At 42.5% G+C, this 277104-nt stretch overlaps 1 protein-coding gene across 2 annotated transcripts; it reads right to left on the reverse strand.

Moving 5' to 3' along the window:
* Window positions 1-79137: 79137 nt before the first annotated feature.
* Window positions 79138-240583, reverse strand: LOC122787208 (iron-sulfur cluster assembly 1 homolog, mitochondrial-like). Of its 2 annotated transcripts, none has more exons than XM_044053799.1 (4): window positions 240427-240583; window positions 184387-184440; window positions 158417-158522; window positions 79138-90007 (listed from the first exon to the last, which is right to left on the reverse strand). In XM_044053799.1, exons 1-4 carry the CDS (start codon window positions 240514-240516, stop codon window positions 89859-89861), a joined length of 399 nt encoding a protein of 132 aa, XP_043909734.1. In that variant the 5' UTR covers window positions 240517-240583; the 3' UTR covers window positions 79138-89858. The 2 variants fall into 2 exon arrangements, with proteins under 2 accessions (XP_043909734.1, XP_043909733.1); XM_044053798.1 differs by lacking the exon at window positions 184387-184440 and adding an exon at window positions 191240-191293 and having other exon boundaries at window positions 240427-240580.
* Window positions 240584-277104: the final 36521 nt, after the last annotated feature.

Raw genomic sequence — 277104 nt, forward strand, 5'->3', positions numbered from 1 at the left:
CTGACATTGTCTTTTTACCCATGTTCTATATCTTCTTTTACCTGGAGTGTTTTTATTCATTTCTTGTTATATTACTATGCTCAGCATACATGATGTAACCTGTTTTGTGTATTATGCTGGATGTACTGTATTTGTATAACTTGATGTTGGAGCTTTTCTCCCCGGGCCTCTGCTGAAAATGGACCTGGTCCAGTCGGAATTTCCCAGTTAACAAATGTAAAATAAAATAAATAAATAAATACTTAGATGATATTATTTTACACTTGACAAAACCAGAAAGGGACATTACAGTGTTGTGCAACATTTTAAAATGGTTTCAGATCTGCTCGGAATACAAAATTAATTAAGCTAAAACAAAGGCAATAGCAGTAAATTATGTACCCACTCAGGAATTGGTCCAACAATATCCATATTTATGGGGACATGATAAAATGAAGCATTTAGGAGTATGGATTAGAAATGATTCCGTGGTGGCAGCTAAGGATATGTGGGACGAGTCTAAACAGAAGACAATGCAGAAATTGAGAAACTGGAATTTTTGTTATATGGATACTAAGATACAAGCCATTAAAATGTTTTTAGTCCCTTTAGTCTTATATGCAGGTCAGGCATACTTTTATTAACCGGAGGAGTTGTGGATAGCAATTCAAAAAAGAGTTGAAAGATTTTATCTGGGAAGGGAAGACAACAAGGGTCAAGTGGGATAAGCTGATTCTACCAGCAGAACAAGGCGGACTAGGATTACCTAATTTGAGGGGTGTACTTTAGAGCAACACAGTGAAGGCTCTTATACACATCACAAGCAGAAAATTATAATTCAAAGTGGAAAGGAATGATGCTGACAGGGGAGAAGCTCAAGAAATAAGGAGAGATTGGATTTTGGCTGCAGACTCTTAAGGAGAACAACCAAAATCATACAGAGTATTATATTCACAAAATAGCAGGGAGTATTCTAATAACCAAACCAGCATGAGAATGGAGAAAAGAGATTTTGCTGATAGGGATGACTTTAGTCAGGGATATAGACATAGGCACGAGGGGGCTAGAATTTATTGGAGAAAACTGGAAAAGAACCAAGGTATTAGGTGCAAATAAAGTACAGTTTTGTACCTAACAAATGTAGATGTTCGAGTGTATATACTGCTGCAGTCATTACACTTGGGTTATCCTGCCATCAGGCAGTCCCGCAGTCGGCCGAATCCCAAAGTCTTGGTCCGACGTCGGTTGTCGTCGCTTCTTCCCTGACGTCAGTGTTACAGGGGGGATAAAAGAGGCAGCTGACGCCATTTTCTTCAGTTTTTCTTGCCCCCAACTAAGAAGGCAATACAAATAACTATGCAAAATACCTTAGTAGATAAAGAATAGTACTAGCTGTTAGCAAATACACCATATAGGCATGCATCCATTAGATTGATGTACATGGAGTTATAACTAACACCCTGGTATGTAGAGGGGATGGTGGGAGGGTAACCTGGACTGCAGCAGTATATACACTTGAACATCTACATTTATGGTAGGTACAAAACTGTACTATGTTCATCGTGTAATACTGCTGCAGTCATCACACTTGGGTTGAATCCCAAAGCTATGGATGGGTGGCTGGTACTAAACTGGGTTAGGTGAAGTTAGGATGCCCTGCAGAACTGCCGTGGCAAAACCAGCTCTGGTTTTTTGAGTATAATGGAAGGTGGTAGTGCTTGGTAAAGGTGTGCACTGAACTCCAAGTAGCTGCCTCTAGAATGTCCTTGGTTGGAACCCCCCTGAGAAAGGCTGCTGAGGTTGCTGTAGCCCTGGTAGAATAGGACCCAATATTAACAGGCACTGCTTTCCCATGGTGCGAGTAGCAAAAACGGATACAATGTGCTATCCATTTGGAAATGGTTGGTTTTGAAATAGCCTTTCCTTGTGAACCTGCAGCATAGGATACAAAGAGTTGGTCAGTTTTTCTGAAGGTCTTTGTCTTATCCAAATAGTAACGTAGCTGTCTGTGAATGTCCAAAGAGTGAAGGAGTCTTTCTCCTTTATTCTGGGGGTTTGAATAAAAGGTGGGTAAATGAATGGTCTGATTCAAAGCCACATTGGATACTACCTTTGGCATAAAGGTAGGGTTAGTTCGTAAAGAGACTCTGTCCTGATGGAAAATGATGAAATGTTCCACTGCCATAAGTGCCTGTAGTTCTGAGACCCTGCATGCTGAGGTGATAGCCAGCAACAGAGCTGTTTTCCATGACAAGTATTGTAGTTCTGCTGAGAAGGCTGGTTCGAAAGGAGGCAGTGTTAATTTTTCTAACGAAGTTGAGGTCCCAAGCTGGCATTGGGGGTTTTCAGTGGGTTCTTATGTTCTTAGCCCCTCTGAGAAACTGCCTCAGTAAAGGGTGTGAGAATATGGGAGGATCCGTATTATATTGAGCTGAAATGGCTGAAGCATGGATCTTAATGGATGAGAAAGAAAGGCCTTTGTGTAGCATCTCAGTTAAGTATTGTAGTATTTGAGGAATGTTTGGTATCCAAGGATTTTGGCCTTTAGCCTGGTTCCATACACAAAATCTTTTCCATTTGTCTGAGTAAGTTTTTCTGGTGCTGGGCCTCCAGGCCTCCAAAATGACATTCAGGGTGTCCTTTGAGAGTAGTGTTGATTGATAATTCAAGGTATTCTCCATGCAGCTAAATTTAAAGTCCTGAGCTGACTGTGAAGGATCTGAGAGTTTTGCTGAGTCAACAGAAGTGGGAATTGAGGTAAGATTCATGGAGGGCTGTGAGTCAAGGTCCTTAGTAATGGGTACCAGTGCTGACGTGGCCAGTCCGGAGCACTGAGGATCATTTGAGGTCTCTCTGATCTGACTTTCAGTAATACCTTGGTCAAGAGAGGTAGTGGTGGAAGGCATAGACTGTCAATGCTGTCCAACTGAATGATAGGGCGTCCACTTTCCAGGCTAGGGAATGATAAGTCCTCCTTGTGCAAAATTTCTGTAGTTGGCAATTGTTGGGGGAGGCAAACAGATCTATGTCTGGGCATCCCCACCTTTGAGTTATCATTGAAAATACTTGTGGGTGTAGTCTCCACTCGTGAGGATCTGCCAAATGTTTGCTTAATTCGTCTGCTAATATGTTTTTCTTTCCTGGCAGGAATTGTGCTTGCAGTTGTACTTTGAAAGTCAATGCTGTGTTCCACAAGGTCATTGCCTGTCTGCATAAAGGGTAGGAGTGTGTTCCTCCCTGTTTGTTTATGTACCACATAACTGTGGTGTTGTCTGTCCTTATTAGAAGTTGTCCTGGATGCAAGAGGTCCTTGAAGGCTCTCAGTGCATTTTGCAAAGCTAGCATCTCCTTTTGGTTGATGTGTACATGCATTTGTTTTGCGGACCATTTGCCCTGTATGCACTGTCCTGCCATGTGTGCTCCCCAGGTGTAGTCTGAAGAATCTGTTCTCAGTTTGGTTTGCTGGAGGTAAGACAAAAGGAAGACCCTTGTATGTTAAGTTGTCATTCTCGCCTTCATTCTTGCTGGATGGGTTCGGAGCCGATCCCCGGCTCCCACTCGGCCTATACTATACCTCGAGAGCTATTTTTACCGGCTTGAGGCAGCCCTATAACCCACAATATCATGCGCTAACTCCCCAGATCTCGTTTGCTGCTTCGCTGCGAAGTTGCCTTTTTTTACCGGCTCAGGTCAGTAAAGAGAATTTTTTTCTATAGTACTATATTTCAGGTAGTTTTCCAGATAGATTTCCTTTGTTAGGTCCCTATCGATTGTTTTATTCATTACAGCCCTTTTGTAGCCCTTCTTCCCTTCTTTAGTTAATTTTTATCATTGTTCTTTAGTTAATTTTTTCATTGGGCCTACGGGCTTTACCTTAGTTTTCCCCACCCCTTACAGTATCTGTGTGTGGTGTTTAGTCAGTTCCCTCAACTTTTTTCTAGTTTTAAGTTGAGTGTGTGTGTGGACTGACTGTGATTACTGTGTTTGCTGTTGTTAGGACTATTTCCAAAGACGCTAAGGTCTCGGGATTCAAGAAGTGTGACTCGTGCTGTCAGAAAATGTCTCTGACAGACGGTCACACTTCTTGTGTCTATTGCTTAGGGCCTTTACACCTGCAGGACTCTTGTTCCGTCTGTCACGGGTTTAGTTCAAGAGTCCTGCAGGAGCATCGTATTAAGCTCATCTTAAGGGGCTTATTAAAGCCCGATGACTCCCCATCCAAGTCTGGCTCTGGGAAGTCTTCAAAAACTGCCAAACCCTCGGCTCCAGCTTCTGAGTCGAGGGCTGGCGTTATTGAGATGGCTCTGACATTGGTTCCAATTGGATCCGAGGTGGGTATCCGCTCCGAAACCTGCATCGGAGCCGACCCCAGCATGCAAGCGCTCTAGATCCCCCTCACTAGAATCCGTCCAATCGGCTCCGAGATCACCCCTCCTATTGGAGCGGAGTCATAGGACTCACTCATCTAGGTCACCCAGGCTTTCCGACCACGATATTGAGAGGGTGGTCAGTAGGCTCATAAAATCTCAGGCACTAGCCCAAATGCTCCAAAGCCCGTCTCACCAGACTGTAGCTCCTTCGGTACCTCTATCGATTCCTCCTCCGATTCACCTCTCGAGTTCGGAGACGGAGTTTGTCGGAACCGTAACCTTGCCCACGTCGGAGCCGATACTTCCACCTTCGGCTCCGGTGTCGTTGGCTCCGACTTCTTCATTGGTTCTGTTCGTGGAGAGGTCCGGGCTCCGGGACTCCATTGTCGGCTCCGAGGGGGCAAGTGGCATCGGACCCTTGTCTGACCCCGCTCTCCCTCTCGGAGCTTCGGCTCTGGTTAGTTCAGCCTCAACATCATTCTCGGAGCCTTCTCTGTCGGTGCTGGGAGTAGTTCGGGTCTCTTCGGAGCCGGGACTGCCCTTGGTACCTGATAGGGGAGCCTTCGAGGTGATGAGGAGCGTGCTGGACCCAGTGTCCACTCCAAGGTTAAGTTCTGCAGCTCCTCCCTCTACAGTGCCTATTACGGTCTCTGGCCATCCTCCTGCATCTGACAGCAGAGATCCAAAGCGTAGGGTACCCACTTTGGGTGTCTCCTTCACTTCTGAGGCCTCCCCTGAAGCTTCAGGGGAACCCCCTAGGAAAAAGTGCAAGGGGAAGCACATAGACTCCCTCGAGTCTGTCACGTCGGACACTGACTTGGATGAGTCAGAGGGTTCCCCGAGAACCCCTCTGAGGATGTCTCTTTTTCAGACATCCTAGAGATCCTGAAACAGAGGGGAAATTGGTCCACTCTCAAACCCTCCAAGGACAAGTCGGTTTACCTTGACGCTTTTGGATCTCACCCTTCCACCTCCTGGGTGTCTCCCCCTTTCGACCCACTAATGGAGGTAGTGGCTAGAAAGGCATGGGCAGCTCCTGATTCAATGGAACCTACCCCTAGGAGGCCCTCTAAATTTATTTATGCTCCAGAGGACAAATCCTTTCTCACCAAAGGTGTTTCAGCTGATGCTATGGTGGTAGCAGCAGCCACTAAGAAGGAATTGGCTGATCCTTCTGTACCTGTTCATCCTTCTAACAAAGAATCCAGGACCATGGACAGGTACGGCAAGTGGACATTTGCTTCAGCGATCACTGAACTATTTGTCATTTCACCCGCCTTCAGAGAGACTTGCTCAAAGAACTGGGTGAAACTGTACAGGATCCTTCTGCTGTGGGGTATCAGGACAAGATGAACTCCCAGCTGGCCACCCTGAATTCCATTAACTCCTTCATGCGGTTTATCTCCTACGCAGCCAATGGAGCGAGTAGGGCCACAGGCACAGGTGTTGCGTTGAGACGTCACGCTTGGATGCGACTCTGTAACTTTGCTGATCCCTTCAAGGCGTCCTTCACCAACACCCCCTTTGATGGTTCAGAATTGTTTGAACCTCAGGTGAAGAATACCCTCACCAGATGCGAGCAAGATGGTAACACTCTCTCTGCCGTGGGAGTCCATTTTTCCACACCTTCTAGACCTTATCCTAAGGGACAGAGGGGTGGAAAGATGTGGTTCCGCAAACCACAGGGAGTCGCGCCTGCCGCACGTGGTGAATTTCCCCCCAGAGGCAGAGGGGGGAACAATAACAGATGCCGCCCCAGGGGCAGAGGGGGGGGGCCACAGAACCAGGGTTCCAGGGAATCTTTCCCTGACCAACCCTTTCAGCATCCCTGAGAAGCTGCCTGACTGTCCGCCTTCAGAGGCAGTCGGGGGAAGATTATCTCTGTACCTGGAAGCCTGGCAATCCCTCTCCCAAGACACATGGGTACAGAAGATTATATCCGAGGGTTACAAAATTCCCTTCACTTCCCCTCCGGTACAACCGCCAAGACCCCTACCAGACGTACCACCCACACAAAGGGGTCAGGCACAGCTAGAAATAAAAAAGCTGTTAAAAAAAAAAAAAAACAAAGAGTCATCCAGGCAGTCCCAGCAGATCAGCTAGGATCCGGAATCTACTCTAGATTCTTTTTGGTACCAAAAAAGACTGGAGACTGGAGACCCATTTTGGACCTCAGCAGATTGAACAACTCTGTGCAAAAGACAAAATTTCAGATGGTAACACTGCAGTCCATTCTACCCTTTTTGGGCAGAGACAACTGGATGTGCTCGTTAGACCTCCAGGACGCGTACTATCATATAAAGATACACAGGCACTCCAGGAGGTTTCTCTGCTTCCGGCTGGGAGCCAGACATTATCAATTCAGAACCCTGCCCTTTGGTCTCACCACAGCCCCCCGGGTGTTCAGCAAATGCTTGGCAGTGGTCATGGCTCACCTGAGACAAAAAGGATTCCAGGTGTTTCCATATCTAGACGACTGGCTCATTTCCACTACCACCAAGCAGCATCTTATAATGGTCAGGGATTACACTATTCAACTTTGCAACAATCTAGGTATTTCTATAAATTTTGCAAATTCCTCCTTGTTGCCTTGTCAATGTATAAACTTTATAGGCGCCGTGTTAACCACCACAGAAATGTCTGCAACATTACCACCTCAGAGAGTGGCAGACATAAGGCGGAATGTTCAGTCCCTGTTTCAGTCCAACAGAGTTCAAGTCAAGCTAGTATTGAAAGCGTTAGGCCTCATGGCAGCGGCGATCCTTCTACTCCCATTAGCCTGCTTCCACATGAGGATCCTTCAGTGGATGCTGTTTTCTCAGTGGTCCTTTCAACAGCTCCCAATGACTCACAACATCTTGATAACCCCATCATGCAAGAATCATCTCTCCTGGTGGATGGTTTCCCCGCAGCTTTTTCAGGGCAGACCCTTTGTTCTCCCCCCTCCAGTTGCCACGGTGACAACGGATGCCTCCCTGATTGGGTGGGGGGCACTATCAGGGCAGGACGGTCCAGGGCACATGGCAACAATTAGAATGCCACCTGCACATAAATGTCCTGGAGATGAGGGCGGTGCTTTTAACGTTGCAAGCCCTTCAGAGCTCTCTTCCCACAGGGACTATAGCAATTCAAACGGACAATGTGTCTGTGGTGTGGTACATAAACAAGCAGGGTGGAACAAAGTCCTACCCCCTATGTTGAGAAGCACTCAGACTTTGGCAATGGGCGATTTCCTTTCAACGGTTTCTGATAGCAACGCACATCCCCGGGAAGTCCAACATCATATCGGACAGATTGAGCAGAAAGTACAGTTTTGTACCTACCATAAATGTAAATGTCCGATAGGTATGCATCTGCAGTCATAACATATGGGTTGTCCTGCCTCAGGCAGCCCTTCGGTCAGCCGGATTCCAAAGTCTGGGTCTGGCCTCGGCTGATGTCACACTTGCTCTGACGTCAGAATGTCTGGGGTATAAAAGCATCAGCCGACGCCATTTTCCTCAGTTTTTCTTGCCCCAGATGCCAGGTGCCCCCTAAGAAGGCTAAATTTGGAAAAAATGCCAAAAAAATTGCAAAAATATATACATATATATAAATATATCAATACAAACAAATACACCACAACAGATTCCCCCAGCTAGCTAATAGAGGGGTAAGCACCCTAGGAATACCACAGAGGGGAAGGAGGGAGGGTAAACCTGACTGCAGATGCATACCTATCGGACATCTACATTTATGGTAGGTACAAAACTGTACTGTGTCCTTCAAGGATGCATCTGCAGTCATAACATATGGGTAGAATACCATAGCCAATCTGGGGGCGGAGGTACTAAGAAAAAGATGGTGTAGTTAAGAGACCCTGCAGGACTGCAGTAGCAAAGCCTGCTCTGGATCTGGAGTATAAGGGTAAATTGTAATGCTTGGCAAAGTATGCACGGAGCTCCAGGTAGCAGCTTCTAAAATGTCCTTGGTAGCCACCCCTCTTAGGAAGGCTGTAGTGGTGGCTGTGGCTCTCATGGAATGAGGCCTAATATTCACAGGAACAGTCTTTCCATGAAAGGAGTAGCAAAAGCGAATGCAATTTCCTATCCATTTTGAGATTGTCTGTTTGGAAATTGCTTTTCCTTGTGTCCCAGCAGCATATGCTACAAACAGTTGGTCAGTCTTTCTGTAACTTTTAGTTCTGTCCAAGTAGTAGCGTAATTGTCTATGGATATCCAGAGTGTGTAGTAGTTTCTCCTTTATTTTGTGGATTTGGGAAGAAAGTAGGCAAATGAATTGCTTGGTTCAAGGATACTCTAGATACCACCTTTGGCATAAAGGTTAGGTTGGTTCTTAATGAGACTCTGTCCTGATGAAAAATAAGAAATGGCTGCACTGCCATTAAAGCTTGTAACTCAGATACTCTTCTTGCTGAAGTTATGGCCAGAAGGAATGCAGTTTTCCAAGATAGAAATTGTGAATCTGCCGATGCTGCTGGTTCAAATGGAGGAAGTGTTAGTTTTTCCAGCACAAAGTTAAGGTCCCAAGTAGGTAAAGGTGGTCTCCTTGGAGGATTGATGTTTTTGATTCCTCTGAGAAATTGTCTTAAGAGGGGATGCAAAAAGACAGGAGGATTTGCATTGTATTCTGAAATTGCTGAGGCATGTATTTTAATGGAAGAATAAGACAGGCCATCGTGGAACAATTCTGCTAAGTATTCCAGTATATGTGCCATGTTCATCACTGTCACATCAAGGCCTTTTGTTGTGTTCCAACTGAGAAATCTTTTCCATTTTGCTGAGTATGCCTTCCTTGTGGAAGGGTGGCGAGCTTCCATAATAATGTCCTTTACCCTCTGGGATAAGCTGTCCTGGGAAGGAGTCATGGTATTCTCCAGGCAGTTAGCTGCAAGGTCTTTAGGTTGGGATGCAGGATCTTGTAATTGTTCTGCGTCAGAAGAAGAGGCCATAATGGGAGAGGCCACGGTTTCATCTGTGATAAGCTCTTCAACAGTGGGTACCAATGCTGCCTTGGCCAGTGTGGAGCTATCAGAATCACCTTTGGCTGTTCTGCCCTGATCTTCAGTAAAACCTTGGACATTAATGGGATTGGTGGGAAAGCATAGACTTTTCGGGCTTTCCAGCTGAATGAGAGAGAGTCCACTTTCCATGCTTGTGGATAGTATGTCCTTGTGCAAAAAATTTTCAGTTGATGATTGTGGGGAGAGGCGAATAGATCTATCTCGGGCCTTCCCCATGCCTGTGTTATGAGTAAGAAGATGTCTGGGTGCAGCATCCATTCGTGTGCATCCGTGGTAGCTCTGCTTAAGCTGTCTGCCAGAGTATTGTCTTTCCCTGGCACGAACTGGGCCTGTAGTTGTATATTTTGTTTCAAACAAAGATCCCATAGATTCATAGCCAGTCTGCATAGAGGGTAGGAATGCGTGCCTCCTTGCTTGTTTATGTACCACATAACTGTGGTGTTGTCTGTCCTTATTAGCAGGTGGCCCTGTTGAAGGAAAGGTTTGAAAGCCTCGATTGCATGCATCACTGCCAGCATTTCCTTTTGGTTTATGTGCATTTGCATCTGCCCTTGAGACCATAGGCCTTGGATACATTTGTCCTCCATGTGCGCTCCCAACCTCGGTCTGAAGCGTCTGTGGTGATGATTTGGTTTGCTTTTGGTTTCAAGAAAGGCAACCCTCGGTTGGTCTGGCAGGCTAGAGCCCACCACAGGAATTCCTTCTGAAGGCAAGGTATGATTGGAATCAGAGTTTCTAAGCTGTGACTGTGCTGAGTCCATACACTCCTTAGGTACCATTGTAATCTTCTCATATGCAGCCTGGCTTGTGGGATTAATATTATGCAGGATGCCATGAAACCCAGGGCCTGCAGGATTTTCCTTGCAGTTAGTTGAGTTTGTCTTAACAGATTCTTGAAGTAATCTGGAAGTTGTTTCTGCTTTTCTTCTGTGAGAAAGGCCATTTGGGTGGTTGTATCCAGATCTGCACCCAAAAAGGTTATCCTTTGGGATGGCACAAGTCTTGATTTTTGGATGTTGACTGTGTATCCCAAGGTCTGTAGCAGCTGGATGGCATAGTCCAAGTCCTTTACCAATTTTGTCTTGCTGTCCGCTTGTATCAGGCAGTCGTCCAGATATGGGTAGATTTGAATCCCCTGAAGTCTGCAGTGTGCAATTACTGATGCCAGGCATTTCGTGAACACTCTGGGCGCAGTAGATAAGCCAAAGGGCAATGCTGAGAATTGATAATGCTCTGATCCTGCAAGAAATCTGAGGTGTCTTCTGCAACTTTGTCGAATGGGGACATGCGGGTATGCCTCCTTGAGATCTAGAGTCACCAGCCAAGACTCCTTGCCCAGCATGGGAAGAAGTTGCTGTAGGGTCAGCATCTTGAATTTCGGTACAATGAGGTAAGTGTTCAGTGCGGACAGATCGAGAATCGACCTCCATTGCTTTTCTTTTCTTGGAACAAGGAATAGCCTTGAATAAAAACCTTGGCCTTGTTCTGAGAGAGGAACCTTTTCTATGGCTTTCATTTGTAGTAATTTGGTGATTTGCTTCAAAGCCTCCGCCCTCTGATTTGGTGGCAGGTCTGGCATTCCTTGTCTTTTTGGCAATGTGTGGAAATGGAACCTGTACCCTTTGTCTATTATTTGCAGTGTCCATGAGTCCCTTGTAATGTAATGCCAATTTTCTGAAAATAAAGAAAGCTTTCTGCCCAATGGTGCTTCTAATTGAGCCCTGGTCAGTGGAGTCAGAAGTAAGTCATTGTGTTTGTCCTGGTGTAGCAGTTGTTGCTGTAGCTGCACTACCTCTCTGGTTGGGTGGCTGCCACTGACTACCTCTGTAGTGGCCTCTAGCTTTCCCCCTACCTCTGGTACACCTGTTCCTGCCTCTCTGTGGTCTGTCTGAATCTGGAAAGGACCAATTCTTAGTAGGCCAGTTTCTGCTGAATCTCGGTGGTTGTACCTGCAGAATATCCTTGACTGTTTGCACAGATTTTGCCTTTTCTTCATACTTCTTTAAGACCTCCTGGGCTGTGGAACCAAATAATTTTTGTTTTTCCATTGGAGCATCCAGGAGCTTAGCTTTAACATGGTCCAGTAGAGCTTGTTCCTTCAACCAGGCATGCCTTTGTATAACTGCCCCTGTCATTGCTGACCTACCTGAAGCTTCCAGTGCATCATAGCCACATTGCAGAAAATGGTTGCTAACCTGCTGTGAGTTATGTACCAGATCCTGAAGAGATTTACGGTCAAGGGGCTCAGAGGAGGAAAGTTTCTTATACAATTCATCTAAGAAATACTCTTGGTACTGAATCATATGGAATTGACAATTTAATGCCCTCATAGAAAGAGTTGCAGAGGTATATACTTTCTTTCCCCATCACTCTAAAGCTCTAGATTCCCTTTCAGAAGGTAAAGGATTTTTAGCAGTGGCAGCTGCAACCCCTTTAGGGCCCTGTGAAATGGTTTCTGGGTCTGCAGTGTGGGCCTTGTACATGTGAAAGTGAGAATCCGGAACCCTGTAGTACCTATCTGGTTTGGCAGGAGCCGGAGGCAGAGAATCAGGGGCTGTACTAGCATCAGAGTACACATCATCAACAACATTCAAAACAGGAGGTATAGCCAAAGGCCTATGCTGAGGTAAATGTAAAAAGGTCCTTAATCTTTTCCTGGAATCAGAAAATTCCTGGCCCTGCCATTGGAAATGCTCCCTCATGGAATGCAGTGTCTCACCAAAGAAAATTCTTCAGGAGGGAGGCCAAGGAATAGATTCTTCAGCATCAGAATCCTCGTAGGCGGAATAAGCCTCCTGCTGGTGCTCTGACAACACAGATTCATCCGTAGACTCATCTGAAGAGTGGGGGTCAGAGGGCTCAACTCTGGGCCTTTTATCTGGAGGTGGAAGAGAGCCCCTGTCCGGGTGAGGTTGAGAACCTCTAATTAAGGAGATAAGGTCCTCTGCTAAGCTGAGAATTTGAGTGCTGGTAGAAGGCCTCTGAGAGGTAGACTTGGGAGGCAAGGCTTTGGCAAGTCTGGCAGCTTTAGCCCTAGAGAAGGCCTTAATGGACATGGATGCAGGGGGTCTGGCTGCACCACGTGCAGGGGTGGATTTGTCTAAAGGAATGGTGTTGGACATGTCCTGGACACCGGTTTCTGTAGGTAGTTCAATAACAGACTCGGCCGGAGCCTCCGAGGCCGAGGTGGTTGGTTGTAAGGTTTCGGTAACAGGAAGCACCGAGGACTCGGTTTCAGCCGAAACCGAGACACTCGCGGTAGGCCTGACCGAGGTTTCAGCCGAAACCGCGGGCCGGTCCTTGTCCTTCCGTTTTTTAACTGTATGCATTATATAAGCAAAGTTAGTCCCAAAATATTCCTCTGCAAACTCCGACCGACGCCTAAGCGTTCGTCGGTTGAAGGAAGCACAGGCAGAGCAGGCTGAGACGTCGTGGTCTGGGCCTAAGCAAGGTAGACAGTAAAAGTGGAAATCCTTATGAGGTATTTGTTTCCCACAAGTTAAACAATTATTTACTTTATCTGACATTGGCTGAGGCAAGAAAAAGTCCCCAACGGGGTACTTAGCTTTTTCGAAGTCTTCGGTAGCTGAATCAAAGGAGCTGGCCGACCGGCACTTGCGAACTGCTTCTGCTTCAGGCACCGCACGGCAAGAAATACTGAGGAAAATGGCGTCGGTTGATGCTTTTATACCCCAGATGTTCTGATGTCGGAGCAAGTGCGACATCAGCCGAGGCCAGACCCAGACTTTGGAATCCGGCCGACCGAAGGGCTGCCTGAGGCAGGACAACCCATATGTTATGACTGCAGATGCATCCTTGAAGGACATCTATCCTCATGAATCACGAGTGGTCTCTAAATCAAGCGGTAGCAGACAGAATATTTCAGAAGTGGGGCCAGCCTTGCTGCGATCTTTTCGCAACTCCTCAAAACAGCAAGTGCCTCGACTTCTTCACACTCTTTCCTCTACCTGGCCATCCCCCCAGAGATGCTCTTGTTCACGATTGGCCCTGGGGTCTTCTATATGCCTTTCCTCCCTTATCATTGATCCCGCAATTAATTCAGAAAGCAAACGCATTGAGATCCAAAATGATCCTCACTGCTCCCTTTTGGCCTCGACAAGTATGGTTTCCGTTCCTGCACAGTTACCTACTGGAACAGCCTTGGCATCTGGAACCCCTTCTGGATCTGTTGACCCATCTCACGGGCAAGCTGCATCAGTCTCTTCATTCCCTCAACCTCACAGATTGGTTGCTCCACTTCCAGCCATAGCCAAGGCTTCCCCTTATTTCTCCTCCTGTCCGTGATATCATTCTGGCTTTCCATAAGTCCAATACTAGGAAGACGTATGCGAGTAAATGGAAGCGTTTTTCGCTCTGGGCACAAGCTAGGTCCTGAGATCCTTTCCATGCACCCATTCATAAGGTTCTAGACTTTCTGGTGGAGCTCTTTCATTCAGGGTCATCGTCAGCCACTATCGGGGTACAATTAGCGGCCATTGCTAATTTTCATGTGGGGCTCTCAGAAGCAAATATGTCCCACAAACTCTGTAAAGCCTTTCTCAAGGGCATCTTTTTGCTTAGACCTCCAGTTAAGGATCCGCCCCCACAATGGGATTTGAATTTAGGTTCATAGATTTGGTTCTAACATCATTGATTCTGCCTCCCTTTGAACCCGCAGCCTCTTGCTCCCTCAAGCTTCTTTCTTGGAAAACTCTGTTTTTAGTAGCCATAACATCTGCCAGAAGGGTATTGGAACTTCAAGCCTTGTCTGTCCGTCCCCCCTATTTGGTTTTTCACAAAGACAGGGTAACTCTCAGAACAAATCCTTCCTTCCTACTGAAAGTGTCCTCTGAAGCAAATCTAAACCACTCTATTGACTTGCCTGTCTTCTTCCCAGACTATTCCAACAGGGCTGAACAAAAATTACATTAATTGGATGTTCATCGCCAACTACGGTATTATCTAGACAGGACAAAACAACTCAAAGTCAGACCAGCTCTTTCTCTCTTATGCTGAAGGAAAGAAAGGGCTTCCAGTATCAAAGGTTACTCTTTCCAGATGGTTGACATCTATTATTACCTTTGTCTATGAGTTGAGACACAGGCAACTTCCGTCTAGGCCTAAGGCTCATTCAACCAAGGCACTATCAACATCAACGGCCTTTCAAGCAAGGTTACCATTAGATGCCATATGTGCAGCAGCTACATGGGCTTCCCAACATACCTTTATTGCCCATTACAAACTTGATATAGCCTCCAGAAATAGAGCTGACTTTGGTTTCAACGTACTCAAGAGTCTGTTCTATTGAGCCACCCAAGGCTAAGGTGCTAGGGACGTTGTCCCATCCAGCAAGAATGAAGGTGAGAATGACAACTTAACATTAAGAAGTTATGTTCTTACCATAACTTTCCATGTTAGTTGTCTTCTTCTCGCCTTCTTTCTTGCATCCCTCCCTCTTGCCCCCTAGCCTGGACAGACTTGAAGGTCTCCGAGTCCTTCCATTTCTTGAGATACAATATGTTACGGCTTCCCCGTATCTTTAGTGTTACTAGCAGGGAGTCCGGACTTGGAAATGAGGATTATAATAATAAATTTATACTATGTGTTAGCTACCAAAATGAGATCTGGGGAGTTAGTGCATGGTATTGTGGGTTATAGGGCTGCCTCGAGCTGGTAAAAATAGCTCTCGAGCTATAGTATAGGCCGAGTCGGAGCCGAGGATCGGCTCCGAACCCATCCAGCAAGAAAGAAGGCGAGAAGAAGACAACTAACAAGGAACGTTATGGTAAGAACATAACTTCTTATTATTTGACATGCTTGAGCCCACCATAGGAACTCTTTTTGAAGGCAGGGAATGAGAGGTATACTTGTTTTGAGGCTGTGCCTGTGTTGAGTCCATAGACTTTTCAGGTACCATTGTAATTTCCACATATGCAGCTTTGCATGTGGAATTAGTTGAATGCAGGATGCCATGAACCCTAATGCCTGCAGGATTTTCCTTGCAGTGAGCTGAGTAAAAGTTGCCATCTTTTTGAAGTATTGGGTCAGTTGTTTTTGTTTGTCTGGCGTGAGATAAGCCATCTGGGCCGTTGTATTTAACCTGGCACCCAGGAATATTATGTCTTGTGAGGGTATTAGCTTTGACTTCTTTTTGTTTACTGTGTACCCTAGGCAACTTAGCAGCTTTGTTACAAATGCCAGATGCTGTAATAGAATGGCCTTGCTGTCCGCTTGGATCAGGCAGTCATCCAGATATAGATAAATTTGTATTCCTCATTGTCTGCAGTATGCAATTACTGATGCCAGGCATTTTGTAACTACTCTGGGTGCAGTAGATAAGCCAAAGGGCAATGCAGAGAATTGATATTTCATTGTACCTGCCAAAAATCTGAGATATCTTCTGCAATCTTGTCTGATAGGGACATGCAGGTATGCCTCTTTGGGGTCCAGCGTTACCAGCCAAGACTCCTTGCCCAGCATGGGAAGAAGCTGCTGTAGTGTGAGCATTTTGAATTTGGGTACCTCCAGGTAAGTCTTTAGAATTGAGACGTCTAAAATGGGTCTCCAGGCTTTGTCCTTTCTTGGTACTAGAAATAGTCTCGAGTAAAAACCTTGACTTTGCTCCTTTGTAGGTACCTTTTGAATTGCTTTCATATCCATGAGAGCTGAAATTTGTGTTTGTGCCTCTGCCCATTGGTTTGGAGGCAGATTTGGCATGCCTCTCATCCGTGGTAAAGTGTTAAAATGAAATCTGTAGCCTCAGGTAATAATATCCAGAACCCATTTGTCCTTTGTTGTGATGCGCCAATTTTGTGGAAATAGAGCCAGTTTTCCTCCCAACGGTGCTGCCAGGGCAATTTTGCTTGGCAGGCGAAGAGGGAAGTCATTGTGTTTGTTTCCTGAAGGGTTGAGATCTTTCATCTCCACCTCTTTGAGTTGTTGTGTGCCATTGTCTAGGCCTGAAAGAACCTTGTGGCTGGCCTCTGCCCCTTGGGCGTCTGTACCTACCCCTTTGGGGTCTGTCTGATGCAGGAAAGGACCACTTTTTTGATGGCCAGTTTCTGCTGAAACGAGGAGGTTGTCCCTGTAAAAAAATCTTTAACTGTCTGCATAGATTTTGCCTTTTCTTTCATTTTCTTTAAAACTTCCTCTGCTTTGACACCAAATAACACATCTTTCTGCAATGGAGCATCCAATAACTTTGCTTTGACATGTTCTGGTAAGGCTTGCTCTTTTAGCCAAGCATGTCTACGTATTACAGATCCTGTGACAGCTGCTCTACATGAGGCTTCCAATGAATCAAAACCACACTGTAAGGTATGCTTTCCCACCTGTTCTGCTGCATGCAGCAAATCCTGCATCTCTTTGAAATCAGGTTGATCTGTCTGAGGGATCATTTTCTGCTTTAACTGTGTAATCAAGTACTGCTGGTATTTTAGCATGTGGAATTGGCAGTTTAAGGCCCTCATGGCCAAAGTGGTAGACGTATACACTTTCTTCCCCCATCTTTCTAATGCTCTGGAATCTCTTTCAGAAAGTAGTGGATTCTTAGCAGTAGAGGCCTTAACCCCTTTGGGACCCTGGGAAATGGTTTTGGGGTCTGCAATGGGGCTTTTATATAGAAACTTATGAGAATCAGGAACTCAGTAGTATCTGTCTGGTTTAGCTGGTGCAGGAGGTAAGGAATCTGGGTTTAGACTACATTCGGTGTAAACATCATCCAAAATGTCTAAAACTGGAGGAATTGCAAGGGGTCTATGCTGTGGGAGAAGAAGAAACTCACGGAGTCTTTTCTTAGAGTCAAAGTAATCTTGGCCTTCCCAGTCGAAGTGTTCCCTCATGGTGTGTAAAGTTTCCTCAAAAGAGTAGTCTTCCGGGGGGGAGACAGAGGGAATGGACTCTTCAGCATCCGAGTCTTCATAAAGAGGGAAGGAATAATCCTGGTCCTCAAAGTTAGCTGAGGAAATGGATGCTTGGTCAGAGGAAGGATAATCTTCCTCCAGTCTAGGCCTTTTGTCAGGAGGGGGTTGTGAACCCCTGATAAGGGTAATTAAATCCTCAGCCATCTTAAGCATCTGTTTTTTAGGCATAGGGGCCTGTGGGGGGGACTGTAGACCCGGTTTCCTAACTTTTAAGGAGGCTTTAAGTTTAGCATAAGACTTAAGAGATAGTTGTCGATTTGAAGACACCTTCAGAAACTGAAGGCCTGTCCAAAATCTCCGGATCACCGTCAGGGTTGGCGTCCGAGGGGTGAGATGGAACCAGCTCCTGAGGCCCAGCTGATTCGGTCTGGGAGGCCATCAGAATTTCTAAATCTGCGGTAGTCAGGGGCTGCGTAGGTGCCTCGCTGAAAATCGGAGAACCAGCAGCAAGCCTTGCTGAGGCCTCGGTATCTGGTCTTGGCCTTGGTTGCCTGTCTTTATCCTTGCGTTTTTTAATCATTGCTGATGTCAGTTGCTCCGACAACATGCTATAATTACATTTTCTGCCAAAATAATGTCGGGCGAAATCTGCCTGACGCTTGATTGTACGTTTATTGAACCTAGCACAAAACCGACAACCAGAGACATCGTGGTCTGGGCCTAGGCAAGGAATACAATAAGAATGAAAATCCTTATGAGGTATTTGCTTCCCACAAGAAATGCAATTATTAACTTTGTCTGACATCGGTCTGAGGCAAGAAAAGTTTCCCCAACGGGGTACTTAGCTTTAGAGAAGACTTCGGGCTGAAATTCGATTCGAAAATCTCAGGAGCTAGCTGACCAGCACTTGCGAACTGCTTCTGCTTCGGGCACCGCACGGAAGAAAGACTGAAGAAAATGGCGTCGGCTGCCTCTTTTATCCCAGTGTCGCACTGACGTCAGGGAAGAAGCGACGACAACCGACGCTGGACCAAGACTTTGGGATTTGGCCAACTGCGGGACCACCTGACAGCAGGATAACCCAAGTGTAATGACTGCAGCAGTATCACATGATGAACATCTAGAAAGGGAAAGGTACTAGAATGGGAATAGGCCAAGAATTTATTTGGACTGCAGGTTAGAGATTGCCTTCCCTATCAAGGACTGATAGAGTACAGGCAATGAAAAAGAAATAGGGAGTTCCTAAATAAAAGATCAGCATTGGTATACTTTTTAATAGAATCTGGAACAGAAGCTGCAGTTAAAAAATGAATAATTAGTAAGGCATCTAAAATATTGCATGATAATTATAAGAATCAATCAGAGGAGCTTAGTAAGGATTAGGAAGAGAGATTGGATAAGCAATTCACAAAGAGACAATGGGGGATATATGTATTTCTCCCAAATATGCAAGAAAGTCTAGAAAATTTACAATATTTGCCTGGAAGTGTTTACATAGGTATTTTTATACCCGAAGTAGACTCCAAAGAATTTTTCCTCAGGTGGATAGCAAATGTTGGAGGTGTGATGGGCAAAAAAAAAAAAAAGGTAGCTGGGAACATAATTTTTGGGGTGTAATGAGCTGGCAGACCTCTCTTTCGGAGATGCTGGGTTAACAGATTGGACTGACTGGGGACTTTTTTTTAGCTATGCTACAGAATTGGAATTGCCTAAGCATAGTAAAGCCTTGCTGAGTCTAATTATGGTGGCTGCCAAAAAAGCAATTACTAGAAAATAGAAAATGGAAATCAAAGTGTAAGTAGTGACTATAGTAACAGAGATAAAACAACTGGAATTGGGATCTTTGAAAAAGGGAAGGAGCAAATTGCATAGGAAAAAATGGGAATTGTGGGAACAATATATGCACAGCAGGAACAAGGTTTAAAAGGCAGATTTTGAATGAGCCATATAATGCTTAACTGAAAATGACTAGATAGATTATAAGTGATGTATAATGCTTGCAACTGCAGTTGTTTCAATGGTGTCTGTGCTGTAAATTGTTTTCAACTAAAGTGGTATCATTTTGTATGTTTTTAATTTATATAAATGTAAGACTGCCTTTGTCATATCTGAAAATTAATAAAGATGTTTGGGGAAAAAAATGGTCTCTGATTCAACTAAACAAGAAACTAAAAGGTCTAAAAGTCCAACAAAGCTAATTAGACAGCCTTTTCAGCTATGTCAGGAACCTTAAAGGTAATACTCAACAGTGCGCAAAATTGGTGGCAAATGGCATGACCTTCACAAACCAGGGTGAAATAGCGAATCTACTGGTTGATAAAATTTAGCTTTAACTTCGACCCCTACTATGGCAATATAAAATCCCTTCTGACATATCCCCCCAACTATCAACAGGGAGTAGATCCTGGTGGCCCTTGCTAAGGCCCAAAACACTGCTTCAAAAAGGCCCAAAACACTGCTTCAATGGGCCCCAATAATATCTCTGGTTGTCTTCTAAATAGCCTACAACATTACCTAGCGGGACAATTTTGAGGCACTCTTCAACTCAAAACAGGTTATGTACTAGGTGACTGGAGAAATGCAATGGTCATCCCTCTTCATAAGAGTGGACTATCAACTGACCATGGAAACTACAGACCCATCAGTCTGACAGGTCTAATATGTGAAGACATGGAACAAATTATTATGGAAATGATCAACAAGGGCATTGGCAATCTACCAGCACTGGACCCATCCCAGTTTGGCTTTCCAGGAGGGTCTTCCTTACTCACCCAAGTAGACTTCTTCAAGAAGGTCACCACAGCTATGTATAATGAGAAAACAGTGCATATTGCCTAACTGAACCTGGTCAAGATATTCAATACAGTACCCCACTCGGGTATTGTTGACAAACTCTTAGAACTAGGCTTAAATCCTTGCACAACTTGCTGAATTGCTGGCTGGCTCACAGATAGGACCCAAGAAGTCAGGATCGGTGAAACCACTTCCACCATGAGACATCAGTGGGGTACCCCACAGCTCTGTGATGAGCCCACTCCTTTTGGCATCTACGAAGGTTAATATCAAAGGCCTCTGGATCACCACATTTGTAGATTACTGTAAACTGGGAGATGTCATAGATTCCCCTCATGACACCAACATCCTACAAGAGGGTCTAACAAAAACAAACGACTGTCAGATTGACAGACTAAAACTCAATGTGAAGAAATGCATTATAGTGCCCTTTGGGAAATTCTCCAACCAAGCTAATTACTCCATTGATAAAACACCCCTAAGTGCTGACCCATTAGTTAGGGATCTGGTAACATATGTATACAGTAATTTAGCGTTCAACCAACACATAGTAAAGACAGTAAGAAAATCATTCTATGTCTCCAAACTCATAAGCAAGGGTATGGTATCCAGGTCCAAGGAAGTTATAGTACCACTGTACTCAGCCCTTATCAGACCCATTACTGAGTACAATGTCCCCTTGTTAATAGTTGGAACACCCTCACAGGTTTCTCACCAAGAGAATCCAGAGTTTGAACACCCTGTCCTACACAGATCACCTTAATCTCTGTACTGTTTCTTACAAGTTACTGAGAGGCTATTTATGCCTAGCATAGAAGGCATCTTCAAATGCAGTTCTGATGTCTCTCTTGCACATCCACAAAACAAACAGCACTAGATCCAAGGACCCGAACTTTGCCTGCAACATAAATACAACATGTTGGACAGACTATGTGTCTTAAAGGATCCTTGTGCTATGGAATAAGCTCCATATCTACATGAAGCAGAGTTTATTCATGAGCCCATTTAAAAAAAAAAAAAAAAACTTGATCATTGGATGGGAAATTGCAAATACATCCTGGTCTGGCCCCCATGTCTCTGATTGACAGAGGTCGAAAATAAGTAAATGAATCCCCAATTAGCATACCCCCATAACTCTTAGCTAACATTTCCCCACCATACTGGTATCCAAAGAACTCCGGGACAAAACTGGTTTGAGTTGCACGAATATGCTTGTAAGGATCCTGGTGGTTGTTAACCTAGTATAAACCTATGATTTTGTGTGTGTAAATCCTGCCTTTGAGGAAGCTTGTGGTAATTTTCCTGGTCAGTTCCAAAAGAAGGGAGAAGCACAATTGCCTGGAGCAAAAGGGAGTCATCACAATATACAAGGAGTTCTTCTGAGTCTTTAGAGGTACCCTGAAAAATCAGTGGAAAGGGTGAAAAAGCATAGACCAGCAGTCATGTCCAAGGAAAAGAGAAAAAAAGTCTGGCCTTCTTGCATTAAGTCCTGGAACAGAATTTTACCAGTTGATTTTGTAGAGGGGAGGCAAAATGATTTGCCTGAATAATTCCCCACATATGGAACAAACCCTGGAAGATCCTCTTATTCAGTTTCTATTTGTGAGGGTTTGCGCCTTGGTCCTGCTTCCTTATATACTCGTTCTGTTTAGCCTTTGCTTGGGGGTTGCTTTATTTTTGGAACCTCCATGCCCTTGCTTTTTAAACACCTGCTTACCAGCATTCTGCTGAAACCATTTATTTTGTTTCTTGCCAAAATCAGGCCAGGGAGCATAGAATTCTGTGGTGAATTTAGATAGAGGGCTGAAAAAAATCAGAGATCCCCTGAATCAATCAGCTTCTCTCTCTCAAACATTTTGATAACCTCTTAAGCAGAGGGCCCAGAAATGATCTCTAAGGAATAATTCAAAATTCATTTTGACATCTTCTGGGAAGTTCAGAGAAGGCAGCTAAGCAAACTTCATTGAAACAGTACCAGTGGAATCAGCCTTGGAAGTAGTATCTACAGAATCATAAACATATTTTGAACCATGAGTAGTGACTTGAGAAACAGAAGAAACAAAACCACACTATGCAGATTTTTCCTCAAATGGAAACTGAAGCCAAAATATTTTTCATATTTTTAGAAGTAACGAACATATGAGCTTGAAAGTTTAAGTTTAGAATACTAAAAATAAAAGTTGCATAAGCATACACTTTTCCACAAACCTATCACAAGCTTTACAATCTTTATCAAAAAAAAGGATTATAATGAACAAAATGTTTGGCATCTGGACTTACTGAGGCTATATAGCTGCTATGTCAGATCTGGTGTTAATGGGAAAAAAAAAAAAACATCTTAAAAGATTGAGGAATGTTATACAATCTATCTACTTTCTTACGGGCAAGCAAGCTGTGACAAAACCACCCTGCAATGCATACTGACAGCACAGGTGTGATGAGGAAGGTTCTGGAAATTCCAGCTGCAACAAATTTAGAAGTTTTGTACTTACCATAACTTGGCATCTGTGTTGTCCGATGTTCTTCGTGTTTCACTGTTGTAGTCATTACATTTGGGTAATCTGCTGGCAGGTTGCCCTCAGTCAGCCTGATTAACAAAGTTTTGAGTCATGCATCGGTTGCTGTCCCTTCTTCCATGATGTCAGATCGTCAGAGGTATAAAATGTGCAGCCGGCGCCATTACATCAGACTTTCTTGCTGTATGGTGCCTGAAGCAGAAGCAGTTCGCAAGTACCAGTTGGCCGACTCCTGAAATTTTCATTTTTGAGTTTCAGAACCGAAGTCTTCAACTAAAAGATAAGTACCCCATTGGGGAAACTTTTTCTTGCTCCTTACCAATGTCAGTAAAAATTAATAATTGCATTATTTGTGGGAAGCAAACACCTCATAAGTATTTTCATTTGTACTGTATTCCTTGCCTAGGCCCTGACCACATACCTTGCTGTCAGTTTTGTGCTTTATTTAATCAGCGCACTATCCATCGTCTGTACATTTTTGCTTCTAAATATTTCGGTTCTCGGTTTAATTATCCAGAAATGACGTTGGTTAACTATCCGACTACCGGAATATGGAAAAACACAAAGAAAAAGACAGACACAGGCCAGTGAGGTCCAAAACTGCCGACGACACTTCTTCTAAGCCAGTTGCCAGTACTCAGTAAAGTGCTTTTGCAGCCCCTGATACCTGCTACTTCTGATTCGCAAGCCTCTACTGAGACCCATTCGGAGTCCGGTATGCCATGAGATGCTTCACCTATGGAACCCGTGGATGTCTCTACCTTAGATGGGTCCGGAGCCGCTGTGCAGGCACTGGCTTCTGAGGGTGTATTCAGGCCAACAGACTTGCATATTAAACCGACTCCGCCTTCAATACCAAGGCCTAAATCTCTATGTCTAAAAAAATGTCGCCCTGGCCACATGTTCAGGCCCCTATGCCTAAAAAACAAATGATCAAAATGGTGGAAGATTTAATTACTTTAATCAGGGGTAGTCAAACCTCCCCCCTTCTAAGAGGCCTAGGGCTGAGCTTGACTATGAATCTTCTGAACAGGACTCTGTTTCTTCTGACTCTTCTAATGACCTGGATTTGTCCATACCTACTTATGAGGATTCTAATGCAGAGGATTCCATTCCCTCTGCTTCCCCCCTGAGGACTTTTCTTTTGGGGCAACGTTACATACCTTAAGGAAGAATTTCCACTGGGAAAGTCAGGAATTTTCTGAATCCAAAAAGAAGCTTAAGGATTTCCTCCTTCTTCCTCAGCATAGACCTTTGGCTATACCTCCTGTACTAGACATTGTTGATTGTGTGTTTTCAGTATCCAGTATGGCCCCTGATTCCCTGCCTCTGGCCCCTAGTAAATCAGACAGAGACTACAGGGTTCCTGAGTCCCACAAATTCCTTTTCGAAAATCCTGTGGCAGACCCTGAAACCATTTCTCAAGGGCATTAAGGTCTCTACTGCTAAAAATCCTACCCCTTCTGATAGAGACTCCAGGGCGCTGGACAGATGGGGTAAAAAGGTTTATACTTCTGCAACCTTGGCAATCAGGGCTTTAAACTGTCAATTTCATATGTTGAAATATCAACAGCATATCATGGGACTACTTAAACAGAAAATGATGTTGATTTCTGTGTGGAAAATAAGGATTTACAGGATGTATTGCATTCAGCTGAACAAGTTGGAAAACATACTTTGCAATGTGGTTTTGATTCTTTAGAGGCCTCTTGCAGGGCTGCTGTTACTGGGTCTGTGCTTAGAAGGCATGCTTGGAGAAATCTCTGCCTGATCATGTTAAAGCAAAATTGGTGGATGCTCCTTTGCATCAGGACCATCTGTTTGGCAATAAGGCTGAAGAAGTTCTAAAAAAGATGGATGGAAGATAAAGCTAAATCTATGCAAACTGTGAAAGATTTCTTACAAGTGCAACCTCCAAGATTTAGTGGGCACTGGCCTACTAAGAACTGGTCCTTTCCAGCTCCTTCCAGATCCACTCAAGCCAAACCCAGACACTCCAAAGGCACCAGGTTTCAGTCCCAAGGGACTCTCAGAACTAAGCAATGGGGTGCTTCCACTTCAAAATCTGGAAATAACAAGACACCACCCTATGGTAAACAGTGTCAATGACTTTCTTTTAAAATTACCAAGCACTTACCTCTCAGCTGCCCCTTTGGGGTGAAAACTGGCTCTTCATGCAAAAAACTGGCAACTTATAACCCAGGACAAATGGGTTTTAAATATAGTGTCCCAGGGATACAGATTTCATTTCCACATGTTGTCAACTCCAAACGGGTGGCCAGACCTGCCCCCAAATCAGTGGGCAGAGGCTCAGAAACAAGTACTTTCCCCCCTAAACATGGGGGCTATTCAACCAGTACCAGAAGAGGATAAGGGACAAGGTTTCTTTTCCAGACTTTTCCTGGTACCCAGAAAAGACAAATCATGGCGTCCAATTCTGGACATGTCTACTCTAAACACCTTTTTGGACATTCCAAAATTCAAGATGTTGACTCTTCACCAGTTACTTCCTATGCTAGGCAAAAATGCTTGGTTGGCAACACTAGAGTTAAGAGAGGCTTACCTGCATATCCCAATCAGGGAATCTTGCAGAAGATACCTACACTTCAAAGCAGGCTACTTGCATTATCAGTTCTCTGCACTGCCCTTTGGCTTGTCTACTGCACCCAGGGTATTCACAAAGTGCCTGGCTCCAGTAATTGCAATTTGCAGGCAAAGAAATATTCAAATAAATCCATACCTGGACGATTGTCTAATTCAGGCAGAAAACCAGGCCATACTTTTAAAACATCTGGCATTTGTAAAAAGGGTTCTAACTTGTCTAGGGTACACCATAAACGAAAAGAAATCACAACTGGTACCCTCTCAAAAAATTACATTCTTGGGTGCAAGCTTGAATACAACTGCCCAGATGGCTTTCCTCACGCCAGAAAAGCAAATTTATTTGGTGACTTACTTCAAACAGGTGGCCACAAAAACCCTGCTATCTGCAAGACAAATACTGCAAGCCTTGGGGTTCATGGCCTCCTGCATTCTTCTGATTACATATGCAAGACTGCATATGAGGAAACTTCAGTGGTACTTAAAAAGTTTATGGAGTCAACATTGTCACAGCCTGGAAACAATGATTCCTATCATACCTTGCCTATGCTTGGAGTTCTTATGGTGGGCAGAGGCCTGCCACCAAAACAAGGGACTTCCATTCACACCAGCCCCTGCCACCCAAACCCTAACTACAGATGCATCAGGCTATGCATGGGGGGCTCATCTGGCAGGGAAGTGCATTAAGGACAAATGGAGTCCAAATCAAATGCATCTACATATCAATCAAAAAGAAATGCTAGCTGTACAGAATGCTCTGACAGACTTCAAGGACTACCTTCATCCAGGACAACTAATGGTAAAGACAGACAACACCACGGTCATGTGATACATAAACAAGCAGGGGGGGTACACATTCCTACCCTCTCTGCAGACTAGCCATGGCATTGTGGAACACAGCCTTGAGCTACCAAGTAAAACTACAAGCACAATTCCTGCCAGGAAAGCTAAATATTCTGGCAGACGAACTAAGCAGAAATCTCCTGGACCCACACAAATGGAAACTGGAACCATGGATTTTCAATATGTTGACAAGCAAATGGGGGGAGCCCAGACATAGATCTTTTTGCCTCACCCAAGAACTACCAGCTGAACAAATTCTGTACAAGAACTCCTCATAAAAAAGCCTGGAAGGTGGATGTGCTGTCCTTCAGCTGGAAAAACCTATCAGTCTATGCCTTTTCCCCCTCTGCCTTCCAACCCAAAAATGATTTTGATTGCTCCAGACTGGCCACGCCAACACTGATACCCACTCCTGCACAATGTGTCACAAATTTCTCCATGGCACCTGCCTCAGACACCTACCTTACCGTCTCAGAGAACCAAATCCTGCACCCTCAGCTCCCAACATTGAATCTTGCAGCTTGGCTTATCATTTAAATTCTCCCTTAGAATCCCTCAGCAAACCTGTGATGGATGTCATTTTGGAGGCGAGAAGACCTAGTACTAAAAAATCCTATGTTGACAAATGGAAAAGATTCTGTGCCTGGAATCAATCTCAAGGGACGAGCACAGCAGCAATCAATTTACCTCGGATTTTGCAATACTTAACTGAAATACTTCACAAGGGCCTGTCTTTCCTCCATTAAATTCCATGCCTCAGCCATTTCAGCTCATTACACCACAGAACCTCCCCTCTTCTCTCATCCTCTGCTCAAGCAGTACCTCAGAGGGGCCAAAAACTTGAGACCACCCAGGAGAGCTCCAACCCCTGCATGGGACCTTAACTTTGTATTGGAGAAACTCACTCTGCCTCCTTTTGAGCCAGCTGCTAGTGCAGACATAACATTTCTTTCTTGGAAAACAGCCTTCCTTTTAGCAATCACTTCAGCCAGAAGGATATCTAAATTACAGGCCCTTATGGCAGTGGAGCCTTTCATCATCTTTCATGTGGACAGGGTGTCACTCAGGACCAATCCATCCTTCATGCCCAAGGTGGTATCCAGTGTGGCTCTTAATCAGTCCATTCATTTGCCAACTTTCTTTCCCAATCCACAGAATAAGGGGGAGTGGATTCTGCATTCATTGGATGTACACAGACAACTTAGATTCTACTTGGACAGGACTAAATCTTGAAGAAAATCTGAACAACTGCTGGTAGCATTTGCTGCAGGGGCAGAGGGAAAGTCTATTCCAAAAAATACAGTTTTGTACCTACCATAAATGTAGATGTCCGATAGGTATGCATCTGCAGTCATAACATATGGGCTGTCCTGCCTCAGGCAGCCCTTCGGTCCGCCGGATTCCAAAGTCTGGGTCTGGCCTCGGCTGATGTCAGAGCATCTGGGGTATAAAAGCATCAGCTGACGCCATTTTCCTCAGTTTTTCTTGCCCCAGATGCCAGGTGCCCTCTAGGAAGGCTAAATTTGGATAAATGCAGAAAGTTCCAAACATTTGCAAAATTATATAAATATATACATGTATAAACAAACAAATACACCATAATAGATTCCCCCAGCTAGATAAAAGAGGGGTAAGTATCCTAGGAATACCACAGAGGGGTAGGAGGGAGGGTAAACCTGACTGCAGATGCATACCTATCGGACATCTACATTTATGGTAGGTACAAAACTGTACTATGTCCTTCAAGGATGCATCTGCAGTCATAACATATGGGTAGAATACCATAGCCAATCTGGGGGAGGAGGTACTAAGAAAAGGATGGTGTAGTTAAGATCCCCTGCAGGACTGCAGTAGCAAAACCTGCTCTGGATCTGGAGTATAAAGGTAGATTGTAATGTTTGGCAAATGTATGCATGGCAAGTAGCAGCTTCTAAAATGTAAGCTGTAGTGGTGGCCGTGGCCCTTGTGGAATGAGGCCTGATGTTTTCAGGAACTGTCTTTCAATGAAAGGAGTAGCAAAATCGAATGCAATTTCCTATCCATTTTGAAATTGTCTGTTTGGAAATTGCTTTTCCTTGCACCCCAGTAGCATATGCTACAAATAGTTGGTCAGTTTTTCTGCTAGTTTTTGTTCTGTCCAAGTAGTAGCGTAGTTGTCTGTGTATATCCAGGGTGTGCAGTAGTTTTTCCCCTCTATTCTGTGGATTTGGGAAGAACATAGGCAAGTGAATAGCTTGGTTCAAGGATACCCTTGATACCACCTTTGGCATAAAAGTAGGATTGGTTCTTAGTGAAACTCTGTCCTGATGGAAAATAAGAAAAGGCTGTACTGCCATTGTAAATCAGATACTCTTCTTGCTGAAGTTATTGCCAGAAGGAATGCAGTTTTCCAAGACAGAAACTGTAGATCCGCTGATGCTGCTGGTTCAAAAGGAGGAAGTGTCAGTTTTTCCATTGAGATCCCAAGCAGGTAGAGGGGGTCTTCTTGGAGGTTTAATATTTTTGATCCCTCTCAGAAATTGTCTGAGGAGAGGGTGTGAGAAGATAGGTGGAGCCACATTGTATTCTGCTGAAATTGCTGAGGCATGGATCTTAATGGAAGAATAGGACAGGCCATTGTGGAACAATTCTGCTAAGTATTCCAGGATATGTGCCATGCTTGCCACTGTCACATCTGAGCCTTTTGATGAGAAATCTCTTCCATTTAGCTGAGTATGTTTTCCTTGTGGAAGGCCTGCGAGCTTCCAAGATAATGTCCTTCACCCTCTGTGATAAAACAGTTTGATTGGGATTTAAGGAATTTTCCAGGCAGTTAAATGCAATGTTTTCAAGTTGGGATGCATGGTCTTGAAATTGTTCTGCTTCAGAAGAAGAGGCCATAGGGGGAGAGGCCATTGTTTTGCCTGAGACATGCTTCTCAATAATGGATACCAGTGCTGCCTTGGCCAGTCTGGAGCTATCAGTATCACTCTTGGCTGGTCCTCCCTGATTTTCAGTAGAACCTTGTACATTAATGGAAGAGGTGGGAAGGCATATACTTTTAGAGCTTTCCAGCTGAAAGAGAGAGTCCACCCTCCAAGCTTGTGGGTGGTATGTCCTTGAGCAGAATGTCTTCAGTTGATGGTTGAATGGAGAGGCGAACAGGTCTATCTCCGGCATTCCCCATGCCTTTGTTATGAGTTGGAAGACGTCTGGGTGCAGCATCCATTCGAGCGCATCCATGGTAGTTCTGCTTAAGGTGTCTGCCTGTGTATTCTCTTTTCCTGTACAATTGGGGACTGTAGTTGGATATTGAGTTTCAGGCATAGTTCCCATAGATTCATAGCCAGCCGGCATAGAGGGTAAGAGTGTGTGCCTCCCTGCTTGTTTATGTACCACATGACTGTGGTGTTGTCTGTCCTTATTAACAGGTGGCCTTGTTGGAGGAAGGGTTTGAAAGCCTCGATTACATGCATCACTGTCAGCATTTCCTTTTGGTTTATGTGCATGCGTAGCTGACCTTGAGACCATAGGCCTTGGATACATTTGTCCTCCATGTGTGCTCCCCATCCTTGGTCTGAAGCGTCCGTGGTGATGGTCTGTCTTGTTTTTGGTTTGTTGAAAGGCAACCCTCTGTTGGACTGGCAGGCCTGAGCCCACCACAGAAATTCCTTTTGAAGGCATGGAATGATTGGTATCAAGGTTTCTAAACTGTGACTGTGTTGAGACCATACACTCCTTAGGTACCATTGTAATTTTCTCATATGCAACCTGGCGTGTGGTATCAAAATTATGCAGGATGCCATATAACCCAGGGCCTGCAGGACTTTCCTTGCAGTAAGCTGAGTCTGTCTTGTCAGAATCATGAAGTAATCTGGAAGTTGTTTTTGTTTTTCTTCTGTGAGAAAGGCCATTTAGGTGGTTGTGTCCAGATCTGCACCCAAAAAAGTTATCCTTTGGGATGGCACTAGTCTTGACTTTTGGATGTTGACTGTGTATCCCAAGGCCTGTAGCAGGTGGATGGCATAGGCCAAGTCCTTTATCAAATTTCCCTTGTTGTCCGCTTGTATTAGGCAGTCGTCCAGGTATGGGTAGATTTGAATTCCCTGAAGTCTGCAATGTGCAATTACTGATGCCAGGCATTTCGTGAATACTCTGGGCGCAGTAGATAAGCCAAAGGGCAATGCTGAGAATTGATAATGCTCTGATCCTGCAAGAAATCTGAGGTGTCTTCTGCAACTTGGTCGAATAGGGACGTGCAGGTATGCCTCATTGAGATCTAGAGTCACCAGCCAAGACTCCTTGCCCAACATGGGAAGAAGTTGCTGTAGGGTCAGCATCTTGAATTTTGGCACAATGAGGTAAGTATTCAGTGCGGACAGGTCGAGAATAGGCCTCTAGTGATTTTCTTTTCTTGGTACAAGGAATAGTCTGGAGTAAAATCCTTGGCCTTGTTCTGAATGAGGTACCTTTTCTATAGCTTTCATCTGAAGCAAATTGTTGATCTGCCTTAAGGCCTCTGCCCTCTGATTTGGTGGAAGGTTTGGCATTCCGTTTCTTTTTGGCAAAGTGTGGAAGTGGAACCTGTATCCTTTGTCTATTATTTGCATGTCCATGTGTCCCTTGTAATATAATGCCAGTTTTTTGAGAATAAAGCCAGCTTTCCGCTCAAGGGTGCTTTCAGTTGTTCCCTGGTAGGCGGAATCAGAGTAAAGTCATTGAGCCTGTCCTGGTGTAGTAGTAGTAGTTGTTGCTGTTGCACTACTCCTCTGGTTGGCAGGCTGCCACTGACGGCCTCTGTAGGAGCCCTTTGATTGGCCTCTGCCTCTAGGGCGCCTGTTCCTGCCCCTCTGGGCTCTGTCCAAGTCTGGAAAGGACCAATTCTTAGTAGGCCAGTTTCTGCTGAATCTCGGTGGTTGTACTTGCAGGAAATCCTTAACTGTTTGCACAGATTTTGCCTTTTCTTCAACTTTTTTTAATATCTCCTGAGCAGAGGAGCCAAATAAATTTTGTTTCTCCATTGGAGCATCCAGGAGTTTAGCTTTAACATGGTCTGGCAAAGATTGCTCCTTCAGCCAGGCATGCCTTCATAGCTGACCTAAATGAAGCCTCCAGTGCATCATAGCCACATTTTAAGAAATGATTACTAACCTGTTGTGAGTTGTGTACCAAATCCAAGTTTCTTATTCAGTTCATCTAACAAATACTCTTGGTACTGTATCATATGAAATTGACAGTTTAATGCCCTGACAGAAAGAGTTGCAGAAGTATATACCTTCTTTCCCCATCTCTCTAAAGTTCTAGACTCTCTTTCAGAGGGTAGAGGATTTGAAATAGTTTCTGGGTCTGCAGAATGGGCTTTATACAGATGGAAATGAGAAGTACCTATCAGGTTTGGGGCTGTACTGACATCATTGTACACATCATCAATTACATTTAGAACAGGAGGTATAGCTAAGGGCCTATGTTGAGGCAAATGCGAATCAGAGAAATCCTGACCTTGCCATTGAAAATGCTCTCTCATGGAGTGTAGAGTCTCACCAAGGAAAACTCTTCAGGAGGGGAGCGAGAGGATAGATTCCTCAGCATCTGAATCCTCATAAGGCGATAAAGCTAAGGCAATAAGCCTCCTGGTGGTCTGACAACTCAGATCCATCCGTGGACTCATCTGAAGAGTGTGGGTCAGAGGGGTCAGTCCTGGGCCTTTTGTCCAGTGGAGGGTGAGAGGCCCTGTCTGGGTGAGGTTGTGAACCCCTAATTAGAAATAAGGTCCTCTGCAAGGCTGAGGATCTGAGAACTAGAGGAAGGCCTCTGGGAGGTAGTCTTGGGAAGCCTTAATGGACATGGAAGCAGGGGGATCCGCTTTTTCACTAAATGTCTCCGTTGGCATTTTATAAGCAAAACTGGCCCCAAAAATTGAACAGGCCGATCACAGGTCTGGGCCTAAGCAAGGAAGGCAGTAGGAATGGAAATCCTTATGAGGTATTTGTTTCCCACAAGTTAAACAATTATTTACTTTGTCTGACATCTTTGAAGTCTTAAAGACTGAGGAAAATGGCATTGGCTGATGCTTTTATACCCCAGGCAGCTGTGGCGTCGAGAAAAGACCGAGGCCAGACCTAGACTTAGGAATCCGGCCGACTGAAGGCTGCCTGAGGCAGGACAACCCATATGTTATGACTGCAGATGCATCCTTGAAGGACATCAAACCATTTCTAAATGGATAAGCTATTGCATTCATTTCTGCTATAAGCACCATGGAAAACTGATCCCCCAGGGGATCAGATCTCATTCCTCCAGGGCTGCATCTACTGCATTGTACACTGGGTTCCTACCAGTGGTATTCTAGAAGCTGCTACCTGGAGTTCAGTACATACCTTCACCAAGCATTATCACTTAGCAATTTTCTCTAAATCCAGAGCTGGCTTTGCTACTGCTGTTTTGCAGGGCCTTATAGCTGGTCCTAATGCTGTATAAATCCATACTCCCAACCATAGCTTTGGGAATCTACCCAAACGTAATGACTGCAACACTGAAACACGTAGAACATAGTATAGTTGTGTACACTTACCATAAATGTAGATGTTAGTGTGTATTCACTGTTGCAGTCCTGGTTACCCTCCCTCCAGCCCCCTATTTTTCTCTTACTATACCTCTACTTTATTTTACTATGCTTAAATGACATTTTAGTGTATTTGCTTTTATTTGGAGGTATATTTTTGTGCTTTTAATTACATAGATATTTTGCTCCCCGTTTGGGGGACACCTGACATCTGGGGGCAAGAAAAACTGATGCAATGTCGTAGGCTGCATGTTTTATACCCCCTGATGACCTGACATCATGAAAGAAGGGACAGCAACTGACACAAAACCCAAGACTTTGTTAATCAGGCTGACTGAGGGCAACCTGCCAGCAGATTACCCAAATGTAATGACTGCAACAGTGAATACACTCGAACATCTACATTTATGGTAAGTGTACACAACTGTACTTTTTCATTCTTCCTCACTATTGGGTTACAGATACAACTCAGCTTCATTTCTTAGACTAGGATCCTAGTTTTGAGCTCCTCCCCCTACCCGTAATGCTCCATCTGTGTAGCTTCCTCAGATCGAGTTTGCTGCCCTAATGTCTACTGAATAGAGAGACAAAGAAGGAAATCAGAGACACAAACCAGAAACATACATGCTCCCATAAATCCAGTAGGTCCTCAAGAACTAATAGGATGGGGATGGCTGGGAGGGAAGGTGAGGAAGAATGAAAATGGACAACACAGATGCCAAGTTATGGTAAGTACGTAACTTCTAAAGTCTGATATCCTTTTCATTCTTCCTCATTTCCCCAGCTATGCTACTCTCGGGGGGCCTCAAGGAAGGATATGACAGATGACTGTCGAAGAAGCTCTACTTCTGGAGACTATGTCCAGTTCATAATGTGTCATAAAGGTGCAAGTCTTTCACAAAGTGGCTGAAGCATAAATATCAATCGATGTTTTGGAGGAGAAAACTTGTGATGTAGCCACAGATCTGGTAGAATTGACCTTAGGAGGACGAGGCTATTTCAGTCTATTTTTTGAATAAATGAGTAAGATACAGTCAGTAATCCACTTAGCCAATGTAACTATGGAAACTGCTTGACCTAGCCAGTTATGTAAGAAACAAATATCTGGTCAGACATTCTGCACTGTTTTGTTCTATGAAGGTAGAACTGTAGTTGTCTATGAACATCAAGCAGATGCAATATATATTTGTCCTTCTTAGAAAAATTGGGAAAGAAGACTGGCATTTATACAGACTGGTTTATATTAGTCTGTGTGGCTACCTTAGGCATAAAGGATGGATTGGTATGGACAGAAACTCTGAAAAATGATGCAAGACAGTTTCGATAAGGCATGAAGCTCAAAAATTCTTGCTGAAATAACAGCTACCAACAAGATGGTTTTCCACGAAAGAAATTTCATTTCACAATCATTAGCTGGTTCAAATGGTTTTTGAGTTGGTCTTTGAAGAATAACTGTCAGATCCCACAGCAGAGAAGGATTATTTATTGGGGGTCTAAGCAGAAAAATTCCTTTCATGAAGCCTCTGCATAATTTAGACATCAGAAGGGAAGACAGAAATATCTCCAGCATGAAAATTTTAAATGGCTGCCAGTTGAAATTTCATAGTGGAAAAACTAGTTCCTTCCTTGAAAAAAAAAGCAAGGAAGAAAAAGATGTCTGGAAAAGGTCAATATTTTCTTTAGAAGCATGCCTTTTTTTTTGCAAACATCTTTATTAAATTTTCACATATGACATAGTCAATCTTACATTTATATAAGTGAAAAATAAACATGATGCCATTTTAGTTGCAAAAGGAATATATCACAGACACCACTGAAACAACTGTAGTTGCAATTATGGATCACGTATAATCTATCTAGTCATTGTCAGTTAAGCATTATATGGCTCATTCAAATCCTGCCTCTTAAACCTCGTTCCTGTTCTGTATATATTGTTCCCCAATTCCCATTTTTTCCTATATAGTTTGCTCGCTCCCTTTTCTAAAGATCCTAATTCCAATTATTTTACCTCTGTTACTATATTGTCTACTACTAGTAAAGTTGGTCTAGACTTTGATTTCCATTTTCTAGTAATTGCTTTTTTTGCAGCCACCATAATTAAACTCAGCAAGGCTTTACTATGTCTAGGCAATTCCGATTCTGTATCATAACTCTAAAAAATCATCTCCCCAGTCACTCCAATCTGCTCACCCAGCATCTCTGACAAAGCGGTCTGTAGGGAATCCCTGAAGTCTTCCAGCTCATTACACTCCCAAAAAATGTTCTCAGCCACCTCTTTTTTGCTCATCACACCTCCAATATTTGCTATCCACCTGAAGAAACATTCTTTGGAGTCTACCTGGGGTATAAAAATACCTATGCAAACACTTGCAGGTAAAGATCCTAAATCATCAACTTTCCTGCATATTTAGGAAATATACATATATCCTCCCATTGTCTCTTTCTGAATTGCTTATTCAATCTTTCTTCCAAATCCTTTCAGAGCTTCTCTGATTGATTCTTATAATTATCATGCAATATTTTATATGCTTTACTAATTATTCCTTTTTTAACAGCAGCTTCTGTTCTAGATTTTATTAAAAATTCTACCAGTGCTGGGCTTTCATTCAGGAGCCTCATATTTCCTTGTCTTTTGCTTATACTGTGATATCAATCCTTGATAGGGAAGGCAATCTATAACCTGCAGTCCAAATAAATTCTTGGCCTCTTCCCATTCTATTACCTTTATGTTTCAAGTTATTTGCTCCCAATACCTTGGTTCCTTTGCCAGTTTTCTCCAATAAATTCCACCCCTTGCCTATTATCTGTATCCCTGACCACAGTCATCCCTATTGGCAAAATCTATTTTTTCCCTTCTTGTTTGGGTCTGATTCTTAGAATACTCCCTGCTGTTTTATGAATATAATACTCTGTATGATTTTTATTGTTCTCCTTAAGAGTTTGCTTTCAAAATCCCAATCTCTCCTCATATGTTCTTCATGTTTCACTGTTGCAGTCATCACATTTGGGTTATCTGCTTGCAGTCGGCCTGATTATCAAAGTCTTGGGTCCTGCATTGGTTGCTGTCTCATCTTCCATGACGTCAGGCAGTCAGGGGTATAAAGCATGCAGCTGAAGCCATTACATCAGTCTTTCTGACCATGCGGTGCCCGAATCAGAAGCAGTTCGCAAGTGCCAGTCGGCAGACTCCTGAAATTTTCGTTTTCAAGTTTCGGAACAGAAGTCTTCAACTAAAGCTAAGTACCCCATTGGGGAAACTTTTTCTTGGTCTAACCGATGTCAGTAAAAGTCATTAATTGTATTTCTTGTGGAAAGCAAATACCTCATAAGGATTTTCATTTGTACTGTATTTATTGCCTAGGCCCTGACCACGACATATCTCGCTGTCAGTTTTGTGCCTTATTTAAGCAATGAACTATGAGTCGTCGGTATATTTACGCTTCTAAATATTTTGGTACTCGGTTCACTTACCCAGATATGGCTTCGGTAAGCCACCCGACTACAGACATTCCGAAAAAACGCAAAGATAAAGACAGTCCGCAAAGGTCCAAAGCTGCCAACGCTTCTCGTAAGCTAGTCACCAGTTCGCCGGTACTAAGTGGGGCGCTTTCACAGCCACTGATGCCCGCTACTTCAGATTCACAGGCCTCTACTGAGACCCATTTGGAGTCCGAGATGCTTCAACTGAGGAACCTGTGGATGTCTCTACCCTGGATGAGTCCAGAGCCGCTGTGCAGGCACTGGCTTCTGAGGGTGTAGTCAGGCCTACTGACTTGCATATTAAACAGACACGATCTTCTTCTTCAAGGCCTAAAATGCGATCCATGCCTAGAAAACTGATGGTCAGGCCTCTGTCCCTAAAAAACAAATGATAAGAATGACTGAAGGCCTTTATTACTTTAATCAGGGGAAGCCAACCTTCCCCCTCAAAGAGACCTAGGACTGAATTTTCTTATGATTCTTCTGATCAGGATTCTGAAATTTCTGTTTCCTCTGATGACCAGGATTTACCCTTATCTACCTGAGGATTCTGATGCAGAGGACTCTATTCACTCTACTTCCCCTCCAGAGGATTTCTCTTTTGGTGAAGAATTGCATACTCTTAGGGAGCATTTTTGCTGGGAAAGCCAGGATTACTCTGATTCTAAAAGGAGGCTTAGGGATTTCTTACTCCTGCCCCAACACAGGCCTTTAGCTATTCCCCCTGTACTGGACATTGTTGTTGATGCCTTTTCGGAATCTAGCTTGGCCCCTTACTCCTTACCGCCTGCTCCCAGAAAACCAGATAGATATTACAGGGTTCCTGACTCTCACAAGTTCCTCTTTAAAAATCCTACTGTGGATCCTGAGACCATTTTACAGGGACCCATGGGCATTAAGGCTACTACTGCCAAAAATCCTACCTCCTCCGATAGAGATCCCAGGGCATTGGATAGATGGGGTAAGAAGGTATACACTTCTGCAACTTTAACCATTAGGGCCTTAAATTGCCAGTTTCATATGTTAAAGTATCAGCAGCATATTATTGGATTGCTTAAACAGAAAATGTTGATTTCCAACTATGCTGAAAATAAAGATTTACAGGATTTAATGCATTCTGCTGAATAAGTTGGAAAGCATACTTTGCAATGTGATTTTAATTCACTAGAGGCATCTTTCAGGGCTGCTGTCACTGGGTCTGTACTTAGAAGGCATGCTTGGCTTACGGAGCAATCTTTGCCAGATCATGTTAAAGCTAAATTGCTGGATGCTCCCTTAAACCAGGACCGCCTGTTTGGCAACAAAGCAGAAGTACTTACAAAGATGGAGGAAAAAGCTAAATCTATGCAAACTGTTAAAGATTTCCTGCAAGTACAGCCTCCCAGATTTAGTAGGCATTGGCCCTCTAAGAATTGGTCCTTTCCTGCCTCTTCCAGGCCTTCTCAGTCCAAACCCAGAACCAGCAGAACACCCAGGCTTCAATCCCAAGGTACGCACAGGACTAAGCAGTGGGGGGCTCCCACTTCCAAAGCAGGGAGTAGTAAGACTCCCCTATGATAAACTGTCTCAATGACAACTTTAAAACTTCCAAGCCCTCCTCAACTGACTGCTCCTTTAGGGGGAAAGATTGCTCTGCAGGCAAATAATTGGGAACTCATTACCCAGGACAAATGGGTTTTAAATATAGTTTCCCAAGGATACAGATTCCACTTCCCCACTTTACCAACTCCAAACGGTTGGCCAGATCTACACCCAAATCAGTGGGCAGAGGCTCAAAAGCAAGCTCTCTCTCAAGGATCAGGGCTACTCAAAACTGTCCCAGAAGAGGAAAGGGGACAAGGTTTCTACTCAAAACTTTTCCTGGTGCCCAGAAAAGACAACTCCTGGTGTTCTATCCTGGACCCCTCTATCCTTAACAAGAAGTTATGTACTCACTATAACGTTTGATGTATGTAGTCCATCTCGCCTCACATTCTTACCCGTGGGTTCGGAGCCGATTTTTACTAGCTCAAAGTCTCTCATTGGCTGGGCTAAGAGGGTATCCCAGGGTGCACTGCTCCCTATCCCCAGATCTAGTTTGCTGCGAAACAATGTATACACTTCATACACACCTCACATACATAAATATCAGTCACTAAAGAAAGTACTCAAGCAGGTGACAACCTATACTCCAAATCTTATTCTCCAAATCCTCCAGGCAGGGGGAAAGGTGGGAGGGTAAGTAAGAATGTGAGGCGAGATGGACTACATACATCGAACATTATGGTAAGTACATAACTTCTTGATGTTATGTAGTCCTATCTCGCCTACATTCTTACCCGTGGGACAGAGTCCCTAACACCTACATCCTGGGTGGCTCATAGGAAAATACTCCTGAGAACTGTGGAACCAAAGGAAGATCTGCCCCTGGAAACCAAGTCCAATTTGTAATGAGAAACAAAGGTGGGGGGAGAAGCCCAAGTAGCTGCAGCACATATATCATCCATTGACAATTTAGCTTGAAAAGCTGTGAAAGTGGAAACAGCCTGCGTGGAATGTGCCTTGACTGGAAATGGCAAATTTTTATCTCCTGCCTGATAGATAAAGGAGATACAACTGGCTATCTATCTAGAAAGTGTAACCTTGGATATCGGAGAACCCAATCAGTTTTCTGAAAAGATACAAAGAATTGGTCAGACTTACGAATATCTTTTGTCCGGTGTAGACAGAAGCATAACTGTCTATGCACATCCAATTGGTGAAATCTAAATTCTGCCTTACTAGTGAAGTGGGGAAAAAACACTGGCAGCTCAATGGACTGATTAATATTAGACACAGAAGCCACTTTAGGAAGAAAGGATGGGTTTGGCCTAAGAGAGATCCTTTCTTTGTGAAAGATTTAAATATGGGGGCTTGATGGAGAGGGCCTGAATTTCCGAGACCCTCCGAGCTGAAGTGATAGCTACCAAAAAGGCTGTTTTCCATGTTAAGAATTTTAACTCGCAGGTAGCTGCAGGTTCGAAAGGTGGCAGTGTGAGTGCTTGGAGAACAAAATTGAGGTCCCAGGGCATGACGGGTTCGACACTGGGAGATGAAGTAACAGGGTACCTTTGAGGAATGCTTTGCATAGTCTGTGGGCCATAAGACTAGGTTTGTTTGCTACGTGAAAATTAGATACTGCTGCCAGTTGAACTTTGATGGTGGCTGATGCGGATCCCTGATAGAAAAGCATTGACAAGAATTCCAGAACTGAATCTATTGGGGCTGTATAAGGGTCAATACCTCTAGAATGAGCCCAGATGGAAAACCTTTTCCATTTGCTAGAATAAATCTTCCTAGTAGATGGCTTATGGGAAGACGATAGAATATGGACGACCTCCGGTGGAAAATTATGACATCTGACTAGCAATGGAAGTGGAGTAGCCAGGCAGTCAACCGGAGAGTCCTCAGAGAGGAGTGTAACTGTCCCGACGTGTGTCAGTAAGTCTGGCAGAGGGTCTAGAATCCAAGGAGTGTCCACAAGGTATGGTTGAAGAAAGGAAAACCATACTTGCCGAGGCCAATGTGGGGCAATCAGAATCATTCTGCTTCCCAAGGATTGAGCTTTCTGAAGCACCCTTGAGAGAAGGGGGAACGGAGGGAAAGCATAGAGTAGACTGGAGGGCCAATCGTGAACCAGAGCGTCCCTGGGTGACTCCCCCTGTGGGGGGAATCAGCGTAAAGTAGTTGCTGCATTTCGCATTGAGAGGGCTGGCAAAGAGGTCGCAGCAAGGTTGACCCCATCTGCTGAAGATTCGCTCTGCAACCAGGCGATTCAGGGACCACTCGTAATGCATAAGTATTGCTCTGCTTAGCCTGTCTGCTATTACACTGGATTTCCCCGGAATGTGCGTCGCCACCAGAAACCGTTGGGAAGCTATTGCCCAATTCCACACTCGCATGGCCTCTCTGCATAGGGGGTAAGATCCGGTACCCCCTTGCTTGAGATACCACACTACTGACATGTTGTCTGAGTATATCGCAATAGTCCCTAGAGGAAGAACTTCTTGAAGTGCCTGCAACGCAAGAAGCACTGCTGTCATCTCTAGGACATTTATGTGCGAATGTATCTTGTGTTCTTGCCACGTGCCTTGGACTGTCCTGCCGAGATAATGCCGCCCCCACCCCATCTGGGAGGCATCCGTGGTCACCGTGGCAACAGGGACGGGAGGAACAAAGGGCTTTCCCCCGTTCAAATTGTTGGTGCATAACCACCAACGGAGGTTCTGCTTGCACCTGTCTGTGATTAAGATGGGATGAGATAGTGGAAGCCTTTGTAGAGACCATTGGACAAAGAGGAGCCACTGAAGAAGTCTCGTGTAATCTCGCTAGAGGTACTAGCATGATAGTCGCCGCCATGGTCCCTAGGGGTTGTAGAACCACTCTTGCCTGTGCTTGCCTGAGTGGCATCAGTATATGAATTTGTTGTTGCAACACCATGATCCTTTCTTGTGGCAGGAATGCTCGCATTTGAATGGTGTCCAGCTCTGCTCCTATAAAAGTGACACGCTGTGAGGGCAATAAGGCAGATTTTTCCCAGTTTATCGTTATGCCCAATTGATGACAGACTGATGGTAGCGTCCTTCGTTTGAACTAGTTGATGCCTGGTGGGGGCAGTAAGGAGCCAGTTGTCCAGGTACGGAAACACCTGGAATCCTTGACGTTTCAAGTGAGCCGTCACCACTGCCATACATTTGGTGAACACCCTGGGGGCTGTGGTGAGACCAAAGGGCAGGGCTCGAAACTGGAAGTGACTGGCTCCCAGCTGAAAGCGTAGATGACTCCTGGATGTTTTGTCCATTTTGATATGGTAATAAGCATCCTTGAGATCGATGGAGCACATCCAAACTTTCTCTCCCAACAATGGGAGGATTGACTGTAGGGTGGCCATTCAGAACTTGGACTTGTGCACGTAATTGTTGAGTTGACTAAGATCTAGTATGGGTCTCCGGTCCCCTGTTCTTTCCGGCACCAAAAAGAATCTTGAGTAAGTCCTTAATCCGATTTGGTCTGAGAGGACTGGTTGGATGGCTCCTTTTGCCAGCAGCTGAGACACCTCTGAGACTGCTTGATCCCTTTGACTGGGTGGAACGTCTGGGATTTTTCTTATTGGGGGGGGTATTGAAAAGAATGGAATGAGGTAACCTCGGAAACTATCCTTAGTACCCATTGGTCCTGGGTGATGCTCTCCCAAACTTCCAGGTATAAGGAAATTCGACCCCTGACTGGCTCTGGCTAAGCACAGTCAGGCACACCCTCAGGAATAAGAGTATGGAGAGCTGCGAAAGGAGTCACTGTCTCCCGAATTGAGGGGGCCCCCCTCTGCCTCTTGGGTGACGTCTCCCCAAGTAACCCAGCCCTCCCCTGCCTCTGGAGGGGGGTTCACCTTGTGTGGCAGGAAAAAACCTCTGATTTCAGGACCACATCTCCCCCCCCCCCCGCTGGGCCTTGGGATAAGGCCTAGAAGGAAGGGAAAAATGGACCCTGACGGCAGACAAGGTCTTTCCCTCTTGCTCGCACCTGGTGAGCGTTTCTTTCACTTTGGTCCCAAACAAGGAGGAACCGTCAAATGGGGCATCAGTGAAGGAAGACTTGAAGGCCTCCGCTAAGTGACACAGGCGTAGCCAGGCCTGCCTTCTAAGTGCGACCCCTGAGCTCTCCGGTCTACTCGCTCCTTCGGCCGCATATGAAATGAGCCGCATGGATGAGTTAGGGATGGAATTAAGGGTAGAAACCTGTGCGTTAACAGTCTGAGCTACCGCCTCAGGTATGTTACCCATAAGAGTATCTCCCAGTTCTTTGAGGAGGTCTCTCTGGAGCCGAGTGAAGTGAAATAAATAGTTCAGCAACCGTAAGGTGAAGGCTGCTGAAGAAAGGGTACGCTTCCCGTACTGGTCCATGGTCCTAGACTCCTTGTTAGGAGGATGGACCAACAAGGAAGATTCTGCGACTTCCTTCAGGGTGGCTGCCACCATGGCATCTACCGGGACTCCTTTTGATAGAAACTCTTCTCCCTAGGGTGCGGACAGGAACTTGTTGGGGCACCTGGGTACGGGCTCTACAGAATCAGGATTTTCCCACACCCTCCGACAAATGAGGTCAAGCAGTTCGTCGAAGGGTGGAGACACCCAGGAGGTGGAAGGTTGAGCGCCAAAAGCCTTAAGGAATACTGACTCCTCCTCAGCAGGTGTTTTGGAAGGCCAGCCTCCTGTTTCAGTATCTCCAGGATATCTGAGAAGGAAACATCATCAGAGGAAGACTTGGGGGACCCTTCCTATTCCTCGAGGTCAGTATCGGAGGTGAGAGACTCATCCTGGGAGTCTATGTGCTTCCTCTTGCACAACTATTTTCTAGAGGGCTCCTCAGGCAAAGACTCTGGGAGACTCTCAGAAGGTTGGGGACCGCTCGTGGGGGTGTCCTTAGGGCCTGGCGCTCTGCTGTCCAAGGACAGGAGAGTGTCAGAGGCTCTCGCCAGGGTGGTGGGGGACGGAATGACAGACCTGGGTGATATAGCTGACGATCTTGCCAGCGTGCTCCACATGGCCTCGAAGGCACGTCCTCCCGGCTCCGAGAACAGACAGGCCTCAGAGGTCACGACCGGGACCGGGGTCCCCCGAGCCAATGCACTGAGAGGGAGACTCGGAACAGACAGCTGTCCCGACGTATCCCCTTCGGGCCCGACAGAAGAAACCCGAGTCTCGAACCCTGTGGACAGAACCGACATGGTCGGAGCTGAAGTCGGCACCGATAAACCCAAAGGGGGTATCGGAGCCGGTGCAGGAACATCACTCAGAGCGAAGCATACTGGCTCCAACAGCAAGGAAGTGCTCAGAGGAGGAATCATAGAGATGGACATGGCAATTGGCTCCAGAGCCGAAAATTTGGCCAACACCGGCGATTGCAGGAGCCTCTGCACTACCTTGTCAACATCCAAATCAGAAAGCCTGGAGGATTTGGAGGAGACAGATGGAGATTGGGATCTCTTGTCCGGTGAACCAAGTCTAACACTGGGCGACCGGCTCCGAATGGGCTCAAGGATGATTGGAGCTGATGCCATTTCGGTTAATACAGATACCTCCTGCGGCCCTAAAGACAGTGGAGCCAAGGAGGCAGAGTCCAAAACTGTAATCTTCTCTGGGGGCTGCAAAGAGGCAGATGGAGCCAGAGAACTTTTCTTGGACTTGGAAGCTTTAGACTTATTACTAGAAGCCGAATCAATAGCTTCCTCAAAAGATGGTTTTAAAAGTCCTTTTAAAATTAACTTGTTTTTTCTCTCCTGAAGCACCCTAGGACTGAAAGCATGGCAAAAGCTAAACGACTCCTGTAAATGGATGGCTCAGAGGCAGTAGACACACACACAATGTCCATCCGTGATGGACATTTTATATCCACATTTGGACATTTCTTAAAGCCAGAAGGCTTATGTTCCTTCTGATCTTTGGACATTTTACTATGAACAGTAAAGGAAGCCTAGATGTAACATACACAAAATGGCAGGAAAACACCACACAATATTGAACACCAGGTACTAACCAACAGGCACACTGAACGCCTCTAATCTAGACGGTGCACACAATAACACACTGTAGAAAAAACAACATAGCCACACACACAAGAACCTCTAATTAAAACGGTTCTGCAAACCAAGGTTGATTTAAGTACAGAAGGGGAGGACTAGGTCCTCTAACTAAAACGGGCCTAGCCCGCTGGAACAGGAGGGATACCAAACAACAAACACAGCACTGAAACACGCACACAAATTAGCAATCAGCAAGAGTAGCTATTAAAATAGCCTTAGGGTTTGAAAAACAACTTTCTCAATGAGAAACTAGTAAGAGAGGGTACTTAGCCACAGCCAAGCGAGACCAAGTCCGAGCTCTACAAGCGGCAAATGAGATCTGGGGATAGGGAGCAGTGCACCCTGGGATACCCTCTTAGCCCAGCCAATGAGAGACTTTGAGCTAGCAAAAATCGGCCGAGTCGGAGCCGATATTCGGCTCCAAACCCACGGGTAAGAATGTAGGCAAGATAGGACTACATAACATCACATTTTTGGTGATCCCAAAATTCAAGATTTTAACTCTTCACCAGTTGCCTCCTATGCTAGGCAAGGATGCCTTGTTGGCAGCACTGAATTTAAAGGAAGCCTACCTACACATCCCAATTGGGGAATCTTGCAAAAGATACCTACGCTTCAAAACAAGCTTCATGCACTATCAGTTCTCTGCACTGCCCTTTGAATTATCTACTGCACCCAGGGTATTCACAAAGTGCATAGCTCTAGTCATTGCATTTTGCAGGCAAAGAAATATTCACATATACCCATACCTGGACGATTGTCTAATTCAGACAGAATGCCAGGACATACTATTGAATCATCTGGCGTTTCTACAAAAATTGCTAACTTCTCTGGGGTACACCATAAATGAAAGGAGCAAGCTTGAACACAACTTCCCAGATGGCTTTTCTCATGCCAGAGAAAGAAGTTCATTTGACAGCCTACTTCAAACTAATGGCCACAAAGACCCTGCTATATGCAAGACAAATACTGCACGTCCTGGGGTTCTCATGGCTTCCTGCATTCTCCTAATTCCATATGCAAGACTGCATATGAGAAAACTACAAAGGTATCTAAAAAGCCTATGGTGTCAACATTCTCAGTATCAAGAAGCAACGATTCCTATCATACCTTGCCTACAGATAGAGTTCCTTTGGTGGGCAACAAGGGACTGCCTTTCAGTCTACCCCCTGCCGCCCAAACCCTAACAGATGCATCAGACTATGCATGGGGGGCTCACTTGGCAGGGAAGTGCACTCAGGGCAAATGGAACCCAAGTCAAATGCACCTGCATATCAATCAAAAAGAAATGTTAGCTGTACGGAATGCTCTGACAGCCTTCAAGGACCACATTCTTCCAGGACACCACCACTGTTATGTGGTACATAAACGAGCAGGGGGGAACCCATTCATACTCTCTCTGCAGACTAGCCATGGCTCTGTGGAACACAGCCTTGAGCTACCAAGTGCACCTACAGGCTCAATTCCTGCCAAAAAACTAAATACCCTGGCAGATGAACTAAGCAGAAATCTCATGGACCCACACAAGTGGAAACTGGAAACAAAGACTTTCAACATGTTGATAAACAAATGGGGGAGCCCAGAGATAGACCTGTTTACCTACCCCCAGAACTACCAATTGGACAAATTCTGCACAAGGTCTCCCCACAACCAAGCTTGGAAAGTGGATGCCCTATCAGTTTATGGCTTTCCTCCTCTGCCTCCCCTCTCCAAGGTACTATGAAAGATCAAACGGGACAAACCAAGGATGATTCTGATTGCACCACACTGGCCACGCCAACATTGGAATCCCCTCTTGTGCAGTGTGTCACTGCTGGCACCATGGCACCTGCCTCAGACCCCTACCCTGCTGTCCCAGCAGGAGGGCCAGATTCTGCACCCTCAGCTTCAAACCCTGAACCTGGCAGCCTGGCTAATTACCGGATATCTCCGTTACCATCCCTCAGTAAGCAAGTGTTGGATGTCATTCTGGTGGCAAGGAGGCCTAGTACTAGAAAGTCTTATGCTGAAAAATGGAAAAGATTCTGTTCCTGGATCTAAACTCGGGGGATGGGCACAGCAGCGCCCAATTTACCTCAGATTCTTCAATACTTAACTGAGATGCTTCACAAGGGCCTTTTCTTTTCCTCCATCAAAATTCATGCCTCAGCTATTTCAGCTCATTACAACACAGAGCCAACCCCTCTTTTCTCATCCACTGCTCAAGCAGTTCCTCGGAGGGGCAAAAAACTTAAGACGACCTAGGAGAGCCCCAACACCAGCTTGGGACCTTAACTTTTGTATTGGAAAACTCTACCTCCTTTTGAGCCAGCTGCAACTGCAGAGCTGAAATTCCTTTCTCGGAAAATAGCCTTCCTTTTAGCCATCACTTCAGCAAGAAGGGTGTCTGAATTACAGGCCCTTATAGCAGTGGAGCCTTTCATCATCTTTCATGTGGACAGGGTGTCCCTCCTTCATGCCCAAGGTGGTATCCAGTGTGGCCCTTAATCAGTCCATTCATTTGAAAACCTTCTTTTCTAATCCACAGAACAAAGGGGAACATATACTGCACTCCTTAGATGTACACAGACAACTTAGATTTTACTTGGACAGGATTAAACCTCTCAGGAAATCTGAACAGCTGCTGGTTGCATTTGCTGCAGGGGCAGAGGGGAAGGCCATTTTAAAGCAATCCATTTCTAAATGGATAGGCCATTGCATTCATTTCTGCTATAAGCACCATAGAAAACCTACCCCAAAGGGGATATAAAACCACATTAAACTAGGGCTGCATCTACTTCCACAGCCTGTCTCAGAGGTGTTCCTAACAGGGACATCCTAGAAGCTGCTACCTGGAGTTCTGTAAATACTTTCACCAAGCTTTACCATTTGCCAATTTTCTCTAAATCCAGAGCTGGCTTTGCCACTGCAGTCTTGCAGGGCCTTATAACTGGTCCTAATGCTATCTAATTTCCTCTCCCATCCTTAGCTTTGGGAATCTACACAAAGGTGATGACTGCAACAGTGAAACACAAAGAACATAGTACAGTTGTGTACACTTACCATAAATGTAGATGTTTGCCTGCAGTCGGCCAGAGTTCCAAAGTCTTGGTCCGGCATCGGTTGCTGTCGCCTCTTCCCTGACGTCAGTGCGCCAGGGGTATATAATATGCATCAGACGCCATTTTCTTCAGTTTTTCTTGCCCCAGATGTCAGGTGCCCCCAAGTGGGTAGGCAATTACATATTGCTAATCAAAAATATACATATAAAATAAAAACAATACCTTCAGTTACCAGCGAATACACCCCAAAGGTTGTATAGGATAGAAGGGTATAGATAAGTCCAGCTAGTTCAGAGGGGATGGAGGGAGTGTAACCTGGACTGCAGCAGTGTGAACACTCGAACATCTACATTTATGGTAGGTACAAAACTGTACTATGTTCATCGTGTTACACTGCTGCAGTCATCACACTTGGGTTGAATCCCAAAGCTAAGTTTGGGTGGCTGGTCTATAAAGAGTTAGATTGGCTAAGAGGCCCTGCAGAACAGCAGTGGCAAATCCTGCTCTGGATTTAGAGGAGAGAGGCAGGTGGTAATGCTTGGTGAAGGTGTGCACTGAACTCCAAGTTGCAGCCTCCAAAATTTCCTTGGTAGGTACTCCTCTGAGAAAGGCTGCTGAAGTGGCTGTTGCCCTGGTGGAATGAGGCCTAATGTTACTAGGGACTGATTTTCCATGCTGTGTGTAGCAGTACCGAATACAGTGTCCTATCCGTTTGGATATAGTCTGCTTTGAGATAGCCTTGCCTTGTGATCCTGCAGCATATGCTACAAACAGTTGATCAGTTTTCCTGAAAGCTTTTGTTTGGTCCAAGTAGAAGCGTAGCTGCCTGTGTATGTCCAAAGACTGCAGAAGTTTCTCCTCTATTTTGGGAGTTTGGATAAAAAGTAGGCAAATGGATGGTTTGGTTAAGAGCCACACTAGATACCACCTTTGGCATGAAGGTAGCATTTGTCCTTAAAGATAACCTGTCCTGATGAAAAATTATAAAAAGTTCCACTGCCATTAATGCCTGTAGCTCTGAGACTCTTCGTGCTGAAGTTACTGCCATGAGTAGTACTGTTTTCCATGATAAAAGTTTTAGATCGGCTGTATTGGCTGGCTCAAAAGGTGGTAGGGTCAGTTTTTCCAAAACGAAATTGAGGTCCCAAGTTGGTGTTGGTGCTCTCTGGGGCGGTCTTATGTTTTTAGCCCCTCTGAGGTACTGCTTTAGCAAGGGATGAGAGAATAAAGGAGGATCCGTGTTGTAATGTGCAGAAATGGCAGAGGCGTGGATCTTAATTGATGAAAAGGATAGGCCTCTGCCCAGCATCTCCGTTAAGTATTGTAAAATCTGAAGAATGTTTGGAACAAGAGGGTCAAGGCTGTGAGCCTGGTTCCAGGCGCAGAATCTCTTCCATTTTTCTGAGTAAGCTTTCCTGGTGCTAGGCCTCCTGGCCTCCAAAATTACATCCATAACAGCTTTAGAGAGAGGTGTTGCCAGTTTGACTAAAGTATCTGCCATGCAGCCAGGTTTAGGGTTTTGAGCTGACTGTGCAAGATCTGACTGTTTTGTTGAGTCAGAGGGTGTGGAATTTGGGGCAAAATCCATGGTTGGCCCTGAACCAAGTTCCTTAAGATAGGATACCAGTGCTGGTGTGGCCAGTCTGGAGCAATCAGTATCATCTGTGGTTTTTCTTGTCTGGCTTTTAGGAGTACCTTTGAAAGGAGAGGCAGTGGTGGGAAGGCATAGACTTTTAGGTTTTCCCAGCTGAACAGAAGAGCATCCACTTTCCATGCTTGTTTGTGATAAGTCCTTGTGCAGAATTTTTGAAGTTGGCAATTCAGAGGGGAGGCAAAAAGATCTGTCTGGGCATCCCCATGTTTGTGTCATGCTGAAGATTTGTGGATTCAATTTCCATGTGTGGGGGTCCATGATATTTCTGCTTAGGTAGTCTGCTAAAGTATTTTTCTTTCCTGGCAGGAATTGTGCTTGCAGGTGAACCTAGTACGTTAGAGCTATGTTCCACAAGGTCATGCCTTGCCTGCATAGGGGGTAAGAATGAGTGCCCCCTTGTTTATGTACCACATTAGTGTGGTGTTGTTTGTCTTTAGTAATAGTTGTCCTGGATGTAGAAGGTCCTTGAAAGCTGTTAGGGCATTTTGAACAGCTAACATCTCTTTTTGATTGATGTGAAGATGCATCTGGTCTGTGGTCCACTTGCCCTGAATGCATTTTCCTGCCATGTGTGCTCCCCAGGCGTAATCCGAAGCATTTCTTGTTAGAGTTTGCCTGGCTGTGGGTTGGGTAAAAGGCTGACCCTTGTTTAGGTGACATGCCTGTGCCCACCATCGAAACTCCTGTTGTAGGCAGGGAATCATTGGAATTATTGCTTCTAGACTGTGAGAATGTTGAGACCAAACACTTTTTAGGTACCACTGTAATTTCCTCATACGCAGTCTGGCATATGGTATTAGTAGTATGCAGGATGCCATGAATCCCAGGGCCTGCAGAATTTTTCTTGCAGGCAGATGGGACGTTTTTGCCAGTAGTTGAAAATATTGAGTTAGTTGCACTTGTTTGTCTGGTGTGAGGTAAGCCATCTGGGCCATTGTATTTAAGATGGCACCCAGGAATGTAATCTGTTGTGAGGGCACTAGTTTTGACTTATTTTCGTTTACTGTGTACCCCAGAGAAATTAGCAACTTTTTCACAAATGCCAGATGCTGTAGAAGAATGTCTTTCTGCTTGAATGAGGCAGTCGTCGAGGTATGGATATATTTGAATTCCTTTTTGTCTGCAAAATGGCAATTACTGGTGCCAGGCACTTTGTGAAGACCCTGGGTGCAGTAGATAAGCCAAAGGGCAGTGTAGAGAATTGGTAGTGCATTGTACCAGCTTTGAATCTGAGGTATCTTCTGCAATTTTGTCTGATAGGGACATGCAGGTATGCCTCTTTGAGGTCCAGAGTAACAAGCCAAGCCTTCTTGCCCAGCATGGGTAGAAGCTGCTGTAAAGTCAACATTTTGAATTTCGGAATATCCAGGTAAGTATTCAGAATTGAAAGGTCCAGTATAGGCCCTCCAGGCTTTGTCCTTTCTGGGGACCAGAAAGAGTCTTGAGTAAAATCCTTGTCCCTGTTGTGGTACTTTTTGTATAGCTCTCATGTCCACGAGGGCTGAAATTTGTTTTTGTGCCTCTGCCCATTGATTTTGTGACAGGTCTGGCATTCCCTTTAGCTTTGGTAAAGTATGGAAGTGGAATCTGTAACCTTGAGACACAATATCCAGGACCCATTTGTCTCGGGTGATTGTTTGCCAGTTTTGAGAAAAAAGTGCTAGTTTTCCCCCTAAGAGGGCTTCCAAAAGGGAAGTGCTTGGCATACGCAAAGGGAAGTCATTGTGACTGTTTCCTGTAAGGTAGAGACTTGTCCTCACCTCCTTTTGGGGTTGAGGTGCCCCACTGTCGTTGTCCGTTTGAGCCTTGGGATTGAGATCTGCCTCTTGGGCGTCTGTATCTGCCTCTCTGGGGCCTGTCTGACACTGGAAAGGACCAATTTTTTGTTGGCCAATTTCTGCTAAACCGAGGTGGCTGTACCTGTAAGATATCCTTGACTGTTTGCATAGATTTAGCTTTATCCTCCATTTTCTTTAACACTTCTGCCTTAGCACCAAACAAGTTATCATGTTGCAAAGGAGCATCCAATAACTTTGCCTTAACATGATCAGGTAAACTCTGTTCTTTTAACCAAGCACGTCTTCGAATAACAGAACCTGTAACTGCGGCTCTACAAGAGGCCTCTAAAGAATCAAAACCACATTGCAGAGTATGTTTTCCCACCTGTTCAGCTGCATGCAATAAATCCTGCATTTCTTTACAATCAGGACCTTCTGAGCTAGCAAGCATTTTCTGTTTTAACTGAGCCATTAAATATTGTTGGTACTTAAGCATGTGAAACTGGCAATTTAAAGGTCTTACTGCTAAAGTTGCAGATGTGTATACTTTCTTCCCCCATCTATCCAAAGCTCTGGAATCTCTGTCAGAGGGTACTGGATTTTTTGCAATGGAAGCCTTAACCCCTTTTGGACCCTGGGAAATAGTTTCTGGATCAGCAGAAGGGTTTTTGTAAAGAAACTTGAGAGAGTCAGGGACTCTATAATACCTACCTGGCTTGGCTGGAGCAGGGGGCAAAGAGTCAGGAGATAAGCTGGATTCAGAGAACACATCATCCACAATGTCTAGCATAGGCAGAATAGCCAGAGGCCTGTGCTGAGGAAATCCCTGAGCCTTTTCTTGGATTCTGAGTAATCCTGACTTTCCCAATGGAAATGTTCCCTCAGGGTATGTAAAGTTTCCCCAAAAGAATAATCCTCAGGAGGAGAGGCTGAAGGGATAGATTCCTCAGCATCAGAGTCCTCATGGGGGGGGGTAAAGAGTATCCCTGGTCTGAAGAGGAATCAGAGGAAATGGAAACCTGATCAGAAGAGTCATAGTCTGTATCCTGCCTAGGCCTTTTCTCAGGAGGGGGATGGGAACCCCTGATTAGAGTAATGAGGTCTTCGGCCATTTTTTAGAGTAATGAGGTCTTCGGCCATTTTTTAGAGTAATGAGGTCTTCGGCCATTTTAGCCATCTGTTTCTTAGGCATGGAGGAATGTCCAGGAGAATGCTGTACTTGTTTCTTTGTCTTTAATGGTACCTTTGTCTTGGCTGTTTTAATGGTAAGTTGTGAAGGTCTGAAAACACCCTCAGAAGCCGGTGCCTGCTCAGCGGCTCCGGACCCATGTGAGGCCCAATACCTCGAGTTTCCAGAGGCCTAAATGTCTCCATGTGGGAGTCTGAAGCAGCCTGTGGCTCTGAGGTAGCGGGTGTCAGGGGCTGCGAAAGCGTCTCACTGAGAACCGGCGACTGGCCTAGAAGAGGTTTCGTCATCTGTTTTGGAACTCTGATGCCTGTCTTTATACTTGTCTTTGCGTTTTTTCAGTATTGAGGTCGTCGGCTGATCCGACAGCATAGTATAATTGAACCTTCGGCCAAAGTAGTGTAAAGCAAACTCAAAACGTCTTTTTATAGTGCGTTTGTTGAATCTAGCACAAAACCGACAACTAGTGACGTCGTGATCAGGGCCTAGGCATGGAATACAGTAAGAGTGGAAGTCCTTATGAGGTATTTGCTTCCCACAAGAAATACAATTATTAACTTTTTCTGACATCAGTCTGAGGCAAGAAAAAGGTTTCCGCAATGGGGTACTTAGCTTTATTGAAGACTTTGGATCTGAAATTCGACTTCGAAAATCTCAGGAGTCGACCGGCACTTGCGAACTGCTTCTGCTTCGGGCACCGCGCAGCAAGAAAGACTGAAGAAAATGGCGTCGGATGCATATTATATACCCCTGGTGCACTGACGTCAGGGAAGAGGCGACAGCAACCGACGCTGGACAAAGACCTTGGAACTCTGGCCGACTGCGGGACCGCCTGACAGCAGGATAACCCAAGTGTGATGACTGTAGCAGTGTAACACGATAAACATCCAAGTCTTCTACCCACCTTGCTGATTTCTGAAGAAAGTGTGCAGAGGCATAGAAGACTTGATCCCAATAACAGTCTTTCCTTCCTGCTCTCTGCAGGTAAGAGTCTCTTTGGCAGATGGCCCAAACAAGGATGAGCCATCAAAAGGGGCACTGACAAAGGATGCCTTAAAAGGTTCTGCAAAATCACAAAACTTCATCCAGGCATGCCTTCTGACTGCAGTACCCGAGTCGGCTGCCCTTGAAGTACCTCCACTGAATGGGAGATGAGCCTCATGGAACAGCTGGACACAGAAGCAAGAGTAGCCAAAATGGCCTCTGCAAGAAAGTTGGACAGCTCCTTGATCAAATCTCTCTGCAAATGAGTGAAACATGGCAAGTAATTTAATAAGAAGTTATGTACCTACCATAACGTTCCATGTTAGTTGTCTTCTCTCGCCTTCTTTCTTGCTGGATGGGTTCGGAGCCGATCCTCGGCTCCGACTCGGCCACTTACTAAAGCGAGAGCTAATTTTACCAGCTCGAGGCAACCCTATATCCCATGATGCAAGGCGAAGACTACCCAGATCTCGTTTGGTAGCTAAGGAAATTATGCAATATATTCCTCCAACTGGAGAGGAGGAGGAAGAGGTAATACTAATAAAAATGACAATAATAATAATCATAATCCCCCGAAAAGGATCAACCTAATCTAGTGACACTAGAAAGCTGATTAGCTAGAAAAATGGATAAAAAGAGGCACAAACTTCTCGGTCTGACCAGGCTAGGGGGATGGTGGGCAGGACGCAAGAAAGAAGGTGAGAGAAGACAACTAACATGGAACGTTATGATAGGTACATAACTTCTTAATGTTAAGTTGTCAATCTCGCCTTCATTCTTGCTGGATGGGACCGCGTCCCTAGCACCTCTATCCTGGGTGGCTCAATGGAACAGACTCTTGAGAACGGTGGAACCAAAATTCACTCTGTCTCTGGAAGCCAAGTCTAATTTGTAATGTGAAACAAAAGTATGAGGAGAGGCCCATGTGGCTGCTGCACAAATAGTGTCTATTGGAAGTCTAGCCTGAAAAGCTGTAGATGTAGCTAGAGCTCTGGTAGAATGGGCTTTTGGCCTAGAAATCAACTCTTTGCCTCTGAGCTGATAAATGCAAGTAATTACAGAAGACAGCCATCTAGATAGAGTTACCTTGGAGACTGGAAGGCCTTTCCTGTTCTCTGCATTGGATAAAAACAGTTGATCAGATTTCCTAAAATGTTTAGTTCTGTCCAGATAATATCTGAGTTGGCGGTGAACATCAAGATAATGTAGTTTTTGTTCCGCTCTATCAGAATAATTTGGGAAAAAAAATGGAAGATCAATGGATTGATTTAAGTTAGTCTACAATGCCACTTTGGGTAAGAAAGACGGATTAGTCCTTAGAGAAACTCTGTCTTTGTGGAAGATTAAGTAGGGAGGACAAATGCAGAGGGCATGAAGCTCAGATACTCTCCTGGCAGAAGTAATGGCGACTAGAAAGAGGGTCTTCCAAGAAAGAAATTTCAATGAACAGGCAGCCGCAGGTTCGAAAGGGGGAAGAATCAAGGATGTTAAAATTAAATTTAGATCCCACTGTGGTGGGTGGTCTCTAATCGGAGGTTTAAGTAAAAAGATACCTCTAAGGAATGCCTTGCAAAGTTTATGTGACATAATGTTGTGGTCCAAAAAGCCTATATGAAAATTTGAAATGGCTGCCAGCTGAACTTTTACTGTGGAGGAAGAAGATCCTGAATGAAAAATCTCAGCTAGGAAGCCCAAGACCGAATGAATCAGAGCAGTATAGGGGTCTATAATCCCTAGCTTTTGCCCAGAAGGAGAAACGTTGCCATTTACTAGTGTAAATCCTTCTGATGGAAGATTTAAGGGAAGCTACTATGATATCCTGGACGGGATTAGAAATCATAGGAAGCCTGGCTAGGGATGGAAGTGGAGCAACCAAGCAGGGAGGTTGAGAGAAGGTATGGATTGGTGCAGCTGCCCCGACTGGTGGGTCAGAAGATCTGGAACCGGGTCCAGATGCCATGGCTGTACCAAAAGATAACGATGTAGGAACGGAAACCATATCTGTCGAGGCCAATAAGGGGCAATGAGAATCAACCTGGCTCTCAAGGCGGTTGCTTTCTGAATTATTTGAGGTATCAGAGGAAAGGGAGGAAAGACATAAAGAAGTCCCTGGGGCCAATCTTGGGTTAGAGCGTCTCTGGGGGGATGGCCTGGAAGGGGGGAAGAGAGAGAAGAAGTTGGGGCATTTGCTGTTTTGAGGTGTAGCAAAAAGGTCGCAGCAAGGAAGGCCCCACTCCTGAAAAATCTCTTCCGTCACTGATTGTTTGAGATGAGGCATGAGAATAGCTCTGCTCAACCTGTCCGCTATGATGTTGGATTTCCTGGGGATATGCGTTGCTATCAGAAACCGCTGAGAAGAGATTGCCCACTGCCAAAGTCTGAGAGCCTCTCGACACAGTGGATAGGACTTAGTTCCGCCCTGTTTGTTGATATACCACACTACGGACATATTGTCCATTTGGACTGCAATAGTTCCCAGGGGAAGAGAGTCGTTGAGGGCTTGCAACGTTAAAAGCACTGCTCTCATCTCTAGGACATTTATGTGCAGGTGGTATTCAAAAGGTTGCCAAGTGCCATGGACCATCCTGCCCTGATGATGCCCCCCCCACCCGATCAGGAGGGTGTCCGATGTAACCGTGGCGACCGGGGTGGGAGGAACAAAGGGTCTGCCCTGATGGACTTGAGGGGACGATATCCACCAGGTCAGATGCCTTTTGCAAATTGGAGTTATTATGATCCTGTGACGCATGGGAAGTTGTTGAAAGGACCATTGGGCGAATAGCATCCATTGTAGAAGACGCATGTAAAAGTGGGCAAGGGGAAGAAGTGTTATGGCGGCCGCCATAAGACCCAATACTTTCAGAGCAAATTTGGCCTGAATTTTGTTGCTGAGAAGAATCACCTGGACGTGATTTTGAATGTCCAAGATCCTTTGGTCTGTTAACTTTGCTGAAAGTTGTACGGTGTCCAATTTTGCGCCTATAAAAGTAACAGATTGACAAGGCAGATTTTTCTAAATTTATAGAAATCCCTAGCCCTCTTCAAATGTGAATGGTGTAAGCTCTGGCTTGGAGAAGTTGATGCCTGGTGGTGGCAGTGAGGAGCCAGTCATCTAGATATGGAAACACCTGGAATCCTTGACGTCTCAGGTGAGCCGTAACCGCTGCCATACATTTGGTGAACACTCTGGGGGCTGTAGTGAGTCCAAATGGCAGGGCCCTGAATTGGAAGTGACTGGTCCCCAGCCGAAAGCGGAGAAACCTTCTGGAGCGCCTGTGAATTTTTATGTGATGGTACACATCCTGAAGATCTACTGAGCACATCCAATTGTCCTTGCCCAGAAAGGGTAGAATGGACTGCAGCGTGACCATCCGGAATCTTGCTTTCTTTACAAACTTGTTTAGTTTGCTGAGATCTAATATTGGTCTCCAGTCCCCTGTCTTTTTTGGTAGTAAAAAGAACCTTGAGTAGATACCGGATCCTATTTGGTCTGCTGGGACTGGCTGGATGGCTCTTTTTGCTAGCAGTTTTGAAATCTCTGGTACTGCTAGTTCCCTTAGACCGGGTGGAACGTCTGGAAGGGTTCCCTCTTGCTGAACTGGGGTTTGAATAAAGGGAATTTTGTAACCCTCGGATATGATCGACTGTACCCATTTGTCTTGAGAAAGGAAAAGCCAGGCTTTGGGGTACAGCGATAATCTTCCCCCGACTGCCTCCGAAGGTGGACAATCGGGCAACATCTCAGGGATGCTGGAAGGGTTTGTCAGAGAGGCTCCCTGCTACCCTGATTCTGGACCCCTCTGCCTCTAGGGCGGCGTCTGTTGTTGTTACCCCCTCTGCCTCTGGGGGTAAATTGACCTTGTGCGTCGGGCGTGACTCCTTGAGATTTGCGGAACCACATTTTCCCTCCCTTCTGACCTTTTGGGTAAGGTCTTGAAGGAGTGGAGAAACGGACTCCTACGGCAGAAAGAGTCTTGCCATCTTGTTCGCATCTAGTCAAGGTGTCTTTCACTTGAGGTCCGAACAAAGTCGAGCCATCAAAGGGACAGTTTGTGAAGGACGCTTTGAAGGGATCTGCAAAATTACAAAGCCGCATCCAAGATTGACGCCTTAAAGCCACTCCTGTGCCTGCGGCCCTACTCGCTCCATCGGCTGCATATGAAATGAGCTGCATGGAGGAGTTAACAATAGAGTTTAGGATTCCTAGCTGTGAGTTCATCTTATCCTGAGACCCAGCAGCTGACGGATCCTGTAAAACTTCTCCCAACTCTTTAAGAAAATCTCTTTGAAGGCGGGTGAAGTGACACAAGTAGTTAAGCGATCGTATGGCAAAGGTCGCTGAAGAAAAAATCCGCTTGCCGTACCTATCCATAGTCCTAGATTCCTTGTTAGGAGGATGGACAGGTACTGAAGGATCAGCTAGTTCCTTCTTGGTGGCTGCAGCCACCACCATGGCATCAACCGGGACACCTTTTGTCAAATATTGCCTATCAGGTGGGGCCATAATGAATTTAGAAGGCCTCCGAGGAATAGGTTCCACCGAATCCAGGGCCATCCACGCCTTCCGAGCCACCACGTCCATAAGAGGGTCGAAAGGCGGAGACACCCAGGAGGTGGAGGGTTGAGACCCGAATGCCTCCAGGTATACTGACTCGTCCTCGGAAGGATTAAGGGAAGGCCAGTTCCCCCTCTGCTTAAGGAGTTCAAGGATGTCTGAGAAAGAGACATCCTCAGAGGGGGACCTTGGGGATCCCTCCGACTCATCCAAGTCAATATTGGATGTAATAGACTCGGGGGAGTCTAGATGTTTCCTCTTACATGTCCTCTTACGCAGAAGTTCACCTGATGGATCAGGAGAAGCCTCAGAAGAGGAAGATATTCCCAATGGGGAAACCTGAGGCGTTGGATCTCTGGGTCCGGGAGCAAGAGAGTGGGAAGAGATGTTAGCAGGCACTGTAGTGGGAGGAGCTGATGGAACTGACCGTTGACTACGCCCAGGGGCTAGTAGACTCCTCATCACCTCGAAGGCTCCCCCGTCAGAGAGGCCAGAAGGTTCCCACTCCGAGGAGATAGGAACTCCAGGCCTCACCGACAGGGACGGCTCTGAGGCCGATGTCGGGGCTGAGCTCACCAATGCCGAAGCCCCGAGAGGGAGAACAGGGTCGGACAAGGGTCCGATGCCACTCGCCCCCTCGGAGCCGACGAGAGAGACCAGACACCCAGATCCCTCCAATGAAGGCCTCAAGGAGGAAATCGGAGCAGAGGACGATGGAGCCAAAAGGGGGGGGGGGTGGTATCGGCTCCGAAGTCGCAACAGTCACGGCTCCGAGCTCTGTAAGAGAGTCGAAGGAGGAATGTTAGGTGGATGTGTGATAGCTACCGTCAGTTGAGACGGGCTATGGAGCATTTGGGCCAATGCCTGAGACTTTAATAGTCTACTCACCATTCTCTCAAGGTCGTGATTGGACAGCCTGGACGACCGAGAAGAACGGCTCCGATGGCTCTGCTCCAAGAGCAGGGGTGATCTCGGAGCCGAACGTATCGATTCCAACGAGGGGGATCGTGATCTCTTTTTAGAGATAGGTGGAGCCGAAGGAGCCGAGGATACGTCGGCTCCAGCCGGAGCCAACACTGAGTGCCCAGATTTAGCAGCATCTGCGCCGGATGGAGCCGATACTGTAACTTCTAATATAGAAGGATCGGCTGCGGCCGGAGCCGATCTCGACACTGAAGGAGAACCAGTAGCCGATGGCTTAGGACTTGAAGCCGAAGGCTTAACTGGTTTTGAGGGCTTCCCCGGAGCCGACTTAGTTGGGGAGCTCTCAGGCTTTAATAAGCCCCTCAATATTAATTTATTTCTGCGCTCCTGCAGGACTCTTGGGCTGAAGGCATGACAGATAGCACAAGAGTCCTGCAGGTGCAGAGGTCCCAGGCAGTAAACACAAGAAGTGTGACCGTCTGTCAGAGACATCTTCTGACAGCACGAGTCACACTTCTTGAAGCCTGAGACCTTTGTGTCCTTCGACATAGCTGTGTCGAGGAACCAAGTAACAAAAGGAAACACAGACACACACACACAAAATAACACCCAATCCAATAATAAAAAATTTTAAACAGGGATACAACACACTCAAACACACACAGAATCCCTGACAGGAGAAATTAGGAAAGGGGGAGGTTTAAGGCCAAATCTAGGGGAAGGGATAAATAACCAGAAAAATAGGGAACACTAACGGGAATAGGGTTAAATTAAACATTAAGGGTTCACACAACTAAGGTGATTAAATCTAAAAGGGATGGGACTAAAAGTCTTAATTTGAAGAAACTTACCTGGAGCTGGTAAAAGAGGCACCTCGTAAGCGAAAGCGGCAAATGAGAGCCTTGCATCATGGGATATAGGGTTGCCTCGAGCTGGTAAAATTAGCTCTCGAGCTTTAGTAAGTGGCCAAGTTGGAGCCGAGGATCGGCTCCGAACCCATCCAGCAAGAATGAAGGCGAGATTGACAACTTAACATCAATCTCAGCACAAATGTAGCTGAGGTATAAATGTGCTTACCAAATCTGTCCATCGCTCGATACTCCCTGTTTGGCTAGCTCCTTCAAGGAGTCTGCTGCCATAAAGATGGAATCAACAGGGACACCCTTGGACCAATGAAATCTGCCTTTAGGGGGAACCAGAAACCTATCCAGGCATTTGTGGATTGATTTGAGTGTGTCTGGCTCCTTCCAAGCCCATTAGGAGACCCAAGTCAATAAGGTCATCCACCAGGGGGTCACCAAAGACACAGCTGGGCCTGTCCCAAAAGCATCCAAGCACACACACACCCTTCAGGAGGAGGTTGGGCCAACCAGCCACCTTTCTGCCTAAGGATTTCCAAGATGTCTCCACATACACAAGTGGGGATCCTTCTCTCTCATCAATGTCCATGTCTTCCATGAGTGACTCCATTGGGGAGTCAATGTGCCTCCTTTTGCACTTTTTCTACTGAGGAACCTCATCTGTGGGGTGCTCAGGGGAAGTATCCGAAGAAAGGGGGGGGCTACCTCAGGATGGAGAACTTGGAGGCTCCTTGAGGCAGGCTGCACCTGCACAGGAATGATGGGCTCAGCACCCAGATTCAGTGAAGGTTGATGGGGATAATTGGAGGCAAAAGAGGTCAGATCTCTGTGAGCAGAGAAAGCCCTTTCCACAATCGGGAAGGTCAACAGACCAGGACAAACTCCCTCAAACTCAAATGGGAATAAAAAAGAAAGTGGAAGGCAGAAATGCCAACCGTGTGGTGACAAAGTACAGCTGTGTACACTTACCATAAATGTAGATGTTAGAGTGTATTCACTGTTGCAGTCATCACACTTGGGTTATCTGCCTGCAGGTAGCCCTCAAGTTGTCCGGAATACCAGAATCTTGGGATTTCTGCGTCGGATGCTGTTGCCTCATCCATGATGTCAGGTCGTCAGGGGTATAAAACATGCAGCGATGCCATTACATCAGTTTTTCTTGCCCCAGATGTCAGGAGCCCCCAAAATTCGAAGCAATCAAATGGTGTGGAACATCTCCAGTAAAAAGTAAATACCATTTCCATAAGATATGGCCAAAAAAAGAGGATAGGTAAGAAGTATAGAAAGAAAGGGGGACTAGAGGGAGGGGTAATCAGGACTGCAACAGTGAATACACTTGAACATCTACATTTATGGTAAGCGTACACACCTGTACTATGTTCTTCATGTTTCACTGTTGCAGTCATCACACTTGGATTGATTCCCAAAGCGGAGGAAAGGTGGAGGCAGTCAAGAAGTAGTAGGGCTGGCTAAGGCCTTGTAAGACTGTTGTGGCAAATTCAGCTCTGGATTTAGAAAAGATAGGCAAGTGGTAATGCTTGGTGAAGGTGTGTACAGAACTCCAGGTTGCAGCTTCCAGGATATTTCTGGTAGGGACTTCCCTGAGAAAAGCTGTAGAGGTTGAGGTAGCCCTAGTGGAATGAGGCCTGATCCCCTGTGGGGTAGGTTTCCCATGGTGTTTGTAGCAGAAATGAATGCAGTGTGCTATCCAGTTAGAAATGGTTTGTTTCAAAATGGCCTTGCTGTCTGCCTCTGTAGCAAAGCGGACTATCAGCTGGTCAGATTTTCTGAAAGGTTTAATCCTGTCAAGGTAGAACCTGAGCTGTCTGTGCACATCCAAGAAGTGCAGGATCCTTTCCTCTTTATTCTGTGGATTAGGAAAAAAAGTTGGAAAATGGGTGGATTGGTTTAAAGCCACACTGGATACCACCTTAGGCATAAAAGATGGGTTAGTCCTGAGGGAAACCCTGTCCGCATGGAAGATAATGAAGGGTTCCACAGGCATAAGGGCCTGTAACTCGGACATTCTTCTTGCTGAAGTGATGGCTAGTAGGAAGGCTGTTTCCCAAGTGAGGAATTTTAACTCTGCTGTAGCAGCAAGATCCAAAGGGGGAGCATGAGCTTCTCTAGTACAAAGTTAAGGTCCCAGGCAGGAGTGGGAGCTCTCCTTGGGGGTCTTAAATTGTTAGCTCCTCTCACGAACTGTTTGATCAGAGGGTGAGAGAAGAGGGGTGGCTCAGTATTGTAATGAGCTGAGATGGCAGAGGCATGAATCTTAATTGATGAGAAGGACAGGCCTTTGTGGAGCAGTTCTGCTAGGTAATCTAGGATTTGAGGCAAGGAGGGCACGGCTGTGTCCTTCCCTTGAGACTGGCTCCAAGAACAGTATCTATTCCTCTTTTCTGAATAGGATTTCCTAGTACTGGGCCTCCTGGACTCAAGGATAACATCCAGCATCTGTTTACTAAGGGTTGCTGGTGACGTATTCAGGGAATAAGCCAGGCTGCCAGGTTCAGGGTTTGCAGCTGAGGATGCAAAATCTGTCCCTCCTGCTGGGACAGCAGAGAGGGGGGCCTGATGTAGGTACCAGGGTGGCACTGCTGTCAGACTGTGGAGTGGGTACCAGTGCTGGCGTGGCCAGTCTGGTGAAATAACGGTTGTCCTTGGTCTGTCCTGTTTGATCTTGAAAAGTACTTTTGGAAGGAAGGGCAAAGGGGGAAAGGCATAGATTGAGAGGTTTCCCATGTGAAGGACAGGGCATCCACTTTCTAAGCTTGGCTGTGGGGAATTCTGGTGCAAATTTTGTTTAGTTGATGGTTTTGATGGGACACACAGAGGTCCCCCTCTGGTGTCCCCCACCTGTGTATTAGAAGTTTGAATGAGTTTGGTTCCAGTTTCCACTCGTGTGGGTCCATTAGATTTCTGCTTAAGTCACCTGCCAGTGAATTTTGTTTGCCTGGCAGGAACTGAGCTTGCATTTGCACTTGGTTGCTGAAAGCTGTGCTTCACAGAGCCATGGCTAACCCGCAGAGTGGGTAGGAGTGAGTTCCCCCTGCTTGTTTATGTACGACATAATTGTGGTGTTGTCTGTCTTTATCAGGAGTTGTCCTGGCAATATAAGGTATTTGAAGGCCGTCAGTGCATTCTGTACAGCTAACATTTCTTTTTGATTGAAATGCAGAGGAATTTGTCATTGGCTCCATTTGCCTTGAATGCATTTGCCTGCCATGTGAGCCCCCCATGCATAGTCTGATGCATCTGTTGTCAGAGTTTGGACGGCGGGGAGTTGTGAGAAACGGAGTCCCTTGTTGTGGTTGAAAGCCTCTGCCCACCAAAGGAACTCTGTCCTTAGGCAAGGAATGATAGGAATCACTGTTTACAGGTCCTGGGAATGTTGACACCAGAGACTTTTTTTTTTTTTTTAAGTACCATTGAAGTTTCCTTATATGCAGTCTTGCATATGGAATCAGAATACATGAGGCCATGAACCCTAGGGCTTGCAGTACTTTTCTTGCAGATAGCTGGGTTTGGGTGGCCAGTAGTTTGAAATAAGTTGTCAAATAAACCTGCTTTTCTGGAGTGAGAAATGCCATCTGGGAAGTTGTGTTCAAGCTTGCTCCCAGGAATACAATCTTTTGGCTGGGTACCAGATGTGATTTCTTTTCGTTGATGGTATACCCCAGAGAAGTTAGGAGTCTCTTTACAAACGTCAGATGCTGAAGTAGCAATTACTGTCTGCCTGAATCGGGCAATCGTCCAAGTATGGGTACATTTGAATATTTCTCTGCCTGCAGTAAGCAATGGCTGCAGCCAGGCACTTTGTGCAGTAGATAAGCCAAAGGGAAGTGCAGGCAACTGATAGTGCATACAGCCTGCTCTGAAACTTAGATATTTCCTGCAAGATTCCCTTATGGGGATGTGCAGATAAGCTTCTTTTAAGTCTAGGGTTTCTAGCCAGGAGTCCTTGGCTAGCATAGGAAGAAGCTGCTGGAGTGTAAGCATTTTGAATTTTGCTACCACCAGGAAGGTGTTTAGGGTTGACAGATCCAGAATAGGGCACCAGGAGTTCTCTTTCCTGGGCACCAGGAACAGCCTGGAGTAGAAACCCTGTCCCCTTTGCTCTGTTGGCACAGGTTGAATAGCCCTGATACTGAGAAGAGAAAGTACTTGCTTTGGGGGCTCTGTCCACTGGTTTGGAGGAAGGTCTGGCAATCCACTTGGAGTTGGCAGAGAGTGGAAATAGAATCTGTACCCCTGGGATACGTTTAAGACCCATCAGTCCTAGGTAATATACTCCCAGTTTTTTGCATGCAGGGCGAGTTTTCCTCCTAGGGGTGCAAGTACTTGGACATGGCTGGGAAGGATCAAGGACAAGTCATTGTGAACTTTTTCCATAGGGGGGTGGCTTACCACTCCCAGTTTTTGAGGAGGGTGCACTCCATTGTTTAGATCTGTGTATACCCTGAAACTTTAGTCTTTGTGGTCTGATGCCCTTGGGTTTGAGCTGAGAATGACTGGAAAGGACCAGATGTCCTTCAAGAATGCAACTGCAGTCCTGACATATGGAGTTGTCCTGCCTCAGGCAGCCCCTCGGTTGGCCGGATTCCAAAGTCTGGGTCCAGCGTCGGCTGATGTCGCCTCTTCCCCGACGTCAGAGCGGCTGGGGTATAAAAGCATCAGTCGACGCCATCTTCCCCAGTCTTTCTTGCCGCGCAGTGCCAGAAGCAGAAGCAGTTCGCAAGTGCCGGTCGGCCAGTTCCTGTGTTTTCAGGTACCGACATTCTCGGCCCGCGACTTCCACAGACGCCATGCCAAAGCCTACCGCGAGTGCATCGGTCTCTTTGGAGGCGGTAATTCAACCACTCCAGAACGACGACACCGCTTTACCGCACACTTCGGTCCCGGAGGTCACCCCGGTGCCGGTTGTTGATTTTCCTCCTGAAACTGAAGCCCAGGATTTTCCTGACACCATACCGGTGGATAACGTTACTCCAGCATGTGGGGCAGCTAGGCCTCCAGTCTCTATGTCCATCAAGGCCTACACACGTGCCAAGGCTGCCAGCCAGGCTAAGGCTCACCCTCCTAAAGCCTTTTCCCAGGGTTCCACTTCTGATAAACAGATCATGACTTTAGCTGCAGATCTAATATTTCTTTAATCAGAGGTTCTCAGGCACATCCAGACAGAGGTTCTCAGGCACATCCAGACAGAGGTTCTCAGCCGCCTGCAGATAAAAGGCCTAGGGTTGAGCAGCCAGATACCCTTTCCTCAGATGAAGCCTCTGGGGACTCAGACCATTCAGATTCCCAGGAAGAATCCTTCCAGGCCTACGAGGATTCTGATGCTGATGAATCCATTCCCTCTGCCTCTCCTCCAGAGGATTTTTCTTTCGGGGAAATTCTCCACTCCGTGAGAGAGCATTTTCAGTGGCAGGGCCAGGATTTCTCTGATTCCAGGAAAAGGCTACGTACTTTCCTTAAGTTACCCCAGCACAGGCCTTTAGCTATTCCACCAGTGTTAGATGTATTGGATGATGTGTACTCAGACTCCAGTGCTTCCCCTGATTCTCTCCCTCCTGCTCCTGTCAAGCCAGACAGATATTACAGGGTTCCTGAAACTCATAAGCATCTCTTTAAGGCCCACTCTGTGGATCTAGAAACTATTTCTCAGGGGCCCAAAGGAGTGGCCACCTTCACAGCCAAAAACCCTTTGCCCACAGACAGGGAATCTAGGTCCTTGGAGAGATGGGGCAAAAAAGTTTATACCTCAACCACCCTTGCCATGAGGGCACTTAACTGTCTTTTTCATATGATTCAGTATCAGGATTTCTTTATGGATGATTTTCAGAAAAAGTTAGCCTCTCCTGAGCCTTTAGATAGAGAGGCCTTGCAAGATTTGGTACATAATACTTAGCAGGTTAGCAATCATTTTCTTCAGTGTGGTTATGATGCATTGGAAGCTTCATGTAGGGCAGCTATGACAGGGGCGTCATATGAGACATGCTTGGTTGAAAGAACAGGCATTGCCAGATCATGTTAAAGTAAAGCTCCTAGATGCACCTCTGGAAAAACAGAAGCTATTTGGCGCTAATGCACAGGATGTGTTGAAATCTACTGAGGAAAAGGCTAAATCAGTATAAACAGTCAAAGATTTCCTCCAGGTTCAGCCATCGAGGTTCAGCAGGAATTGGCCTTCAAAGAATTGGTCCTTTCCAGACACTGACAAGTTCAAAAGGGGAAAAAACAGGCGTGCTCGAGGTAGAGGGCAATACCGAGGCTCCTACAGGGGCCGCCAATGGCAACCAACTAATCAGAGAAGTGGTGCAGAGACTTCTACTGCTCCACAGGGACAAGCACAATGACTTGGCTTTGACACCCCCGACCAAGGCTCAAAGAGAAGCACCTTTAGGCGGAAAGTTATCCTTATTTTCAAAGAATTGGCACGTCTTAAAGGACAAATGGATTCTGGACATAATAGACAAAGGTTACAGGTTCCACTTCCATACCTTACCAACAAGACAAGGCATGCCAAGCCTGCCACAAAATCAAAGGGCAGAGGCACTTATACAAGTTTCAAACCTGTTACAGATCAAAGCAATAGAAAAGGTTCCTCCTCAGGAACAAGGCCAGGGATTCTACTCAAGACTGTTCCTTGTTCGAAGAAAAGAAAAGCAATGGAGACCTATACTGAACTTGTCCGCTCTAAACACTTTTCTCATTGTGCCAAAATTCAAAATGCTGACGTTACAGCAACTTCTTCCCATGCTGGGCAAGGGGTCTTGGCTGGTTACTCTGGACCTCAAGGAGGCATACCTGCATGTCCCAATCAGACCTGCATGTCCCAATCAGACACAGTTGCAGAAGATACCTCAGATTTCTTGCAGGGTCAGAGCATTATCAATTCTCAGCACTGCCGTTTGGCTTATCTACTGCGCCCAGAGTATTCACGAAATGCCTGGCATCAGTAATTGCACATTGCAGACTCCAGGGGATACAAATATACCCTTACCTGGACGACTGCCTTATACAAGCGGACAGCAAACAAGCCTTGATAAGAAACTTGGACTATGTCATACACTTACTACAGGCTTTGGGATACACAGTCAACATTCAAAAATCAAGACTACTGCCATCCCAACAAATAATTTTTCTAGGAGCCAAACTGGACACAAACTCACAAATGGCTTTCCTCACAGAAGAAAAACAGGTACAATTACCAGATTACTTCAAAAGCCTAGCAAAGCTCACCCAGATGACTGCAAGGAAAATCCTGCAGGCCCTGGGTTTCATGGCATCTTGCATTCTTCTGATTCCACTGGCAAGACTACACATGAGAAAACTACAATGGTACCTAAAAAGTTTATGGTCTCAACACAGCCACAACTTAGAGGAAATTATACCACTCATTCCATGTCTTCAAAAGGAATTTTTGTGGTGGGCACAAGCAAGTCAATTAAACAAAGGCATGTCTTTCAACAAACCTCAAGCAAGTCAAACCATTACAACAGGCGCCTCAGATCATGGATGGGGGCGCACATGGAAGGCAGATGCATGCAAGGGCAATGGGCTCCCGAAATGCATCTGCACATAATTCAAAATAAGATGTTGGCAGTGATTCATGCAATCGAGGCCTTCGGGAAATTTCTTCAGCAAGGTCATCTGCTAATAAAGACAGACAACACCACTGTCATGTGGTACATAAACAAACAGGGAGGCACTCATTCTTATCCCCTCTGCAGACTAACAATGACTCTTTGGGAAAAGGCCCTGAAATTGAACTTACAGTTGCAATCCCAGTTTGTTCCAGGCAAGGACAATGTTCTGGCGGACAGTCTAAGCAGAAACATTTTGGACCCGCACGAATGGATGTTTCATCCAGACATTTTTTTCACAAATAACTCATGCATGGGGAAGGCCGGACATAGATCTCTTTGCCTCTCACCTCAATCATCATCTGAAGAAGTTCTGTTCGAGGTCACACCATCCTCAAGCCTGGAGAATGGATGCTCTCTCCTTCAGCTGGAATTCTCTGACAATCTATGCATACCCACCTCTACCATTAATGACCAAGGTGTTACTGAAGATCAAAGCAGAGCAACCGAAAGGTATTTTGATAGCTCCAGACTGGCCAAGGCAGAACTGGTATCCATTACTAAGGAGCATATCTCGCACCAAGCCGTGGCCCCTGCCTCAATGGCCTCTGCTTCTAACTCAGCACAATTACAGGACTGTTCATCCCAACCTGCAAACATTGCAGCTGGCAGCTTGGAGGGTTCCATGACTTCTACCCATATCTCTCTCTCTCCAAAAAAGTTCAAGAGATCCTACTGGAAGCACGCAGACCTTCCACCAGAAAAACTTATTCAGCCAAATGGAAGAGATTCATCACCTGGAATGCCAACAAGGGTCAGGATGTAACAGTAATAAGCATGCCACAGATACTAGAATACTTGGCAGAAATGCTTCATAGTGGCCTTTCATATTCTTCCATAAAAATACACGCTTCAGCAATCTCAGCAAAATATAACTGTGATCCACCCGTGTTTTCACATCCTTTGCTAAGACAGTTTCTAAGAGGGATAAAGAATATCAAACCTCCCAGGAAACCACCAGTGCCTGCATGGGACCTCAACTTCGTCTTGGAAAAATTAACTCTTCCTCCTTTTGAGCCAGCAGCATCTTCAGAAATGCAATTTCTCTCCTGGAAAAGTTTTCCTGTTGGCAGTTACCTCAGCAAGAAGAGTCTCGGAGATACAGGCCCTCACGGCAGTACCTCCATTCCTCTTTTTTCATCAGGACAGAGTTTCTTTAAGACCCAATCCTTCATTCATGCCAAAAGTGGTATCCAAGGTGTCTCTGAATCAAGCAATTCACCTGCCTACTTTCTTTCCCAATCCTCAAAATAAAGGAGAAAAGCTGCTGCACACTTTGGACATACACAGACAATTACGCTACTACTTGGACAGAACAAAGGCCAACAGAAAGTCTGACCAACTATTTGTAGCTTACGCTGCTGGAGTGCAAGGAAGGGCAAATTCCAAACAAACAATTTCAAAATGGATTGGACACTGCATCAGATTCTGTTACTCTTTCCATGGAAAAGGTGTGCCAGCCAATATCAGGCCACACTCCACCAGAGCTATAGCCACCTCCACAGCCTTTCTAAGAGGGGTGGCTACAAAGGACATTCTAGAAGCTGCTACATGGAGCTCCGTGCATACATTTTCCAAACACTACAACCCGCCTTTATACCCCAGATCCCGAGCAGGCTTTGCTTCGGCAGTCCTGCAGGGCATTTTAGATATACATCATCTTTTTCTTGATCCTACCACCCCCAGCTTGGCTATGGTATTCAACCCATATGTCAGGACTGCAGTTGCATTCTTGAAGGACATAGTACAGTTTTGTACCTACCATAAATGTAGATGTCCGATAGATATGCAACTGCAGTCAGGTTTACCCTCCCTCCTACCCCTCTGTAATTTACCTTTTTGGGTCCACTACCCCTTTTTCAACTTAGCTGGGGATAGCTTTTATGGTGTATCTGTTTATTACTACTGTGCATGTCTGGAATTTTATGCATTCTCTAAATTTAGCCTTCCTTGGAGGGCACCTGGCATCTGGGGCAAGAAACACTGAAGATGGCGTCGACTGATGCTTTTATACCCCAGCCGATCTGACGTCGGGGAAGAGGCGACATCAGCCGACGCCGGACCCAGGCTTTGGAATCCGGCTGACCGAGGGGCTACCTGAGGCAGGACAACCCCATATGTCAGGACTGCAGTTGCATATCTATCGGACATCTACATTTATGGTAGGTACAAAACTGTACTTAGGCCAATGCCTACTGAATCTAGGTGGCTGTACCTGTACGAAATCTTTCACAGTTTGCATGGATTTAACTTTTTCCTCTACCTTTTTAAGAACTTCTGCCTTACAGCCAAACAAACATTCTTGGTGGTTTAATGGAGCATCAAGTAATTTTGCCTTGACATGGTCTGGCACAGATTTGTTCCTTCAACCAAGCATGCCTTCTCAAAACAGACCCAGTGACAGCAGCCCTGTAAAATGCTTCTAAGGAATCAAAACCACACTGCAAAGTATGTTTACCAACTTGGTTTGCAGAATGCATTAAGTCTTGCAAGTCCTTATTTCCTGCACAATCAGGAATCAACATTTTATTGTTCAATTAGATCAATAATATGCTGCTGGTACTTCAACATGTGAAACTGGCAATTTAAAGCACTGACGGCAAGAGTTGCAGAGGGCTATACCTTCTTACCCCATCTGTCTAGAGCCCTAGAATCCCTGTCTGAAGGGGAAGGGTTTTGGCTGTAGAAGCCTTAATACCTTTAAGTCCCTGGGAAATGGTCTCTGGATCTGCAGTGGGATTTTTAAAGAGAAATTTGTGAGAGTCAGGTACTCTGTTGCATCTGTCAGGCTTTCTAGGAGCAGGTGGTAAAGTATCAGTGGTAAGGCTGGATTCCATGAAGACATCATCTACGATATCCAGGACAGGAGGAATAGCTAGAGGCCTATGCTGAGGCAAGTCTAAAAATTCCCCGAGTCTATTTTTGGACTGTGGGTAGTCCTGGCATTCCCAGTGGAAATGCTCTCTTAGGGTATGCAAGGTTTCACCGAAAGAAAAGTCCTCTTGGGAGGAGGCTGAGGGAATTGGATCCTCTGCATCCAAGTCCTCATAGGTAGATAAGGGTATGTCCTGGTAATCACAGGGGTCAGAGTCATGGTCTGAAGAGTCAGAAGGAAAATCAATTATTTGTCTTTTAGAGGGGGAAGGCTGGCTTCCCCTAATTAAAGTAATAAGGTCTTCAGCTATTCTAAGCATTTGTTTCTATGGCATGGGAGCTTGAGAATGTGCTTAGGTAGTCAGTTTCCTAGGTGTAGTGTGAACTCTGGGCCAGAGAAATTTGGTACATTTAGTCATTAACGAAGTAGTCTGTTCGATACAAACATTGTAAGGTCTGAATATACTCTCAGAAGCCGGTGCCTGCACAGTGGCTCCAGACTCATCCAAGATAAAGACATCCGCAGGTTTCATAGTCGAAGAAGCATCTCGTGGCATACCGGTCTCCGAATGGGTCTCAGTAGAGGCCTGCGAATCTGTAGAAGTGGATAACAGGGGCTGCAAAAGCACCTCACTGAGTACCGGTGGACTGGTGACTAGCTTAACGGAAGTGTCAGCAGTTTTGGACCTATGCGGTCTGTCTCTGTCTTTATCTTTGCATTTTTTCCGAAGATCAGTAGTCGGATGGCTTACCGAAGCCATTTTGGAATATGGAGAAAGTACAGTTTTGTACCTACCATAAATGTAGATGTCCGATAGGTATGCATCTGCAGTCATAACATATGGGTTGTCCTGCCTCAGGCAGCCCTTGATCGGCGGATTCCAAAGTCTGGGTCTGGCCTCGGCTGATGTCGCTTTCCCGGCGTCAGAGCGTCTGGGGTATAAAAGCATCAGCAGATGCCATTTTCCTCAGTTTTTCTTGCCCCAGATGCCAGGTGCCCTCTAAGAAGGCTAAATTTGGATAAATGCAAAAAAGGTTCCAAACATTTGCAAACTTATAAAATAATATACATGTATATACAAACAAATACACCATAATAGATTCCTCCAGCTAGCTAAAAGAGGGGTAAGTACCCTAGGAATACCACTGAGGGGTAGGAGGGAGGGTAAACCTGACTGCAGATGCATACCTATCAGACATCTACATTTATGGTAGGTAAAAAACTGTACTATGTCCTTCAAGGATGCATCTGCAGTCATAACATATGGGTAGAATACCATAGCCAATCTGGGGGAGGAGGAACTAAGAAAAGGGTGGTGTAGTTAATATCCCCTGCAGGACTGCAGTAGCAAAACCTGCTCTGGATCTGGAGTATAAAGGTAGATTGTAATGTTTGGCAAATGTATGCACGGAGCTCCAAGTAGCAGCTTCTAAAATGTCCTTGGTAGCCACCCCTCGTAGGAAGGCTGTAGTGGTGGCTGTGGCCCTTGTGGAATGAGGCCTGATGTTTTCAGGAACCGTCTTTCCATGAAAGGAGTAACAAAATCAAATGCAATTTCCTATCCATTTTGAAATTGTCTGTTTGGAAATTGCTTTTCTTTGCACCGCAGTAGCATATGCTACAAATAGTTGGTCAGTTCTTCTGCTAGTTTTAGTTCTGTCCAAGTAGTAGCGTAGTTGTCCGTGTATATCCAGGGTGTGCAGAAGTTTTTCCCCTCTATTCTGTGGATTTGGGAAGAACGTAGGCAAGTGAATAGCTTGGTTCAAGGATACCCTAGATACCACCTTTGGCATAAAAGTAGGATTGGTTCTTCTGTCCTGATGGAAGTTAAGAAATGGCTGTACTGCCATTAATGCTTGTAACTCAGATACTCTTCTTGCTGAAGTTACTGCCAGAAGGAATGCAGTTTTCCAAGACCGAAACTGTAGATCCGCTGATGCTGCTGGTTCAAATGGAGGTAGTGTTAGTTTCTCCAACACAAAGTTGAGATCCCAGGCAGGTAGAGGGGGTTTTCTTGGAGGTTTAATGTTTTTGATCCCTCTCAGAAATTGCCTGAGGAGAGGGTGTGAGAAGATAGGTGGATCCACACTGTATTCTGCTGAAATTGCTGAGGCATGAATCTTAATGGAAGAATAGGACAGGCCATTGTGGAACAATTCTGCTAAGTATTCCAGAATATGTGTCATGCTTGCCACTGTCACATCTGATCCTTTTGATGTGTTCCAAATGAGAAATCTTTTCCATTTAGCTGAGTATGTCTTCCTTGTGGACGGCCTGCGAGCTTCCAAGATAATGTCCCTCACTCTCTGTGATAAGGCATCTTGTTTGGGATTTAAGGAATTTTCCAGGCAGTTAGCTGCAATGTTTTCAAGTTGGGATGCATAATCTTGAAATTGTTCTGCGTTAGAAGAAGAGGCCATAGGGGGAGAGGCCATGGCTTTGCCTGAGACAGGCTTCTCAATAATGGGTACCAGTGTTGCCTTGGCCAGTCCGGAGCTGTCAGAATCACTCTTGGCTGCTCCTCCCTGATCTTCAGTAGAACCTTGTACATTAATGGGAGAGGTGGGAAGGCATATACTTTTAGGGCTTTCCAGCTGAAAGAGAGTCCACCCTCCAAGCTTGTGGGTGGTATGTCCTTGAGCAGAATGTCTTCAGTTGGTGGTTGAGAGGGGAGGCGAACAGATCTATCTCTGGCATTCCCCATTCCTTTGCTATGAGTTGGAAGATGTCTGGGTGCAGCATCCATTCGTGTGCATCCATGGTAGTTCTGCTTAAGCTGTCTGCCAGTGTATTCTCTTTTCCTGGTACGAACTGGGACTGTAGTTGGATATTGAGGTTCAGGCATAGTTCCCATAGATTCATAGCCAGTCGGCAGAGAGGGTAGGAGTGTGTGCCCCCCTTCTTGTTTATGTACCACATGACCGTGGTGTTGTCTGTCCTTATTAGCAGGTGACCTTGATGGAGGAAAGGTTTGAAAGCCTCGATTGCATGCATCACTGCCAGCATTTCCTTTTGGTTTATGTGCATGCGTAGCTGACCTTGTGACCATAGGCCTTGGATACATTTGCCCTCCATGTGTGCTCCCCATCCTTGGTCTGAAGCGTCCGTGGTGATGGTTTGTTTTGTTTTTGGTTTGTTGAAAGGCAACCCTCTGTTGGACTGGCAGGCCTGAGCCCACCACAGAAATTCCTTTTGTAGGCAAGGAATGATTGGTATCAAAGCTTCTAAACTGTGACTGTGTTGAGACCATACACTCCTGAGGTACCATTGTAATTTTCTCATATGCAGCCTGGCCTGTGGTATCAGAATTATGCAGGTTGCCATGTAACCCAGGGCCTGCAGGATTTTCCTTGCAGTAAGCTGAGTTTGTCTTGTCAGCATCATGAAGTAATCTGGAAGTTGTTTTTGTTTTTCTTCTGTGAGATAAGCCATTTGGGTGGTTGTGTCCAGATCTGCACCCCAAAAGGTTATTCTTTCTTTGGGATGGCACAAGTCTTGACTTTTGGATGCTGACTGTGTATCCCAAGGCCTGTAGGAGGTGGATGGCATAAGCCAAGTCCTTTATCAAATTTTTCTTGTTGTCCGCTTGTATAAGGCAGTCGTCCAGGTATGGGTAGATCTGAGTCCCCTGAAGTCTGCAGTGTACAATTACTGATGCCAGGCATTTCGTGAATACTCTGGGCGCAGTAGATAAGCCAAAGGGCAATGCTGAGAATTGATAATGCTCTGATCCTGCAAGAAATCGGAGGTGTCTTCTGCAACTTGGTCGAATAGGGACGTGCAGGTATGCCTCCTTGAGATCTAGAGTCACCAGCCAGGACTCCTTGCCCAACATGGGAAGAAGTTGCTGTAGGGTCAGCATCTTGAATTTTGGGACAATGAGATAAGTATTTAGTGCGGACAGGTCGAGAATAGGCCTCCATTGATTTTCTTTTCTTGGTACAAGGAATAGTCTTGAGTAAAATCCTTGGCCTTGTTCTGAAAGTGGTACCTTTTCTATAACTTTCATTTGAGGCAAGTTGTTGATCTGCCTTAAAGCCTCTGGCCTCTGATTTGGTGGTAGGTTTGGCATTCCGTGTCTTTTTGGCAAAGTGTGGAAGTGGAACCTGTATCCTTTGTCTATTATTTGCAGTGTCCATGTGTCCCTTGTAATAGAATGCCAGTTTTTTGAGAAAAAAGCCAGCTTTCCGCCCAAGGGTGCTTCCAGTTGATCCCTGGTAGGCGAATCAGAGTAAAGTCATTGAGCTTGTCCTGGTGTAGTGGTTGTTGTTGCTGTTGTTGCACTACATCTCTGGTTGGCAGGCTGCCACTGACGGCCTCTGTAGGAGCCCTTCGATTGGCCTCTGCCTCTAGGGCGTCTGTTCCTGCCTCTCTGGGCTCTGTCCGAATCTGGAAAGGACCAATTCTTTGTAGGCAGTTTCTGCTGAATCTCGGTGGTTGTACTTGCAGGAAATCCTTAACTGTTTGCACAGATTTTGCCTTTTCTTCAACCTTTTTTTTAAGATCTCCTGAGCAGAGGAGCCAAATAAATTTTGTTTCTCCATTGGAGCATCCAGGAGTTTAGCTGTAACATGGTCTGGCAGAGATTGTTCCTTCAGCCAGGCATGCCTACGAATGACTGCCCCAGTCATAGCTGATCTAAATGAAGCCTCCAATGCATCATAGCCACATTTTAAGAAATGATTACTAACCTGCTGTGAGTTGTGTACCAAATCCTGCAGGGATTTACGGTCAAGGGGTTCAGGAGATGAAAGTTTTATTCAATTCATCTAATAAATACTCTTGGTACTGTATCATATGAAATTGACAATTTAATGCCCTGACAGAAAGAGTTGCAGAAGTATATACCTTCTTTCCCCATCTCTCTAAAGCTCCAGACTTTCTTTCAGAGGGTAGAGGATTTTTGGCTGTGGCGGCTGCAATCCTTTTAGGGCCCTGAGAAATAGTTTCTGGGTCTGCAGAATGGGCTTTAAACAGATGGTAATGGGAATCCGGGACCCTGTAGTATCTATCAGGTTTGGCAGGGGCCGGAGGGAGAGTATCAGGTGCTGTACTGACATCATTGTACACATCGTCAATTACATTCAGAACAGGAGGTATAGCTAAGGGCCTGTGTTGAGGCAGATGTAAAAAGGTCCTTAATCTTTTTCTAGAATCAGAGAATTCCTGACCTTGCCATTGAAAATGCTCTCTCATGGAGTGTAGAGTCTCACCAAAGGAAAACTCTTCAGGAGGGGAGGCCGAAGGAATAGATTCTTCAGCATCAGAATCCTCATAGGGCGAATAAGCCTCCTCCTGGTGGTCTGACAACTCAGAGCCATCCGTGGACTCATCTGAAGAGTGTGGGTCAGAGGGGTCAGTCCTGGGCCTTTTGTCTGGTGGAGGTTGAGAGGCCCTGTCTGGGTGAGGTTGTGAACCCTTAATTAAAGAAATAAGGTCCTCTGCAACGCTGAGGATCTGTGAACTAGAAGTAGGCCTCTGGGAGGTAGTCTTGGGAGGCAAAACTTTAGAAAGTTTAGCAGCTTTAGCCCTAGAAAAGGCCTTAATGGACATGGAAGCAGGGGGCTTAGCTGCCCCACGTGCAGGAGTAGAAATGTCCAAAGGTATAGTGTCGGACATTTCCTGGACACTGGTTTCGGTAGGAAGTTTGGTAGCCGACTCAGCCGGGGCCTCCCGGGCCACGGTGGTCGGTTGAATGGTTTCGGTAGAAGGAATCTCCGAGGACTCTGTTTCGGCCGAAACCGAGACACTCGCGGTAGGCATTACCGTGGTTTCAGCCGAAACCGCGGGCCACGAGTGTCGGTCCTTGTCCTTCCGTTTTTTCACTAAATGCGAAGTCGGAGTCTCCGACGGCATTTTATATGCAAAATTGGCCCCAAAAAATTCCTCTGCAAACTCCGACCGACGTCTAAGAGTTCGTCGGTTGAAGGAAGCACAGGCTGAACAGGCCGATACGTCGTGGTCTGGGCCTAAGCAAGGAAGGCAGTAGGAATGGAAATCCTTATGAGGTATTTGTTTCCCACAAGTTAAACAATTATTAATTTTGTCTGACATCGGCTGAGGCAAGAAAGAGTCCCCAATGGGGTACTTAGCTTTTTTGAAGTCTTCGGTAGCTGAATTCACTGGATCTGACCGACCGGCACTTGTGAACAGCTTCTGCTTCGGGCACCGCGCGGCAAGAAAGACTGGGGAAAATGGCGTCGGCTGATGCTTTTATACCCCAGACGCTCTGACGTCGGGGAAAGTGCGACATCAGCCGAGGCCAGACCCAGACTTTGGAATCCGGCCGACCGAAGGGCTGCCTGAGGCAGGACAACCCATATGTTATGACTGCAGATGCATCCTTGAAGGACATCAAGAGTGAAAGAATTTAGAGACCTACATAGCCTGACAATTAATAGTTTGGGTGTTGAACAAGGCACAAAACCGACAGTGAGGGACGTTGTGGTCTGGGCCTAAATAGGTCACGCAGTAAGAATGAAAATCTCTGTGAGGTATTTGCTTTCCACAGGCGAGACAATTGTTAACTTTTTTCTGGCATCAGTTAGAGCAAGAAAAATGGATCCCCAATGGGGTACTTAGCTTTGGAAGACTTCAGGTTTGAAACTCAATCGAAAAATGAAAATTTCAGGTAGCTGCCAACCGGCACTTGTGAACTGCTTCTGCTTCGGGCTCCCGTGCAGAAAGAAAAGCTGAAGTAATGGCTTCGGCTGCATGTTTTATACCCCTGACCTGACATCATGGATGAGGCGACAGCATCCAACGCGGAAATCCCAAGACTCTGGTATTCGGGCCAACTGAGGGCTACCTGCCCAACCCAAGATAACCCAAGTGTGATGACTGCAACAGTGAAACACAAAGAACATGTGGGAAGGGTAAGCACACTGACTAGTCCCCAATGCCTGAAAAACCTGAAAGGGAGGGGAGGAGACTATACCAAAAAAGACAAGAAATAAAGATAAGAAAGAATAAGTACAACAAGCCAAAAAACACTAGACTTGGTCATCCAGGATCACGACCAGGAATCCACATCATACCAGCTGGGCAGCAGATGGGATCTGGGGAAGCTACAGAGAAGTTGGAGCATTATGGGTATGTTATATACATTATTATATATGGGTACATTAGAGGAGCTCGAGCCCAGGGATTCAAGTCTAAGAAATGCGGCAGAGTCAGATCCGCTGTAAGCCAATAGTGAGGAAATGTGAAAAGGACAAAATCAGATCCTAAAGTTTTCTTTGGGAGTGAGAACCTCACTATTTTCCAAATAGGATCAGAGAAACAGAATCCCTCACAGGGAGAATCAAGTACCACAATCTCATCAGAATCTTAATCAGAAACCAGAGGAAAAAAAAACGCATCTATCCCTTCACAGTCCTCATACAGATTCCATATCCAGAACCTCTACAGGGAAAAAAAGAATGCCTTTTCTTTTACCATAAACTACCTTATAAGAAAGATCAACAGCCTGCAGAAGACCCTGAGCCAAGCCCAATAAATTACTGTCCAATGTAACTACACAACAGAATATAAAGCTTTAGTTTTTCTGTCTCATTTTGATAGGAAAATTGGGGAAAACAGACCCAGTACTTCCAGCAACAGCTTCCACAGGAACGGGCAACAACATTCTGGCAAAGCAGGAGCACATGCCCTACCCCTTCTCCCATAACCAACAATAGCGGCTCTCCCTTGCCCACTGTGGGGATCCAAACAGCCTCGTAGGACATGGCAAACATCTGGTCCATTGTGGCTGTATGGACTACACCAGAAGGGTCAGAAGAAAAAGATGACTTGTCTGAGGAACCAGCTTTGGATACATCAGAGTTACCCACATGAGCCAAAACATCAGCTTTCTGTGGTGACAAAGGCTGCTTAATCTTTATGCTTTTTGAGTCTGGAAGAATAAAAACAACTTTAAATTCCTTCCCCAGCCCCAAAAAGTATAATTAACAGAATCTCCACAGAAAAAGTTTTAAATTTTTCAAAAAGACAACTGTATATGTGCAGGTAATAAGCAATGGAAAGCCCAGAATGAAAAATGCTGTGAATCAGTTAAACATTTTATTTGAGAGTGTTGTATGTCTAGTGGTAGAGTGGATTTAATAAGTTTATTTTTCTGATTCTTGGGCTGTCCATTGCTGTTTACTTGCACCTCTACTGTTGCCTTTTTGAATTTGTTTCGAGTTGAGAGTTTTTCACGTTCTTTGGCACTGGTTTCTGTTTGTGGCTTAACTAATGGTCTCCAGTTTTAAAAGTGCATAAAAGTCATGACACAATCAAGGCAAATACTTTATCTTAAAAGTATTTGTTTTTCACAAAAAGTCAGTTTAAACAAGTAAAAAAGTAAGAAGTTTTTTCCCCAAAGGAAACTTATCTGACTGTTGATCCTCTAAAGCCCTCACAGGAGCACTGTTCTCAGTGGCAGGAGAGCTATGAAGGGCTTGGTGTCCAAACTAGACGTTTTAGTTGACTCAAACTTGAGGTAACGGTCTGGGTGCATGGAAGATGCCCATAAGCTTTGGAAGATGGGTAGCTATTATAACCCAAAATAGCTAAGGCAGCTGCAGCAGTGATCAATATGAACACTTACTCCAGTCCTTGCTGTTCTGACTGGGAATCAGTGACAGAATAAAGGGAAATCTTTTTTCTGTTCCTATTAACAGTCAGTGGTGAAACAGAGGTAAAAATATGTAAGGCTAGAAACAATCCCTTTCATAATCTTAGTAAGACTTCTCCGTTCAAGAGAAAGGGAAAAGTTGCATGCCTCACCGTTTTTGTTTTCTGATGAAATGCCCAGGAAAATACATCTACCATGACAGGAGTACTACCCCAAAAAACAAGCACCTAACTTGGCTAAGTAAATCTTTATCCACTACTTCCCCAAAGATCGACAAGAGGGGTTCTTTTTCATCTGATAACAGTTCATGAACAATCGCAGAGGCTGTGAATAACTCTCGGTCCTTAGTGCCTGCAGGTATTACACCACAGGGACTGAGAGATAATGATGAATGGTCAGAGTAGCTCCTTCTGGCCACAGAAGTCTCCCCTATCCGTGGCTGATAGGATAAGTGCAGGCTGGACACACGACTCCCACGAAATATTCCTCTGTGCTCCCCCCCACCCTGCCCGCATGAATTAAGGAGACCTACATATACGTCATGGGTCGGCTGAAAAGATTACCAGTGAGGCAGGTAGCTGGTGCAAGTCAGTAAAGCAAGTGACCTTTAGAGTCAAGTGTTGAGGTAAAAACAGTTTTAAAGACAGTCCTCAAAACCACAATATCTTGCCCCAAACACAATTATTCTTCACAGCAATGTAGAAAAAAGTTAAAAAGCATGTACACATTTTTTTTTACATAGGCATTCTTAGCTGAAAAAAATAAATCCCTTTACACGTACAGACAAATCCAAACTATAACCTTTCCTAGCTAATGTTAAATACATTTTCACAGGGAGAAAAAAGGTTTTCCTGCAGAAAAATAATTTAGTGGAAGGTTTTTCTCCCAAAGGAAACTTACCTGCCCAGACTTGAAAGAATGCTTGCCAAGAGTTAGCTCCACAAAGCCCATAGATGGGGCGCACTTCCATGACAAGAAAGCTCTGAAGCTTTTTGCTGTGCTGCTCAAACTCTTGGCAGTTGCCTTATGACATAAGCACACAAAGTCTGGTTAAATTTTAGACAACTTGCATAATGTTGTACCTTTTTATTTAATGTCTATAGCAACCAGAGGGGTCCACTGGCAACTAGTATAACTTACACAGCATACACATACCACTTTCTTAGTCATAAAATGTTTCTAAAAGTAACAGTTACAGGCATTGCACACTGGCTACTTTTCAACCGTCATTGGTCAGTCTCTCACCTGATCTGCTGTATTGTACTCAACAGCAGAATTTGGTTACATTTTTTAAATAAACAGCATCTGTCCTTTAGGGAGAAAGCCTTGACAAATCATCTACTCCATATTTCACCTGGCTGAGTATCAGAGGCTCACTCACCCAAAAAACATGTGGCCAGACAAACAAATCTACATTAGATTTTTTTATTAAAAGAACCAATCTCTTATTTTCCTTTAACATAACCATTTTCTAAATACAAAAAGTATAAATTAAATACGTCGTTTTCTCAGGTTACTAACTCAAAACAGTAATAGGTATAATTATCATCTACAGAGATGGAAGATGCTTTAAGGGCTGGTGCATCCTAACTACACTTGTCTACCAGTTATTTAAAAGCAGACCAAGCTAATAAAAACAACTGTAGCCTGAAAAAGTCAAGATTCTTTCTTACAACTGTCAAATAATTTAGTCTCAGAAAAACTTTAAATTTAAAAATACAGCACTTATGATGCATATATTTAATACAAAGCTCTTCAAGTTTGTCAGTGTAGCACAAAATAATTAGTCCACAGGTAATAACCTAGAAATAGGTTTCTTATTTCACCTGACATGACAAAAATGTAAATAAAAATTAAGCAAGCATTTAAGTTTTACATCATGGAATGGACAGCTGCGGAGCATAGCAGAAGTATAGCAACGAAAAAAATGCATACAGGTACAAAATTATAAAGGACTGCCCAGTTCTATGCAAAAGTTTCGCATCTCTCTTCTTTTAGGATTTAAAATTTGCTAAAACTTACAGCAGAAACATAAATGCAATACCCCCATCCTACAAGAGCATATGAACCCTCCAGTCTGAAATCCCACAGAAAATGCCATGCCTTTTCAACCCTTGGAACAAGTAAGTGACCAACTGTTGATCAGTACAAAATATCAAACCGAAAGAGAGATAAATGGAACATGAGATTTTAACTCTAGAAAATGCAGTTCTTTAAGAGGCATCTCCAAGAGACAGACACTTTTTCTAGAACCTTAGCTAGGTCATCAAGCACCCTGGGCAGCTCCCCTCAACTTAAATTCGAGGACAAAAAAGTCTTCCCAAAAGTTACACTTCCTACCACTATACTCTTTTAGCTGCAACTAAACTGCAGATGTATCGTCATTCATTTATGAAGCTCTGATATCCTCGCAGCTTCATAAATTATGTTGATGCTACACTTATGCCTCAGCAGTAGCTACAAATTATGCCTCATGGGAGCCACACCCTTCTGCCTGCCCTAATTACAACTCGGAGTTTGTTATGTCCAACATTTTCAAAACGTCCCACTAATTAATAACGAGTGAAATACTACTAATCATTTATATTTACTGTCTAGTGAAGGTTAGCTAAATAAATAAAGTGAGCATTCAGTTAGTTACTTTCCAAGTTTTTTTTTTTTTGGTTGGGACCATTATATCTTAACTGAAAGTTAGATGGCAGGACAGCTCTATAATCACATACCATGTGTTTTTAATTATATGCATTTGTATGAACAATTGGGCAAAGAGTGGGTGGTTGCCATGGACACAAGAGGCTAAAGTACAACTGGCACTTCAGTGTTGAGTGTCAAGGGACTACTGATTTGTCTCTGCAGTATCACCCATCTGTAGCATCAAAGCATTTAAAGCAGCTGATTAAATGACATTAGGAGGACTTTTAACCGAGTATGTTTTATGAACTAAAGAGCTTCTTGCTACATTTTTTTGCCTTTTTTCTCTCCTGCAAGTGTGGCTCGATGACTGACAAGCATTTCTCTTTTGGGCCCTCACTTGATGCAAGGATTTTTTTGGTAATTTTTTTCAATAACTCTGGCATGAGCAGGCCAAATGAAGAATTGCACATTGTGCCCGACAGTGTGGCTACAGATTTGCTCATCTCCATGTGAAGTTCGCTGAAATTCCATAGGCCTTGCTTCAAATGTGGACTTCTAGTACAGTACCAGTGAAAGCAAAACAGGCCATTTTGGGACTCCTTAACATAGGTACTAGTGGAAGGAGAACATGTGGCCATAGGTAGGCAGGAAACTGAAATTTTTATGAAAAGAATAACACTACCTCACATACAAAAATACTACTTCACACATCAAATAAGTCAATATGTAAACCAAACAGGTTTTCTGACTTTTAACCTCAAATATCAATCAATATGCTCCAGATGAAGTACTGTCCGTTAGGAATTTGGCACAAATTACTCCCCCTTCTGAGAAATTCTCAATATCAATCATTTTAAACCTACATGACTGTTAGACAGGCTAACTTAATTATATATTGCTCAAAGCTTCCGGACATCTACAGTTACAATCTTCCAATTTCTGAAAAGAAATAATATACATCTCTGTAGAAAGGGATAAAGGAATATACTTTATACTCCTCTTAGCAGATCATCAAAAAGGTACGATTGTAAAAAACAATAATCACTTTCCAGGAATAAAAGCAGGATAACTAGAACAGAAACTAGACCCACATGACATACATTTCTGGCAACCACAAGCACATGCTGCTGACACTTGAGATAATTATCAGCACATCACTAATACACCCCTCACTGGAAACTTAAAAGTCATGAGACATGGACTTCAAAGTTTAAGGGATTACCAACCTGTGCCATCACAGTAACCTAAATTACAGCCTTTTCTTATATCACGCACTTGGGGAAATGCCTACAAACAAATTAAGGACGAAGAGAATTCTTGAAAACATAAAAGTTGCTTGAAGCACTTAAGTATCCTAGAACAATGAAATTTGAATGTAGATGCACACATATTGTGTGCATGGGAAAAAGATTTTTTTTCATGCTGCTCTGCAGCTCATTTTCCTAAATACATTCATCAAAAGTGGCTGTTATGCTATGAAACGTGTGTATACAGATCACATACCCCTAAATGCACTAGTTTCCATGTAATAATGCAAGCAGTTACATAAGCTGCAGAGGGCCATAGCCCCTTCACTAACCTTTCTGTAGTATGGCTTTTACAGCACTGACTCATTTTCATATAATGGTCGCACTCGGACATTTTGTTCTTCACCTGTGCCGAAATGAGTAAATATAACCCAATGGATTTTCCTTAACATGCATGATGCATGCAGCAAAAAAAACAAACAAACATTTACTTCTCAGTATCGGAAAATAATCTGAATTGTGCCTACCCAAAAAAAGAGTTCTTGAGCACAACACACTGGGGTTGTTAAACAAAAAGATGCAACAGAGCTGAGTGACACAACGGTGTCACTGAAGCTACACAAATGTTTAACTCTAGGTTGATTTTAGGCTAATTAAATCCACACTGAGCCAGCAGACAGTTTATGCAACTTTGATGCAACCCCAATCCCCACATAAAAAAATAAATCACTGGTATTAATATTTTGCATCCTGCATTCAAAATATGACATTTGCGTAAAAATAATTGCAGGGATTGTAAAATGCTTGTGCAACTTTTGGCCATTTGCCATTCTCTTTATGGTCAATGCAAAAGTGTATCTCCTTACTCCAAAGGTGTAGCAATTCCTGAGTTGAATATATTAAAAAAGAGATACAGCAGGGCTTTGTCCCCCACTCATCAAAAAAAAAAAAAAAAAAGACTTCAGATTTTTATATCACTAGTTCCTTCACTGAAAGGTATGTTTGAAGAAACAGTGATCAGGAAACTAGCCTAGATCCATAACAAGAGGGTGAAGAAGGTTGAGTATATTTGCACTATTAAATGTTATCTGTGGTCAGCTGTTAATTTAAAAGCAGCTTTCTGCGATGCAGGGCAAGTCTGCAAAAAACTGCTCCAAGACTACTTTTGTGCATGAGCTGCTGGACAAAAGTTGGATCATTTTTTTTCATTTTTTGTTTTCACTTTTGCTTTGACCCGATATACAAGGGAACAAAGGCAGAATAACTGTAAATTGGCATCAAACATTTTGTGTATAATGCATCCTATAGCTTTTTTACAAGCAACATGGGTAATGGCAGCAGTTTTCATAACATCTCTACAAATTACTGCACAAAACCCCTAAATAAACAAATAAGTCAAGTATTTGGTTCTTGAACTTAACCGCAACAGACAGCATAACCAATACCATAAGGGCAATTCAGCATTTACTGGCAGTGGTATTTTGTGTCCTCCTTCAGTGTACTAGCTTCACACTGGGGTTGCTGAGGGACCATATATTCTATGGCACTTTAATGAAGGGCTGGCAGTGCAGACTAAACCTTTTGACACCAAACAGCAGCATACAGTGATAATACTGAATAAGAAACATTTCCGGCCATTTTACAAAGTTACAAAGCATACCTGCAGAGCATCTGTCAGTCAGTCTACTGTCACATGATACAAGGAAAGGCTGCATCAGCATGAAACAAACATTAAGTTGCGTACTCTGTGTAACCTGGATCTTCAAAGCAAGGCTATAGGGTTTGCCCCCAGTCTAACTCCATTTAATTCTATCAACATTCAGAGACTACGTAGTATTATCAGCAGCGACATAATTAGTAGTCAGTTTTCCTAAATTTCTTGACCAAACACTAGTAACAATACAAAGTATTCCACAGGAAGGAAATCTCTCCCATGAATTTGCTTATAAAAATCTGTAGGGCAAAAAAATCCATTGTGAGAGACACTGTAGAGGTGAAAAGCTTTCAAAACAGCAGCATCTACAAATGTAAGCAACTGCTTTTGTGGAACAGGGGGCATCAGAGATCAACAATAAACATGAATCCCACCCAGCTCTGAAAAAGATATTGGTACCATCTGATCCAATTTAAGGCCAAGCTAGTTTGAAGTTCAAGACTAAAACGCAATTATCTAGATAAGGAAAAATTATACGGTATCTGATTTTTACAGCACCTAAAAGTATAGAACTGGTACGAACCTATAACCAAATCTCATGAACATTCTTTATCTTAATGTGGAGGCAAACATACTAAAAATCAAGAGACCATATCCACCTCGTATGCAGTGGAGAAGTAAAAGAAAAAAAAAAAGAAAGGTGGGTATGCAAAAAATGTCTCACAACACACTAGTTCAGCCCAATGACATACAGGATCAGTGTTGAAGAGGAAAGCCCAGGCAGCAGGTTTAGTAGCCATGATGATGATGGTGCAGATGTGGTGATACTGACCACATCAGACGTAAGGGCCAATGATTTCTAAGACCTGCAATGACCAGACTTGCCTTCCCTGCAGCAGCTGCCTTTTTCTGTCTGTTTAGGTTCCTTCTCCTGAGAAACAGGGAGAAGATCATTGGCCTGATTCTAGGTCACCAGAAATTGTGCAAGGCCTTTCTCCATCAAAATAACATCACCTTAAAAGGAGGTGGCCAAGTAGTTAGCCTTGGGCAGGGGAAACAACTTAAAAATACACCAAAAGGCTGCTGTTCCAAGTTTAATACAATTCAAAGAACACTCATAAAACTCTAGTGCCTTGGCTGTATAGCCTTCAAGGAAGGCTTGAAGGTGTCCTCCTTTGAAATGTATTAAACTTGGAACAGCAGCCTTTTGTTGTTTTTCCTTTTTTTATTCTTTGGATCCCTAGAAATATAAAAGTTCATTAACTTCACTTTGCTGATTGGAGACCTAGTGTCCTTTTCAGGAATCTCCAAGAAGGTGTTTATACAGACTAGGGAAAACTGAACAGAACAACTCTCAGCCTTTTCACTCGAGTTAGGTACAAAACCAAAAAAAGGGACATTTTTACATATACTAATCCAAATCACTTCAGTAAAGAAGTACTCTACAACTGTAATGTATACACTAAATGCCAGGAATCTAAACAAGAAACTCCATTCCCTCAAAGCTCTCCTCGGCCTTGAGAATGAAGATATCGATGCAGTTACTGAAACATGGTTTTAAGCTGCAGAGAATAACCTGGCAGGGCAAGGCTTCAATGCCTTCCACACATTTATACCTCCAACTTCACAGGCAGGGACTAAAGGTGGAGATGCCTCAATCAACATCAATAACAAGCATACTTCTAGTTTGTCATCATGTTTAACCAAAGTCCCATACCAAATCCTAACAAGCCAAAGGTTAATTCCCATAAAACCAATAGCTCATACGTAGACCTACTGGAAACACTCACCATTCAAATACTATACTCATGGGGGACTGTATCCCTCTATAAACTGGGAATCCTACATGACCCCAAATTTTCAGGCACAGAGACTCCTAAAGATTGTAAACACAAGTACCCTGGACCATATAGTGCATACACCTACCAGAGGTACAAACATATTGGACCTGGTACTCCCAGACATGGGAGAACACTGCACTCTCCCTCCTCTGGTGTTGTGTCCTTTCTGTAAGCCCAGACCACAAAGCAGTCTCCTCCTAAATAAAAATCAATTCTTTAACCCCAGTAAACCTGTCACAGTTAGCAATTACTCAAAGGCAAACTACCTTTTTACCAAGTGATAACTTGTCAAATGTTCAACTCCCTCCAAACCCAGACAACACAGCAGCCAATGCAGAATTATTCACAGATGCCATGTTAATGACTGCATGGAGAGAGCTGTGCCTACCAGAAGCAAGCTCAAAACTAACTCCAAAAACAAACCACTCTGGTAGAATCCAAAACTAAACAGGCTGAAAAGCAAAAGTAAAAAAGTCATAGTTAAAACTGGGAAGTGTAACACCGAAACTATAAAATTTCTCTAATCAAACCGACTAGATAACTAAGACAATTAAGTCCAACAAAGCAAATTTTGAGGTAAAGCTAGCATCCCAAGCCAAAGAAAACCAGCATACCTTCTTTAGCTATGTCCAAAACCTCAAAGGCAGCACACAACGGTGTTCTGAACTGCTGGTAAATGAAGCCAAGTTCAGGAAATTGGAAATATAGCACATCTGGCTGACAAATTCAGCTCCAGCTTTGCCCTCCTTTCATCCCCAGCCATTTCCAGCAGGAAAGGTCATCTAACATAATCCCTCTGACCATCAGTAAGGAGCATGTCTTAAAGGCACTCTCTAAGGCCAAGAATACCACTTTGATTGACCCCAATAATATCACAGGATGCCTCCTCAATACCCTGAAATATGACCTATCAGAGCCATTGAAGTTCATATTCAACCACAGCTTCTGAACAGGCTTTGCGCCATGTGAATGGATGGCAGCAATGGTCATCCCTCTGCTCAAGAGCAGGTCATCAACAGATCCCATGTACTATAGACCCATTAGTCTGACTAGTCTCATATGCAAAGCCATGGAAAAGATTAACAATGACATAGGAAATCTTCAGATACTGAACCCAGCCCAGTCTGGTTTCATCAAACGCAGCTCATGCCTACTGAACCCGGTGGACTTCTTTCAGATGGTCGCCAAGGCAATGGATGATGGGAAAATGGTATACACTGCCTACCTTGACCTAGCTACGGCACTTGATACAATACCCCACTCAGGCATTGTAAACAAACTCAAGGAATTAAGACAAACTTCTATGTAATTGACTGGACTGCCAGCTGGCTCACAGATGGGACCCAGGAGGTTAGGACTGGGGAGACCATCTCCACAAAAAGGCCAGCCACCGGTGTAGTCTCCCAGGGCTCTGTGCTGGGTCCATTCCTATTTGGTATGTATTTTCTCAGAAGTAAAAGCCAATGTCAAGGGCTTCTGATTTGCTAAGCTTTCACATGACTGCAAACTCAGAGCAATCATAGAAACCTCCCAAGACACCAACTTTTTACAGGAAGGTCCAATACAGACAAATAACTGCTACCAAAGCCAGTGCTTAAAACTTAGTGCTAAGAAATGCATAAAACAGTACCCTTTGGGAAGTCTGCAGTCAGGGATTTGTAGACTCATGTAGACTGTAACCTGGCTACAGGCCAACATGTACTTAAGACAATAAAACAATCATTCACTATCACTCAACATTTAAGTAAGATCATGGCTTCTAAGTCTAGGGAAGGTATCATGTCTCTATACCCCCCCAACATACCCATAATATAATTCTCCCTTTGGTATTTACCTTAGCAGGCAAATGCAACAACTGGAACGCCCACAGTGGTTCCTCACAAACAGAATACAGGGTGTAAACATAATGCCCTTTGCAGATTGTCTCAAAGCTCTATCCCTATACTCTGTTTCCTACAGACTGCTGCGAGGCAGTTTATGTCTGGTATACAAGACATTCTTGGATCCTGTCCTGATTTTGCAAATCTACAAAACAAACAGCATCAGAACTACCAGATCCAAGGATTTAAACTTTGTTTGTGATTTTAACAGGACATGTTAGAGGGACACGTACGTATCTCAAAGAATTCCTATTCTCTGGAATAGGATCCATATCCATGAGAATTTATTTTACATTTGTTGTCCGGGCTAGTCCAGCTGGACATATGTCCATTTCCAGTAGAGGCCCTGGGAGAAAAGCTCCAAAAACACAGAATTATTTATATTATACGACAGTTTTTACAAATGCAGCTGCATTACAGATTTTAGCAATTCTTTACATTTCCTTACATTACTGCTTTTTATACATGTCACATTTGGATAGTAATAAGAAGACATTTGTAATGACATTAAATTAATATATGAAAGCACACTCTCTTTATGGTCAACAGAAAAGCAACTACATTAGTACAGGAATAGTGGTAAGTACCCAATGATACGTGAGGAAGTTAGTCGGCGTTAGCACAAGGGCATAACCAATGTGTTTTAAGGTATAGTTTCAGTTTGTTTTTGAATAATGTTATTGAGGAAAGTGAGGTTAGGTCACTGTGAAGTGAATTCTAGTTTTTGCCCACGGTATTAGAGAACAGAGTCACCAGACATATTGTTGGTTTTACCTATTTGTACAAGTAGTTTATATGACGAGCCCTTCCCTAACCTTATTCAAGCAAAACCTGGACTAGAGGAAGGGAAGTCAGAAATTCACCCTGCTCTGATACTTATGTCTCTGGTGGACAGGGGCAGCTGTTAAATCATAGCCTAACACCCTACCTTAAAATACCCTCCAAGGCAAAATAGCCCATGGGTTACATTTGGGTTGCATGCCTAAACTTACAAAGCCCTCAGTGGTCTATACTTATGAACCTATTTCATGACTATCATCCTCACTATCTTGTTATACAAATCACAAATGTTACAAGGCAAACAGCAAAACTGTTCAGATGAAATCAGGGACATAAGCACCAGGGAACCTGCCTGCTTTTCACTACAAGTGCAATGAGGTCATTAAGCATCTGCCAAAGCTATTACAACTCAGTTACAGTGGGGGGACCTCCATTCTTTGTTTAAATGTCTTATCTAAAGGATCGCACTTGAAATACTGCAATCCCCTTATGCTGAAATTACTGTCCATACTGGAATATGAATTCAACTACCCACTGTGACATCAGAAAACACTGCCTTTTGCTCTGGCAACAAAGATGTGTAAGCTACATCTAGAGTCCAATACAAGGACTCTCCTCACACTCTCCACAACTGAATATGGGCCTCCGCTGTATTAGGCAGCTCATTTCTTATGACCAAACCCAAACCACACTTTAGCCTTTCCAAAGTTAATTTATTCCTGCATATTTCCCCACGTGCATTTCTTCTCCATGGGTCTTATCAGACTGTGCCTGCAGTATTTCTTCCTTCTTTTCCTTGGTATAACTATTTCTGTATGCTGTTATAGCATGAACTGCTCAAGCATAGACTGACTGTTCCCCTTTACTGGGCTCTTCCCCTTCTTGTGCACCACCAGGCTTACCCTACATACCTCTCCTCTTCCTCCATCTCCACATACTGTCTAATCTTGGGTGCATGCGCAACTCCTTAGGAACAAAGTAGGACTCGCTGCAGAAGGTAGCATGCAAGGCACAAACTAATACACAATTTGACTCCCACCTAAGCAGTGGTAGCCATTCTTTGTTGAAAGAAAAAGCACTGGACAGTAAGGGAATGATGACAAGTTATATTTCTTACCCCATCTTTCTCACTCTTCTTGCTTAATGTGTACTCGTATAGTACTTTGCTGTTCTCACAACAATGGGCTCTCCGGGGTTGGGGAAGGTGCCCATTTTCATGGTGAAGTATAAAACTGCTCCTGAGAAAACAGCAGTACTTGATTTCTACCACCAACAGTGGAAAATGAAGTGGCTGTGGAAAAGCGAGTGTATGTCACAAACTCACCTACATAGAAAAATTTTAATGCAATGAATAATACAGCATCACGTAAACCACACTGCAAACAAATATTTGGGTCTCCCATCATTACTATCACTGAACTGTCGCTCTACATACACATCCACTTCAGTGAAATAAACGCAGCAGCACTGAATCTTCAGGAAAATGGGTAAAAATGTTCCAAACTCTGCAGACTGCCCAAATCTATAATCAGTTTTGTGGCAAGGTAAATACACAAGTCAAACATGAGCTCAGTCATAATTATGCGTTCCCAAATCTATAATCTGTTTTGTGGCAAGGCAAATACACAAGTCAAACGTGAGCTCAGTCATGATCATGCGCTCTCAAATCTATAATCTGTTTTGTGGCAAGGAAATACACAAGTCAAACGTGAGCTCAGTCATGATCATGCATTCCCGAATCTATAATCTGTTTTGTGGAAGGCAAATACACAAATCAAAGGTGACCTCCGTCATGATCATACGTTCCCGAATCTATAATCTGTTTTGTGGCAAGGCAAATACGCAACAAGTCAAACGTGAGCTCAGTCATGATCATGCGTTTCCTCATGTGATAGCATATGAAACCCTAAATTCTAGCCTCTGCTTCAGTATCACAGCTTTGTACAACACCTGGGCTAGCAAAACTGCTCAGCAGAACTAAGATACAAAAGAATAGACACACGAAGCGTCCAGATACTGGAAAGCCAGTCAACGCAAAGGCAAGTCATTTATGCAAAGGCTGTGGATGTGGTTGTCCTTGTGTACTGAAGGATGTCAGACAGAAAAACTTTCTCCACAACCACATGTTGCTTTGATGTTAGGATTATTAAAGACAAATCCACTGGAAAGTTTTGAGTCAACAAAGTCCATCTCTGTTCCAAGCAAAGTTAGCTGTGCTTTCTGATCTATGATTACTCGAACACCTGCAAACAGAAACAGAATTCTGGTAATGTACTGTCTGACTTCACACAGATTCAGAAAAAAAGAGTTCCATGACACACAGAAGTAACATACCATAAAGACTAAATGCCACAGAATAAAGCAACTAAAAGTTCTGCAATGATCAGACCAGCTACTGTTTTTTATTTCAAGATGTATTTTACTGCACTGAATATTAATCTGCTTCACAAGACTCACTGGGCAAAAACAAAAAGTTCTAAGACTAGACACCAGTATGTAGCATGCATGCAGTACAAATTTTTTGAAATTACAATCTCCAATCATAGACAATAAATCCTGTCATACTAAAATGCATCCAAAACAAGTTCTAATCTAGTAATCTACACACTATCCTGGAGAATACTACACTCTGAGATACCATAATCCTGGAGTTGGTATGCACCCCCAACTTTTGCAATTGTACTATTCCTAGGAATGCAGTCTTTGGAGTTTCAACAGACATCTAAATATGTAATAAGTATCGAACAAGTTAATGTTAATAAGGTCAAATATTCTAATAGATAACACAGGAATACCAAAATTATCCCAAAATCTACATTACACCTCCAGTTTTGAGTCTGTGTAACCCTAAATTTCAAGCTTTTTCCACATTCTTATTACTTGGAGCTTTCATGTGAACCAGTTACTGCAGCAAAAAACATTTCAAGAAAATAGTGCAAGAAAGATGGTATTTAAAGACGCCACAAAGAGTATAACATCAGTATATAACTTCTCCCAAGAGGATAACAAACTGAAATGCAGCTCTGTGACAACTTACCATAACAAATGCAATAGGATGTATACCACAATTATTTCGTAATAATTACAAGCTATTTACCTTTATGCACTTGTTTTTGCTCTTACCCTCCTTATTACAATATTTCATGCAAGTATTCATGTCTCCACAATTGCCATTCAAAAATATGCACTTCTTTCCCCCAAGATTCTTCACCTGACGTCCATATTTACCCAACAGCAGACAGTCTCAGGTGGCAGGTGCAGAAATTAGTTCTACAAACTCACAGCACAAGGTCATCCTGTTTGGTTCTTGGCTGAGTACCTTCTGTATTTAAGCAGCATGTATCCATGTGGGTATTTGCCAGGGCTCTCATTTTTCCTAACATCCCAAACACGTGCAGGAAAGTGAAGTAACTGCCCGAGCATGTGTTTTTAGTACTCGTGTGTCTTATGGTAGATTAGTAGCCCAGCCTTATTTCTATTGCTTTTAAAGACTGTTCTAGCTCCCTGTGATCCTGAGCTGTATGATATGGGCATTGGAAAAGAGCAGACATGTTCTTCTGCTTCAGCTTGGTGCTTAAAATATCATAGATGTCAAGTCTCATTTGGGACTTCCTTGTTTCTACACTCTGGATTCTGCATGGGATATGGCAGTGTAGTGGTTCAGGGCAAGATCTCTGCTTCAAAGCTTCAGGATCTGGGAGCCGAGTCCTGTTCTCCTGACACTGTCTGTTAAGTCTGCATGTTCTTCCTATGTCTATGGGGGTTTTTACATATTATTATAGTTCTGACTCCAAAAACAGGCTTGCTGACTGGCTACTCTAAAATGCCCATATGAATTGTGGTCAGGGCTGAGCTATACTGGTTCACATACCAAGCTAACAAATGAGCAATCATGTGACTTCAAGGTTACATCATCATTCTTGCTCACCAATTTGGATCCTCATCTCTAAAACTTAGGTTACTAGTCATTAAGTTAATACATTCATCATCAAGCTCACAACATATTGCCTATCAGGAAGCAGGACTTGTAATAACGGCCAGGGCACATTTTCATCATATCCTGCATCAGTACGATGATACTATCATAGGTCTCAACCACTTAAGAGGCCAGAGTGGAACACAGCCCCTAGCAATGTGCAACAGTCAAAATGTGGAACACCCTATTTTTGCACTGCACGAAAACGCATTTCCATGGAGCCTGGTTGAAGTGGGCTATCTGCCAGAGGTATTAAAGTTAGGGTATACCATACATTTGTAAAATTCAGTAAAAATACACGTCAATAAATAAAAGTCAGTAGAAGATCACTACATAACCGTATTAAAGTGCAGTTATTAAAAAAAACATGCTCTTCAGCACCTGCTTTTCTAACGTCTTCACATCTACACACACACACACACACACACACACACACACACACACATATATACAGGGTATACTTACATACAGACAAATTTGAAAAACACTGATTCACTTAACAGCATATCTTTGCATGTCTCTCAACCAAAGGGGGACAAATTTCAGCAGAATCAATGGCAAATCCAAAAATAATCAGGGACACTTAAAATATTAGTACTAAACTTGAAACATTGCCAGAATAAGGGAATGTGAATTAAAATACATTTCCTGAGGTAAGAGAAGTCTATAACTCTAATTACTACCATAATTAATTTATCAAGTATAATTCACCACCTTCTATCCAAAAGTTACCAGTTTTAGGAAGGATTAAGAAGGGCACACTTAATTTGAAACTCACAGGTAACAGCAGCAAAAAAAAAAAAAATATATATATATATATATATATATATATATATATATATGTGTGTGTGTGTGTGTGTGTGTGTGTGTGTATATATATATATATATATGTATTTCTGCAAGTACAAAGTAACACAGTTGGACCACGTTGTATGGTAGGTTGTTACTATAAGAGATACAAAAAATACTAGGACTATATAAACACACACTTGGGTTAATTTTGCAACACATTTAAGTTGATCTTTACATTAGGGAACTTCTCAGACTTTCGTAAAATGATTTCTCTATTAAGTTGACACACTGACTCAGTTACTTATCCAGCAGAATTTTCTGTACAGTTGATTGAAATGGTCATTCCTCCTCAGGCTCTAGTCATATATGAATTCAACAGGGATATGTATTACGATCCCCTCTTTTTTTCTTTATACATCCATAGCCTTCCAAGGAATCTCCCAAATGTCAACATAACTATGCTGATGATAAAGTCCTTACCTCTGCTATCAAATCAACCCAGCAGGTAGTTTACTGCCTTACAAATGGCAGTCTCCCCGATTTGGAACCATCTTACACGCAACAAACTCTACAGGAACATTACAAAATTCTCAAGTCATATCCCTTTCACTACATGTCAAAAACATGTAGGTATTACTTCATACGGTACTCTATTCTTTTAAAATCATACGACTCAACAATAGCTAAAGTATTCCTATAACTTCAGGTGGCCTAAAATTTTTCCAGTCTACTTAAACAAAAGCTCATATAGCTCCATAGTCTTAAATATGTTCTACCTGTTATTGCACCATTGCTGGATCAAAAGATCACTGCACTTCAAACAGCTGAAGATAAGACTGGTTATTTGTTGGGTAGCCTAATGAGCAGCTTTGTTTCACTAAATCAAAGGCTAATGGGCTTCCAGTCTCTGCAGAACAATTATACTTTCTAAACAAGTAGAAGAAAATATATCTGATGAAGTCTCAGTGCTCACTTTGTATAAGCAGATGAAAATAGTTACTGATTTATTGAAGTTTGTGAGTATCTTCAATCATCTTGGATCCTTATCTTCTTTAACTTTCATGGAAAGTATTATTACTTCCTGTGAATATACTGTTATCGGAAAAGTGTCTGTAGCCACCATTTCCTTCTTGGGTATTTTATAAACGCATTCACTTTCAATCTCTTCAAAAACATTTATTTGCCACTTTTGCTAACACGTTGTCCATACACAGATCTGTCTAACAAGCTAACCGTACATAGAGCCTCTTCTCTACTATGTAGCAACACAAGCCTCAAAACTTAACGGATCCCATTTTCCTTAGCCATCTGTGAAAAAAATCATTCTTAAAGCTTGCCTCAACAAAATCAAAATGAACACATAATGAGAGAATACAAATGCTCCTGTTATAAGGACACTGATTATCTCTAAATTGTAATGCTTCCTCATCTCTGCACTGCAATTAAAACCTCTGCTTTTATACAATCCTATATTGGTAAATCACGGTTTTCCTTAACGGTATACTTTTCCATACATAGGATGTAAATAGTACTGTATTTTACTAATCTGGTACATCAGTTTAGTATACTTTGTGTTGCATGTATTTATATATACCAGCAATGTTTTTCTCTGTTGTATATGCATTGTTTTGCCTTTTGGCTTGGAGTGTGCCTGAAAAGGATCTTGCACCACTTCACTAACCTAATTAAACTACAAATAAATGACAACTTATGTATTGCTATTAATTTGTGGGAAGTACATTAAGCACCATGCAACAACATAAATTAATGATGTATGAATTCAAAATAAGGAATAGCATTATAATTACAGGTATTTTTTACAGGGTCTACATTAGATCACCGAACGCTTAAAAAAGCGAACAGTGATTAATCAACCCTATGTAAGTGAAAGCTTACAATGTCGAAGTGTCAGAAAGTACAGTTGTGTACCTACCATAAATGTAGATGTTAGAGTGTATTCACTGTTGCAGTCATTACTCTTGGGTTATCCTGCTGGCAGGCTATCCGCAGTCGGCCTGAATTCCAAAGTCTTGGTCCGGTGTCGGTTGCGGTCACCTCTTCCCTGACGTCAGTGCGCCAGGGGTAGAAAAGATGCAGCCAACACCATTTTCTTCAGTTTTTCTTGCCCCAGATCTCAGGTGCCCCCAAAAGGGTAGGCTAAATAGATTATGCCAATAAACATGCATGCACTAAAGTAAACATTTCCTTCATCTACAAGCAAATACACCACATAGGTTGTATAGAAAAGAGAAGTACAGATAAGATCCAACAAATGAAAAGGGGGATGGTGGGAGGGTAACCTGGACTGCAATAGTGAATACACTCTAACATCTACATTTATGGTAGGCACACAACTGTACTTCGTTCATCGTGTTTCACTGTTGCAGTCATTACTCTTGGGTTGAATCCCAAAGCTGAGGATAGGTGGCTGGGCTAAATAGGATTAGGAGAGGCTATGAGGCCCTGCAGAACTGCAGTGGCAAAGCCTGCTCTGGATTTAGAGTAGAGAGGTAAGTGGTAGTGCTTTGTAAAAGTGTGCACTGAACTCCAAGTTGCAGCCTCTAAGACGTCTTTGGTTGGTACTCCTCTGAGGAAGGCTGCTGAAATGGCTGCTGCTCTGGTAGAATGTGGCCTAATGCCCTTAGGCACTAATTTGCCATGCTGTGAGTAGCAGAAATGAATGCAATGGCCTATCCATTTTGAAATAGTCTGTTTTGAGATAGCCTTTCCTTGTGATCCTGCAGCATATGCCACTAAACGTTGCTCAGTCTTTCTGATAGCTTTAGTTCTGTCCAAGTAGAAGTGTAGCTGTCTGTGTATGTCCAAAGAATGCAGAAGTCTCTCACCCTTGTTCTGTGAGTTTGGATAAAAGGTAGACAAGTGGATGGTTTGGTTAAGAGCCACACTGGACACCACCTTAGGCATAAATGTAGGATTTGTCCATAGAGAAACCCTGTCTGGATGGAAAATGATAAAAGGTTCCACAGCCATGAGTGCCTGTAACTCCGAGACTCGTCTTGCGGAGGTTATTGCTAGGGGCAGAGCTGTTTTCCAGGATAAGAATTTTATATCAGCTGTTGAGGCTGGCTCAAAAGGAGGCAGTGTGACTTTTTCCAAGACATAATTGAGGTCCTGTGCAGGTATTGGTGCTCTCCTTGGAGGTCTTATGTTTTTGGCCCCTCTGAGGTACTGCCTTATTAAGGGGTGAGAAAAAATAGGTGGTTCCGTATTGTAATGGGCTGAAATGGCAGAGGCATGAATCTTAATTGATGAAAAGGATAGGCCTTTGTCCAGCATCTCAGTTAAGTATTGTAAAATCTGAGGAATATCCGGTACAAACGTGTCAATACCTTGTGCCTGGTTCCAAGCACAGAATCTCTTCCATTTTTCTACATAAGATTTTCTGGTGCTGGTTCTCCTGGCCTCCAAGATAACATCCATTACAGCCTTGGAAAGAGGAGTGTTCTGAATGACTACATTATCCGCCATGCTGCCAGATGTAAGGTCCTGAGTTGCCTGTGCAGGATCTGATTGTTTTGTTGGGTCAGTAAGTGAGAAGTTTAAGACAAGGTCCAGGCTGGACCTTGAGACAAGTTCTTTAGGATTGGGTACCAGTGCTAGCGTGGCCAGTCTGGGGCAATCAGTATCATTTTTGGCTTCTCTTGTCTGACCTCTAGGAGTACCTTGGGGAGGAGAGGCAGTGGAGGAAAGGCATATACTGTTAGGTTTTTCCAGCTGAAGGATAAGGGCATCCACTTTCCATGCTTGCTTGTGATAAATCCTTGTGCAGAATCTACGTAGTTGGCAGTTGTGAGGGGAGGCAAATAGATCTATGTCTGGGTATCCCCATTTCCTTGTTATGCTGAAGACTTGTGGGTCCAGTTTCCACTCGTGGGGATCCATTAGGTTTCTGCTTATTTCGTCTGCCAGAGTATTTATTTTTCATGGCAGGAATTGTGCTTGCAGGTAAACTTGATAAGTCAATGCTATGTACCACAAAGTCATGACTTGTCTGCAGGGGGGGATAGGAATGTGTGCCTCCCTGCTTGTTTATGTACCACATGACTGTAGTATTGTCCGTCTTTATCAGCAGCTGTCCTGGATGAAGTAGATCCTTGAAAGCTGTCAGGGCATTCTGAACAGCTAGCATCTCTTTTTGATTGATATGAAGATGCATCTGGCTTGCGGGCCATGTGCCCTAAATACATTTTCCTGCCATGTGGGCCCCCCAGGCATAATCTGATGCATCCGTTGTTAATGTCTGCCTGGCTGTGGGTAAAGTGAATGGCCATCCCTTGTTGTGGTGACAGGTCTGTGCCCACCATCGAAACTCCTGTTGCAGGCAGGGAATGAGTGTAATTAATGTTTCCAGGCTGTGGCAATGTTGAGTCCAAACACTTTTTAGATACCATTGTAGTTTCCTCATATGCAGTCTGGCATATGGAATTAGCAGGATGCCATGAAGCCCAAAGCCTGCAGAATTTTTCTTGCAGATAACTGGGTCTATATGTTGCCAACAATTTGATGTAAGAAGTCAGTTGCCTTTGTTAGTCTGGCATGAGATAAGCCATCTGGGCAGTTGTATTTAAGCTTGCACCCAGGAATATCATCTCTTGAGAGGGTACTGGTTTTGATTTATTTTCATTTACTATGTACCCTAGGCAAATTAGTAATCTTTTTACAAATGCCAGATGCTGTAGAAGAATGTCTTTGTTCTCTGCTTGAATAAGGCAGTCGTCCAAGTAAGGATATGTTTGAATTCCTCTTTGTCTGCAAAATGCAATTACTGGTGCCAGGCACTTTGTGAAGACCCTGGGCGCAATAGATAAGCCAAAGGGCAGTGCAGAGAATTGGTAGTGCATTGAGCCAGCTATGAATCTGAGCTATCTTCTGCAAGATTGCCTGATTGGGACATGCAGGTATGCCTCTTAGGTCCAAAGTTACGAGCCAAGCCTTCTTGCCCAGCATGGGCAGAAGCTGCTGCAGAGTCAACATTTTGAATTTTGGAACATCCAGAAATGTGTTTAGAATAGACAGGTCCAGTATTGGTCTCCAGGCTTTGTCCTTTATGGGCACCAAGAAGAGTCTTGAGTAAAATCCTTGTCCCTGTTCTTGTTGTGGTACTTGCTGAATGGCCCTCAAATCCATGAGGGATGAAACTTGCCTCTGCCCATTGATTGTGTGGCAGGTCTGGCATACCTTTTGCCCTTGGCAGGGTGTGAAATTGGAACCTGTAGCCCTGAGACACTATGTTCAAGACCCATTTGTCCTGGGTAATCATGTGCCAATTTGGAGAAAAAAGTGCTAGTTTTCCCCCTAAGGAGGCTGCCAAAAAATAAGTGCTTAGTTCTGGCAGAGGAAAGTCATTGGGACTGTTTTCTGTAAGGTTGTGATTTGTCTTCTCTGCTTTTGGAGGTAGAAACACCCCATTGCTTAGGCCTGTATGAGCCTTGGGGCTGGGATCTGCCTCTGGGGTGTCTGTATCTGACTCTTTGTGGCCTGTCTGATACTGGAAAGGACCAATTCTTTGTAGGCCAATTCCTGCTAAATCTGGGTGGCTGTACCTGTAAGAAATCCTTAACTGTCTGCATGGATTTCGTTTTATCTTCAATTTTCTTCAACACCTCTTCTGCCTTAACAGCAAAGTATCATGCTGTGATGGGGCATCCAATAATTTTGCTTTAACATGATCAGGCAGATTCTGTTCCTTTAACCAAGCATGCCTTCTAATGACTGAACCTGTAACAGTGGCCCTGCAAGAGGCCTCCAATGAATCAAAACCACATTGCAAAGTATGATTTCCCACTTGTTCAGCTGCATGCAATAAATCCTGCATTTCCTTGTTGTCAAACATTCAGAATTTGTCAACATTTTCTGTTTAAACAGTGACATTAAATATTGCTGATATTTAAGCATATGAAACTGACAATTTAAAGCCCTTACGGCCAAGGTAGCAGAAGTGTAAACTTCTTTTCCCCCATCTGTCCAATGCCCTAGAATCCCTATCAGAGGGGACAGGGTTTTTTGCAGTGGAAGCCTTGACCCCTTTGGGACCCTGAGAAATAGTTTCTGGGTCAGCAGCAGGGTTCTTATATGGACATTTATGAGAGTCTGGAACCCTGTAGTATCTGTCTGGCTTAGCAGGTGCAGGGGGTAAAGAGTCAGGAGACAGGCCGGACTCTGAAAATACATCTACAATGTCTAGAACAGGTGGAGTAGAAAGAGGTCTGTGCTTTGGTAGTAAAATAAAGTCTCTGAGCCTTTTCTTAGATTCTGAGTAATCTTGGCTCTCCCAGTGAAAATGTTCCCTCATGGTATGCAGGGTTTCCCCAAAAGAATAATCCTCAGGAGGAGAGGCTGAAGGAATAAATTCTTCAGCATCAGAATCCTCATAGGGAAGAAAAGAGTATCCCTGTTCAGAAGAGGAATCGGAGGAAATAGAAACCTGATCAGAAGAATCATATTCTGTCTCTTGCCTAGGTCTCTTATCAGGAGGGGGATGGGTACCCCTGATCAAAGTAATTAGGTCTTCGGCCATCTTAAGCATCTGTTTCTTAGGTATGGAAGTCTGTCCAGGAGAATGTTGTACTTGTTTCTTTGTCTTTAGAGCCGTTTTAGTCTTTGTCTTTGAAGCTGATGTTGGCTTGACATATAATTGTGTAGGTCTGAAAACACCCTCAGAAGCCGATGCCTGCTCAGCGGCTCCGGACCCATCTGAGGGAATATTTTCCGAGAGTCCAATACCTTGAGTATCTAGAGGCCTAGTCGGCTCCACGTGGGAGTCGGAAGTGGCCTGTGGCTCTGAGGTAGCGGGCATCAGGGGCTGCGAAAGCACCTCACTGAGAACCAGCGACTGGCCTAACGGAGGCCTATTCATCGGTTTTGGACCTCGGATGCCTGTCCTTTTCCTTGCGCTTTTTATAAACTCCGATAGTCGGCTGTTCCGATGGCATTATATAATTAAACCTTCGGCCAAAGTAATGAAAGGCAAAATTGTACCAACACTTAATAGTGTGTTGGTTAAATCTAGCACAAAACCGACAGTTAGCAACGTTGTGATCAGGGCCTAGGCAAGGAATACATTAAGAATGAAAATCCTTATGAGGCATTTGCTTCCCACAAGAAATACAATTGTTAACTTTTTCTGACATCGGTCTGGAGCAAGAAAAAAGTTTCCCCAACGGGGTACTTAGCTTTAATGAAGACTTCGGATCTGAAATTCGATTTTGAAAATCTCAGGAGTCGGCCGACCGGCACTTGCAAACTGCTTTTGCTTCGGGCACTGCGCGGCAAGAAAGACTGAAGAAAATGGCGTTGTCTGCATCTTTTATACCCCTGGCGCACTGACGTCAGGGAAGAGGCAACAGCAACTGACGCCGGACCAAGACTTTGGAATTCAGGCTGACTGCGGGTAGCCTGCCAGCAGGATAACCCAAGAGTAATGACTGCAACAGTGAAACACGATGAACATCAGCAATTTTTTTCCAAGGGAAAAAAAAAAAATCTCTGTTCCAACACAAAAATAAATAAAAACACAATTTCAAACATTACATTAAATGGGGGGCTGCACCCCCCCACCCTACTTAAATATACCAACTCTGAGACCGCACTACAGTGTCGAAAATGGCAAAGCACTGAAGCAGCCAAGCAAATTCTTTCACAGGGAAAGAATTTGCTTAACAGCCGCTTCGATATTTTGCGTTTTCAGCGTGTTCGACCAAGACTCATTCGAAAGAATACGTCTTCGGTCTTGTAATACAGACCCCTTTTTTTTTTTTTTTTTTTTTTTTTTTTATACAGACAACCAGGACAGGTACTTATCTCATTCAAGGTGAAGACCAGCAATAAGAAGTCTGAATAGTAAGAAGAATTTAAAACTAAATTGTACAAAAAAGACAATGTTTACGTGATAATTTAGCCTAGAAGAGACAAGCTGTCATTTATATGCATCATACTTAAATTAATTTGAATATAAGGCAACTGACTGCTTAATTACATTTATATGCAAAGTGAAATCCAAAACACTGAGTTTGTAATGAACACCCCCTCTCCTATAAGATGCATGCAAAGATCGTGGATCATCAATGTTCGATAATCAAATTTATGACCCTTAAAATGGCCATCATGGAGTTTGTGAACATATTATGGATTAAAATTGTCTAATTCAAAATAATCAACTTTGATTTAAAGACTGTTGTTATTCTGACTTAACAAGACTAGTATATTTCACAGTTTAGCAATTCAGAGAATTCTCTATTAAAATTGGTTGATTTAACAGCTCTAACATTTGCATGCAGTTATGGATATTTACATTGGAAGCCAAAGGTACAATATTAAAGTCAGCAACTAAAACCTCATTGTGAAAACCCTAACTCAAATTTTTCCTTTCGGCCTACAATAAACTGAATATAATTCAAATGATTTCATATACCCAATTTTTTTAAGATGTGCATTTTTGGGGGAAGATATCAGTTTCTTTAAGTTTTCTTAACCCACATACAGACTGCAAATAGAATAGCTGCCCAAACTCGAAACACATCAGATGATCCTATCTAATCATACCATGGCTTAGGAATAGGGTCCATTCCCATCGTGAAATCAGAAACCCAAAACATTTGTGGAAATGGTACAAGAAAATCACAGATTTTGTTCTTGAAATTAAAATTTAAAGAACAAATTATCTTTTTTATTAAGATAACTAACACAAGCTTTAAATGAGACATGATGACTGAATGTAACAGCTGGATTTTTATAAGCATTAACTGATTCAGTGCAGGTACAAGTTACTGCATATGAATATTCTAGACTACTACTTCTTCTTTTGGCGGTTAGGGGTCACCACAGTGGATTACCTTGTCCGCTCATGATTGGCAGTGGAGTTTTGCGGTGTCGAGTTGCCAGCCCAGCGTCCAACCTTCCACAGAAGGCACACACACCTAGGGCCAGTTTAGAGTGTCCAATCCATCTGCAGCATGTCTTTGGGATGTGGGAGGAAACCAACGCGATCACAGGTTGGACATGTAGACTCCACACAGAAGGCACCCCAGCCGAGGATTGAACCGGAGGACCTCTTGCTGTGAGACAACAATGCTAACCGCTGCACCACCACGACCACCCTATGAATATTCTAGACAAACTACCAAATGAATAAGACTACATTATTTGATATTAAATGTAACAGGATGATAACCAGACCAAGTAACCAAAATATCAAATTGTGATCTCAAAATATCCTGTCTATACAAGACAGTAACAAAAGAGTAGAGCCAAACCACCACGACTGTTCAGGATAAACACAATAGTGCTTCGATAAAAAATGCAAAAAATCTTTATTGAGGAGCTCAAAGTAAGAGCTTTCATGACCTCTGTGGTCACTTCATCAGACTACATTCAAACAAACAGTTTCTCAGCTTAAATGCAAAGAGCAATTGACACCTTGTAAATTGAATCAAGTCATTAAAAGACCACAGTGCCTAAAAACAGTATATAGTGAAAATACATAAAATTATATATATATATATATATATATATATATACACATATATATATATATATATATATATATATATATATATATATATATATATATATATATATACACACACATATATATATATATATATACACACACACACACACACACATTTACAGAAGACGTATTAAGTAGCTGCATATTAGACATATTAAATAACAATATGTGAAACATGTTGAATAACTAATAGCTGCCTTAGTAAAGATATAAACAAGAATGCATATATAAAATTAGATAGAATAAAATGTATGCATATACATCTCTCGGTCTCAATGTTTTAAACTTCTAGCTTTAAGAAACTGCTTCAAAGAAACCATTTAATTAACACCAGGTGGTGTATATGCATTTAATTTAAGAATCCACTTTTGTTCTAAAGGTTCGGTGCGATTCTTAATGTCATCACCTCTCTTCCCTTCTGATAAAATATCCAAAACAAAAAAATTAAAAATGTGTGAACTACCTTCTTGTTCTATGTGCTTATAAAGAGCACTGGTAGTTTTATGATTATTGACATCCCTATATTGCTCTTGAATACGCTCCTTAATCATACGATTTTGGCTTACCTACGTAGTAGGCATTGCATGCTGTGCAAAAAGCAAAATATATTAGATTCTTAGTTTTACAATCAGCGTAGTGTGTAGCCACTATCTCAAAGTTTGGAGCCATATGAGTGTATTTAAAGCAGGAGTGCACATATTGACACGCTGCATATATAAGTACCTTTCCTTTGTGACATCTTGTTATTAACTATTCTGTCTATGTAAGTAACATAGTTGACGCTTAAGATTTTTCTTATTCTTAAAGGCAAACCTAGGTGTATCATCCAGTAATCCATCTAGTTCACCTATAGTCTTTAAAATATTCCAGTTTTGTTTAAATACATCACAGAATGTTCCAATATCCCCAGTATATGTGAGTGGAAATCTAAGTTTATTTTGTTCACTAGGGTCATGCCCTATATTATGATCTATTCTATCCATAAACAGAGGTTTACCTCTGGAAGACCTCTCTGCCATTAATTCAGATACCTGTGTACAAAACATCTTATGTGAATAACCTCTATCTTTGAATTCACTCTCCAGATCATCAAGCGCTAACTGAAGTTGGGCATCAACATTATGAATTTGTCCTCTTACTACATTTTTACTGACAAATTTAGGGTGCATGCTGCTTCTATGCAGCAATGCATTTCTCCTAGTCGGTTTCCTATATATGCTAGTCTGAATACCTAAGATGTCACTTTTCTTGAGCTTAACGTCCAGGAAGTCTATTTCTTCTGAAGACACTTTACTAGTAAATTTAAGAAACAATGTTGTGGTATTCAGAAACTCAATAAAAATGTCTAGCTCATCTAGCGTGCCTGTCCAGAGGAGAAAAACATCATCCACAAATCAAGTATACCATTTCAGGTATGGTTGAAAAGTTGGATTGGTCAGGAAAGAGGTGCTCTCCCATTTAGCTAGGGCTAGATTGGCATAGCTATTGGCACGGAGTCCCCATAGCTACGCCTATCTTCTGAAGGTACATGTCACTACCAATACAAAACACATTATTTTCTAATATAATCTCCAACATTGAGCATATCAAATTCACTTTGTCACTAGAGTAAAATGGAAACTGTACAAGAGCTACCTGGATGACATGTTTTTTATGGACAAGCTCTGAAAGCATGTTTTTTTGAATTTTTAAATTATATATCAGAATCAACTAATTTTTAAAAAAATTCACATACAAGATTAATAAGGATGAATTGGAATATCTGGACCTTTCTATTAAGAAATGTGAAGGTATTTTCAGTTCAAAGATATATCGGAAAGAAACTTTCTCAAATTCATATTTAGCCTACAATAGTGCACACCCCCTACATCAGAAAAAAGGAATTGTTAAGGGACAATATGTTAGGGGTGGTCATATGACATCCAGAGAATGTGATTTTGAGGTAGAATGCAAAACATTGAGTGAAATGTTTATAGAAGGAGATTACCCCAACAAATTTATAAAAAACAGAAAAAGAAGTTAGAGAAAAAAGGCAGGATAGATTTAAACCCATTTTGCGGGACAAAACAGGGCTTAGTAAGGAAAAGGTTAAAACAGTGAATTTTGAAGGTGAAAGAAATTTTGTGACAGATTATAATGGAGATGCAGTAAGAATAAGAAAATTGTTAGTAGAGGAATGGAATAGATTTGGTGAACTATCAGACTTGGAGGGAATTTTCGATAACTCTAAGATGCACATACACAAGGGGTAGAAGTCTAAAGACTATATTAGGAGGCAAAATGATGGCCTTAAGCGTAAAGATGGTAAAGTGGGGACCTTTAAATGTGGACGATGCTCCCAGTTGTCTGTATATCTACATGAGGGACACTATTCTGGTTAGCAGTAGGGATAGACGTATTAGTAGTAGGGACTATGCGAATTGTGACACTAGTGGTATAGTGTACATAGGGCATTGTGAAGCATTCTATGTAGGTAAATCAGAAAGTTAAAAAACAGAATCTAGGACCATAACTATGAAATTAGAACAAAATGTACCAAGAATGATCTTTACAGACACACAATAAGCTGTCAAGAAGGTAAATTCAAATTCTTTGTATTGGAAGTAATTCCAAAGGACATAAGAGGAGGTCCATGGGAGACTTCCATTGAATACAAAGAACTACTGTGGCAACTATCCCTGGAAGCTACTAGATTTCCAGGTCTGAATGATGCAGTCTCTCTAGCTCCAGTTTTAAAGTTAAGGGCTGCAAAGCACTAGTGACTCTGGAAAAATGTATCCCTTTATGTATATTAACTTTAAAAAATGGAATACTTCTTACCTTAGGACAAAACTAAGGACTGCAACATCAAAAGTGTATGTGCAATAATTTATTCTGGTTCAAAAAAAAGAGAAAAAAGAAAATGTATGTCTTTTACTATATTACTGTTTGAACCATTTATCTAAAAAGCACTTGTATAGGATTTTAATTCTTTCTTTGGACACAAGATGGTGCTATTGTATGGAAGAAAAGTTTGTTTTAAGGTTTTTAACATGTATAAAACTAAACCTTATTTGTATTTATATTTATATATTTATATCTATTAGAGTTTAGAGAAGGTATTGTGGATATTTTGATATTTATATATGTATGTATGTGTTTAGAACTGTTTTAAAGGAATTCAAAAAAAAGTTTTATAGGGCTGAACATCTATTAAGTAGATGTGACCACATTAAGAATATACACCAATTGGATAGCAGTATTAATTAAGTGGACAGTATTTTAGGTGGAAGAATTATAAAAGGTATGCATTTCTGTTTCATCTGAGGAAGTCATTAGAGGACGAAAACGCATCTGTAGTGACTACAGCGTTTATGGTTTTATTCTGAAGAAAGTGTGTTTCAATAAAGCTTGTTCGTGTGGAAGATACCAGTGGAGTCGTGCCTTGGTGGAATTGCTCTATTTTCCACTAGAGTAAAATTGCTTGGAGAACAATAGATGCCCGATATTCTCAATGCCCCAAGCATTGGGGATCACCGTAAATAACGATGTGATGTCCATAGTAACAAAAAAGTACTGTTCCGTGGTATTCCTAACTACATCATGCAACTTATACAAAAATGTATTTGTGTCTTAATACACTACCACAGGTCTTAAGTACTGGTTGTAAGGCCTATTCCACATAAATGGATAAAGGCTCAGTACTTCAGCCTCTGCTGGAGACAATGGGTCTCATCGGGAGGGTATAGAGGTTTTTATGGACTTTAGGTAGTCCATAGATAGAGGGGGGGTACAAAGGTATGTCAACAATAAAATACTTGAATAATTCTTCTGTTATTCTACCTTCTATCAACAGGTCAAAAATCATCACAGACACTCTATCAGAAATAGCTTTAGCTTGTATGGCAGTAATTTTCTGATACGTATCAACATCATTCAATAGTAAAAGCATTTGCGAAAGATATAAATCTTTGTTGAGTACCACTACCCCTCCCCCTTATCCGCAGGTTTAATTTCAATAGATGATAGCTGTTTTAGCTCATAAAGTGCATGATTTTCAGGTGTGCTGAGATTACAGTGACCACAATGAGTCCCAGCTACAAAAATGTCTAATTTCACCCTCACATGCTGCAACAAAAGTATCCATTACCGGATGCATTTTAGGAACGAAACTACTGGGTTTGGAAAAAGTTGAGCGTACAATTTCAGACTTCCCAAAAATAGTTTTTAACGTGAGTGTTCTGGCAAAAAGCCTCAACTCTTGTAAAATGTCAGCTAAGTCAGTTTTCTGGGTAGGAATAAAAGATACCCTCTATTTACAACAGATAGTTGCGACTCAGTCAAAGTAATGTCAGATATGTTCAGGACCAAACCTTTGAAACTTGGCTCCTGGTGAATCTCTGCTGCTGTGTTGGAACATTCTGCCTGTTCAGGCCTTTGCCTCTCCTTCCATGGCTCCTTGATCTCTCCTTGATGGGCAGAGGTTCTTATAATTGAAAAGGAAGTAATGGCAAATCCTTCGGTCGCCTCTCCTCTTCCAAAAAAGGTTTAGTTATAGTATTAGGGTTAACATTGTCAATCTTACTGGAGGTAGAGGAATGGTCTACAGATGCAGTATTGGTTACCTCCGGTGCAGTACCTAGCGAGTGCATCACGTCAGTGGGTCTCGCTGGTAAGTTAGTATCTTCTTCCACTGTCCTTGTAGAAGGGGGTGTGTCATGTAACTCAGGAGGTCATTCATTCTCCTGTTGGGTAGGTCTGGGCCATGCAAAGACCCTCCCACTCTGGAAATCTTGTTAAATCTCTCTGAAGCTTCTTTAGCTTGCTGCTCTGCAGGCGTTTTTCATACCCCCAAAATCTGTTCGTGTAAAATGTCAATTCTGTCAAGGATAATGTCACTAGAGAAAGTATTCAGCATATTCGTGTAGGAACGCTTCAAATCCTCAGTCAGTTCATGTTCCTGAGGTGAAAAATATTCAATCAGCAATTTCATATTTCTTTTCGTTTACTGTGTACCCCAGGCAACTTAATAACTTTTTTACAAATGCCAGATGCTTTAGAAGAATGTCCTTGCTCTCTGCTTCAATCAGGCAGTCGTCCAGGTACGGATAAATTTGAATTCCTTTCGGTCTGCAAAATGCAATTACTGGTGCCAGGCACTTTGTGAAGACCCTGGGTGCAGTAGATAAGCCAAAGGGCAGTGCAGAGAATTGGTAGTGCATTGAACCCGTTATGAATCTGAGGTATCTTCTGCAGTTTTGTCTGATAGCGACATGCAGGTATGCCTCCTTGAGGTCCAAAGTCACGAGCCAAGCTTTCTTGCCCAGCATGGGAAGAAGCTGCTGTAGTGTCAACATTTTGAATTTCGGAACATCCAGATAAGTGTTTAGAGACGAAAGATCCAGAATGGGCCTCCAGGCTTTGTCCTTTCTGGGTACCAGAAAGAGTCTTGAGTAAAATCCTTGTCCTTGCTCCTGTGATGGTACCTTTTGAATAGCTCTCATATCCATGAATGCTGTAATTTGTTTTTGAGCTTCTGCCCATTGATTTGGTGGCAGATTTAGCATTCCTTTTAACCTTGGCAGAGTGTGAAAGTGGAACCTGTAACCTTGAAATACAAAGTTGAGAACCCATTTGTCTTTGGTGATCATTTGCCAATTGTGGTAGAAGAGTGCCAGTTTTCCTCCCAAGGGGCTGCCAAGAGGGATTTGTTTGGCAGCTGTAGTGGGAAGTCATTGGAGCTGCTTTTTATATGGTTGGGGCCTGTCTTCCCCTTCTTTCTGGCCTGATGCAACCCATTGTCAAGGCCTGTAAGGACCTTGTGGTTGACCTCTACCTCTTGGACATCTGTATCTTCCCCTTTGAGGTCTGTCTGTAATTGGAAAGGACCAATTCTTAGTTGGCTAGTTTCTGCTAAGTCTAGGAGGCTGAACCTGTAAGAAATCCTTCACCGTTTGCATAGATTTTGCCTTATCCTCCATTTTCTTTAATACCTCTTCTGCCTTAACGCCAAATAACACATCCTGCTTTAACATGATCTGGTAACGTATGTTATTTTAACCAAGCATGTCTTCTAATGACAGAGCCTGTAACTGCTGCTCTGCAGGAGGCCTCTAGAGAATCAAAACCACATTGCAAAGTATGCTTTCCCACTTGTTCAGCTACATGCAATAAATCCTGCATCTCTTTAAAATTAGGAGGATCTGATTCTGGTAGCATTTTTTGTTTTAACTGAGACAGTAAAAATTGCTGATATTTTAGCATGTGAAACTGGCAATTTAAGGCTCTCATTGCTAAAGTTGCAGATGTATATACTTTCTTTCCCCATCTGTCTAATGCTCTGGAATCTCTGTCAGAGGGAACTGGATTCTTAGCTGATGAGGCCTTAACTCCTTTGGGTCCCTGAGAAATAGTTTCAGGGTCAGCTACAGGGCTTTTATACAGAAATTTATGAGAGTCAGGGACTCTGTAGTGTCTGTCAGGTTTAACAGGGGCTGGAGGTAAGGAATCAGGATTTAAGCTGGATTCAGTATACACATCATCCACAATATCTAACACTGGCAGAATAGCAAGGGGTCTGTGTTGAGGTAAAAAAAGGATGTCTCTGAGCCTTTTCTTGGATTCTGAGTAATCCTGGCCTTCCCAGTGGAAATGCTCCCTCATGGTATGTAGGGTTTCCCCAAAGGAGTAGTCCTCAGGCGGTGAGGCTGATGGAATTGATTCCTCAGCATCAGAATCCTCATAAGGGGGTAAAGAGTATCCCCTAAGTCTGAGGATGAATCAGAAGAGATGGACACCTGGTCGGATGAGTCATAGTCTGCATCCTGTCTAGGCCTTTTATCAGGAGGGGGATGGGACCCTCTGATCAGAGTGATAAGGTCTTCGGCCATTTTTAGCATTTGTTTCTTAGGCATGGAGGCCTGTCCTAGAGAATGCTGTATTTGTTTCTTTGTTTTTAAAGGAGGCTTAGACTTACCAGGGGGTTTAATGTTTAACTGAGTAGGTCTGAAAACACCCTCTGAAGCTTCGGGTTGCTCAGCCACTCCGGATCCCTCTGAAGGGTTAGTTTCGGTAGGCTGAAAAACTTGTGCGTCCGAAGGCCCAGCCATCTCCACGTGGGAGTCAGAGGCTGCCTCTGGTTCTGCAGAAGCGGTCGTCAGGGGCTGCGAAGGCGCCTCGCTGAAAACCGGAGAACCGGCAACCAGCCTAGAAGAGGCTTCATAGTCAGTTTTGGGCCTCGGATGCCTGTCCTTGTCTTTGCGCTTTTTATGTATTCCTGTCATCGGAAGTTCCCACTGCATGGTGTAATTGAATTTTCTCCCAAAGTAACGTCGGGCAAAATCAAACCGACGTTTAATAGTGTGCTTGTTAAACCTAGCACAAAACCGACAACCAGTGACGTCGTGGTCTGGGCCTAGGCATGGGATACAATAGGAATGGAAATCCTTATGAGGTATTTGCTTCCCACAAGAAATGCAGTTATTAACTTTTACTGACATCGGTCTGAGGCAAGAAAAAGTTTCCCCAATGGGGTACTTAGCTTTGTAGAAGACTTCGGTTCTGGATTCGGAATGAAAATCTCTTTTGCTTCGGGCACCACACGGCAAGAAAGACTGAAGAAAATGGCGTCGGCTGCATCTTATATACCAGCATAAAAGCACCTCGAATCCAGATGGTATGACACGAACAGCTTTGATATAAGACCCAACACAAGACAAACGTTGACAATGTGGAATCACGTTTTCGTCATCAACTTCATCAGATAAAATAATACCCCAGCCATCACATTTTATAATTAAAAGCATGACCAATGAAATTGGAATTGCAATTAAATAATTAAAACGTTTAAACACTGCCCTATGGTATCACTTCATTCACAACTGTTAAAATACAATAAATAACCATGACAAAATAGATGATTCATAAAATAGAATACAAAACAATAAATATGAGTATCCATATAAAATTCAAATTATTGATAAATGTATAAAATGTGATGGCTGGGACATTATTTTATCTGATGAAGTTGATGACGAAAACATGATTCCGTATTGTCAACGTTTGTCTTGTGTTGGGTCTTATATAAAAGCTGTTCGTGTCATACCATTTGGATTCGAGGTGCTTTTATGCTGGTTTATTAGCTTTTTTTTGGCACCATCCATTTCTTTTGGTGCATCTTATATACCCCTTTCGCACTGACGTCAGGGAGGAGGCAACAGCAACCGATGCCGGACCAAGACTTTGGAACTCAGGCCGACAGGGGAACCACCTGACGGCAGGATAACCCAAGTGTAATGACTGCAGCAGTGTAATACGATGAACTTCTGGGATGAAAGGAAACAAAAAGCTGCTCAGATTTGCGAATAACTTTAGTTTTTTCCAAATAATATCAGAGATGTCTATGCATATCTAAATTGTGAAGCACCTTCTCACTGGCAGAATGCAGAGAAGGGGAAAAACAGGAAAGATGAACAGACTGATCAAGGGAAATCTCATTAACCACCTTAGGTATAAAAATAATAAAATAAGGATGTGTATGAAGACACCCCCTGTCTCTGGAAAACTAGGAAAGGAGGAATGGCCATGGCAGCCTGAAGTTCAGAGACTCTCTTGACTGATGTGAGAGCCAAAAAGGAGAACAGTCTTCAAGTACAATGTTATATGGAAGCTGAAGAAACAGGCCCAAAAAGGAGCCTTTAGTCAATTTTTCAAGAACAAAACTGAGGTGCCAAGAAGGTGGAAAAGGCTTCCTGGGAGGCTCAGTATGAAGGATGCCTTTAAAGAACTGCTTGACCTGAAATCTACAAGCCAAAGGAAGATGTATGGGCAGACAAGCAGAAACTGCTGACAAGTGAGCTTTAGTTGACGAATATCCTAACCCAGCATGGAGCATATCACACAAATAAGAGAGAACCAGGGTGAACCTTCACAGATGGAGGATCCTGATAATGAGAGAGGCAGCAGATAAACTGTCTTGTTTTGGACAGATGTAATAGGTTTCCTGGCCTCCTGCAAAACCCAAAGCACATCCTAAGAAAAGAGGTGCCTAAAAAGGATCAAAACCCTATCACCCACAGTGTCAGTTGGAGAATGAACAAGTGAGGATGGATAAAAGACCGCTTGTCTTGTGTGAGAAGATTCACCCAGTGAGGTAACTTGTGATGATTGCCCCAGGCCAAGTGAGAAGGGGTACCAATGTTGTCTGGGCCAAAAGGGAGTCACTAGCAGGATTTTGGAAGAGGCCTGCATGATCTTGTGCAAGACTCATGGTAAGAGAAAAAGGGGAAAGAAGGTGTACAGAAACATCCCATTCCAAGGAAAAGACAGGGAGTCCACTTTCCAAGCCAGAGGACTTGGGACTCTGGAACAGAATAGAGGAAGTTGTCTGTTCAGAGTGGAGGCAAATATCTACCTGAGGAACACCCCATTTAAGGAAAATGTCCAGGAACACATCTCTGTGAAGCATCCATTTGTGAGCTTGTGTGCTGCAACTGCTCAAAAAGTCTGCCACTAGAATGTGCTCTGGGGGAATGTAAACAGCCTGGAGAGTCACCTGATGTTGGAGAGCTGCATTCCAGACTTGAAGAGCTACTCCGCAAAAACGTTAGCATCTTGTACCCCCTTGCTTTTTGGCATACCACATCCCTGTGGTAATGTCTGTGAAAATTATGAGGGGCACGGGATGAAAAGCCTGAAGGGCCAGAAGCACAGCCCTCCACTCCTCTGACCTTTGATGAAGAAGCCAGAGACCATGAACCTTGAGGGGGCTGAAGGAGGCACCCCCATCCCTTCTGAACCATTTGTAAAGAGATCTCGAGTCAAGACTGATGGTTGGAAAGGAATCACCAGGATGAGAGAAAGTTGGTGAATCTAGCACTGAAGCCCAAGCTTGAGACAGGGAAGGAAGGGCACCAGGAAGTGGCAATGTTGGAGATGCAATGATTTGAAGTACCACTGAAATTTTATGTGGACCCTGTCCAGAGGGAGCATGGGAATGGTGGACGTCATGAATCTGAGAAATGTGAGAAATTCCCTGGCTGTGACTAAAGCCAGGAGAAGAAGAGACTGGAAAAAGACAGTCAGGACCTTGCCGCAGGCAGAGATGTCAGCATGGGGATAGTCTGAAACCTGCAACTGAGGAAAATATGATCCTGAAAAGGCATCACAGCTGATTTCTGGAAGTTTATGGTGAACCTCAGGCTCTGTAACAGGGAAATAGTAAACATGAGATCCTGAAGCAGAGCATAAGGGAAAGAAGCTCAAGTGAGCAGAATGTCCAGATAGGGAAAGATTTGAGCTCCATGAATCCTGCAAAAGGCATTGACAGCAGTGAGGCATTTAGTGAATACCCTTGAGGCAAGGAGAGAGGCCAAACGGCAAAGCTGAGAACTGAAAATGCAAGGAAGAAACACAAAATCCTGAAAAGGGGACGAATGGGGATATGAATGTTGGCATTCGTGAGATCCAGAGACCAGAAAGACCTGGGTAGAAGGAGAAATAAAGTCTGAAGAGACAACATCCTAAAGGAAGGAATCTTGAGAAGGGTGTTGAGTCAGGAAAGGTCCAGAATTAGTCTCCAAGTGCTTTCCTTTCAGGGAGCCAAAAACATTCTGGAATAAAAAAACTCCCCACCTGGGCAGGATGAACAGTGCTCTGAACCAGAAGAGAATGGAGCACCTCCTGGAAAAAAGAAAGTTGTTTCTGAGGAGGTTGACGAATGCCCAAAAAGGAAGGAAGGGATTTCCAACCCATGAAATATCCCTGGTGGATAATGGAAAGAACCCAAGAGTCTGTTGTGATCTGTAACGAATTTGGAAGAGACAGAGAAAGATGGAAGATAAGGGAACCTGTCCGACGGAAAGGGGAAACGGACTGTCAAATGGAACCTGGCTTGTCCTGAAAAGCAGGTTTGTGGGAGGCAGAAGTCTGAGTAGACTTAGCAGGATGCATATGTCTAGAACCCCTTTAGCCCTTAGGCAGAGGACAGACTGTCTACAAACAAAAGTCAATTTGGAGGGATAATTCCTTTGAAACCTGGAAATAGGAGAAACAAAAATATGTTTCAACTCCTGCAAAGCTTCACCCTTATCCTGGAGAGATGTGAAAAGTTCAGCAGCAGCACCAACAAGATTTTTAATATCCAAAAGAGCATCCAACAGATAGGCCTGAAGACGAAGCCAAGAGTAACGGCTCATAACTAAGCCAAAGGCAGCAGCCCTAAAGGAGGCATCAACTGCATTGTAGCTGCATTTGATACAGTGGCAAGCAACTTGGGAGGTACAATCCAACAGGGAAAGGACAGAAACCTTCCCCTCAGAGTCATGTAGATCAGAAACCACTTTGGAAACTGGAGAAAGGAGCTACAAAACATACCTGGTCATTTGAGTCTGGCAACTGATGGCACAAAAGGATGAAGTGTCACCAGTATAAACCTTTTCTCCAGCTTCTCCATAGCCCCTACTATCCTTACCTGAAGTGAGCAACTTGGTAGAGGGCAACGGCTTGTCAGAACAGAAAGGCATTTATAAAGAAACTTACACTCCTCAGGCACTTTGTAAAATCTGTCAGGTTTCTTTGGTGCACGGGGCAAACAATCAGGGGCCACAGAAGCTGCTGAAAAAAGTATCCAGAAGGGCAGCCATAACAGAAAGAACAGATGATAGCTTAGGAGACTCCACCAGGAGGACCTCATAATACTTTTTCTGAATGTCAAGAAACTTGAGAACAATTCCATTTAAACTCCATCATGAGGGTAATAGTACAACCAAAAGAGTTCCTCCAGAGGGAATCTGGACTCTTCCTCTAAAATAAAGCCCAAGGGGGAAGGAATTTCAGAAGAGTAAGCCAAGGGCTCTTCCCCTGAATCCAGATCCTCATCTTAAGACTCCAGTTTCTAAAATCTTTCAAGTGGAGTGGAAAACCAGGGAGGGTCAGGTACAGACATCCCAGCTGGAGGCTTTAAAGCCATGAAAGCATTGAATAACCCCCTGTGTAAAAGCCTGGCATTTAAGTTAGGCATCCTTAACTACAGGGGAAAAATGCTCAGCTTTCTGTTTCTTTTTCTGTGGCACATCTGCTTGAAACATCAAACTCCTGACAACATTCAATAAGTACACTAAGAATATTCTCACTAAGATCTGCAGACTCCCTCCCATTCCCTCAGATATAATCAACCATGGTTCATCCTCAACATCAGGAGCAGACATCTGTAAAGCCTCAGAGGATGTGTGAGAAGTCGGATCCATGTTGGCCTCTGACTGGGTCATGGCACAGGAATCTGAAGCAACCACAGGACAATCCTTTGGGCTTTCACTAGCCTTGAGAGAGATGTCTGGAGGAGGCTGGGCGGCAGCCATATCTGACCCACGTTTCTGGCCTTTTTCTTGGCAGATGGCTGACACACAGGACAGGAAGATTCCGCCATAGATCCCTGAGCCAACAGCTTAAGACAACGCTTTTTGAGGTAAATACATAAAGAGGAGGGAAGAATATACATGATCTTGGAAACAAAAGTCTGGCAGATACACTGCATATTTTCATCAGAAGCATACAAACAGAAAAGACAATGGTCGTGACGGTCTTTATGGGGAATCCGCCTCCCACACTGACATTTTCTTTTTATGGAGGACATGAACCCAACAGCACTGAGGAGAAAGAAAGATAAGAGGAAACCCCAAGGGGGCACTAATCTGAAATGTGGCTTGGTAACCAGCACAGCAGAAAGGTGGTTCAGACAGATGTTCAACAATGGTATTTGGACTGGCAGCAGAGAAGTTCTGAGTGTGTGCATCCATATGTCACCTTTATGCCCTATGCTTTGCCCAGGGAGCATAAGTGTGATATGTGACGCCTATTGTGATGCCCGTGCACTGGCCCAGCAATCAAGGAGCCTCAATCCTCAGCACTAACACCAGTGAGGGGCATCTACATAGGGGAGGACAACAAATACACACACAGTCAAGTACAATTTCCCTTAAGAGAACACAGATATCACAGTCAGTCTTGGGCTGGTTTCTCCCTTTTATCTCCAGATCCCCAATAAAACTCCTCTACTGGCACAGCTATATGGTCCAGATCTTAGCCTAGTGGGCAAGCTAAAACCTCCAGCACCCTCTCTATCCAACCAGTACTTCATGTCCCTGCCCAAGTAGCTGACACACACACACATACACACACAGATATGAGTTATATACAAACACTCAGACAGTCCTGGGGAAGGCTGGCAAAGATTCTCCAGCTGTGCCCCCTTTCTGCCCAGTCTAAAACGTAGTACCAGCTGCCCATCACCCACTAATATTTATCAGCTACTAAAAAGGCCCTTACCAAAGGGTGTCCAGTTATTACTGTGCAATATTATCATCCAATTAGTAAGTGTGACCAGAACTTTTTAAGGCTTATTGGAGTGGCTTGGCCAGTATCACTATATACATGCAATGTACGTTAGAGCTTAACTTATCCCTACACAAAAACAGCAACAGCTGAAAGGTTTAAAATATTTAATAATAAATTAATAAAAGCACAAGACAGTACTTCTTATTGCATAGTGCTAGTCAAGCATTCAGAGATCACAGAGAATTTTTTAAAATAATACAGCAGAAAAGTTCTGACATCAATATAGAAAAAAAAGACTAATCTAACCTTCCTATTTCCTAGCTATTTCTAAGAGAAAACACAGTTCTAAAATAAACTTACAAATAGAGCAAGACAGTGCTAGTGATGTTGGATGTCCTGAAGACAAATGCAAAATGCTCTCCTATTCTCTCTTTAAAGTGATAACAGTTGCTACTTCACATTACATCACTCTTAACATTTTTCTGGTTTTCCCAGGCTAACAGAACCTCATTGCAGCTGGTCAGGAAGCCAGAGCAATAAAAGAAATTATATATGCAAATTCTAGCCATTAACTCTGACCTCAAAACAATAGGAATGATTCCTTCATTTAGACATCTTGGCTCTGAGTTTTGACATCAAACAATTACACAATGCTTGACTTAGCTTTCCTACAGCAGAGTGCACTGTTACATTTTTGCAGTTCCTCATTTAACAGCATTTTCTTCCACAAGAGAACAAGCCTGTGGCTTAAATTAATATTTACAAATGACAGAATTACCTACAAATTCCATCTAGCTAGGCCGGCAGCCTTCACATATCTCCCCCCTGGAGAACTCAAGCTAGTTTTTCAAGTGACCCTTGAGAAACTTTGCTTGAGAGGGTTAGGTCCGAGTATACCTTACCCCATTCTCCATCTTGACAGCCCATCTGCATTGGCATTGCTAGCTCCACTGCAGTGCTGCACTGACATATCATATGCTTACAACCCTAGACTCCATCTTAGCAACTTGGCATTTTGCTAGCTGGCTCTGAGTAACCATATTAGGGGACTGTGATCTGTCACTACAGTGAATTTTCTCACATAAGGCTGAAGTTTCTGCAGTGCCCACACTGTGGCTAGACATTCCTTTTCTACAGCTGCATAGCATTCCTCCCTGGGTTGGGGCCTACAATAAACCATTGGGTGCTCTTTTCCCTCTAAAGAAATCTGGCTAAGTACAGCCCCCACCCCATGGTTCAAAGCATCCACACGCACAACAAATTCTTTACTGTAATCTGGACTGGCTAACACAGGGGGTCCTCCCAAAGCTTCTGGAATGCCTGCTCACATGCTGGGGTCCACACTACCTTATATGGCTCGTTTTTTTCTTGTCAGGTCTGTGAGGGGAGCAGCTATGGTACTATAACTGGGGACGAACTTTCTGTAGTACCCTGCTGCCCCTAAGAATGTCCTCACTTGCTTTTTGATAACAGGTGCAGGCCATGCCTGAATGGCTTCTACTTTGGCAGGTTCTGGCCTGATCTTACCACTCCACACTCTATGTCCCAGGTAGGAGACCTCTGCCATACCCACCTGACATTTGCTTGGCTTAATGGTCAATCCTGCCCCTCTGTAATCTGTCCAACACCTCCCTGACATGTTGAAGGTGCTCTTGCCAGGAATGGCTGTAGATGGCAATACTATCAAGGTAAGCAAGGGCAAACCCTCCTGCTAGGATGTGATCTACCATCCTCTGGAAAGTTGCTGGGGCATTTTCCATCCCAAAGGGCATCTTTGTGAACTCATACAAGCCAAAAGGAGTCACAAAGACTGACTTCACCATAGCAGTGGGAGTCAAGAGCACCTGCCAGTAACCCTTAGTAAGGGCAATGGTTGTAAGATTCTTAGCCCCACCCAGCTGCTCTAGGGCCTCATCTGTCCTAGGCATGGAGTAAGCATCTGACTATGTGTGACTATTTAATTTCCTGTAGTCCACACACAACCTGGTGCTGCCATCCTTCTTTGGCACCAGTAGCACTGGGGAGGCCCAGGAACTGGTGGACTCTTGAATTACTCCTAGTTCCAACACATAAGGGGCCTGCCTAATAGGCCTTTGGGGTCCTGTATCCACCAGGTGGTTGCACCCTGGTTTCCCAGTGAACATGTCCCCAAACTCCTGTAACAATGCTCGGCTTTCTCGAACTTGGGTAGGAGATAGCTGCTAGGACACTGCTACCCCTTCCACTGAGGTGTCTGTCTGAGCCTCACTGAGGAGATCAGTCACCAGATCTCCCTCAGGCTCCTCCTGCAAGCTACTGCAAATGCTCAGCGCAAAGGTCTCCCTAACATGGTAAAGTTTTCATCAAGTTTAACATGGTACAATTTGCGCCCCTGCCTTCTGCCTAGCAGTTCCACCATGTAGTTAGCATCACTTACCTTTCTTACCACCTTGTAGAGTCCCTCCCAAGCTGCTTGTTGTGTCGGACAGGAATGAGAACCATTGCCTGCTGCCCTACAGCATACTCTCCAGCTCGAGCATTCCTGTCATATCAGACCTTTTTCTGTTGTTGGGCTTTTGCCAGGTTCTCCTGGGCCAAGCCCATGAGTTCCCTGAGCCTTGTCCTGAGGCTTAAGACATATGCCACAACAAACTCCTTGTGAGACTCACCCACCTTCCCACTCATCACAAATTAAATCTAGAGGTCCTCTCACCCTATGCCCATACAACAACTCAAAGGGTGTAAAACCTGTGGATTCCTGGGTAACCTCTCTGTATGCAAACAGATGGGGCAAATATTTGTCACACACCCACTTAAACTGATTTGCAAATGCCCATAGCATGGACTTGATTGTAGAGTTTAACCCCTCAACAAGACCATTAGTCTGGTGATGGTAGGGTGAGGTCTTCAAGTACTTCACCCCACAGTACTTCCACAGACAAGCCAGCAGGTCTGACATGAAATTGGCACCTCTATCATTCAGTATTTTTTTGGGAAACCTACCCTGCTGAAAATCTCTAACAAAGCATTTGTCACCTTTTCATAGGTAGGTACTAGGCTATCTTCCCGAAGGCATTTATAAGCCTAGCCAGAGTGTGTCGGCTATCGCCACCCCATTGATTAATTAACTGATTCTCTGTGAAGCAGAGCCAATGAAGTGATCCCAGGGGATCTGTTACCCATCCACTCGTCAAGGTTTGTCTTGAAGAGTGTTAGTGAGGGACTCTGCCTAATGTAGTTTGGAATTTTGTTCCAAAGCATGGGGAGTCTCTGTGACAAGAATCTATCCCTGCAGCATGTTCTATTTATTGTTGTGGCGAGGTTTAGCTCACTAGAGCGCATGGCTCGCAGTGACTTGGATTTCTTTAGGTGGAGCATACCCATTGATTCTGAGTTGGACATGGCTTTGTAAGTCAGGCAGAGATCACCTTTGAGTAAGCGATATGCCACTGAGTATAGCCGGAGTTTTTTCAGGTCGGGCTGCATAGGACATAGTTTGAGGCCAGTAATCCTCTTGGTGAGGTACTTTTGTGGTCTCTCCAGCTGTTGGAAGTGTCTTGTGAAGTACATCCCAAATGGGGCATTGTACTCTCTGATGGGTGTGATGAGTGACGAGTACAGGGGCACTACAACCTCTATTTCTAGATACGTACCCTTTAGTAATTAGATGGGCCATATAGAAGGATTTCCTAACTACTTTGGCAATATGATTGTCAGAGAGATTACTATCTACCTGGGTCTCCAGACCTCTTATTACCTCTTCTGTATTAAGGGGGCTGCTACCTATGTGGTAATTTGTAGGTGTTTTGTTTTTCCCAAACGGGATGACTATGCATTTTTGGCATTTAGCTTTCGGCCATGACTTTGACACCAGGTGTCCATCTCAGCAAGGCCCATTTGGAGGATGTCCGTGTCAGCCGGAGAGTCAATTATGGCTCCCAATTAATCATCGGTGAACTTGGTTAGCCATAGTCCTCCTGTGTTTGCCTGTACTTCTGAGAAGTATATGCTGAACAGTAGGGGTCCCAGGACCGAGCCTTGCGGGACACCACTTATGACTGGTTTAGAGTCGGACCTGGAGCCCGATATTCTTACCGTGCGAGTTCTGTCTGTAAGCCAGTTGGCAACCCATCTCATGACATAGGGGTTTATGTTCAGGCTAGTGAGTTTTTCTGTAATACCAGAGTGGGTGAACACAACCTTTCCCTCGTCTATGGCCTTGGTGACTGTCTCGAAGAAGTCAACCAGGTTTAGTAGGCAATTATCTGCCCTTAAAGCCAAACTGGGTCAGGTCAAGTGTTTGGAGGTTCCCAATGTCTTTGTTAATGAGTTCCATGATGATGTGCTCCATAGCCTTGCAGACCAGGCTAGTCAGGCTTATGGGGCGATAGTTACCAGCGTCAGTTGTGGCCCCTCCTTTGTGGGAGTGGAATAACCGCTGCTGTGCGCTACTCTATGGGCACGTAGCCTGTGGGGAGGCTGAGGTTGAACAGCGTGTTTAGGTGGGGGGGTTAGTTTGTTCTGTAGTTCATGCAAGATGCAGCCTGGGACACCATCTGGCCCCACTGACGCTGTGTTTTTAGATTTTGAAAGGGCTATTTTTCACCTGTGCATCTGTGATTTCCGGGACACTATACTTTTCCAGTATTGTATTGGGCCCTTTTGGGGGTGAGCGGGGGTGAAGTCTGCACTGAATCCATCTGCCAGGATGTTGGCAATATCAGTAGGTTCAGTATATCTTGTGCTATTTTGCACTAGTTCAGTGCATATCTGCGAGTTGCCACTTAGATTCTTAACACAGCTAAAGAAGGCTTTGTGGTCATCTTTTGAATCCTTGGCTATTTTTCTTTCGGCTTTGTGGTCATCTTTTGAATCCTTGGCTATTTTTCTTTCGAAGTTAGCCTTGGATGATTTTATGAGGGACCTTAGTTTCTTATGGATACTGATCATGGATGTCTTTCCTTCTTGGGATGCGATTTTTTTCTGAACTCGTTTCCTCCTCCTATTGTATAGCCTGTTTATGGCAGGGATCCACCAGACTGGTTTCCTTCTCTTAGAGAAGTGAGTCTTGGTTTTGCTAGGGATGGCATGACCCATGCATCCTTGTAGGTGCTCACAGAGTGCATTTGTAAAGGTTTCTGCATCTTGGGCAGTGTTATCCTTTAGCGTGGGGGCTGTGAAACTTACCGCCTCTGTCTTAAGTAAGGTGAAGTTTGCTTTAGAAAAGTTTTTTACTGTGATTTCTTAAGTTGGGGGTGGTGGGGGGGTATGGACATCCAGAGTGATTAGTTTATGGTCTGATCTAACCAGTGATGGGTTGACCTCTGGTGAGGAACACCTGTCACCCATGTTTGTGATGACCAGGTCCAATATGTTTTCACCTCTGGTAAGGGAGTTTACCAGCTGATCCAGGGCGTTTGAGTTGATGAATTACAGGAAGCACTGGGCCTGGGAGTTTGTACTCTAGTAGTTTTCCCAGTTAATGGCAGGGTAATTGAAATTGCCCAATATCAGGGTGTTCGGTAGGATCTTCATGTTTTCCAGTGTCCCCAGAAAGGTGGAGTGATGGTCTCGGAGGGCGATCTACAGCAGGCCACAATTTGCATTGCACATTTGCCCAATGTTAGTTGCACATGGATGATCTCAGAGGTATCATGCTGCGCCACTAACCTGGAGGTGTAGGTATCCTTGATGAATACGGATACACCCCCTCCTTTGTGTTTCGGTCTGTGTTCTGTGGCTGAAACGTGTGGTACGTGTTGTAGCCCGGTAGTGCTTGGGTGCTCTCTGGAGCCTTGTACCAGGTTTCAGTTATTGCACAGATGTCGACGTTCTCCATACTGAGGAGTGCTTCGAGCGCGTGCATTTTGAGATTTAAACTCCTGGCGTTGAGTAGCATTAACCCTTTTCTGCCTCAATGGAGGACAAAGCCACTTCCTCACGGTATCTTGTAGCATAATCTACTACCACTAGGATATACGTTTTCCCTGTGGAACTTGTTGTACTCAGAGGCCCCAAAATATCCATAGCTATCCTCTGAAATGGCTCCTCCTCAATCACAGACAAAGGCAACAAAGGAGCTCTCACCTCGTCTCCTGCCTTGTCTACCTTTTGGCACTGCTCACAGGTCATGCAGTACCCTGTTACATCTCTGGAAATTCCAGGCCAATAGAAGTTCTGCATAATCTGTCTCTGTGTGTTTTATGCCCACATGACCTGCAAAGGCAATATCGTGGGCTATGGCTAGAAGCACCAGGCGGTAGGCTCTAGGCACTACCAACTGCTGTACCCTCTCACCTTCTAGCCCTCCCTCAGGGGTCCACTCTCTATACAGTAACCCTTTGTTCCAGTATACAGACTCCCCCGTCCCTTGAGAATCAGGTCACTTACTAGCTACCTCTCTCATGCCTTGCAATGTAGGGTCTGAGAGCTGAGCTTTCTCAACTCTCTCTTTGTAACCCTTCCCAGCTCCCCTTCCATAGGAAGTCTGGCATCCACTGACAGCATTGCCTCACTGTCAGCCTGGGTAATGCTACTCACCTCTACCTTTGCGGTTACTCTGTCCAAGGGAACATCAGTACCCACAAGCAGCTGTGGCTCACCTTCAGTCTCACTGCTACACGGTAGCTCCCTCCCTGAAGTAACCCACCTCACCAGTCCTGGCTGCAAGCATGCGGTCTGTCTGGGTCTCCCACAGGCTACCAGACTGTCAAGCTTGTCTCCAAGCCTGATTGCAGTTACATGAACACCTAGTACTGTCTCATCAAAATCCTTCCCTATCAGGACATCTGCAGGATGGTAGTTTGGTACCCCTGTTGTCTCAAGACAACCTACTATTGGCATTTTGTCTTTCCCATTTACTGGCTCTCTCACCTTTTGTTCAGAGATCACAGAGAAATGTTTAAAGTAATACAATAGAAAAGTTCTGATATCAATACATATTTCCTAGCTATATCTAAGGTAAACACTGAAGTCTAAGATCCTACTTACATACAGAACACAGGCAGATATTGCTGAGTTGGATGCTCTCAAGACAAATGCTAAATGCTCTCTGAATCTCTCTCTAAATTGATAACACAGTGCTGCTTCATATTACATCAGTCTTAACAATTTTCTAGTTTTCCCAGGCTAACAGAAACTCAGAGGTTAATAGCCCTTTTGATCTTGCAGCTGGTCAGGAAACCAGAGCAATAAAAATTATACATGTAAATTCTAGCCATCAACTCTGGCCTCAAAACAATTGGAAGAATTCCTTCATTTAGACATCTCGGCTCCAAGTTTTAACAATTACACAATGCTTGGCTTATCAGCTTTCCTATAGCAGAGTGCACTCTCATTACATTTTTTGAAGTTCCACATTTAACAGCATTTTCTTCCATTTAAGACAACAAGCCTGTGGCTTAACATTTACAAATGACAGAATTATCTACAAATTCTATCTAGCTAAGCTGGCAGCCTTCACATATCTTCACACCTATAAGTACTAAAGGCTTTAGTATACTGGCTGGATGTTGTACTATCCTTGGCAGGAGATCCCTTAGAGAAAGAATACTACAACAGTGAAAGAGAAGGACATCCATGGGGTCAAGCTGAGGGTTCGACTATCTTGGTGCAGTATCCCAGATAGGTGAGATAGCAGGTCCTGAGAAGGATCCAACACCAAAGGAGAGTGAACTAGATGATGCCACTGAAAGTGAAGCCTCACTTGTCAAGGCCAAAATGGAGCAATGTGGATTAGTCTGCTTTTCTGCTGAAATGCTTTCTGAAGAAACTTGGGGGAATGAGTGGAGTGGGTGGAATGGCATAAAAGCAGACTGGAGGGCCAATCATGAACCAGAAATTATTTCAGTGACTTCCCCTCTGGAGGGATCAGGGCAAAGTACCTGATGCACTTGGAATTAAGAAGAGAAGTGAAGAGGTTGCAGCACGGTTGGCCCCATTGGTGAAATATTATTTCCACCACTAACTGACTGAGAAATCACTCGTGAGGGAGTAAGATGCACCTGCTCAGTTTATCTTCCAGCAAACTGGACTTCCCTGGAATATGCATTGCCAGTAGAAAGTGGTCAGAAGAGACTGATTGCCACACACTCACTGCTTCTCAACATACGTGTAGGATAATGTTCTCCCATTTGATTTGTTGATGCACCACACCACTGACATAGTCTGTCTGAATAGCAACCATTCCTAGAGGCAGAACATCTTGAAATGCCTGCAACACTAATAATGGGCTGCTCTCATTTCTAGGACACTAATGTGAAGACAGACCTCCAGTGGAGACCATGTGCCTTGGACTATTCTTCCCAAGTAATGCCCCCCAATACCCTGGATGGAAGGCAACCACAGTCATGTAGCCTTAGATGTAGAAGGGATAAAAGGGCGGCCATAACAAAACTTCTGCATGAATCCACCAGGCTGTTTTCTGCAAATATCTGTAATTTGAATTGGTGTGGTAAAAGGGTGGCAGCTTATCAACCAATGCACTGCAAGCATCCATTTGAGTACCCTCATGTAAAATCTTGCCAGAGGTACCAGAACTATGGAATTTGCCAAAGATCCAAAAAGCTGTCAAGCTAGCCTAGCTAGAGGGGAAGGAAAAGAATGAATGCATAATGCCTGGCTTTGTAGTGAGTTTAGCCTTATTGGAGGTAAGCCTGCAACCTGTGTCACCGTATCCAGAAGAGCAACAATGAATTCAAGAATTTAAGTAAGGAAGAGCTAAGACTTAGCGTAGTTCACTGTGATGCCCAGTTGAAGACACAGATGGAGCATGTGGTCCCTGGCCTGAATCAGTACAGGCTTGGTGGGAGCAGACAGGAGCTGGTCAATGACATCAGGAAACACCCAGAATTCTAGCAGTCTCAAGTAAGCTGCGACCACTGCCATAGACTTAAACACCCTGGGAGTTGTGGTGAGACCAAAGGGCAGGACCTGAACTGGTAGTGGCTGACTTGCAGCCAGAAACATAGGTATCTCCTGGAACACCTGTATATTTTGATGTGATAGTACATCCAATCTTCCTTGTACAAGAATGGACTGAATTGTGACAATCCGGAACTTGCAGTATTTGACAAACTGTTTCAAATTTCTGAGATCCAAAATTGGTCTTATAGTTCATAGTTTAGTACTAAGCTAACTGCCCTTGCGTGCCATTTTAAGCCTAGCCAATTATCCCTTGTGAGACTCAAACCCTGCACCTTGTGTTTGTAAGGCAAACACCCTGGCCATTAAGCCACCCTCCCAACCCCTTAGGTTCATAGATTAGTACTAAGCTAACTGCCCTTGTGAGTCATTTTAAGCCTAGTCAATTATCCCTTGTGAGACTCAAACCCTGCACCTTGTGTTTGTAAGGCAAACAGCTTAACCATTAGGCCACCCATCCTCTTATGTCCCTAGTCTTGTTTGGTGCTAAGAAGAATCTAGAGTACGTTCCATATCATTTACTAAAACCAATAACAAAACACTGTCACCCTAAAGGAATGAACTGGAGAACGGCTTTAGCATAAAATATATTATAATCAACACTTTTGTCAACAAGACTGCTTCAGAAAAACAAGTTCAACTCACAAATCTTCACATATAAATACTACATCCTATTATACAAAATACCTGAATTCAATAAAACATTTAAGCAATTAAGCAAATGAAGTACTTAAAAAATAAACTAATTTAAGACCTAAAAGTTTTTAATATCCCTACAACAGATAATGCTTACCCATCTTGTTCACTCCTGAAGAGAGGGTTTCCTTTATCTTCAGATAAAACTAGGTGCATCCATCAAAGGGAGCACTGATGAATGCAGTCATGAAGGGATCTGCAAAGTCACAAAGGTGCATCCAAGCATGCCTTCTCACAGCAATTCCTGAACCTGTGGCTCTCAGAACTCCCTCTGAGGAGTGAGACATCAACCTCATGGAAGCAATCAATAAGGACTGGAGGGTGTCCAGTTCCGAAGAAACAGTCTTGTCCTCAGCAGACATGGACCCTAATAGAGTATTGGAAAACTCCCTCTGAAATCTCGTAATGTGTGCAAAGTAGTTCAGTGTTCTGAGGGCAAAGGTAGCCGAAGCATAAACACTTTCCAAACCTGTCCAATGCCCTGGACTCTGGTCGGAGATGGAGAGAACTCTGCTCAGCAAGTTCTTTCTTGGTGGTCGCTGCTAACACCACAAAATCCACTCTTGCTCCAATGGGCCCTGTCCTTTGGCTCAACAAGGTACTTATCTGGTCTCTTGGGGATAGGCTCTGTGACATCTGAATCTTTCCAAGCTCAGTGGGAGATTAGGTCCACCATCTCATTCGCCAGGGGAAACTACCCAAGATGTTGCTGAGCTGGCTCCTTTGGGGGGGGGGGGGGGGACCAACCACCTTTCTGTTTCAAAAGGTTGAGTATTTCACTGAAGTAGACCATCTTCAAGGGGTAATCTGGGGGAGCCCTCCCCTTCGTCAAAGTCAGTGTCCTCTAACAAAGACTCCTGTGGGGAATCTAAGTGCCTCCTTTTGCATGTGCACTTTGAAGAAAGCTATCTGCTGGGAAGCTCAATGGAGGACTTGGAAGTGTGAGCAGAATCTTGGATGAGGACCGTCTCCAGGCTTGACTGGGCCAGCTTTCCCAATGGGATAGAATGAAAAGACTCGGGATCGAAATTAGACAGTTGTGGATGGGTTTCTGAATTAGGAATCTTGTGCCCATAGGATGAGCATTTTTAAACCCAGTTGTTTTTTTTCATACATGTTAAACAACAACAGGAGTACCTATAATAAGACAGAAAAGCTGAAGTACCAACAATGCTAACTCTAAATTAGCAACAGTACACAAGAAATACCAACAATGGTAAGAGGAGAAGTACAACTCTAAGGTAGAAGGAAATACTTACAGAAAAGCACCAGGCCTGAGGAACCAACACTCTAGTCTAAAAGGAAAGTAACAAATATGTATATATTTTTGTTACACTGCAGAAAGGAGAAGAAAGGAAGCAGCTATACAGAAACCCACTAGGGAGAAATAAGTAAGAAAAATTAATGTAATCTCAAATTCCATTCAAGCTAAAGGTAAACACTTCCAAATGCTTAAGTGACAAATGACATCTGGGGTAATTTAGGCAACTGAGAATGATTATGGATAAGGGGAGGAGCCAAAGTCTAACAAAGTGGCCACAGTTGGATCAGAGACCCATTAGTTGAGGAAGGGCAAAAAGGACAATATCAGATTGATATCTAGAATTCTAAATCCTCTGGTAGAAAAGGTGACATCCTAAACATACGAACATTTAAGTTTATTTATAAATTGCATTTCTCTACTTCTGTAAGTAGCAATGGTGGACTATTCCATGCTGGAGGCATTAAATCTACCAAACATAGATAATGATGCTTAATCCTTTTGTAACTGCAGCCAAATTTAAGCAAAGGTTGATAAGTTTAACCAAATACTGTTTACAGCAATATTAGCTGAGAGAGAGAGTATATTAGCAAAAATTCACTAAAAATTTTAAGTTTTTAGATAGCTATAGTTACAGCAGTTTAATTTAAAGAAGTTCAGTTTCTCAGCAAGGTTTTGCATAGTTAAAGTCAAGAATTTTAGAAAGAAAGGTAGCTTCTGAAGCAACTTGAGGATTTATCCAAGAAAGAACTAGACCTGTAGCTACTTTATGAACCACTGCCCTAGCTGTCATCTACAGCAGAGTATTGTTTGTAAAGTAGTAAGTGACTAGAAATTAACATATAACCATTTTAGATAGAAAGTATGCAACTGAAGAGATTAAGTCCTTTGATTTATGGATCTGAATGTTATAAAGACTGTTAACATACAGATATATATATATATATATATATATATATATATATATATATATATATATATATATATAAAAGGGTCTACTGAAAAAGACCGAAAATCCACTTGTTCGAAAACATAAAAGAAGTTATGTACCTACCATAAAGTTCCATGTTAGTTGTCTTCATCTCGCCTTCCTTCTTGCTGTTTGGGTTTGGAGCCGATCTCGGCCATCTTTTATAGCTCGAGAGCTGTTTACTGGCTCGAGGCTACCCCTTATCCCAGCATGCCCAGCGTAAGCTACCCAGATCTCGTTTGTGATGGCGCACACTAGACATAAGTAGAGTAACCAGTTCCTAAAAACTGGTTATCCAATATGCCTAAACAAGGAAAGAGTTATAAATTACCTGGCATGTGAAGTAATAAAAGATGCTCAGCCAGTGAAAACAAAAGGGAACTCCTCACAATCCTCTAGGAAGGGGGAAGGAGGGAGGGATGCAAGAAGGAAGGCGAGATGAAGACAACTAACATGAAACGTTATGGTAGGTACATAACTTCTTTATGTTAAGTTGTCCATCTCGCCTTCATTCTTGCTGTTTGGGACAGTGTCCCTAGCACCTAAAATCCTGGGTGGCTCATTGGAACAGTAGAACCAAAGGAAACTCTGCTCCGGGAAACCATATCTACCTTGTGATGAGAGATAAAAGTGTGGGGGTTTGCCCAAGTGACAGCTGCACAGATTGAGTCTATGGGCAACCTAGACTGAAAAGCTACAGAGATGGCTAATGCTCCAGTGGAATGACCTTTTGGTTTAGCTGGTAGTTCTTTATTTCGTAACTGAGAAATAAAGGCAATAGTATCAGATAACCATCTGGATAAGGTCACTTTAGAAACTGGAAGGCCTTGTTTGTTGAAAGCGTAAGAAAGAAATAACTGGTCTGACTTTCTTAGCTCCTTAGTTCTATGGAGGTAAAAACGCAACTGTCTGTGTACATCCAATTGGTGGAGCTTGTATTCTGCTTTGTTGCTGTGATTAGGAAAGAAAACTGGGAGATCTATGGATTGATTTAAACTGTTCTCTGAGCAGACTTTAGGAATAAAGGATGGATTGGTCCTCAGAGAAACTCTGTCCTTGGGAAACACCAGGTAAGGAGGACGAACACATAGTGCTTGAAGTTCTGAGACATCTAGCTGAAGTGATAGCAACCAGAAAAAGTGTCTTCCAAGAAAGAAATTTTAAAGAGCATGATGCTGCCGGTTCAAAGGGAGGCAAAATTAAGGAAGATAAAACTAAATTGAGATCCTAAGGAGGGGAAGGATCTCTAACTGGGGGTCTAAGAAGAGATGTTCCTTTCATAAAGGCCTTGCAGAGCTTATGAGACATTATGCTAGAATTAAACATACCAATATGAAAATTAGAAATGGCAGCTAGTTGTACTCTAATGGTAGCGGAAGCCGCGCCAGACTGAAAAAGCTGTGCTAGAAATTCAAGAATTTTATGGACTGGGGCTGAGAAAGGATCCAAATTTCTAGATTCTGCCCAGTAAGAAAACTGTTTCCATTTACTAGCATACGTTTTCCTCGTAGTAGACTTGTGTGAGGAAACAATAATATCTCGGATTGTTGGGGAGATATTGGAAAGCCTGGCTAAGACTGGAAGTGGAGTAACCAAGCTGTGAGCTGGAGAGTTTGAAGGGATTGGTGCAACCCGCCTGATTGGTGAATCAGAAGATCTGGAACTGGGTCCAGAATCCACATTTGATCCAGAAGGTGGAGGTGTAGGAACGGGAACCATATCTGTCAAGGCCAATATGGGGCAATGAGGATCATTTTGCAACCCAATGATTTTGCTTTCTGTACGAGTCTTGGAATTAGGGGAAAAGGGGGAAAAGCATAAAGGAGTCCCTGAGACCAGTTATGGACTACAGCATCTCTGGGTATATGACATGGAAGAGGAAGCAGGGAGAAGTAGCTGCTGCATTTGTTGTTGAGAGGATTGGCAAATAGGTCACAGCAAGGCTGTCCCCATTTGCGGAAGATAAGATCCACAACTTCCTGATTCAGAGACCACTCGTGAGACATGGGGATAGCTCTGCTGAGCCTGTCCGCTATGACGTTGGATTAACCAAGGATGTGCGTTGCTATCAGAAAACGTTGGGAGGAAATCACCCATTGCCACAGTCTGAGTGCTTCTCAACACAAGGGGTAAGACCTGGTCCCGCCCTGTTTGTTGATGTACCACACCACTGACACGTTGTCCATTTGGACTGCAATGGTCCCGGAAGGAAGAGAGTCTTGAAGGGCTTGCAACGCTAGGAGAACCACTCTCATTTCTAGGACATCGATATGCAGATGGTACTCATGAGGTTGCCAAGTGCCTTGGACTGTCCTGCCTAGATAATGCTCCCCCCCACCCTATCAGGGAGGCATCCATGGTCACTGTGGCTACTGGAGGGGGTTGTATGAAGGGTCTGCCCTGAATTACTAGTGGGGAGACCATCCACCAAGAAAGGTGCCTTTTGCATGTTTCTGTGATCAGAATCATGTGAGACATGGGTAATTCCTGGAAAGACCATGCGTGAAAAGAAGCCACTGAAGGATTCTCATGTGGAAACGTGCTAATGGGACAAGAAGAATGGCAGCTGCCATGGAGACTAGAGCTTGGAAGACATGTCTGACCCAAACCCTTTTGCTCTGCATTAGAATTAACACTTGTTGACGAATAGTGGAAACTCTTTCCTGTAGTAATCTTGCAAACATTTCTTTTGTGTTTAATTCTGCTCCTATGTATGTGAGAGACTGACAGGGCAACAAGGCAGATTTTTTGAAATTTACTGTAATGCCTAGTTGAGTGCATGATGTGATTGTATAATCTGTATAATCCCGTGCCTCTAAGAGTTGACGCCTGGTGGTAGCAGTCAGGAGACAGTCGTCTAGATAGGGAAACACCTGGAATCCTTGACGCCTCAGGTGAGCCGTGACTACTGCCATACACGGTGAACACGCTGGGGGCTGAGATGAGACAAAAGGGCAGAGCTCTGAACTGGTAATGACTGGCTCCTAACCGGAAGCGAAGAAATCTCCTGGAGCGTCTGTCCATCTTGATATGGTAGTACGCGTCCTGAAGATCTATCGAGCACATCCAATTGTCCTGACCCAGAAAAGGGAAAATGGACTGCAGTTGTCACCATCCGGAACTTTTCTTTTTGTAAAGATTTGTTGAATCTGCTGAGATCCAGTATTGGTCTCCAGTCCCCCATCTTTTTTGGTACTAAAAAGAATCTTGAGCAAGTTCCGGATCCTAGTTGGTCTGCGGGGACTTCTTGACTGGCTCTTTTTTCTAGCAGTCTTGAAACTTCTGTGACTGCTTGATCCCTTAGATTGGATGGGACATCTGGGATGGGCTTTTCTGATTCTATGGGGGATTGATGGAAGGGAATTTTGTAACCTCCGGATATGATGGATAGTACCCAACTGTCTCGTTATATTTTGCAGGCTTTAGGGTACAGCAAAAGTCTTCCCCCGAATGCCTCCAGAGGTGAGCAGTTGGGCAACCCTTCAGGGATGCTGGAAGGTTTGGCAGACAAGGTTTCTCTGTCACCCTGGTTTTGCTGTTCCCCTCTGCCACAAGGGCAGCGTCTGTTATTGTTGTTTCCCCCTCTGCCCCTGGGGGAAAAAAATCACCACGTGTGTCAGGCAAGGGTCCCTGGGATTTTCGGAACCACATCTTTCCCCTCTTCTGACCCTTGGGATAAGGTCTGGAAGGAGTGGAAAAATGGACTCCCACAGCAGAGAGAATCTTGCCTTCCTGCTCACACCTGGTCAACGTGTCTTTCACCTGAGGCCCAAAGAGAAAGGAGCCATTGGTGAAGGATGCTCGAAAGGGTTCCACAAACTGACACAGCCGCATCCAAGCATGTCTCCTGAGAGCAACACCTGTCCCTGCAGCTCTGCTCGCTCCATCGGCTGCATAGGAAATCAGCCTCATGGAGGAGTTGACTATGGAATTAGGAGTTGCAAGCTGAGAAGCTACTCTGGCTGGTGCTCTATCAGCTGTAGGATCTTGAAGGTATCTCCAAGCTATTTCAGGAGATCCCTTTGAAGACGTGTAAAATGACATAGATAATTCAGGGACCTCAATGAAAGGTCGCTGAAGCAACATTCACTTTCCATATCTGTCCATCGTCCGAGACCCTTTGGTTCAGAGGATGAACAGATGAAGAGGTTTCTGTTAACTCTTTCTTGGTGGCTGCTGCTACCACCATGGCATCAACGGGCACACCTTTGGAGGTAAATTGCTTGTCCTGGGGGGGGCTGTAATAAATCTGTTTGGTCTCCTCAGAGTAGGTTCCACAGAATCTGGAGCTGACCAAGCCTTTCAAGCCACTACAGACATGAGTGGATCGAAAGGAGGAGATACCCCAGAGGTGGAAGGTCGGGAACCAAATGCGTCCAGGTATACAGACTCGTCCTCGGTAGGGGCTAGGGAAGTCCAGTCCCACCTCTGTCTAAGCATTTCAAGGATGTCTAAAAAGGAAACATCTTCAGAGGGAGACCATGGGGACCCTTCCCGATTCATCCATGTCTGTATCTGAAGTGACAGACTCAGGGGAGTCTATGTGCTTCCTCTTGCACTTCTTCCGGGGTGGCACCGAGTGATCAGGAGAGGCTTCGGAAGAAGAGGCATCACCCAATGGGGTGTCCTGGGGCATAGGTTCCCTACGCTTGGGGTCTTGAGGAGGAGTAGAGTTTGGAACAGACACCACGGGGGGAGGAGCCGATGGAGCTGGCAGTAGAGCTGTTTCAGGGGACAGCACACTCCGCATGACCTCGAAGGCTTCCCGACCTCTAGGCAGAGAAAGCTCCGGCTACGAAGAAACAGGAGTCTTTCTCCGCATCGAGGGTGATGGCTCTGAGGCCGATGTTGGAGCCGAGCTCACCTGCGCTGAAGCTCTGAGGGGGAGAACGGGATCGGACAAGGGTCCGATGCCAATTCCCCCTCCCCCCCTTTGGAGCCAACGAGAGAGCCTCGGCGCCCAGTACCCCTAAATAGAAGGTACAATCGAGGTAATAGGAGCCGACATTGGAACCGAAGGAGAGATGATGATTGGTGCCGACGGTTCTACTACCTGCGGATCCATGGTCTCCGGCTCAGAGCTAAATGTAGTCGGAGGAGGAACAGAAATAGAGGCAGTTGGAGCAGATACCTGTTGAGGTGGGCTGGACAGAATTTTTGCCAGTGCTTGTGACTTAAGCAACCTACTTACTACTCTCTCCACATCATGATCCAATAATCTAGAGGATCGAGAGGAGTGGGAAGAATGATGGCTACGTAAACTCTGTAATAAAGGTGACTGAGGTGCTGAGTGGATGGACTCCAAGGATGGAGACCTCAGTCTCTTATGGCTCCGAGACGGCTCCAAAATAGCAGATGGAGCAGATGGAGGAGTTGTCTTGTCGGTGCCAGCCAGCACCGACATACTTGGTTGGGCAAATAAAGGAGTCGGCTCCGAAGGTGGAGCCGACAGCTTGACAGACTTGGGGGATTTCGCTGGCTGAGTACTTTTAGCCGGAGAATCCTGAGGCTTCAATAATCCCCGAAGGATTAATTTGTTTTTGCGCTCCTGCAGGACCTTTGGACTAAAAGCGTGACATATAGAACAGGAGTCCTACAGGTGAACAGCACCCAAACAATATATACAACTAGTGTGCCCATCTGTCAGAGACATTTTCTGACAGCACGAGTCACACTTTTTGAAGCCAGATACCTTGGTATCTTTAGACATTATAGTAACAACAACCACAACAACAATAAAAAACTATACTACAAAAAACAAGAGACAAATAGACTTTTTTTTTTTTTTTTTTTTTTTACAGTTAAGAAACAGAAGGAAAGCCTCTAATTTAAACAGCTATCCTGAGAGAGGGGGGGGGGGGACTCTCTAATTTAAACGAGTTCAAGGGAACAGAAGGCCTGCGAGTTATGGAACGACGGCCAACAAAGCTAAAATACACAAGAAAGGGATAAGGGAATATTATCTAGACAAAAAATAGACAAATACTTGACAAAATTTCAAGAACAAACAATATATCAATTGAAAAAACTATACTAAGCCTGAGCCAGTAAGGAAGCAACCTCGCACCTGAAGCGGCAAACAAGATCTGGGTAGCTGACCATGGGCATGCTGGGATAAGGGGTAGCTTTGAGCCAGTAAACAGCTCTCCAGCTATAGAAGATGGATGAGTCAGAGCCAAGGATTGGCTCCGAACCCAAACAGCAAGAACGAAGGCGAGATGGACAACTTAACATGATTGGATTCTCAGTTACGCGAAAGTGCACTTAAGCGAAGAACAGTTCAACGAACCATTAAGGAACACAGGTGCTGAAGCACACTACAGTGGGGAAAGGGAATTTACGTGTTTGCCCACATAGTGCGATCTTGGAGTTGGTATATTTAAGTAGGGGGTTGTGGGGGGGGCACAGACCCCCACATGGGGGGTGCCGGGGGGCTTGCTCCTGCAAAAACAATGTTACTGTGTTCTTTATCGGTTCGTTGAACCGATGTTCGCTGAAGTGCACTTTCATGTAACTGCAGGTCTACTGTTTATAGTCGAAGAAGTGAGTTTTCGAATATATACAGTAGACCCACTGATATATAGATATATATACATACACACACACACACACACACACACACACACACACACACACACACACACACACACACACACAGAATGTAATTTGCCACAAAAAATGAAACTGTTTTAATTCACTAACTGAAATGGATTAAGTTCACAGACGCACAGGTGAAAATAGCCCTTTCAAAAGCCAAAAACACAGCGTCAATTGGGCCAGATGGTGTCCCAAGCTGCGTCTTGCAAGAACTACAGAACGAACTAACTCCCCACCTAAACACGCTGTTCAACCTCAGCCTCTCCACAGACTACGTGCCCATAGAATGGCGCACAGCAATGGTTATTCCACTCCACACAGGAGGGGCCACAACTGCCCCTGGTAACTATCGCCCCATAAGCCTGACAAGCCTGGTCTGCAAGGCTGTGGAACACATCATGGAACTCATTAACAAAGACACTGGGAGCCTCCAAACACTTGACCCGACCCAGTTCGGCTTTGTTAGAGGCAGATCATGCCTACTAAACGTGGTTGAATTCTTCGAGACAGTCACCAAGGCCATAGACAAGGGAAAGGTTGTTCACACAGCCTACCTTAACCTCTTCAAGGCTTTCGACACCATTCCCCACTCGGGTATTACAAAAAAACTCACCAGCCTGAACATAAACCCCTACGTCACGAGATGGGTTGCCAACTGGCTTACAGACAAAACTCACATGGTAAGAATAGCGGAGCAGGCTCCAGGTCCGACTCTAAACCAGGCACAAGTGGTGTCCCACAAGGCTCGGTTCTGGGACCCCTACTGTCTGGCATATACTTCTCAGAAGTACAGGCAAACACAGGAGGGCTATTGCTAACCAAGTTCACCGATGACTGCAAACTGGGAGCCATAAGTGACTCTCTGGCTGAAATGGACATCCTCCAAAAGGGCTTTACTGAGACGAACACCTGGTGTCAAAGTCAAGGCCTCAAGCTAAATGCCAAAAAATGCACAGTCATCCCATTTGGGAAAAACAAAACACCCACAAATTACCACATAGGTGGCAGCCCCCTTAATACAGAGGAGGTAATAAGAGCTCTGGGGACCCAGGTAGATAGTTATCTCTCCTTTGACAATCATATTGCCAAAGTAGATAGGAAATCATTCTATGTGGCCCATCTAATTACTAAAGGGTTCGCTTCTAGAAATAAAGAGGTTATAGTGCCCCTCTACTCGTCACTCATCAGACCCATCAGAGTACAATGCCCCATTTGGGATGTACCTCACAAGATGCTTCCAACAGCTGGAGAGACCACAAAAGTACCTCACCAAGAGGATTACTGGCCTCAACCATATGTCCTACGCAGTCCAAATGAAAAAAACTCTGCCTGTACTCAGTGGCATATCGCTTACTCAATGGTGATCTCTGCCTGACTTACAAAGCCATGTCCAACTCAGAAATGATGGACATGCTCCACCTAAAGAAATCCAAGTCACTGCAAGCCACGCGCTCTAGTGAGCTAAATCTTGCCACAACAATAAATAGAACATGCTAGAGGGATAGATTCCTGTCGCAGAGACTCCCCATGCTTTGGAACAAAATTCCAAACTACATTAGGCAGAGCCCCTCATTAACACTCTTCAAGAGAAACCTTGACGAGTGGATGGGTAACAGGAAATACACCCCTGGGATCACTTCATTGACTCTGCTTGACAGAGGATCACTTAATTAATCAATGTGGCGGTGACAGCAGTCGAACTCTGACTAGGCTTATAAATGCCCTCGGGCAGATAGCCTAGTACCTACCTATGAAATAAATCTGGTGGTATAAGGCAGAGTAATTACAGAAAAGTCAAGTAAAATATGGTTCATAATTATAAAAGACCTAGACTGAAGTCTGTCCCAGTTCTGTAAGCCAGTTCTTAAATTATTCATGATGGAATCAAAGTTAACGTGACATGGACAGCAGGTATACAATTTATATTTTGCCCCTAGATTTTTCAGCCTAGCCAAACATATACTAACAGTTGATGATAAACAGTTATTTATCACACTTTATGAATCACTAAGATGTCCTTCATGGATGAATCTGCAGTCATAACAGCTGGGTTGTCCTGTCGTCAGGCAGCCCTTCAGTCGGCCGGATTCCAAAGTCCGGGTCCGGCTTCGGCTGATGTCGCACTTCACCCGACGTCATCTCTGTTGGTCTTCGGGTATAAAAGCATCAGCCGACGCCATTTTCCTCAGTCTTTCTTGCCGTGGCTCAAGCAGAAGCTGTTCGCAAGTGCCGGTCGGTCGGATCCAGAGATTATTTCTACCGAATACTACTTTGAAGACTTCTAAAGCTAAGTACCCCGTTGGGGACTCTTTCTTGCCTCAGCCGATGTCAGAAAAAGTTAATAATTGTTTAACCTGTGGGAAACAAATACCTCATAAAGATTTCCACTCTTACTGTCTGCCTTGTTTAGGCCCAGCCCACGTAGCAGCCTGTTCGGCCTGTGCTTCCTTCAACCGACGAACGCTTAGGCGTCGGTCGGAGTTTGCAGAACAGTTTTTCGGTTCTGATTTTGCGTACATTATGTCGTCGGATCCTCCGACTACACTTTCTGCCAAAAAACGCAAAGATAAAGACAGACACTCGCGGTCCGCGGTTTCGGCCGAAACCATGCTTAAACAAACCGCGAGTGTCTCGGTTTCGGCCGAAACCGAGAAAACTGATCAAAATACAGCTGAATCTATCTCTACAGCTGAGGCCCCTGCTACAACTCTTGAACCAACCTCAGAAGTTTTATCCACTACGGCGGCTGCCAATGACTTATCAGACACCATTCCCTTGGATGTCTCTACCCCAGCACGTGGTGCTGCTAGGCCTCCAGCAGCCATGTCCATTAAGGCCTTCGCCAGGGCTAAAGCAGCCAAGACTTCTAAGAGTGCCTGTTAAACCCCCTTCCACCAGGCCCTCTTCTAGTTCACAAATGCTTACTTTGGCAGAAGATTTAATTTCATTAATTAGAGGATCTCAATCTCACCCAGACAGGGCCTCTCAGCCCCCAGAGAAGAGACCTAGGGCAGAGCCCCCTGAGCCAGTGTCCTCTGATGATTCGGCTGATGAATCAGACATAACTGACCAGCCAGAGGCCCCTTTCTCCAATTTTGAAGATTCTGATGCTGAAGAATCTATTCCAGCTGCTTCTCCTCCAGAAGAATTCTCTTTTGGGGAAACCTTACATGCCATGCGAGAGCATTTCCAATGGCAGCAACAAGATTTTCAGATTCCAGAAAAGACTTAGAACCTTTCTCGCCTTCCACAGCACAGGCCCTTAGCTATACCTCCTGTTCTCTCTGTGGTAGATGATGCTTTCAATGATGTCTGCTCTGCTCCAGATTCATTACCCCCAGCCCCTGCCAAACCAGACAGATTTTACAGGGTGCCAGATACTCATCACCACCTTTACAAGGCCCCTCTTGCAGACCCCGAATCTATATCCCAGGGTCCCAAGGCAGTAGCCGCGACCATAGCTAAAAACCCTATTCCTTCTGAAAGGGAAGCAAGGTCATTAGACAGATGGGGTAAAAAGGTTTACACTTCAGCTACTCTCTCAGCTAGAGCTTTAAACTGTCAATTCCACATGATACAATACCAAGAGTTTATGCTTGACCAGTTAACTAAAAAACTAACCACTGATGAATCTCTTGACAAGAAATATGTATTAGAAATGGTAAATAACATACAATAGGTTAGTAACCATTCCTTAAAATGTGGCTATGATGCACTGGAGGCTTCATTTAGATCAGCCATGACTGGCACAGTGATAAGAAGGCATGCATGGCTAAAGGAGCAGCCTCTACCGGATCATGTTAAAGCTAAGTTGCTAGATGCTCCTATGGATAAGACAAGTTTGTTTGGTACACCTGCACAGCAGGTTATAAAGAAAATGGAAGAAAAAGCAAAATTAGTGCAAACGGTTAAAGATTTCCTGCAGGTTCAACCCCCAAGGTTTAGCAGGAACTGGCCTGCCAAAAATTGGTCCTTTCCTGACTCCACAAGCTTCCAAAGGGGCAGGAATGCGCGTTCCAGAGGCAGAAACCAATCTAGAGGTGGTGCCTACAGAGGGCGACAGTGGCAAGGTAACAACAGAGGCTCAGACACAACCACTGCCACTACAACAGCACAGCCACAGTGACTTAATCCTAAATCCGCCTACCAGGGAACAAATAGCAGCTCCTCTAGGCGGAAAGTTAACCTTATTTTCAAAGAACTGGCACCACATAACAAAAGACAAGTGGATTTTACAAACCATAGATCAAGGTTACCGATTCCACTTCCACACTTTACCAGTCAAAAGAGGAATGCCAAATCTACCTCCAAATCAAAAAACAGAAGCTCTACAACAGATAATGGAGTTAGCAAACATGAGAGCTGTGGAGAAAGTACCAACAACAGAGCAAGGAAAGGGGTTCTACTCCAGACTATTCCTAGTTCCAAGAAAGGAAAAAAGTTGGAGACCAATTCTCGACCTGTCCACCTTAAATACATACATCATTGTACCAAAATTCAAAATGCTGACCCTACAGCAACTTCTTCCCATGCTGGGCAAGGAGTGTTGGCTGGTAACTCTAGATCTCAAGGAGGCATACCTGCACGTCCCTATTCGACCAATCTGCAGAAGATACCTCAGATTTCTTGCAGGATCAGAGCACTATCAATTCTCAGCATTGCCTTTTGGCTTATCTACTGCCAGAGTATTCACAAAATGCCTGGCATCAGTAATCGCCCATTGCAGACTACAAGGAATTCAAATTTACCCATACCTGGACGACTGCCTGCTACAAGGGGACAACAAAAGCAAGTTGACAACAGATTTACAACGGGTCATTTACTTGCTACAAGCACTGGGATACACAGTCAATTTACAAAAGTCAAGGCTGATACCATCCCAAACAAGGACTTTCTTGGGAGCGGAATTGGACACAGTAAGACAAATGGCATTCCTAACTACAGAAAAACAAAAAGAACTCCCTCTTTACTTCTTGGCACTAACAAAACTAAACAAGTTAACAGCAAGAAAGGTACTGCAGGCCTTGGGCTTCATGGCATCATGCATAATTTTGGTCCCATTTGCCAGACTTCATATGAGAAAACTACAGTGGTACCTAAGGAATTTATGGTCCCTGCACAGTCACAGCCTAGAAACAGAAATCCCACTAATTCCATGCATAAAACAGGAGTTCTTATGGTGGGCTCAGGCATGCCAGTCAAACCCAGGCCTTCCCTTTCGCAGAGGTCAAGCAAGCCAGAACATCACAACAGACGCTTCAGACCTAGGATGGGGGGCCCACATGATGGGCAAACGCGTGCAAGGATTGTGGACTCAGGATCAACTTCACCTGCACATCAACCTAAAAGAAATGCTGGCAGTAAAACTGGCAATCCAAAAGTTCAAACCATTTCTCAAAGAGGGCCAGTTGATGATAAGGACAGACAACACCACAGTCATGTGGTACATCAACAAACAGGGAGGCACTCATTCATACCCCCTATGCAGACTGACTTTGGAACTGTGGACCCTGGCACTCAGCTACAACATCCAGCTACAGGCAATATTTGTACCAGGAAAAGAAAATACTCTAGCAGACATATTAAGCAGAACCACATCAGATGCCCACGAATGGCACCTGCACCCGGACATCTTCAAGACCATCACAAGCAAATGGGGAATGACTCAGATAGATCTATTCGCATCACCCCACAACCACCAGCTCCAAAAATTCTGCACAAGGACATTCCACCCATTAGCATGGAAAGTGGATTCTCTCTCCTTCAGCTGGAAAGGCCTAACAGCATATGCATTCCCACCTTTTCCCTTGATACACAAAGTATTACTAAAAATCAAGGAAGAACAGCCAAGGATAATCCTGATAGCTCCAAACTGGCCAAGACAACACTGGTACCCACTGCTGAGGAGCATGTCTCGGAACGATATGTGGCCAATACCCCGGACGCCTTTGATGCTAACTCAGAACAACTACAGCACCATACATCCAAACCTGAAAACGTTACAAGTGACTGCATGGAACATCACATAGCAGCAGCTAATCAAGAACTTTCCCAAAGAGTTAAAGACATTATTCTTGAAGCACGCAGACCTTCAACAAGAAGGAACTACGCAGGAAAATGGAAAAGGTTTGTCACTTGGAGTTCTGAAAGAGGAAAAGATGTGTCAAACATAGATATGCCTAACATTCTGGAGTACCTGGCCGAACTTCTCGATTCAGGCCTGTCCTACTCCTCCATCAAGATACATGCATCAGCTATTTCAGCAGAATACAGCTTTGATCCACCTGTTTTTTCACACCCTTTGCTCAGACAGTTCCTCAGAGGAATCAAGAATGTAAATCCTCCAAGGAAACCACCATTGCCAGCTTGGGACTTAAACTTCGTTCTAGAAAAGTTGACACTATCACCCTTTGAACCAGCAGCAACAGCAGACCTACAACACCTGTCTTGGAAAACTGCTTTCCTACTGGCAATTACTTCAGCAAGGAGGGTTTCAGAACTACAGGCCTTAATGGCAGTGCAACCCTTCCTAATCTTCCACCAAGATAGAGTGTCCATGAGGACTAATCCAACCTTTATGCCTAAGGTGGTATCCAGGGTGTCCTTAAACCAGACAATCCACCTCCCTACCTTCTTTCCCAACCCACAAAACAGAGGGGAAAGAATATTGCATACCTTGGATGTACATAGACAGCTACTACTTGGACAGAACCAAAAGCAACAGAAAGACTGACCAACTTTTTGTAGCCTATGCAACAGGAAGGGAAGGAAGAGCTATTTCCAAACAGACAATCTCCAAATGGATAGGAAATTGCATTCGATTCTGTTACTCCTTCCATGGGAAACCAATTCCACAGAACATAAGGCCTCATTCTACAAGGGCAACAGCCACTACCACAGCCTTCTTACGAGGAGTGGCAACCAAAGACATTATTGAGGCGGCTACTCGGACCTCCGTGCATACATTTGCCAAGCATTATAATTTGCCTCTATATTCCAGATCCCGAGCAGGGTTTGCCACTGCTGTACTGCAAGGGATCCTAAACACACCATAATCTTCCTTTATCCTCCTCCCCTAGTTGGCTATGGTATTCTACCCAGCTGTTATGACTGCAGATGCATCCATGAAGGACATAGTACAGTTTTGTACCTACCATAAATGTAGATGTCCGAACTGGATAGCATCTGCAGTCAGGATTACCCTCCCTCCTTCCCCTCTGTGGTACTCCTAGGGTGTTTACCTCCCCCTAATAGCTAGCTGGTGGGGGGGAGTCTTTTATGGTGTATTTGTTTGTATATACGTACATACATGCTTATTTTTGTGTTTACCTATATTTTTTTTGGAAACATTGGCATTCTATCCAAAAAATTTTTAGCCTTCCAAGAGGGCTTCTGGCATCTGGGGCAAGAAACACTGAGGAAAATGGCGTCGGCTGATGCTTTTATACCCGAAGACCAACAGAGATGACGTCGGGTGAAGTGCGACATCAGCCGAAGCCGGACCCGGACTTTGGAATCCGGCCGACTGAAGGGCTGCCTGACGACAGGACAACCCAGCTGTTATGACTGCAGATGCTATCCAGTTCGGACATCTACATTTATGGTAGGTACAAAACTGTACTTTCCTGAAGTGGAACTGAGTAGATTTTCCCACAGTAAGCTTGTTATTAAATGCTTAACTGTTAACAGCTTCCCTTTTCTAATTGTATAGTGGATTTTGAAAATACAACAGTAATTCATCTGCAAAAGCAGTAAACGTTATGATCAATCTACCAAATGTTATACCCTCAATTCTGGGGCTGCTTGGTATTTCTGTAAACAATGGTTCCAAAGACCAAATAAAATTGCTGAGCACTCTCTTGTGCCAGATAAAATTCTGAAAGACTGTGAAAGCTGGCCATAATAAATAAAATATACTGATGCTCATGCATAAAGGATTTTAATATCTTGTACATACTTGGTAAGATGTTTTCCTCGTATTGCAAAAAGAAAAGGTAAACATGCTCAGGTCAAATGCTTCACTATCGAGCAAAAAAGTACAGTTGTGTACACTTACCATAAATGTAGATGTTCGAGTGTTTTCACTGTTGCAGTCATCACATTTGGGTCATCTGCCTGCAGGTAGCCCTCAGCCGGCCTGAATACCAGAGTCCTTGGATTTCTGCTTCGGATGCTCTCTCTTCTTCCATGACGTCAGGGGTATAAAATAAGCAGCCGATGCCATTACATCAGTTTTTCTTGCCCGAGATGTCAGGTGATCCTACAAGAGGAAGCAATTATATGGTATGGTACACCCCCATCAAAAAGCAAATACACCAGAAAAAATAAATATACCAAACAAGAAGGAAAGGTAGAGCCAAGAGAAATTAGGGGACTGGAGGGACGGTAACCAGGACTGCAACAGTGAATACACTCAAACTTCTACATTTATGGTAAGTGTACACAACTGTACTATGTTCTTCGTGTTTCACTGTTGTGTTGCAGTCATCACATTTGGGTTGATTCCGAATGCTAAGGAAGGGATGGGGGAGTTGAAGAGCATTAGGGCCAGCTATTAAGCCCTGCAAGACTGCAGTGACAAATCCAGCTCTGGATTTAGAAAAAGATAGGCTTGTGAAGGTGCTTGGTGAAGGTATGTATAGAGCTCCAGGTAGCAGCTTCTAGGATGTCCCTGGTAGGGACTCCTCTGAGAAAAGCCACAGAAGTAGATACAGCCCTGGTGGAATGTGATCTTATCCCCTGTGGAGGAGGTTTTCCATGGTGCTTGCAGCAGAAATTAATGCAATGGGCTATCCATTTGGAAATTGTTTGCTTTGAAATTAGAAGTTATGTACCTACCATAACGTTCCATGTTAGTTGTCTTCTCTCGCCTTCTTTCTTGCTGGATGGGTTCGGAGCCGATCCTCGGCTCCACTCACTTTCTTAGCTCGAGAACTCCTTTTACCAGCTCGAGGCAACCCTATATCCCATGATGCAAGGCGGGACTACCTCAGATCTCGTTTGGTAGCTAACATACCCTGCTAAAGAGAAACCTAGAACAACTAGGAAACAACAACTCCTAAACAATGACTCTCCTACTTAAGAGATAGGAGAGAACATCCTGAGAAGAGGAGACCTTTCAAGATCTGTCCAGGCCAGGGGGAAGGAGGGAGGGACGCAAGAAAGAAGGCGAGAGAAGACAACTAACATGGAACGTTATGGTAGGTACATAACTTCTAAATGTTAAGTTGTCAATCTCGCCTTCATTCTTGCTGGATGGGACCGCGTCCCTAGCACCTGTATCCCGGGTGGCTCAATGGAACAGACTCTTGAGAACTGTGGAACCAAAACTGGCCCTATCTCTGGAGGCCAAATCCAACTTGTAATGAGACACAAAGGTATGAGGTGTGGCCCAAGTAGCTGCTGCACAAATAGTATCAATGGGTAGTCTATCCTGAAAGGCTACAGAAGTGGATAGACTCCTGGAAAGTGTGCTTTTGGCTTAGTAGATAGTTGTTTGCCTCTGAGAGAGTACACATAGGAAATGGTGGAAGTCAACCACCTGGATAAGGTCACTTTAGAAACTGGAAGACCTAGCCTGTTTTCTGCATAGGAGACAAACAATTGGTCCGATTTTCTAATTTGTTTAGTTCTATGCAAGTAGTACCTGAGCTGACGATGGACATCCAAAAAATGCAGTTTCTGTTCAGCTCTGTCAGAATAGTTAGGAAAAAAGACTGGTAGATCTATAGACTGGTTAATATTGGTTTGAGATACAACCTTTGGGAGAAAGGAAGGGTTAGTTCTTAACGAAACCCTGTCCTTATGAAAAACCAAATAAGGAGAACGAATAGAGAGAGCTTGAATCTCGGAAACCCTTCTTGCAGAAGTGACAGCCACTAAAAATATAGTTTTCCATGTCAATAACTTCAAAGAACATGAAGCAGATGGTTCGAAAGGAGGTAGCATCAAGGATGCCAACATTAAGTTTAGATCCCATTGCGGAGGAGGATGCTTTAAGGGAGGTTTTAGGAGAAAAACTCCTCTCAAAAAGGCCTTGCATAACCTATGAGACATGATGTTGTTGTCATGCAAGCCAACATGATACTTGGAAATAGCAGCCAGTTGTACTTTGACTGTAGATGACGAGGATCCTGAATGAAAAACCTCCGCTAGGAAATCCAACACAGAATGTACGGGAGCAGTAAAGGGGTCAATATTTCTGGCGTTCGCCCAAATCGAAAACGCGCCACTTGCTAGCATAAATAGTCCTAGTGGACGACTTCAAAGAAGAGACTAAAATGTCTCTGACCGAGTCAGAAATCATTGGTAGCCTGGCTAGGGAAGGAAGTGGAGCAACCAAGCAGTGAGGTTGAGAGAATGAATGGCCCGGTGCTGCTGACCCGATTGGTGGATCAAAAGATCCGGAACTGGGTCCAGATGCCAGGGCTGCACCAGAAGATGATTATGCAGAGACGGAAACCAAATTTGTCGAGGCCAATAAGGAGCAATGAGGATCAATTTGGCTCCCAAGACGGTGGCTTTCTGAATGACTTGTGGAATCAATGGAAAGGGAGGAAAAGCATAAAGAAGTCCCCGAGGCCAATCCTGGGTTCGAGAGTCTCTCAGGGGTTGGCCTGGAAGGGGGAATAGTGTGAAGTAGTCTGGGCACTTGTTGTTTTGAGGGGTAGCGAAAAGATCGCAACAAGGAGTGCCCCACTTCAGAAAAATCTGATCCACTACAGATTGATTGAGAGACCACTCGTGAGGCATCAGAATAGATCTGCTTAGCCTGTCCGCCAATAGGTTGGACCTGCCGGGGATGTGCGTTGCTATCAGAAACCGCTGAGAGGAGATCGCCCATTGCCAAAGTCTGAGTGCTTCTTGACATAATGGATAGGACCTGGTTCCGCCCTGTTTGTTGATGTACCAGACTACGGACATGTTGTCCGTTTGTACTGCAATAGTCCCCGTGGGAAGAAAGTCGTTGAGGGCTTGCAACGTTAAAAGCACTGCTCTCATCTCCAGGTCATTTATGTGCAGATGGTATTCTATGGGTTGCCACGTCCAGTGGACCATCCTGCCCTGATAATGCCCCCCCCCCCACCCGATCAGAGAGGCATCCGTAGTGACTGTGGCAACTGGAGGAGGAGGGGTAAAGGGTCGGCCCTGATGAAGAAGAGGGGAAGATATCCACCATTGTAGATGAGCCTTGCACGACTGTGTTACCAAGATTTCGTGTCTCATCGGAAGATTGTGGTACGACCACTGCGTGAATAACATCCACTGCAGGAGACGCATGTGGAAGCGAGCCAGTGGTAGAAGAACAATGGCCGCAGCCATCAAGCCTAGAACTTTCAAGACAAACCTGGCTTTGATTTTTTTGCTTTGTAACAGAAGCCGAACAAATTTTTGGATGTCCAGGATTCTTTGATCTGTTAGCCTGGCTAACATTTTGGCGTATTTAATTCTGCCTATAAAGGTGATAGATTGGCAAGGCAGCAGAGAAGATTTTCGAAATTTACTGAAATTCCCAGTTTCTTGCAAAGCTGTAGGGTGTAGTCTCTGGACTGAAGAAGCTGACACTTGGTGGTGGCGGAGAGGAGCCAGTCGTCCAAATAAGGAAACACCTGGAATCCTTGACGTCTCAGGTGAGCTGTGACCACTGCCATGCATTTGGTGAACACTCTGGGGGCTGAAGTGAGGCCAAAGGGCAGTGCTCTGAATTGGTAATGACTGGTCCCTAGCCGAAAGCGGAGAAACCTTCTGGAGCGTCTGTGGATTTTTATGTGATAGTACGCATCCTGAAGGTCTATGGAGCACATCCAGTTGTCCTTGCCCAGAAAGGGCAGAATGGACTGAAGCGTGACCATCCGGAATCTTGTCTTCTTGACAAACTTGTTTAGTCTGCTCAGGTCTAATATTGGTCTCCAATCTCCCGTCCTTTTGGGGACCAAAAAGAATCTTGAGTAGACGCCGGATCCTACTTGGTCTGCCGGCAGTGTCTGGACGGCTCTTTTCTCTAGGAGTTTTGAAACCTCCTGTGCTGCCAAATCCCTTTGACCGGGTGAGATGTCTGGAAGGGATTGTAGAGGTCTGAAACCTTTCGAAAGGGATCTTGTAACCCTCGGATATGATCGACTGTACCCACTTCTCTTGGGATAGGGATTGCCAGGCTACTGGGTACAGTGAAATTCTTCCCCCGACTGCCTCCAAGGGTGGACAGTCGGGCAACACCTCAGGGATGCTGAAAGGGCTTCTCAGGAAGAGACTCCCTGTTGCCCTGGTTCTGAGGACCCCCTGCCTCTAGGGCGTCTATTATTGTTACCCCTCTGCCTCTGGGGGTAAACTGACCACGTGTGTCGGTGTAGCTCCTTGGGACTTACGGAACCACATCTTCCCCCCTTTCTGACCCTTGGGATATGGTCTAGAAGGAGTGGAAAATTGGACTCCAACGGCAGAAAGAGTTTTACCGTCCTGCTCACACCTGGTCAAAGTATCCTTCACCTGAGGTCCCAACAAAGCCGAACCATCAAAGGGGTATTGGTGAAGGACGCCTTAAAGGGGTCCAAAATTACACAGCCGCATCCAGGCTTGGCGTCTAAGAGCAACTCCTGTGCCTGCTCTGCTCGCTCCATCGGCCGCATAAGATATGAGCCGCATGGAGGAGTTAGATATGGAATTCAGGATAGCAAGCTGTGAGGCAATCTTTTCCTGAGCCCCAGCAGCAGAAGGATCCTGGACTACTTCACCCAGTTCCTTGAGAATATCTCGTTGAAGCCTGGTGAAGTGACAAAGGTAATTCAGTGAATGCATAGCAAAGGTCGCTGAAGAAAACATCCGCTTTCCATACCTGTCCATGGTCCTAGAATCCTTGTTAGGAGGATGGACAGGTACTGAAGGATCCGCCAGTTCCTTCTTAGTGGCCGCTGCCACCACCATAGCATCCACAGAGACACCCTTGGAAAGGAACTGTTTATCCGAAGGGGCTGTAATGAACTTGGATGGTCTTCTGGGGACAGGTTCCACAGAATCTGGAGCCGCCCACGCCTTCCAAGCCACTACCTGCATAAGTGGGTCGAAAGGTGGAGACACCCAGGAGGTGGAGGGTCGGGATCCAAAAGCCTCCAGGTATACCGACTCATCCTCGGAGGGGTCAATGGAGGGCCAATTCCCCTCTGTTTGAGGAGCTCAAGGATGTCTGAAAAGAGACATCCTCAGAGGGGGACCGTGGGGAACCCTCCGACTCATCTAAGTCGGTATCAGATGTAGTAGACTTAGGGGAGTCTGTGTGTTTCCTCTTACACGTCCTCTTCCGAGGGGGTTCCCCTGCAGGATCAGGAGAAACCTCAGAAGAGGAGGAAATTCCCAGTGGGGAAACCTGGGGCGATGGATCCCTGGGCCTGAGAGCAAGAGGCTGGCAAGAGGCATCTGCAGGCACTGATGAGGGAGGAGCTAGAGGGATAGACCGTTGACCAGGCTCAGAGGCCAGGACACTCCTCATCACCTCAAAGGCTCCCCTCCCCTGGAGGCCAGAACACACCCGCTCCTAAGAGACAGGAATGGTCGGCTCCAAGGAGAGAAGGCTCCGAGGCCGATGTCGGCGCCGAGCTTACCAAAGCCGAAGCTCCGAGAGGGAGAGCGGGGTCGGACAAGGGTCCGATGCCACTAGCCCCCTAGGAGCCGACAGTGGAAACCAGACGACCGGATCCCTCCAAGGAAGGTCTCAAGGAGGAGATCGGAGCCGAGGACGACGGAGCCGAAGGATGTATCGGCTCCGGCATCGAAACAGTCGCTGTCCCGAGAAGCTCCGGCTCCGAACTCCGATGTGGAGTCGGAGGAGGAATCTCAAGAATTGGGGTTATAGCCGAGGTCTGTTGAGACGGGCTATGGAGCATTTGGGCCAGTGCCTGAGACTTCAACAGCCTGCTTACCACCCTCTCCAAATCGTGATCAGACAGCCTGGAAGATCTCGAAGATCGGCTCCGATGGCTCGCTCCGACAATAGGAGACCCGGGAGCCGAGTGGATACTCATTATAGAAGGGGATCGAGATCTCTTATGGGTCGAAACCATCGGAGCCGAAGTCCCTTGAAGTCCAGATGGAGCCAAGGATATCTCGGCTCCGATGCTGGATAAAGTGTCGGCTCCAGCCGGAGCCGACAAGGCCACAGTAGTCAGGGTATCGGGGCCAGCCGGCACAGAGCCCACTACTTGAATAGAAGTATCGACTCCAGCCGATGTCGGCTCCGGCGGGCCGGAGCCACCGAGGAGGCTTGGACACTGTAGCCTGAGCCTTCGGTGGCTTATGAGGTTTTCCTGACCATGACTTAGGAGGAGAACCTTCAGGTTTAAGTAAACCTCGGAGGATGAGTTTATTCCTCCTTTCCTGCAGGACTCTCTGGCTAAAAGCATGACACAAAGCACAGGAGTCCTGCAGGTGCAAAGGCCCCAGGCACACAAGAAGTGTGACCGTCTGTCAGAGACATTTTCTGACAGCACTGGTCACACTTCTTGAAGCCTGAGACCTTGCCTTCTTTTGACATCCTAAGGAGGATAGTACACAAACAGTCCCCACAAACACACAAATTAATCCCTACACAAACACACAGGAAGGGATAACCAAGGGGAACTAGGCCTGACTAAAGTACTTTTAAGTAAACTTAAAAAAGTTTACAAAAAGGGTTGAATAGGAGGGAATAGGGTGGGCTGTAATTAAACTAACTCTAAAAGGGAAAATTAAAACCCTAACTACACTTTTTCTTACTTGACTAAGAAAAACTTACCTCAGCTGGCAAAGGAGACCTCTTTCGCTAAGCGGCAAACGAGATCTGAGGTAGTCCCGCCTTGCATCATGGGATATAGGGTTGCCTCGAGCTGGTAAAAGGAGTTCTCGAGCTAAGAAAGTGCCGAGTCGGAGCCGAGGATCGGCTCTGAACCCATCCAGCAAGAATGAAGGCGAGATTGACAACTTAACATTGGCCATCCCCTCTGCCCCTGCAGCAAAGCCAACTAGCAGCTGTTCAGATTTTCTGAGAGGCTTAGTCCTGTCCAAAAAAGAATCTAAGTTGTCTGTTCACGTCCAGAGAGTGCAGTATTCGTTCTTTTGTTTTGTGGATTAGGGAAAAAAGTAGGCAAATGAATGGACTGATTTAGGGCCACACTAGACACCACCTTGGGCATAAAGGAAGGATTAGTTACAAGGGAAACTATGTCCACATGGAAGATAATGAAGGGTTCCACTACCATGAGGGCCAGTAATTCAGACACTCTTCTTGCTGAAGTGATGGCTAGAAGGAAGGATGTTTTCCAAGAAAGGAATTTCAACTCTGCTATTGCAGCTGGCTCAAAGGGGGGAAGAGTGAGCTTTTCCAAATACAAAGTTAAGGTCCCAGGCTGGAGTGGGAGCTCTCCTGGGGGGGGGGGGTCCTTACATTTTTGGCCCCGCTAAAGAATTGTTTTAGCAAGGAGTGAGAGAAGAGAGGTGGCTCAGTATTATAATGTGCTGAAATGGCAGAGGCATGAATTTTAATTGATGAGAAGGATAGGCCCTTGTGGAGCATTTCTGTTAAGTACTGTAGAATATGAGGTAAGCTGGGCACTGTTGTTCCCATCCCCTGAGCCTGGCTCCAGGAACAGTATCTTTTCCACTTTTCAGCATAGGATTTTCTAGTACTAGGCCTCCTTCCCTCCAGAATGACATCCAGCACCTGCTTACTGACGGATGCTAGAGGAGAGCTCAAGGAATTAGCCAGGCTGCAAGGTTCAGGGTTTAAAGCTTCGGGTGCAGAATCTGGCCCACCTGCTGGGACAGCAGGGAAAGGGTCTGAGGCAGGTGCTATGGTTTGCAGCACTGTCAGACTGCGCAAAAGAGGGTACCAGTGCTGGTGTGGCCAGTCTGGTGCAATCAGGATTGTCCTTGGCTTGTCTTGTTTGCTCTTTAGTAGGACCTTCGAGAGGAGAGGCAGAGGGGGGAAAGGCATAGACTGAGAGGCTTTCCCAGGTAAAGGACAGGGCATCCACTTTCCAAGCTTGGCTGTGGGGAGTTCTGGTGCAGAATTTGTTCAATTGGTAGTTCTGAGAGGAGGCAAATAGGTCTACCTCTGGTGTCCCCCATTTGTTCTTCAAGAGCTTGAATATTTTGGGTTCCAGTTTCCATTCGTGTGGGTCCATGAGATTTCTGCTTAAGTCGTCTGCCAGTGAACTTAGTTTGCCTGGCAGGAATTGAGCTTGTACGTGCACTTGGTTGCTCAAGGCTGTATTCCACACAGCCATGGCTAGTCTGCAGAGTGGATAGGAATGGGTTTCCCCCTGCTTGTTTATGTACCACATAACTGTGGTGGTGTCCGTCTTTACCAATAGTTGTCCTGGAAGAATAAGGTCTTTGAAGGCTGTCAGAGCATTCTGTACAGCTAACATTTCTTTTTGATTGATATGCAAGTGCATCTGTTTTGGGTTCCATTTGCCCTTAATGCACTGCCCTGCCAAGTGAGCCCCCCATGTATAGTCTCATCTGTAGTTGGGGTTTGTGCGGCAGGGGGTAGAGTGAAAGGGAGTCCCTTGTTGTGGTTGCAGGCCTCTGCCCACCAAAGGAACTCTGCCCTTAGACATGGGATGATAGAAATTATTGTTACCAGGTCCTGAGAATGTTGACACCATAGACTTTTTAGATACCATTGAAGTTTCCTCATATGCAGTTTTGCATATGGAATAAACAGTATGCAAGAGGCCATGAACCCTAGAGCTTGCAGTATTTTCCTTGCAGATAGCAGAGTTTTTGTGGCCAGTAGGTTGAAGTAGGTTGTCAAATAAATTTGTTTCTCTGTACTGAGGAATGCCATCTGGGAAGTTATGTTCAAACTTGCTCCCAGGAATGCAATCTGTTGGCAGTGTACTAAGTGTGATTTCTTCTCATTGATGGTATACCCCAGTGAAGTTAGAAGTCTCTTTGCAAATGCCAGGTGCTGTAATAGCAATTCCTGACTTTTCGCCTGAAACAAGCAATAGTGCAAGTATGGGTAAATCTGAATATTTCTTTGCCTGCAAAATGCAATGGCTGGAGCTAGGCACTCTGTGAATACCCTGGGCGCAGAAGATAAGCTAAAGGGAAGTGCAGAGAACTGATAGTGCATGGAGCCTGCCCTGAGGCGGAGGTATTTCCTGCAGGATTCCCTTATTGGGATGTGCAGGTAAGCTTCTTTTAAATCTAGGGTTGCCAGACAGGCATCCTTGGCTAGCATAGGAAGTAGCTGTTGGAGAGTTAGCATTTTGAATTTTGGAACCACCAGAAAGGTGTTGAGAATAGACAGATCCAGGGTAGGACGCCAGGAGTTTTCTTTTCTGGGAACCAGGAACAGTCTTGAATAAAAGCCTTGTCCCCTTTGTTCTGCTGGGACAGGTTGAATAGCCTTGATGCTGAGGAGAGAGAGAACTTGTTTTTGGGCCTCCGCCCACTGGTTTGGTGGGAGGTCTGACCATCCACTTAGGGTTGGGAGTGAGTGGAAATGGAATCTGTATCCTAGGGAAACACTGTTTAAAACCCATTTGTCTTGGGTAATGTAGTCCCAGTTTTTTGCATACAGGGCGAGCTTTCCTCCTAAAGGTGCAAGAAGTTGAGCAAGGCTTGGAGGAGTTAAGTATAAGTCATTGTGCAAGTTTACCGTAGGGGGTGGCTTATTACTCCCTGCTTTTGACGTGGGAGCACCCCACTGCTTAGATCTGTGCATAACCTGAGACTGAAGTCTTGGTGGTCTGCTGCCCCTGGGTTTGGACTGAGAAGGCCTGGAAGGGACTGGAAAGGACCAGTTCTTTGAAAGCCAATGCCTACTGAATCTAGGTGGCTGTACTTGTAAGAAATCTTTAACAGTTTGCACAGATTTAGCTTTTTCCTCCATCCTTTTGAGGACGTTTCTCTGCTTTACTGCCAAACAGGTGGTCTTGGTTTAAGGGTGCATCCAGTAATTTTGCTTTTACGTGATCTGGCAAGTTTTGTTCCTTAAGCCAAGTATGCCTTCTAAGTACAGACCCAGTGACAGCAGCCATGCAAGATGCTTCTAAAGTATCAAAACCACACTGCAAAGTATGTTTACCAACTTGGTCAGCAGAATGCATTAACTCTTGTAAATTTCTGTGTTCTGCACAGTCAGGAATCAACATAATTTTCTGTTTAATTAGTCTCATAATATGCTGCTGATACTTTAACATATGAAACTAGCAATTCAAGGCCCTAATGGCCAGAGTAGCAGAAGTGTATACCTTCTTACCCCATCTGTCTAAAGCCCTAGAATCCCTGTAAGAAGGGGTAGGATTTTTGGCAGTAGCCTTAATGCCTTTAAGCCCTTGGGAAATGGTCTCTGGATCCGCAGCAGGATTCTTGAAGATGAATTTGTGAGAATCTGGTACTAGATAGTACCCGTCAGGTTTCTTGGGAGCTGGAGGCAAAGTATCCAGGGTAAGGCTGGATTCCAAGACATCATCTACAATCTCCAGAACAGGAGGGATAGCTAAAGGCCTGTGCTGAGGCAGGTTTAAAAATTCCCTGAGTCTATTTTTGGACTGAAAGTAGTCCTGGCTTTCCCAGCGGAAATGCTCCCCAAGGGTATGCAAGATTTCACCGAAAGAAAAATCTTCTGGAGAGGAAGCAGAGGGAATGGAATCCTCTGCATCAGAATTCTCATAGGTAAATAAGGATATGTCCTGGTTGTCAGAAGGTACAGAGATATCGGATTCCTGATCAGAAGAATCAGAAGGAAAATCAGTTCTAGGTCTCTTAAAGGGGGAAGGCTGGCTTCCCCTAATTAAGGTAATAAGGTCTTCAGCCATTCTAATCATTTGTTTTTGAGGCATGTGTGCCTGAGAATGCACTTTGGCCGTAGGTTTTCTAGGCGTAGTGCGAACTTTAGGCCTGAGGAATTTGGCATTTTTGGCTTGAAACAAAGTCGTCGATTTAATATGAATATCGGTAGGCCTGAATACACCCTCAGAAGCTGGTGCCTGCACAGCAGCTCCGGACCCATCCAAGGTCGAGACATCCACAGGTTCCATAGTCGAAGAAGCATCTCGCGGCATACCGGACTCTGAATGGGTCTCAGTAGAGGCCTGCTAATCTTTAGAAGCAGGTATCAGAGGCTGCGAAAGCACCTCACTGAGTACCGGCGGATTGGCGACTAGCTTAATGAAAGCGTCATTGGCAGTTTTGGACCTATGTGGTCTGTCTTTATCCTTACGGTTTTTCAGAAGATCGATAGTCGGATGGCTTCACGAAGCTATTTCGGAGTACGGAGATTGACAGCGAAAGTATTTAGCTACAAAAATAGCCCGACAACAAATAGTTCGGGCATTGAACAAGGCACAAGATCAACAGCGTGAGACATCGTGGTTTGGCCTAAACAGGTGATGCAGCAAGAATGAAAATCTCTAGGGGGTATTTGCTTTCCACAGGCAAGACAATTACTAAATTTTTTTTCACATCAGTTAGAGCAAGAAAAAAGGATCCCCAATGGGGTACTTATCTTTTAGAAGACTTAAGGTCTGAAACTCGAAAACAAAAATTTCAGGAGTCTGCCGACCAGCACTTGTGAACTGCTTCTGCTTTGGGTATCACACAGCAAGAAAGACTGATGTAACGGCATCGGCTGCATGTTTTATACACCTGACGACCTGACGTCATGGAAGAAGCGACAGCATCCGACGCAGAAATCCCAAGACTCTGGTATTCAGGCTGGCTGAGGGCTACCTGCAGGCAGATAACCCAAATGTGATGACTGCAACAGTGAAACACAAAGAACATCCTGGTTTATAGGCCTCAGACAGCACCCCAGTCCTGCAAGGCTACAATGCCTTCCACACCTTTAGACCACAAAATGTGTGTGTGAAAACTGAAAGAGGCAGTGTTTCAATCTATATTAGAGATAAATTCACCTCACATCTAGTTAGACGGGGACAACTCCATGGAGTTACACCAGGTCCATGTTAAGGTGAGAAAACCCCCCATTCAAGCCCTAGCCAATTACAGATCCCCTCCATGGCTCACGACACCCACAAAGCCTACGTAACCAAACTGAAGACAAACCATATTTTACCAAACACACTGAATATGGGGGATTTCAATTACCCTACCATCAACAGGAAAACCTACTGTAGCCCAGACTTGCCGACACAAAAGGTTATTGGCTCTGTGAATTCAAATGCTCTGGAATAAAATTGTCCATACCATGACAAGAGGAACAAACTTTCTAGATCTAGTCCTCACCAACATGTCAAACAGGTGCACTGCTGCAACTGTTTGACCCTCATTAGTTAAAACTAACCACAAATCGGTCACCTTTGAACTGACACTAACACCAGAACTTGTAAAGGGTGAAAACAGACTAAAAAACTTCACCAAGGCAAACTATACCCTCCTAGGTGAAGGTATAAATGCATTCCATGCCCCAACCAAGTTGAAAGTGGTAACTGCACCGAAGCTTACACTAAAACCCCATACAATCACTTGAATAAGTGCATAAACTTGGCTGTACCAGACAGAATCAAAACCAGAGCATCAAGTAAAATCAAGCTGCCACGGTGGACTTCCAGCATCAACAAACTCTACAATAAATGCAAACAAAGAAAACAAAGACAATGACTCAACAATGGAAAAGCACCCTCCTCAGCCTTAACAGGCAAATAAAAACACCTTCTCAAATCCTCCAAAAGCTCCTTTGAGAGAAACCTAGCAAGTATTGCCATGGATAACCATAAGGCCTTTTACAGTTATGTACGTAACCTAAAGGGTAGGACAAAGGCATGTCACTCGATGGGTTGCCAGCTGGCTTACTGACAGAACCCAGACTGTAAAAGTAGTAGACTCCAAATCCAGCTCCAGACAAGTGAAGTACCTCAGGGTTCAGTCCTGGGACCACTAATGTTTGGCATCTACTTCTCTGAAGTACAAGCCAACACTAAGGGACTCTGGCTAACAAAGTTCACAGATGACTGCAAACTGGGAGCCATTATTGAATCCCCAAATGATGTGGATATTCTACAAAAGGGCCTTACAGAAACAGATGCTTGGTGCCAGAGCCATGGGCTCAAGCTTACTGCCAAGAAATGCATAGTTTTCCCCTTTAGGAAAAAACATGTACCCATGAATTACCACATAGGTGGCAGTACATTAAACACCAAAAGTTTGATGAGAGACTTAGGGACACAGGTGGACAGTGGTCTCACTTTCTATAACCACATCGCCACAACAGTCAGGAAATCCTTCTATGTGGCACACCTCATTACTAAGGGCTTTACATCCAGAAAAAAAAGAGGTCATTGTCCCACTGTACTCATCTCTCATTAGACCCATTATAGAGTACAATGCCCAGTTTGGTACGTACCTCACAAGACATCTGCAACAGCTGGAAAGGCCACAGAAATACCTCACTAAAAAATCACAGGCCTAAAGCAGATGCCCTATGCCGGCCATCTAAAAAAACTCCAGCTATACTCTGTGGCATATCATATGTCTACTGAGAGGCAATCTCTGCTTAACATACAAGGCCATGTCAAACCCTGAGCTGCTGGACATGATCCACTTAAAGAAATCCCAATCCCTCAGAGCCACATGCTCCAGGGATCTAAACCTTGTCATCACAATGAACAAAACATGCTGGTGGGATAGCTTCCTGACCCAGACTCCCCATACTCTGGAATAGACTGCCCATACATGTCAAGCTGAGCACCTCCTTTGCCCTCTTCAAAAGGAACTTTGACGATTGGATGGGAGATGGGAAATTCACCCCGGGGATCATTTCAGTCGCCCTGCTAGACAGGGGTCCAGGGAAGTAAATATTTTGGGAAGAAATATCTACGGAATTGTTGTGGTTTAGGCTTGTATAGGCCCTAGATCCAAGAGCCTAGTACCAACCTATGAACCTATGTGTAGAACTGATGGGCAACGGTATCACACACGCTAACACCACAAAGATAGCAAACCTGCTAGTGGACAGTTTTGGAGAAAATTTCACTCCCTTATCCTCTCCTAGCTTACAAAAAACCCTCCTCCACCTTGCATATCTGAACAGCAGTTCTTCAAAGCCCTGTCCAAGGCAATGAATACGGCCGCTATGGGACCAGATGAAATCCCAGGCTGTCTTCTAAACAGGCTAAAATATGAACTAGCATCACCACTAAGTACCCTTTTAAATCATAACCTAACCACAGGCTTTGTTCCTGCAGAATGGAGAACAGCTACAGTTATTCCCCTCCACAAAGGTGGCCTAGCAACAGACCCGGGAAATTAGACCCATAAGCCTGACCAGCCTCATCTGTAAGGCCATAGAACGGTATCATTATGGACCTCATAAATAAAGACATAGGTGACCTCCAAACCCTGGATCCTACCCAATTCGACTTTGTGAAGGGCAGATCCTGCCTGTTAAATCTGGTGGATTTCTTTGAAAGTGTGCCCAAAGGCAAATCTGTGCACACAGCATACCTTGACTTGTCAAAGGCTTTCAACACAATCCCACATTCAGATATTACCAATAAACATAGCAAACTGAATGTAAACCCCTTTGTTGCAAGATGGGTTGCCAACTGTCTCACAAACCAGACACACACTATCAAAGTGGGTGACTCCACATCAACCAGCAGATCTGTTACCAGTGGGGTGCCACAGGGGTAAGTGCTGGGCACCCTACTGTTTGGTACACACTTCTCACAATTTCAGGTCAAAACTAAAGGGTTGTGGCTGATCAAGTCTGCAGATGACTGCAAACTAGGTGCAAATCAGTGAATCCCCAAATGATGTCAGTATATCCCAGAATGGACTCGGACATACCAACAACTGGTGTATTAGTCACGTTCTCAAACTGAATGCAAAGAAATGCATCATCATTCCCTTCAGCACAAACAATGTCCCTTCACACTATCAAATCAATAACAATACCCTAAGTACCCATGAAGTGGTAGGGGACCTGGCATCTTATATTGACCACAACCTTAACTTCGACCACCATGTGTCTACCAGTGTAAGGAAAGCTTTCCGCATAGCTCACTTGATTAGTAAAGGTATCGCCTCCAGAGCAAAAGAAGTTATAATCCCCCTACACTCGGCACTTATCTAACCCATAATTGAGTACAACTCCCCATTTGGTATGTACTGTACTAAGCATCTACAGCAATTAGAGAGACCTCAGAGGTTTCTAAAAAAGAAGATAAAGGGACCCAAACATGTGCCTTATACGGACCGACTAAAATCCCTGTCACTATACTCCATATCATACAGACTTGTTAGGGGAGATTTATGCCTGGCCTACAGACCAACCCAAGACCCAAATCTAATGCTCTTACTGCATACCTGTAAATCAATTGGGTCTAAGGCTACCTATTCCAGGGACTTAAATTTGGCCCGAGACTTACATAGGACATGCTGGAGAGACAGAAATACAGAAAGATAATATACGATGCATGCATACAAAAGGATTGTGTCTAGCTCTCAGGATGTCATTGTCCCCCTTTTCTCATCCTTCATTAGGCCAGTCATTGAATACAATGCCCCCTTTGGCATGTATCAGTTCAAATACATGCAATAACTGGAATGCCAACAGAGATACCTTACTAAAAGGATACAAGGCCTAAACAACATGTCCTGTGTGGACTGATGCAAAGCCCCATCTTTATAATCTGTAGCCTACAGACTGCTAAGAGATGGGTGACCTATGCCTGGCATAGAGACCATCATTTGACCCATTACTTATGGATTTACTGCATATCAATGGTACCAGAAATACTCTAAACCTCTTCTGCAACATCAACAGAATAATTTGGAAGTACAGGTATATCTCAGAGAGGGTACCACTGGTTTGGAACAGATTTCCTCATCCACACAAAACAAAGCTCATTCCTGTTCATATTCAAGCACAACTTAGATCTATGGATGGGAAACAGAAACTCAACCCCAGAATTGCCCCCTGTACTACTAATGGACAGAGGCAGATCCGGTATGCTTTATCCCATGCACGTGTCCCTTCAGATTATCTATGGTATCCCAGTTATTCTCAATAGGAGCAATATATAACTTCAGACCATGGGAAGGGTAAGGCCAATCTATAACTAAATGGGATAGATTACTTCAAGCACAAAAAGGGAAATTGGCTTGGCTTAAAATGCTCCACAAGGGTGGCTAGCCTAAATCTTACCTATGAACCTATTAAACACAAACTGGACATAGTCAATCCCTGAACACATTCCTCACTTAGTATGCAATGCAGGCCTAGCATCATATACTGTTCACTTAACAATGAGAGCATGCTTGGAATGATTTGTTGTTGGAAGCCTGTGTACTCGCCTTAGACATACCTCTCAACTGTACAGATTTTCACAAAAAGTCCAGAGTTTTGTCTCATGTTTTTGGCTTGTTGCTCATAAAATTGTGGTTTTCTGGCAAATAATTGAAGACTGAAGTCAAAAAATGATTACAGACATTTCAGATTCAGACTTCATACCCTTCAGAAAATTCATGCCAATGCAAAACCTGCTATTCTATCAACTTTCTAAGTTTGTAAGAGCAATATTTAAAAATTGTCCCTATTTTTGATCCTTTGTCCCCCATTACTTATGGCTTTGTCCAGATTCGTTGCTCTAAGAGGTTTACAGCTATGACTCACCATCTTGGATGACTTCTTCATCCAGCTTACTCTTCTCTTCGGCATAGTCTATGGTGTAGGTCAGCCCACTGCAGCCACGACTCCTCACTCCAATCTTCAAACCAATCTAGGAAGATGACACAGATGATCATGATACCCATGCAACCAGAAAAAAACCTTCATTATTAAAAGACTCCGTCACAACAGCTCCCCAACATCATCATTTAGTTAAGTTTACACAGTAAAACTGTTTGAGAAACATTTCCAGAATATTTTTTTTAAGTGCACACTACAGAGAGCAAGCTCATTACTGAATCTGGGTCTGTGTGTACACACATTGCATGTAGCTTTATCCAAGGCTTTTCACATGGTCTAAGGCAAAGCATTACAGGAAGACCGACAAGTTTCAGGAGTGACCCAAGTTTTAACAGCCAAGATAAAAAAATAACTGCAAAGCAGCATTCTAAGGGTAGTCATTAGCGGTCCACTTTTAAACAGCATTCACTTTCTTTGGTCCATATTCTTTTAACTAGCTTACTGCCAAACATGTTATATCAGAACCTGAATGACATCTCAAGCTAGCCATAAGCTATAGATAGAGTTGCGCAATAAACTATCAGTTAATAAATTTACCATCCTTGCTTACAGGCTTATCATCACTTATATGGCTGCATGACAAATAATGTGCTAAGAATCCAAATAACAGGAAATACATTACGAAAGACTGACAGGAGTTAAATAGATTGACTTACAAGCTAGCCGAGAGGGAGGATTTTAAAAGTAGTAACTAAGGATACTCCCTACTGAAAGGTTTGAACTTGCAATTCCAAGATCAGATAAGATGAGCAAATATCTAAGAGAATATAAAACATCGCTTTTCTCCTTTAAACTTGTTTTTTGTAGGGGGCAAGCCCCCCTGCACTCCCAATGTATGAAGCAAGCCCCCACCCCCCAAAACTTATTTATCAACTCGAGGCCAGCATACCTCAGAGAGAAGGGTATATTCTAAGAAATGGCAATCTCAACTGAAGTCCATATTTTTGGCCATTCAGTTACTGCATTACAGGACTCAGCACTGCAAGTCCTGACCAAACAGTTATCGACTAAGGGTCACTATACTTATTAATCCAATATGTTTTGAGTTCTGTAACTCCGTTTACTGCCAAACAGCTAATTTCAGTTTCTGAATGCCATGTTAAGTCTCCTAAACATATACCTTAGGAAATAAGACAGTAGTGCTACCAAAGAATTATTAACCAATAAATAAATTTACCTTCCTGGGTTATATGCACGGTATTACAAATATGAATACATGACAGATGATATATGGACCCAAACATCTGCAAACAGATTACTAATTTTATGGATAAGGCACCACAGCCTACAGCCAAAATTAAGTTCTTTAATACATTTACTTTTAAATTTGGTTTGTGTAGTACACACAAAGAATTTATGCGAATCCTCATTATAAAACACTATGTATGAGTTTAAAATCAGGCTGCAGGATTTCTACTTAGGGTACTAGGACCACAAATCACTTAAAAAGTAATATAACCCTACTCCTCGGCAATCCTTGGCTCTTTACATAAACAGAATCATAATAAGCCTCTTCCTTCTATTCTGTTATAGCCAACAGGAAGTAGTTCACTTAAGTGAAAACCATAAATTAAAACCATCTCCCAAATCAGTATGGGGAGACTCTGATGGGTAGTGTTATGTTATGCAGCCTGACACTCTCACATCAGTATCTGGCACTGGTCATACTAGCTACATGTCTTCTTTAGGACATAGGCCCAAAATGTATAACCTCATGGGAAACAAGTTAAAGCATAGTGGTTTTCTACAGTGCTGACACAGTGAAAGTCTTGGCCTTTGAAATAACATCAAGTTTATAATTTTTGGAAATAAAAGTATGATGGTTAGACCATGTGGCTGCTTTAGAAATGTCATCCAGAGAGATTTATCAAAAGAATGTTCTAGAACATTGCTTGAACTCTAAACAAATAAGTCTTAGGGGGCTCAACATATGCTAACAAAAAGCAGATTACCAAACTTATGCATCCTAAGGCAATAAAAATGGATAAAAACATTGGGCCATTCTTGCCTTTGCAAGCTAGATATAGCAGTATGAGTCTATCAAATAGAAATTTTCCCCTGGACTGAAACACAGAGTCTGCAACTCTGAAATATGCCTGGCCAAACCAACTTCAACCAGACTTAGTAAAAACATAAGTAGGAAACATTTTCCAAAAAAGGCACCAGCATGACAGTGGCACCTTCAAAGGTTGCATGAAGTGGAAGAAACATTTGAAGAACTGTTGTAACATCTTCAAATATCTCACTGAAACCCTAGTGACATTAATAACATTTACAAATGACTGCCAAATGCACTTTGCTGGGGGGAATAACCAAGGCTTGTCAAAGGATGGAGAAATAAATCAAGTGAAAAAGGAGGATCAGAATATGTGGCAACCTACCACCACTCCAAGAAAGGTTTCCAATTGGCACTGCAAATTTTAGGAGTAGCAGATGTTTGCGGATACTTGCAGAATGAAGAGTACTACCCCAGACAAGAAGGCCATCAGGTGAGCTGAGAAAGTCAAGTTGTTAGCTACAAGGTGTAGTGGAAAATTGTTTTTCCTCAAAGATCAATTCACCAAGAATGTTCACCTCAGACAGACTAACCTTACAGTGGTCTGATGGACATAACATATGATAGTTTGCATCTTTCTCCAAAGTTTTAGTGACCTCAGAGTGCAGTATAGTAAGTGTGTGCATGGAAAGGAAGGATATGAAGAGGTATGTCCAAATAAATAAAATAAAACAGTTTATATTTTACTCAAACATCCAGTTTGTCAACTGGTTTGGAAAAAGCCATCTTCAACTAACTGGTCAAAGATTAACTACCAATATTCTAGAGGAAGTGTACCATGTCTGACAAAAAGAACAAGGAAAATCCTGGCCTATCAAGTTGAACATGGGGAATTGCAAAATGAGGCAGAGCCACGGACATCTACACCTGCATTGGTGATATAAAGTTTAATCAGAATGACACCTACCCACTCTAACTGCACCTTTACCACAGGCTGAGGGAACATGAGAAATGAAGGAAATGAACAGAGCGTCCCTTCCGGCCAAGACAAAAGGGCACTGCAGAAACTTCAGTCTCTTACAGAATCAGAAAGAAAACATGGAACCTGGAGCTGTTGGAGGGAACATTCAAATTCTGGTTAGTCCTCACTATTTAAAAGCAGAAGATGCCACCTTTAGACTGAGTGAGTATTAATGGGGAGAAAAAATATGATGAGCATGTCAATCAGGGAGTTCCACTTCCCAAAATAATGACCACCACCAAGAACAACCCTACCACCATGACTCATTTCCAAAGGCATCTCATTATGTACATGGTCTACTGATATACAGACTACGACCATGCACCACACTGAATGGAAATTCACCTCTTCAAAATCCAACTGGCTAATAATATTTGAAAGCCTAACAAGACAGCTTTCATTTATGAAGCCCATACATGCAAATGGACTCAAGTGCTCACCGATCCTGAATAATTTAGTTCCCAAAATGTATCTCCTTCTCATAGAAGACACATCTACCATCACAGATACATTCACTGTTAGATTCTGGAATGGCCTTTCCAAAGTAGTCTACAAAGGAAGGGTAAGCCACAGCAATTCCTTTACACCATTTGGACAACTCAGCAGGGGAGTCATAGGGAACACACTCCAAAACATCAGTAAACCCTGAAATAAAGATTAATCTGCTGGGAGTCTTGTACAAAGAACCACCGTGAATGGAAGCTGCCAAGAATGTCTCCAAGATCTGGAGAACAGAAAAGTTGAACATACGTAGGTCTAGAAAACAGTATTAACCAGATTTAAACTGTTTAAGGATCTTGCTAGCAAAAAAACAAAACAAAAAAAATGAAAACAGTAGATCATTGTCCAATAAAAAATGTTAAAATAATTAGATTAGTAAAAGATGACATTTTGCAGACCATGATTCTCAAGAACTGACCAAGGCTAAGACAGGGTCTGTAAAACTGACAAAAATCATCTTTTATGCTGGCTTTTGGGAGATGTCCAGTTAGATATGGAGCGATCCCAATTGCCCTTGGCTTAAATACTGCAATGAACTTTGTGAAGACCCTAGAAATGCAAGAGATGCTATTTAGTGGGGTCCTGACAGGGAAATGATGGACCTTCATGAGGAAACAAAGGAACCTTCCTAGAATGTAATTTGATTTTGATACGCAGGACATGTGCCCTGGAGAACTAAGAAGCACAGTTTTCCTTGCAGTGAATGAAGACAGACTGCATTGGGGTAATGCAGAAACCTACTTTTCATATGTAGATGCTGAGGCTATTTAAATCCAAATGGACCAGACATTTCTATTTATGCTCTGCATCAAAAGAAATGTGATTACAACTATATAGCCTAGGACATACTGAATGCATTTATGGATACAGTTAATCCTTTCTTTCTTGAACCTGCCTTTTGCAGTGTCTCTGTGTTAGTACATGGAGAAAAACTGGTAAACCTTTGGACAAAGCCTTCTGTACCAACATGAGCAAGAAAGTGAACTACCTACTGTGATGCATGGATAAAAAAAATCTCCCTAACTACCTGTAGGGTTAGATGGTTTCAATGGGTGACAGAACTACTAACAATACTTTGAAAGGGCAACCCTTCAGCCATCTCAAAAAGGAAGTCCAGAAAACTACCAGTAACCCTGCTGTACCTAGTAACACCATTGCTTCTGCTGTTAACCCTACTACATCTAGTTGGATCACTGATTCTACTGAAACCCAGTAAAGGTGAATTGTGATGGATGGAAGACAGAGTTTTTAAATGAACACCAACTTTTGGGCAAATCAGCAGAGTCCCCCCAAAAAGAGGCATCTATGAAGGTCACCTTGAAGGAATTAGGCGCAGGAAAGGAATGCCAGCATGTAACAATGTCAAATCCAGTTATGACAGACAGACATATTTGCTGCATCATAATGATGCAGACCATTAGCCATGGCTACCTTGTTCTATTGATGCTACTTGTGCTACTTTGTCATCACTGTCTGGTAGGGTTCTCAACCAACTCTGCAACCTTATCAAGAAGGTGATGCTGAAAATGCAGCACCTGTGTTAACCTTACCATTGTGTAAGCTCAGACATTTAAGAATGTATACACACTTCCCTAGCAAGTTCACACCCTTTGACTCTCAAACTGGATGATTGTCAATCTATACCTGAGGTATGGATTCCTTTTCAGCACCACAGCATAAACATTTTGATCTAGTTTAGGTGTAGCTGACTAAATGGACCAGTCCTTCATAGGTAAAAAAATGCAGTTACTACTCCTTGGGAAAGGAAAAAACAGTGGGATCTACTGCCTGCAAGCATGCTGCCCAAGAAAAAAAATACTGAACACAACTGTAAAATGCTATGGGAAAACTATGATGCAGTCTTTTTCCCCCCAGGATGACAAGCCCCTCACCTGCCTTGCACCCACCATATGAAGACATAGTATATGAGCGTTAAGCTGATTTGGGGGACTCAATACTGAAGGAGAGAGACAAAATATCAATTACGGGTGAAACTTGGGTCATGCAAAACAATCTCACTGCAGAGCCAAAGCAATGTTAAAGCATCCTGGGAGCTGGTGATTTGAAGAATCCACAGGTGTTAGGTTTATAGGGGAGTTACAATCAAACATATAACCTGCAACAGTATCCGGATTGTCAGATTTTTAAATTTATCATATCTGTGAAGTATCCAGTAGTAGTGGTCCCACCCAGCAAGTCTGTTTAAGGGGTACAAAAAGTGGCTGCAGCAAGTCCTGTGGCTATCCCCATTCACTTGCCTTGATTTTCAGCATCTTCCTCAACTTGGGATCATGGAGAGTATTTTTGAGACATCACTTTCAAAAATAAATAAAAACGTCTCTTTCTGGACAATAATTTTGTGGTGAATGCTGCCAAAGTCAAAGAAAAGGCAGTAGTCAGCATCCAGACCTGCATCTATGAATACATAAAGAATACCTAACAAGACACTAGGAGGGTAACACTGGAGCAGCTCATCAGACACTGTGGGCTGGCAGACCTAACAAAAGACTGTGAGGGTAATACCAGAGCAGCTCATCAGACAATGTGGGCTAGTAGACCTAACAAGAGACTGTGAGAGTAATAACCGGAGCAGCTCAGCAGAAACCATTGGGCTGGTAGACCTAACAAGAGACTGTGAGGGTAACATCGGAGCAGCTCGGCAGACACCACTGAGAGTAATAACCGGAGCAGCTCAGCAGAAACCATTGGGCTGGTAGACCTAACAAGAGACTGTGAGGGTAACATCGGAGCAGCTCGGCAGACACCACTGGGCTGGTAGACCTAACAAGTCACTGCGAGGGTAATACCAAAGCAACTCAGCATATACCATCGGGCTGGTAGACCTAACCAGATACCATTGGGCTGGTAGACCTAACCAGATACCATTGGGCTGGAAGACTGCTATTTGGAAGAGGAGCCATCAAAGGGAATAAAGATGCAAATGGATCAAAAGACACACATTTCAAAAGAAATGATTTCAGGCAAGAAAACAAAATATGTTGAAATAAAAGCCTGAAAATTGCCTGAGACAATTCTATGTAAGCTCTTTTATTACATATGGTGAAGTATTCATAAACTGTATTCTAAAAATATGGTTTAATGTTTGACAACTCCATTATTAGGCATTATTAGGCATACAGATTCCTCATTCACTAGGCTGGGGAAGGACATGGTTACTGACAAATGCTTTTTAGGTGCTAGGATCACAGACATTACAGGGAGCCACAGTACCCTTTCATGAGACAAGAATGAGCGTGGTAGTGGTGCATATGGGATTGAATGATCTGGGGTGGAAATGCAGAGAGATGTCAGAACATCCCATGCATGTGACAGATGTAAGCAAGACTCTGTTCCCAAGTAGTTTTCTTATTTCACCAAGAAGGATATCTTAGTATAAAGAGAAGATAATTGTCTAACAATTGGGTTAATAGATGGTGTCATTCTAGTATGTATCAACCTGGAATGAGATGATCAACAGTCCTACCTTCAAGAGATGGACTGTGTCTCTTGTTCGATGGTTTCTGCATTGTGACAAAAGCAAAAATTTACTTCCCCATAGTGCCTTTTTTTAGTCAAGTCCACCTAATGGACATCCCAGCTACAAAATGTCATCCAACCCTAAACCGGACCACATTAAGGTGGCTCTTTACTGTGCCAGGAGTCTCAATAACAAACTTCCCAATCTTGAGGTGCTCCTGCATCTGGAACATGTCCAAATATGTGCAGTAACAGAGATGTGGGTTAAATATAAAGAAAGCATTTCCTCCATACCTAGGTTTTCCACCTACCAAGCCTTCAGGCCTGCTGGAAAATGAGAAGGGACCAGATCTTATCCACACTAATACCTAAAGATGCACAAACTCAGCTCCTACAATTTCAGCTTACCACAGGCAAGACTAGCTTCCAATTTACAGCATGCTACAGAACCATCTCTATTTCCCCAGATGATTATGTCAGATTCCTGGAAGCTTCAAAAGAAGATTCCTAAAAGCAACAACTTAATAAGCCTATGGGACTTCAATTACTCCGACATAGATGAGAACACCTATATAAACCGGTATTCCCTGGATCAAACAGCAAACTCACTAGAGACAAAAATATTTTTGATCTGGTTCTGACAATTATTGCCTCTGCCTGCTCCATACAGCTAGTCTCTCCATCTGTTAAGTCAGACCATACATTTATGACAACATTTACTCTTAGAACCACCATATCCGCTGTAACCAATGTTTCTGTATCAAAACACTTCAAAACAGCAAAACCTACACAATTATATGGATGAAATCAATTAAGTTTATACATGACATCACTGCAAATGTCATTGCACAGTTCTGTGACCCCTTAGACAAACGCTTAAATCTAGCAGTCCCAACTAATGTCAAATACAATGGGAAATTTAACCCCCCCCCCCCCCGATTGTCAACCAACATAAATTAAATTAACTTTATAACAAGAAAATAAAACTCCTCCTCAAGCTTTACAGAAAAGCTAGAACATCTCAGGATTACAGAAAAGCTAGAACATCTCAGGATTAAGATAGTATACATCACCAAGAAAAAAAGGATGACTAAAGGTCCATCTTTAGCAAAGTTAGAAAACTTAAATAACCCTGAAGACTGCTCTAAACCTTTCCTTACAGGGGGTCAGAGTGGGGGCCCACTGACACTGCAAATATACTAGCAAATAAGCTCCCCACAAACTTCACCACTGAAACCCTTATTCAAACACTATTCCATCCCAGAATCCCTTGCATCCTCTTGTCACTAGAGAGCAACCCCCCCCCCATCCACGTTGTATGCCTCCAGCTGACCATCAGCTGCCAGATGCACCATTCTACCTCCAGTGTCCCTGGTGCTACCCCCCCTGGAGTTGGGACTACACCAATGGAGGTTTGAGCAGGGGAAGAGGAGTGAAGCAGCCTGCAGTGCTACATACATTGATCCTGCATTCCTGGGGGATTTATTTTAATACATTTCCCTAACTAGGCAGAGTTAAGGATGGTTTTCACAAAAATACACACAATGTCACTTGGCTTCAACCCCCCCCCCCAGATGCCATAGTTTTACAGAAAATCAGCCCTCTGATTAAGTTACATCCTCATTACCAAGAAAGTGTCATCACAGGCAGAAAACCCTCCTTCCCTGAGTTGGGTAAGCTTGTAAAGTTGTTCTTTCCCACCCCTCCCTACCTTCCCAGCTCCTCCCGAGCTTAAGCTACTAATCAATCACAGGCCATGTGGATTGTAGTTAGGGCTCCATACCTCTATGCCACACAGCAAGAGCTGTTCTTAATGTGGTATCAAAGACAACACACCTGGGTGCTTAATAAACAGCAAACATGCCCTGGGTGCACCTGTCAAACTGTTTAAGCTAAGTTTAGGCACAAGCTATGTTGCTGAATCCTGGTGAACTGTTGCAATGATGCCCTCCACAAGTGTGGTCCTACCACAAACCCTGGAAATTACAGAATAATCAGCCTTACGAGACTTAACTGTAAAGCTATTGAGCATATCATAACAGATCTCATTAATTATGATATTAAAATTTTCACTAGGCTTGATCCACAGCAATCTGGTTTTGTCAAGAGAAGATCAAAACTGTTAAATCCTGTTAAGAGTAACATACAAACCATAGCACAAGTTCAAACCAAGAAATGCTTGTAGCTTGTAAAAACTTAGACTACATATACAGAACTTAACGTACAAACATGCCGAGCATACAGCTTTTGGGTACAACCCTTCTTCGGTGCAGAGAGATGTGTGTGTTCTAACAGAGGTTTTATATCAAAAGACAGTGATCAAATGTCATTCATAGCCAATAATATCTGAACAAATGAAAACTCATCAGGTAACTGTATAACTTCCTAAAAACATACAAATTACCTATGCAACACCTATAAGTGTATATATATATATATATATGTGAACGTATATACACAAAATAAATGTAAACAATACCTTCATCTCTTAATTGCAGTTGCTTCTTAACCAGTACTGGCTTAATACTAACTGCTGTGTTTAGTCCTGGGTGAATATCAGCCTGAAGTCTTACTATCCAAGCATAGTCTTTCAATTCCAAAATGTTTTATTGTTCCCATGTATTCAGAGTTATTATACAGTACAAGACACCTTTTGAGACGTACCTCACTCAACACCTCAACAAACTTGAAAAACCCCAGAAGTTCTTAACCAGAAATATCTCTGGTCTTAAAAACCTTAATTGCCAGAACAGACTGGAAGCCTTATCTCTGTATTCTGTGTCTCAGACTACCAAGAAAGGATATGTACCTTGGTTACTTCACCATTACAGATCCAGTAGTCTTTGACCTACTATATCTTGCAAGTCAACCCAGACACCTGAACCTTCATCACCAGATAAACCGAACACATCTGAGAGAAACAAAGATTCATCACCCTATGCCTCCGCCTTCTCTGGCATAACGTTCCTCTGCAGATTAAGCAATGTGATTCAATATTTTCCTTCAAAACTATACCTGGACAACAGGATGGATAACCTCAAAGTTACCCCATGACTAAATGGCCTCTTTCCTCCTTGGAAAAGGAGGTAAAGTCTTTGGGGTAGGTACTGAAATGGCATGTGTGACCATCAGACTAAAACAACATTCAAACTACTATGAAATCTGATTAGTTCCAATATGATCCACTAACAAGGCCCTAGGCCAATATATGCAAGGGTTACACCAACCTGGAAAAAGGGCAAGTGTCAAGCAGTTCTAGCACAGGGGTACAAGCCCACTGACAGTTCTGCAGCTGCAATGTTGTAAATTAGGCACATCCAAATTAAAAAAAAAAAATATATATATATATATATATATATATATATATATATATATACATACACACACACAAACACATACTGCCTTCCACTTGCACACAAACTACAGAAGACACAGTATGCACATATACATATTATAAATGTGTCTGCATGCATGTGGACACGCATGCGCACACAATGACAGTAGGAATTTTATTCGTCTGTGTCTTACTAATCATTGGTCAATCTCACTCAAAGTATGCAATCATCTTTAGTTTCTAAATAAGATTAGTGATAATCAGAAGCTGGAAAAGGCATGCAAAAATGCAACTAAAACATTAGAGACATGTCTTCTCTACCAATCAATTCACTCTTGTTCACAAGAAAGGGTAACACTATGCCATGCAACTCCGAAAGGACTCCACTGAATACAAAGCTTGCTTCAGAGAATCTGATTAATGTAGACATTCTTTATTTAAAATATTAAAATGAAATGAATACATACATATCAATAGACATTAAAGCAATGACAGCTTAAATTTAAACAAAAGATTTCAACATATTTTCCTTCAAAAACTACACCCTTTTTTGACCCTTGAATTCACACTGCTAACTTATGTATATGCTACTCTCTCTCTCTTGCAGATTAAAGTTAAGAATGGTCCTGACCTTAGTCTCTTTCAGCATCATTTCATACAATGTACGAATATGCCAGTAAAGTTCATACTTTACATCTGACCTACGAAGACCAAGCTAATTGCCAAATAATAGGGTCATAGGTTGGTACTAGGCTATCGACCCTAGGGCCTATACAAGTCTAGCCATAGCAATTCCCTGGCCATTTCTTCCCACAGTATTTACTTCCTTGGACCCCTGTCTAGCAGGGCAACTGACATGATCCCTAGGGTGAATTTCCTTTCTCCTATCCAATCATAAAGGTTCCTTTTGAAGAGGGCCAAAGAGGCGCTTGACATGTAAGGGCAGTCTATTCCAGAGTCTGGAGAGTCTCTGGGTCAGGGAACCTATCCCTCCAGCATGTTTTGCTCATTGTGATGACAAGGTTTAGATCCCTGGAGTGCGTCTCTCTGAGGGATTGGAATTTCTTTAAGTGTAGCATGTTCAACAGCTCTGGGTTTGACATGGCCTTGTATGTTAATCAGAGACTGCCTCTAAATAGATGATATGAGACAGAGTATAGGTGGAGATTTTTAGACGGTCAGCACAGGGCATCTGCTTTAGGCCTGTGATTCTTTTAATGATGTATTTCTGTGGCCTTTCCAGTTGTTGCAGATGTCTTGTGAGGTACATACCAAATGGGGCATTGTATTCTATAATGGGTCTAATTGAGGGATGAGTACAGTGGATGAAATGTCCTTAAAGATGAGGTGTGACACATACAAGGATTTCCTGACTGTTGTGGCGAAGTGGTTATCAAAGGTGAGACCACTGTCCACCTGTGTCCCCAAGTCTCTTAGTCAATAAGTTGCAAAAACTTTATATGCCAACCTTCCCTACTTGTATGGGCTCAGACTGCAACATCACAAGAGGTCTACACTAACACTACAGAAATGCAAAGGTTATCAGCCCCTACCACAAGCAATACTAGCCATCTTAAGTGGCCCTATTCTTTCCTTAGTATGCTACAGTCTGTTAATACAGAACTAAGCAATTGTAAAATACACACAATTAAAAAAAAAACAGTAGTACATACATTCTGAAATAAAATGGGTCATTTAAAAGTAAATGGGAACTTAACATTCTTCAAAATAACATCAATATCATAAATACAAATATAAAAGCCAGTAAGAACAAGGATTATACTCTTCTGTATTCCCATTACAATCAAATTCACTTTTTTTCAAAAACATATTTTCAATATAAAAATTTCAGACCAGCAATATTAACATCTTGTGTAATACAAACATCACAGTGAAATGATGAAACACATTCAGCTTGCTTCATGAATTCAGAGCAAATATTATCAGAAAAGTGCCTTTTGCTTTATAGCCGCATGCTTCTACAAGCTGTAAAAAAAAAGAAAGCTGCTATAACAAAATTGCCAAATTTGCCATAAAAGCAATGCCTCTAACTCATCACTGTAAAGCCCTACATTAACTAAGATGGGTTGGCTCCCTCTCCATCTCTAACACATACAACTTACTACAGTATACAAAATCATCCACAACCCACTAGCTTGTTCAGCTCTTAGCCCATTAATCAACTTTTATATCCCAAATAAACATAACATCTCAGATCTGAAGACAAACATCTCCTCACAATGTATATACCTAAGAAAAGCCCAAGCCTAAGCCTTTACTCCTGCTCTGTGACAAAACTATGGAGCTCCCTTCCTTCAACTATCAGAACTTCTACTAACCTACACTCCTTCAAAACCTCTACAAAATAATCCTTCCACAAAGCTTGAATTTGCTCTTGCATGAGCCCAGGCCAAGGTACTCTTATACCTCTGTCTACCTCTACTATGTCTATCCCCACTACTAACTTACCCTACCCTCCCCTTCCTCTACACATACTCCCCTGAGATTACACTCATACTACATTTTCACATCTATTCCTACTATCCCCTCTATCACTCCCTACCCTTCTCTACTCATACTATCATATGCCTTCACCAATACAATCTATTACCATATTTCACGACCTCTAAAATATTAATAATCATTTTGATAATCATCTGTTATGTAAATCATAGTGCACCTTCCTATTATCAGGCTTTCCATATAATTTATGCTTGAACACTATGACTTTATTATGTCTGTTGAGTTTCTGTTCTGACAAATTAATGTACACTTTTTCAAATTTTCTGCTTGAATGTTATGACTTTATTATGTCAGTCTAGTTTTTCATTCTGTTAACCATATCTAACTGGAGCTTTTCTCCACAAGCCTCCGCTGAAAATAGGCACCTCGTGACCCAGTTGGACTTTCCCGGTAAATAAATGCCAAATAAATAAATAAGAATATGTTTAACAGCTCTACTGTTCACACAATGCTCACAAATTAAGGCAACTTTATTTTCATAGACAGTAAGCGCATTTGTGTTGCACATAAATTTGTGAAGCAAACTGATGCATTTCATCACTTCGACATAAAGATTGGTAGGTGAATATTACATACTGAGGTTGCTATTATAAAAAAAAAACAAACAAAAAAAAAGGGATTTTATTTGCTCACAAAGAAAAGTTCTGATTAGATGAAGTTTTACATTTCTAGAGAAAAGAGAGAAAAAGTGTTCTTTATTCAAAAGACTAATATATAATATATGGTGGATAAGTGCTCCAGTGGTCAATTTTGTCTGGAAGAAGATGCAGATCATGGTTTGAAAAAGTACTCAAAGAATGAAGCAGGAATATTTTTTGTTTTTTTTTACTGGTTTTATAGGTTCACAGGTTCATAGGCGTGTACTAGGCTAATGCCCCTGGGGCCTTTACAAGCCTAGCCCATAGGATTACCCTGACATCGTGCCACCTGACCTTAGTTCCCAGTGCCTCTCAAGTAGAGCCACTGCAGTGATCTGTCAAGTAGAGCCACTGCAGTGATCCCCGGGATGAATTTTCTATTTCCCATCCACTCAACAAGGTTTTCTTGAAGAGGGCCACTGAGGTGCTCTGTTTGACATGTACGGGAAGTCTATTCCATAGCAAGGGTGCAGTCTCATGTGTTATGAACCTGTACCTCCAGCATGTTCTGTTGATTGTGGTAATGAGGTGGAGGTCACTGGAGCATGTGGTGTGGAGGAATTGGGATTTCTTTAGATGTAACATTTAGAACAGAGCTGGATCAGACATGGCTTTGTATGTCAAGCAGAGATCGCCTCTAAGCAGGCGATATGAGACCGAGAATAGTTGGAGTTTTTGAGTCTGTCCATATAGGACAAGTGTTTTAAGGTCTAGGATCCCCTTTGCGAGGTACTTTTGCGGCCTCTCCAGTTGTTGCAGGTGTCTAGTGAGGTACATGCCAAATGGGGTACTGTACTTGATGACTGGCCTAATGAGGGAAGAGTAGAGGGAGACAATGACCTCTTTCTTCCTGGATGCAAAACCCTTAGTAATGAGATTTGGCACATAGGACTTTCTGACCACAGTGGCAATGTGGTGGTCAAAAGAGAGGCTGCTGTCAACCTGTGTTCCCAGATCTCTTATAACACCTTCTGTGTTCAGTGGACTACCATTGATGTGGTAATTCATGGGAACCAGGTTTTTCCCAAAAGGGATGATGACACTTTTTTTGGCATTGAGCTTAAGGCCACGGTTCTGATACCAGTCATTGGTCTCAGTGAGGCCTTTCTGTAGGATGTCAACATCACTTGGGGAGTTAATAATAGCTCCCAACTTGCAATCATCTGCGAACTTTGTCAGTCAGACGCACTTTGTGCTGGCCTGGACTTCGGAGAAGGAGATACCAAACAGGAGAGGACCCAGGACCGAACCCTGTGGAACTCCACTTGTGACTGGTTGGCAGTCTGACTTGGGAGTTCGCTACTTTCACACTGTGGGTTCTATCTGTGAACCAGTTTGCAACCCACCTTGTGATATAGGGGTTGATGCCTAGCTTAGTGAGTTTTTCTACGATTCCTGAATGGGGAATGGTATCAAATGCCTTGGCCAGATCAAAGTAGGCTGTATGAACCACCTTGCCTTCATCCACAACTCTGGTGACTGACTCAAAAAAAGTCGACAAAGTTGAGCAGGCATGCTCTACCCTTCACAAAACCAAACTGTGTGGGATCCAGAGTTTGGAGATTCCCTATATCCTTGTTTATTAGGTCCATGATGATGCATTCCACACCTTTGCATATCAGATTCATCAGGCTAATGGGGCGACTGTTACCAGGGTCTGTAGTCACTACTCCTTTGTGGAGAGGGATGACTGTAGCAGTGTGCCATTCGTTAGGGACAAAGCCTGAGGTGAGGCTGTGAATGAACATGGCACACAGGTGAGGTGCCAGTTCACTCTCTAGTTCATGTAGAACACAGCCAAGAATACTGTCAGGTCCCATGGTAGCTGTATTATTGGCCTTGGACAGTGCTGTTTTAACCTGTGCAGCAATAATACTGGGTGCCTAGCAAGCTACTGATATTGTGATTGGTCCTTTGGGGAGGGAGAGAGGGGTAACGTTGGCACTGAATCTATCGGCCAGTATACTGGCAATATCTGTTGGCTCGGTGTAGGAGGTACCATTGTGTAGTAGCTCAGAGCAAATCTGGGTATTGCCATGGAGATTCTTTACATAATTATAGAAGGCCTTGTGGTTGTCTTTACTATCTGCTGCAATTCTGTTTTCATAGCTAGCTTCAGAGGATTTGATGAGGGCTCTAAACTTTTTGTTGATGCTGATAAGGGAGTTTTTCCAGTCTTGGGACTTCATCTTGTTCTGCATCAGTTTCCTCCTTCTGTTGTAGAGTTTGTTTATGGCAGGGGACCACCAGATTGGCTTCCTTATTTTGGAGGAGAGTGTTTTGGTTCTATTGGGTATGGTGAGATCCATGCATTTGTGTACATGTTTGTGATTCAGTGGTCATGCAACTATTCTCCATTTGCATGGGTGCCATGAAGTTAGCCACATCTGTTTTTAGGAGCCCAAAGTTAGCTTTGGAGAAGTTTTTCATGGTAGTTACCTTTGCAGGGGAGTGGGTGGGAGGGTTGTGAGTTTCCAGGGTGATTAGTTTGTGGTCGGATGTAACCAGGGAGGAGTTAACTATTGGTGTAGAGCAACGGTCGCCCATGTTAGTAATGACCAGATCAAGGATGTTGCTACCTCTAGTGGGGGTAAGAACGAGCTGGTCCAGGGCATTTGAATTAATGAATTCCAGGAAACGTTGGGCAAGTGTATTGGTACACGAGTAGTTTTCCCAGTTAATGGAGGAGTAGTTGAAGTCACCCAGTAATAGTATGTTAGGTTGGACCCACATATTCTCCAATGTGCTTAGGAATGTGGAGCGAGTCTTGGGACATTGTTTGGGACCTATAGCAGGTTACAACCTGAATTGCTGTCTTACCCAATGTTAGCTGCACCTGAAGTATCTCTGATGCTTTATGCTGGACTACCAGTCTGGAGGTGTGCACATCCTTTATGAATATGGAAACACCACTGCCTTTGGAGCTTCAGTCCAAGTTCCTGGGCCGAAAGGTGTGGAATGAGTTATAGCTTGGTAGTGCAGGGGTGCCTTCTGCTGCCTTGAACACAGCACAAATGTTGATGTTCTCCATTTTAAAGAGTGCTTCGAGCAAGTGCATTTTCAGATTTGGACTTCTAGCGTTGAGCAGCATGACCCTCAGATTGCATTTGTTTGTAGCTGTAACGGTGGTAATTTGGTCTTTGGAACACCGCCTAAAAAAGGCACTATAGGGGTGGCAAGAGCCTTGGCCAGTATCCGGAAGCCCAGGGTTGACAGATGCAGGCCATCTCTTGCAAAGCATCAAGGTCTGTTAATCATGTCATCCCAGGTAGATACTGGATCTTCTTACAATGTCACCAGAAACTTAGCCAATTGTTGAAATTGATCATTTTCTGCTTGTATGTGGTATCATTCTGGGTGATGGTAGGATGCTGCTCAGGGATAGGGTCATACCCGCCTGGGCTAGTTAATCAGAGAGCTCCTCCAGGTCTCTTTTCATGTAGTCCAGGGAGGTACGTCTCAGGTCATTCACACCCACATGTACAATAACAGAGTCCCATCTGTACCTGTTGTTGAGGGACCTGAGTGCATGCGTTATGTGGTGGATCCTGGCAGCTGACTGTTACTTTCTCCTTATTCAACCTAGTGAGTGGGACATCAGTGTGCCTCACTATCGAGTCACCTATGACTAGTGTGTTGGGCATGCTGTTCTGCCTTAGGGGCTTTGGTGGAATGGCACACTGTTTAGGAGAGTTATGTGTCTCATGATGATTAGTGTTGTGTTGTGGTGGTAGTGTGCATTTCTGCCTTCGAGGTCTCTGCTGTTTGGGTAGATTTTTATGGAGAGCCTCCGCAAAGGTGGGTGTGTGGTTTGTGTTTTTATGTGAAGGCAGTGCTGGTGTGTGTTCTGGAGGGCTACATGTTCCATGTGGTGTGGTGCAAGTGCTGACCTCCTCCCCTTGACCAGCTATTCCCGGTCATGGCTGGAGAGTGTGTGGCTTCCAATTTAGATATATAAAAGCATCTCTCGCAAGTCTGAGTGTTGGAAGGTAAGAGGAGAGAATTGGAGGTGTACATGAGGCAGTTGCTACATTGCCTCAGGATGCCCAAATTCACCAAGTTAACAGGAGAAAGCAAAGGGAACTGACCTTTAGACATGCCTGGATGGGTGGGTATTAATAAGTACTGGAGCTGTTTCCTTGTACAACATTTAGTGCTGGTGGCACTTTTGTGTGCTACAATAACTGCTACAAGAAGTCTGATAAAGTGCTAGACTGATAAGCTAGTAAAAGTGCAGGAGAGGAGAGAACTAGTAGGTCTAAGGGAAAAATGAAGAGCAGACTTTGGCACCGCTCAGAAACTACAAACAGTCCTGGATACAGCAAATCTGTATCTGGACTAGACTAGTTACAGGAAAGGTTGGAAACAAGCGCAAATGCAGGCTTTTGAACCAGAAGTTGAAAGAGATGGAAAAAACTGCCCAAACAGCCAATAAACTTCACTTTCTGGGCCAGTAACCACTCCTCTTGTGGTAGATAGCCTACCTAATGCTTACTACTCCCACTGATAAGCTAGAAGGCTTCCCTCCAACACAGACAGGTGTGGGGGGTTCAGAAGCTTACATACAGATTTGCTGTATCCAGGACTGTATCTGCACTAGACTTGTTACAGGAAAGGTGGGAAAAGTGCAAACTCAGGCTTTTGGACCAGGAAGTTGAAAGAGATGGAAAAACTGCCCAAACAGCCAAGACAAAACCAGTTAAAAAAACAAAAATATTCCTGTTTCATTCTTCATGATTGCATTTATATTTTTTATACTAAAAATGACTTGGTGGTGTTACCAGTGTGACTAGATTTTCTTTTAGCCCTTTCTTCCTGCTCCCACACAGCACTCTGTATCCCCACAGGACAATACAACATAACCTACATTCAGGTGGTTTGTCCCTGCGTTCTCTCACAATGACACTGCTGTTAATCACGGTCTTCTTTAAACTACCTCTGAAAGAACTATTAATGTTTATCATTTTGTGCTCTCATCTGTATTAAATGTAAGCTACTAAACTTTTTATAAGATAAATTTTACCCCTCCCTCCTATAAAAAAAAAAAAATTAATGGGTTCTGTTGTACCTGTCAATTGCATTTATAACTATCTTACCCAACATCTCCCGTAGTCTCTTGTTAATATGTGGGGTCACTAGTCTCTCCCATGTTGCTTGGTATGGTCATCTACTACAGAGTGCTTACAAAGACCTGGTCTGATAGGCCTCTCCCTACTTTTCAAATGCTCTCTTTTTGGGCCAATGGTCCATGAACTTAATGCCAAAGGAGACAAATTCCTAAACAAAATATGAAAAATTTTCATTTGCAAAAAAATATGGAGAGGTGTTGGCTGCACCTGTTGCCTATATATGGAAAGTGAAAGCTCCCCAACTGGGAACCAAATCAAAGAACTAAGTTCTGAGAGGCAGCAACTCTGTTGTACCAACAGTTTACTGTAAAAACTGGGCCCATATGAAGTAGCTCTTTTTAAACCATACAGGCAACACAGTGATGCAACATCCAACTGAATAGTCTGACTAAAGACTCATGACCATGAACAGACACAGGGGCAGCCAAAATCAACTACAGCACTGACGCAAACTTCATAAGAAGAGCAGTTGTATAATGCGACATAGGCCAAGCTGTAGCACTGTATGCAAAAATGGAACTTCAGGAACTTTATATTGTTCGCTGTTACTTACACAGTGGTATAAAGATAAAAACCTATCCTAAATAAGCAGGCCTTGGAAAACTGAAGTATCATCTTTGTCCACCTGTTGTACATCACAAACCATACAATTTTGGGGCTATCATCCTAATTGCTGTAAAGTTTGTGTGTTACTTAATGTAAGTTCCAAATTAAAAAAAAAAAAGGAGTAAACTTACAAAAACAGTAGACCCTTGACATAAAAAATACACTGAACAACAAACAGAATGGGTGGAGGGTGCGGTTAATGCAGCAGCGATCATTCAAACATCTGTGTAGTAGGTTTACTTACACACTTGTACTATGTTCAAACACTGATCAATGCTGCAGTAGCCTAAGCTAGACAGGTAGATTACTACAATAGTTTAGTACAAACAGGAAGTGGAAGGGTCCAGGGACCCCTGGAGAATAGGTCAGGCTTTGCTAGGACCAAACTTGGAAAAAGACTCTAGCTTGTAATGCTTTGTAAAAGTATGTGTAGAGGACTAAGTTGTTGCTTCTAGGATACTTCTACATTACAACCCTTTCCAAAACGCCATAGATGAAGCCAAGGCTCTAGAAGAACATGTCTTGAACCTGCCTGGCAGAGTTTTGTTCTGATGCAACTAAAACCACTTGGAAATGGTCTATTTTAATACAGGCTTTCCCTTTTTACCTTCTTACCTTCAGAGGAAATGAAAAACTGACAAGTTCTGAAAGATTTTGTTCTATCGAGATAGCACCAGAGTTGTCTCTGGACATCTAAGGTATGAAGTATTTCTCCCTCATTTCTGGGTTCAGGGAGATGGATAGTTTGGCTTAAATTAAACTTGGATACCACTTCAGGCATAACAGTTATAAAGTGCTTTGAAAGGCTGGTCAAGGACGCCATAACTTCTAGTCTGCCTGCTGATCTTGACCCTATGCAGTTTGCTTACTGAACGAACTGCTCTATGGCAGATGCCATCTCTCCAGCACTCCATCTATCCCTGGAACACAGAATGAAAACACCTACACAAGGGTACTATTCATCGACTTAAGCTCTGCTTTTAACACAGTCATCCCTCTTCATCTGGTAATGAAGCTACTTCAATTAGGTGTCAACACTCCACTTTGTAACTGGATTCTTGACTCTCACAGACAGACTTCCTAAAGTGTGTGCAGGAAATAACTCCCCAGATAATAGCATCATTCTTAACATTGGAGTCCCACAAGGATGTGTACTAAGTCCTTTGCTGTTCACACTGTTAAAACACAATTGTACAGCCAGGTACAATACAAACCACATCAAGTTTGCCGAGAACACAATAGAGGTGGGCCTTATTAGTAACAATGGTGAAACATCGTATAGAGATGAGGTGGAATAACTGACTACCTGGTGTGGAAATAACTTAGCACTAAACATAAACAAGACAAAAGAGATAATTGTGGACTACAGGAAAAATTGCAAGGAACATTCTCCCCTCATCATCATCAATGGGGAAACAGTTGAAACAGTGAGAAGCACGAAGTTTCTGGGAGTGACATTGACTATGACTTGTCTTGGAACACCAACACAAATGCCATAGTCAAGAAAGCACACCAGAGATTGCACTTTTTGAGAAGGCTGAGGAGAGCGAATCTCCCATCGACAGTTCTCACTACCTTCTACAGAGGTACTATAGAAAGCATCCTGACGGACAACCTCGTAGTGTGGTATGGAAGCTGCTCTACTCTGAGTGCAAATCCCTCCAAAGTGGTGAAGACAGCCAAGAGGATCATCAAGACCACCTTACCATCTATCTACGACTTGTATTTATCCAGAGGTCTCAGCAGGGCCAGAGGAATAATTTAGAACTGCGCTCACCCTGGTTACAGACTGTTCCTGCATCTATCATCCGGAAAGTGCTTCCGAAGCATACATTGCAGAACTACTAGATTCAGGAACAGCTTCTTCCCTAATGTCATCAGGCTGCTGAACTCTAAACAACTACGCTCTGTGATGGCCATCTGGGTCAGTAGAAACTGTAGTAGCTTGCCTCACATTGTGTTTTAACCTGGTTACCAGTCTCATCTAATACTTAGTGCAATATTCACCATGACTAACTTATAGGATATCTAGGGCAGTAGTAGTGTAGTAAAATATCTCTTCTTTCAGTGCAATACATGATGCGAATTCATAAATTAACCATAAGGTCCATAGTGCAATACTTTAATGTTCACAGTGCAATACTTAAAGGTCTCTTTCTGTGCAAGGATCAATGCAATATCTTAACCAAGTACCTGTGCAATACCAAGTTTCATGCAAGTACGTGTTCACTGTGAAAAGTGTTAAAAATGTGTTTCTAATTAAGTGCAGTATTATTTTGTCTGCCTGCATGTCTGTGATGTAACAGCTAGGTGCTACATGTGTAAAGGTCTGTGAAAAATAATCTATATGTTGTCTGCACATTGCGTCCGGAGACACAGAATTTCATTCAGTTTTTGCACTTGTGTGATTTCTGAATGACAATGTTTTCTTTTGACTTTTTTGAAAAGGATTAGTTCTCAAACAAACCCTGTCTCTCTGAAAAATAAGATAAGGCTGACCCACCATAAGAGTTTGCAACTCAGACATTCTTCTTGCAGAGGTCAGATCAATCAGTAAAACTGTTTTCCATGTTAAGACCCACAAGCCAAATGAGCTGGTTCAAATGTAGTAAGTGTTAGCATTTCTAAACTAAAAATTAAGATCCCAAGGGAGAACCACCACTTTTCTTGGAGGTCTCTTTTGCAATACCCCTTTCAAAAACATTTTGGCATAAGAATGTCTTGAAAGAGGGGATCCATTGGCAGACCTGCTGAAATTGCCAGCAAATTAATCTTGACAGAGGAGTAAAACATGCCATAGGAAAGTAACTCACACTAGTATTGCAAAACAAGATAAACACTACCATGAATAGGTGCTGGTTATGTTGTTGTCACCCACTACTAAATATTTTCAATTGCTCATATACAACTTTCTAGAAGCAGGACTTCTTGTCTCAGTTAGTACCTGCTGCATACCCCAGTAAACAAGTGCCTAAAATGTATTAAGACCCTATCATCCAGGCAGTCAGCTGAAGCTCTTAACGGTCCGCATGTATAAAGCACCTCTGTTCTTATCTGAGTATATCTAGTCCGTAAGGAAGATTGTGGGAAATGCCCCTGGCCAATTCCAAAAAAGGGAGAACCTAAGGAAGTCACCACAATGCTCCTGGGAGATTCCTTCAGAATCTTTAGAAGTACCATGCACATCAATGGAAAAGGCGGACAAGCACATAGGAACATTCCTAGCCAAGGAAAAGATAAGCACATGTCCTCCAGGCCTTCGTGTACATTGCTCTGGAGCAGAATTTTGCCAGCTTATTTTTCAAAGAGGAGGCAATAAGGTCTACTTGAAGAAAGGGTGTGCATTGTTCTGCCTAGTTTGACTGAATTTTGCTCTGACAGAATGTAGGATGCCAAACAATTCTGCTCTGACAGAATGTAGGATACCTGTAGAATTATGTGCTATAAAGCTATACCGCATTATAACATGGCTAGTCTGCAAAGAGGATAAAATCTGGCTCCTCCTTGTTTATGTAGCACATCACTGTTATTGTGTGTAAGAACTTAAAGTCATCCTTGGGACCAAAGGTGATTCTGAGAGAATCCTCTTCTCTTAACAATAAGCTGGCAAAATTCTGCTCCAGGACAACATGCAAGAAGGCCTGGAAGACAATTTCTTAATATTCAAAGACTAGTTAAAGGCTAATCCACTAAAACTGCATGATGACTTTACTAAATTCAGTAGCCTTTTCAGCTTCAATGATCCTGCTGCTTACACGGAATCCTTTACTATCAAGTTCTATGCATGTTAAATAGTTGCACAGATGCATCTATTCCTTTCAGAAATAAATACAACAAAAAGTACAAAAATAAACCATTGTGATGGAAACTTAATACAAAAATGCTCTATAACAAAAGAAAAAAAAAACTCACGGTACACAAAAATAAGTCTATTTCCAGAAGCCAAAAAGATCTTGCTAAACTAAACAATGAACTCCGTATTCTAATCAAATCAATTAAAATTAAGATAAGATGTAAAAATAGCCACCCAAGTGAAAAATAACCAAAGCCTTCTTTAATTATGTTAGAAATCTCAAAAACAATGGCCAGCACTGTGAAAAGCTAAAAGTAAAGTACATCATCTACTCAGACCTACAGGGAACAGTCAATCTACTAGCAGTCAAATTCAACTCCAAAGTCACCCCCCTCTCCTCTCTAATACTCTCACATCAAATACCTACACCTACACCTCCATGAAATTTCCCAAGAAAAAGGTCTCAAAGCACTACTCAAGGCACTATTCAAGGCCAATAACGCTACATCTGTAGGGCTAGATAAGATAGCTGCCTACTAGCTAGCCTGAAACATGAACTGTCAGACTCCCTACAGAGGCTATTCAACATCAGCCTCAAAACAGGCTTTGTGCTGGATGAATAGAGGAAATGGCAGTCATTCTCTTGCACAAAGGTGGGGCTACAACAGGCCTGGTTAATTATGGACCAGCCTCATCTGCAAGGCCACGTAAAGTATCATTTTGGAACTAATAAAATAGGGATACAGGTGACAGAGACTCTCAACCCAACTTAGTTCAGATTTGTCAGGGTCAGGTCCTGCCTACTTAACCTAACTAACTTCTTTGAATAATTCACTGGGGCAATTCATAAGGGCAACTGAGTGCACACTGCCTAAATGGACCCTGCAAAGGTGTTCCAACACCATTCTCCACTTGGGCATCATATACAGACACTCCAATTTAAATGTTAACTTCTATGCAACTTATTTGCTAGCAAACAGACTTACAAATAGAACACAGGAAAAAAGCGTGGGCATCTCTACCTCCTCCAAAAGACCTACCACTATTGGGTTACTTCTCTGTTTACTTCTCGGAGATCAAAGTTAATGTTAAGGGATTATATGACTGACCAAGTGTGCACAGGACTGCAAACTTGGTGCCATTGATCCTGCAAGGGGGCCTGTCCCAAACAAATGGTTAGTGCCTACATCATGGCCTGAAACTAAATGCCAAGAAACATACAAGCATATCCTTTGGCAAGCGCAACTCACTTTTTAACGACCATAGACTGACAACTCCCCTCTGAAAACTGGTCTTGTAGTTAGACATCTGGGAATGTATATTGACAATGAACTGTCCATTGATCACCACGTATCCACTACTGTAAAGAAGTCATTTTTCATTACACAGCTTACATTGAAGGGTATGGTGTCCAGATCCAGAGATACAATTGTTTGCCATACACTTGCCACAGTGGGAATGACCACAATGCTTCCTCACTAAAAAAAGGCCTTAATCATAAAAACTAAGTAAACAATCTCAAAGCCTTATCTCTCTTTGCAGTATCACACTGGCTACTAAACCGCAACCTCTGCTTCATGTACAGAGTCTCAACAGACCATATTTTGCCAGATCTATTACACATACTTAAGTTACATGGTATCCAAAACACCTGCTCAAGGGACCTAAATCTCTTTTGCAAGATTAGACAATATCACTATGGAACCGTCTTCCTCTCTACATAAAGCAGATTACTTCCCTTACTCTTTTCAAATGTAACTTGGAGAAATAGATGGGAAACCGTGAATTCACCCCTGGTTTAGCACCTATGACCTTCATGGATAGCAGAAAAATGCAACTACCAAATATATACTTATGCGGCCGGTCTTTGAAGGTTCATATTGCAAAATGTAATGGCTAATAACTACCATAGGCATGCAGGGCTACGCTTCTTAAGATCTTTTCACAGATCAACAGCCTAGAAAGTACCTATGAACAATGAAAACAAAGTGTTCACCTTCACCTAGGAGGAGTCTTTAGAATTCTACAAATTTCACAGAAGTATCTCTCCGTTTGCCAGTGAAGCTGAACAAAGTTCTGACTATGACCCAAGTAATCTGAGCTCAATTAGCAGCTCAGGCAACAGTTGGAGCTGGCGTGGGGAGAAATGAGGAGGAAATAGCCGAGCTCCTCTTTTGGATGGTATGCTGCGAATAGAGCTCTAGCACTGGTGGTGATGCCAGTCCTGTACCAGTAATCTACTGCTGCAACATACAGGGCAAGTATGAGGAATGAGTCACCAAGGAAGTGGGGGGGGGGGCATTCCCTCAAAATGTCAGTATGTGCCTCTGGTCTGATGTCAGCCCAGCATATTAGGAAGGATTTAGGTCCACAAAGGAGAAAAGTTAATCCAGCCTTTGAGAGCAGCAGTGGTGGCCCTTAAGCCCACTCCCTTCCTATGGGACTCATTTTGGCAGTATTGGCAACCAAACCAGTGAGGGAGAAGAAATAACAGTCAAAATGAATTAGAATACCTGGTACACGGAGTACAGACTTAAAAGAGCCATGTTGTAGCACAACATCAAGTCAGACTTGCTTTCATCAGGAATAGGAATCCACAGTAAAAACAAAGAAGGCTGTTATGGCACTAGTGCATCGTCAATCCAAGCATTCAGTACAAGTCACTGACCTGATGCTAACTGTGCTTCTAGCTGTCAAGGAGACTGTTAATGCTGTTACAAGCCTAGCTTGTATTTGCTAACAAAGTAAGTAAAAACTTACAGGCCTGTGCTGATATTAGCAGCTAACAAAAAATGTGAACAATACTGTCAGGTAACATCCCCCCCATTACAGTGTCCAGGATATAGAAAGTAACAAATTCTGAATACAAACACTTACACACTCTGGTTTAGCAGTAAGCAGTTCTTTGACTCTCTTCACAGCAGCTGGTGTCTGAAATAAAAAGGATATTCATATTAAAATACATCTACATCTTACTTGTCAGCATGTAATAGAACTGATTCATACAACTATGGCCTTGCCCTATGAGAGAAACAGCATTAATATTAAAACTACTACAGCTAAAATATAAAATCTGTGTTAAAAATATTTTTGCAAATAAAGTGCAGAATATAAGCACTGTAAAAGATAACAGCCCTTTTACTTATACAGTTACAGTACTGTTACTGCCATGGAGGAATGGAAGTTGTGTTCTTATTATAATGATGCATCTCTAAAAGAAGGCCAGCTTTCACTAAATTTTGGGAGGGGCCAAAAGAAAAAGATGGGAATGTTACCAAAGGTGGACCAGCCCAGCCCTGTTGCCGCCCAGGGATAAAGCCCTAGGCACTGACCCAAACTATCAGAGTTCGATTAGGAGGAAGAAAGGAATGATGCTACATCACTAGCTCATCTTTCTTTGGAGGAGTTTGTGGGGTGTATGTGCCTGGAGTACAGTCCTAGACAGAAACCGGAGACCACATGTGAGGGCTAGTTTCTGGGTGGACGGTGCTGGAGAGTCCTGACAAAGGAAAATGACATGCACACTGTGCACTGAACCCTGGAGCAAATTACTGAGCATGCTCTATGGGATTAGTAACGAAACAGGATGACAACTAACCGGCAAGCAGAAACAAAGAAAGGAAATCAAGAAAAACTTTTATAAACCCTCTGGGGCTTCAGTCCATAAAAAAAGTATTCTACACCGTACAAAACTTCTGAGTAACAATCAACACAGCCAAATGAAACAAAAAAAATCCATAATAGAATTATCACAATGAACACTTCCAATTTCATTTTCTGTTTAGTCCTCTTGTTCTTAGTATTTGGTACTTTAAAATGTATATACGTGTATGTATACATACATACACACACACACACACACACATATATATATATATATATATATATATATATATATATATATATATATATATATCTATGTATATCCCTCAGACCTCTATCACCCTCCCATCAACATTAATATGTTTTAGTAGCCTTCAAATTATTACAACAACCATCATGACATTTCTCATCACTGCAGAGCAACCAGGATTTCATTTCATTTTTGTATACCCCTCACACATTCCTATAACCTAACCTTAAACATTTTAGTAGTTTCACCAATATATGCATATTTATGGAGATACTCAAAGTATATACAAAAAAGATCATGGCTGCCTAAATGATATCCCCATTCAGTCAGCTCTAACCTCGGATAAAGAAGGAACAGATGGGCCAGCTGAATGAGGAGCGGAGGGGGCTGATCAGCAGGTGGTAAGAGACAGGAAGTTTAAAAACAATGCTTTTTGTAAATCAAATATTACAGTAAGTATATAACTGTCATGCCTGATAAGAGGACCAGCTTTGATAATCTTTAGATAACAGACCCCTAGCTAATCCACCTTGGCAGCCATCATCATGGAAACATACCTCAAACAGTAGCACTGAAACAAGACCTGGAGTTGTACATAAATGTCCGACTTTCACTGCCCCACAAATGTTTTAAAGGAAGACAAAATGTAATTTAGCGTGGCATTACAGAAAAAGGCCAAATACAGACAGAGCCACTGCCCTGGTAGAAAACCCTGTCAGCTGCAGAAAATGGTATGAAAAATGCATTTATGCTATTTTTTTCAAATACATCAGAGTGTTCAGCGTATATATACAGAAGTGGTGTTGAATGCTGAATATAGCGATGAAGAACGAGAAGATGTTTCAGATGCCTCCTTTGTTTCATATGATAGTGATTGAATGCCTATTGTAATTTAGATACATCAGATATTAAAGTTTTAAGTAATTTTATGCCACCATTTAATCATGACGGCATTAAAAAATGGATTCTAAGGTGGAATTTGAGCTGGAATTGTCTTTTAATTCGTTCAATAAACAAAATGTTGAATATAATTTAACTAAGAACGAATGGACGTCATTAAAAAAATTTTCAGAACAGAAAGTTTGTGATTAAGCCTTCAGACAAGGGAAACAAGATTGTTGTGATGCATTACTTACAATATAGCAAAATGTGTTATGATTTACTTAATGATGTTATGTTTATGAAGTAGTAACACGATGCAAGTTAGAGGAAGCTACAAAGAAATATACCCAATTAATTAATAAAGGGTGGAGACTGGGCTATTGGTCTGAATCAGATGTTGAGAAAAAGTTGGCATGTGATAAGTCTGATATGGCATCTTTTCATTGCGTACCTAAAGTGCATAATCAAATGAGAGATCCTCCTGGTAGACCCACAGTCTCAGCTAGGAAATATTTTTTACATAATGTAGGTATTGTATTACACAAATATTTGTTGAAGAAAGTGGTTTGTCTTCCATCATACATTAAAGATTCTTTTGATTTTTTTAGGGAAGATGAACACATTAAGATGGGAGAAAAATATGTTTTGGAAGACATTAGATATTAAAAGCTTGTATACCAATATTAAACATAGTTTTGGTATGGAAGCTCTTGAGTTATACCTAGATGATAGCCCAGTGGCGTATTATGTGATGGAATTAGTAAGATTTAGTTTGGAAAATAATTATTTTTGTTTTGAAGACAAAATCTACCATCAGTTGCAAGGAACCTCTATGGGTTTGTCTTTTGCCCCTATGTATGCAAATCTTCTTGTGGGGATGGTTGAGAAGGAGTATATTTATATACATTGTTTTTTTAAGAAATATGTAAAGAAATATTATTGATTTATAGACTACTTGTTTTTTTATGTGATGGAAGTTCAGAATTTATTGAACAATTTATAACAGAATTACACGAAAATAGGTTTAACCTTCAATTTGATGGTTCACAGTGGGGAAACAAGATCTCTTTTTTAGATATAACGTTAGAAGGAAAAAATTGGTGAGCGAGTTGCCACTGGGCTACATAGAAAATTTGATGTAGTAAATCAATTCATGTTAGGAAACAGTTGTCATCCCACCCTTACTTTAGAATCATTACCATACGGAGAATTTTTGAGATTATCTAGAATTTGTAACAACAATGTTTATTTTGAAAATGAGGTATTTAAAATCGGCCAATACGTTTAAAATGAGAAAATATAACCTAGATGTTATAGAGAAAAGTATGGAGAGAGTTAGAAGGGATAGATATAGCAAAGATAATAATAAAATAATATATAGACATCCAAAAGAAAATTTAAAGACATATAAAGATGTAAATAGTTTTTTTATAGTATTAACATATAACTTGTTGAGTGAGAACAAAGTTATAAAACATTATTGGCAATTCCTATGCAAGTTTCCAGAGTTGAAAGGTTTAGTGGAACAGAATTTAGTCTTTTCCTATAAGAGAGGGTCAAACTTGAAAGATAGGTTAGTACATACAAAATTTAAGAGACCACAAATTAGGTTAACGCAACAGATTCAGTTTTTAGGTACTGCACCATGTGGAAGATGTTTGGGTTGCAGATATGTTGTGCAAACTTTTTCTAGTATTAATAATATCAAATTTGAAGCTGCTGCAACATTTAATTGTTTAACAGAAAGTGTAGTCTATGCTATAAAATGTGGATGTAATAAATTTTATATAGGTCAAACAAAGAGAATGTTCAAGGTTAGGTTACTGGAACATCTAAGGGACATTAGATTAAATAAAGAGGAAAGTCCCTTAGCTCAACATTTTAAATTATATCATGACAGTGTTCCTAAAGATTTAACAGCTACAGTGTTGCAACAAATACAGGTATAAAATGAGGATTACAAGAGAAATATGTTATTGTACAAGGAGACTGTGTTTACTTTAAAGTTTGGGACTCTGATCCCATATGGTTTAAATGTAGATTGTTGTTGGAAATGTGTTGTGTAGCTTTAAAAGCATGTTTTTAAGTAATGTTGGTTAAACATGACTTTAAATATTTAATTGTTTAATTATATAATTGATGAATTGTTTTATTGGATACCATGGGTATAAAAAGTGAAACAGTATTACTTTGAATTCACTCCTTGAAGGCTAAGCATTAGCCGAGATGCTAGAGTGTTTCATAATAAAAGAGGATTTATTTGACTACAAGTTGTTGGTTTTTCTTATAACTACTTTTGTTGTATGGTGAAATTATTTAATATACTGGATCAAGTCTGACTCTATGGCAACCTTAAACCTAAATAAGAAATTCATTCTAAACCCTACTCTTTCCTCATGGGAAACTAAAAGCACAGGTTTGATAATACTTGTAAATCAGAAATTCTCAAATTCAATAATGCCTACTAAGTGGACCTTCCATTACAACAACATATCAGAAAGGCTGTGTTTTTTTTTCAGAAGGATAGTAACAGCAAGATTTTCAGGCATAAAGTAAATAATCCAGGAAGGAATGAGGTCCCCATTAGGAAGCCTTATGTGGAACGTACCTCACAAGAAGGAAGTGCAAGCCTTTTCTGGGAGTGACATTGTGTTGGTGTTCCAAGACAAGTCCTAGTCAAATGCCATAGTCAAGAAAGCACACCAGAGATTGCACTTTTTGAGAAGGCTGAGGAGAGCAAATCTCCCATCGACAGTTCTCACTACCTTCTACAGAGGTACTATAGAAAGCATCCTGACGGACAACCTCAATGTATGGTATGGAAGCTGCTCTACTCGGAGTGCAAATCCCTCCAAAGTGGTGAAGAAAGCCAAGAGGATCATCAAGACCACCTTACCATCTATCTACGACTTGTATTTATCCAGATGTCTCAGCAGGGCCAGAGGAATAATTTAGAACTGCGCTCACCCTGGTTACAGACTGTTCCTGCATCTATCATCCTGAAAGTGCTTCCGAAGAATACATTGCAGAACTACTAGATTCAGGAACAGCTTCTTCCCTAATGTCATCAGGCTGCTGAACTCTGGTAACAACTACGCTCTGTGATGGCCATCTGGGTCAGTAGAAACTGTAGTAGCTTGCCTCACATTGTGTTTTAACCTGGTTACCAGTCTCATCTAATACTTAGTGCAATATTCACCATGACTGTAACTTATAGGATATCTAGGGGAGTAGTAGTGTAGTAAAATATCTCTTCTTTCAGTGCACTACATGATGCGAATTCATAAATTAACCATAAGGTCCATAGTGCAATACTTTAATGTTCACAGTGCAATACTTAAATGTCTCTTTCTGTGCAAGGATCAATGCAATATCTTAACCAAGTACCTGTGCAATACTAAGTTTCATGCAAGTACGTGTTCACTGTGAAATGTGTTAAAAATGTGTTTCTAATTAAGTGCAGTATTATTTTGTCTGCCTGCATGTCTGTGATGTAACAGCTAGGTGCTACATGTGTAAAGGTCTGTGAAAAATAATCTATATGTTGTCTGCACATTGCGTCCAGAGACACAGAATTTCATTCAGTTTTTTGCACTTGTGTGATTTCTGAATGACAATGTTTTCTTTTGACTTTTTTGAAAAGGATTAGTTCTCAAACAAACCCTGTCTCTCTGAAAAATAAGATAAGGCTGACCCACCATAAGAGTTTGCAACTCAGACATTCTTCTTGCAGAGGTCAGATCAATCAGTAAAACTGTTTTCCATGTTAAGACCCACAAGCCAAATGAGCTGGTTCAAATGTAGCAAGTGTTAACGTTTCTAAAATAAAAATTAAGATCCCAAGGGAGAACCACCACTTTTCTTGGAGGTCTCTTTTGCAATACCCCTTTCAAAAACATTTTGGCATAAGAATGTCTTGAAAGAGGGTATCCACTGGCAGACATGCTGAAATTGCCAGCAAATTAATCTTGACAGAGGAGTAAGACATGCCATAGGAAAGTAACTCGCACTAGTATTGCAAAACAAGATAAACACTACGCTTCTTAAGATCTTTTCACAGATCAACAGCCTAGAAAGTACCTATGAACAATGAAAACAAAGTGTTCACCTTCACCTAGGAGGAGTCTTTAGAATTCTACAAATTTCACAGAAGTATCTCTCCGTTTGCCAGTGAAGCTGAACAAAGTTTTGACTATGACCCAAGTAATCTGAGCTCAATTAGCAGCTCAGGCAACAGTTGGAGCTGGCGTAGGGAGAAATGAAGAGGAAATAGCCGAGCTCCTCTTTTGGATGGTATGCTGCGAATAGAGCTCTAGCACTGGTGGTGATGCCAGTCCTGTACCAGTAATCTACTGCTGCAACATACAGGGAAAGTATGAGGAATGAGTCACCGGGGGGGGGGGGGCATTCCCTCAAAATGTCACTATGTGCCCCTGGTCTGATGTCAGCCCAGCATATTAGGAAGGATTTAGGTCCACAAAGGAGAAAAGTTAATCCAGTCTTTGAGAGCAGCAGTGGTGGCCCTTAAGCCCACTCCCTTCCTATGTGACTCATTTTGGCAGTATTGGCAACCAAACCAGTGAGGGAGAAGAAATAACAGTCAAAATGAATTAGAATACCTGGTACATGGAGTACATACTTAAAAGAGCCATGTTGTAGCACAACATCAAGTCAGACCTGCATTCATCAGGAATAGGAATCCACAGTAAAAACAAAGAAGGCTGTTATGGCACTAGTGCATCGTCAATCCAAGCATTCAGTACAAGTCACTGACCTGATGCTAACTGTGCTTCTAGCTGTCAAGGAGACTGTTAATGCTGTTACAAGCCTAGCTTGTATTTGCTAACAAAGTAAGTAAAAACTTACAGGCCTGTGCTGATATTAGCAGCTAACAAAAAATGTGAACAATACCGTCAGGTAACAGCCCCCCCCCCCCCCCCCCCATTACAGTGTCCAGGATATAGAAAGTAACAAATTCTGAATACAAACACTTACACACACTGGTTTAGCAGTAAGCAGTTCTTTGACTCTCTTCACAGCAGCTGGTGTCTGAAATAAAAAGGATATTCATATTAAAATACATCTACATCTTACTTGTCAGCATGTAATAGAACTGATTCAAAGATATACAACTATAGCCTTGCCCTGTGAGAGAAACAGCATTAATATTAAAACTACTACAGCTAAACTATAAAATCTGTTAAAAATATTTTTGCAAATAAAGTGCAGAATAGACACTGTAAAAGATAACAGCCCTTTTACTTATACAGTTACAGTACCTTTACTGCCATGGAGGAATGGAAGTTGTGTTCTTATTATAATGATGCATCTCTAAAAGGCGGCCAGCTTTCACTAAATTTTGGGAGGGGCCAAAAGAAAAAGATGGGAATGTTACCAAAGGTGGACCAGCCTGTTGCCGCCCAGGGATAAAGCCCTAGGCACCGACCCAAACTATCAGAGTTCGATTAGGAGGAAGAAAGGAATGATGCTACATCACTAGCTCATCTTTCTTTGGAGGAGTTTGTGGGGTGTATGTGCCTGGAGTACAGTCCTAGACAGAAACCGGAGACCACAAGTGAGGGCTAGTTTCTGAGTGGACAGTGCTGGAGAGTCTTGACGAAGGAAAATGACATGCACACTGTGCACTGAACCCTGGAGCAAATTACTGAGCATGCTCTATGGGATTAGTAACGAAACATGATGACAACTAACCGGCAAGCAGAAACAAAGAAAGAAAATCAAGAAAAACTTATAAACCCTCTGGGGCTTCAGTCCATAAAAAAGTATTCTACACCGTACAAAATTTCTGAGTAACAATCAACACAGCCAAATGAAACAAAAAAAATCCATAATAGAATTATCACAATGAACACTTCCAATTTCATTTTCTGTTTAGTCCTCTTGTTCTTAGTATCTGGTACTTTAAAATGTATATACGTGTATGTATACATACACACACACATATATATGTACATCCCTCAGACCTCTATCACCCTCCCATCAACATTAATATGTTCTAGTAGCCTTCAAATTATTACAACAACCATCATGACATTTCTCATCACTGCAGAGCAACCAGGCTTTCATTTCATTTTTGTATACCCCTCACACATTCCTATAACCTAACCTTAAACATTTTAGTAGTTTCACCAATATATGCATATTTATGGAGATACTCAAAGTATATACAAAAAAGATCATGGCTGCCTAAATGATATCTCCATTCAGTCAGCTCTAACCTCGGATAAAGAAGGAACAAATGGGCCAGCTGAATGAGGAGCGGAGGGGGCTGATCAGCAGGTGGTAAGAGAGAGGAAGTTTAAAAACAATGCTTTTTGTAAATCAAATATTACAGTAAGTGTATAACTGTCATGCCTGATAAGAGGACCAGCTTTGATAATCTTTAGATAACAGACCCCTAGCTAATCCACCTTGGCAGCCATCATCATGGAAACATACCTCAAACAACAGTAGCACTGAAACAAGACCTGGAATTGTACATAAATGTCCGACTTGCACTGCCCCACAAATGTTTTAAAGGAAGACAAAATGTCATTTAGAGTGGCATTACAGAAAAAGGCCAAATACAGATAGAGCCACTGCCCTGGTAGAAAAGCCCTGTCAGCTGCAGAAAATGGTATGAAAAATGCATTTATGGTATTTTTTTCAAATACATCAGAGTGTTCAGCGTATATATACAGAAGTGGTGTTGAATGCTGAATATAGCGATGAAGAATGAGAAGATGTTTCAGATGCCTCCTTTGTTTCATGTGATAGTGAATCGAATACCTATTGTAATTTAGATACATCAGATATTAAAGTTTTAAGTAATTTTATGCCACCATTTAATCATGATGGCATTAAAAATGGATTCTAAGGTGGAATTTGAGCTGGAATTGTCTTTTAATTCGTTCAATAAACAAAATGTTGAAAAAATTTGATCTTAAAAATTTTCAAAACAGAAAGTTTGTGATTAAGCCTTCCAAGCCCATAACAAAAGTCCACTGCTTAACAGCTCAGCTAGATACTACTGTAATATTTGAGAGGTAAATTCAATAGTTTTCAGGATCCTGGCCTTTCTCATATCCAGACACAAACCGTTTCCATTTGCGGAGCTAAAGCTTTCCTGGTAGATGGCCTTCCTGGCACTCCAGAGTAGCATCCTGCACCTCCTTGGAGGTAGGGGTCTGCTGTGATGCTGAGGAATCTTCCTGTAAGCTAGATTGAGTGTTTTTGGCTGACTGTGAAGAGTTTTGAGAGCTGGCTGAGTCAGAAGAAGAGGCATTAGAGGCCCAGGGTCCATGGTGGGAATGTGTCCCAGGCTCCTCAGGAGTGGGTACCAGTGTTGTCTTGGCCAGTCTGGAGCAATGAGAATCATCTTTGGTCCTGTCTGCTCTGGTTTTAATGGAACTTTGGGCAGAGGAAGAGGTGGGAAGGCATAAACTGTCATTGATGTCCAACTGAAAGAGAGAGCATCCACTCTCCAGGCCTTTAGATGAAAAATCCTTGAGCAGAATTTTGTCAATTGGTGATTCTCATGGGAGGCAAAGAGATCTATGTCTGGCCTTCCCCATGCTTGAATTATCTCTGTAAAAACTTGAGGATGCAACTTCCATTCGTGTGGATCTGTCATATTTCTGCTTAGGTTGTCTGCCAGTGTGTTTTCCTTGCCTGGCAAGTACTGTGCTTGTAGTTCGATTTGTAAGTCCAGGACCATGTTCCAAAGTGACATGGCCAGTCTGCATAGGGGGTATGAGTGGGTTCCTCCCTGTTTATGTACCACATTACTGTGGTGTTGTCCATCCTTATCAATAGTTGACCTGGTTGCAGGAAGTCTTTGAAAGCTATAATAGCATTTATTACTGCTAGCATTTCCTTTTGATTGATGTGTAGGTGCTTTTCTTTTTGGGACCATTTGCCCTGAATGCACTGATCTGTCATGTGCGCCCCCCAGGCGTAGTCCGAGGTGTCTGTTGTGATGACTTGCTTTGCTTGAGGCTTGCTGAATGGGAGACCTGCGTTTGCTCGGCATGCTTGAGCCCACCACAGAAATTCCTTTTGAAGACATGGAATTTGTGGTATTATTGTTTCCAGGCTGTGGCTGTGTTGAGACCATAGGTTTTTCAGGTACCATTGAAGTTTCCTCATATGCAGCTTTGCACATGGGATTAGTAAGAAGCAAGATACCATGAATCCCAGAGCCTGCAGGATTTCCCTTGCAGTCAGCCTGGTGCAATTTGCTAGTGTTCTGAAGTATTGAGTTGGTTGCCCCTGCTTCTCTGGCATGAGGTAGGCCATCTGGGTGTTTGTGTCCAAGTTGGCACCAGGAAAATTATTTTCGAGAGGGTATTAGCCTTGATTTCTTTTTGTTGACTGTGTATCCCAGAGAATTCAACAACATTATTACATAAGCCAGATGTTTCAGAAGAATGTGCTTGTTGTCCGCATGGATCAGGCAGTCGTCCAAATAGGGGTATATTTGTATCCCTTGAAGTCTGCAGTAGGCAATTACTGATGCCAGGCATTTCGTGAATACTCTGGGCAGTAGATAAGCCAAAGAACGCAGAGAGAATTGATAATGGGTTGAACCTGCAAGAAATCTGAGGTATCTTCTGCAATTTTGTCTGACTGGGACATGCAGGTATGCCTCCTTGAGGTCCAATGTTACCAGCCAAGACTCCTTGCCCAGCATGGTAAGAAGCTGCTGTAGAGTGAGCATCGTGAATTTTGATGAGTAGAAATGTGTTTAGGATGGATAGGTCAAAATAGGTCTCCAATCTTTTCCCTTCCTTGGTACCAGGAATAGTCTGGAATAAAAACCTTGACCTTGTTAGGTGAGTAGGTACCTCTTGAATAGCTTTCATGTCTATGAGATCTGAAATTAGTCTTTGTGCCTCTGCCCTTTGATTGTGTGGCAGTTTGGCATGCCTCTCATTTTGGAAGGGTGTGAAAATGGAATCTGTAGCCTCTGTTTATAATGTCCAGGATCCATTTTGTCTTTTTGTGACAATATGCCAATTGTTTGAAAATAATGCCAGTTTTTTCCGCCTAATGGTGCTGCCATTTGAGTCTTGCTTGGCATGCAAAGGGAAAGTCATTGGGCTTGCTTTCTGAATGGTTGCGAGTTATCCTCACCACCTCTTTGTGTAGGAGCTTGCCATTGTCTGCCTCTAACGATCCTTGGGATTGCCTTGCCCCTGCGCCTGTATCTACCTCTTTGGGGTCTGTCCGTGGCTGGAAAGGGACCAATTTTTGGAAGGCCAATTTCTACTGAAGCGTGGGGTTGTGCCTGTAGAAAGTCTTTCACTATTTGCATTGATTTAGCCTTTTCCTCCATTTTCTTAATACCTCCTCAGCATTAGCACAAAATAATACATCCTTTTGTAGAGGGCATCTAGTAATTTGGCTTTGACATGATCTGGTAAGGTTTGTTCCTTGAGCCAGGCATGCCTACGTATGATTGATCCTGTAACAGCAGCTCTACATGGGGCCTCTAGAGCATCAAAACCACATTGTAAAGTATGTTTACCCACTTGTTCTGCACTATCATCAAATCCTGCAACTCCTTCAAGTCTGGTTGTTCAGGTTGTGACATTTTACTTCTCAATTGTGATAACAAAAACTGTTGGTACTTTAGCATATGGAACGACAGTTTAATGCCCTCATAGTTAAGGTGGCGGTATATACCTTTTTCCCCACCTTTCTAAGGATCTGGAATCTCTCGAGGCAATGGATTTTTAGCAGTGGAGGCCTTAATTCCCTTGGGGCCCTGTGAGATGGTTTCTGGGTCAGCAGCATGGCTTTTGTATAGAAATTGGTGTGAGTCAAGGAACCCTGTAGTACCTGTCTGGCTTGACTGGAGCTAGGTAGAGAATCCGGGTTGAGGCAGGCCTCAGAGTACACATCATCTAGTATGTCAAGACAGGAGGTATAGCTAGAGGCCTGTGCTGAGGTAGCAGAGAAATTCCCTAAGCCTTTTCTTGGAATCTGAATAATCTTGGCCTTCCCAGTGGAGTGTTCCCTTAAGGTATGCAAAGTTTCCCCAAATGAGTAATCCTCTGGGGGACGACAGGCAGGATGGACTCCTCAGCATCAGAATCTTCAAAGGGAGTAAGAATGTTCCTGTTCATCAGAGTGCTTTGAAATAATGGAGCCCTGATCAGAGGAGGGATTCTTCCTCCACTCTGGAGCCTTTGTCCGGTATGAACCCCTGATAAAAGTAATCAAATCCTCAGCCATTTTAAGCATCTGTTTTTAGGCATGGGGCTGGAGATGGGCCTTGTGTAGCTTGTCTCTTAGAATGCATGGCTGCTTTAGACTTAGTGTAAGCCTTGATGGAAAAAGAAGAGGAAGGTCTGAAGACACCTTGAGAGGAGAGTGGGCCTGTCCATTTGAATTCACCGCCAAGAGTGGCCGGTATCTGTAGGGGTATGGGCTGAGGAGCCTGCGACCTCGGGCACAGGAGACACCGCCAATGTAGTGTCGTCGGTAGTCAGGGGCTGCGTAGGCGCCTCACTGAGAACCGGACCATGTGTAGTCGGCTTTGGCATGGTGTCGGTGAGGCCGCGGACCTCGTGTGTCGGTCTTTGTCTTTGCATTTTTAGACCAAAACTGGGTGGAGTATCCGGCGACATAATATAGTTAAATTTTGGCCAAAATAATGCTGGGCAAACTCCATGAGGCAGCAATAGTGCGTTTATTGAATGTAGCACAAAAGCGACAGACCGAGATGTCGTGGTCTGGGCCTAAACAAGGAATACAGAGGAATGAAATCATATGCGGTATTTGCTTCCCACATGAAATACAATTATTAACTTTGTCTGACATCGGTCTGAGGCAAGAAAAGTTTCTAGCAGTGCCAGCTTTCAAGAAGACTTCGGTTGCAAAATTTTCGTAATTTCAGGAGCTGGCCGACCAGCACTTGCGAACTGCTTCTTCTTCGGGCACCGCGCGGCAAGAAAGACTGTAGAAAATGGCGTCAGCTTGTTATTTTATACCCCTGGCGCTCTGACGTCAGGGAAGAAGCGACGACAACCGATGCCGGACCTAGACTTTGGAATTCGGCCGACCGAGGACCCACCTGACGGCAGGAGAACCCATCTGTTATGACTACAGCTGTATGCACGATGAACATCATGTATTGCCACAAGGAATCTATGGCAGTTGGTCTAGTGCTACAACCTGCCTCTCGGCAAAGTGGGTAGAAATGTGTTTCTCTTTCCTTACAGATGTCTACTATACCACAGCGACCTAAAGGACCAGGAGGGATATAAGAACTGCCCTCATTTCAAGAGCATCAATGTGCAAATGGGATTCCTACAGTGTCCATGTCCCCTGGATGGCCTACCTCTTGAAATGCACTCCCCACCCTAAGGCAATTGCATCCACAGTAAGCAAAGTTTCAATAGGTTACAGTTAAATTGATTCCCCAGGTGAAGAATAGGGATCTCTAAACTATTAGGCTAGGTGGGATAAGGAGACTTGATTTCTAAGATGGATGAAAGAGGGGTGAAATGTTGAGATCAAGGAATTTGGAGTGCACAGTGGAAGACACTTATGTGAAATCTGGCATGACGAATCGTGAAAACTGAAGTTGTTATGAGGTCCAGACCCTTGAGACACAGTTTGACCACTGACGCCTTTCTGTACTCTACATCTTTTTTTAAAACAAAAAAATGAAAACATCTTTATCACTTATGACACAGACAGTCATACATTTATGTAAATGAAAACACGCCATCCTGACAATCTTAGCTGCAAACATTATACATCACTTATAATCTACCCAATCATTGTCTAACATTACATAGCTCATTTAAACCCTGCCTTCTTTTAAAATGTAATTTCTCCCCTGTATGTATTGCTCCCACAATTCCCATTTTTTTCTATGTAATTTGTTCCTATCCTTTTCGAAAAATCCCAGTTCCAGTTGTTTTATCTCTGTTACTATATTCACTACTTCTAGTACAGTTGGTTTAAACTTTGATTTCCATTTTCTAGTAAATGCTTTTTTGGCAGCCACCATAATTAAGACTCTGCAAGGCCTTACTATGTCTAGGCAGTTCTGATTCTGTATCATAGCTCAAAAACTCAGTTCCTTAGTTACATCAATTTGTTCTCCCAGTATTTCTGACAGAGTAGTCTGCAGCTAATCTTTAAAGTCTGGCAACTTATTACACTACCAGAAAATATGTTCCCAATTACCTCTTTCTTCCCCATCACATTTCCAACATTTTCTGTCTACCTGGAGTATAAAAATGCCTATGTAAATATTTCAAAGTTTGTTTGTCTTTTGACTTTTTTCCGGTTAAAGTCGCTACAGCAGAACTCGGTCCACTAATGATTGGCAGTTGATTTTTACGTGCCGGCTTGCCAGGCCTGGCCCACAACCTTTAATGAAGGTGCCCATTCATGCATGTCTCCACATAGAAGATGCTCTAGCTGAGAATCGAACGGACAGCGTCTTACTGTGAGGCGACAACGCTACCGCATGCACCACCACAAACCCTAAATCTTCTAGATTTTTTGCATATGTGGGAGACATACATATATCCCCCATTATTTCTTTGTGAATTGCTTATCCAATCGTTCTTCCCCAATCTTTTCTAACCTCCTATGATTAATCTACTAATTATTCCTTTAACAGCAGCTTCTGTTCTAGACTCTACTAAAAACTCCAACACTGCTGGTCTTTCATTTAAGACCCCCATTTCTTTCTCTTTGCCTATACTCTGATACCAGTCCTTGATAGGGAAAGCAATCTCTAACCTGTAGTCTAAATACATTCTTGGTGTCTTCCCATTCTATTATCTTTCCCTCTTTAGTTATTTGCTCCCAATACCTTAATTCCTTTGCCAGTTTTCTCCAACAGACTCCAGCCCCCCTTGCCTATTTGTCTGTATCCCTTATTGCAGTCATCCCTATCGTCAGAATCTCCTTTCTCCACTCCCATGTTGGAGTAGATATTAGAATACTTTCTGCTGCTTTATGAATACAATATTCTGTATGACTGTTGTTATTCTTATTAAAGATCTGCATCCAAAATCCCAGTCTCTTCTTGTTTCTTGAGCTTCCCACCATTTCATCATCATTCCTTTCCACTCTGAATTATAGGTTTCTGCTTGTGCTATGTATTGGAGCCTTAATTCTGTACCTCTGAAATGCCCCTTCAGATCGGGTAATCCCAATCAGCTTTGTTCTGTTGGAAGAATCATCTTATCCCACTTGACTCTTGCCATCTTCTCCTCCTAGAAAAATCGCCAGCTCTTTATTAATTGCTATCCATAACTTCTCCTCTGGTTGATAAAAATATGCCTAACCTGTGTATAAGACTAAAGGGACTAAAGATTTTTGACTGCTTGTATCTTACTATCCATATCCATGTAACAGAGCTTCCAATTTCTCAGTTTTTGTATTATATTTTGTTAAGTCTCTTCCTACATATCCTTAGCTGCCACACTGGAATCATTTTTAATCCATACTACTAAGTACTTCATTTTATCATGTCCACATAAACATGATTTTGCTGAACCAATTCATTTATGGGTACATAACTTACGGCTGCCTTTGTTTTAGCTTCATTAATTTTGTATCCCGAAAAGATATGAAACCATCTCAAAATGTTCCACAACACTGAAATGGCCTTTTCTGGTTTTATCAGGTACAGAATAATGGTTTACTATCATAATGTTGAATGGAAAATGTATTTTACTCATAACATCGAATTTGGTAATACCAAGAAGGCAGAATGTCAAAAATGGAAAATCGATGATTGTCATTCGCAATAATTCAGAATTACCATAAAGCAGTGAAAGTGTAATCAATGACTCCTGCACTTCCGCTACACTTACTCTTCATCTGTGTCCATGTCTGTAGCAGAGTTTAGATTAGGTGTTTGGACACTCGAGCATCAAACAAAGACAGACACACATACCCAAACAAAAATATACATTGGATTACAATTTTGCAGGGGGGCAAGACCCCCTGCACCCCACAACCCCCCCCCCCTGCAAATTATACATACCAACTCTGACATCACACTACAGTGGGGAAAAGGGTAAATTTCCCAATCCTCACTGTTCTGCGATCTCCATTCATAACATCGACTTCATATTAGCAATGGAGACTTACTTTTTGTTAACATGAGGTCAGAATATTTCAGAGTTAGCATTATGTAATGTTCAAACAATGCATTTGACCAAACCATGTTCAATTAACTGCCATTCCACATTATGATGGTAAACCTAAAATAATATCTGCAATAGGGCCAGATTTTCTTGAATATCATACCAATTTTATCCTTGAATTTCTGAGTCCCTTATTTTTTATAAGGGCCTTCTAAATGGCAATGCAAATAGGGGAAGAAGATACCCCTGCCTGGTTCCATCAAAGAGGAATCCACCCACTTTAATTTTCACCTCTGATCCCTCATATATCCTCCTCATCAACCTTATAATTTTATCAGGGAATACAAATGCTTCCATTGCCCTGCTCATAAAGTCCCAGCTTATGCTGTTAAATGTTTTCTCTGCATTAACTTACCCACAAACAACAGTGGTATTTTCTTTACATCTCTGCATCCCTCTGGATCATCAATGTTCTGTAAATGTTGTCAAATGTTTGCTTCCCCTCACACAAAACTTCACATTGGTCCCAAAATATCAATTTTGAAATCACACTTGCCATTCTTTAGCCATTATAGACATAAATACTTTCTAATCTGTGGTTTAGTATTGAAATGGGCCTGTAGGACATGGGATCTTATGGGTCTTTACCCTATTTGGGTATTAAAGCTACCACTGCTTTCTTCCACAAAGTTGGTACTTCTCTTAAAATACTGTTAAACAAATCCTTCACATCTTTATCAGTTTCTTCTCTTCTAGCTTCCAAACTTCCACAGGAATATCATCGATTCCTGGGGAATTTCTTACTTGTATCTCATCTCCTGCTATTCTGTTTGTAATTGAGCCTCATCTACCTCTAACCTTGGCATATTTCATTCTTCCATAATATATCCATTTGTACCTTTTCTTAATTTCCATATTCCTCTGCTTTATACAGAGTTTCATAGAATTTCCAGAATATGTCTAATACCTATACAGGATCTCTTCCTTGTTGTAGGTTGCCTAAGCTTCGTTGTGCTAAAAGTTTTTGTGTTCTAGTATTATCATCAAAAACAGTTGCTTAACAGCAATCTTTCTAAAAACTCATGTATATTAACAAGATAATCCCTTATTTTCTGTTTAGCACTCTGCAATTGCTCCTCTACTTGTTCTGTGAGATTCCCCCTATTCCGCAATCCTTTAAAATTGTCAGTCCCACTAAATAATTCTTGTTACTCCTTAACCATATCTTCCTCTCTTTTATTTCCATATTTTTAAACTTCACTTTAAATTTTATCCCACTTCTTAGCTATATTTTCAGAAGACATTTCTATCTTTTGTAATAGTTCCTGAATAACTTCCACTACCCATTCCTTAAATTCCTCTCTTTTCAATAGACAATGAAAAGCACCAATGTCTCATTTTAATTTTTATTACCCTGTGTTTTTATTTATTATTGGTGCATGATTTGAAATAGTGTGTGTGTATCAAGACTTTCAATTAAATACACGCGTTCCTGTGAAATGCAAAACTCTATCCAGCCTAGTCCAGTTTTGTACCTGTGAGAAATAATATGTAAATTCACTCTGAACTCCTAGTACTAAATTCACATCTTCCATGCCAAATATTTTCATAAATTTCTTAAAAAATCTAACAACCTTTGTTATATTTTCTCTTGTACCCCCGCGACACATCTGCTGCAAATCAAATTCCATTCCCCAACCCTTGCTGAAAGCTAATTATTTCTCCTAGAATTTTCTTAAGCTCCATTAAAGCAATTTTTGAGTGGAATATAAATACATGCCAGCGTAATCCACTCCTCCCTTACCAGTAGCCTCTTAGTACTACAAATCTACCATTATTATCTTTTTACCTCTTCTATCACTGGAGCTCCTCTTCAAATAATAATAAATACTGAAGTCTCTTTTCCTTTTCCCAGATATTCTGCTGAATGACCATCCTCACAACCTCTCTTTATCAAATTCCTGCACGTTCAGTTCATTTCCAAGTTTGTCTCCTGTAGCATTTTTGCGCTCTACGTTTTTAATATAGTTCACTACTCTTTTGTGTTCATCCATAAAACCACTAACATTTAGACACATTACTGAAAAGCATCATGTTAACATGTTTGTATTCCCACCATGTATACGTTACAGCTTTTAAGCATCTAGTTCCAACTTTTATGTTACATGTATACACTGTTTCACACATTGATCTTTTTATAAAGTTATTGTTGTCATATCCACTTGAGCCTATGTCCATCTTTACAATTTTTTTTACTTGAAAGTCCTCAAACAAAAAAAACACACTTCAATACCCCCAACACCTATTAACTGAATACCAACACACAATACTATGTACATCTTCAAATATTGGTATTTTACCTTCCTTATAGGAATATGTGTCCCAAATCAGCGTAAAAGCACGTTTAAGCAGATTGCCACTGTTGCACACAAGAGCAGCGTGATTGAAACAAGGATTTATTATTTGGGCCATCTAATTATTCTGAGGCTGTACTGCTGATCTAACCAGCATATCCTATAACTGGTTCATCTCTACTTGATTCCCAAGTAGACTATTCTCTATCTGTAAACCTAGCACTTACTCATACAGTACTTTGCCCTTGATAAAGCACTCATTATAGATAGTACCACCAGCCTAAACCCACTTCCCAGTCCTTTGAAAGATCTCTTTATCTACTACTTCTAGGCATATGGGGATCGGTTGCTAGTGTCCTCTCAAAAACTCAACTAGTGAACCTACAAGATAAATTGAGAGGCAATGTTACAACTTTACCTCATGCACAGACAATCCTCTCCTTCTCCCACAAAACACAAATACATCACGAGATACCTTCTCTGGCCAAACTGGAGGCTGACTCTCTCAACATAGGACTATGCAGACAGACAGGAGGAGAAGGTAACCACACAATACATACCCAGTCACACATATCTAACTTTCGTCATACACATACTCACACAAAGACATACTCGGAGGCTCGATCAAAACACCAAAAACAGCAGAGGCCACCGGCAGACACCAAACAACCACCACCTCCGACCCAACACATGCAACACATAGACCACTGATCAGGTGTCAAACAGTCACAGCCCTTAAGGCCAGTATAAAATGTGGGCACACTTGTCGTTGGTGATTTCATGATCAGACACACTGGCGTCCGCTCCTCAGACTGAGTAAAGAAGGTCACAGTAAGCTGCCTGTGGGGCTGAATCCGCCACATAACGCAGAAGCACTCAGGTCTCTCAACCCAGCAGGTACACAAATGCGACTCAGTCATTGTCACGCTGAGGTGTCCAGCGACCTGAGCCTCAACAGACTCGCCAAGGACATCGAGGGCTCTCTGATTATGTGAGGCGGTACGAGCCTGACGCCGAGCAGTATCCTACCTTCACCTAGAATGATGCCCTGGTGATAAGATGATCAGCTTTAATAATTGGCTTAAATTTCTGGTGTCATTCAAGGGGATCAATGTCTGTCTGCCTGGGATGACATGCTGGACAAACCCGCCGCCCGAATGACACCTGTCACCCTGAGCTTTCCGGATGGCAAAACCACCACTTTTATGAGTGCCTTTTTGAGCAAGGCTCAAATTCTAAACCTACCACCTAGAACACCAAGGAAAAAAAAAAACCCCAAGGGTAATGCTGCTCAATGCCAGAAGTCTCAATCTCAAGATGCACTTTTCGAGGCCCTTCTCCAACATGGAACATGATGTCTGTGCTGGCAGTGAGAAGCCTAGTTTCAGGCTCCTGAGCACCCAGCACTTGCACTAACAGGTTCGCCTCCACATATCTCTTCGTTCCATTTAAAATCCGGACAACAACACCAAAAGAAAGGAGGTGTCCATATTCATAAGGAACACTTACACCTCAAGGTTAATTAACAGCACACGATGCGCCGAGCCATCCAGGTGCAATTAACCATAGAGCAAGACTGCTCGCAATTTGTAGCATATTTGAGCCACCCTCTCAAACTCAGGAACCTCACATGGCCTTCCTGAAAACATTAGGCGGAGCCCCACGATGACTACAGCTGTATGCACGATGAACATCATGTATTGCCACAAGGAATCTATGGCAGTTGGCCTAGTGCTACAACCTGCCTCTCGGCAAAGTGGGTAGAAATGTGTTTCTATTTCCTTACAATGTCTACTATACCACAGCGACCTAAAGGACCAGGAGGGACATAAGAACTGGCCTAATTTCAAGAGCATCAATGTGCAAATGGGATTCCTACAGTGTCCAAGTCCCCTGGATGGCCTACCTCTTGAAATGCACTCCCCACCCTAAGGCAATTGCATCCACAGTAAGCAAAGTTTCAATAGGTTACAGTTAGAATTGATTCCCCAGGTGAAGAATAGGGATCTCTAAACTATTAGGCTAGGTGGGATAAGGAGACTTGATTTCTAAGATGGATGAAAGAGGGCTGAAATGTTGAGATCAAGGAATTTGGAGTGCACAGTGGAAGACACTTATTTGAAATCTGGCATGATGAATCGTGAAAACTGAAGTTGTTATGAGGTCCACACCCTTGAGACACAGTTTGACCACTGACACCTTTCTGTACTCTACATCATCTTTTTTAAAACAAAAAAATGAAAACATCTTTATCATCACTTATAACACAGACAGTCATACAGTTATGTAAATGAAAACACACCATCCTGACAATCTTAGCTGCAAACATTATACATCACTTATAATCTACCCAATCATTGTCTAACATTACATAGCTCATTTAAACCCTGCCTTCTTTTAAAATGTAATTTCTCCCCTGTATGTATTGCTCCCACAATTCCCATTTTTTTCTATGTAATTTGTTTCTATCCTTTTCGAAAAATCCCAGTTCCAGTTGTTTTCTCTCTGTTACTATATTCACTACTTCTAGTACAGTTGGTTTAAACTTTGATTTCCATTTTCTAGTAAATGCTTTTTTGGCAGCAACCATAATTAAGACTCTGCAAGTCCTTACTATGTCTAGGCAGTTCTGATTCTGAATCATAGCTCAAAAACTCAGTTCCTTAGTTGCATCAATTTGTTCTCCCAGCATTTCTGACAGAGTAGTCTGCAGCTAATCTTTAAAGTCTGGCAACTCATTACACTACCAGAAAATATGTTCCCAATTACCTTTTTCTTCCCCATCACATTTCCAACATTTGCTGTCTACCTGGGGTATAAATATGCCTATGTAAATATTTCCAAGTTTGTTTGTGTCTTTCGACTTTTCCCGGTTAGGGGTCGCCACAGCAGAACTCCGGTCCACTAATGATTGGCAGTTGATTTTTACGTACCGGCTTGCCAGGCCTGACGCACAACCTTTAATGAAGGTACGCCCATTCATGCATGTCTCCACGCAGAAGATGCTCTAGCTGAGAATCGAACCGGACAGCATCTTACTGTGAGGCGACAACGCTACCGCAACACCACCACAAATCCTAAATCTTCTAGATTTTTTGCATATGTGGGAGACATACATATCCCCCATTATTTCTTTGTGAATTGCTTATCCAATCATTCTTCCCCAATCTTTTCTAACCTCCTATGATTAATCATCTACTAATTATTCCTTTTTTAACAGCAGCTTCTGTTCTAGACTCTACTAAAAATTCCAACACTGCTGGTCTTTCATTTAAGACCCCCCCCCCATTTTTTTCTCTTTGCCTATACTCTGATATCAATCCTTGATTGAAAGGGAATGCAATCTCTAACCTGCAGTCCAAATACATTCTTGGTGTCTTCCCATTCTATTACCTTTCCCTCTTTAGTTATTTGCTCCCAATACCTTAATTCCTTTGCCAGTTTTCTCCAACAGACTCCAGCCCCCCTTGCCTATTTGTCTGTATCCCTTATTGCAGTCATCCCTATTGTCAGAATCTCCTTTCTCCATTCCTGTGTTGGAGTAGTTATTAGAATACTTTCTGCTGCTTTATGAATACAATATTCTGTATGATTGTTGTTATTCTTATTAAAGATCTGCATCCAAAATCCCAGTCTCTTCTTGTTTCTTGAGCTTCCCACCATTTCATCATCATCCCTTTCCACTCTGAATTATAGGTTTCTGCTTGTGCTATGTATTGGAGCCTTAATTCTGTACCTCTGAAATACCCCTTCAGATCGGGTAATCCCAATCAGCTTTGTTCTGTTGGAAGAATCTTATCCCACTTGACTCTTGCCATCTTCATCTCTTAGACAAAATCCTTCAGCTCTTTATTAATTGCTATCCATAACTTCTCCTCTGGTTGATAAAAATATGCCTAACCTGTGTATAAGACTAAAGGGACTAAAGATTTTAACTGCTTGTATCTTACTATCCATATCCATGTAACAGAGCTTCCAATTTCTCAGTTTTTGTATTATCTTTTGTTAAGTCTCTTCCTACATATCCTTAGCTGCCACACTGGAATAATTTTTAATCCATACTACTAAGTACTTCATTTTATCATGTCCACATAAACATGGATTTTGCTGAACCAATTAATTTGTGGGTACATAACTTACAGCTGCCTTTGATTTAGCTTCATTAATTTTGTATCCCGAAAAGATATGAAACCATCTCAAAATGTTCCACAACACAGAAATGGCCTTTTCTGGTTTTATCAGGTATAGAATAATGGTTTACTATCATAATGTTGAATGGAAAATGTATTTTACTCATAACATCGAATTTGGTAATACCAAGAAGGCAGAATGTCAAAAATGGAAAATGCGATGATTGTCATTCGCAATAATTCAGAATTACCATAAAGCAGTGAAAGTGTAATCAATGACTCCTGCACTTCCGCTACACTTACTCTTCATCTGTGTCCATGTCTGTAAGGTTTAGATTAGGTGTTTGGACACTCAAGCATCAAACAAAGACAGACACACATACCCAAACAAAAATATACATTGGATTACAATTTTGCAGGGGGGCAAGACCCCCTGCACCCCACAACCCCCCTGCAAATTATACGTACCAACTCTGACATCACACTACTGTGGGGAAAAGGGTAAGTTTCCTGATCCTCACTGTTCTGCGATCTCCATTCATAACATCGACTTCATATTAGCAAATGGAGACTTACTTTTGTTAACATCAGGTCAGAATATTTCAGGTTAGCATTATGTAATGTTCAAACAATGCATTTCACCAAACCATGTTCAATTAACTGCCATTCCACATTATGACAGTAAACCTAAAATAATATCTGCAATAGAGCCAGATTTTCTTGAACATCATACCAATTATATCCTTGAATTTCTGAGTCCCTTATTTTCTTTGCTAAGGGTTCTAAATGGAATGCAAATAGAGGGGAGAGAAGATACCCCTGCCCGGTTCCATCAAAGAGGAATCCACCCACTTTAATTTCACCTCTGATCCCTCACATATCCTAATCAACCTTATAATTTTATCAGGGAATACAAATGCTTCCATTGCCCTGCTCAAAGTCCCAGCTTATGCCGTTAAATGTTTTCTCTGCATTAACACCCACAAACAACAGTGGTATTTTCTTACATTCTGCATCCCTCTGGATCATCAATGTTCTGTAAATGTTGTCAAATGTTTGCTTCCCCTCCACAAAACCACATTGGTCCAAATATCAATTTTGAAATCACACTTGCCATTCTTTTAGCCATTATAGACATAAATACTTTATAATCATGGTTTAGTATTGAAATGGGCCTGTAGGACATGGGATCTTATGGGTCTTTACCCTGTTTGGGTATTAAAGCTACCACTGCTTTCTTCCACAAAGTTGGTACGTCGCCTCCTCTTAAAATACTGTTAAACAAAACCTTCACATCTTTATCCGTTTCTTCTCTCCTAGCTTCCAAACTTCCACAGGAATATCATCGATTCCTGGGGAATTTCTTATTTGTATCTCATCTCCTGCTATTCTGTTTGTAAATGAGTCTCATCTACCTCTAACCTTGGCATATTTCATCCTTCCATAATATTTCCATTTGTACCTTTTCTTAATTTCCATATTCCTCTGCTTTATACAGAGTTTCATAGAATTTCCAGAATATGTCTAATATCTATACAGGATCTCTTCCTTGTTGTAGGTTGCCTAAGCTTCACAACAGCCCCTTCTACTACCTGTTGCCCGAGTCGTTGTCCTAAAAGTTTTTGTGTTCTAGTATTATCATCAAAAACAGTTGCTTAACAGCAATCGTTCTAAACTCATGCATATTAACAAGATAATCCCTTATTTTCTGTTTAGCACTCTGCAATTGCTCCTCTACTTGTTCTGTGAGATTCCCCCTATTCTACAATCCTTTAAAATTTTGTCAGTCCCACTAAATAATTCTGGTTACTCCTTAACCATATCTTGCTCTCTTTTTTATTTCCATATTTTTAAACTTCACTTTAATTTTATCCCACTTCCTAGCTATATTTTCAGAAGAAATGTCTATCTTTTGTAATAGTTCCTGAATAACTTCCACTACCCATTCCTTAAATTCCTCTCTTTTCAATAGACAATGAAAAGCACCAATGTCTCATTTTAATTTTTATTACCCTGTGTTTTTATTTATTATTGGTGCATGATTTGAAATAGTGTGTGTGTATCAAGACTTTCAATTAAATACACGCGTTCCTGTGAAATGCAAACTGTCTAGCCTAGTCCAGTTTTGTACCTTGAGAAATAATATGTAAATACTCCTAGTACTAAATCCACATCTTCCATGTCAAATATTTTCATAAATTTCTTAAAAAATCTAACAACCTTGGTTATATTTTCCCTTGTGCCCCCCCCCGACACATCTGCTGCAAATCAAATTCCATTCCCCAACCCTTGCTGAAAGCTAATTATTTCTCCTAGAATTTTCTTAAGCTCCATTAAAGCAATTTTAGGTGGAATATAAATACATGCCAGCGTAATCCCTCCTCCCTTACCAGTAGCCTCTTAGTACTACAAATCTACCATTATTATCTTTTTTACCTCTTCTATCACTACTGGAGCTCCTCTTGCAAATAATATAAATACTCGTCTTTTCCTTTGTCCCAGATATTCTGCTGAATGACCATCCTCACAACCTCTCTTTATCAAATTCACACGTTCAGTTCATTCCAAGTTTGTCTCCTGTAGCATTTTTGCGCTCTACGTTTTTAATATAGTTCACTACTCTTTGTGTTCATCCGCAAAACCACTAACATTTAGACACATTACTGAAAGCATCATGTTAACATGTTATTATTCCCACCATGTATGTTACAGCTTTTTTAAGCATCTAGTTCCAACTTTTATGTTACATGCATACACTGTTTCACACATTGATCTTTTATAAAGTTATTGTTGTCATATCCACTTGAGCCTATGTCATCTTACAATTTTGTTACTGAAAGTCCTCAAACAAAAAAAAACACACTTCAATACCCCCCAACACCTATTAACTGAATACCAACACACAATACTATGTACATCTTCAAATATTGAAGTTTTACCTTCCTTTAGGAACACGTGTCCCAAAATGACAGCCACACTCAGACTTGCATTAACCTAAAAGAAAGGTTATCCATGTTAAGGCTCGTGGTACAGCCTGTGCTTCTACCAAGTACTGTCTGGTTTTGTCTTATCTTTACAGCTCTCTCAGCTTGGAAGACACTTGACTGCTTTCAGAAAACATTATCTCCTAACCATATATCTTTATCAGATTGTCTTCATGAAGGCATAAAGACCAGATAAAGTTGTTACTAAGCATACATTTACTTGATAGAAAAAAAGCTTTATACTATTCAATGCTCTTTTTCATTTACTTACTTTCTCTTAAAACTTGTTACTGGATCAAGCTAAGGACATTAATCCAGCCTTTCCACTATGCAAGAATGAGAAAAAGTACATACATTTTCACAAATATAATTACTTCTCCGTAATCCCACATTTGTCAATGTCCATGTTACTAGTTTTACTCCTGTTTGTCACCATCTCCCAAATCATGTCTCCAATTCATTTCCAATGAACTGTCAATTATTGTAGTGAACTCTTGTGCTTTTTTACTTCTCTCAAGCATTTTCCACTGAAACACTGGAAAAGGTTTCACTGGCACTCTCTCTCTCTGTGGTCTTTATTACCAGAAGCAGAATCTCCTTCAGTTTCACAGCTCACTTTATGTTGGACAATTTTTGTATTTCCTCCTTAGCATGTACTGCATCAAAAAATTATTTTGTCCCTCCAGGAAATAATATTTTGAAAATAGCTGGGTACAGCAGTTTGAATTTCATGTCTGCTTCTTGGCATTCCGTGAATAGCAAAATAAATGTATTCCTCTTCTGTCTGGTGTACAGGGAGTAATCATTTTTTTTTACAAACACTCTGCTGTCTCCCACTTTTAGTACTTTGTCCTTCTGTCACAGTTTTGTAAGAATCAACTCATTCTGTTGGCAGGATTGCATCTTGCTTTCTCATAGCCAGGTTTGGAGCATACACATGATGTGCCCTTTCAATTAACAACTCATGCTATGGAATACCACTCCAGCTGCTTATTAGTACTTTCATAAAATTAATACAGTCTGTTCCTTCCAGCTTCTCTGGTACAGTGGAAAAATCTCATTTTTTTTCCTACATGCTCCATTCTCTAATTCTATTATTTTTTGAAACATCTCTTTTTGAGCAGTTTCATATTCAGCCACCCTTTTCTCCATTTTGACCTCTGATTTTTGCAGTTTTATCACCTGATCTGAATATCTGTTTAAACCTTCTAGCATTTTTTTCACACTTTTGTTATTCGAGTTGATATACTCTATCAGTGTTTCATTTATTTTAATCAGATCTGTGTGCAGTTGTCTTATACTTTCCTCTAAGTTACTAGAAGTCGTGTCTGGAGCTTGCACTGCTTTTTGCTGAACAGCTGGAATACTATTCCCAGTCAGTATTTCTTTCTCACCTTTTGTAGCTGATTTTCTATTAGGTAATCTGTATTTCTTTTTTGCTGGCATCCAGGCAGCGCACTTACTAGCTAGTTCTAGCTAGTTACTGAAATTTTCCCAAAAAATATATGTTCACTGGCTTTCTCTGCTCAGTTTCGGTTTTCACATTGGAAGAACTAGAATTAAGCTGTTACTCAATGTGCAGCCATCTTGGAAGTCCCATACTCTACATAATCTTGAGATGACATGATGCACTGAGAAGTCAGTCATCCAGGTTAAGAGAAAAGGCCTTGTTCTCTGTAATTTCTGATGAGCTGCAACTACTGGCATGCACTTGGTAGATTTGCTGGGGGCCAAGACCAGACCAAATTAGGAGAGTCTAGAATCAACAGTGAGCAACTCTGATCAAGGAGAGCAGAAACTTCCAGTACTCCTTGACTATCTTGACGTGGAGGTATGGATCTTGAAGTCCCAAAGACCATATCCAGCTTCTTTCTGATGAGTGTGTAGAAATTGCCTGCACCACAAAAATTCCAAAGGTTTACAACATTAATGCAGATGAGGTTATGAATGGGGCAGAGATCAATTCAAATTTAAACTGGACCTAACTAAAAATTCAGAACTCTCGACATTTGTGTAGAAACCTCTAACAGGATCACAAAAGTCTCTCCTAAGAATCCAGAATAATATTCTAAAGCTTCCTGGGTTACTGAGATTTTTGCTAATCAATTTTAACACTACTTGTCTTGCAAATTCTACCTAATGAAGTGCAGTGTCTACCAAGGATAGGTATGGAATTCTTGAAAGGAAGAGAGAGAGGGTACTGTATACTTCTAGATATAAATCTCCTTTATCCATCTGTCCCAGCTGATGTTTCACCCTGCCTGGATATTTTTGAAGCATATCCCACAATATTAGACTGAAACAGTCAGGCATGGCATCAGAACTGGTGTCTCCTGGTGAGGGCCAAGGACCCTGCTCTCTAGGTTCACAAACCTGCTAGAATCCAGACTCTTGAGGTTTGTCTGCACCTTCCTACTACGTACTGCCCTTAAACATTACTCAACACTGGCTCCTCTGCATTTTAGCAAAGGTACGACACAGAAAGTGGAATTTTACTCCCACATCAGTCAGTGTATATCCTTCCTCTTTCAGGAGACTTCAGGTCAAAATAGGAGCCGATACTTGGAAGGAAGTTCCCAGGGATTTCACCTTGGATGTTCTCTGCAAACACAGCCAATACCAGCAATGATGGGTAATGCACTCTAGCAGCCAATTCCATTATTTTACAAACTACATGGACAAAAACATGGCCCATAATAGCAGAAGGTACCTTGGTTCAAAATAGGTTATCTGTGGACTACCTGGCAACTTTTGTCTCACTGCATTTCATCAGCCAAGTCTCTTTGAACACCTCATATGGCTTATGCAGTTCAATTGGCCAAGATATCAAAACTCTAAATGATGGCAGCCTCATGAACAGTGACTGCAGTAATGTCAGTTTGGGAGTTCTCTTCCCTAACTACACAATCCTTTGAAGGTGAAGATATGACCTACCTTCTTTAAGAAATGGACTGTTGTGTCTGGGTACTCTCATGTTACCTGTGGACATCATTCAAGTATCTCCAAACAGGAGGGAACCAGCCAGGATGAATGGGGACGTCTTTAGAAGGTGCAAGGATATCACATCAGATGGCTAACTTCCCCACATAATTTACAGAAATTTTTGTAATTTGAGGTCATCTGTGAAGAAGACAGGATCTGGCCTTCATCACCTATTTCCTCTATAATGGTGCATGGGGGGGGGGGCAAAGTTCACTGTAAATATTTAGTTTTAACTAAGGATTTCCACATAACTGAGGAATCCATAGTCCTCTTGGTGGAGGATCTCGAGAAAGAATAGTGGGGTTGGCTGCTGGTCCTGCCAAAGAGGAAGTAGCTGCACATTTAGGGTCTCTGAATCGTCTGAATGCATTACAACATAGTTCTTGGAGGTAATGAAGCTGGGCAAAAACTCAACAACAGGAGAACTGCTGCCAGAAAATCAGCTGTTGGAACATTCAGAGTAAAAGTGTCCATACATAAAAGTATACAGGGGATCCCAATGCCAGCCCTAGTGTCAGATGACTGGACCCCAAGGACAAGGATAAGTGAAATCCCAGTGTCAAGCAAACAGGCATAAAACAGAATAAATTATCAGATACTACACAGTAGTGCAGACACCAGTTGTATAAACGGCCAATTGGGGGGTGGGGGTACTCGCACTCCAGCTTGAAAAACATGGAACTGAAATTTTTTCCAAGCAGTAAGAGGTCTCTTATTTTGCATGAATAGCCTTTTGGAGAAAGTGAGTTATCTATTACTAATGTAATCTCAGTGAAGGCATCAACACTCGCATGAGTAATGACAGGGAATTATGGATGGGCATGACCTTGGTGGAATGCCTCCTCAGTCTGCGGCTGTGTTAAGTAATCATTGGACTTCTGTACCAGCCATAGAACTATCCACAAACAATATGTTCACACATAAAGAGGCTCACAAATGTTCCAGGTACTACAGCACTCTCAGTAGAAGGTCAAGGACGGACTTTGTAGATGTGCCATCAGACCTAAGGCCATATATCCTAAACATTCAGGTGAAGAAAAATGCACAAAGCAGCAAGGCACTGCAGTAATTGGGAATGATATTACTTACACTGCGGCTGAAAATATTGAAAACCTTCTATCCATAAATTTAGCTCTAACTTAATAGGTAGGTACTAGGCTATCAGCCCAAGGGCCTAAGTAAGCCTAGCCAACAAGGTTCCCTAGTTTATGCCACTCAAGAAAGTTATTTTCCTGTGCCACTGTCAAGCAGAGCCACAGAAGTGATCCTGGGGTGTATTTCTTATTTCCCATCTACTTATCAAGATTTTTTTGTGAAAAGTGCTAAAGAGGAACAGCTTGTTCCAGAGTATGGGAAGTCTCTGGGACAGGAATCTGTCCCTCCTGCATGTCCTGTTTATCGTGGTGACAAGGTTTAGGTCCCTAGAGTGTGTAGCTTGGAGGGATTGGGATTTTTTTAGGTGTAGCATGTCCAACAGCTCTGGGTTTGACAGCTTTCTATTTTAGGCAGAGCTCACCATGGAGTAGGCGATATGCTAAGGAGTAAAGCTGAGTTTTTTTGAGACGGTCGGTGTAGGGCATCTGTTTGAGGTTAGTAATCCTCTTTGTGAGGTACTTCTGTGGCCTTTCCAGCTGCTGCAGGTGTCTTGTGAGGTACACTCCAAAAGGGGCATTGTATTCTATAATGGGTCTAATTAGTGTCAAATAGAGGGGAACAATTACCTCTTTTTTCCTGGATGAGAACCCTTTTGTGAGGAGGTGTGCCATGTAGAAGAACTTCCTGACTACTGTGGCGATGTGATTATCAAAAGGACAAACTACTGTCCACCTGGGTCCCAAGGTCTCATCATACATTCGGCGTTAAGTAGACTGCTGCCTATGTGGTAGTTCATGGATACAGAGTTTTTTACCAAAGGGGATGACAATCCACTTTTTGGCATTGAGCATGAGGCCATGGCTCCGACACCAGGCATCTGTCTCAGTGAGGCCCTTCTGTAGGATGTCCACATCATTTGGAGACTCTACTATGGCTCCTAGTTTCCAGTAATCTGCGAACTTCGTTAGCCAGAGGCCTTCTGTATTAGCCTGTGCTTCAGAGAAGTAGATATCAAACAGGAGAGGGTCCCAGGACTGAACCCTGTGGTACTCCACTTGTCACTGGTTTGAACTCCGATTTGGAGTCTGCAACTTTTACAGTGTGCGTTCTGTCAGTGAGCCAATTGGCAACCTATTTTGTGACGTAGGGATTTATACCTAGTTTAGTGAGTTTAGCTATAATTCCAGAATGGGGGATGGTGTCGAAAGCCTTGGCGAGGTCATGATGGGCTGTGTGAACCGAATCACCTTACCCTCATCTGTGTCTTTGGTGACTGCCTCAAAGAAGTCGATAATGTTCAGGAGGCATGTTCTGCCTTTCACAAACCCAAACTTGGTGGGGTCCAGAGTTTGGAGGTTACCAATGTCTTTATTTAGGAGTTCCATGATGATACATTCCATGGCCTTGCAGACCAGGCTCGTCAGGCTAACAGGAAGATAGTTTCTGGGATCAGTGGTGGCTCCCCCTTTGTGGAGTGGGATAACTGTTGCGGTGCACCATTCAGTGGGCACAAGCCCTGCTGTGTGGCTATGACTGAACATGGTGCTTAGGTGGGGAGCCAGTTCATTCTGAAGTTCGTGTAAAACACAGCCTGGTATGTTGTCCGGTCCCATGGATGCTGTGTTTTTGGCTTTAGAGAGTGCAGCTTTTAACTGCGTAGTTGTGATAACAGGGACTCTGCATTCTTCTTGTATAGAAATAGGCCATTTAGGGGGTCAGAGGGGGGTAAAGTTAGCACTGAACCTATCTGCCTGGATGTTGGCAATAGCAGTTGGTTCTGTAATTTTCGTGCCGTTGTGCTGTAACTCAGAGCAGATCTGGGTGTTGCCATTGAGATTCTTGACATAGCTATAGAATGCTTTGTGGTTGTTCTTAGAATCAGTGGCGATTTATTTTGTTTTCGTAGCCAGCTTTGGAGGATCTTATAAGGGATCTCAACTTCTTATGGTGGCTGACCAGGAAGCTCCTCCACTCATGGGATTTTACTCTCTCTTGCAAGAGTTTCTTCCTTCTGTTGTACAGTTCGTTTATGGCAGGGGACCACCAGATTGGCTTCCTTTTTTTGGAGGATAGCATTGTGGTTCTGTTTGGGATTTCACAATCCATGCACTCGTGTAAGTGCTTAGTGCATTTGTATAGGATTCAGCAGTCATAACTGTATTGTCCATCTCCATGGGTGTTATGAAGTTTGCCACTTCTGTCTTAAGAAGCATGAAGTTGGCTTTGGAGAAATTTTTTACCATGGTTTCCTTAATGGGGGGTGGAGGCAGGATGTGGATATCTGGGGTGATTAGCCTATGGTTGGATCGGAGCAACGAGGAGTTGACTTCCGGTGTGGAACACCGGTCACTCGTGTTGGTAATGACTAGGTCTAGGATATTGTTGCCCCTGGTGGGGATGTGGATAAGTTGATCCAGGGCATTGGAATTTATGAATTCCAGAAAGCGTTGAGCGAAGGAGTTGGTACACGAGTAGTTTTCCCAGTTAATGGTGGGGTAGTTGAAATCGCCCATTATTAGGGTGCTTGGTTGAACCCTAATATTTTCCAGTATATCAAGAAAAGAGGAGTGGAAATCCTGGGGCATATGTAGCAAGCTACAATTTGAATTGCAGTTTTGCCTAGAGTTAGTTGCACTTGGATAGCCTCGGATGCACTATGCTGAGCTACTAGCCTAGAGGTGTTGACATCCTTAATGAATATGGACACACCTCTGCCTTTGGTGTTCAGGTCTGGGTTACATGGCCAAAAAGTGTGGTATGAGTTATAGCCTAGTAGTGCAGGGGTGCTCTCTGGAGTCCTGTACCAGATTCTCAGTCACTGCACAGATATTGATGTTCTCCATTTTAAGGAGTGCCTTGAGTGAGTGCATTTTGAAATTTAAACTAGCATTACCCTCAGTTTTTGCTTGCCCATTCCTACTGCGGTGATGAATTTGTCATTTGAACCTTGCCTAAAAAAGGCACTACAAGGGGCGGCAAAAGCCTTAGCCAGTATCCGGAATCCCAGGGGCGACAGGTGCAGGCCATCTCTGGCAAAGCATCGTGGTCTGTCGACCATGTCATCCCAGGCAGACAGATACTGGATCCCCTTAGAATGACAACAGAAGCTTAGCCAGTTGGTGAAGTCAATCATTTTGTCCTCGTACTAAGGTATCATTCTGGGCGATGGCAAAATGCTACTCAGGGCTAGGGTCATACCTGCCTGGGCTACAAGATCAGAAAGCTCTTCCATGTCTCTTTTCATGTAGTCCAGGGAGGTACATCTCAGATTGTCATTGTCCATGTTGGTGTGAACAGAGTCATATTTGTACTTGTTGTAGAGTGACCTGAGTGCATGGGTTATGTGGTGGATCCTGGCACCAGACAGGCAGCTGACAGTAACCTTCCCCTTGTTTAGCCTGGTGAGTGGGACATCAGTGTGCCTGACTATAGAGTCGCCTATGACTAGTGTGTTGGGCACTTTGTTTTTCCATATGGGCTGTGGTTGAGTGGCACACTGAGTCTGTTGGCTGTGTGTCATTTGGGTTGTGTTGAGGGCTGGAGATTGCTTGCGTTTCTGCTTTGGAGGTCTCTGTTGCTTGAGCAGAGTATTACTGAGAGCCTCCATGAACGTTTTTGTGTTTCTAAGTGTGGACTTTGGTGTTGTAGATTTAGTGGGACTATGTGATGAGTGTGGTGTGGTGCAAGTGTTTACCTTCTCCTCTTGACTGTCAAGTTCAATCTTGGTTGGAGACAGCTTTACCTCCAGTTTGGCTAGATAAGTGCATCTCTCTCAGGTTGTAGTGGTGGGTGGTAGGAGGAGAGGGTTGTCTGTGTACATGAGGCAATTGCTGCATTGCCCCAAAATGCCAGGATTCATCAGATAGACAGGAGAGAACACTGGGAGCTGAACCTTGGACATGCCTGAATAAAAAACTATTTTCCTATAGATAAGTGAGGAAACTGAGTACAAGAGCTGTTTTTCTCTAAGCAAGTGAGGAAAGTAAATACAAAACTGTTTTCCTCTAGGTAATGAGGAAGGTTGAGTGCTGTAGTAATTTGTAGCTTATTTAGTGCTTATAACAAGTTCTGAACAAGTGCTGAGCACGAATAAGGAAATTCAAGTGCTAAAATTAAGAATCTGTATCTGGACTAGACTAGTTACAGGAAAGAAACAAGTGCAAATGCAGGCTTTTAAATCAGAATGTTGACAGAGATGGAAAAATTGCCCAAACGGCCAATAACTACAATTTCTGGGCCAGAAACCACTTCTTATGTGGTAGATAGTGGGAGTGGTAAGCCCTACGTAACCTTTTAAGTTAGCAGGCTTCCCTCCAAAACAGAAAGGCAATGGGGGGGCTCAGGAGCTTACAAAAAGAGTCCTGGATACAGCAAACCTGCATCTGGACTAAACTAGTTCAGGAAAGGGGGAAACAAGTGCAAATGCAAGCTTTTAAGTCAGAAAGTTGAGAGAGATGGAAAAACTGCCCAAAATTGCCAATAAACTACAATTTCTGGGCCAGAAACCATTCCTCTTGTGGTAGATAAGCTAGAAGGCTTCCATCCAACACAGAAAGGCTTGGGGGGGCTCAGAAGCTTACATACAGTCCTGGATACAGCAAATCTGTATCTGGATTATACTAGTTACAGGAAAGGTAGGAAACAGGCTTAGATTTTTTTTTTTAATCAGAAAAGCAACTAAAACAGCACTAAAAACAATTCAAGTGCAGTCCCCTCTCCCCCCTCTGTCATTTCCTCAAGATATACCTAAAACTGGATCGCATCTAGCTATCACACAAGACTAGGTCCTAAAAGTGCTATCAAAAGCTATAAATACTGCATCAACGAGTCCGGAAAATATCTCTGGATGCATCTTAAAAAGCATGAAGTACAACTTAGCCACACCCCTAACAACACTATTCAATCTCAGCCTCCATACAGCTTTTGTACCAAGTGGATGCAGCTACAGTCATTCCTCTGCATAAAAGAAGACCTTCCACAGACCCACTCAATTAAAGACCCAAGAGTATGACCAGCCTCCTATACAAACCCATGGAAAGACTTTTCATAGAACTACTCAGTTAGGATACAGAGAACCTCCAAACACTGTTCTTGTCTCAGTTTGGATTCATCAAGGGAAGGTCATGCTTACTCAACCTAGTGGTTTGTTTTTGAACAGATCATCACAGCAATGGATGAGAGCAAAATACATACATCAGACCTTGACCTGGCCAAATTTTTTGACACAAATCCCTACTCAGCTTTAGTAGAAAAGCTAAATAAACTGGGAATAAACACCTATGACACCCACAGGATTGCCAAATGGCTCACAAATAGGATGCAGGAAATCAAAATTGAGGAGGTTATCTCCACAATGAAACCAATCACCAATGGAGTCCCCCAGGGTTCACTGCTGGGACCACTCCTCTTTGACATCTACTTTTCTGAACTAAAAGCCAATACCAAAGGACTCTGGCTAAGTTTCTAAGTGACTGCAAGCTAGGAGCAGTCACTGAATCTCCAAATTACTTAGCCATCCTGTGGAAAGGTTTGTCCCAAATATATAACTGCTGCCAAAATCATAGATTGTAACGAAATGCCAGATACAGTATTATTGTATCCCTTGAGAAGTCATCTATCTCAGAGAACTACCACATTAACAATACATATTACGATTTGACCCAGTTATTCAGGACTCGAGAACTTATGTGGACAATGACCTATGACCAACAGGTGTTCATTTTTGTAAAAAGTCCTTCATAAACAAAGGAACTGTATCTAGATCAAGGGGTGTTACTGTCCCCCTTTACTCTAACTTCAGCCCTCATTATGCCATTCATTGACTATAAAGCCTCCTTTGGCATGTATCTGTCCAGACAACTGTAATAACTGGAATGCCCACAAAGATACCATACAAAAAGGATGTCCTACATGGACCGACTCAAAACACTGTCACTACAGTCAGTATCCTACAGACTTGCTAAGAGGTGAGAACTGGGTCTGGCATACAAGGCATCCACTGACCAAAACTGACTGATTTACTGCACATCATCAAGTTAAATGTCATCAGAAATACTTGGTCTAGGCACCTAAACCTCTTCTGCAACACCAACAGAATGGTTTGGAGGGAAAGGTACATCTAAAAGAGGATGCCATTGCTCTGGAATGACCCTCCATCCACATAAAACAAAGTTCATCCCGGTTATAAAGCACAACTTGGATATATAAATTGTAAACAGAAAATTTACCCTAGGACTGCCCCCTGTACTACTAATGATCAGAGGCAAATCTTAAATGCTTCATCACATGCATGGGTCCCCTCAAATTATCTATGGTATGATCCCAGTCACTCTCATTAGGGGTAATATATAAATTATCGACCATGGGATGGACAAGGCCAATCTCTAACCAAATGGGAGAGGTTAAGTTGAGCGCAAAAAAAGGGACTTTGCTAGGTTGAAAATGGGCCACAAGGGCAGCCAGCCTACTTCTTACCTATAACATAATAGCAAGCTAGATTTAACACAGTCCAGGAAGACACTGAACAGGTCATCTAGCAAAGGTGCCTGTATGAGAGGAGTTCAAACAATGTTTTAAGGAAGGAGGTTGACAGATTGTTCAAAAGAACCACATTCAAGACCTTGGACAATAATGATTTTCATATTTTAGTGTGACATATATTACTGTTGTAATTACTACACTTTGGTTTAATTGTTATATATGACTATTGTACTCTGTTTGTTCACATTTGTAACTTTTCATACCTTGTAATACTGGTTAGAATGTTTTCTTACTGTACTATATATGTTTGTCTTCTTTCCATATTTAAATGTTTAGAACATGAGCATTACAATAAAACTTGAATTTGAAGACAGTCACTGAGGTTACAGAGGACAGCTACCCCACTTGTAAATACCATTAGCGAGGAAAGCTGTCAATCTAAAAAGTTTTCTAGACAATACTCATAGAAGGCCCTTCTGTCTAGGTAGCAGCAGGCCAAGAAGGCTGCAAGCAGATACTTTAATAAAAACTTGAGTACAGGAGAAATGTGAAGATGATACGAATAAAGACACCTGGGTAACATCAAAGAAGTGCTGGCAAACCCTTTGATAGTTCAAGGAGGAAAACAGGACCTTGCACATAAAGTGCCAAGCAAAGATGGTAAAATGTGAGGCACTAATAGAACAGCAGCCCAGATGGATGGAATACTTGGAGAAGCTCATGCTTAATTCACTTGTGGCTTCAAATTCATTACCATAGTTAAATTCATTGTGATGGTCATAAGCATCTGAAGAAAGACTTCAGATACGGAAAAGATATGTCTAGAGATGCTGGAGGCGCTAGACAGGGTGAGGAGAGAATGGCGAAAGTGTTTTAATGGCGAATGAAAGCAGGACATTTCCTCTGGATTGGCAAACAGTGAAAAGCACCCATCATAATACCTTAACACTAACATGCATCTATGACATGGGCATCTATGTTTCAAGAAAATGTGATGGAAGCCTTTTATACTTGTACCCGCAAGGAAGAACGCAACAGATCTGGCCAAATTGACAAGAAAATGGCGACATTTTACAGAAGATTGGTTTTTGGCACATGGTAATTAATGAACATTCTGCTTCAGTCTTCACAAAGGAAAATGCAGCAACTGTGCTATGCAGAGACTTGGGCAGCTACCCTGTTGAGATGCATCATCTGGGGTTAGTGAATTGATGACAACAGCTAAGAAAATCAGGGGTTGTCAATAATACCTGGACAGGGCCACTGCATGCAGAGTCTGAGAGCAGTGGCAACAGCAAGGAGAATATGGGGAGGTACTACCATTGGGAGAGACGCCAGAAGCAGAGAGACAATTCTTCCACCTCTTCAGTGCACGCTCAGAGCTTGCAGAGTGCTACTTGCATTTTTTGGAGGCCATCCAAGGTGGTGGATGTCAGCTATATGGAAGCAAATCCACCAAAATTCCAAAGGAGATGAACAGCAAAGGATATGGTCACAGCACCAATGAGCTGCACTCTTCTCACTAGAGACCACAAAGAGATGTTTTTTTTGGGGGGGGGTTGGGTTCAAAATATGAATGCATAAGAGCATAAATGGTAGATGTGAACTGGTCATCTTGAACACAAAATGACAGCGGGAGGAGAGGTCACAGACAACTAACTGTAATTATTCCCTGGATCTCTGAAAATGCACCAGAGAAAGAACTATTGAGACAAGGAACAGATGAGTGGAAATTAAAACCAAAAAAGCATTCAGCAGCACATGGGACAGGAGCAAAATAATGAGGAGGTAGAATACTTAATACAGTTAAAGAGCAGAAAAATAAGATTACTGCATCCTTAACTGACAGGACTGTGAAAACCATGGAACAGGAGGGGGAAGGAAATCCAGACAGGCAATTTACAGTTCATGGAACAGATGCAGAAAGGGGAGGGTGAAGACTGGAATGAAGGGGAGGAGAGGTAGAACATTATATACAGTTAAAAATCAGGCGATATAAGCTTACTATGTTGTCCTTCCATCAATCAGATATAATGTAACAGTCTGATTGGCACATGTAAAGAATAACCACTATGTAGCAACATAGTGACTGGCATGCATACAGTTATAATGTCCTACTACCGGGGGAGACTCTCCAGTAATGCACTAGAATAAATAGCAAACTGGGGCTATGACACAACCCAGTGGCAGGAGATATTGCTTTATCTCATGAAGGATGAGCAAGAGAGTCTTTTTATACAGCATCCCCTCAATTCACAGTGCATTACTGAATGTAATCATCAGGACTCTCAGTTAGAATAATGACAGCCTGTGGAATAGATAGAAGTTTTGCTACCACCAGAACAACCTGCCCTGAGGGTACTAAATCTACCTTCACGAGCTTTGCTAACACACATTGCACACCACTGGAGCCACTGAATATGTACATCTTACAGATGAAATTTGGGGTCATACAACTATGACTCACTCTAGTCTTATACAGTACTATCATGTGGATATATAACCATTTCCTAACTGTGGTGAAAAAGTGGGGCTCATAATACACAAAGGCATCCATTGTGGATGTGCCGTATACTGTTGCTGTGGTTAGGGACATTCTGAATACATGCCCCGTTTTCTAACCATGGGCCCTGTATACATGATGAAAAATCTCCTAATCACATGCTGACGTCTGGGATGCTGTGGTATGAGGCAACTACCTGTGCCCATCGTGCAACTTCTATTCTGGGTTCTCAGTGTTCCCATACCTGGGAAGACCTCACCTGTATACACATTTGCTAACATGTTTTGCTTTGTGCTGTGACAACACTCCGGTTTCCCCATGTGATGTTACTTGTACCTATCCCTACAGCTTCTAACGCATGCATTCAACTGTTTTTGTACCAATACAACTGCCATACCTTTACTGCGAAGGGTCTTCACCATCAGTCCATTCAAAGACATAGGTTATTGAGACTGCCAATACGTACAGCTTAGGATGGCCCTGTGAAGTGACCACTGGCACATTTCACACACTGTTTTATTCTGCTAAAGAACAAAATCAGAATGTATAGATGCTTTGGAACTTGTGCTGTAACACAATCAGGATTACCTCTTATAATTTCTCTGTAGTATTATATGGGATACTTTTGACACTCGCACTTAATTGACTCTGCATCTATTTCCCACCCATTTTAGTTTCCTGCCAACACAGAAATCCTACCTGAACACAGCGGAGAACATGGCACAGGAACTGTTCAAAAGACTGACATTGCTGCTGTGACACAAAATGGGATGACCAAGGTGCCTATAGTCTCAGGGGATAGCATGGTAGAAGTCCTTCCGACCATATGCTACAATAAGCCAATATCCCTAAACTAGGGACATGCTGCCATGCTGAAGGCAGCATGCACATGTCAATGAGTGTCTAACACTGGGACAAGATTCTGGAGAACAGACACTGCCTCTGTATGTCCACAACTCGTATCAGTGCATGCAGGAGTGGCAGCAGCTATTTAACAGGTTTGTACTACCACGTGTGTCCTGTCTAAAGAAACTGAAAAAGACACAGCCAGCAGTACATCACTTTTCCTGCACTGTGTCACTGCATACTTTTCTGATATTAAAAAGTGAAGGAAAAAAAAAAAGCAGCCCACTACATTCACTTGTTTGTTTATTGCTTTTGTCTGCATCATCCATATTTCTCCTGCCCTGCTGCTTCACACCACTACCCACTCTACTCTGATCTTTTCATTTTATGTGTTTTAATTTCTTTATGCATCTGATGACGAGGGTGTATGGGGAAACTGATTTATGATGCGATGTCTGCATTTTTTCTGTCTTAATTCAGGATGGGACATCTGTGAGCTACACTTAAGCTTTTTAAAATCTGTAATAGTACTGCACTGTCAAATAGCATTGGCAAGCAGTTTGTAAAAGAAAAAACAATTCTGCAGTAACAAGAATTATATGTATTACTGTTTGTAAAACAGATGAAAAATATGTAAAAAAACAGGTAACCCTGTTCTCCTGAAAAACACAGTAACTGTAAGTAGGCTTTTGTGATATGGGACAGAATGAAATGTTTGAATGTGACTGTTGGAGAAGTCAAAATGGAGCAGACAGGATGCTCCAAAATCAGGATGTAAAAAACAGCCACCTGCTAGGAACTAACAGCGATACATGAAACTTGTTAACCCATCTCTGACGTTTTTTCTAAGCGTCATAAAAAACTGATGTACTTACTCCTGGTTCCTGGGAAACAAAATATAACAAATATATTTATGAGATGAATTACGTGTAAAATCAGTCTTGCTGGCACCTTGCTGTGGAACACATTTGGGTAAACTGCTGTCTACAAATTGTCAGTATAATCTTCCAGTAAACTCAGCTCAACTAGATTCAGAGCATTTAGCTGTATGCATAGTTTTCTTTTAAGAATTCTGTCTATACAAGTAATTATTTTTCTCTTATTTGTGCAACTATATTTACCTCTGCAAATATAAATCTGTATAAGCATTGTGTAAATTTTCTTACTCCACAAGATTTTTTTTCCACTTCTTAGCTTTTGAGGCTGGTAATTATGTATTGCTATCTGAGAAGAGGATATTATTTAGCTCTGTAGACTGCAAGCTACTGGTACTCACTTCTAATTGTCCAGTTAACGCTACAAATTTCCATTTGAGTTTATTTTTAGCTATTAAATCAACAATGGCATTGGATTATGGTGAGTCTTTAGCCTAATCTGGTAGTGGTGGCAGTGCTACCTTGCCAGGACCATTCCTACGGGAAACTGAGGAATTATACCAGCCTTCAATAAAATCCATGCGTAAATAATAATTTGTCTGAAAGGCAGTTACTGCAAGGGGCACAAAATACACAGACATTCACAGGCACAAAGTGGTGACAAAAGGCCCCGGGGTGCTTGGCCAAAAATCCTATTTACTAAGTGATTACTACGTAGTCACTGTCTGGATGTTAATGTTGAAAGCTCACAACAACAGCAGCAGTCCATATTCCTTGTACGCTCTTGACCTAAACTGCATTTGGCAAATTGGTCTGTAAATTAGATTTGTGTGCATCTTTTCTAATTCAGTCTACTGGATCCCAGTGGTATCCAGTGAGAGAGATTCCTCTGGTCACCATCAGGCCTACTTAAAGGTATTTCAGTAGTTAATGCTACCTTCATCTTTATAATTATAACATCTATTTTTCTTGCTTCTACCACCTTAACTGTTGGTATTAGATAATCCCACTCACATAATCAATTTTTCATTTTCAGTAATTCTTTGTGGTTAACGTTTCCAATTCTTTTCAGCTACTTGTATAGTGTTATTGGGTTGGGAGGGTGGCCTAATGGTTAAGGTGTTTGCCTTACAAACACAAGGTGCAGGGTTTGAGTCTCACAAGGGATAATTGGCTAGGCTTACAATGGCCCGCAAGGGCAGTTAGCTTAGTACTTATCTATGAATCTATGAATTATCTATGAATTATGTCTGGCCACTGTTCAGCATAACCCTATCACATTATTGTACCTTTCAGTATACAAACTGTCAGCAGTACATCAGTGCCATTAGCAAGGTGTGCAACTGTTGAGTTCTGCATTTCAGAACTAAAATTTAACTGAATCGCACACTTTCCAAAGATTTTGAGAGGGACACCTTGAACTACCATTATTAGTTTTGTACATTCTGGTTCAAGCCTCCTCTCCTTAACCATCCATGTGTCAAATATAAATAAAACATGTGGATGGTTCAGAAGTGGGCTTTCCAATTTTCTTTGTATTTGCCATTTGTGGTCTTTCTAATTTTCTTTTAATCTATATATGAACTTTACACTCTTCCACTTTTTAGCGCTTTTGCTGCTACTCAATAGCTTGAAATATGTCCATCCAATTCCTTTTTTCTGGTCTTTGTGGTACTGCCCTCCCACATACTGCTTTTCAGCTGTCCACTGGATGTCTCTTCAGACAGTTTACTGTATGCACACAATGACATTCACTGTTCACATTAGAACATGTCCACTGCACTTCTTACATTATGAAAGGATATCTGGTGTGCTATCCTTACCAGTGGTGCAATTTCAGCCTCCCTGCAGTGTGCACAGTGTTTTTCTGCACATCCTTCTCTGCCACATCTAGAAGAAGCAATAGAGAGTACTCCATATAGACTCTCTAAGTGGGTATGAACCATCTGAATGGACTGTATTGCTATGCTGCATTAACATGGCTGCCACAGTTTCCACACTAATATGTGGACTCATGGGTGCCTAAAAATAATACTCTGTTACACATGTACATAGTACCTTCTTATGCCACTTATGTGATATTTTCTTCACCATGTCCACACATAGGTGTGCCTTTCAATATATTACAGTGTGAGTTAATCCAGCCAACTGTACTACACCTGCATACAAGCCTGGTGCAATTCTGCCATTTTACGGTAAAACATGCCCTGCACTGCTGTATGTAATGCCAAAGCTTTATGATTATAATACACCAAACTACCCTTACCTGTTCCCTACTGAATGGTTGTGAGCGTCTGCCTTTTCTTGCAGTCCATAGGCGCAGCATGCCGTCTTGCATTTGTGATTCCATGGCACACCATCTGCAGTCACTGGTCTACTACTATTTTTTTTTCCCCACCATTTGTGGACTATTATTAAGGGCACGGTCACCATTTTCACCTGGGCTCTACCATCCCTTTTCGTACACATGAAAAATGTGATTTTTCAAAGCGTACTCTTTAGTATTTGAAATGTCATTACGCTACCTGCTACTCTCATTTCAACAATAAAGTTATAGTGCTCATACTGTTTACTCGACAAGACACACTTTACTGTGGGTTTCTCAAGACACGTCATGTCTCATACAGTCCAGAATACCTAAGAGTCTATGCTAAGGTTTATGTGACAAGCTTAATAGACAGTCAATTAAATGCAGCATTTTTATTATTCGGTGGGGGCAGTTTGCAACAGAAAAGGTTTGTGCATTCAAGTTTGAAAGGGCAGCATCTTCACTGGTATTCCAATGGAGTGATGTACGGAGTAGTATATTAAGCCAGTTCTATGCTCAATAAGTTCTCATTCCTTAATTTAGGTGGGCTAATGAGGACTTTACGACCTTAATCCAAATTACAAAAACAGGAATTGGGTTTGTTAGAAATTTTACTTTGGTGTAAAACTTCCACTGACTTTACGGGACAACTATGTTATGTGGTCTTTCTGGTGCGCCTACAGCTCCAGCTGCAAGTGAGAACTGGTACTGCAGTCATTATCTGGTTTACAACCCAAATTCCTGCAATAACATTTCCAACATGCATACAGGCACACACCATTCTACTCTTGTACTGTCATGCAATACAATTTTCCTGTCACACATGCACAATTACAGCCAATATATAGGTGACACTGTGGGAGTGTCTGGCCTTGGGCATTCTCAACAGTTGTGTGAAAAGCAAAGCTTTCATCTGATCACCCCAGTAATAAAAATGAAGGTTCAGTAACGGCAAACGTTTGTGGGTCTCATTACTTTCTCAGCTTACTGAGTATCCCCAACACTTTTAGCATTGGAATAGCATGAATAAGTGTAGGGAATATATTGTCCCTCTAGTATGAGGTCATACTGGGCAGGTGGCATTGGGTGTTTGTAAATGGGTAGTACTGAATTATGGCACATGCCCACCATTATGCTATGCAACCTAATATTTATGGAATCAAGCCCTATGTGTACATTGTTTAAAAGGACCACTAAGAGCAAATGGTGAAAAATATTTTTATCTTGCTATGAATTACTGCATCTCCCAAAGCTGCCAGCAGCAAAATAAGTACTTATTCCTAACTTTATTGTTTTTTTTAATCCCTGTCTACCCTCACGGAGGCAGACATCCCGATTCCTTTGCAAAGCTAAATTTGTCCCATAATGCACTACGACAGCTCAGACTGGGATATAAAGTAGTCCTATCAGTTGTTCTTATATTGGAACACCTGAAAAAATTGTCAACTGTGAGAGTCAGCAGATCATGTGCCATTATATGGTCTGCACTGAGTTTCACAAATGTTGTTCCTACTGATGTACTTACACATTCTCTAAAAGAAGCTTGCAAAAGTATCAACAAATTACTGAGATAAAAAAAGACTTTTTACAAAGAGTAGGTTTGCAAGTTCAGTTCCTGGCCACGTTGCTCCTCCCATCACCTCCTTAAAACCTCCTGGCGCAAGAAATCTGGACAAAGCCTGCCATAATGGGGGAAAAAGGCCAAAAAATAGGGACAGATTTCTTATAAACTTAGAAAGTTGTTAGAATAACCGGATTTGTCTTAGCATGCATTTTTCTGAAGAATATGAGGTCTGAAATGTAAGTGTATGTCATTATTTAGTGACTTCAGGCTAGAAAACTGCATATTTTATGAGGAATAGACCAAAAATATGAGGCAAAAATCTGGACAGTTGAGAGATATGCCCCTTCAACGAACTAGAGTCTCACATTTCCAGCTTGGCTAAATTCAACTAATAAGTCAACTTTGTAAGACAGAAGACATCAAATGATAGCATGATGTGCTAATAAAACTGTTCCCTCACGTTTCTCCACTTCTGAATAGCATTTTCCAGGAATTATTTCTAAAAAAAGAAAATGCACACATATCAATCCAAAGTTTAGTTCAATCTATCCATTTCTTAAAATCTATATAGTAACATATTCCATTTGAATTGCATTCTGGCTGCTCACTTGGCTGTCTTTGCATAATTATTGTGTTTTAGCATAACCTGAACTATGGTATTTAATGTCAAGCTTTACATAACAATGACAACAGTTTTTGGTTTCTCTTAACAAAGACTTCCCAAGTCTCGGATGTGACCCAATACTCTGTTACTATTACTTTATGTAGTTTGCCTAAGTTGTATACTTGTAGCATCTCTCTCATCCACTCAGCAACAGACTCGGGGAGAAAGCTTCTAAATCAGACACTTTTGAAAACAGCAATACTACTGATTTAGTAAGCTCATAAAAATCAGACTACATGAATCAGCATTCATTTTCTGAAGGAAAAAAAAGTCTTGCAGTGAATGTCATTTTTTCAAAAAGCATTATGGACTGTAGTATGTCAAAGGAAAAGTGTAAGCAAAAATTAGGGATACGTGGGGTACACTGATAAGTGATCCAACACTCATCTGTTGTCCATTGCAACTACCCCAAATCAGACAGCCATGTACACACTTCGTGACACATACGTATTAAAACAGTATCAGCACCTGCAGCAGTGATACAATACTCCAAACAGGGTTTTACTCAATCTCTCCATGTGACGACACATAATATCCACACTTACAAAGGCACAACTACATTCCCCACAAATACACAGCCACCCACACAACTTACCAGTCAACTTTTAGGCTTTTCCCATCCTTCTCTGCAAAACATTGCTGTAATGGCTTTGGCAAATGAAAATGATTGATGGATGTCAGCTCAGGACTCCCATCTCTACCTAGTGGAAAGTACATCCCTCTGATATTTCATTATAATGTTACTAGGCACACTGATATCTGTGGTAGATGGAGTGTAGGATGCATCGGGAATGCACCCTCATATATCAAAATTTAAAAAGATGACTTTCACAACTGTAAACACACGTTTTTATTCTTGATATAAATATACAGAAATGCAAAATATATAAAAGTGTGTGTATATACATACATATACACACACACACAAATCAAATAGACGTATACGTGTGCAATATATATATATATATATATATATATATATATATCCACTTCTTGGGCTCAAGATACTGAAATTCGAGATTTCAGTATTTTGAGCTTCTGAAGTGAAATCCACAAAACAACGAAAACTAAAAATCGAGAAAATCAAAACCTCGAATACCGGAAGTTTTGAATTTCACGGTTTTACTATATATATATATATATATATATATATATATATATATATATATATACACACACACACACACACACACACACACACACACACACACACACACACAAATACACACAATCACTCTACTACATGAAAGCAGGGTGGCAAGCCACCCTGCGCCCCCCACAACTCCCTACTTAAATATTCTCCCTCAGAGGTCACACTACATACAAAACACACAAAACACCATCACACAAGCTACTTTCTCTTCGCGCACACACATCACAGCAACACACCACAGACCCTACCCAAACCCCTATTCGAGGTTTTGAATTTTGCGCTTCTAAACTTTCGCTATTATGCGGATTCGGCTTCTTGGGCTCGAAATACTGAAATTCGAGATTTCAGTATTTCGAGCTTCTGAACGGAACCCATATATATATATATATATATATATATATATATATATATATATATATATATATATAGATAAATATATATATATATATATATATATATATATATATATATATATATATATACACACATATACACACAGATATATATGAGTGTATATATATATATATATATATATATATATATATATATATATATATATATATATATATATATATATAATTACACACACACAGGTTGGTACTATATTACACACACACAGGTTGGTACTAGGCTATCGGCCCTAGGGCCTATACAAGCCTAGCAATAACAATTCCCTGGCTATTTCTTCCCACAATATTTACTTCCCTGGACCCCTGTCTAGCAGGGCGACTGATGTGATCCCCATTACACACACACACAGGTTGGTACTAGGCTATTGGCCCTAGGGCCTATACAAGCCTAGCCATAACAATTCCCTGGCTATTTCTTCCCACAATATTTACTTCCCTGGACCCCTGTCTAGCAGGGCGACTGATGTGATCCCCGGGGTGAATTTCCTATCTCCCATCCAATCGTCAAAGTTCCTTTTGAAGAGGGCCAAAGAGGCGCTCTGCTTGACATGTATGGGCAGTCATTGTGTGTGTGTGTGTATATATATATATATATATGTATCAATATAAGAGAGAGATGGCAATTCTTTGGCCCAGTGAACATTTGTTTGGCCTTGAAAAACTGTGATTTGGTCTTGCTGAGCACTGTATGTCAAACATGCAGTTTCCCAATTTTTATCGGGGTGTGTCATACGTGGAGAAGCTCAAGTGCATCATATTGCTTGAACCACCTTCAGCAACTTGAATGCATGCATGAATGATCTGGTGGATCCTGGCCCTGACAGCCATCTGACCATAACTCTCTCCTTGCTCAGTGTGGTGAGTAGGACAACACTGTGTCTCAGAATGGAGTCTCCAATATTTGGATCAAAGGACTGTGAGGTTGTCTGCTTTATGGGCTTAGACATTAAGACACTGTATGATGTGGTTGAATTTGTCAAAGTGGGTGCTGCTCCAGTAATGTATTTTGGAGTTTGCTGAAGCTATTTATTGTAATTTCTTTGTCTCAAAGGCCTTTGAGATTTAGGTAGTGAACTTTTAAGAGACTGAAATTTTGTTTTCAGCCGAGGCTCTGGGAAAAAACTCCACAACTAAAAGAACAGAACTACATATACAGATGAAAACTGACAAAATTACCCTATACTGTAAATACATAAATTAATACAAGCATTAATACACTTATAACATGCATAACAATACACATGTCATCATTAAAACAAAATAAATACAATATGTAGCAATGAAACATGCTGACATGTTATAAGTGTGACAGTTCACTACTCACTCATAAAACAAATGTCAATGTGTACCAGTTCAAATGGTGGACAAGCAGGAAGAGTGAGAAAAAAGTACTTAGTAGTAATAATTTGGGTCGATATGGAAGGCAGGAGAAATGAGTAAAAGTAAAATTACAAATAAGAGAAATGAAACCAAAGGGAACAGACAGACAGGATGCATATAGGTATTAGAAGAGAAGGCGCAAAAATTTTAACCTGAACAGCAGTAAGTGCAAAGCCAGGAGTCAGAGAGGTATTCTTTTAGTTGCAGCATAAAGAAAAGAGTGCTGCACACTGCCCTGTTGGCGCATGGATCATATTCCGGACTTTTGCTACAGTGTGAATATAAAAAAAAAAAGTTTTTTCTTAGGCTTTTTGCCAGAAAACTGGATGTGATGAGTTGAGAGGTATTTGCCCCACAGACTGCCTTACTTAACTACACTAACTGTGCAGTCGCACAACAGTGGAGATAAAAAAAGGCCAATCACTGCTTCCATTCAAGCATAAAAAACACTGACACTCTGTAGACCTTATAATTTTCAGTTAATCATGATTCACTCTAACATGACTTCAGTCAAATAAGACCGTTACAGTGACTTAGTGAAATGTGATTGTCAAAAGAACCAGTGCCATACATGAATGTGTGTATGTATTCCAAACTCATGTATTTTACTGTTTGTTTTTAACTTTTGACATTTACGTAAGGATTTGATTTTTACAGATACTATGGCCTATATATACATACACATAATACAAAAATATTTATGTATACATATGTCAAGATGATGGATGATATTCTGAGTGAATTGCTATATACTTCGAAATGGGAAATGAAATGCTTTTGGAATGACAGAAGTTGATGACATTACATTTTGTCCATTTTACATGGCTCACTGTGATTATATTTTTTTCTTTCCTTTAAAGTAAGACGGTTGGCAAGCTATCAGACAGCAAAATTAAGACACCTGTAGGGTTCATAACTAGCTGTGGCATAACTGTCAGCCCATAACTTTTTGTCAAACCTTTTCGTCCACGGTCTTTTGTTCAAAACCTAAGCACACAGTCCTGATGTCTGCAGTCTCCTTTCATATGGTCTGACTGACATTTCCCGAAGTGCCAACTCCCTTCCTATCAGATGCAGTTAGGTTCATTGTTACTTAACTGGTCTTTGTACATTATGTTATCTGAAATCATTCACATGTTTATTGTTTTAGTTTCTGAATTAATGAGGTTTCATTCCCCCACTTTAGGGTAAGTGGTGCAGTGTTCTCATATAATATGTAGGGTGGGCAAGCGTGAACTTGCGTGTGTTTGTGCAAGGATGTATGAGGGGGGGGCAATCATGCGTGGGTGTGTGTGGGGGCACGCATGCATGCGGATATCTGCGCAAAAACAGGAAAACAGCAGTTTATTTGGACACAGTAGCCATGCGACACTTCTGTAGAGAGCTGGCCACTGCATCATGGTGATGTGACATTCTAGATATGTGCACGCACATGTGTAATTACTGCATATATGGAGTAACAGAACTGTGGAGCAAAGCTGGACTGACACTGCCTTAAAGCTTTACTTGGGGGGGTAGTGGTGTCAGTACAGTGGGCTTGCTGCAGCATCTGTGGGGTGTCCTAAGTTGACATGTGCTGATAGTTTTTGCACCTCTTAGCTATTAAAGCACTGTTTTGGGGAGAAAGAGTCCAAGTCACACTGCTCATCAACATGTGTAATGTGTGTGTCAGTCAGTCAAAGTATAATGGACACCAAGATTTGCAAGTGTGGACTGACAAGGTGATGCGTACTAGGTGTCATAAGACTGGGTTTGGAGACAAGTGTAGTGACATTGAAAAAACAGATTTGCCCATGATAACCATGTATCAGTGCGTGTGTGTGTGTGGTGTAAAAGAACTATGGAGCAAATCTGTACTGATGTCTGCTTGCTGCCCTACTGAGGGGGACACTTGTGCAAGTGTAGTGGACTGCCTCCAATAAGCAGGGATGGGAGTCCTAAACTGACATCCATCAATCATTTTCATTTGCCAAAGCCATTACAGTAGTGTTTTACAGAGAGGTTGGAAAAGCCTCAAAGATGACTGTTATGTTGTGTGGGTGGCTGTTTGTGGGGATTGCAGATGTGCCTCTGTAAGTGTGGTGTGAACGTTATGCATTTTCAAATGGAGAGATTAAGAGTAAAATTGTGCTCAGTGTGGTCCTAAACAATTTCGTCATTGCTCGACTAGGACATGTATATTGTCCCGTGTTTGTCAGTACATTGGTTGAGTGTCCTGTCTGGAGTATGGTATCACTGCTACAGCTACCAGTACTGTGTCAGTATGTGCATCTTGAAGTATCTACATGCCTGAATGATTTGGGATAGTTGCCATGGAGAACAAATGAGTAAGAGTGTCGGACTGCTTATCAGCATACCCCCACAAGTGACAAGTGTCTCTGCTTACACTTTTGCTCTGACATACTACAATCCATAATGCATTTTGAAAAAGGTATTGAATTCATACAAACAAATAAATGACAGTCACTGCAAGTACAGACTTTTTTCCTTCAAAAATGAATGCTAATTCATGTATTTTTTGAGCTTACTAACTCAGCAGTACTGCTATGTTCAAAAGTATATGATTTGGAACCTTTCTCCACGAGCCTCTTACTGAGAAGATGAGAGATGTGCTACAACTATACAACTAAGACATATTACATAAAGTAATAGCAACAGGAAGTACTTGGGAGGTCATTGTTAAGAAGAAACCGAAAACTGTTTCATTGTTGTGTAAAGCTTGACATTAAATACCACAGTTCACATTATGCTATAACAGAATATATATGCAAAGATAGCCAAATGAGCAGTCAGAATGCAATTCAAATTTAATATTTTACTATGCACAGTTTTAGTGGGACACTGGGATGTCATTTGTTTGATTTAAAACAACAAAACAAAAGAATAAATTAACAAAAAAACACAAACCAGTGACCACCAATAAAAGTAGAAATCTTTATTCTCTCTCTCTCTGTCTCGGCTGAAATGCCTTCAAAGAGAATATACACCAAATGAAACAAACAATCACTTTTTATAATGCACTCAATTAAAATGTAAATCAAAAAATGAACACTTCCATTAAAGGAGAACTCTCCAATTAAGCTCAGCATTCATGCCTTTATGTATTAAAGTATCAAATTTAAGTATATAAACAGCCTCTTTATACAAAAGTCTATTTCTAAAACAAGCATCTGTGGAAACATATTCAATTTTTTTCTAAAATAGTCCCCTGTAAACCCACTAAGGAACACTGGTATACCTTCTGGAAATGTACTGCCACTGAACCTGACTAACATTTTCTGTGTCTCGTACATGCTCTAATAATCTAGTTTTAAACGCCCTTTTAGGCTGCCCAATATAAAACTTATCAGTAGGACATTTTAGGGAATAAACTATACCATCCATATCACATCTAAAATGACCCTTAACTGTAAACCTTAACCCATTAATGCTTCCAAAACTAGTAACAATACGCTTACAGGCCTTGCACTTCCCACATACCCGTGTACCTAAGCTCAACCTTATATTATATAAATTAATAGGAGGCATAATAAATCTCCCTTTAGCTAAAAAATTCTTTAGGCTTTTTCCCACTCCGTAGGAAAATTTTAATCTATCTGGTAACCATGACTGTAGTTCTCTAATGGATTGCATATAGCCCCAATAATATTTCACCAAACTGATAAGTATCTCACTTCTTCTTTCGGCTTTTTCCAGTTAGGGGGTCACCACAGCAGATCACCTGTCCGCTCATGATTGGCAGTGGAGTTTTACAGTGTCGAGTTGCCAGCCCGGTGCCCAACCTTCCACAGAAGGCACACACACACACACTCAGGCCTAGGGCCAATTTAGAGTGTCCAATCCACCTACAGCATGTCTTTGGGATGTGGGAGAAAACCAGAGCACCCGGAGGAAACCCACACGACCACAGGGACGACATGCAGACTCCACACAGAGGGCACCCCAGCTGAGGATCGAACCGGAGAATGTCTTGCTGTGAGGTGGCAACACTAACCGCTGCACCACCGTGGCTGCCCACTGATAAGTATCTCACTAAAACTATATGTAGTAACAAAATAAATATCAGTCTGGTGTCTGCTCAGCTTAACACCAACCACTGCCACACAAACAATCTCCAAACTTTAATGGCTACCCATTAAACAAAGATACGACGTACCACTATCACAACTATTTAATTTCTACATCGCCTCACAGTAAGACGCTGTTCGGATAGATTCTCAGCTAGAGCATCTTCTGCGTGGAGACATGCGTGAATAGGCGTGCCTTTGTTTAAGGTTGTGCATCAAGGCTGGTAACTTGGCATGTAAAAAATCAACTACCAATCATTAGCGGACTGGAGTTCCGCTGTGGTGACCCCTAACCGGGAAAAGCCAAAAGACACAACAACATTCTCTGTCAATTTCACAATGAAACTCTTCCCATATAGCCTTAAAAGCCAAACTCATTCTGCACCTATAACAAAACACATTTAAAACCAAACTGCAATGCACAAATCACAACTTCTGAATTCTTGGCCCTGAACTATGGGTTGCATTTTCACGACAACTAAAATACCTGGTCTCACACATCACATTTTGGACACAATTAAAAATCACATATTCCCAGTCAAGCTGAATGCAAGTTGCAAGTGGCAAAACCTAAAAGTAATTACTATTATTCAGTTTTGTCTTTATCTAAATACCGCAGTAACTATTTCTGCTCATGATATCAAATATAGCACTGTTTAAAATGGGGGTCTATATCAGACCATCGAACTGTGATAAGTCCGAATGCCAAAACATCGAACTGCAAACTCTGAAACGTAAAAACTCTGAAAACCCAAAACTACAAAAACGGAACTCTGAAAAGCAACGGTCGGCCAGCTTCACACCCATACGATAACGTAACACAGTAACACATAACACTATTACTAATGTGGGGGGCTTCACCCCACCCCAATTAAATATACCAACTCCGAGATCGCACCACAGTGGAGACTTCATGCATATGCATGCTTGGGCCAGCTATAACCATTCGGAGTTTTGAACTTCGGAATTTTGAGTTTTCGGCATTATTCCATTTCGGACTTTGAAGTTCATTGTTTTGGTATTCAAAGTTATCACAGTTCAACATAAAGATACCAACCCATTTAAAACATGTACTTATTAAATACATTCGTAAATATTTCTTGCTATGCTTTAATGGGACTATGTTTATTTCCTTTATACTACGTCTGTATGATGCGTTTGTCATTTTTTTCACTTGTCAGCAAAAAATGGACCATAAAGTTGTTAAAAAACATATAAACCATGAAAAAACAAAAATAATAAACATACAATTTAATTGAATTGCTTTTATTCAGTTAAATTTTTGTACGTTCATTATTTTTTGCTGGGTTTTTGTGATTTACATACCTTTTCACTTGTATATCTTTTTTCCTCTGTAAACTTCACTGCTTAACCTAAAATTAGTCCACTGTGATCAGGGTTCTAACCTTGTTAACAAAAGTACTCAACACATCCATTTAAAAAGTCAGTGACCAGGTAGTGGATCAATGAATCTAATCATTTGTCATGGTTTCAATTATTGCTCATTCCTTTCCTTAGGAACATATTCTGCTGACAATGGTATCTTTACAAACACCTGTTCACTTGACTTTAATTTCACTATGAACTGCAGTAAATTGCTAGTTTACACTGTGAAAAAGTAAACAAAGAGGTGAGATCAGTAGATTAAAAAGTCCTAGCCTCAACGAAAGTCACCAGTTTGATCAAATGTAAACAAAACATGCAAATATTATTCAAAGAAAAAGACAAGTAACCTCCATATCTCTGCAGTGCTCATCTGCAACATCGTAAGAGAGACAAAAACACTATTTATGGAGGCTGTTCCATTACATAAAGACTGCCATTAGAAATGAAGACCAGAGGCAAGTTAATAGGTGACATGCTCCAGCCAGCATTGCTATGGCTTAAAGAACTGCGGTGGTGGTGCTGCGGTAACGCTGTCGCCTCACATTAAGACGTTGTCCTGTTCGATTCTCATCTAAAGCATCTTCTGTGCGGAGACGTGTGAACGGGTCTAATTTCGTTGAAGGTTGTGCATCAGGGCCGGCAACTCGGCACTTAAAAGTCTACTGCCAATCATTAGTGGACCGGAGTTCCACTGTGGCGACCCCTAACCAGTAAAAGCCAAAAGACACAACAACTGGCATACCTGTGAAGGTGCCAGACCACCACCACACACACACCGACGCACAGTGCCAGACTTATAACATTTGTCTTGACCTTCGCATAGTCATGTGAGTGCAAACTTTCTCATGCCAATAGACTGTCAATATAGGAAAGGCATTTTACCAGTGCTACAGATGCTAAAACAAGCTAATTTCAGAAACACCTCAGCTAAAACTAAACCAAAGTGTGTATGAAGTATGTCTGGATGTTGAACCCAAATTACCAGTTCTGCCCAGTGCCCAATCCAACACTACAAAAGACCATGTACTGTCCTCATTGTCAGAAGTCATACTAGCACCATCTTGGTACTTCAGAAATGCCACTTCTCGCTAGTTGTTTTACAAGAGATAAAACCAAATGGGCAAAAAATCGTTATCTGTGTTAGCAGTGGGCACATCTGCCAAGCAGTTAAGCACCCGTAAATATGTCCTCAGATTAACAAACTCTCTAGACATACATTGCACCACTCCACTGCGTGAAAGATAGTATGCTAGTCTCCAATAAGCACCAACTATTCTAGACTGTTTTCAAACACAACAGCAAATACAGCATATAAGAACAGTTAAAAGTAATTTTGGTAATGCACACAAGACAATTATACAAACCCATCAACAAATATATTTTTAGAAGACTGGAGGGTGACTGAAGTATCCAGAAAAAAAAACTCAGACTAAGAAGAATACATAAACTACTCATTAAACCACAGGTGCTAAAGCACTGTATCACCACTTTTGCGATAAACACACCTTTATGCTCCGCGGTGGTGCAGCGGCAGCGTTGTTGCCTCACAGCAAGGGGTTCTCCGTTCCATTCTCGGCTGGAGTGCGGGGACTGGGAGTGCTTTCTGTGTGGAGTCGACATGTCCTCCCCGCGGTTGGGTGGGCGTTCGAAAGACATGCGTAAATGGGCGTACCTTCGTTGAAGGTTGAACGTCGAGCTGGCACCTCGGCGTTCGTGAAAATCTACTGCCAATCATTAGCGGACCGGAGTTCCGCTGTGGCGACCCCTAACCGGGAAAAGCCGAAAAGACAACAACACCTTTATGCTCCAATATAACTTGAAGACTTTTTTAGCAGTTGTTGGCACCTTCTCTTTTTTCTTAAATTACAGCAATAAAAACTACCAAAGCAAATAAAGATTAGTAGCTGTAGCAATCAAAGGAAAGCAGAGCTGAACAATTAAACATCCTTCAAATTTGGGGTGCACTAGCAGTAAAGAAGCGTGTGTCAATTCCACTTGCCTGATCATCCCTATATAACTACCCCTTCCAATCTTTAATCTATCCCATGCACCCCTTGAATCGGTTTCCCTTGAGCCTGTTCATTTGTCATGTAACCCAATATCCTACTGCCTTTTGCCACAGCCTTCTATTTAGGCTGAATGACAAGCTTTAGGAATTATCACGTCCAGATCTTTTTCCTCCCAAGTTCCCCAGATCCTGCTTTCTAAACTGCTACTAAGCAACCCGGTTGACAAGTGTAGCTTCTACTGGTCCCCACCCTGCACCAAGAGCCAGTTCTATTAATGCTACCAAGCACAGTGATCCTGCTGTCTTGTTAAGTACTGCATTAGGCACCAAGACCAACACTGTTGCCTCTCAAAAGTGACAGGTTGCTAATAAGACTGCTTTCCTCACCCCCAGTTATCCTCTGCTTTCTCTCCATCAGTTCATAACAAATATACAGAGAATAACTGCAAAGTGAATAACACATTTTATCCATCCGTATAAGTTATGATCCTGTCGCTGTAGTGTAGCTGACTTGACTTAAGACCTTTGATGGACTGCTGCCCCTCTGCCAGGGCTGTCATCCAAAAAAATTCAACCCCCACCCCCCCAATACCTTTCTGATGAGCATAAAACTACCAAAGAATAATGCTCTCTAATCCTATAAGAACGCTCCAAAAAAAAAAAAAAAAAAGTTTATTTATAGTAAATATGACCCGGCCGCTCGACTGTTGCTAGTACATTTAAATAGTTGTGAAAACACATCTGTGCAAACAGAAAAGTTGATTTTACAAGGCAACTTGGGGCGCGATTAACAAATGTGTAAAACTGTCTTTATAGTTAGCGACAATCACAGCCTTTTAAACAGCAGCAGTAACATTAATACAGTACCAAGATCAGTGCCGCTCGAGAAGGGAATCGACGCTTCTCCTTCAAATTAACTACTGCTCTTACACTTGCCCGTACCCCGAACGCTGCCATCTTGAAAGTTTAAAGGGCAAAGGCAAGTAGGGCCGCCTCCAACAGTCCTGCTCATGACACTAACCAGTTACAGAACACGTTTGCCTTGCAAAGTCCCACCCGTAAACGTTGTTTTTGTTTAGCTGCCTGGCTCAAAAGTAGGAGGTACTTAATAAGAAATGTATAGTTTGTGTTGTTGTATCTGAAGGGTAGCAATGCAAGCGTAAACAAGGTCTCTCAGTCTGAAATATAATTCATTAAGCTTTGCACCTGCAATGAACACAGAATTCTGCAATGCCACAGTATTTGCTAATTCAAACATATTTTTGCGGTAAACTGAAAATAGGCTTTGAAGCAGCCCCAAAATTCGACCTAACAAGATAAAAAAATCATTCAGATGACTGAAACAAACTAAGCTTTCCCGTATATCACTTCCTTCTGCCGTTGCTATTACGATGTGGCAAAAAATATAGGGTTACCACCTGTCCCACTTTGCGAGGGACAGTCCCTCTTTGGGCAGTTGTGTCCTGACAAAAAATTGTAAAAATGGCAAATGTCCTGAGATTTTAGGACAAAATTATTTCCTATATTTTATGTAATAGTTGCATAAAACAGTTATTCTGTATCTGAAATACCTAAATGTTATAAGAAACAGAATAAGCAACTAAAATGCTACAATAATAAGCTTTTATTTAGGCAAAAAAGTTAAGTTCTATCCTTTGTACCGGCTATGGGTATGTGTCGGCCTGTAAAATCTGATGTTTGTACCAAAAATGTCCCACTTTGGCCATTTGAAAAGCTGGCAACCCTAAAAAAATGCCAGGCTGAAAATGGACACATCTCTCTCAAAATGTTATCCCCCACACTAAACTGTAGGCATCGTTTCCATCTAAAATTATTAACTAGATTTTTTTTTATTAGCAATCCTGTCTATTAGCAAGGTATGTAGCTGTTGTTGGAGGCATTAATTTAATAATTTTTTAAAATAAATCATTGACTGATGCCTAATGAAACCTGGAGACATAAGTAAGTTAGACCTGCTAGACTCGGTTTTCTCAGTTAACTCTCCTGATGTAGTGGCCTTTCCAAAATTCTGGATAAAAGACACAGTCAAAAATTTCCACTCATCTTCCCCAGAAGGAACACCATACTTTCTTTTCATTTATTTGAAATGGTACACTTTTACAATACCCATAATTCTAAGTAGGAATCTCTGTTGTAAGGTCAGTGTTAAGAGTTCTGTAAGGCTACACCTTGACAAGAAAGGAGGATGTGTAGGCAATCAGTATTGCACAAGTCTAATTTCCCCCTTCTCCATGACTTCGTCATGTGTCCCAGCAGCAGTTAGTGTAAATATAAAGTAGTAAGAGTTTAGGGTATGAAGATTAAAGCCTAGCACCTGCGAAAAATATGTGTGTGTGTGTGTGTGTGTGTGTGTGTGTGTATATATATATATATATATATATATATATATACATTCACACACATATATATATATATATATATGTATATATATATATATATATATATATATATATATATATATATATATATATATATATATATGTGTGTGTGTGTATGCCCATATGTATATTTATTTTCTGTCTATTCAGCTATTCATTCATTTTCCTACTGTTCAGTGTATTAAGATAGATTTGTCACTAGCTTTTGTCCATATGTACCCTAGTCTGATAGCAATATAGCACAGAGGTTAAGGCACAGAATTATAAACTGGCAGACCTGCTTTTGAAACTTATTTGGGACACAACTGGGCAATAGCAGTATCTATGCAAAAGAAAAGCCTGGCAGCCTACTTCCATAACATACCACAGAAACTCCATATGGTTTACATATAGAATCATCATGAATCAATTTTAACATGAGAGCATTTGCTTGCTTTTTATCCATATGTAGTGGTTCACATGGTAATATTTAGAAATGACTTTTATATGTATAGAGTGACTGTGGAAGTTTCTTTTGTATAGCAAGCAACTACAGTGTAATATGTTTTATCTCTTTACTTATTTGATTATTTATTTTTGCATATTTCTATATGGATTTTACATTTTTGTGGTTGAGTTCTGTTTAGTGATAGTGGGCATGTGAATTGTTTACTACCAATTAATAACTTGTTTTGGTATGCCTTTTATAATCTGTTGGGTACACAAGAAGTTGTTCATTAAAGAGATGGGGTCACCCTCACTAGACAATGGAGGTGCCATGTGGAGGAATAAATATACTCAGCAAGGACCACTTAAAAATCTTCATAGTAGCAGAATCCACAAAAAGCAATAACCATGCACTTAAATGAATAGTTATCAAATACTTCAAAGAACCCAGGCAAAACTACATTTGCATTAACCTATCCCCCACACACATACAGAGGAATATTAGAAGATTTCTATATTGCTTCATTGACACTTTTCTAGACAGTGCCCAATCAGAAAATAATATAATCCCGTACTACCTAACTTTAGCATCAACCTACTTTTCCAGCATAGAAATTAGATTTTAGGTACCATAACAGACCTCAAGCTTTATTTAATAGCTAAAGAACCTACCAGACCAAACCAATTTACCAATAACAACTCCCTCCTTGATCATATAATCACATATGTCTGAAACAAAATAAGATCTAAATACGTAAATCCTCCATCCCTTAGTGAACACTTTCCCATAACTATTACACTAACTAAAACTCTTCCCGTGCCTTCACTAAACCTTTTTTCCTTCAGATCAAAACTGCATTATAGAATCGTCTGACCATACCTCTCAACCTCTTAGAGAAAGAAATCTGGACAAAGCCACAAATAATGGGGGGCAAATGCCCAAAAATAGGGACACTTTTTAAATATTGCTCTTACAAACTTAGAACATTGATAGAAAAATAAGTTATTTCTTACCATAACGTTCCATCTGTGTTGATCTTCGTTCATTCATTACTGATTGGTTATCGGTTCCATCCTCGGAACCGAGCCGGACATATATCAAGCTCGCATCAGCCAAAAACTCTCGAGCCAAGGTCCTACCCAGAATGCTCTGCTCCCTGTTGCCTCAGATCAAGTTTGCAAGTTGATAGACAAAATTAGAGGCTACCTCTGGTCATAACAGACCTACAATAAAGGAGTATATGAGATCAAACAGGAACCTCCTGAGGGGGACGGAGGGTGGGGAGTAATGAATGAATGAAGATCAACAACACAGATGGAAAGTTTTGGTAAGACATAACTTCTTTATCTGATGTTGTTAATCTTTGTTCATTCCTTACTGATGGGACAGAGTCCCCAGCTACCTGTATCCCTGGGAGGCCATCATGGAAGGACATTCCTGAGCACCATGGAGCCAAAAGAAGCTCTACCTCTGGAGGCCAAATCCAATTTGTAATGAAGAATAAAGGTATGAGGTTTGGCCCAAGTTGCAGCTGAGCAAATATCATTGAGGGAAGCCTTAGCATGGAAAGCTGCTGAAGTTGCCATAGACCTTGTAGAATGTGCTTTCACTCTGTGAGGCAAGGTGGTATTGTTCTTGTTGTAGATAAAGGTAATGCAATTTCTCAACCATGATGCCAATGTAACTTTTGAGACAGGATGACCTAGTCTTGGTCCTGAAAAGGCCAGAAAAAGTTGGTCTGATTTACGGGTAGATTTAGTTCTGTCCATGTAGAATCATATTTGCCAATGAACATCCAGAGAGTGCAGGCCATACTCTCCCTTATTAGAATGATTAGGAAAAAATACTGGAAGGTCAATAGACTGGTTGATAGACCGCTCTGACACCACTTTTGGTAAAAAGAAAGAATTAGTTCTCAGTGATACCCTATCCTTATGGAAGATAAGATAGGGGACGTTTGATGTATAAGGCTTGAAGTTCTGACAAGCTTCTGGCCGATGTGATTACAACCAGAAACAAAGTTTTCCACGAGAGATATTTTAAATCACATGAAGACGCAGGTTCAAAGGTGGTAGCTGTTAGGGATTGCATGACCAAGGCCAAATCCCAAGGTTGTACTGGTTCTCTAAAGGGAGGTTTTAGGTGAAGAACCTCCTTCAAGAAAGTTTTACAGAGTCTATGTGACATGAGCGAAGAATCCTGAAAACCAATGTGGAAATTTGAAATGGCAGCTAAATGCACACGGATAGTAGAGGCAGACACCCCAGAGTGGAAAAGATGTGATAAGTAATCCAAAACCACCAAAACTGGGGCTGACAAGGGGTCTAATTGTTTATCCGCTGCCCAAAGAGAAAACCTTTTCCATTTATTGAGATAGATTAGTCTGGTGGATGATTTATGAGATGCAATAAGAATATTGTGCACTGGGGATGAGAGGTTTTCCTGCCTGGCAATCATTGGAAGTGGAGAAAAAACAAGCTGTCAGTTTCTGGGTTGTTAGATTGGGGTGAGTCAGACCCTGCAGATGGGAGATCAATGCTGGGGATGGATTGAGGATCCATGGTCGATCTAGCAGGTGAGGCAAGTGGAAGGGGACCAGACTTGTTGAGGCCAATATGGAGTAATGAGGATCACTTTGCTTTTCAACTGCCTTGCTTTCTTCAGAAATTGGGAGATGAGGGGAGAGGAGGATAAGCATAAAGTAGACCCGAGGGCCAAGCGTGGACTAAAGCATCCCTCAGTGACTGTCCCCGAGGGGGGATCAGGGCAAAATAGTTGCTACACTTGTAGTTGGTTGGGGAGGCAAATAGGTCGCAGCAAGGCTGGCCCCAGAGGTTGAAAATGTTTGCTGCTATCACAGGGTTGAGGGACCACTCGTGAGGTTGTAGGATGCACCTGCTCAACTTGTCCGCTATCACGTTGGAGCTCCCAGGAATGTGCGTTGCAACTAGAAAGCAGTTGGAAGCTATCGCCCATTGCCATATTCTTAAGGCCTGTTGGTATAACGGATAAGATCTGGTGCCCCCTTGCTTGCTGATGTACCAGACCACTGACATGTTGTCTGATTGGAACGCAATAGACCCTGATGGAAGGATAGAATGGAATGCTTGCAATGCTACTAGCACCGCCCTCAGTTCCAGGACATTGATATGCAAAAGGGCCTCTGTTTCTGAGCAGGTGCCTTGGACTGAGTTTCCCTGACATAGCCCCCCCACCCCATCAGGGAGACATTTGTGGTCACTGTGGCTTTTGGCTGATGGGGGCTGAAGGGGCGAGACCATTGTTGGGGATTTTGAGACATCCACCAGAGTAAATCTTGCTTGCATCTCTAAGTTACACTTATCTGAAAGGACAAAGGATGTTGTAGAGGGTACCACTGAGTGAGAAGTAATCACTGAAGGAGCCTCATGTGGAATCTGGCTAGAGGAACAATGGTGATCGAGGCTGCCATTGACTCCAAGAGTTGGAGTATGGACCGAGCAGAAGATTTGTGGTGACAGAGCAGTGGCTGAATCTATTGCCTTATTCTTTGAAGTCTGTGGTCCGGGAGAGATGCTGTGCAATTTCTCGTGTCCAACAGTACCCTGATGAATTCTAAAGACTGTGCTGAAGTCATGTTGGACTTCTCTCGGTTTATAGCATTGTGCTGTAAGGAGAGTGTAGTGTACGCCTTCTTTCAGTAGATGCTTGGTGGGGGCAGTGAGGAGCCAGTCATTTAGATATGGAAACACCTGGAATCCTTGAAGTCGCAGGTGCACGATAACCACTGCCATGCATTTGGTGAACACTCCGGGGGGCTGTAGAGAGACTGAAGGGCAGTGATTGAAATTAGTAGTGACTGGCTCCTATGCAGAAGTGAAGGTATCTTCTTGAGCATTTGTTTTGTCCATTTTTATATGGTAATACGCATCTTGAAGATCTACAGACCACATCCAGTTGTCTTCTTCCAGAAGAGGAAGGATAGACTGAACCGTGACCATCTGGAATTTCCCTGTTTTTACAAATTTGTTCAGTGTGCTGAGATCCAGTATTGGTCTCCAGTCCCCTGTCTTTTTTGCACTAAAAAAATCCTTGAGTAAAAACGGGATCCTATCTGGTCTGGGGGGACCGTTTGGATGACTCTTTTTTTGTAGCAGCTTTTGAATTTCTTGTGTTGCTGCGTCCGTTTGACTGGGTGGAACGTCGGGAAATTCTCTGGATGAGGTTGGACAAAGATGGAAGGGAATGCGAGAGCCTCTGGATATTATCCGTTGTACCTAAGAGTCAGTGGTTATGTTTTGCCAGGCAGTGGGGTACAAGGAAAAATGACCCCTGACAGCTTCCAGAGGTGAGCAGTCAGGCAACGCTTCAGGAGCACTGACAGGGTTGGCCAGAGAAAGAATCTCTGGAACCCCAGTTTCGTGGACCTCCTCTGCTCGAAAGAGGCATCTTCCATTGGAGTTTCCCCCTCTGCCTCTAGGTGAGAACTCGGCACGTGGGTCACTGAAAGAGCCTTGTGATTTTCTGTGCCACATCTTCCCACTCCTCTGATTTCTGGAGTAGAATCGAGGAGTGGAGTGTCTGACACCAATGGCAGATAGGGTCTTGCCATCTTGTTCGCACCTTGCCAGCATATCTTTAACTTTAGGGCCAAACAAAGAAGCAGCCTCGATGGGGGCATTCATAAAGGAAGCCTTAAAGAAGTCCACAAAGGAGCATCCAGGCATGTCGTCTGGTGACTATACCTGCGCCTGCCGATCTAGCCACTCCTTCTGTTGCGTGTGAAATAAAACGCATGGAAGAATTGGACAGGGATTCTAGTGTGGCTATCTGAGAAGCTACATTGTCACGGACCTCATCAGAAACAGCTCCTGCCAAGGTTTCAGACAGCTGGTTGCTAAGATCCCCCTGGAACCTCATAATGTGTGCCAAATAGTTCAAAGACCTTACGGCGAGGGTTGATGAAGCAAACACATGCTTCCCTAGTCTGTCTAGTGCCAGAGACTCCTTGTTGGGTGGATGTACAGTTTGACTCTCTTCTGCCAAGTCTTTCTTGGTTGCAGCTGCCACCACCATGGCATCTACTGGAAGACCTCTTGACCAATGGGGATGCTCAGCTGGGTGGAGATAAGATCTTATCAGGCCTCCACGGTATAGCTTCCAGGGTGTCAGGAGCCTTCCATGAGTGCTGGGCGATGAGCTGGACAAGCTCATTGGCTGGCGGGGTAACTCAGGTGGTAGGGGCCAGGCACAAAAGGCCTGCAGGAATACGGATTCCTCTGAGGAAGGATTAGAGGACTTCCAATCACCCCTCTGTCTAAGGATCTCGAGGATGTCACCAAAGGACACCTCATCAGAGGGTGACCATGGGGACCCTTCCCCATCATCAAAGTCCGTATCTTCGGTCAAAGACTCCTCAGTGGAGTCCGTGTGCTTCCTCTTGCACAAAGCCTTGCGAGGTACTTCCTCAGTGGGAGGTTCTGGGGAAGACTGCAAAGAGGGTCTCCTGAGGGGGAGAAACCTGAGGCCAATGTGCCCAGTGTCTGGCGGTTGTGGCTTGTGAGAGTTGCAGCATGGGGGGGACTCCAACATGTGGGGTTTGCCAGTGTAGGTAAGCACCCTCTCCATGGCCTGGAAGGCCGGCCCGCCCAAAGATGGATGGGAACCTGTAATCAAGCATGGCGACCTCAGAACCGGGGTCACATCACGCTCCAACGAGCTGACTCCCAGACCATGAGTCTCAAGAAGACTGTGAAGCATTTGAGAGAGAGGGAGGATTCCTGGAGGGTGCCATAGAAAAAAATAGGCATGGAGCCAAGAATGCCCTCCCCCACAGCACAGCCACTGGCCTGAGAAGAGCCTGATGCCCAGTGCACCGGGGGCCACAAGGTCGACTCTGGCTCCAAAGTGAGATCCACTATTGGGGTCGGAGGGAGGGAAGCTGCTGTCGGAGGAATGGGCTTCGATACTTGGGTGGAAGTCAAAGGAGGAGTGTACGTTGGAGTTTGAAGAGAAATACTTTCACCTGAAGGAGGGAACATAGGTTTAGGCAGTTGAGAGAGAACTCTGGCCACAAGCAACTGGTCAACAAGCCGCAACATATCTTGTTCAGAGAGGCTCCTGGTCAACCTCATAGAGAAACCTGAAGGCGATTCTGGCCTTTCTAGAAAAGGACTATATTGGCTACCAATGAATGGATCTAAAGAAGGAGAGTACTTGGTCCTTGATAATTTGAGTGGTGCAGAGCCCTGAACCGAGGATGTCTGCACTGAGGAAAATGGTGTCAAAGTAGACTGTGTCGATGAAGGCAGCACCATAGAAATCGAAGGTGTCTGCACCATAAAGGCAGTTGTCTGCACTGATGGGTACGGTGCTGTTGAGGAAAGTGTCTGCACCGGTAACAATGACAGTGATGAAAAGGACTGCACTGAAGAGCATATCAGTGCTGAAAGTGTCTGCACTGTGGTGGACAGTATCGTCAGGCTCGGGGCCGAATGGGATTGCACCAATGGTGCCGAAGGAGACTGTACCTGCAGGGACAGTGCTGGTAAGGGCTGCGACGGAACTGTTGGAGCCGTAAGTGTCTGCACCAGGAACCCCAGTGCCGGTGTCAATAAGGAGGACATGGCTGGAGCAAGAATCAACTGGGGCGGTGCCGAGCCTAGAGCCAAAAGGGTCACAGGTGGCATCACCGAAGGAGCAATTTTCACTTTCTTATGAGTCGACTCCCTATGATCTCCAGAGGGAGATGAAGTGAGCGACCTCAATGATGAAGAGGAACAATGTCTCTTACGGGGTATAGCAGGAGAAGGTGAACCCTCCAACCCAGAGATAGCCTCACAGAAAGGAGATCTGGGGAGACCTTTCAGGATTAACTTGTTCTTTCTCTCGTTAATAGTCCTGGTTGAAAAATTTCTACAAATCCCACACAGGGGATCCACAGTAAGGTGGGAGACATTCAAACAATAGACACATAAGTCATGGCCATCAGAAAGCGGTAACTTATGGCCACAGTCCTTACACTGTTTAAAACCAACACTACTTTTCTTGTCCGATATAATGATGTGGAGAAGAAAGACAGTACCAAGAATAAGAAAGGCTACCCTGAAGGGTAAGAAGAGAGGGAAGAAGGAAGGATTACCAACGATGGTAATGAAGAATTACCTCAAAGGTAAAAAAAGGGTAATAAAGGGAAAGAGACTAAAGGGAGAGAGTCTTAAAGATATGATAGGGTAGGAGAATAATAAAAGTAACTGACTGAAAACTTTTAAAGTAGTAACAGTATATAAACTTTCAAAAGTTATTCACTTAGCTGAGAGAGAGTGGCTTGACACGGCTGTACAGCAACGCAGCAAATGAGATCTGAGATAACAGGGAGCAGAGCATTCTGGGTAGGACCTTGGCTCAAGAGATTTTGGCTGACGCAAGCTTGATATATGGCCGGCTCAGTTCTGAGGATGGAACCGATAACCCATCAGTAAGGAATGAACGAAGATTAACAACAACAGATTAACATGTTTTGCATGAATTTTCTGAAAGATATGACGTCTAAAAATATAATGTCTGCCAGTATGAAAACTACAATTTTATGAAAAACAGTCCAAAAATATTGGTCAAAAATCTGGAGAGTTGAGAGCTATGCATCTGACCAAAAGCTTGTATCAATTATGTACTGCCTGAAAGGAGAAAGCATGTGCATTGCAGTGGAGTTTGGTTTTAGAGGCAATGAGAGTTGGTGCGGCTTTTGACTAGTGTCTCAGGTTATATGAGAAGATTTTTCATAAAGTCAAGTTGAAAGGGGAATAAATGATTAGAGATGGAGTATGTTGTAGAGTTGGGAACCTGACAGTAGGTTAGAGCTTTGTTTTATGGGTAGCTGTTTGGCTTTTTCTGGGGTGATACAGTGATGCACACAGAAAGGCAAGTTTTTAATGAATCGACAGATGCTGTTAGAGATAGTCTTCAGAGTAGCAATGTTTTTTTTTCTTAGAGGCAGAAGCAAAAATTGGAAGCCCATATCAAGCTAGGAAAGGAAAACACCTTTGCCAATGGCTGCAATAACTGGCTGGGATAGAAAAGGGGAGATATTTTTAGTCCAGAAGAGGAAGGAGTTATTTTAGCCTTCAAATTATGTATATGGAAATGCAAGTATAGTGACTGACCAAGCCATAATCCAAAGCATTTGAAGGTGAAGGCTGTCTCTGTAGAATAGTTGTGTAAGTCAAAGACAGTGTAAGAGTCAGGTGCTTGGTGAATTTTCTGTGTAGTTCCAAACAGCATAGCTTTGGTCTTGTGGGATTAAGAAGTATTTTATGATTTATGAGCAATTGGTGGAGCTCATGTAAGTCCGACTGGAGTTGTCATTAAATTTTGGTGTGAGAGTGGCTTGATCGATAAATGACCATGTCATCCGCATAGAAGATAAGTGGGAGATGGAAGAGATCACAAGGAAGTTTGTTAAAGAATATGGAGAAGAGGAGGGGGTCAGATTGTATTCTTGTGGTACACTTTTGGTAATAGGTACAGATTCTGAATGGGAGCATCCTATTTTAACCCTGAAGTGTCTGTCAGTGAGGAAGTTTTTAAACCAGGGAGTGGTGTCTTGACTGATACCAATTTCAATTAGTTTGTTTTGGAGAAGATAGTGGTCAATTAAGTCAAATGCCTTTGTCAGGTCTATAAATAGGGTAACAGCAAGGAGGTCACTAACAGAGTTTTGCAGGATGTCATCAGTTAGGGACCAAAGTGCTGTGACAGTACTTCATCCAAGCAGGAATCTATGCTGTTTGGAGGAGAGCAGGTGGTATTGCTGGATATGAAGAGAGAGAGAGAGTTAGGTGCTGACTATCCTTTCTAGAAGTTTGCCCTGATTCGGGAGGATGGATATTGCATGGAAGTCAGAGGTATCTTTTGGAACAATTTGCTTTGGGAGGAATTTAATTAGAACAGTCTTCCAAATCTGTGGCATGATGTTTTGTGCGAGACATAGATTATATATGTGGGTGAGAGAAATACATAGATGTTCTCAGCAGTGATATATGGACCAGGGGTTTATGTTGTCAAATCCAGGAGGGGTGTCAGTGGAAATATTTTCAAGTAGAATACAGGCTTCTTTGAGACATATGCATTTCAAGTAGAACTGGGGACTGAATGGTGATGGGGTCGGCAATGCATGATCTGTGGGAGTGGAAGGTGTGTAGTTTATTGATGGGAGTTTGGTAAATTCTTAAAGGAAATCTTCCGGAGAAAGTTTTGTTCTACTACACTGAATAGTGTTTGTAGACAGGGTTTCATGAGGAGGGTTTTTTCCTGTAAGAAGGTTAACTTCTTCTCAAAAGTGTTTGGGGGAAGTAAGATGGTAGGTAAAAAGACAGCACCAAGGCAGAAACTCCACAAAATTCCAAAGGAAACGATTTATTTATGTTAGCGCTTTCTTTTAATTTTTTTACATAGACTTCTTCAAACAAGAAAAATCAAACATTCACTCCCATTTAAAAGTACTTTCCGCAAAAGGTATGTGACATCATTAGCAAAAAACATCACTTCCTCTCTACTCACTTAAAGTTACAGCAGATAATGAAAAATAGACAGTAAAAAATAAACAGCAAAAAAGTTAATACCCAAAGCTGTGTGTAAATAAAACAAATATGTCGAGTATTAAACCCCTCAAATGCACAAGAGGTAGAAATGAATACATTATCTATCCAAGGATTTGAGTTTTAAAATACACCTCAAGGTGCAATATTCATTTAAACCAAGGTGGATGTGGGCACTCATGCACCCACGTGTTTCTACATCGGTAAAACTGAGAGATATCTCAGACAGCGGATGTATGAACATTTACACGACATTGAGAAATAAAATCACTCTAACACTTTGGCCAGACATATAATAGCATGTCCTGGACACTCTTTTTCATTCTTGGTCATCGAACAGGTATGTAAGGATATACGTGGGGGCCCTTGATCCCTTAAACTAGAAGAAAGGGAACTCATGTGGCAACTTTAATTGTGGAAGTGATGTTTTTTGCTAATGATGTCACATACCTTTTGAGGAAAGTACTTCTAAATGGGGGTGAATGTTCGATTTTTTTTTTTGTCTGAAGAAGTCTATGTAAAAAGATTAGATGAAAGCGCTAACATACATAAATCATTTCCCTTGGAATTTTGTGGAGCTTCTGCCTTGGTGCCATCTTTTTACCTTACATCAGTTTGTGGTTTTTATTTTTTCATTTGTTTAGATGTAAGATGGTAATTTGTTTCTTTGTTTGGAGATTTCTTTTGTGCCTTCTGATGAATGTATTGGCTAGGTAACATAAGGCTATAAAGAAGGTTTGGTTGTCAGTTTTGGGGGTTTGTTTTCATTTTCGTCATGTTTCATCCCTTAGAGTTAAAGTTTGAGTTCAGTGGATAGCCATTCAGTTTTGGTGGGTTTATAAAGTCTGTGGATAAGTAGGAAGAAATTCAATTGCAGCTAAAGTAAAAAAGTGGTTAACTTTATAGCTGCTATATTAGGATCATATAAGGACAGTCTATGGTTCCAGTTGTGCTGTGACAATGGTGAGAAGTTCTAAGTTTGTCAGCATTAGTGTTATTTGGTTTCTGAAGTCTTTCAATGTTGGTGACAGTTTTATAGGATATTCGACAATTGTAAAGGTGATTGGGCAGTGGTTGCTTAGTGATGGTGGCAGAATGTTTATGTTGGAGATGGAGTTTGGTGTGTTTGTAATAATCAGGTCAGGTGTGGAGTGTCTGTACTGTAAGACATTATGTCTTGTTGATTGTATGTATACAATCTCAATATGAACTCAGTTTATCTATTGGGCGAATTTTTGAAGTTCCAAAAAAAAAATCCTAAAATAAATTTGGTGGTTCCAGATATTCTATAGTTGTAGGTAAAGGCCTGCAACAAGCTCTCTACAATCTGCAGTATAACCCTGAAAAGATATTTCTTTAGAAAATGTGTAGTAAACTGGACTGGTAATTGTAGCATTACTAAAAAAAGATTAACAAACCTTTTGATATTCATTCACGATGGATACCTTTCATTATGACCTATTTCTCATACTTCCCTTATGTGCTTCAACTTCAAATTATATTATTGCAGTTCACACATACTTATGTGTCTGCTTGAGTATGAACCTTAAAATCAAATTATTTTTCTTTTACTGTCTTATAACATGGTTTCAGGACAATTTCAGTACTAAGATTGCTTTACATATGATGTTCATGTTGTCAGTATTTAACCTGCAGGAATTTGTGGTTAAATACTTTATAATATTGCAAGTACCCTTTGCCCAGTTTATATACTTTCTATGTGATCACTGTACTGTTCTGTAATGTTTTCACTGTAAGTTTATTTCTATGTGTGGAGTTTTTTCTCATTGGAGAACTGTTGCATGTACACCTTCCCATATAGACATTCCTGCTTAGCAAATGCTATAAGTAGATAGTCAGATAGATAGCTAGACAGACAGTAATCTGCCATTTTAAAGATACATCTGTGACTGTGGCACTCTATGCAAAAGGACTCCACAGTGCCTTCCTCACTTACTTGTGCTCACCCCCCCCACACACACACATACAAACACATCCCCCAGTGTCTAAACCCCATCCCCCTTCACTGTGGCCTCCCTATTTTATAAAGATTACTTTTTTTCTACTTTTTCACTGATTTTGTGTTATTATTCAGCTTCCTTCCTGCATCCTTTCAACACCCCTTAACTGGGTTAGATGCTACTGTAATAACTGCAAGAAATAATTGAATTTAGCCAAGGTTACAGATGCTGTTAGATACATGTTTAGAGCTATTTTCCAACCTTTTGATCCTGTGATGTCATGAACAAAAACCCTGAGCAAGGAAAGAAATTCAGTATTACTTTTAAAATTTACGTTTTTCCTGCATCCTTTCAACTCACCTTAACTGGCCAAGATGCACTGTAATAACTGCAGAATAAATGATCTAATTTAGCCAAGGGTCTGGAGTCACTAGACTCTCAGAAAACATGGGGTTATATATGCTGTGAGGTGCACTTTAGAGCTAGATTCTAACCTTCTGAACCAATGATAGCCTGAACAAAAATCACGAGCAAAAAAGAAATTCAATCTTAATATATATATATATATATATATATATATATATATATATATATATATATATATAGTGTCTGACAAAAATATTAGTTCACAAACTGAGAAGACAAGTGTTTGCAAGGGTACATAAATGGTGCTTGGGAATAGTGCCTTCCTTCTTTAGCCCCCACAAAAAAGATTGTTTTCTTCTGTTAATCCCCCTACTATTAGCTTGGGATGAAAGTACAAATGACTGTGGCTAAATATTTAGGTAACTGATTTCAAACATATATACAACATGAATCTTCATCTCTGCCTCGAAAAGACAGCCACTTTTGGTATACCACTCTGATGTCTGACCGCAACAAAACTGAAAGTGAAAGAACAAATAGAGCACAGTAATGTATTTCAACCTGTTGTTGTCAGATGTATATAACAGAACACCTCTTTATTCCTACCCCTCCCAAAAATAACAGAATACCGCTTTACTCCTACCCCCCAAAAATAACTACATGTGTATATGAGCCTGATGTTTGATTGTCATGAAGGTGAAAAAATATCAGTTACAATAATGTATTCCAACTTGTTGGTCCTAAACAATATACTGTCATTAAAAAGTCTATAATGACTTTCAGTGCACAACTCTGAGGTTTATAAGGAAAGTTAAATAAATAATGAATGCACTGTGACAGTCTGCACACAACCTACAGTGGCATTCTGTGCATACCATAGATGTTTGATTGTAAGAAAAATTAAAGTAGTAACAGCCACACTGTCCCCACCTCCCTCCTCAACCACACACACACACACACACACACGCACGCACGCACACACAGATACAGGAAGTGCATGCATTCCCCCTACAGAAAAAGTCACCTCCAAACATTCAGGCAGGGACATGTGGTGTGAGATGGAAATAGTACTCATTGTGCCATTGTATCAGTACTCCGTTACTGATCAGTTACTTTTACACACATCCTGCTTTTGCCAGATTACCAAAGACAGCCACTTATCATGTGCAATGGGAATGCCTGTATTGAAAAATGATTGAAATTATGGCCAACTTATAACTCTTAAATACCTTGCCATCTCCCCATACATATGCACACATAAGCTATAACAATGCTATGTTTACTCCGATTTTAGCAAATATGTTGTTTAACACTACTCCTGCCACACCAGACCAGAGGCTATAATTTAACAGTGATCATAGTGGTGGCAAGTCTCTTGCATCCTCAGATGGCCTCTGTACCCATCATTTATATTCACTTTTTTATGTACACCTCAGACTTCAGATTGTGAATAATAAAGCATTTCATTTTACTTCAGACAAGTACACACTAGTATTGCAAAGCCATGTCATTCTCTGTTTAAACTGAGGAAACAACAACAGGATCAGTTACTTTCATAGGTTCATAGGTAGGTACTAGGCTATCAGCCCAAGGGCCTGTGCAAGCCTAGCCAACAAGGTTCTCTGGCTTACGCCAACCAAGAAAGTTATTTTCCTGTGCCACTGACGAGCAGAGTGCTAATGAAGAACTTTGCTTGACATAGATGAGTAGCCTGTTCCAGAGTATGGGAAGTCTCTGGGATAGGAATCTATCCCTCCAGCATGTCCTGTTTATTGTGGTGATAAGGTTTAGGTCCCTAGAGCGTGTAGCTCAGAGGGATTGGGATTTCTTTAGGTGTAGCATGTCCAACAGCTCTGGGTTTGACATAGCTTTATATGTTAGGCAGAGATCACCTCTGAGTAGGCGATATGCTACAGAGTAAAGCTGGAGTTTTTTGAGGCGGTCAGTGTAGGGCATTTATTTGAGTCCAGTAATCCTCTTTGTGAGGTACTTCTGTGGCCTTTCCAGATGCTGCAGATGTCTTGTGAGGTACATTCCAAAAGGGGCATTGTACTCTATAATGGGTCTAATGAGTGATGAGTAGAGGGTAAAGATGACCTCTTTTTTCCTGGACGAGAACCCTTTTATGATGAGGTGTGCCACGTAGAAGGACTTTCTGACTACTGTGGCGATGTGACTATCAAAGGAGAGACTACTGTCCACCTGGGTCCCAAGGTCTCTTATCACGCATTCGGTGTTAAGTAGATTGCTAGTAACCAGCCAAATTCTTAAAAACACAAAAACTGTAGATTAAACCAAAATCCGGCACAATGAAGGTTGTCCAATGTAGGCAAATAGTTAGATGGCAGCCAGGTTGATAAAAATAAAGATTTATTTTAGCAACCAAAAAACTTCAAACGAACATCCACAAATCCTTGATATTTCATTAAGTACAAAAATAAGAAATTGAGCGCTTTCGTCTCCACATCAGGAGACTTCTTCAGAAGACCATCCACTCATGCAACAAGACAATCATCTCGGTAGAACCCAGTTCAAAACTACTAGGTGTCACCAAAGATGATCGGCTTAAATTTGATATTCACATCACTAATTGTATAAAAAAGATGCATCAGAAACTCGGACATCTGTACCGAAACAAGACATTCCTTACTAATAGGGCCAAAATAACTCTCTCTCATGCTTTTTTCCTTCCCACCCTACTATACAGCTGCCAAATATTCACAAATCTAAACTCTACACTCCTCACCAAACTAGAAACTACCTATAACAAGGTTGCCAGATTTTCTGCAAACCAAACCTACAAGTCTCACCACTGCTCATCTCTTAAGCAACTAGAATGGCTAGAATTCCCCCATCTTCTCAAACTACACCAACTTCAACTGGTCCACTCCATCCTATATCAGACATCCTTTTGTCCTAGCCTAACATCCCTCTTAACCAAATACTCTCCTGCTAGATCCCTTCGTAGCTCTGACCACAACTTGCTCCAGATTTCTAAACCTAAAAATAAGATGGGCCACTTGCTTTACAGTTATACCCCTGCAACTTACTGGAATAAACTTCCCCTTGAAATCAGGTCACTAAATCACCCTAAACAATTCAAAACTGCCACTTGTGAATATTTTAAGAAAAACTGAACTTGTCACTGCACTCATCCACCATGGTCTGTCTTCTCCTAGAGGCCTCAAGTTCTATCCCTCCCTATAATTCCTCATGTCTCTCTCTAATCACCTCTTTACCTTCACAAGTATGTACAAATATCTTGTAATATCTTGTAATTTCAAGCCCTGAATTACTTGTATGCTCGAGTATGTAAAATTCTTTAAAATGTATGTTTACTTAATGTACTACCTAACAATTGTATTCTAACATTTCATTGTATCTTTACTGTGGAGCTTTTCTCCCAGGGTCTCTTCTGAAAATGAGCCACAAGCTCAGACAGACTAACCCGGTCAACAAATGTAAAATAAATAAAAAAAAAATAAATAAATTGCTGACTGCATAGCTGGGGTATGTTCTTCTGACCTTATATGCCTTGCAGTTTCATTTTCTGCATGCGTTTGTTATTCTGGATTGCAATTAATTCTATGGCAGGCAGATCTCAAAGTCAGATATCTTTACTTTCCTAGCATCTAAAGGCTATTTATTCTCTGCGAGAGGTTGCTAAGCTACTTAAAAATACATTTAGTATGACACTCCACTTGTTATTTACATATCCAGTCTATTGTAATGGTGAGCTAGAACCTATCCAAGGAACTATGGGTACAAGGCAGAGTGCCAAATGGATGGGATGTCAGGCTTTTGCATGGTTATCACACACAAAAAAAAGAAAACAGTTACAAATAGCCATAAACAAAATTACTGAAGGTAGAAGGAAGCCATAAAACCCAGAATAAAGCCATGTAGGCCTGTAGAAACCATGCACATTCCACAAGTTCCTATGTGATGGTCAGAACTGGTGCTTTTACACCTATAACATACAACTTAAATGACTTTACTTGTTTAACTTGGCTCCAGTAAAGTAAGTAAAATAAAATGGCTTCCTTTTCTGCTTTAACAATGAAACCAGGGATCAAATGCTATGCACCTTAGAGTCCTACAAATGTGTGGAGATGAAATAACTGCATCCCTAACATATATTTAAATAACTGTTGCTGTCTAAATTGGTACTAGATGTATGAAAAAATGCAGCTGTTGCAGTTATATGCAAAGTAGGTGACTACTTCTCCATTAGCAGCTATAAACTGGTATTCATATTCTTTTCCTTAGCTAAGTTACTAGGGAACATCGCCAAGGAACATGCTGGAGAAATCCTTAAATGACTGCTGCTACCATCTAGGTTACTACAAAAATAAATCATGTTTAGACACAGCTCATCTTATTTTATATATATTAGGAAATAGATTCCAGTTTCTAGCTATTACTTAAATATTATGTATCATGCAGTATAGGTGTACCTGATGAGTTAGTTTGTCTCTGTTGATTTCACCCTGCCTGACAACATCGTGTAGTAAATATGACATCCCATTTACTGTCCTGACAACATATTTTGAGTTGCAACACAGGATTATGATATGATACAGAGAAAATGAGGCAGACAAGCACAAGAGGAATCCTAATGGTAAAAGGCCATAAAAAGATGCTGTCTTACTGATGCTGTTTTTTTGTTTTTATTAAGCCAACATCTTGCTTCTGTGATTAATGGATTCTTGATTCAGTAACAATAGATCACTGTTTTTTTTTTTTACAATGAAGTATTCCAGTGGTTTTCTATGGCCCATTACACACAATCAAATGCAGACTAACAAAACCAAACTATCAATACATCATTCACCTCAAAATGCCAACATACACAAAATGAGCGCAAACAAAATTACTAACTACAAGTGTGACAAAAAGCCCCTAACTTCATAACACCTACCCTGTGATAGTAGCACCTAAGGGGTACTGTATTAGCTCATAAATAAGACTGGGGATAGTCGTTACACTCCCATGCAACAATGAAAAGTCAAGGTCATAAGACAAACCTGATCTAGAGAATATGGTGCTCCCTTGTAAGAGAAAAATATAAAATACAGTATTTTTTTACTGTATGTATTGATGTAGTCATGAAACAGATGAAGCACAATATATTACTGGTCTCAAAACATAAATATACTGAAATAAAGATAAAAAAGAAAAGGACTGGTGCTAGCATTATAATAAAGAGTTATCTAAGTTGTAAAGTACCTTGTATTGGCATTCAGTAATATATTATGAAACAGGAATTAGAGACTGGTCCTATTGTTGTGTGTTATATGTTTCATATCCCTTGTAATTCATTGACCTCTGTAATCTGTGAATATAGCAGACATTAGAGTTTCATAATACCTATTATGTAAAATAGCCTTTTACACCAACTTTTCAGTAAAAGTACAGGGTTAAGATTCCTGCTTGCTATGCGTGAGTGCCAACAGTACAGAGTTTGAATTTCTGTATGTGCCTTTATGGAGCAATATAACGTGTTATCCCTGGTGTCTAGTGTTCCTCCTGCCCCATGTCTTTATTGCCACAAAACCATATTCTAATGTATTTTTAAGTGCCTGCATGGTACACTGTAGTATTCCTTGTGTCTAGTGTTCCCCCTCCACACATCTTTCATGATGCAAACCATTGTTTTAATGTATTTTAAGTGCCTTTAGGGTACAATATGAGTAGTATCACTGGTGTTCAAACCTCATGACTATTGCAGGTTTGCTTTTTAGTCCAGAAGATGTACAACAGAGACACTGACATACACACACACACCTCTCAACTGTCCAGATTTTTGCCTCATATTTTTGTCTTGTTCCTGATAATATTTGTGGCTTTCTGGAAAATCATTCTTGGTTGAAGTCACTAAATAATGACAGACATTTGAATTTCAGACTTCATATCGTTCAGAAACAGCTCAATACAAAACCTAATATTCTAGTCATTTTCTAAGTTTATAAGAGCAATATTTAAAATCTGTCCTATATTTTTGCCTTTGTCCAGATTTCTTGTGCTAAGAGGTTGAGAGGTATAACACACAAACCCACACGCACACACCCCCAACCCAATCATACTTGCATGCACGTGTACACACACACACACACACACACACACACACACACACACACACACACACACACACACACACACACACACACTCACTCACCTCCAATCGTACTGACATGCATGTATGCACGTGTAGACACACACACACACACACACACACACACACACACACACACACACACACACACACACACACACACACACACACACACACACTCTCTCTCTCACCCTCCCACTCATTCATACTCACATGCATGCACACACACACATACATGCATGAACACAAAGCCCCCCACAGTACAAGGACAAAATGATTGACTTCAACAATTTGCTAAGCTTCTGGTGTCATTCTAAGGGGATCCAGTATCTGTCTGCCTGGGATGACATGATCAACAGACCACAATGCTTTGCCAGAGATGGCCTGCACCCGTCCCCCTTGGGATTCTGGATACTGGCTAAGGCTCTTTCTACCCCTATAGTGCCTTTTTTAGGCAAGGTTTAAATGACAACTTCACCACCGTAACAGGCACAAGCAAGCAAAATCTGAGGGTAATGCTACTCAATGCTAGAAGTCTAAACCTCAAAATGCATTCACTTGAGGCACTCGTTAAAATAGAGAACATCGACATCTGTGCAGTGACAGAGACCTGGTTCAAGGCTCCAGAGAGCACCCCTGCATTACCAGGCTATAATTCATACAACACCCTTCGGCCACCTAACCTGGACTGAAACACTAAAGGCAGAGGTGTGTCCATATTCATTAAGGATATCCACACCTCCAGCCTAGTTGCTCAGCATAATGCACCCAAGATTATCCAAGTGCAACTAACTCTGGGCAAGACTGCAATCCAAATTGTAACTTGCTACAGATCCTCCACCATGCCCCAGGATTCCCACTCCTCATTTCTTGGTACACTGGAAAATATTAGGGTACAACCCAACACCCTCATAATGGACAATTTCACTACCCCACCATTAACTGGGAAAACTACTCATGTACTAACTCTTTTGCTCAATGTTTTCTGGAATTCATAAATTCCAATGCCTTGGATCAACTTATCCACACCCCCACCAGGGGCAGCAACATCCTATACCTGGTCATTACCAACATGGGTGACCGGTGTTCCACACCAGAGGTCAATTCCTTGCTGGCCAGATCCGACCACAAGCTAAATCACCCTAGACATCCACATCCCGCCCCCACCGCCCATTAGGGAAACCACCATAAAAAATTTCTCCAAAGCCAACTTCACGCTTCTTAAGACAGAGGTGGCAAACTTCACGACACCCATGCAGATGGACAATAGAGGTACTACTGCTGAATCCTACACAAATGCACTTTATAAGCACTTACACTAGTGCATGGATTGTGCTATCCTTAACAGAACCAAAATGCGATCCTCCAAAAAAAGGAAGCCAATCTGGTGGTCCCCTGCCATAAATAAACTCTACAACAGAAGAATGAAACTGCTGCAAAAAAGAGAAAAATCCCATGATTGGAGGATCTCCCTGGTCAGCCTCAGTGAGAAGCTGAGAGCCCTCATAAAATCCTCCAAACCTAGTTACGAAAACAAAATCGTCACTGATTCTAAAGACAACCACAAAACATTCTATAGCTATGCCAAGAATCTCAATGGCAACACTCAGATCTGCTCTGAGTTACAGCACAATGGCACTAAATATACAGAACCAACTGATATTGCCAACATCCTGGCAGATAGGTTTAGTGCTAACTTTACCCCGTTCTCACCCCCTAAAGGGCCCATCTCTATATCGGAAGAATGCAAAGTTCCTGTAATCAAGGCTGCACAGGTAAAAACCATACTCTCCAAAGCCAAGAACACAGCATCCATAGGACCTGACAACATCCCAGGCTGCGTTCTACATGAACTACAGAATTAACTGGCACCCCACCTAAGCACCATGTTCAATCATAGCCTCACCTCTGGCTTTGTGCCCACTGAATAGCGCACAGCGACGGTTATCCCACTCCACAAAGGGGGAGCCACCACAGACCCCGGGAACTACCGCCCCATTAGCTTAATGAGCCTGGTCTGCAAGGCCATGGAACGTATCATCATGGAACTTATAAACAAAGACAGTGGTAATCTCCAGACTCTGGACCCCACCCAGTTCGGATTTGTAAAAGGCAGATCATGTCTCCTAAACCTGACAGACTTCTTTGAAGCAGTCACCAAGGCCGTAGACAAGGGTAAGGTGGTTCACACAGCCTATCTAGATCTTGCCAAGGCTTTTGACACCATCCCCCACTCTGGAATTATAGATAAACTCACTAAACTAGGTATAAATACCTATGTCACAAGATGGACTGCCAACTGGCTCAATGACAGAACCCACACTATCAAAGTAGCAGACTCCAAATCCGACTTCAGACCAGTGACAAGTGGAGTACCACAGGGTTTAGTCCTAGGTCCTCTCCTGTTTGGTATCTACTTTTCTGAAGTACAGACTAACACAGAAGGTCTTTGGCAAACAAAGTTCACAGCTGACTGCAAACTAGGAGCCATAATCGAAACTCCTAATGATGTGGACATCCTACAAAAGGGCCTCACTGAGACAGATGCCTGGTGTCAAAGCCATGGCCTCATGCTCAATGCCAAAAAGTGCATTGTCATCCCCTTTGGTAAAAACTCTGTACCCATGAGCTACCTCATAGGTGGTAGTCTACTTAACACTGAAAGCGTGATAAGAAACCTTGGGACACAGGTGGACAGTAGTCTCTCTTCATAATCACATCACCACAGTAGTCAGGAAATCCTTCTTCGTGACACACCTCATCACAAAAGGTTTCTCATCCAGGAAAAAAGAGGTCATTGTTCCCCTCTACTTGTCACTCATTAGACCCATTATAGAGTACAACGCCCCTTTTGGTATTTACCTCACAAGACATCTACAACAACTGGAAAGGCTGCAGAAATACCTCACAAAGAGGATTACCAGCCTCAAACAGATGCCCTACTCAGACTGTTTCAAAAAACTCCAGCTTTACTCCATCGCATATCGCCTACACAGAGGCGATCTCTGCCTAACATACAAAGCTATGTCACACCCAGAGTTGTTGGACATGCTCCAATTAAAGAAATCCCAGTCCCTCTAAGCTACATGCTCTAGGGACCTAAACCTTGTCACCACAATAAACAGAACATGCTGGAGGGATAGATTCCTGTCCCAGAGACTTCCCATACTCTGGAACAAACTACCTATCTATATCAAACAAAGCTCCTCATTAACACTCTTCAAGAAAAATCTTAATGATTGGATGGGAAATAGGAAATTCACCCTGGGGATCACCTCTGGGGCTCTGCTCAACAGGGGCACAGGAAAATAATTTTCTTGGGTGGCGAAAGCCAGGGTACCTTTTTGGCTAGGCTTATATAGGCCCTAGGGCCAATAGTCTAGTACCTACCTATGAATCCCTTGACCCAATCACACTCACATATATACTCACCCATTTACCTATAAGCACATACATACATACACACTCACTACCCTACCTATTCCCTAACTAACCCTCCTACTGTGATCACCCAGCCAGACATACAGTCTCACACAGACACACACACACACACACACACACACACACACACACACACACACACACACACACACCCACACACACACCCACACACACACACACACACACACACACACACACACACACACACACACACACCCACACTCACACACACTCACTTGAGACCACTCATCCCTCTGCATACACTCGTACATAGACCGCTCCTTGGAATGCTTCATTAATGTTTGTGTAACACCGCACAGACATCCCACTGTGGTGCAGCACTGTGGTGGGACTATCTCTGATCTGGAAATGATTACTGCAAGGTGTACACCAGGCATACACCTCATGGCAACCATTCTGAAATGGGCCCATATATTATACAATATAATACACTATAGTAGTGTATTTGATGGAACTACTTTTAATATGTTGAATGATATTGTAAAGAAGAGTTTTTGCTGAGCAACAGTGCAGTTCTATATCTTTTAACACCACTTACTCTTCAGAAGACACTTTTGTTTGGCTCTTGCTTATATAGTCAGATTTTTCAGAAAACAGTACAGGATTCAGAGTATATATGGGCTGCTGGGGTTATAATTTTCTACAGGTGGTAGATAAGATGAGGTTTTGCAGTCACTCCTAATTATGTGTTCAGAATGGTTACTAGCGTAGTACATACCTCTCCACTGTACAGACTTTTGCAGAATGTCCAGATTTTTGCCTCATATTTTTGCTCTGTTCCTCATAAAAATTGTTTTTTATTTTTTTGTTTGACAAATCACTGGGATGAGCTAAAGATTAAAATCACTAAATAATGACATGCATTTAAGTTTCAGACTTCATATCCTTCAGAAAAATGCATCCTAACTCAAATCCTGTTATTCTAGTAACTTTCTATGTTTATAAGAACAATATTTGAAATGTGTCCCTGTTTTGGGCCTTTGTCCCCCCATTAAATCAGGTTTTGTCCAGATTTCTTGTGCTAAGAGGTTGAGAGGTAAAGTTCGGTAACAGTGCAGATTACTGTGTGATAAAAAGTCCATATGGCTGTCACAGTACCATAGAGTACCCTGAAAATATTTTTGGGCTCTTAAGGGTACTATACTTATTTAAACAGCTACCAACATATTGTCTTTACTTCCTGCTTTAAGCAGAGATATGTCAATCAACAAGAGTAAAACTGAGTGCATGGTCTTTGGTACTACTCAACAACTGAAGTGTGCATCTATTAGGTGACATGACCCTGGTTCTCATGAAATAGTTGCTGAATTCCAGAATGCATGCATAACCGTAATCCACATGTTGCAGCAGTGTAGTTCATATGTAAATGCAGTATAGCCCCTGATATTTTCAGGTTTGTACAGTGCTTCAAAGAAAATTCACCAAAATAAGAAGAGTGTTTTTTTGTAAATAAGATTAATGTATGCTGCAATCTCAGTTTTGAGGATTAAAAACAGTTAGAGAGAGTAGAGAGTGTGACCCAATCCATTATGTCAATATTCCCTGCTGATTTCTGTTTCTCAAATGAATCATGGAAGAACTCAAGAAAAAAACTGCAAAAAGCAGCCTGTTAATGAGAACTGTTCAAAACCTGCAGAAGATACGACAGACTTGACCTCTCATACATTTCTAGACTGGCCTACTACTGTGAATACCTGTGGCCTTTTATGTAAGTGATTACAGATGGTTCTATACTGAGCTTCTACTGTGAATACCTGTAGTACTTTTATGTAAGTGATTATAGAGGTTTCTATACTGGTCTTCTACTGTGGCACTTTTATGTAAGTGATTACAGAGGTTTCTATACTGGTTTTCTACTGTGAATACCTGTGGCACTTTTATGTAAATGATTACAGAGGTTTCTATACTGGCCTACTACTCTGAATACCTGTGGTACTTTTATGTAAGTGATTATAGAGGTTTCTACACTGGCCTACTACTGTGAATATCCGTGGTTCTTTTATGTAGGTGATTATAGAGGTTCCTGTAAAGGCCTGCTACTGTGAATACCTGTGGTTCTTTTATGTAAGTGATTATAGAGGTTACATTATTTTGCTTTTCAGAAATTGACAAGTAATGGTTCTGAACACGTAGTGCTCTATTTGTGACCAAAATCGTTAACCTATGAAAGCTAAACTGAGAACTCAGTTCAACTGAATTACCTAGCTATTTCAACTTACATTTTTGTCAGCAATAAACAAACATTTCCAGGACAATTCAGCTACTAGTCTTGCCAGACATCAGAGACTATAAATGGCTCAAAGGACTTCACAAGAATCATTAGTTATGACAACTATATGAGAGATGACAAATGAGAACTTTTGGGAAAGTTTAGATAAACACATTTGTTCATTCATTTCATTCTACAGTGCAATTTATGTGCAGTAAATGGTGACTAGTCCTGCTACCCCAAGTTATAAATATAATATAGGATTTGCCGATGTCACTATTGCCCCCCCCCCCCCCAATCCAACTGCAGTTTTTACTATTAAAATTGTTCACTGCAGGTTTTAACTGTGAATAAAGTAGCAGAGTAGGAAAATGAAAGCACCCTTCCTCACAGTCTCCTTGCCGATGTCAGAAACAGGAATGAATATACAGACACCATCATCATATGAGTACCTAAAAAGTAATAATCAGAAGACATTTTAGTTGTGAAAAGGAACTAAACCAACAAATAATAATTAGCTAATTAGTTAATTAATACATAAAACATGGAATAACAAGTTAGGAAATGCAGACACAGAAATTATACATTTTATTTTATTTTTTATTATCACAGAATACACTAAGGGAAATTTGACCAGGGCACCAGGGAATTTCTCCTACTATTTCTGATAAATGCCATGTGATCTTTTACACACACACACACACACACACACACACACATATATATATATATATATATATATATATATATATATATACACACACACACACATGCATGCATATCAAACCACTCAAAAATAACCATGAATGGCTATGGAAAACTTTAATGTTGTCTAGTGCTTCAGCATAACATGCCTTTTTGATATTACACCTTATTGAGTTATCAGTACCTTATTCATTCCTTGATTACCCACTTAATCCAAATAGAGTCAAATGGGAGAATAGTTTATCCCCCCCCCCGATTGAAAACAAGGCACAGAAATAAATCCTAGACTGTGTGCCAGCTTATTACATTATTTATTTATTTATTATTTTTTTGAAAACACACAAACAGGCAATTTTCACCTTTGTCATATATTTGGAATGAAGAAGAATTAGAAGTATATAGCAACAACCTACTGTGCACAAGGCTGACCTGCTGACTGCTCGGACAAGGCACATCAGGTACGAACCAAAGTGGAAAATCTGGCACTGTGAGGCAGAGGTATTAACCAATTAGATTCCATGTCACCTTTGTCATTAACTCTAATCATTTTTCTTTAAAACAAAGTCTTAAGAAAAATATTGTAAAAGAAAAATAAATTTTGTATAGTCTCTGCTATGCGAGCTTGTTTATTTTCACATATACATTCTGGAAATTATTAGAATGTATGAGGCATTTAATACAAATCTGTGTTTTTTAGTCATTCTGAAACAAATACATGGAATGTTAAATAGGTATTTCCATGCCTTAGGGCTGGCCAGATACATTTTGCTGTAGAAGGATCACTGGGGTCGCATTACTCGGGTCACTGCAGTCTTGGTGGTTAAGTAAGATTGGTGTGGGTATGACTGTGACATTGACTTTGGAGTGGGCTTGCAGTTAGTCTCTGTCGAAGGTGTGTCTTTGAGAAGCAAGCACTGTGAATGGTGGACAACAGAATATTTCAGATCTATTTCTTGACATCAGATGCTGTGATCTGGTATCTCAAAAGATTCAGTTTATCATGTTAGGTTTCAAGTTAATGTTACCACAATCTTATTTGATTGCTTGCATGTTTTTTTTGTTATTTTATTTATAAATGTGTATGATTATACCAATTTGTTTTGGTACCAGGGGCTGAAGTATTCAGTGTTACCAAAACTGATCTGTTGTTTGTTAACTAAATTGTTTGTTTGTGTCAACGAAGGCACTTCCCATTCACGTAAGCCTCCACACAGAAGACGCTCCAGCTGAGAATCGAACAGGACAACGTCTTGCTATGAGGCGACAACGCTACCGCAGCACCATCACCGCAGTACTGTCTGTTAACTAAATGATATTTTTAAATACTGCTGGTGACAGGAAGCATCAGCATTCATGTGTACTTCCAGTGATGTTAAACAGGGATGTTGGCACTCTACTTTTGTTATAGATTCATATGATTTTAGCTCATTGAAACATTGCATTCACTCTTACATTCAGCTTTGCTCAAATATTCGACATTACTGATACAGGCAAGAATTTAATATATTCAATCTCTGTTCATAAAAACAAGAATTTTTTTTTTCTATCAATCACAAGTGCCAACTATTATTAATTTTTACAGAATAAAGCTCTATATCCACGTATCCGTCATTCTTATCATTACATCCCTAAATTTATACTGACCACAGACAAAGATATTTTGGAGCTTTCCACCGGAAACAAGTATAAATGTTCACTTGAAGCTGGATAGCAAGGGAAGGAATAGGAAACTCTGATGCAGTTAATGTTGAAGAGTGACAGGCCAGTGAGTTCCCATATGACAGAGCAACAGATGACACGGGATGAAATTGAAGAGAATGTGCCACAGAAGATGCAACAAAACTTTCTATAGAATGCCTGCAGGAAATGGAAAATAAAAAATCTGCCTTCAGTTTAGAAGAAAACAAGCTAAGAGAAGACTTGCTTGGTTTAATGGAAATAGATAGACATATTAAGATCAATGAAAGAAATAGATTGCAGGTCAATAAAACCCCAAAAAAATCAGACGTTTGATAAAACAAATGAACACAGTAATTAGGACTGTCCATACAGATCCATGCACTATAACAGAAGTAAACAGAATATATTACTGTGCAGCTAAATTAATTACTCATAAAGTTCTACCACGAGATCACAGGGTAGTGAGGGAAAGGAAGGGGAGAAATTGAATACCATCATGGAAGTATCAGACAGAAAACTAAAAAACAATTAAGACAAGAAGTGTCTTAAAAATCATTGCATACCAAGATTATATATTCCCCGTTCTGAAGGAGGGATGGGCCTCCTTGAAATTAATTGCATGTACAGATCTGCAATCTTGGAACTCCACACATATCTGCTGACCTCACAAGACCGAAATGTAGTGAAAGTTTTGAAACATGAGGAGAATAAATCTAAGATGACTTCCCTGCTTAGGGTAGCAGAAGCATACTGGCACCAAGCAGGAATGGAAATCAAGCCACAAGCAGATAAAAATCAGGCAGCAACTGAATGTGCCAAAAAACAAAATAAAGAATATAAGGTGAAGGACCAGATGAGAAGGCAAGAAAAGTGGAAAATGCATAAATATATTTGCAAGTATAGAAAAATTCTGGAAGAACCTCCTGTTATCAGGAACGAACACAGGAATGGTTATGGACAGGCAAAGTCAAACCAAGAGATGAAAGGTTAATATTGGCGGCACAAGATAGTGGGCTATGTACACATTGGTTTACAAAGTCCATTGAACACATGGGAGAAACAGACAAAGGTAGGTTTTGTAAAACAGAATTGGAAACAGTTGCACACCTTGTAGCTGGTTGTGACATACTAATGGCAGAAGGACTGTATACTTAAAGGCATAATAATGTGGTGAGACGTTTGCACTGGAGAGTGTGCAAACATTATGGTACTGAAGTGGCTGAAAAACACTGGAAACATGAGCCACAAAGCATCATAGAAAATGATGAAGTCTACATCATGTGGGATCATGCATTACCAACAGTTCAAAAGACAGATGCTAGAAAACCGGTTATAGTGGTCCATGAATAGAAGACAAAAGTAGCATTGATCATTGAAATCACAACACCCAGTGACTACAGTGTCTGGCATACAGAGAGACACAGTCATAAAATATCAGGATTTGAAGGGAGAAATGACAGCAATGTGGAAGAAAGATACCTAGATAGTTCCAATAGTAGTAGGAGCAATGGGTCTTATAAAAATGAATCTACAATCATATTTAGCTATGTTACCAATACATGTAACTCCATACGAATTGCAGAACGAGTCATTACTGCACACTTCTGGCTGACATCAGAGATTGAAACAATACTAATTTCATGAACTTTAATCGTACTTTGACTTAGGAATGGGGTCCATTCTCATCATGGTATTGGAAATCCAAAAGACTTGGAGAAATTTAAAAAAACATAGAGATGTAGTATCCCACAGGGTAAAGCTTTCAATGTACTGGTGTATGTTCATCCCTAGTCTGTCAATGCCTGAGCCATCAAATACAAAAGCATGTGGTCTCTGTGAACGTCAACTCTCTTTATGGAAGAAACAAACAAACAAAAAAACACAACCACACCAAATATTTACACAAACCTAACAGCTGTGACAGAGGGAACTGCCTTTTCCACCAATTTTGTATCCCCACGTCTGAACACTGTCAGTGTTAAATCCACTACTGCCATACCTCCATATCCTGGCATACCTAATACCTAAGTGCGTGTCTACCATGTATCAGCACTAGCAGTCTTTCATCTCATAGTGCCGTCTTTGCACTAGTAGTGTCCAATTCCCTGGTGCTATGTCCCCAGTATCTGAACACTGCTAGTGTTCACCTCACTAGTGCCATGTCACAAATTTATTGACAACAGTTTTCCATCAGTGCCATATTCATATGTCTGAACACTAGAACTGTCTGATCCCAAGTGCTCTGTCCATATGTTTTAAAATTAACAGTGTCCACATCCCCTAAGGCATGTCCTCCATTTATGAAAAAACAAAGTCCTCCATCTCTGCTCACTAGCAATGTCCCGTGTAATGTTTTCATGTTAGAACATTAGCTATGTAGTTTCTCACAGTGTTGTGTTATGTCCATGTATCTTAACTTAGTGTCCAATCCCCAGGGCTACACTCACATGACTAAACATTAGCATTGTCCAAAACCCAAGTGACACGTCCTAGCAGTGTCCCCTATACCTGATTATCAGGTCTCCATGTAATAAAACTAGTAGTAACCAATTCCAGTACTATGTTTCCATATCTAAAGTCTCACAGTGTCCAGTCTCTAAATTCCTTATCTGCTACTATATATCAGCACTCGCAATGCAGAGCCATATCCTCTGAGTACTAGCAGAATCCATTTTTCCATTATCATGTTTACATTTTTGAGTACTCTCTGTTTTCAATTCCCCAGTGCCATGCCCTTATTTATCAGTACCAGTAATGTCCATCAGCTCTCCCCATGCCATGTCCCAGATATGAGTACCATAACTGGTAACTGTCTCAATTGTGACTGAAAAGGGTCAGCAGACCAGTTAACTTACCTGGTTAACAAACTGAAAAAAAAAAAAAACATGAACACACACACACACACACACACACACATATATATATATATATATATATATATATATATATATATATATATATATGCACACACACACACACACACACACACACACACACACACACACACACACACACACACACACACACACACACACACAGATATATATAGCACTATTAGTAGCCTGGCAGTAGCCATTCACTCGACTTCCCCCTTTTCATCATTCTTGGCAAACTAATTCTTTGTTTTCAGTAACTACTGCTTTATTTGTTTCTAATTTCAAAATATCTGCCTCAATACTTCATCCTTAAGTTTTCAGGGTCTACTTATTTGTTTCCCCTCAAATGTTTGGCAGTGCCCTGTATAGACAGAGACACATTGAGTGACATTTTTCCTGTAAAACCATGATTGAAATTTCACCAATACCTAATAGCACACAGGACAGCTAATTTGCAGTGATGAGCACTGTCCCCAGAGATGCAAACTGAATACTCCTGACATTGCTTTATATTCTCATTTCAACTGTCTAATCAATAAAAAAGGGTATGTTGCCATGGATATGAACTTTTCCACTATCTCCGTTACCAGCTTGTTGGACATGGGCATCCTGAGGCAATGTAGAAATTGCCTCATGTTTACTGACAACCAGTTAATTCTCAAACAAACTGATATGGTATGTGAGAGATGTATTTACGCAACGTCAATGGAGGCAAACCTTTCATATAAAAGCACTTCTAATATCAATAAGGATGTCAGTACTATACATGCTGCACCCATCACTCACAATTCAAAGCAAACATAGACCCACATATGCTGAGGCGCTGAGGCATTTAAATGTAACCTTCCTAAACCCCAAAGACCTCCTAGATGAAGTACACATAACAAATACCCTCAGCAGCTCCGAATGCACTCTTTCAAAAAATACCTACTTCAACACCTACAGCCACATCTTATGGAGCCTCTACTTCTAAGCCGATAAGGCAAGCCACCACACAATCCAACATTCTCGTCATTGGTGACTCCATCGTGAGACACACTGATGTCCCTCTCACCAGGCTGAGTAAGGAGAAAGTCATGGTCAGTTGCTTATTAGGGGCTAGGATCCACCACATTATGCATGTACTCAGGTCAGTGGACCACAAGTACCGATGTGACTCAGTCATAGTCCATGTGGGTGTAAATGACCCAAAACATACCTCCCTATACTATATGAAGACAGAATTCATGGAGCTCTAAGATTATGTGTCCCAAGCTGGTATGAACCTAGCATTGAGCAGCATTTTACCTTCTCCAAGGATGATGCCACAATATGAACAAAAGATGACTGACTTTAATAATTGGCTTAATTTCTGGTGTCATTCTAAGGGGGTGCAATATCTGTCAACATGGAAGGAGATGGTCAACAGACCACACTGCTTTGCCAGAGATAGTCTGCACCTCTCCCCTAGGCTTTTAAATATTAGCTAAAACATTGTCTTCCCCATAGTGCTTTTTTCAGGTAATGCTAAACTGAAAGTACTTATGACATAACAAACCAAAACCAAGAAAGTCTAAAGGCATTACTGCTCAGTGCTAGCAGTCAAAACAAAAACCTCCACTCTCTAAAAGCTCTCTTCACCCTAGAGAATGCTGACGTCTGTGTAATCACTGAGACATAGTTTAAAGTCATGGACAGCACACTGACAGTGCAAGGTTATAATGCCTTCCACACATTTAGACCAGCTACTACACAGACAGGGACAAAAGGTGATGGCATCTTGAGTTACATCAAAAATAAATATAGCTCAAAGCTGGTCAAACAGGACAATTCACTTGAGCTACTCCATGTCCAAATCACCATAGGAAAATTCAATACCACTTCCTTGCAACCTATAGGTCTCCCTGTATGACCTAGGAAACCCATACCATGTATTTAAATGTACTGGAAACACTCACCATCCAACCCAATACCGTATTCATGGGTGACTTAAATTACACCAGTATTAATTGGGAATCATATATGACACCAAACGTACAGGCACAGAGATTCCTAGATTTTGTAAACCCAAACTCTCTGGACCAAATTGTCAGTACACCATCCATGGGTGGAACCATACTGAATCTGGTCCTCACTAATATGGGAGAGTGCTGCACAGCCCCAAGTGTAATGTCTTCCATGGTAAGGTCAAACCATGAAATGGTCCCCTTTGAAGTAAAAATAAAACCTGGACCCCCAGCTAACTCTGGAATATCCAGGAACTACTCTAAGGTTAACTTCCTGCTACTAAGTGATAACGTGGCAAAATTTCAAGCCCCATAAACCCTGACAGCACTGCTGCCTATGCAGAACTGTTCACAGAAATCATATACAAGCATGTTAATAACTGCATAGAGGCAACTGTACCCACCAGGAGAAAGTAGAGAACTAACTCTAAAAATAAGCCACCCTGATGGAATCACAAAATGAATAGGGTGTGTGATGCCCGTGCACTGACCCAGTAATCAAGGAGCGTCAGTCCTCACCACTAACATCAGTGGAGACGTGCACATTGGGAGGATGAACAGTACAGACATAGTAACGTACACTTTTCCTTAAAAGCACACAGCGATCACAGTCAGCCTGGGGCTGGTTTCTCTCTCTCTCTCTCTCTCTCTCTCCACATCCCCAATAGGACTCCCCACTGGCACAGCCATAGGGTTAAGATATCAGCTGAGTGGTCAAGCCAACACCTTCAGCACCCTCTCTGTCCAACAAGTGCTTCATGTCCCTGCCCAAGCAGCTGACACACACACACCTTGAGATTTGGTTTATATACAAACACACAGATACTCCTGGGGAATGCTGGCACAGGTTCACTAGCTATGCCCCCTTCTGCCCAGAGTATAAGGTAGAAATCACTGCCACCAACCACTACTTATCAGCTGCTAATAAGGCCCTTCCCAAAGGGTGACCAATTCTATTGTGTAATGTTACTGTTATCCAAATAGTAAGTCTGACCAAGGCTAAGGCTATTTAGGAGTGGCTTGTACAGTATCACCAAATACATGCAAGTACTCTGAGAGCTTATATGTCTTTACACAAAACCAGCCACAGTTAAAAGGTTTAAATATATTTAATAGTAAATAATAAAAACACAAGACAATACTTAACTCAACACAGTGACAGCAGAGTTCACAATTCACAGGAAATACTTTAAAATAACATAGCAGGACAGTCTCACATAAAACCAGAAAATATCTAACTAATCTTGCTATATTCCTATCTATCTCCAAGAGAACCTAGGTTCTAAATAACTTACTTACAGAGCAAGGCAAAGTGCTGGTGAGGTTATGTGTTCAGGTTCAGAAACAAATACAAAATGCACCTCTTTTTCTCTGAGATAGTTCTTAAATTGATAATACACATTACTGCTGACTCATCTCAGATTACATCATTCTTGTCACCTCTAATTTAGTTCCCAGGCTAACAGAACTTAAAATGTAACATTTCTTTGTGATCTGCAGCTGCCAGGAAGTCACAGAGCAATAAAAAACACTTTACATTTGAAACCTAGTAATTATCTCTGTCTCAAGACAATAGAAAGAGACCCTAGCTGTAGACATTCTGTCTCCTAGCTGAGATAACACACAGTCATAAAATTCTTTACTTATCAACTTATTTTCTTAGAGTTTTGCAAGTTAACTGTGTATATTCCACTTCTAATATGAAAACATATATTTGCATTGGCACACAGTTTACGCATATCTCTGCTCCCTTCCAGCAGGGTACACTGTGGTTAAATTTCTGAAGCTCAACACATAACACAGTGTTCTTACATTTGTAAAACAAGCCTATGGATCATATTAATATTTACAAATGACATAGAATTATTTACAAAATTCTATCTGGGCTGGCAGGCTTCACAATTCTTCCTCCCTAAGGACTCAAGCTAGTTTTTCAAGTGACCCTTGAGGAACAATGCTTGAGAGGATCGAGCCTATCTGGGAATACCTTAACCCAATCCCTGTGTTGAGAGCCCATCTGCGTTGGCATTGCTAACCCCACTGTGGTGCTGCACTGTCATATCATATCATATGCATGGAACCATAGGGTCCATCTTAGCAACTTGGCATTTTGCTGGCCGGCTCGATGTAATCATGTTAGGGGATTGTGATCAGTAGCTACAGTGAATTTCCTTCCATACAGATAAGGCTGATGTTTCTGCAGTGCTCACACTATGGCTAGACATTCCTTTTCTACAGCTGCATAGGATTCTTTCCTGTGTTGGAGCCTATAACTGAGCTAAACCACTGGGTGCTCTTCTTCCTCTGAAGAAATCTGGCTGAGTACAGCCCCCACTCCATGGTTCAACCTAACACTCTCATACTGAGTGACTTCAACTACCCCTCCATTAACTGGGAAAACTACTCATGTACCAATACACTTGCCCAAAATTTCCTGGAATTCATTAATTCCAATGCCCTGGACCAGCTCGTTCTTACCCCCACTAGAGGTAACAACATCCTTAACCTGGTCATTACTAACATGGGCGACCGTTGCTCTACACCAATAGTCATCTCCTCCCTGGCTAGATCTGACCACAAACTAATCAACTTGGAAATCCCCCCCCACGCAAAGGTAACCACCATGAAAAACTTCTCCAAAGCTAACTTTGGGCTCCTAGAAGCAGAGGTGGCTAACTTCACTGCACCCATGCAAATGGAAATCAGTTGCATGACTGCCGAATCATACACCAATGCACTGTACAAACACGTACAGAAATGCAGAACAGAACCAAGTCTCTCTCCTCCAAAAAAGGAAGCCAATCTGGTGGTTCCCTGCCATAAACAAACTCTACAACAGAAGGAGGAAACTGATGCGGAATAAGGTGAAGTCCCAAGACTGTAAAAACTCCCTTATCAGCCTCAACAAAAAGTTGAGATCCCTCATCAAATCCTCTAAAGCTAGCTATGAAAACAGAATTGCAGCAGATAGTAAAGACAAACATAAGGCCTTCTATAGTTATGTAAAGAATCTCCACGGCAATACACAGATTTGCTCTGAGCTACTGCACAATGGTACCTCCTAGCCAACAGATATTGCCAATATACTGGTCGACAGATTCAGTGCCAACTTTACCGCTCCCCACCCCCAATGGACCAGTCACAATACCAGTAGATTGCCAGGCACCCAGTATTACTGCTGCACAGGTTAAAACAGCACTGTCCAATGCCAAGAATACAGCTTCTATGGGACCTGACAATATCCCTGGCTGTGTGCTATATGAACTACAGAGTGAACTGGCACCTCACCTGTGTGCCCTATTCAATCACAGCTTCAACTCAGGCTTTGTCCCTACCGAATGGCGCACTGCTACAGTCATCCCTCTCCACAAAGGAGGAGCAACTACAGACCCTGGGAACTATTGCCCCATTAGCCTGACGAGTCTGATATGCATAACTATGGAAGGCATCATCATGGACCTAATAAACAAGGATATAGGGAATCTCCAAACTTTGGATCCCACACAGTTTGGTTTTGTGAAGGGTAGATCATGCCTGCTCAACTTGGTCATCTTCTTTGAGTCAGTCACCAGACATGTGGATGAAGGCAAAGTGGTTCATATAGCCTACCTTGATCTGGCCAAGGCCTTTGACACCATTCCCCACTCAGGAATCATAGAAAAATTCACTAAGCTAGGCATCAACCCCTATATCACTAGGTGGGTTACAAACTGGCTCACAGGTAGAACCTACAGTGTGAAAGTAGCTGACTCCAAGTCAGAATGCCGACCAGTCACGAGTGGAAT

Source organism: Protopterus annectens, chromosome 13.part0 (genome assembly GCF_019279795.1).
Source record: "Protopterus annectens isolate FY-2018-M chromosome 13.part0, PAN1.0, whole genome shotgun sequence".
NCBI lineage: Eukaryota > Metazoa > Chordata > Ceratodontiformes > Protopteridae > Protopterus > Protopterus annectens.

What these genes read in the sequence shown, in the direction of transcription:
- LOC122787208 (XM_044053799.1), bottom strand. Translation starts at nt 240,516, where the DNA reads ATGGCAGCGTTCGGGGTACGGGCAAGTGTAAGAGCAGTAGTTAATTTG. An exon ending in CTCGAGCGGCACTGATCTTG is followed by an intron (nt 184,441 to 240,426) that starts GTACTGTATTAA and finishes TTTTTATTTCAG; the next exon opens with ACACCAGCTGCTGTGAAGAG. An exon ending in TGAAGAAGTCATCCAAGATG is followed by an intron (nt 90,008 to 158,416) that starts GTGAGTCATAGC and finishes TTCTGTTTGCAG; the next exon opens with GTGTTCGAGTAATCATAGAT.